Raw genomic sequence first — 277,895 nt, forward strand, 5'->3', positions numbered from 1 at the left:
AAATCAATAAATTTAAATCGTAATATAACATTAGCCAAGTATTTAAGGGGTTGTGTATAGGCAATTTGTATATTAATTTTTAACAACTTTGCATGTTAATACTGTTAATAGTAAATAATAAATTATCAATATTATGTATTTATATGAGTGAAAATCATGTCTGAAATTATTAATCCAAAATTTAAAATATGTATTTTTAATAGACAGTCTGTAAACAGACACAATACTATAACAGTCAACAGAGACATGATATTTGGTTAACAAAACAAGACCAATAAATTTATCAAGGAAAAAATATATAAGCACCTGCCAAAATTTATTATATTTTCAAACTTTAATTTGTAATACAATGGTCGAAAAATATTTTTATTTTTTTTTTTACTCTAATCTTGGTTATTATTAGTTTTTGAAAACGTTTAGGTTATATAACCTTTACAGGTTACTGCAATATTAAATAAAATCTTTTAATAGTTTTTCGAGCGAAACATTGACAGAGGGAAAGAAAAAGTTCACCGCTCAATCGATCAGCAAATTAAATTTTATCTGGACAATTTCAAACTGTTTTCGACGTCTAAACTTGAGTTAGGAAAGTAAATAAGTGAGTTTAGACTTTTAATAATATAGTATTATGATTTTAGGAGTGGAAAATCAGTTGGCAGTTGACTGGTCGTAATAGGGTCTTTAATTATTAAGATTCTATTTTCACGATATTATGTGTAAAATGTGTGATACGTACAAATGTACAACGAAATTTACAGTTCATTTTCATCGGTTTGTAACAGTAAGATGTTAAATTTATTAGGAAATTTAGATGAAAGATAACTATTTTAAATATTGTTAAACAACTACTGACATGATCTGGAGTTAAAAAAAAATTACCAATTAATCAAAAAAAAAAAAAAGAGAAATAAAAAACATTGAACAGACCGGAAAAAATAATTACGCATTACACATTACGTATTATGTAATTTTATCCAAAAAAATATTCATTGCTCTGTTGTGGAGAAATGAAATGTGTCAGTGTCCTCGGAAAATCACGTATTTATTTTTTTTCTATCTACGGCAGACTATTCAATTATTTTAATATTCAGGCTGTGATTTTACTAAACGCCCAAGCACTTGGACATTAATATAATATATGCAGCAGTTTACAATGGCTTGGGATTTTTAAAAAATCAGCTCGGCTTCTAGCTAATATACTTTAACTTCATAACATACATACCTACAACAATACCGGTATTTACTAAGAATAATTATTAATTATGCATATATTTTAGGTCAATAATAGTTGTTGTGTATATATGTTACAGGAAAAGATGATCATTCAGGAATTTTCGTGATTTCCTAGTCATTGTTGACAATGACTGGAAAGGATAGGAAATATTGGATATTTCGTAGCTTTATCAACATCTCCGTATTTTATTAGGCAATGTTATAAATCCGTATCAAAACAAATATCAACACCGCTTTATTGGTGATTGATTTGATTATGAAACATAGGTAAGCAGGTATCTAAAGTATACTAGTATATGGTAAACCCGGTTTTAAATTATCATAACCTATTGTTACTATTTTCAAAAGCATATCTGGATCGCAAGGATTTACAAGATACCATTGTAAAACACAGTGTAAAACCAATAAATCGTGCATCTACTAGATTAAGTATTTATAAGTGTCATAACAGTTTACCATATAATAATAAAAATGACAAAACATGAAATATTGACGTTACATAAACAAAAACAAAAAAAATCGATGTAATAAAGATAATGGTTAATCCTAAATTCTTAAATGTTTTAAAATTATGATTTATCCTAAATAGATACATAATAAGTATTATAACATATTATTCGATTTTTAATGTTATTATTAAGGTTAGGATGTTTATGACTTTAAAAAAACTAAAAAATATATGTAAATATGCCCAATAAATACTAAAATATACCCTTAAAAAAATTAAATATGTCATTTACGTTATATGGAGGTTTATATTATATTTAAGTTATTTTTAAATTTTCAACATGAAATTGAATGTAACATTCTATTTCAACAAATTTAATATTGAATCTGCAATATGTATGACTAAAAAAAATAAATAGGCAAAAATCATAAACATTCTAACCCTATAAGTTATCATCAATACCTTCTTTTATTAGAAATTATCATCAATGAATAGTTATTGACTTTAATTCCTTACTAAATAGTAAATCAGGCATTATCGTTATTGACTAGGCATTGTCAATATTGACTAAATGTCATATTTTCTGGTAACATATACATTGTGAATCAATATGCACAATCGTAGTTTGGATGCGCTCGTTTCCTGTTCAATGGATACCATTTTACATTGAATTTAATTTAATTTAGATAGTTTAGATAGTAGATATTAACCTATACGAATAATACTTGATCAGAATTCTCTATGTATGTAAAACGTATATATTATTTTACTTCCAATTTCTGTATTTGATCATTTAAATCCGGATGTTATATAGTGTCAGTGAAATATTCAAAGGAACTGATGTGAAGAGATTATAATTTAACAGATAATAGCATAATGAACTCAATAACTGTAACCATCTGACACCTGTATGGCTTTGTGTATAATATTATAATTCCATTATCAATCAAGTAAGATGAATTGGGAATTAGTAGTTCAACGCTTTACCGGGAATTTATTTATGTATTTGTATTAAATTAATTTTTTTGATTTAATTTTATATTTTTAATTAAAATAAAATTAAAATTTACCAAAATAATTAGCTACCTAACACAAAAGAATATTTATTTTTTTTTGCTATAACGTGGAACATATTAAAGTAATTTAAGAGAGTTATATTTCTAATAATTAAAATGTGAATATATTATTAATATAATTCGAAATTAAAATTTTCATTTATTATTATTTTCAATAGTGTATTAAATTATTAAGTAATATTATATAATTTACCATAGATTTGTTCGTTACAATAATGTTTTTTTTAAAGTTTAACGTTTTAAAACTCTGGTTAAACCCCGAATTATAGACAAGAGCTTGGTAAACGGATCTATCGCAATTTAAGCCTGGATAAGGATACTATATAATAGGTACTCAAAGAAATTAGATTTAAGAAGCCACTCAGAAAATGTCTTATACTACAAACCAAATAATATATTTAATGCATGCGTAGTAAATTATATCTTGCATAATTATGTTAGATCTGTTATGATCAATTCGTGTCAAAACAAATATTCAGTAAACTTCTTGTGGCCTAGTGAAATTAGTGTCAAATTATTGTATACAATAATTACATTTTAAAATATGCTGAGAGAATTTAAACGCATATTTTTTTAAACTTCTACAAAATATATCAATTTAATCTATTATTATTTTCACATTTTTCACATGTGTTAAAACAATTATTAAATTATATACCCTTTACACCTATACATAATACCCAACCTAATATTTTCTTTTCACCCTATACGATTGACAGGCTTTCAGTCTCCTAAAATATCAAACTTTGACATTTAATGCCTAAACAGTATATTAATAAGATAACCTTGATGACATCAGAATAAATTAAATTAAACACAACATTGAAAATTGGATCTTCTCCGTCTAAACACTCAGAAAATTTGAAATTACAATATAAAGATTCAAAATTGGCCACATAGAAATTACTCATAACTTTCTAATATCTAAGAAAAAAATACGTATCCCCAATTTGCATAGCAAACGATGTTCAAGATACCATTAAACATGTTCTCACTGAGTGCCGAATATAGTTATACCTCAACACTACAACACGCTTCAACATCTCCAATTCAATATCTGAAATACTTCACAATTATCCCCAGTCAATCACTAACATCATAAATTTTATCACCGCTACTAAACTTCAAAACAAAATTTAAAAACTTTAAAAAATACAATATATGTAATGTATAATAGATTTGCAAGCAAACAATTTAAATTTAAGTTAATATAAACTTTTAACTTTTTTTTTGTATTGCGTCTTACTTAGAAAATCTTTATCAGGCAGTTAAATTTTTGTTCCATATTTCTGAGGATTTTCAAGTATTATCAGGAGTTCCACAATGTTACCACTTAGGACCTTTGCTTTTTTACTTTTTATTAATGATTTGCCTCAGTTATTTAATATTTCTATAAAATTATACTTCTTTCAGTCTGCAAATGATGCTAAGTTATTCTGTAAAGTTAATTCATTTTCAGATTTCGAGTTAGGTATTACAAGATCATTTAAATACATTTTATGATAAAAGCTTAAATAATTGTTTTCCATTAAGCATTAATAAATATAATGTTATTTTATTCACTCCTTCAAAAAAATCCAATTTTAAATAACTATAAACTAAAAAATCTTAATTTAACAAGGGAATCGATAATTAAAAATGTGCGTATTTATTTCGAATTAGATTTTTCATTTAAGTATGATCATAAAATTAAATTAAATACATTTAATAAAATATTGGGTTTTATCAATAGAAATATATAAAGTTTTAAAAATACTGCAATTTTGAAAACGTTATTTTGTGTCCTATCTATAATTTTGTCGTAAAATGTATCCACTTATATAAATGAAATTGAATTAGTCCAATATAAGTTTTTAAAAGTAATTGCATATTCAATTAATTCATCTATATCTAAAGATTCATATATGAACACATGTAGATATTAGTTTTATTGGTCTAAATAAAATGAATCTAAAGAGACAAGTTTCTGATATTTTATTTATCTTTGATCTTTTTAATGGTCGCATTAATTATCCACACTTATATTATACTCAACAGGAATCAGGGTTCCATCATATTTGTCCAGATTTAATGGTTTACTAATTATTTGTTATTCCTTATTTTAGTAAGAGTTTTAGTGCTGATTCATTTTTTCCTCGAACATTGCTCTTAGCAAATAAATGTCCACATCTTAAGACTTTTTCGTTTGTAATCGTAATAAATTTAAATGTAATGTTTTATTGATATTAAAGAATAATAATATATAAATGTGTTTTTATTTATTTTTTTATATAGATATATTAATAATTTCATAATTTTTCAATTTATATAAACATTTTTAAAACTTCTGTACTTTGTAACTAATTAGTGATATTAATTATTATTGTTATTATTCATTTATATATTATCTATTATTTTATATTTTCTGTATTTGAAATTATTGTCAATGCATATAAATTATTTAAAATCAAAAGGAATAAACCCGTTAAAAAAATAAATAAATAAATATATTTAAATTACAAGGTATTGACAAACCATAATATAGTGTATATTGCATAATATTATTATACTATAATGATTAACGGGAAATTAAAAATTTAATTAAATTGCTTCTTGTTTTTTTTCTCATTATCCAGAATTGAACAATACAATATTAAAATACGTATACCTGGTATACGTCATAATATTATACCATATTTTAAGAATAAAAATTATTAATAAAATATTCTTATTAAAATAAACACTTTTAAGTAATGTACACAATTCTCAGAAGAATAAATAATAAAATATTTTTAATTTTTCTTTTTACTGACAAAAATAAATCATTGGTAAGTTATTGTTCTTTTTAATTATCTATAAGTTATTTCTATATTTATTGAAAAAAAAAAAAATTAAAAAAAATTTATAAGTTTATTATAACTCTTAACATATAGTTATAGTAAAATATATTGGAGTACGAGTGCTTTGTTTCTGACTGGATGTATGATGTACATAATAATTATATAATGTATTTACTATTTAATATAGTAATTATACTATACAAACATATGGTATAATACAATTAATTATGTTTTTGGTTTAATTTTATAATATTACAGTGTCCAAATAAAAATTCAATATCGAAGATATTTTTTTTCCATTATTGGTTAGTGCGTTTCATAATTTATACATGATTAACTATGGTAGACAGTAGTAAATAATACTCAATTTCTTTTAAACGAAAAATGCATTATTATTCTAAACACTAGCTGAATCATTATAGTGTCCTTCTAATACAGACGGATATTAATGATATTATTATATACATACAAATACAAATACCTATAGGTGTACCACACTGGCTGGCGCCATGACTATTTCATAGTTGAATCACGTAAAATGGTATTATATTTGTTGTTAAGACGTTTTATTAATAATAATTTTATGTACCCAATATAAATAATTGAATATATTAAAATATAATGATAAAATTGTAATCGGTTCTTTGATGATTTTAACAAAACTGACGAATGTACAATGAGTTGAATGTACAATTTATTTTTTTTTTTTTTAACGTAACTTTGCCCATTTATATAACAGAAATTTTCGTGTTTCTGTGAAACAACCTCAGTGTATGAAATATGCATATTGCATTTTTCATGTATAGTATGCAATGCGGTATTATATCAAAAATATAACGGACTTTTTTTTTTTTTTTATTGGGAATTGACGCAGTTTCATATTTTTTACCTCTCTATGTTTCAGTAATTGATTTAAACGGTTTTGGAACTTGCACCAAATCGTTTATATTTTTAAATTCATTAGACGTTATTAACCACTTATTTATTTTTCTATTTTTTGATATCACGTTATTTAATCACAACTTGATGTCATGAAATACTTTTAATCATTAAATATGTTGAATTCTACCTAGTTATACTGTCTTGAATTAGCTTACTTTTATTTTCCATATATTTTTCTTGTTTCTTATCAAGTACACATGTTGTGCTATCAAATTTCTAATGATATGCGCACCAATTTTATTACTTTCAACTCATACGTTAATGTTTACACTGAATCATTTTGAAGCTCGGCGTTCACAGATAATTGATTATAATATGCAGACGTGCATATAGTTTTGCATATTTCAGGTTTTTTTTCTCCACGTGCATATTGCAAATATTTATTCGTTTTCATTACATATTTTATATATTTATGAATTGTTTAATTTAATTTATAAGAAAAATGAAAAATATTAATTTAAAATTTTCATTTTTAACGTTTGTAAAAATGTTTTTTAGAAAACAAATATGTGTAGATTCAATATGCATTATTCATTTTAAATTAATTTTATCTAAACGATTTTATCTACAATAATACCGATAACTGATAAGGGAATAATCAATACCGTTTTCCGGGAATCCATTTTATTTTAAGACCTGAAGACAATATTATTTTTGTATATCTAATCATTACAGTATTATTTTGTTTTCCAGTACTGTCTACTGAGCGATCATTATCGGGTCAATGTGTTTATACATATTTTATCGTGCCTGAGTTCGTATTTATACTTGTGATCCGATCTATTAATGTGTTAGACCTCGTATTCTTGGTATAATTATCTTCAATTAATAAATATGCTAAAAGAAAAAAATTAAAAATTAATCAGTTGAGAAGCTTCATTTTGGAATTTGGGGATAATATTTTTTCCACAGATGGGAGAACTTTATTTTGCAAAGTATGTGAACTTAAAAGTTCATTTAAAAGTATGAATGGCGATCTAGTGTATCTAATACAACGTATAAAATAGTAAAACACGTAAAAGTAGTTAAATTTTCAAGACAAGGATCCAACAAATGATTACATAAACTAATACAACTAAAAAGTCTATTTTAAATATGGACTTCTGTAAATCATTGTTGCCAGCTAATATTCCATTAAATAAACTATTAAACCAAATATTTCGAATTTTTTTGGAATCTTACACAGGAAAAGAGATACCATACAAAGCAATTTAAAGAAAAGGCTATATTGATGATTACTTTATTGAAACTATGCAAAAATAAGAGAACATATTATTTATGAATTTATAATCATAAAATTTGGATATCTGTCGACGAAACAACCGATACCGAAGATTTATTACAAACGTTATTATTGGTACTTTGGTACTTTGGAAGTTGAACAACCTAAAAATATATCTTTTGAACATTGATGAACTAGAAAAAGCTAATCATTCTACAGTTTGTAAGCTATTTGCAAATTACTTTCTATATTATAGCCATATAGTATAAATTATAAAACATGATTATGATTTATTTTTTTTATTGGTCGCAACACTTTATGTCCTTATATGTTAAAATGTAGTCAAACATTAAATGGTTTATACTCCAAAATGATTCATGTTACTTAGACTGTTCACGAGTTACATAGGGTGACTGAAGAAGTATGAAGCCAATATGAATCTGTTGATCATCTTATATCAAATAAAAAATAAATATTTAGAAAGCTCTCCATCTCGTATCTTTCTTTTTAAAATTGAGGCACCGGACTTGCCTTTACCTCCAAAGCCAGTAATAATACCATAAAGAGAACCTACGAGTTAATGGTATTATAGTGTGTCATCTAATATCATATTAGATATCAATCTATTGATATATCATATCAATATCTAATATCGTACCTACAGTACGTGTCGTGACCATTTAACAGTCTTAAATTAAATTATTTAATCAATATATTTTATTTTATTAAAAAAAGTCTAAAATTTATCAAAAGCCAAAAAAGTAATAATTTACTAATATTTGAAGGATATTCATTCAGTGTACACAGAAAGAGTAAAAAAAAAAATAATTTGGCGATGTACTGAGTACAAAAGTGAAAATTGTTTGACAAAATTACAAAGTAGAGGTGTTTTTTAAGCTGTCTATTATAAAAAAAAAATGGATACCATTTTAAATCGTAAATATTATTATCATATGTTATGGTCAACAAATTTAAAAATAAACTGAGTTTTTAACGTTATCGTCTTGTTCATCGTACGCCAATACGCCATGACGCTTGCAGAAAAATTCACCTTTAGTACTTTAAAGTACAACTTTTTATCCAAAAAACAAATAATCAATACAATTTTAATATTGATACTCAATAGTAAAAAAAAGTAAAACTATGGGCTGGTTTTAATGATAAATTTGAAGAATGGGTCGAATTAATCTCTTCCTGGCCCTGAAACTAGAGGCTGCGCACGCCTATGGTCGTAATTATGGTGGAACGGCTCGTTCATATCGCAAGTGTGTCCGAGATCAATGGTAAATATCGAGAAACATAAAATATAAATCACAAAAGTCATATACAATATGGCCATAATACAAAAGGATGCAATATAAATAATAAAAACGAATATAATAACAATGGTATAATTCATGTTTCGAAAATGGTAACTTTTATTGGTCGAGGCGACAAAATAAATGACGATAACCCATTGTATCGCCACACTATTTATTGTTCTTTTACATTGATTAACTGTTAATATTTTAAATAATAAAATAGAAACTAAAATGAAGTTATATCAAATATCGTTATACTTTCGATAAATTGTTACATCGATATCAGTAAAATTGGTTCGATGTCAATATATCGATGATATCACATAGAAAATAATATAAGTTATTACCTTATACTATTTTCTCATTATAAAACAGAAAAATTAAAAATCACTACAATGTACTTGAAATATTAGTGATATTACCAAAATCAACAATAAATCATATATTATGATAATAATCGGTAACCTTGTAAAATACATTTTTTATATACAGTTAACAATTTTGTGGTACTAAACGGTATAAACGATTTCTAACATACATACCTACCTAAATCAAAATCTAATAAAATTTGAAAATTTTAAGCTATGAGTTTAACAAAACCAGACTAATATGGATTAAATTAAATATGAACTGTAAAAGTTATGAATTACAATTTCATCAATTTTTTTAAAATGACAAACATTTTAAGTCGTGTATTAACAGCTTAATTAGTTTATAATTATATTAATTAAAACTAAAAATAATTAAAAATTAAAAAAAGAATAATTAATAAAAAAATGTACATGTTTTATTATTATGTTTATGGTTTTCATAATTAAATGGTCGACACCTGATTTATTATTTTGCCAATTATTTATATAATAATATTATTTTTTTAAACTATCATAGGAAATGCTAATTTTAATAATTCCTAGTCTATTTTTAGGTACTTAAAAGTGAAAAATCATTTACAAAAATATAAATCTATGTATTATCTTATGATCCTGCCACATGCAATGTGAAAAAAAATGAATAATTATATAATCCATTATGCTATAATCTGAAAAAATATTTCGTCAAATTTAAACGTATTTTTAATTAATTAAGATATTAGGAGTGACCTGAAGAATGGCCTCGGGTAAAATTTGAAAGGTGTCGAAATCGATAGGTTATTTTATTAAAACTACCCGCACTGGCAGAATCGATGCCTCACCCCCTCATACCTTCACGATCGACAAAACATTGGTAGTACCATGACAAAGTGTATACTATTGTTGTACACCGATTTCATTAAAAATTACGATGGTACAATAGTAGATTATATTAAATTTTAAACTTTTTGGTTTATGCACATACATGCATTTGATTATCAATCGCAATAAAGTTAAAACCTCTGTGCAATATGTAGTAATAAATAAATATCACATTATTTCTACTAAAAACCAAAAAATATAAAAAGTAGGAACCAATTATTAACTGAGTGAGCGCGAATGATTAAACATTCAATAACATATCATTCAATACGAAATATGTATTATCCCGTAATATACCTTATCCCGCAATTTACCTTATCCCGTAATACACCTTATCCCGCAATATATCTTATTACGTTATATAGCTTATCCCGTAATATACCTTATTCCGTAATATACATTATCCCGTAAATTAGCTTATCCCGCAATATACCTTATCCCGTAATATACCTTATCCCGTAATATACCTTATTCCGTAATTTAGCTTATTCCGCCATATAGCTTATCCCGCAGTGTACCTTAACCCGTTATATAGCTTATCCCGTAATTTAGCTTATCCCATAAATTTGTTTGTTCCGCAATATACCTTATCCCGAAATATACTTTATCCCGCAATATACCATTTCCCGCTATACAACTTATCCCGCTATATAGCTTCTCCCGTAATATACCTTATCCCGCAATACACCTTTTCCCGTAAAATACCTTATCCCGCAATACACCTTATCCCGTAATAAAGCTTGTCCCGTATTATACCTTATTTCGTAATATACCTCATTCCGCAATATACATTATCCTGTAATATTCTGTACCCGAAATATGGACAAACTCAGAGTATAGACCAACCCAAAATATGTAGTACCCCCTAGTAACAACCATCCGGAAATAACTATTTCAAATATTATTCTATCGGTATAATTTTCATTTTATTGTGATAACTGTGATTTTGTGAGTCCGTTATACTTTAAGGTTAATTTAAATTAGCAATAGATGATTTTATTTAAATTTCCATCCCTTTTTACGGGATTATGTACTAAAAAAAAATTCATAATCGTACAATTGATATTATTATACATTTGATGAATAAAATGTAATATAATATTTATTGGTCATAACTGTATTATCAATAAAAATTCCATTTTAGCCAATCATTTTTTTTCGATAGATTGGATGTTTATTATATTTAAAAATAATGAATTTTATTAAAAATTATGATGGTACAATAGTAGATTATATTAAATTTTAAACTATTTGGTTCATGTACATAAATGCATTTTATTATCAATCTCAATAAAGTTAAAACCTCTGTGCATTATGCAGTAATAAATAAATATCACATTATTTTTACCAAAAAATATAAAAAGTAGGAACCAATTATTTACTGAGTGAGCGCGAATGACTAAATATTCAATAACATATCATTCACTCCGAAATATATATTATCCCGTAATATTCCTTATCCCGTAAAATACCTTATCCCATAATATTATATATATACCCCGAAATATACCTTATTCCGTAATATATCTTATTCCGTAATTTAGCTTATCCCGCAATATACCTTATCCCGTAATATAGCTTATCCCGTAATAAAGCTTATCCCGTAATATATATATATATCCCGTAATATACCATATCCCGTAATACTCCTTATCCCGTAAAATACCTTATCCCATAATATACATTATCCCGAAATATGGACCATCCCGAAGTATAGACCAACCCGAAATATATAGTTCTCCTAGTAACAACCATCCAAATATAGTTCGGGATGATCCATATTACGGGATATCCCGTAATATACATTATCCCGTAATTTACAGTATCCCGAAATATACAGTATCCCGTAACATACATTATCCCGTAATAAACAATATCCTGCAATATACATTATCCCGTAGTATACAGTATCCCGTAATATTCATTATCCGAATTTACATAATTAAATATAGGCTATTACTCCATTATTTAATTGATAGAGCTCTTAAAAATACGAGTAGAACACCTAACCATAGCCAGAGGGTTGTCACAGTATTAGACTAGCTATTTACTCTTTTTGCAAAATAATTATCCGTCGTTGATTTTGTCACAGCGACATCACCGCGAGTATACCTATAGTTATTCCTAGTTTTAAATTTTACATAGCAATTAGCTATTTTTATTTGATTTGTTTTTTAATTATTAATAAGTTATTGTAGCTTACTCATACTTTAAATTTTAAGTGTTTTGTTTACTAACTAAATTTTATCCTCTTACAACCACATCAAACTAACTAGGAACGTCCGACATCGTAAAATAATAAATGTGATAACATTTGCAGTGTCCTGCACAACGATCACTACATTACGTACATCTCGCATCACCCATTTAACAATTTTACATTTTTTTTTTCTTTTTGTAAAGCAATTAGAATATAATTAACATGAATTATTATGACTATTGACAAATTTATTGTATGTCAAGTTTTGCATCTTAAATGGAAAAACTTGTTGAATGGTGCTAGAGAAACGTCTCTTCGGCATCACCCTACCCAAAATAATTATTATATTAAAAAAATTGGCATGCCAAAATTTAACATGTGATAAGCAAAAATTAGCTATCTAAATTTTCAGGTGTCTTATTGAAGAGCAAAACTTGTTCAATGAATTCGATGGTCTCGCCAGCATTGCCCAAAAGAAAAATTTTGCAAAAATCTATGTTTATGCGTTATCCAAAATTTTACACACGAAAAAAATTTAAAAATGTTGCATTATTGCGACTGGAAATTATGTAGAAAAAATAAAATATTTACAGAAACATTGAAAGATTTAAAAAAAAATGAGAATGGTTCGATAAAATAATTACTAAGAAAAATATTTTTTATACTTGCCCGTGAATGTTATCAATTAATTGATATTGGCCAGTAAATGAAAATGTATACCGTGCCACAATGGTGGTGCTGCAGTGTGAGTACTGAACCTAACCGTCTCGAAGTATTTTATACTTTAATCATTTAGAAAAATTTAATAAAAGTTTTATTAAATTAATTTTTTGCTCACAGCTTGGCTGGGTTAAACAGGAAATCCGGACGATGGAGTATATATTTCTGATTCCATAATAACACGTATAGCCGGATAAGTCACGTTTTTGACGAAAAAAGTTAAACTGTACTGATAAAATTAATTGCTTAGACAAAAATCTAAAAAGCTCACTCCCAGGTCTTTTACCTGTACCTAAACTGAGCTCACTTAATAAACTCAAAAAATTCGTAACTTTGTAATTTTGAAGTTTATTTTTTTTTCTTTCAATGACCATAATATCATAATACTACCTACTACTGTAACTATATTATTTTATTAACTCGTTACTTTTTTAGTCACAAAGATTAGTTAAAGTGATTTTATTTTTAATAATATACATTCTCATAAATTTAAACGATATATACGCCATATAGTGAAACGCATGTGGCAATAGACATAACAGGAATTTCTTATGATTGTATTACATTTTTATTTAAAATGCTATTAAAATAATTATAATATCACATAGAGTTCGGTACGTGTGTGAGAATTACGCCTGTCTACTCGTACCTCATTCAATCTGCACAATTATGGTATTATGTGAGTAAAAATAAGAAGGTTTATAACGTATTTTCAGAAGATTGATATAAATTCAATTTTTTTTTTCGCTTAAAATAATGGGTAAATGATGTAAATGTTAGTTGTTTTACAAACATAACATATTATGATGATGAACTCACACCAAAAAATTTAAGTGTATTATAATTATGAAAAAAACTAAATATTTATATAGTATGTATCATTTCTATTATAGATTCCCATGGTTTCTCAAATACCCAATCGAATGTAAAAAACTTATAAGTTTTACAATTTAAATGTTGATAAAAATATTTTTGATCTCAAAAATATGCAGAACATTTATAAACTTAAATTTCTATGTCACTAATTTTATTGATCTGATAAAAAAAAATTACTCTTATAAAATATAATTATATACTATAATATACTATTATATACTATTATTATATTATATACTCTTATTAATTATATTCATGTGAATATGCAATGATTGCGATGTATACATTATCTGAAAACCATCTTAAATAGCAATAGTGTTATTAATGAATAATGTTTACCATAGTACCATATAAGAGTAAAATATTTCTTTTTAGTTTAATACTATCGGAATAATTTCAGAATACACGTAATATTATGCGTTACATTTACCTTTCGTATAATTTCTATAAGAAATTAAATATTGATAAATTATTTAATATTTTATAATATATTCTTTGTTCTTTGATGTCCAGAAATTTAAGTACTCAAGTCTAAAACGAACATTTTTTTTCATTTTAACTTCGTGAAATTAGGGATTTTAACTTCTAATAGACTTTACATTTTAAAAGAGTTGTACATTTATTTTTATAAAAATTTTAAGTTAAAATATCATACGTAATTTTCTTAATTCATAACTGTTTTATATTAATATATAAAACATTTTTGTCGTTTTTCATTTAATTAAATGTGTAATTTTGGGTTTAATACTCAGAATTTTATTATACAAAATTTATTTTACAATATTTCGTCTAATAATATATTTAACAAATGTTTTTACAAACGCTTAAAATGTAATACTTTGAATGTTTTAAATTATATAACAGTGTTATTTTTAAATTATTTTTAATAGAATTGTTCTTTTAAAATATTTTATAACAAAAAAGGGGTATTGCATTCTAATGTTTTAATGTAACAATATTAATTATTAGTTATCCCTGAATTCTATCAAAATTGATTCAATACCAATTGATATATATTTAGTTCGACTAATAAAATATATGCATAGAATTCAGCTATAATTAAATAATAATATCAAAAATATTTTACTTTTATTATTATTACACACAGTATCAGATGATTGGCTAATCTTTTGCAATTTACAGAGCCTAAAAAATCAATACAATAATCATATTTAAAATTATAACAATGGAAATAGTCAAATAGAATCACAGATAAAGTAAGTAGAAATAGTGGAAAGTTTTGTTTATAATTTATAATAAAGTTAATAAGTATAGGTAACATTAAAAATAATTCATTGCTATTTCGTTTATAATGGTCTAAATTCCTACTTTTAATATTATATTTCAATTAACTTGTAGTAATATCACTAATACCATTTTTTCATATTTACTTATCATTACAAGCCATTTAATATAAAAATAAATTTCAAAGAAAATTTATTACAAAATAACATAATAATTTAATTGAAAAATTAAAAAATCGATTTTATAATTTTTTGGTGGTTCTTATAATGAGAACTATTTTAATCAATTATCTTAGTACACTTTTAAATCTTCATTATTCATATAGTTTTTATAATTTTTACTGTATTTTATCTAAAATAAAATCTTAAAACAATTTAAAACAATCAAAATAAATAAAATTCTTTAACCTAAAAAAAGACGTTGGTATGTTTTTTATAAGTTTCTTGACAACAAAGGGCTGTTGTATTTCATTAAATTTATATTGTATTTATATTAACAGTTATTTTTTTAGCAGTTTATGCTTTTAACTTTAATTTTTAATGTATTGTTAAAAGTTGTCTTAAAAACACTTTAGTTTCTTTACAATATTTTACAATACTCAAGATTCATAAAAAAAAAAAATACTATAAAAACGATAAATTATCATTTTAAAAATAGATATTGAAATGCAAAAGGCTCACTAAATTTTGTTTATTTGCAAAAACAAATTTATCAGTGCTATTTAATATAATATGGACACCAATGGTCAATATTAATTATTTCATGTAATGAATTATGATTTCGCTTTATGATTTATGGACATATGCATAATAGACTTAAGAGGGTGCCAAAATCAACAAAATTTTAGTTTAAATAACATATTCATTTTCTTTAACAGTACGTTAGCTTCTATAATTATGATATATATAAATATAATATATATTTTACAAAAGTTATACTTTAATAGATTGATATAATACAATAGAAATCAGACATCAATTTATTTAGTACGAGTTTTCAAGATTTCTCCTGAGAAAATTATTGTCATTTTGCAACAAACAAAATGGTTAAAAAGGAAAAAAAAACAGAACCACTATTTAATATTTTTTTTGAACCGATTTATTCAATAATCATCATGAATTATTTTCAAATATTATTTTCAGTACCTATATATTGCGTCAAAATCGATTACATTGGTTACCTTAAAAGAAACATCACTGTAATAGGATTTTTTTTAAAACACAAATTATTATTATTTTTATTTGTATAAATAAGAACAATATTATTGTTATAATTATATTTGCATCTGTTTAAAATATTTAATGATTTTAATATAATTTATTGAAGAATAAAGTCCTATGTTTAATAATAATTTCATAAACATAATATTTTTATAGCGTTGTGATACCTTGCAAGTTATGATATGCAATAAACAATAAATTTGTTCCTTTGATAAAAATGCATCACAGCATGTTAGGGGTCAGAAAATAAAAAAATGAGACTTGAGACAAATTGAGGTCTAACTTTGTACAATAACTATGCCGGTAAAATGGAATGTTCGTTTTTAAAAAAAACTACGTAGTACACGAGTAGTGAATCGAATCGAATCTATCCAATAGTGTAGGTAATATATTATAGGTATTCATGTGAAAAAGATAAAAAAACATTTCGGAATAAAAACTATCATCACCAACTGAATCTTAATCGATTACATTTTATTTGTACGACTGTGCACAATTACACTTATTTCTTGGTTTTTTACATATTTTCTTTCTCTTCGACTTATAAGTAATCAGTAGAGTTATTCGTTAGAGATAAAACGTTTCGATTTCGTAAAACGAAATCATCTAACTTGAAAAAAAAAAACAACCAATTGATAAAGATTAATACGAACAACAACTGTTTGAATTTCCAGAATAAGTAACATAATACATTATACAGTAGGCAATCATAAAATACGTAGTTATATAAAAACAGGATTTGCAGGTTTCGTAGATCGCACCTATCATTCTTTTGACCGATTATAAGTAATGATCACTTGTCACGAAGGAGGAAAACCAGACTGATATTAAAATCAAACCGTAGATCCACCGTAATGGCCTTTTCCCGCGTCTTATAAAATTCTGCAGATAGGCCAATAACCATCGGTTAAAGTCCCACCGGGCGGTAAAGATAGATTTTATTATTAGTCATTAATTATGTATATTGTATGTCATTTTATTTTATTTTATTAATATCACAGCAATGTACTTACATTACGTTACTGTAAAATATATACATGTATTAGTTAATTTAACTATACACCTATATTCATACTTATCCGCCAATTCCACCCAAACGTTAGGTATAAGATGTAGTAATTTATAATTATTCACCTAAATGCAACATTTCGAGTCAATTTTCGCAAAAAAATTCTTAAATCTACTCTCCTAATTAAACGATATCCAGTAGAACATGAAACCCATAGAAGCAACAGGAAAATCCCCAATCCGTTACCCGGGAAAGTTTTCTAATCCGATTATTACTCGGGGGAACCAGATTGTTGTGGTGAGTTACCGAGTAAAACTCAGCAGGCCGTTCAGAATTTGGGCCAGTAACGAGTGTTTGGTTGTAATTTTTCATTTTATAATAAGATAAATTGGTACAAATGTTAGTACGAGTAGAAAATAAAACTGTAGAATCGAATTATTAAACTGTACGGTAGCTGTAATTGTAATCATACGTTAAAAATCCTAAAACTCGGTAGGCCGACACCTTGTCAATCCGTTACTGCAGGTAAGAACTACGATAGAATGGAGTAGGCTGTCAATATAAACAGGCACCACAGCTTTTATGTTCCAGTCGGACTTAGTGGTCAGATCAAGAGCAATGATTTCGAGAAGAAATCATTGAGAAGAAGGCATTCATTTAAATGTACGCAACACAAATATTTTTAAATATATTATTAAAAGCATTAAATTCATTACTTGAGCTTATTACTAAATTATCATTTAGAGATAATGTAATAATGTAAATACAACGGATGAATCAACGAATTTTAGTTATTTTGTATTTATATTCATACATTATTTATTAAAATAGACTAGGATTTAAATATAAAAAACATAAATATTATTATTTTTATTTTTTTTTTAATATATTTAATTTGCTACCTAATTAAATTAAAATATATTTCTTTGGAAAATATGTGATTGTGTATTATGACGTGAGTGGTGTAACCTCTAATGTGAGAACCTTGGATAAATTTTACATGATAATAGGTATCAAATAATGTATATATTTATAATAGTCAATAGAACATAGATAGTAAATGTAAACAATTTCATATTTCAAGTAAAATATTTTAGTAGGTATTTATATAGTACAGTCTCAACACGATATCTGCTAACGTTGATTACTGTTACAACTTACAATCGTCTAAATAAAAATAATTTTTAAAATTTAAATTCGATTTTTCTATATGATATTATTAAATTTGTATTACACGGCTATAAGGTTTGAAAACATTAATAATGTATACTATTACATAGGTTTACAATAATTTAATATACTGTACTGTCTTTATTTTACTTTGCATTAAATAACAGTGTACCTACGATAAAACGTTTCATTATAAATAAAGAGCGGATTTTTAGATTCTTAAAAGCTTAAAATATGATGCTAATATGTTCTAAAAAAATCCTAAAATTTTCTCTAAATATTCCTTAAACTTGTAAATATGCATATAATATGATTTGTTTTTTTTCCAAAATAATTCAATAAAAACAATAAATAACTTATGTACTATTCCTTTTTGGTAACATATAAAATATTTAATTATAAAAAATAAAAAACAGTTCATAGGTATATGAATATTTTAAGCTTTTGTTAATTTTCGGCATTTTAAAAAATAAAAATGAATATTACAAATTTAACTAAAGACGAAACATTAAAGTTAAAATAATAAACAATATAAAAGTAAAAATAAAATAGATTTATTATTAGAAATCATTCTTATCACGTTATTATAGGACCGTAAGTACAATCATGGATTAAGAGTAACAGAATGACCAATATTATCAATTTGATTACAAACAAGTAGATAATTGAATGATTTTTAATTTTATCATTCTTATATAAAATAATTTTTTTTCCTAGAAAAAATTGTTGCTAGAAAATATCACAAATTGATAAATTAATTTATGATTTTTTATGAACAATAATAGAATATATTCTAAAATATGAAAAATAGGCTAAATATTCTCTTAAGTCCATAATATGCTTTAATATGCTAAATAATTTTTTTCCTACGAACTCTGTGATGGATAAATCGTCCACATTTTTCACTCTCATAAAGCTGCATAAAACCAATAAAAATATGTAAAAACCTAAAAATCCGCTCTCTAATTATAAATAATGTACCTACAGCCTCGGACAACTAACAATAATAATAAATATATTGCCAATAAAAAGGACATTATTTCATACGTAGGTACTTTTTTATTAAAATATGATATGTTAAGACTTCTGAGAGCTTTTACTTAAGGAACAATATTATTAGTGAAGTCAAACAGTTATTATTATTATTATTATTATTATTATGGATAATCTGTGTTCACCAATAAGACTGCTATTCGAATGCTATAGAACAGCGGAAGTTACCACCGTCATCGTACTTGGACTGGATCGTATTGGAACGAACATTTCGACAGCTAGAAAGCAATAACCAGTTGATCGATGACGATGAGCAACCGCGGATGACGATTAACAGTTAGCCAGCTGAGAACGCTTGTCTAAAGGGAATAATCAAAGTGAATACTTAAGAGTGGCTGAAGCTGAAATCCTTCCAAAACTCTTAAATAGTAATATGGACAAATTTCGAATATCTATAGAAATATATAAAAATAACAAAAAAATTTTGAATATCACCAATGAAAATCTAACACTTAATAAAGCCAGTTACTAAATTAAAACAAAAACTTTTCTTTTTTTTTTAATAAATAAATAATGCTGCACAATAATAATTAAATTATGTTCTATAAAAATACATTTTTGGATAAGTATCTAATTAGTTTTTATTACCTTTTATAAGTATTTAAAGGTGAACGAAGTAGTGGACCAATATTTTGCGGAGTACCCCTGTATACCGTACTTTTTCGATCATTAAAAAATTTAATTTTTTTTTTCGAACTTAAAATATTTTTAAATTTTAACACTTCGGAATATGAATCTAAACATATATATGTTATTAAAGAAATAAATGTTAAAAAACGACGATAAAAATTGTAAACATAAATATTTTTTTTAAATAATATATTAAATATATTAAGAAATATTTTTTCGAAATAATGAATGTACTACAGTATATCGGTAATAAAAACCTAATCACAAAAGTCATTCGTTTGTTTAGGGTCCATAGGCGGCACTCAATATCTTATAGGATTTATTTTAAAATATATTTTATGAAAATAAAAATACTTAATATTTAGATACGACTATTTCTATCCACTCGTCCATTTGGGACACATGGTTTGTATACAATTTTTTCAACTTTTCCAATGCTAAGGTCCTATCACGTAAGGTCAACGTATCAGCCATCGAGTTGATATGTGTCCGTTCACAGTCAAAAAACTCCCGGACTCTTTTCAAATAGTTCTGAATAGAATCCGCGATTCGTCGCCACTTTTCGTCGGTCACCTGATTACTGTAGTTTAAAATCTGCATGCTCTCATCTTTTAACGCCGTAAAATCTTTTTGTAATTGTTTGTATTCCTTGCATATCTTTACTTCGTACTTTTTTTTGGTTTCGATCTCCTTCAAAAAACAAAACAAAAATCATAAAAATGTCATATGATGTGTAAGTTTTTTATTTCTTGTGAATTAGTTTTGAAATAGTTTTATAATAAGTTATAATATGGATAACTTTTTAAATTTTTAATTAAAATATAGTATTACAGGTCTGGGCAATTATATAAGGTTTGTGATTCCTAATTAATAACAATAACTCTAGAATCTAGAATGTATAATTATATCTTAAGGTATTAGTTAATGAGCTAAAATAAAATTATAAGAAATATCTTATTGGTTAGTTTATTTAAAAAATACAAAAATTGTCATTGCTGGTGAATTACTCAATACCCCATATTTTCCGAGTATTATTAATAATAATTCCAAAAAATAAGTATCATCTACTACCTATATCAAAAAAAATTTTAATTTTTACATTATAGATTAAATAATACGGTGCAAACGAATTGCGTCCCAAGATCCCTTTTTCATTTGAATTGCGCCCCAATAATAATTAACAACTATACTTATTTCGTCCGATGTAAATACATTATTTTCATTACTATTTAATACAGACTTAAGACTCAATGACAACATTAAATAAATATTATGAATATTATACTACTTAAGATAAGTTAAAAATATTGTTTTTTATCATTCCGTAATTATATACATCAAAAATATTGTTTTCGTCGTTAAATATAAAAGTAAAAGAATAAAAAAAAAATAGTAAAAATATAAGTTATAATGTGCACGTTATATATATACTCGTATGTTATTAAACAAATTATTTACGGCTCGGAAAAAATTTGAACAATACAGTTTTGACAAAATCAAAACGAAAAAAACGTGTAGTTATTTCGTTCAAGTCGTATATAATCATTTCTTTTCTTAATAATTATTGTTTTTAACATATTATTTCACGTCTTATTTACTTTATTAAACTACTATTGTAAATTTTTATACAAGTATATTGTTGTACATTTTTAAGTATATCAATACAATTGTTAAAATTTGAATGAGCAGAATAAAACATACCATTAAATTTTAATGGAAAGCTTCACAGCTATTAATTTTTGTCTGTGTAATTGAATCTAGTAGTTTTTAAATATTATTGGGACGAAATTAGTATAGGAATATAGAAAACCCGGGATGTAATTAGTAGGTCACAACTCACAAATCACAATTTTTTTTATCAGGGACACAATTATTCGTATGCAGCCAAATAATATTGTATTAGACCGAGTACCTAATGATAAAAAAAAAAGAATGCGGTCTAAGTGGGTTGGTAATTTTTCAACATGCATTTTTGACACAGTGAATGATGTATTTTAAAGCATCCTGCAGTCTAGCAATCTACATAATATTGTATATTTATAATTTTATTTTTTACATACTATAAAATCTTAAAACAATACCGCGAAAACATTAATAATCTATGAAAAACAAACATTTTAACAGTAGTCAGAGATAGAGTTACATATTGAATATGGTTTTTATGATTCTATTTTCATAAGCCAAAAAAATCCATTTTGGGCTAATAGCTATTTTTCATTATTGTGTTTTATGTTTGATTAGATATAACAGAATTTTGTATAGTAAAATGATAGTATCAATGTTTAATAATATAACTATCATAGCCTCCAGATAAACCTAAATTATTATTGAGAGATAAATTAAAAATTACAATGTTTGTTACAGTATAAATTCAGCTTTCAGTCCCTATATATATTTATTAAATCGTTAAAAATAATAATAATATAATTTCCTGTGTCCAGCAAGAATTTTTTTTAATGGAGAGTAGTTAATAATAATGTTAAAATTAACGACTTATTATAATTATATAGGAAGCCTTAATTGGGATTCTTTATAACTCATAAGTGTAGTAATATAAAATTAAAACTGTCCTGAAACCTTCGAATAAACTAAAACTTAAATATGTTCAAGGAATCGTTTTTTACATTTTTCTAAAATTTTGTGAAGATTTCAGCTTCAGCCACTCTTACGTACTCACTTTAATCGTTCGCTTCAGACAAGCGTTCTCAGTTGAATAACTGTTGATCATCATCCGCGGTTGCTCATCGCCATCGGTCAACTGGTTATTGTTTTCTAGCTGTTGGAATCTTCGTTCTAATACGGTTCGGTCCAAGTATGTAGGCGGTGGTAACTTTCGCTGTTCTGCAGCATTCGAAAAAAAATGTTTGTCTCTTGCACATTTAAATAGTGACCACGCCGATTGGTCGTCCGTCGAGTCTGTCTGCTTTAGAGAATGCATTTTGTAGTTTAGAACATTTATTATAAAATTTGTACGTGTAAAAACAAATTTAAATCTGAAAGATAATGTTGCATTAGAATCAAAATAGAGTTGATCACGTAGCAACCGTGAGATATTGTTATAGTAATCAAAACCTAAAATCACCGAAATTTGCAACTATAATATAGTTGTCTGCCACTTTTTCTTTAACAATCGTATTATTCTATTATTTATAGTTTATTCACTTAATGCGATTATATAAACATTTACAATACTTATTTATTATCTTAATTTTGATTTATATTGTATTCTATATTTAAATATATAAAATTAATTTTAACAATGTATACTCTATTACTATTATAAATTATTATTACTTGTTACAAATTTAAAGATTAATCCCACCGCAATATCATCATTAAAATTTTACAGACATACTAAATTAAATTAGAATGTAAAACACAATTTTTAAAATTTAATTGAAAAAATTATATATTCCTTGTATGAGATACAAAGTTTTTTTCATTTTTAGACACCTTGGATAAATTATTTAAGATCGTTTTGTTAAAAAGGCTTTCGATTATTTTGGAACTTTGAAAGTGTAATATTCGAATTAAAAAACTATAAATATTAGTTATCAATTTAAAAATAAAAATGTAGGAACACTTTCCGTTTTAAGAATTAGTTCATTCGTAAAATCACGTGACAGAAATTAGAGACGATGGAACTGTTTATACATATTTTATTAATTATTCAAAAAACTTGATAAAAATTTTAATTAAAACTACTTGAACTAAATAGCAAAATAAAATTATTTAAATAGAATTAAGTCATAACAAAACTGAAAACAGTATTAACTAAATATTTTAAAATATTTTTTTATTTAAAAAAAAAATATTATTTACACGTGGCTTTTTAAAAATGGTATACCTAGTATTCTAATAGATTTATTTCATCGGGTTTGACCTCCAAGTCGTTGATTTTAGCTGTTTAGCTGTTTTTAGAATAATTTTCCATCTTAAATAGTTAAATAACTATAGAACAATAAATAATAATTTTGTTTAAATTTTATAATAATGTATTTTCTTTTTTTTTAGTTAATAAATTCATGATAAGTTATCAATAAAATGCTACGAATTTAAAATTTAAAAATATTTATGAATAGCAAAGTAGATTTTGTTTGTATTTTAGAAAAATCGAAATTAAAAATTGTCAACATGATTTTTTTTATAATCAGAAAATGAATGAAGTATACGTTTGGTATAGCTTTTGTTGAAACATTAAATCATAACAAACATTTATATTCATTTCATAGTTCTATTGCAAAACAGTGAATAAGCTGACGTAATTATTATCCATGAATTTTTGTTGACAAATATTAATGTCAAATTTTCAATTTATAATAATAACTTCTATAAGTATCACATTGTGTATTGTCAGTAGAAAGATAAGTATAATTCATTAACATTATGGTTTATTATAAGGTGGGAGTCGTATGCTGATCTCTTCTACGAAGGTTGCGATCACCAGTGGTGGATCCAGCCCGTGATATCGGGGAGATGGGGCGAATATTAAAAATAACCTTTATACTACATAAATTATTTAAAATTTGTTATGATTTTTTTTTTTTTGCTAAATATTTTTTCTTAAATAAAACACAGTTTATGGGGGGGGGGGCACTCTGACCCCACTGCTTAATCCTCGCCTGACGATCGCAGAATAGGTTCCCAACTTAATTGAATACTTATCTATCTATACACACAATTAATATCGATATAATATGGTTTTACTAGGACTATTATTACATTCTTATATTTAGGGAAAAGTGGAGTTGAGTTTGGTGAATTTTCCTGCATGTTATATTAAGCTGGTGCAATGGAAAAGGATTACCTACGTGTTTTTCAAAACGTTTTTTAGTGCGCATATTGACTGTACATATTAATAACATACAATACAACACTCTCTATGTAATATATCACAATATGAAAATCTCGTGCAAATCATATAACTCATATAAGTCCATTATTGCTTCGGAACGAACGTTCATAATAAGTTATAACTTATAACAATAATATAATAATAAATACAATGGCAACGCTAATAGTGCGTGTCATCCCAAACCCGACGTGTCCGGACCGATCACAACACACATCGACGCAGACGAAAGATCTCATTGATAAGCAGTATTGCAACAGAAGAGGAAGAAGCGTAGTATAAAATATATATATATTATATATATATAATTATACAATAATAATTGCATTTTCTGAGATCGCCAGAAACGGTAGAAACAATAAACGCGGCCCGCACCGTTCGCGGACCAACAACCGACAGCAACCCCAAACTATGGCCAATTTCATTGTCGCATAGGTAAGAAACAATATAATAGGAAAAAAGAAAAGAAAAACGTAATCGAATTTCGAAGGACACGGTACATAATACATGTACACAGACCTCTTATATTTAGATGCACGCCGTACATCGTGTTTACGATATTTATTCCGTTGGTGCAATGCACATGTATATATAGGTACACAACACCAGAGTAAATTAAATTATTGTTTTTATTTTCGAGTCTCTGTATGCGCATAACACAATACGACAAGGATTTGTTATTTGTAGCGTGCGTCATGTGGAATATTGACTCGTCGTGAATTGCCTGAGGAGATTGTAATAGAGAGACATGAAATAATACTATATTTTGTATGTATAAAATATGAGGTGAGTATTGTACACCACAGCAAGTCGTACCCGTGCAATAATAATATTTTTTGATAATATCGCCAGTGTTGATGGACATTTGCGGTTTCCCGCGATCGCGATTGGACGTCACCCAACGACATTTTGAAATTGGAGAGGTTTTGCGCCGTTATGACATAGGTAACCTTATTATATTTCTATCCATTTTTTCATCCCATAACGAATACCTTTATATTGATATTTACATATCTCTGAAAGTCAGAACTACTGTTGAGCTAAAAAGGTTTCGTATTTGTTTTATTTGTCGTATACTCAGAAGATTGCCAAAAAGTAAATTTATGTTCGTCGTTATAATGTTTACCGTAGTTTCTTATGATTAAATCAATAATATTATATCATCGATGGTGAGTACACCTAAAATAAATAGGAAGTTGATAAGTTGGGTAGAATACATAAACTCATGAGTATAACATATTAATATGTTATTTGTGTCAAAAATCGCAGATAAAAATAAAAGGTATTTGAGATTAAAATAAGTGTTTGTCAATTGCGTCAAACTTTATTGAAAATATTAGTATGTCATTAAATTATTTAATTTTATTTAACCCAAATAATTAGTAATTATTTGTTATAAAATCAACAAATCGAAAAAATTCTTAACCTTTTATTTTTATTTAAAATAAAAATAATTGAGTAAAACTAACTTTTGCCATAAACATATTTTGTATAGAACAAATTTTAAATACACTTATAATATCATTAATATCCTATTATAAAATATGTAAATCAAGAATACATTCAATACTTATGCGTTTTCGTAATAATATTTTCGTGGCACAAATAATTGTTGTAAACCTATAATTTTTGATAAATTCACCGGTGTAAAATCAAGTACAGTTTATAATATTAACGGTGTTACCTTTTTTCATAATACGGGATTTTGTGCATCAATTTTTTTATTTTTCCAATGTTGCCAAATTCTATGAATTTCACAGTTGTTAAATAAATCTAGTAAAAACAATATTAAATGTAGAACAGTTTTTTCGTCATGTTCATCTTCTAACACATGTATAGTAGTAATGTTAACTCAAGGTTGATTGAGAATAAAAAAATATATATCTTCTATCTCAAGATATATTTTTCTACTGAAAAATAATTATTCAGTAAAATAAAATTCATCGGTTAAGTTTGAGGTGCAACTAAATTGCCTATCTACTACGCCGTTTTATGTTACTTGGGTGTATTTCGAAAATATTATTATTAATTGTCGCACTTATATGGAAATGTTATGCAAAATAAAATCTGTTCAACTATTGACATAAAAAAATATATATTTCATACATTGGTTAGTGCAAAATTAGTTATATAATATAACCTTTGATAAATAATACAAAAATATTTATATTATTTTTTTTAGTATTTCATTTAATACATTTTATAATTATATAATTTACTTTTCCACACTAAATTCACCAAACTACTACCCTGCAATAGTTTTGCTGCGCTGTTGATACGGACGAGTAAATAAAATACTATAATATAGTTAGTACACAAGCCGTATATTCATGTAAAATATATACGCGTATTTATAGTTACTCTGACTTGAGTTTCCCATTATCGACAATTTCCTCTAAACACAAGATGTTACAAATAATATTACTGTACACGTTTACAAAACGTGTAGATCATTGCTACAATAATATGACAATTATTTCGATTTACGATGAATATTAATTGATGTCGAGAACATGATGTATATTAGTCATGAACAAATCACCTTACTCAACAAAAAACGATCTAGATATGTTTAAAGACGATTTTTACCACGAAATTATACCACGGTTTATAACGACTGAGATGAAAACAAATAAATCGCTTCTGTAGACACGAAAACCTGTTAAATGAGGTTTTACGAGTAATATTGGTACATTTTATACAACTCTGCTAAATTTATGTGTGCTAATAGTACATGTCGTTGAACGTGAATTATCGTCGTGAAAGATGTTTTTATTGCGTAATAACTTTTATTCGGAAATTCTTCAATATACAAAATATTGCAGTATAATAGCGTAATGGTTAGTAAAACAATATGTTATAATAATTATACACCAATATTATTACAGTCAAAAACCTATTATCATGTACCGAAGTGAAGACAGTAAAGATTTTAATATAGAATAATATAATTTTTATTTTAAGAACGAAGCGCCACGCGGTGAAATGCGCATGCCATTTAATATAAGTTATCGCTACATTACGTCTCATCGACCGAGAACTTGTGGTTTGTTCAATTTTATTATAAACGTGATTTATGAGCGTGAACTGGCTAAATGTGTTAAATTAAAAAAAAAATAAGCAAATTGATTCTAACATCCGCTATGTAAACATATAAGAGATCGAATCAAGCTTATTACGAATCATCTCAGAAACAGTAAAAAACATTTTAATAATAACGAAATAAATGATTATTTTAATGATGACGCATAAACGCTTTAAATGTATTAGTGATGTAAATGAGTATAGTAGATGATGACTGGTGAGTAAATTCTCCCTTCTTAGATTTTAGCAATGATGTTTACTATGATTTTATAGATAATTAAATTTATTATCTAAGTGTTAAAACCGTATTGATAATAATTATATTTATATTGTAATCGATGTTTCCACTATTATAAGTATTGTAAATTGTTAGCTGTTTTGTTGAATTTATAACTTAATGGATAAGATTTAAGATCTAAGATGGATGAAAAGATATTCACAGGTTTGGCTTTTTTAAATATACATTGAGATATTGAAATGGAAATTCAAACAATCAAAAACTAATTCATAAATAAAAAATACCGTTCACGAGTAGCTGTTATGTAACAATAGAGAATTAAAGTTACTTTATTCTCAAATTTGGTGGTTCCTACTATTACGTTAAAAATTAATTAAATTTCATGATAAAGTGTTTAGTTAAAGATGATCTTTCAATTGAAAATTTATTATTTAATTTTTGTCTAGAACTAAATACAATTCTCATAATCTAGTCCTAATGAACTGTTTGTAAAAATCATAATGTAGCTTGACGATTTGTTTCAGTTTTAGTAATAATAAGTAACAATACTACTCTTGAGTACAACATATTTTTAAAACCACATTTTTTTTTTTTAAATTACTTAGTTTATTAAGATTCACTCTTGAAAACTCATTGGAATTTTATCATAGTTCAGTTTATATATTTAATAGCTCTCGTATTTAGTATGGATTCTCTATTTTCAATAAAAATATTCGTGAACACAATACATTAAATATGTATATATTTACTAGGAAAGTTAAATTTTGTATGTAACCATCACTCTCTAAATTTAATGATGTATAAGATGACTCGAAAATAGTGCTCGTCTATTTTACGGAAATTTTAAAATCGTTTCAGATACGATTTTGGAGCCAGCTAAAATAATTTCCAAACAGTAAAATCACTAATTTATCCATAAGTTTACGCATACTACATATTATCTGTTAATATTTTCAATTTTTGTAATGTAATTTAAAAGTATAGTATAATAATATATGTAGGTATATTATAAGTATTAGATAACCCATGTCGGCTTCTCACGAGACAGTTTTTATGTGACTGCTAATTCAATATAGACACATTTTAAATATTGTTTAAAATAATTCAGATAAAAATAAAACTCGTTAACCATTAAATTCCATTGATTAATATACAATATAAGCACCAATTAATATCTATGTTGTCGTGGATGGAGATAAATGTATAATATGATTCTATTATTTCTACTAACATTAATTATTTGTACATACAAAATATATATATATGTGTAAAGTACTTATATTAATATATTTTTTTTTTTGACGCAAACATTTCAATTTTCTATTTTTTACGAACATTTTCCAACATTAATTATTTTTAAATAAATCTCTTGAACCCCTATAAATTTAGAATATAATTATTTAGATTGGGTTCATGTAATGTTTTTTTTTTTTTTTTGAAATATCTATTAGTTTTATTTGTGTTTAGTTGTTAAATTGTGATTTCAATATAAAACGAAAAACAAATACGTAAAAATCTTTAGCGAGATTTTGCATTTTTCACATAACACTAACAATTACGTTTGATAATAAAATCTGTGTATAACGAATGCGATATTATATTGTAATAATTTCGTTGTTAGCTTTTTTATACGAAATTCCAATATACCCACTCAAAAAAAAAAAAACACACACATACAATGATATATAAAACATTTGTCAAAATAGCAGCTTATCTGGAATTTGATATTTTTATCCGCGATAAATTAATTATGCAAATCATGTAATTTTTTGCATATTATGAATTTCTGTCACTGTCTACTGTTGAAATGTTTATGTTTTTCATAGATAGTTAATATTTTCGCCGTGTTTTTGCTGACGTTTTATAGTATAAAATAATTTGTTAATGTATGTAGGTTGCTTGACTAAAACCCCTTGAATACAACATTCATTGAGTAATAATATACGTGGTAACACTGCAGTATGCACCATTTAAACTGAATTATTTTGTATAGTACATAAAATACTTAGCATTAATTGTATTATAATATATTGAACAAACTAATATTATTTTTATTAATATTGTTGGTAACGATGATCTTCCAGAATGAAAATTGTATATGATACTATATTACTATGGCATTCGATTTAGGGTGCTCAAACCGTAATTATTTGAATAATACGTGTAATCAGTAAATTCATTAAGAAATATATTTTTATATTTTTAAACAATTTAACCATTAGAATATTTACACAATATAACTTTAATTAATTTAATACTGCCAAGCAATATAATTTTAATTATGAAAATTATTATTACTTTTCACAAAATTAACATTTTGATATTATATAATATTGTTCAGATCTGGAACTGTCTGTTTTGATTAAAAAATAAAATGTTTTCTATGCCTAAAAACTATTAAAAAAATAATCACATAAACATATTAGAAATTCAATATTATAGAAAATTATGCTAATACATCACAAAACATTTTATGATTTTTTTAAATTTTTTTTTTTTTTTTATTTTTTTTTTTTTTTTTAAGGTGATTAAATCAATGTCATGCAGATGACTACTGTAGTATGAATTACGAAGTGCAGATCAGTACGTCAGTATAAACAGTTTGACACAGAGTATATCACGTCAAGGGACGAGAAGATGCGGATGTTGAACGATGATCGGCAGATCAACGATTTTTACAGTTAACTATAGCAAGTCGACTCAATAGCGCTCATATAGATTTTACGACTTGAAACATTTTACGTCTCCCGTTGAACGCATAGATAAAGTCGGTCATCGAAATTTAGGAACCAAATTAATGTTAGTATACGTACAGTAAATTTCAGGTAAATTTATCATGTTTTCGAGAGACATGTAAATACTGCATATATATATAAGTTTTAATGACTATTAGTTGCCTCCTAAAATATACGATTGCCTCCCATCCTTATCGTAAATAAAAAGGTTAATTTACACTAGTTGCCTCCCGAAGTCAAAAAGGTCAATAATTTTTATACGAATTGCCTCCCGACGTACCCTAAATTTTATCGTAATCGAAAAGGGTCTGTACTAGTTGCCTCCCAACAAACATCAAATTTAATAGCTATTGAGTCTACGAGAATTCAAACCACATTTCCTCCGATATCAGCTTGATAATCTCCATTCTCAGCAATTTAAATACTATTTGAAAAGTTTGCAATTCATCAAAACTAAAAACAAATAAATTCACAAAATATAATATTTTATTAAGTGCTTTAATTACGACCAAAGGTTAAATGTAATATTGAATAATTTCTTATTAGTCTGAAATTCAAATACACAGTCATACAGAGTGATTCACCAAATATGCTCACTCCCATTATCCAATAATTAATCTATTCAAATTCTTTTTTTTTTGAGTTTTAAATTTACTTTATTTTAATTATTTAAAATATATTAATTTACAATATGTACAAAATAAATACAATACATACAATGATTAAAAGTGAATTAGGAAAAAGTCAGAAGACTTAGGTGAGTAAATCATCCAGAGGTGATATCTCAATAAATATATTTAAAAACCATATTTTCAAATACTTTTTTCTAATTTTATTGTATATATTATTAATCAGTGCTCTGTAACAATATAATTTTTTTTTTCAAATGAGAACCAACATTTTTTTTTTCGATTACTATGAATCAATAAGCAGAAAATTTTGATATATGTAAATCGATATTCAAATATATAGTTCTAAATTATTAAAAACTATTTACTGAAAATAAAAAATCCTTTAAAGTGGATAAATTCATAATTAAAAAAAAAAAAAATAAAAAAAAAATAGGATAAACATGCTTGGCGAATCACTCTGTGTATTTTGTAATGTAATAATATTTAGATTTTGTTACCATTAGTAAAATTAATTTGGACATTATAGTATGTTTCTATATTATGCTTTTTGGCTAAATACTCGTAGTTGTTAGTACAAGAAACCTATAAACATCTAAATAAAAATAGTAATTATGATACACATAATATAATATAGACCAAAATATTTATTATTTATATCATATACAATTTAGATACTTACAGAAATGTTATAAATTATTTATATTTAAAGGTTATAAAAATTTTATTATAATTAAATTGCCCATTATTTATAAACAAGGCGATGAAGTGAAGAGTATTTGTTTTTATCGAGTTCATAAAATTACTTATGACGTGATAAACCATATTTAGTCACGTAATCATTAAAAGTAATCTTTAAAAAAAAAAAAAATAGCCAATTATGTGTAGATAAGTCAAACTTAGTCAAAGTGGTTTAGCGAAAGTATATTATGTGTAATCAACTTCTAAACGTTTTGTGTTTGTCTCTCACGAATTAGATTTTTATAATTGTTACTTGAATATTTTATCATAAAATACCTATAAGAGTTTAAATTAATAGCGCAACACATGCATATTAAAACATATTATTATACGACGCGTTGAAGTTTGATTTTGTCCTCGAGACTTAACAATAATATTGTACATAAATATTATTATAAGTGCTAGCTATTAGAAGGAAATATCCTTGATGCAAAGTCCTCGAATTATGACAGTCACGAAATGTAACATTATTTCTAATTTAAGTATTCAACCAAAATAATATCGTATTGTATAGTATTGTACCTAAGTTATGAAAATATAACAAGTAACAACTTACTGTAACAACCTATTCGTGTTCGTATTACGTTATCAGTTTTCAAAATCATGAATTTTATTTGCTCAGCATTTTAAGCATAAATACAGCCAAAATGATATCTAACTATAGGCGACCGACCAGACCGTATGTTCATATTATTATTATTCACAATTGGGTCGTTGAACTTCACAATAATATTACGCTTAAACACTAGCCACTGTACGGTTAATAATGATCATATTATATTAATAATGTGACAAAATATAAAAATGTTACAAATAAATGACGCTAAATACTAGTAATTTATAAAATGCTCATATGTATATTACACGCATAAAAATATAAAATACTATTATTGTAATAATAATTACGCATTAGTGCATTATTATCTATACTCGCGCGTTGTCGATTAAATATAATACGTGCACGAACGAAGTATCACTTTAATACCGCGTAAATATTACATTAATGCAATAGTCTATATAATTTTTTAATGAGTCAATAGGTATAAAACACACAATTAATTTCATATTCATGCGACACAGAATAATACACAAATGTTTACAAGATACGTGTGATCTCATAAATAAATTAAATTCCGTAGGTTTTATTGATTATGTCGATTTATTCTATTCGGCGGAAAAAAATCAACATTTTCGTGCATTATATTATTAAACAACCAAATAGTTTTCAATATTTTAAATTATGGTAATTTATACCATATAAAATAGCGTTTCGAGATATTGTTATAGAATAATTATTATTTAAATAGTATAATAAATTTAATTATTTTATTATGTTAAAGCACCCAACACAAGACGGGAAAAGGCGGTGGTTGATATTTTTTTCGTACACGGCTTGACATTTTGAAAGTACTGTAGATGGTAAGATGAAAAAAATTAATAAAATAAAGAACATATACGATTAAGTGGATAATACGTATCAGACTGCTTTGTTCGTAAAAATGTTTAAGGTGTTTAACGCAAAATGCTATATTGATACTCCGCGTATATTTTTTTAACCTTGTTTTACGTATATATACTGCCATACCTGGTGGTTTTTTTTTTGACGAAGAACACCAATTGTTTTAAAAGTTATAAATGTATTATTTTTTAAAAATTTCTTCTGCGTAATTTTAGTAAGCAAATAACATTTTTTAGGTGTGATTCTTATGCACGCGTGAGTGCGTGACATGTCTAAAGATGCGCGGCCGTTTTGAATTTTGGCCGCGCGGTCTGATATTGATTCCTATGTACGCGTCAGAAAATACGCGGCTAAAATAATTAGGCACGTACACGCAGTTGTATCAAGTTCTCTGTTTAGTTAAGTTGTACTTGTATATTCATAAGTGTATTTTTTTAAATATTATTATTATTATGTCCTTAACAAAAAAAAAAAAAATGTACTATTTTTTTATTTGTATCATTTTTAATTATTTTTTTTAGGTTTACCTTGTAATATGTTGGTACATTAAACTTTATAATATAACTCTATGTAATGCCATCTAACATTGGATTTTGAAATTTAAAATACTCCAAATAATATTTTGCTTCGGAATATAAAACTAAAAATGTATTTTATCATTCAAAAAAAATACGAAATTTCAAAAATGTTGATGATTGAAAATAACAATAACATTTAAAAATATCGTTTTTTAACAACCAAAAATTTGTAAAAATCTTTTCAAAAATATTCATGGGATTTGGAAAATTGAGTGTGTTCTTTGATAAAATAATCATCTTGTTTATTATATCATTTATATCATACACGATACACGATACGCAAACCGTTTTAAACGTTGTCTTTGATGATTCATTAATTCACAATCATTTTTATCTCCGGATATTACGTCATTGTCTTCAAAAGAATTATTGATGAGTTTTTCGATATTTTCTATCTCTTGTCTCAAACGGGTTTACTCTTCTACTTCTACCGTACTAATGGTATGGGCTATAAGTATACCTACCATTAAAATATTATTAGCCCTATTCTACTATATTAAATAAACGTGTTACAACAAAAGTATCGAAAAAAAACCACGAACCGAGTTGTCAGCAACCGCAATGTCAAAAAACCGGGCAAGACGTTCCGCTGTATCGTAATAATTTGATTTATGGTAGGTTTCAAGTGTTTCACAGTATCGAGTAGGTAGATTGTATTGTAGCCTAAAGGTCACTGTAATGAATATTGTACTTAATTTAAATTCTATATGATAAATCATCGATTCTGAACGGAGACGATGTTCATTTTATTTTTAAGAATATTTTATAGTTTACTTACATTATTATTCGCAGTTTATTTCCAATAATTAAGGCAGATAAACTTATTTTACCAAGAACATTGCATAATTTTATATAATTTGTAGTTATTATAATATTATATTATCATTTAATATGTATATATTTATTATTTATATATAATATATATATATACTGTTATTAAATTCTAAGAATTTATTATAAACTTTCATGTTAATTATAAATGAATGACCACCACTAAATCAGAACGGTATGAGTGCGTTATATAAATAGCTTACAATTAATCTGAATATATTGAATATATTTATTTTTTTTGTGTATTTATAATAAAATAATAATAAGTATACGTAGTAAATAAGTTTGAAGTCTACAATTAATATTATTTTTTAGTTAAATAAAAACTTCGTCGAAATTTGAACACCAAAAACAAAAGAAATTATGTCTTTGTTTTTTTTTTTTGATATTTTTAAATGCTAAACGATCAACATATAGGGACCTTGTAAAGTGTTTTAGATATTTTAAACCAAGAAATTTTAACATTTATAGTGAATTAAATTCAAAAAATATGAGTTTTAAATATCTATAAGTATCTTAAAATTAATTAAAATAGTAAACGGTAATATTTAAGTTACATTGTAGATTTATTATAAATATCAGTAAATAAGCAATATCCATTATCTGTTTTTGTGTTATGTAATATGTTTAGTTTATACTTTAAAACTGCCACTGAGAGAAAAGTCAAGGGTTAAATTATACTAATGTAGTTTTATTTTTTTAATTAGGTATCTAACTAATTCCTTTTATACTAGTGTTGTTACTATGAATTAATTATATACATTTTCCCTTTGAAAAATCAAAATTATACGAAGCAGCAAGAAATACATATCTCTAGGGTTATCCTAATAAAAATAAGCTTTTTCAAAAAAAAAAATTACGATTATAATGTACTCAAGTCCATGAGTATGCAAGCATAGTTTTGAAATTTGTAAGACAATCTTTCCTTCATAAAATTAAAAATACATGTAAATGTCTAGCAATAGGTTCTTTTAGACCTCTAATGAATTTTAAAATTAACTTATTTAAATTTTTTGTTTTGTGAATATAAAATTTATCATTTTCTTAAACATACATGCAAACCTAGTTTATAAATTATAAGCTAAATTATAACTTATAAGCCAAGTTATAAATTCAGCTAAAACTCATCCTCCCCCCAAAAATAAAAATAAAAATCACATAAAATACAAACAAATCATACCATTAGTACAGGACATAGAACATTGCGTCTATTTTGTAGAATGCTACTGTTTGACGCTACAGGGAAAACGAACCTTATTAACGTTTATATTTTACACAGCACGTTAGCATAAACTAATATATAAAATTTACACATCTACATCACGCAATATAGTTATAACTCATAAGCATAGAATATGATAATCTTATAATTTACATCTTAGTCCGTAGATCGTAGTTATAAACTATACTAATAATTTAATTCCTAAAGATTCGCTATTTATGTCTTTGGTTCTGTCCCAGAAATTCAGAGAAATGTATAATTATTTATAAGATAACATCCCCTCCCATTGAAAATTCCAAGGAATGTCACTGTAAAACTGATTAATAGGAATAATTAAATTCAAAAGTCAGTCATTTATCGTATATTATAATGTAACTATAAATTACGAGTATCTATATAAAAAGTATATTAAATTAAAAAAATAGTAGGTAAAGAAGTAGTTAATATAATCTAAAATTATTGACATTATTAAATAATAAGAAATATTATTTACACATAGTTTATTAAACGTGGTATTTGCACATGTGCTTTAATTTCAGGGGATTCCTACAATATTTTTGGAACCTTTTTGTAAAGAATCTATAATATCTATTAATAAGGAAATTATAATTTTTATTTATGATTTGTACTTTTGTATAACACATTAACACCTAGCTGTAAAAGCATAATAAGTTTTTCCACGTAAATTTAAAGTATTTTAGAAAAGAATAGTGCCCTTGCTCTGAAATTTCAATTGTAGGACCCAATTACAAAATATTAGGGTGGTCATCCACGCCCGGATTTCACTCCCTCTCCATCATGTGCACACCTATGACTGTTGTACTGTGTCTATTTTATGATATCAGAACCAAGTTAACGTGTGTAAAATTACGATTGTAGTTTTTTTTTGAAAAACAATTTGCTAGTTTTAATGAATGTAAAACAATACATTATTACATAATAAATTTGTTTAGATTTTTTTTTTTAACCTTTATTAAAATATTAAATTATACCTAGAACATATTATTGATTATATAGTTATAGTATTCTATGTAGGTACAACAACTTACACTATTATTAATTATACATTTTTACATATAGATATCAATATCATATTTTCGATTTTAGACTCTGAAAAATTAATCCTACGTATCACTTTGTGTGTTAACGGTTGTGGAATGAATAAAATTGAATAATTGTATAATTAAGGCGGAAATCAACCATCATATTGAGCTTATCTTTCCCGTCATTATAGAATAATTTCCTGAGTAAATTGAATATCTATCTACATACGCAGTTAATTTAGACATCATATGATTTTTCAAAGTAGTGAATAACAGGGAACGCGTGCAGGTTACCACCTAGGTATATTATATTATGTTAATCTTATAATCTGTACAAAAAAAAAATCATTGTAAAACAATAGGCGCTTTAAAATCTCATGAGAAAAAACAATGTACTATTATTTAAAAATATGACGTTTTTATTATTAGTATGATATAATACCTATAATTGCAATCTTATCAGTCATCGGTTCGTTTTTTAATAGCTTTTAATCGTTTATACATTTGTATTAATGTCGCAAGTACTATGATACAATATTTTTATCATAATATCTATACATATATATATATATATATATCTGTATAAAATACTATTGGATTTATGCTAAATACAATAATATGCTCAATTTCGCGTAGTGTGGTTTATTACATTTCTCAGTTTCTCACCAAACTTTAATGCAATGGGTTTTTAAAATATTCTTAAAATAATATATAATAATTTATAGCAAAAAACTTTCAAGTAGATTTTTTAATTTCAGACGTCGTTTATGCCTAACTTTTTATTCTTATTTACGATATTTAATGATATACAATTTAAACAAGGAATAATGTATATATAGACTGAACACTTTATTCAAAATTGTTTAAAGTTAGATCCCTCTATAGAAAAATTACAAGTTAAATCTAATTTAATTAATTATTATTTATTATTATCGCGTACAATTGATTAGAAATGTTAAAAAAAAATTATAATTTTCAGTTGCATCAAGAAATTTTCCATCAATAATTAACATATTATAATATGTAATGCTAACAAAATATCCTATGAAGTTTTTTTTAAACATATACCTACACATAAAGATGGGTTGCGTGCATTAAATTTATCTCAATAGGGTCTTGGATGAATAAAAAAAATAAAATATACATAAGAAATCTGTTTATAAATCGATGAAGCTTGAAGTACTATAAGAGTATACAAAATATTCTAAATTTATATTGCCCGTATTAACAGTGTATTTTTTATTTGTATACTTTAAACATTTGGTTGTACCTACTCACATAATATTAAATTTAATTTGCGTAAAATTAAAGTATTAATGGTATCTATTTAATCATGAATTATAAATAATTTATGATGATCAGCAGAGGTTTTACTTAGATTGGTTCTAAGAAATGATGTAAAATCTAAAAACAGATTTTCGCATTTAATGTATTTTTACAGTGATTACAGTTTACAATAGTCAATAACTGTTTTACAATGAAGTCGTGTAATAAATAATTCGTTTTCGAAAGTTAATCATAAATAATTATGATTTCAAACTCTTTTTTATTTAACATTTTATTGCATATGTAATTTTGAATTGTCAAATGATATATTCACCAAAATTATGTAGATATTTAATACCATTCTATGTTTAAACTAGAATTTAAACACAGTTTACGGGTCACTTCTATACGCTTATTGAATTATTGACGTGTTTTTTTTTTTATGTTTCCAAACCAATTTTCTTTTGTGAATTATTTTGAATACACTTAATTTGGTTTTTATATTTTGAGCATATACCGTTCATACACAGATTCCCAGCAGTTGGGTGTAACTGAAACATTGATGTCGATCGTTGATCGACTACTTGTTTATGAGTTTATGATCCGTATGTCCGCATTGTTAAACAATATTGATAAACAACCGTTTCATTATTAATATTATTATTGTCCAATAATTCCACTATAGCGCAATTCATTACATAACTTTCGTGATTTTTGTTTAATTTAACTAAATAAAGTAGCTTACATTTTGTTTTGTAGCTTCATGCTTTAAAAACAAATATTTACCAACTCATCACAAACTTCTCATAATAATGTTTTGAAATTTTTTTTGATAATAATCAAACAATGTTTCTATCTGTCTGTATTGTAGGTCTACAAATCGATATGTTAAAAGTTAAAACTGTTATTCCTTGAAACATCAGAATAATTAGAATTAGAATTTTTCTCAAATCGTTAAAAATTAATTGTGAATCCAATGGGCAATGAGTTTATAATTATTTACTTGTTAAGTTATATAATTATGTTAGTAAATTTACATATAATAAATAGAAAATATAATTGATTTTGTTGCGATTGACTAGTGTCATCGCGTGTTACTACAGCAGATACAGGTATGAATAATTGATTTTTGTTTTGCTTAAAATTTAAATTGATTTTCTGTAGGTTTTTAAATATAGATATAGTATTGATGGTGTAGTAAGATGATAAAATTTGTTGTCTATTTAGTTTAAAGAAGTGTAAACAGTCTGACGGTCTACAGCTAAAATAAAATAACATAAATATTATAGATTCATATATTAATGATGCAATCTTGGTAATTTGGGTTTACTAAAATAACATAACATAAAAATAAATAGTGATATTAATTTAATTTTAGTAATAAATTATAATATCCAATATTTTAACGAATAATATTATTTTTAACTTAATATATTATAAAATTGTAGTAATTAAGTAACATTCATACATATTATATAAATTATGTATGACTGTATAGCTGTAAATACCAAATTAAATTATTATTATTATTATTATTATTATTATAAAATATAAATAAATGAAATTGTGAGTACATTTTAACTTTGTACTACTAAGCTATATATTATTATCTATTATATAGACATATAGTAGATAGATGATTAATCCAAAGATGAAAATTGGACCGAAAATCCGAGTTATTAAAATTAACTTGCAGGTCGTCGGGTTGTTAATCACTGTTCCGAGGCTTTATTAAAATGTGGAAAAACGTTAGACCCGCAAACCAAGTTTTCGACATCTCACGATATCGTAAATGCAGCCTTCCTACCTATAACTTACAAGTACAATATACTGTCGAACTGTGTAGTGACTGCATGCCACACAGAGTTTTTGTAGGCTCTGGATAGTGTGTAATATTATGTGGATCGTGTTTCGCGTCTGGGTCGGGTGCAGGTGGGGAGTGGAGATTCGATCGTGTAATTTATTCGATTAGTGTCGGTATTATTATTATTATTATTATTATTATTGTTATAATATTTTCGGTAAGACTACCTGCCCATACCTGTCGTGACTCCTACCTGCCCGTACTTGTCGGCCGGGCGGACACGCCGTCGCTGCGTCGTCGTCGGCGAGGTTCGTGTCTCGCCGCCGGACGCCGAACCGAAATCATCTGCTTGCCCGGCCGGTACCGCCGCCGCCGCCGCAGCTGCACGCGCCACGCACCGCTAACGGCAGCAGTAGTGTAGACCGGTCGTTGTCGTTGTTGTCGTTGTTGCAGTATTAGTGTGGAACGTGCGGTCGTATCGAGTGCCGGTTTCTTGTCTGCGTGTCTGTCCGTTGCCAAATAACGAAAAACGAACCCTTAAAATATTGTTTGATTATTAACGTGATTTGCGGTAATTCTGGTCGTCTGTCGCGTGGAAACCGAGCCGGCCGGGCCTGGGTAGTATTCAATCGATAACGCCGTTTTTAATCCCACAACAGTGCGGCGTCGGCCATGTGTTTGACGCCGTTGCGCGATTCATAGTGTTGACGGAGGTCGTTCATCCCCTCGCACGATCTAAATAATAATTAATAATTAAATATTTAATTTAACCGTCTCGTAGTTACGCTGTAGTTTAATACCGTATTAACCGTTTTCGTTTTCCGCGGATCGCAGTAGCAACCGGACATCCGGAAGCTGAAATGGACCGCAGCCTTTGGTCGTTCGTAGTCGTCCTGTGCCTGGCGCAGGCGGCTATCGCCAGCACGCCTTCTTCGTGCTACCGGACTTCCAATTACTTCCGAACGCATTTCAACGACACCAGATATGTGTTAGAACAACCAGCTACATCAAGTAAGTGTTCAGGTTCTTCATACTGGATTTCGTATAGGAAATATTATGCACCCTACGATGTATACATCGGTTAAGTAGTCCGTGAGAGCCGAGTCCAATAATTAAGGGGTAGTTTGAGAATCTGATGAAGATTTCATCCAAGAAAAAAATTAGTACAGGGGCACCTGTGTCCCTCCCCTGATCGGTGATAATTTCCCATTCTACTGTATACTATTTACGTACACCATCCCAGGCACGTGTTTGTTAATATCGATTCGTCATCCGTCGCGGAATAAAATTAACTCTTTTGATGCTGCCAAATGTGCTGTCGAATAGGATAAGGGAGGTTATGTGTACGCTGGCAATATTTTTAAAGGGTGACAGTATATTGCGTATTTCCGGCCCCTCCATATATCCAGGCGAGCGAGCAACGAGCGTGCGTGCGTATGCTTGTTTTTCCTTTCTCTCCCTCTTTTTGCAGCGTTCTGTATTTTCGGACGTTTGCACCACCAACTTCTAAATCGATTCGATCGATAACTCAACCACTAGAACATTTTGGACGCGCGTTGATGTTCACTTTTTTCATATGTTTAATAAATAATAATAATGTACGATTCACATAACTATGTGAGTATAGATAACAATAATGTTATAATAACGCGTCCTTGCTATGAATGCTTGATATTACGCGTTGCTGTGATTCATATCAGTTTCGCAGACAATTTTCGAAAGGTCAACTCAATATCAAGTATTAATATCATGTTTTCGTAGGTGTAATAATATGACGTCGGATCACGTGTGTAAACTTGTTTTGATGCATTTATGTACAAAGCAATTTGCCGATTAAACTCTAATGGATTCACTGATAGTTTTGCTTAGAATTTATCATTCGCCAGTCAACCCTAGATTTGTTACCTACCTTTCGTAATTAGTTTTTAAAATATTCAATTTAATAAATAAATGAATTTCTAGTTGATGAATATCGTCTAAGGGAGGTCGATTTATAGATCGATAGAATTGAATTAGAAATTATCAAAATCTCACATGGTCATTTTTAAAAAATGAAGTTTTTGGCCTTTTAAAATTGTTACTTTATAAAAGTTTCAAAATACATAGAGAAGCGTTATACAATATTAAATCTTATTATGTATCTGAAAATAATTTACTAGTTTAATAATTATAAACATGATTATAATACGTATTCAATTTAATGGCAATTATTTATCCATTCATGAAGATATTGTCAAAAACAAATTATCTTAAAATTGTCGCTTTATTACATTTTTTACTTTAATTTTAAAATAACCATTGATAGTAATACATTTTATTATTTTCCAAATAAACCTTTAAGTATTTTATTTATAAAGTAAGGCCTTAAAATCTTTAACTTTACTAGATATTTGTAGGTTATTTTTCATAAATTTTGCACTGATTTAAATGCCTGTTTTTAAAATTTATGCTTAGGTATGTATTATTATATATTTTATAGAGTGTAGACAGTCTGCTTTATAATTTATTTAATGGCAAAATGTATAAATGACTAAATCAAGAAAATTTGACAAATTGTATTATTTTAAAATATTAATACAATATGGTTAATTTGCAGTTAACTTAAAAGGATATCAGATAATTAATCGTTTTCTTGCGTACCGCATACCAAATTTACGTTAGCAGAACAAACTTTGCATTGTTAGCTTTAATATTTGAGTTAATTGATATATTTTCAAACTTGAAGTTAAGAATATTAAATGTGATCGTACATTGGATATTCTATGATATACTTCAATTTTTAGTTTAGTATAAGAATTTCGTAACTATAATATTTTGTATTAGTACTCAAAATTCGCCTAAAAATTGAAATTTAGCAAAAAAGCCAACGTACAAACATAGGTAATGTTTTTAAATTTTAAATTTGATAATAAATTAATTTAAATATTTAAATTAACAGCATAAGGTTGGTTCTGCTGAACGCTAATTAAATGTGAATCAGAAAGAGAAAAAAATGCGTTGAAATTCTTTTAATACCTATTTTCCATTATAATTTATAAGGCAGATATATAATGGTTATTACTGTTATTAGTAAACATTTAAAATTTTTCAAAGCATACTGTATACGTCATTTAAATGTATTTGTAATTTACGCATAATACATATAGGTATAGGTAGGTATATTTTAAATAAAGTGTCAACCGACAACAGTTGCGATACTACATTTATGATGATAGTTCTTACAATAAAGCGACTACATATTGGAATTTAATAATTAATTATAGAGACGGAATCGATTTGTTATATACAAAACAATCCATGTTTAGGTATATGGAATCAACGTGAATAGATTCAGCTAGTATAATCCGCTTATAATTTTAAAAATATATAGTATCATTTATTAATAATATGCAAATGGATAATATGCCAATGCAGCTTACATCGTAACTATCAAGAATTTAGCATTGCTGAAAAAATTTAAGTTAAAAAAAAAAGAACTAAAATACGATGATAAAAAAACGACTTAGGTATTTATACGATGTATTTTTTTATTTCATTAACGATAATTTTTTTTACCGTTCTTATCTGCTATTGCTTCTTCCAACCACCGCCGGTTTTCCTGTGTAAACAATGCGTTCTCATTGAGATATGTCGGGAACGAAACAATTCGTTTGTGGAATGTTCTCGTCTCCCGAATAAATTGGCCGACAAACCGTTGTATCCGACGAACTAATGGAACAGAAAAGGGTTGTCTTCGGAATGGCAATATAACTATAACCAAAAACGGGAGATAACTAAATTATGAGGGTTATCTGACTATACATACGTACACAGAACACACTGTTTACTATAAATGTACTCTTATTTTTATTATTATGGTACCTAGTACTTACAAATGTTGTGTAGTATACATTTTTGTTTTCATAAAATAAATAAATAAAAGTATGTCCTGTAAAAGTATATAACGCGCGCAGGCGTTGTAAATCAACAATGACGAACGACTGAATACAATTTAATGGACAATAAATTACGAGAATAACATTGTTATTACTTATTAAAGTCATGATAATATACATTGCTATAATTTAATTTTTCATGAGATCCTTTTTATTATTTCAAAAAATAAAAGAAAAAAACCTTTTGATTAGATTGTAATAAAATACTAAACAATATTGATAACTTCATTTTTATGCGTATTAACCTTTTTAGAATAACTTTTAAGTAAAAATTATATTATTTATGTAAATCAAATATAGATATACCATTACGTTCAAATCTATCAAGATTAGCATTTATTATTTTATTGAAATAGTAGAATTTTTTTTTACTATATCTTAAAAAATAATATTGATAATTGTATGCATATAGGACTATGATAAATAATAGTACGATAATCACATTCAGAATAGTTTAATAGTTACTACTTCAGGATTAGTTTTATTATATTATGTAGATTTGGCTTAAAATATATATTTAAATTATTATGTTAGTATATTTTTCTACTATATATTACCAAACATTCTGAATATATATTTTTCAATTTTATATAATCGAGTATATTATAATTCAATAGCAACAGTGCCACAGTTATTAAATCGTTTAAATTTTAATTCAAGAAATTTAAAATGTTTAATAATCTTTTATTTTTCATTATCAGCTACTGTTCGAAGTACACCAATATTATACGAAAATCTTAAGTTGTCACGTTAGATATTATTAATATCTTAAATTAATAATTATTAATTTATCAAAGATAATCTTTTTCAAGCTATTTTAACATTATTTTTATCTTTATTTAGAATCATTCTTGCTATCATAATCATATTGCTTTTTGATTAAGTTTATGTACGATCAATCATAATTTCTGTTATACTTATGAATTTACTTATAAACTCAAATGAATGCTATTTAAAATCTAAATTATGTTCTTGGTAAAACACAAAGATAATACTTAAATTTATTCTTAATAATTACAATGTATAAATATGTAAACATATTTATTTAATTTAAGTATATAAACATTTTAAACTTCTATTCTTTTGGCCCCTTTAGGGTTATCTCAAGTATTTTTTTTTTTTAAGTTTGTGTGCAACAAGTGTCTGAATATAGAATAATAATAATACATTTGACTCTTCTACGAACACACAAATTAACGCTTCTGAATAAAAGCAATTCTTATCCACTTCATAAAAAATGACTAAATAAACAAAAGAAGCACTCTTTTGTCAGCCCTTTTTAACTTATAAGTAATTTGTATAGGTAGTTAATTTGTTTTGTATAAAAGCATTTATAAAGCACTGCTTTTATACAACTTTATATATGGATGACATGTACTTGAAAAACCATAGATTACCTCATTAAATTAAAAATTTCTGATGAATCAATTAAAGTATAAACGATTTATTAGTTATGTTTATACATATAACTGTATAAATTACAATAGTGTAAACACTATTGAAAATTATTTATTTATTTTTAATTTGATTGGCAAACGCAAAAATATACGTCTTAATATCTGTAGTACGTAAAATTAATTTAAACATTATGTTTAATTTTTATTAAATTAGAATATTCATATTCTTTATTAGACACTAAAATTAAGTAATAAAAATTTATTATAAAAATAAAATAAAATTTAATTTTTAAACATGGTTTTAAGTATATACTGACTGTACTCCTGAATAGCAATTGATTGTGTGTGAGACTATTTCATGTATCTAATATTTACCTATTAATTTTAAATACTGAATGAAAAATACGATTTCTTGGTATTTACCTACTTTAACTCTGAAGATACTAAAGTATAAAAACCGTGTCATTCATTCTAACGAACAAAAAAAAATAAATACCCATCATAGTCACATTTACATCTACAATATAATAAAAAGACGTAATATTGTAATAACTGTTGACGGTTTACTGGCTTAATGAAAAATTAATAATAATTTCTTACAAATTTAATGTTCTTTAAGTCCGTACCTAGTCTGTACCTATAGCTATATATACAATGAATGATGATTGAATGATGCCCGCGCTTTAACTTGTCGTCGTCGATAATCATAATATAATTATATACACCTTCAAATATAAACCTAATGCAATTACAAATATTAAATGAAGAGTATTATTTCTACCTCCTTCAACTGTTGGTATAATTAGTGCCAAGGATCGTAACACACACATATACATACAAATATATCATATGATGAGAACAATCGCTTTTATTTTGTTCTCTGCCGTTAGATCTAACTGGAAGTTTGAACACACTTTTTTATTATGATTATTTTATTCTCCGACTCACTTCGGGGCAAAGTGAAAATCGTTGCAATTACCACTAAAAGCCATGTACACGATTTTTTTTTAAATGTTTTTTTTTTTATTCCCATTTTAGTTGATTGGCCGTTTTGACACGTCATCGTGAAATTACACACGGATAAAGCGCGCAATAATAACCGTAATGACGGAATGTTTTCTCGTGTATACGTTATAATATTATATAGGTACGTTTATACGTTGAAGGGTCGCAGCAGCTAAGAGCTGTTTAATGGAACGGACGCTTGTGGCCGTCCAGTCACGTTCTCTCTATCTATGTATAATACATAATATATATAAACTTATACATAAAAAAAACATAATGTATGTGCGTGTATATTATAAATCTTTTTATTTCATGTATAAAACGTGTCTCTTACGCGCGAGCAGTGGTTTTCCGGTGTCAAAAAATAAATAAAATAATAAAATCGTCTTCGTCTATATGTCTAATATTATTTAACTAATATTTTATACACATTATACGTTTTTCGGGTTTCTTGTGCGTCCGAATAAAACTGCAGCCGGTCCATCATCAGTGTACACATCGTGTCGGCTGTTATCTCGCGTAGAGATCGTATAATACTGTTAAGATCGTACGTGTACGCGACAGTCATTTCGTACACGTCGGATATACTAACACGTTTAATATAAAATGTCGTGATGGTGCGTGTGCCGAATATAAGCTACAGACTCCGCTAAATCCATGACAGCTTCTAGGCCTCGCGTTGTTGAGATAATAAACAATAAATGTATAATATTATATCTACCCAGTAGCGTCACGTACTTACATATTTTAGGTGGTAGGGTAATTTTGTTAAGGTGTAAAAATATTTTTATATTTAATTATCTTTATTTAATAAGTTATATATTTATATGTTGATTTTAATTTAATGTGATAAATTAGTATGTATTTTACTGATTTACTCTATAGAAGTTAACACATAGTATATGCAGGTAACAAAATTCTGTTTCATCGTATATGTAACCGGGAAACTGCAGGGAAGATGGTGTTATATTAAAGTGCGTAGGATATATTTATCAATTTATTATTGGAAGTATAGGTTTAATTAATTTTGATTGTTATTGTTAAATTAATTCGATAATTTTTTTATAAAAAATTTATAATTTTGTATAAAAAAAAAAAGACAGGTTTTAATTGTATATGATATATATATATATTCCCTCACAAATAAAGTATTTTCGTGAAGCCATTGATTATTATATCTATTTATATTTTATTATTATCATACAATATGTGACCGAGTCGTCACACCACGTAACTGTCGGACGGTTTAAAAGAAGCAAAAACAGGAAATAATGATATGATACCATCACATGTTTATCTTTCTAGTCTATTTCTCACAAAACGTCTCTGCAGGACAACGTTTGTTCAATGTATGAATTGTTGTGTGCAAATCTTGTGATGTCGATTCGTGTGTGTATTAATAAATGGTTTGTTCCTATTCGTCCCTGTCATTATTCAAACTGGCGCAGAGTTTTATGTGTTCATCAGCAACCTTATAATATTTACAATAATAAATTGTTCACTGTTGCCAATATCCATCGGCTGTAGCCTGTAGGTATATTCAAGTATATTTATTATATTATATGCGTATAGCCGTTTAGGTCATATTACGATACGAACGATGTACGAGAAATCCGGTTATCTGCTAAAAAATTGTTTTGAATTGAAGTACTTTGTCTCCGAAATATTATTATTACTATTATTATTTATATGTGTCGTTTAGTGACAGTAAAAAATGAAATTGTGTTGCCACAAAAGATTTTTAGATATCATATTTGTAAACAGTGCGCATGGCGTTGAATAATAATGCTGGATTACTGAACAATTTATTATCTTCTGTACGTATTTACGTCCCTGTTACTATCACTTATCTACTACTATAGGTACGCAATACCTATTATTTATGTATATATTATGCATATAGCTGGATTAGAATTAGAGTACTTTCTTTTTAGAACCGTCAAATATTTTTGTTACGAGATAAGATGTGAGTTACCCATGTTTTTAGGTGTACAAATCATACTGGTCATCGTATCTATTGAGGTATCTATTTATATTGGGTTAAACAAATTTGATCGTATTTTTTTTTCATTGCTAATCGCTATCAAGTCGTGTATCTCTTACATCATGTTTTGCCTCTTTGTTTTTTGTTATCGTATGATCATCGAGTTCAACGAATCACTGATGTATTGAATCTCGAATCCGATATAATATTTTATGTACAAAAATGTGCTCTAGGGGTTTCAAGACCCCCCTAGAAAGAAAGGATTTACGTAAAAAAATATATTCACTACCGGAAACACATTCTTCCGGTTACACTCCCGCAGTTAGGTCTGTGGTCCAACGTTAATTCGTTCCCTGAATCCACAATAGGAATTTCGGCTCCACCCCATTCTCACTATTTTTGGGCGTGCCACAAAATACAATCAGCATATTAATAATAAATACCGCATTAATGGCCGAGGTTATTGAAGGTCCGGTAATATAATATACTCATCACGAGTGCAAGCTGAAAAGACGGACATAGTCGTAATGGATATACACGCGCGTATATATAATAAATACACGTTATTTTTCTTCTCTTCTTTCTCTTCCTTGTGTTTGAACACCGCACATACAGCCGCGCGGATACTGGACAGGTATATATATATATACGCAGACCATGAGAGTCCGTTCTGAATACCAAATCTCTTCCTTTCTCAGTTTATGTCTTCGTGTCTTCGTATTTCTCTCTTTCTTTCTTTATCACTATCTCTCTCTGCGTGGATACGCATTGACCGTAATGGTGAATTACGGACCGACATATTGAATGAGATTTTTCAGTGGTATTCATTAGTGGCCGTTATTATATCATATATATGTACACACTGCCGGAACGTATACATATAGAACGATCAAGTGTGACGAGAAGTGATCATCGCATCCGTTGGCCCGCGTCCACCTACATGGTTTTAATGCTATATATCAGGTTCACATTGAAAATGATTTTGAGTGCAGTTTTTTTTTATGCAGTATATTATATAAAACAAGTTCAATCACATCGTTGAAATAATTTTGAAAATTTTAACATGGTAATAGTGATGAATAAAAAATGATAATCAATCATGTGTTATATATTTACTTAATATCAGGTGTCTATATTAAATCTTCAATCGTTACACAATATTATATTGGTACACCTATTCATGCACGATTTAAAATTAGTGTAATATCTATTGCAATTATTTATCTATAAGTAGATGCTGTTTTATAATATTTGAGGATTATAAAGATATTTAAATATGAAGGACATTTTTTGCAGTTTATTATATTATGTTTATCGTAAATAGTTTTCAAGTACGTTGAAAATGAGCTACCTCATATACAGAGTTAGTTGTTTCTATAATCATACGTTCTATGTATACGTAAGACGTAAGAACTTTGTAAGTTCAGGACTCTGATGAAACCATAACGAACCGTTAGAATAGCTTAAATGACAAGGGAAAACTGTGAAGTGCTCTTTGAAAATTTTTCTAGATAGCAGTGTATAGTCTAATATATTTTTTCAAAAACATAGCACACACAAGCGCTCCCAGCTCGCATAGCGAAAGGAACAGCTCGTTGTGAATTGGTCTGCCTGCAATAAAAGGAATACATAATAATGTATATTTTTAAACACATCATTCTATATATACAATAAATAGCATGTTTTATACAACACGATTTATTTATATATATGTATATATAATGAAAATCATTGTGCGCGCAATATAGTATATTATATGATCTATTACGGCGTATACGTATACCCGATTTCTGTCTCGTGGGGTGGTCGGCGGTGGAGGTCGTATCAAGACCTTAAGATAAATTCTTCAGGACCATAAAAAAAAAAAATAATTAGCTCGTAAACCTCAATTACTGCGTGTTCATTGATCGCACTGCGTTCGTTCTGTATCTATATATATATATATAATACATTTATGTGTGATTTTTATCCTCCCGCGTGTCCGCGCCATGTCCCCTCTCCGGCTCCTCGCCTTCGGCATCTGCATCATTTACCGCACATATTGTCTAGTCATCCCGAGCTGGTTGTCTATACACTATATAGATTCAGGCATACACCTCGCGTACAAAAATAATCTTTTGTTCCCATAACTGCATTTAAACACAATGCTCGGCGGCTCGTCTTTCTCACTCTGCGTGCGTGGACGAACTGCAGCGCCGCCGCTTCGGTTCCCGTAGTACTAGTAGTAGGTATATTATATATATATAGTGCGTATATAATATAGACTGTAATGCATATATTTGATATATGTATAGTAGTAGAAGATGCTGTGTGTGTGTGTATTTGTGTATATATATGGATACCTACATCTTCCCCGGGCTCCAGAGATTAAATCATTACACCATCATTACATATTTGAAAACATTAACCGTAACAAATGACAATGGTGAAGGCATCCGACGGAATTTGACCGAGAAAACGGTGGGAAAGTCGTCGGAATAGTTTTTTTTTCCGTATTTATTTTAATTCGTTTATTGTTAGTTTGGTATACTCTTCATTATTTCGGTTTTTTCGTTTTTGTTCTCCTTTCAAACGACGTTTATAGGGTGGTCCCGACACGCGTCCCATTATACACATATACGTCTGTATATCTATATAGTGCGCTGTATAATTACACGTTTGGTGGTAAATGCACAAAATCATGAATTTTGTTTTAGTTGTATTACGTCGGTCCACCAGCCACCTGCGGTATTTCCAGACTTCCAGTCAATTTATATTTATTGCGCTATCCTGTTCCGAGCAGAATAATATTAAAATACCGCAAGTTCCATGTATAACGGGCATCGCAACAAGTCCCCTCCTCCCCTGATATATTGTGCAGGTGGTTATAAATCACTAGAACATTTCTATACACCCAATCCTTATACCCGCTGGTGATTTTCTTAAATTGTACTGATACACCGTGGCCACAATCGTCTTTTTTATTAACAGTGTTTCTGAGAAACGTATGAAGAACATTGCTCTATAAAATTTTAGCCATGAACAAACGGATTTAAACAGTTTTTTATGTCACAGCAATTTCGGTTAGTATATTGAACAACAATATTAAATTTTTATTTAATATAATATATCAATATATATGTTGATGAAAACATATTATTATTGCGTGTACGTATTTAATTCTGCTATCAATTATTATTATTTACTATTCAAATGTTTATAACACCATTTAAAGGAAAACAGCATATTTTCATAAAAACATGTACTCAAGTACCTATTATTATTGAATTTGTTTTTCTGTTACGTACAATATACATATTATAATATACGTAGGTATTCGTTTGTCAACTGTGTATATTATACAATGCATAATGCATGCGTTTTCCATTCAGGTGGACACTAGTCAAAATTGTCACGGTCCACATGATTTGAAAAGTACTTTTGCTCTATTCAATAGCCGCATCGAATCATAATCGCGGGGACACATTAGTGATACATGGCAGTTTTCTGTTAGGGAAAAGAATTCGAGAGAAAAATTTTAAACACCGGCGTTTAAAACATCCGCAATGGTTAAGATCCCGATGATGCAGTTCACTCCGGTAGAAAAACACCTTTATTATCCCGTATAATATAGCATTCCTTAGGGCCACCTGGACACGTCATTGGACCGAAAGATAGGGTGGTCCTAAGAATTTCCCCGTAATGTTCATCAGCTGCAGCCGAACCTAAGCCGATTGGTCACGTGCGTACTACCGCGATTCCGTGGCTAATTGCACCGGTCTCCTCCGGGGTGTGTGGCAGGATTGAAACATCACGCCGCTGTCGACGGAACACCATGCACACATATACACACACACGCGCGCACGTAGACACCCGGTATATAAAAATCGTCATGTGTGGTAAAAACCGGATTTGACTGATTCATGTATTTAGAACTTTGAAGAAGGAATAAAAAAGAAGAATATTTAAGGAGAAAAAGAAATAAACACGCGTTTAACACCACTCTAACAGTGTATGTTATATATATATATATAAATTTGTTATTCGCTGGATTGGTATTGATGATGGTCGTGTTAATGGACATATTATTTGTCGTCCTGTTTTTATCGGTCGCGACAAATTATTACTCCCTGCGGCCGTGGGGTTGCATGGGGCGTATATACTATATATATATTTATTTATTTATGTTTTAAAATTAATGAGAAACAAATCTGTCGAGGCACGTGATCCTACCGAAGAACAAGTCAGTCACCGCAGCAGCAGCTGCCGAGTACCTATATTTTATATATATTATTCATAATAGCCATTAGATACACTGAACACTTTTTCATCGTACACTGTAATATTATGTCATTGATATAATTCATTTATATGTAAATATTTTAAAATTTGAATCATTTTATTAATAAACTAAAATATAATTTTCGCATTTTAAGCAATCGTATATTTTGATAATACACGTTTTCAATATTCAAATTTTATAAATTATTACTGTATTTTAATAAACTTACTATAATTTATATTAGCGACAGTTTTGTTAAAAATTTGAATATTTATAACTTAGATTGTTTTTCATTTGTTGGGCATAAACAAAGGTACAAGTTAAATAGATTTAAAATGTTTTTAAACATAGCCTCTGTAGTAAGTAGGTACCTAATAGTTAAAAGCGTATCGGTTTTCTTCAAAACGAGTGAGCTAAAAAGTAATTCGCGAGTATTACAAACGCACCCTTTATCGTATATATAAAATATAAAAGCTCGTTAAACTTTGAAAAGCTTCAAATGCTTCAATAGGCCCCTTACTCCTTATATTTGTATATAATGTATAATATATATATATGTTACCGTAAATTCCCGATCACTAGGTAAACCTAGGTTTTACTAGTTAATGTTAGGTTTTACTGTTTGTACTCAGTAAATGCTGAAATTCTTAATTTTATTCAGGCTTTTACTAAACACCTTGTGTACATCCTAGGATATACAAATTGACTTAGTAAAAGCTGATCAATACACGACACATAACATTTAAGCTGTGTAAAAATTATAATTATATATTATTAAAACAAACTACTGACAGTTATTTAAATTCTTTATTCAAAATAAAAATTAATTTTAAGTTGTACATTTTTTCTGGCAATCACACCTCAAAAATTAGCCATATTTATGTAAAATTAACTATGAAAATAAATATAATTAAAAATTAATTGTAATTAAAAATTATTTTAATTAAACACAATTCAATTTAAACACTACGCACACAACACATCACACCATTACCGTTATATAAATGGATCTGTCTATCACGTAAAATTCAAACAGACTGAACATGTACCTAATAAAATAATATCTAAGCGATTACGTATCTGTTAATGCCATCAATCAATATATATCAGCTTTACTAAGTTATATCATAATATAATTTATATAATATTAATTTTAAGCCCGATAAAATGCAAGTCTTAATGTAAATTATTAATATCTAATATCTATACATATAATGTTGTAACTACACGTTGTAGTCGTAAATTTATCTTCGCAAAATAATTGCTATTAATCGTTGCGAGCAAAAATTTTTGAGGTATGATTGCCAGAAAAAATGTACAACTTAAAATTAATTTTTATTTTGAATAAAGAATTTAAATAACTGTCAGTAGTTTGTTTTAATAATATATAATTATAATTTTTACACAGCTTAAATGTTATGTGTCGTGTATTGATCAGCTTTTACTAAGTCAATTTGTATATCCTAGGATGTACACAAGGTGTTTAGTAAAAGCCTGAATAAAATTAAGAATTTCAGCATTTACTGAGTACAAACAGTAAAACCTAACATTAACTAGTAAAACCTAGGTTTACCTAGTGATCGGGTATTTACGGTAATATATATATATATATTATATTTGTTGATTATTGGCATAGTTTTAGGGGAATGTGTTGAAAACAAGTCAGTATTAAGTCTTTACATTGTGCGTTCACGTGAATCCATTATGCGTCTAAAGTACGATGAAATAATGTGCTGCGTGAACATGTTTGTGTATATTATATAGAAGGGTTCTGTGTAAATTTAACGCGTTCAAAACTTTCGTCAACAACTAATTTGCCATATTTACTGATGTGTATATTCGGTCTAATATCGTACGTGTACGATATCTTCGCCTGGCATTAACATTTGTAGTGCGTATCGTGTTTTCTGCCACTGCGTAAGATTTATTATTATGATTATACCTACGTTCATACAAAACCGCTGCGTATATCTATATATTTATTATTTATTCTTACAATATTATGTATTAATTAACAAAACCTGTTTTTAAAATTGAAATTATCAAAACGATTTTAAAATTCATCGTTGTACTAATAATAATAAATAAACGTATATGTATTAATTACAAAATGTTGTATTAGAATTTTTCACAATTTAATTATTGAGAGCAACACGCTTATTTTTTTTTCTTATTTTAAATTTATTCGTAATATACCTGTACTTAGTATAACCATAGTGGCTTCATTATAGATTTATACAATCATTATGCCATGTGTAAGTTTAATATGCAAATGACTTCACTTTTTAGAACCGAAAATTCGTATTCAACACCCGGTTTTTGATTGTGCTAAAATAAAACCAAAAATAATGATCAGCATAATATAATATACAATATAATGGCATATGAAATTATAATCCATTATTTCCATATTTTCCAACGCGTGAGTTTCCATTAGTTTCGTTATTCGGAGTGATTAATAAGACAATAAATCGGCTAATATATAACACCCGCAAAAACTGAATCGAAAAGTCAAATCTGAGTATAATATAATATTATGCGTATGACGTATATTACGTCATTCGTCATCGCCCTTGGTAGGTTCATCATTCTAGTTCAGAGCTGCAATGATATAATAATAAAACAGAGTTCGACTATAAAGTCGTTTTTTATTTCCTTGTTTTTCTTGTTTTTTACTTAATTTCTTTCACTTACTAATTGCTCACATCAAACAGTCTTCGTTGTATATATTATATTACTATACTTTATTGATTAGGCGCGTTCGCCTACGCTCCGAGTTAATAATATAGTACTATATATGAGTAGTATCATTTATTCGACTCTCTTACTCCCATACCACCGATACGATCTGTCGGCTACCATCGACGGAGACGTGGGCATCGGGATTCTTATTTTTTCTTCTTCTTTTCCCCCGTAACAAAGAATGCAGCGTAATGTACGATGAATCTTATATACAAATCATTTGGTTTTATAATTATTTTCACAAAGGCCATTGCTATTATTACACTAATTTATGATAATGTGATTTGTTTCTTTAATTTGATGTCATGTTTAAATGTATGTAATGCATTTCTAATACAATTAAAACAATTCGTATTTATTAATTAATTATGCTCCTCCTCATACACACAAGTCACACACACACACACACACACACACTAAACGATTACCAAACATGAAGAAACTAATAGTAAGTAATATTATAAGTGTATCTATTTGTGCCAGACTATACTTTTGTTGTTATGTACGTATAAAATATCAATAATAATAATGGAGTTGATACATTCAAACGTTGAGAAGTCGTATAATAATTCCGGTCTGTTTGAACAGTTGTTTTACATGATTATAATATACATTAAAAATTGTATTTTATCGTGTGATTCACAATTTTAATGTTTTCGACAAGAAACTTTGTACCATATTATCTGACAATAATGATTTATTAAATAATTGCTATATACTAAAATAATTGATATTTTATTGTATGCTGCTTATTGTCCGCCGTGGGTTTTGCTTATAATTTATACGTGTATGTATATTATTATTGTGTATTTTTTTCGCAATTATCCTTCACTGACGATTATTTAGTTTGTTTGGTGTTACGTGATGACGCAATGAAATATATGTAGTGTTAAGAAATATTCAAATATGTAGGTAGCGTGTTGTGTATACATTAACACTGACCGCAGAAAATAAATGTACCTAAACCTAAGTAAATATATTATAAGAAAAAAAAAAACGTAAATCTTGTACGAAAAAGTACAGCCCGCGCATTTAATCATTAGACATCTGTGTAGACATTCAATATGGCATAGTCGTGTTAATTGCTAAAAAAAACTAATTCATCCGTATACCTATAATCGGCTTATAAAAACGCAACATGTGTGTATAATATATTTTAATGTCCGTAGTATTCAAATAGCATACAAAAAAAATAATCGCATTAAAAATATTAATATAATTACATTTCAATACGTACCTACACGATGTATAAATAAATTTAAACATCTGATTATCCGAATCTCAAACTCGTCGATTATGCATATATTATATGAGTATTATAATATTTGCAACTGCCACATTCATTTATTTTTAATTTAAATTTTTAAAGTTTTCTTGACAACATCATCTAAACTTAAGCATATACAGTTATATTTTTGTACCTATATTTGCACGTTTAGTTTAATATATATATTTTTTTTTTAATAATGTCGCTGTATACTGTAAAAAATAATTAAAGGTTGTCAAAAGTAATAAAATTAAAAAGCACAGACGATGACGATAAGCGTGTTCGATTCAAACACAATAGGTATTTTATATGAAATAAAATAGTAAATGATAGTAATAATCCCTGTTGAAGCCTATCGTGTACATATACATTATGTTATAATAATAATATATATTAATATTATATAATATACGTACTCAGTGTTGTAGTATCTACGCGTGAGAACGATGTGATATAAAATGTACGCTGGAATAGCGCCAACCGCGCGTGTATTATTATGTAGTAAACGCGTGTTAATGATTGTCAAAAATACGTAGTTTTTTTTTTTTTATAAGTCTCGTAAAATGTTAACATTTTGAGCGTAAAATTATAAGATCGAAATAAACTGAACCTCGGTTTTTTGCGGCATAATTTATTAGTTACAACGCGCGTATATTTTATATTATTCAAACGATTAGTGGTGGGCTACGATGTATTACACAGTTGACGTCGTCGACAAAGACGCGTATACGTATTTTTATTAAGTGTATATTGCCGTGTTTGGCACCACTCACTGCTGCGGCCACACTATATAATATTATCATTTTATTATTTGTTATATACAAATTAATACATTATTACATTTTGAATATTATTTAAATTTACCATGCGTTAAAATGTGTTTGCCCCTTGAAGCTATATAGTTGTGGTGACCGGTGGTGTAAATGCGTTTTTATTATTATTGCTATAGCGATTTACATTTAAAATAATAATCTATATTATCTACCCATTTATACAAATTAAATTAATTTAAATTAAAGTTCACTTATTAACCAATTTACAATGGAAGTTTTTGTTTTAAAATTGTACTTATTATTTATATTATTGTGAGTATATTTTACAATGTAATTGAATTTAAATTAATCGTACTTAAATAATCCAAAAAGTTATTTTGAAATGTTTCTTTGTATTACTCGAATTTAATGCTCATAAGCCTTATTTTTACATTCATTAGCTTGCATTAAACTAATTTATACTAGATTTATTTGTTCATATGGTGAATTGCTAGTACAGAAATGTGACTGGTGAAACTATTTGTTTTTTATAATTTTAGAAATTGTAGATCCTTTTACATAATTGTTCCTTGAGACATATTTTTTTACTGTTTTTTTCATTGTTGTACTTTTAGTGAACTCAGTAATATATTGTCTGAACAACCTATTCCCATTATGTCATTAAATTACGTTGAAAAATCAATAATATTTTAATGTTTAGTGGCACGGCAATACAGCTGATCGGACAATGACACTATACATACTCGAGTGTGTGAGTATAAAGTACAAGATGTACAATACTCGATGAAAAAAAAAATTGTTATTCAATCTAGTCATGTTTCAATTGCATCTGTGTCGACGATTCGTTGCACGCCCGTTATGATGCGATGCTAACGTCTTTTCAATATTCGACTAAGTGTATGTGCTGCGAGTTCTAACCTAAAAGTTGCTGTTTTTGATAGGTTTTCGTCGCTATTCGAGCGTAACAAAACGACGATTTGCTTTCGGGTTTTCTATTGGAATGATTTTATACTAATCGGACGACCGTTTTAATTTTTTTTAACGTTATCTGTGCATGGTGATGAACGTAATATTTTATTATTATGATAGGATGATAGCGGCAAACGTCACGAATAAAGTATGTACTCATTGTATTTAGACGCAATAGTACAAGTATATAGATACTCGATATAATAATGCATATTTGTTTTTGGTGAAATGTGTGCGTTAGTTTTTTTTGTCGCCACAATACAAAGCACCGAGCGGCACTGTATTTGAAGTGTGTTTACTTCGAAAAACTCGAGAGTTGTGTCCTATCGCCGTAGCCATCAAGTACCTATATCCAAAAACATCAGTGCAAGGTTATCCTAAGTATAATATATAATATATTATATTTTATATTTTAACGTCGATGAGATGTATTCTTTTTCTCCTTACGAACGGTATAGTAATAATATATTATACCCCTTATGCATTATCTCAGTTGTCCTCGTGTCGTTTTTCTCTCGCGCTTTCCTTGTGTCGTTGTTTTCTATATATATTATATAGTAGGTATATTTATTGTATGTTTACAATACATAACGTCCCCCCCTCCGATTCTTCTCTCAACTGTCACCAATTATTGATCTTCTTCACGGATCCTGCGATGAAGCGTATTATTTAGGCTATATCTATATAAGGTACCTTAGGTTTATATTATTATGTTACAATAAATTGGTATATACACATCAAGTCATCTCCAATTCATTTACCTCCTTCTCATTCCTTGTACCCATTACGATATATTTGTAAAAAGTCCAAATCTTTGCTCACGTACTTACGTAGATATATAATATTACGTGTTATTTATCGTATATAAGCTCATTTAAATAAAATGAGTTATTTCAAAACTTAACTACGGATTTAATCCCCACGTAGCACTACAAAACCACAAGATGTTTACTGAAACCATTAGTTCCAGTATTTATAATTAAATACGCTGTAAGTTATTTTCAATCTCGCCGTATGTATATTATAAATCTCAGACATTTGAATAGGATTTTCGTTTCTGCCTACGTTCTTTCTTTAAAAATAAATTTGCGATCACACCAGCAAATCATAATTTTTTTCTCTTTTGTCGGTAACTTAATTCCTTAATAAGACGAATTTATTGCCGTGTACACACTTTTGAATAACGATGTGACTATAACTGTTATTATAAGTTTTTAAATAATATCATGGCAATGTGTTCTTAAATTCTATGATGGATATATTATTACGGTTATTGAGCTCTAGATTCAACGAAAATCTTATTCATGTCATACCATATTATTATAAAAATAAACTGACAAAAACAATACATCTTTACGATTTTGAGTGTTATAAGTGATTTAATCAACTGTACATTGAAATATTTTATCTGAAATGGAAAACGAAGATAAACGATTATAAAATATGTTTTACACCCGGTAACAGTTCAATAGTTTTATTTTGGTATCAAAAGGATGTTTTATGGATAATAGTTTTATACAAGTAATAACCCCTCTTTAAAATAATACATTGTTATTTTCGAACACAAATAAAAACATTGTGGTACAAGTGAACAAATTTAGGCATAGTGAAAAAAAATAATACTTCAGACTGATCCTATTGTTATAATCTGGTTTTGTATTATTCGACACAGGTATCCTGATCCCAGCATGGATGGGTTACCCTGTTATTATTCGTACAAAGACCCAAATTCCATAGTTTCTACTGAACATAATATACTATTGATTTCTACTCGAAGTGTTTTAACATGTCCACTCACTATTCGTCTGTATGTATCTTAAAAAATTACAATTATACAATAATATTATACTTAATATATTATTTTGTATTCAATTAATCTTGCTATTACTAACAGCTATTGTTCATTGGCTGTCGTTGATCATTCTTCTTCTCGGATCTTTTGTATTTTCATTAATTCCATTATAATATTTACAACATCTACATTGATTAGTATCGCCAAGACCGCGTACATTCGTACAAATAATATATAATAAATATTAATTATTGTCATACATAGATACCTTTATAATATAATATAATAACTAATAAGTAATAACTAATGTGTTCATTTTATAATTAATTTTTATTACGTATTGTATTTATCATCGCAAAGAATATCAGCTTGTGTACCAGCGTAAAAAGTATTTGACCACAAGCGACGATAACGCACTCCATTTATCAAGTTTTACATAAAAAAAAAAAAAATTGATATATTTGTGTATACAATATGATTGTTATATCAACGTGTAAGTACAACTAGTACAAGTATGCTCGTCGTTTACCATCTTACCATGATGATTGCGGATCGGTTATCTATGACATCTCGTGAGTTCCTGTCTGAAGAGTGTGTATACGACGACAGCTGCTGCATCTGTAAGTATATAGGACATAAGTACCTTTATACTTCCTCCATCATGATACGAAACAATTGCAGGGTTACCAGAGACATGTGATAGGGAACGGAGATTGCGAAACACGGGTTGGTGTAAGATTTCTGCGTTTTGGGCGTATGCATATCGTGTGACATATATGTATATATAGGTACACGCAATTGTAATGACACATTCTAAACGACGTCTGTCGGTGAGTGTACATAGCGTATAAGCGCGCCAGCACGTGCTCGAAATAAAAATCTCAAGACACTCCAACTGTGGCGGTATATCGATTATACTTATTTGTGGGCTGTTTTCGATTATCGCGGCGGAGGAAGTATGCTTTATAATATACGTATTATAAAACATAAAATAATAGTAATAATAATAATATATTTTAATATTATCCGATAAGATTTTATTCCGGAGCGTGTGAAAGAAGGTTTTCAGTCACTTTGTAGTCGGTGTTTATACATATATACATACCGACACCGGCGGCGTATCCGAGATGATATACGTGTTGAGAATGGCGAGAGAGAGAGAGAGAGGGGACTAGTGCGTGTGTACTTGTATGATGCGTGCAAGAGAGATAGAGTGAAAAAGAAAACCCATTATGATGTGTGTCCTATATACGTATTAGTGTGTTGTACGAGCCAACAACGGACGGCCGGTAGAGGCGGGTGGTGTGGAGTCTGTACCGGTGGTCCGGATGATAAGTCCTATTGTGTCAATTCTTCTCCCCTCCTTCCACCGATCGATGTCGTTCTTGGTCACGGGGCGTGGGGGTGAAGCATTGTTGCAGTCGTCATCGGTCTTGTCCGCGCGTATTATATATTATAGAGAGCAACGTACACTGAGGTTTGCCGACGACGACGACCGTTCGCCAGACATATTATTGTCCGTGAGGCGCGGGCACCTTTTAGCGGCGCGTTTAGGACTTAACAAAGCAATAGAAGGGATGGCATTCGTGGCAATATTAAAATATAAATATGAATAAATGATAGTTGAAGGGAAATGAATACCCTGTAAATGTATCCCCCTTCCTAATGGTTTAAATACACCACCGATGGTGTCTTTTTATAACATCTATAGTATATTATGATATATATATTACCAGCTATATCGGATATTGTATATAGGTTAGGCACCTAATACGATGTATAGAGAGGGATGGCGGACGGATGATATGTATATTTTCATCCGCTTCGGCCATTTGTCCCGGTCCACTGATTCGCCCGTTCAAATATCTATTGTGTATTCAAACATAACAATGTTTTGCGATAGCTATATTTTCGACCATTTACTGTATAGGTACGTACATAAATCGTTTTTACCGGCAATAAATGATCTTTGGAAAGGCTTGAAATCGTGGTTAATGAAAAAAAAATTAGTTCCCTACTCGTCTTCTCCTATCACGAATTCAATAACTTACAAGTTACGTCTATCGACACGCTCAATACTGGTGAATTTTCTACTCTAAATATATATGCATTCTGTACATCGCATATTATAATAATATATAAACATCTAAGTACAGATTTGTTGGGATGAGGGCTTAAACTCTCGTCAATTTTTATTTGTACGTTACATACAAAAGTATAGTTATACAATACATAATCCTCTTTGAAATGTTGTTTTGATTACGCACCCTGTACTTATAAGTTTTAACCCAAAACTTGGAATAGATATTGCAAGTTTAGTTATTGTACATGCGTCTTGTTTTTACGCTTTAGGCGATTTTTCTTTTTCCATTATAAATGGATATTGCAGAACACGATCAAAAATCATTCAGCATTTTAGTTGTGACATACCGTCCATCTTATCAGTATGTCCGTTATTACAATAAAATTATGTATTAGTGCGTTTGTAATATTATTACCGTTTATTGTATTAGTTTTAATATTAATTTTAAAATTTACAAATGCCTAGTGTACTAAAACCGAATAAAAAATATTTTAAAATATACAAAATAGTTTTGATAACATTTTGTGAAATTGTTATCTACCCGTATTGTCTAACTTATAAGTTGGGTAAACTAATTTTATTTTTCTCTCTTCTGTCGGAAAAAATTGTTTGGTTAGACATAATATATATGATATTTTATGAATATAATATATTGTGCGGTTTAACTCACATAATCTATTTACGTTATATCCTACGTTGGCGGTGGGTATAACAACAATAATAACGATATTCATTTGTCGGCGTCACGTCATCGGCGGATCAAAGGGTACACATCGGCTTGTACAGAGTGCGTGTGTTTTGACACGGGGTCGAATCTTCTTTTACTACGTTTTCATTCATATATTACATGCCCAAAGCCGCCGCAGCACGTATCACTCAACCGTGAATTAAACCATCGTAAAATCGTATATACAATAATAATAATACACCGCGACTGAACATGTCGAGTATATTATAATGTATAATATGTAATATACTGCAACGCTGCATCCATATCATATAATATATATATATATGTATATAATACACATGCATCGTGTGTATACCGTGGTAATGTGCACTGCAGTAATAACGTTACGATCGTAATAATAATAATAATACTCTCGTCACTTTTCACGTATATTATAGACAATGTCAATGTATATTATATATCAAAATAGTATACTGGACCGATAGACAGCCTGCAATATCATGTTTTATTTTATTCATGATATTAGATCGAAATCGAATATAAATAAATACTCTGCCAAACGCATGTGTTGCACCATGCGACGACAAAGGAGTAAAGACGACCACCATACTATACTATATTACCGTACAAAGTAGGTATATAATATAATGGATATAATGTATATTGGTATCATATTATATTATGTTATGTACTTGCAACTGCACCGGGCCCTTTCCCCACCACCCCGAACAATGTCTTTCGAGGATGTAACGCTGGAGCGTATCTCCGTGGTTTTTTTTAGGAAGCGCGGGGTGGCGAGAGAGCTAATTCAACCCCTAGGAAATCCGATCGCCCGGACAATAATAGGCTCTGCATCAGTGATGGAATTCCGCCGAATCCTCTTAACGCGTGCATATACACAAATACCCGCGTCACCTTACGTCCCACACACACACACACACACACACACACACACACACACATATACATACATACAAATTATGCGGTACGAGTGTCGGTGTTTTTTTGTAAATTGAAAATCTGATCATGTACATATGTATATATAATACCACACGCTGCGATCCGAACTCCACCTTCGCAAAAACACACAAATCGGTAACAGCAACAATATAAATATATAATAAAATACAATAACGATCTCGAAAACGGCCTGGTACCTCCTCTATATATCATACGTGTATGTGGCTACAGCCTTTTGAAGGGACCGCGGGCTTCAACGACTGCCGTCTTACCGCCGCCACCGCGCCGGTGCAGATGTGCGAAAACCGCTGACGCCAATATCACTCACACACTCGCGTGTTATATATGTTTCGGGATGTTTTCGTGTGTACACGAGTTAAGAGTCTGTGTCTATACCGGCGGTGTGTAGCGTGTCTTTTAGGCGCCGCCGCCGGCTAGAACCGCTGTATTGGCGCTGTTGTGTGTTTATAACACATTTAATGTTGTATAAAATTCGTATATACTGATAGATAACACTCGGAGATTGTATATATAATATAATAACGCTTCTTTAAAATACGTTTTACGGTTTTTTCGCCCACCTATAATTGAAGTATATACGTTAAAATAATGTATGTGTGGTGCACATACCGCTATATATGTATAATTATATATATATATATATAACTATATACATATTGCTACTGAAACTGACGTCTAAGTGTTTATTTCGCAAGTATATAGTATTGTTTCAACTTTTAATAATTATCTACTATATGCATATCCAAAACATCCGTGACGTAACTGCAATAACTGCATGAATAACTAAATATTTTGGAGGGGGAAATAATTTATTCACAAAAATCGAAACTATAACCTAATTGTTTGCTTTTACACACAAGTCTTAAAACTCATAATTTTATGGCTTGAAAACAAATAGTGGGTACCTATATCGTTAAATAATACTAAACACATAAGAGTTCATAAAAAAAAGGTGCTATAAATTGTTTGAAATAAAATATTATATGATGATAATCCTATGTAATGATAATTCATAAAATATTATTGTGTTATTTTTGTAACCCGAATAATGGTATAGCGTTGACAATACTTTAACATCATATTTTACAAAAGAAAAAAAGTGAAATAAATGTATTTAAAGTTAATAGATATACAATAATTTGAGAAAAAAATATTTCTATCTTATAAATGTGGTTAAATGCATTGCATTCTTTCTTTATTAAAAATTATACTTCAGAACACCCCTTCTTGGGTCAGGTTAGGTACAATTTAAAAGGTGCAAGTGCCACCTCCCCTTTATCACATCACAATTACGTCACTGTACATGCAAGATACATTAATTGACTACAACCTGTTAATACCGCGTGTCTTAAAATGTTTCATACATCATCATATAATATAGGTAAGTATAAGTACAATATTATAATATATTATATTTCAGTTCTCCACGCGCATTGATTGGCTTGGTGGCTGTTGCCTATTCGTAGTACTTATATTATAATATTAAATTTAATAATATAGCACGAAGTATTGGATTCATGAACATTTTTATTAAGTCAATAATCCTAGCTGTCTGCTGCTGCGGTAATCGATAATCGACGTTTAGTTTATGATATTATGCGGTTTTATATTACCATATTATCACGAAATGCATTAGAACGTGTAATGAATGTTACGATATTGTAATAAATGCCCAATAAAGATAAATGTTATTATAACACTATTACGTGCACGATACGTACGTCAAATTTAAGTATGTATAAATACACTATAGATATTACTTTAATTTTACCCTGAGGTGTGTGGTTTATATGGACCCGGCTGAGACAATAATGTTTATTTAGATCGTATAGAACGGATGAATCGTTAATAATCATTTTTTGTGGTTGCTTATTTATATTTTATTTATTAAACAGCTAAATTTACATGTTGCATGATGGAATTATGTATAGCTATATACTATATGCGAAAAACTATATATATACATATATATAATATATATAATGTATTACAACCATCATAGTAACAAATTAAAAACGCATACTTAATTAGTAAAATTTTACCTTAAAATTTGTTGATATTTTTTTTTTTTTTTTTAAAGGAAGAATGGGTATGTTTTTGATCAGTCTTATTCCTAGATCTTTTAAATTCTAACCCAATATGCTGTATATTTTATAAAATATGTGTCTTCATACTCATTTAAGAAGAAATACATAAAATTAAACATGCGATTTACTATCGTTTGGAATACCAGAAAATAGTTAAACGTTGATGATCATTGTGTGTATAATTGTGACTGTCCGTGGTAGTTTTCATTCATGTTTCACACATGTTCTCGGAACTCGCCGACAAGTAATATAATATATTATTCAACACGTGTGTACAATAACCTTATATACATATATTGTAACTTGTTTTGAGTACGCGCGCGCCAACAAAAGAATACAAGTTACGACAACAACGAAAAAAATAAACCATGTAAAATCTAAAAGATGTAATATAATAATTCCTATCGAACCTTTGATAATTATTTGTCAAATGTTAAATGTATAGAATTCAAATTATGTTTTCTTTCTTTCGACGGTAAAATATACTTGCATATAAAATATATTGAAATTAACATTTTCATAAGTAACGACGTCGGCTTTATGAATATTTCGCTTTGGTCGTAATTGTTTTACGTTCTGGTAACTGTTTTACGTCGATTTAATAATATTTTATTGTTTTATATTTGTTTGCAATCGCTCTCGTAACTCCTTGGACAATTATAATTAATAATTTTACTACACAGCAGAGCCGATGAACTGTAATACCAGGAGCCTGTTCTATGACATTTCTAGAGGATGACTATCCAATTTCAATGAAACAAATTGCTTAATTATATATTCATATAATTGTAAAATAGAATATATTTTGTAATTTTGAACAACAAAATAGAAAATACTATAAATTTGTAATTATGTTGATGAAATTTTGTGCTGGAGTCTGGCAGGCCACAAAACGACAGTTGTAGATCGTCTTTAAAAGCTTCGTTGTCCGTCGATGACCTCCCTAGAATACTGCTATAGGAATTGAATGACATAGGTCATCGTCTAAGCAACCCTTTAAATATTCGAAAATCGATCGTGAAGACAAGAACGAAAAACGCTGCAATATCGAATGTACGAGTATATAATATCCAGAGAAAAATAGACGCGTGTTGAAGGCATTCTATCGTTTATTTTCCCATATATACATCCTAACCTAACCTTTCAAAAATTTGCCATGTACAACCATGGTCGTCGTAAAAAAAATAAGTATGATATAGGTATTCAATATTTGTAGCACGTGATTTTAATCGCCGATATTTTTAACATGCTCAAAATGTAAAAGTATATGGTATAGTATTATATAATGTTTCAAATGATTTATACACACAAAGAGATACTCGTAATATTATATACGATTATAATAAATTATGTTGTATTATTTATTTTTCTATATATTTACAATAAACATAGTATTAATGAGTACATACAATGGATTGTATCGTCTTTTCCTGTACAAATCCGATATCCAAATTGCGGATAGTAGGTACAACGAAATACCAAAATTATTTAAAGGCTGTACAGATTACTTAAGTACATGTAACTTGATATCTTTATAGTTCCTATGTACTTTGGGTCGGTTATTATCATTAATATATTATGAAATAGCAGCCTAAAACGGCACTCGCGCTCGCTGTTGCAAATCGCGGTTTAACGATCGTCTCGTACGTTTCACACAATTTTTCAAAATGTAGTCCCATTATACATCGAGTCCTATAATAATAATTTATTATATTATTATGCTATGCGATTATTATTATTATTATTATGGCGTATACGCGTGTCGGATTGGCTGACAAATCAATCGACGTTGCATTGATTATTACGTTTAAGTCTCCCATGCCCGATTGGCGGTGGCGGCGCGACACCCGGTCAAAAGAGACGGGACATAAAATTACAAACGATTCGATAGGTATATACACAATAATAATAATAATAATAATATGCACAGTATATATTATAATTTGTTGTTTTACGTACGCCGATTGTGTTCGGGCCGCGTCGATCGTAAAAACGAGGAATAACACAAAAATTTATATTACTTTCGCAAACACCCGTCGTCGACGTCGATTATGTTTATTATGCGCAGACGTATGTTATATTATTGAAGGAAACAAAAAAGAGGAAACCGCCTACCGATATACTTAATACTAATTATAATAATAATAATAACAAAAAACGTTTTGGGGCGACACGTTCGTGTATAAAATGTGTTACATAATATAACAATAAAAAAAAATAAATAAATTAAAATAAATAATAATAATATATAATTATTATTAATATTATTATTATTAATTAATTATATAATTAATAAATTTAATATTATAACAATAATAATAATAACACGCAGTCTTCCCGAAACGTGTATTATTTTAGCGCGACCCGGACTTCGGAGGTGCCTCCACGCGGCGGCGCGTCGCGACGCGAAGGAAAAGGGGGCCAATTAAAGCGTATTATTATTTTATTATCGAGACTGCGATGGGAAGAAACGCCGCTCGTCCTAACCCCGCCACCAATCGTCGTCACCCCATCCCCCGTCGACCGTAATAACAATAATATAATACACCATACGGCGGGTGTACACACACACACAAGGCTCGCGCCGCGTATAATAGACGTTTTCCACCGGTGCGGTGCGTGTGTGCACTCCGTCTGAGCGTTGGAATGCGGCTCGGCGCAGCGGCTGACGGCCTTATATTAGCCGTACGGTGTATTACGTATTATATGTAGACCGTCGGCGGGCGGGTTGGCGGACGGATGGTGGCGGCGGCGGCGGTGGCCGTTTGTGTGCGAGCAGGCGCGCGCGCGCGCGCGAGCGGACAGGAAATTACCTGCTGCTCTCCGCCGCCGCAGAAATACCATCCGATTTCACAGCCAGCATGCGAGCGAGACGAAGCGAGTGAAAGAGAACGAGCGAGAGAGACGGACGGACGCCGGTAATGACGCGTTCTCAACAACGGCTGCGTTTGGTTTTCAAACCGACACGACGTACTGTGCAGCGGCGGCGCTATACCATAATAATAATACCACCGCACCGGTAAGACCCGACGCGGAGAGCACCACCACCGCCGCCGCCGGTGCAACAGCAGCGTTCACGTAAACGGCTTCATTATTATTATAATATGCGGCATCGACATCGCCGTCACTATGCGTCGCGCGGGTCATCGGGACGCCGCCGTCACTGGTGCGGTCGGTGGTTGCGGCGGCGCGTTCAATCCTTTTCGGAAACCCGACAGAATAAAACAAAAAAAAAAAAAAATAAATGAAAATAAAAACCGACGGCGTTTAATTACGCGTTACGTGCGCGTAGCGCCAGTCGTCTTTATTACTGTTATTACTATTATTATTATTTTTATTATTATTTTATACACCCAAAACATGAAAGGGCGACTGTTGTCCAGACGACGACGACCGCATGCGCGAAATTAAACGTAGGTATTTGAATAATAATACATAATATTTAGAAATCAGAATTGGATGTTGCTCACATGCGTAAGATATCCGTACAGGTGGAGTATATTATAATTATCTAGCATTGCTCTCCGACCACACTTGGCCGGATCTCCGCGCGATGAAAAACTATTCATTAAAAATAAAAATTAGTACAAACGTCTTGGACTGACAATCATTAATTATAGGTATTTTTTCATTTATTCTCTAGCGATAGATTCTTGTAAAACCAATTTTTTAGCTTATATTTAAAATAATTAATAACTGGTATAACTTAATATATCATTGGGTATCATAATTAGAGACTTTAAACCAACCCGTGTGTATAAATTTGAAGTTTTTTTTTATTATTAATGAATGGGATTTCGATGTATTTTTGTCTGATGTTGAAAGGTTGATTTTTAGTATTAATTGAATTTGTTTTAAATATGTATTAATTTGTTTTTATATAATTTGTCAATGTCAAGTATTCCTAGTAGTATCTTGTGCGACTGAAAAGTTAGATTTTAAGTTAGTATTACAACCAACTCACCATACTTGTTATTATTATTATAATTATTCGGCTCGATGGGGCCCCCGTGCGTGTGCCGTATGACAGCCGATAATTAAAATATTATGTACCTATGAATTTTGTGAAGTTTTACTTTCGCGTAGGTAACCATACACTGAAACGTATAATTATATTTATATAGAATACAAAATCTAGTTTTCATGAAAATTTTTTAAAAAAAAAACTATGCCGCGGCCGTCACGCGATTTTTTTCTTAACATTATAAAATATAATACATTTTTGTTGTAAATACACAGAGAAAATATAATAAGTAAAACACGATATAACACATATATAAATATATATATTGTATTATCTACGATATCTTTTGACACCTTTACCTTATATATTTTATTTATATATATGAAAGAAACTAATTTTCTGCGACCGACGTACGTGGACTGAACGATTTCTCCACATTCACCCTCGTAGCTGCTACCTCCAGATGCTTTAATTTTGCAAAACCATGTAAGTTCCAAACTGGTGATGTCATCCTATTTCCGACAAATTTAATCAAAAACGTTTATCATTAAAAAAAAAAAAAAAAAATTATGAAACTTTTTAATTTATATACGCACGGCAACGTACAAGTTATCGAGTGCAATAGTAATACTATATATAAACACTGCAATTAAAGAGTGCAACGAAAACGGAATCGGATAAGTTTAATGATATATGTTTAATGTATATATGCTATATAATATACAAAGTGACAGTAATCGACCGTGACATTAAATGCGATACGGTTGCCGTTGCAGGTCGGTGGACATACGATATCACTGACGCTCTTTAATTCTACACCGGTTCGAGAGTTTTCATTTTATATTATGTACACATACACACATACTTAATAATTGCTTCAACGTGTCTTTTATAATACTTTATTTTTCGGGATGTTTTTTTCCCCCGTACTAGCTTATATAATCTACAAATTATAAAAATATATTGTATTTATATTATATATACGATAAATATCGTTCGATAAATTAATTTTGATGCATGACTATACGGAGATTCACAAAACGAGTTTCGGCTAAATCAGTTGGGATACTTCGACTTAAAACCTCATCGCTGCACCTGAAGAATTTCGATCGAAAGTAACTTTATCACGACCAAGGTCGAAACGAATACGCATATTAATGATAATGAATAATTTTTATTTTATCTTAGTCGTCGTGGTTGACAATAAAAGCGGTAGGTAATAATATAATATCTAATATAATGTATTATAATATTATCTTAACGCCAAGAAAAAAATCGTCTCACCGCCACCCTAGTCTACATTTAATATCTGTGACCACTAATCAATGGTATTAATTGTTATTTATACGTATATATAATATATTTAATGTCATATAGAAGAACACATAAGTTAATAAAATACACACACACACACAAATGCGTGTAAAATCTAGATGAGTATAATATATATGTACATATACAACGCTGATGCAGTTGACTTTGTGGTAAGACGTCTCTAGCGAACCATGGTCAACGAAGAAGCGTCGAAGCGGATCGAGTACTTATATATTACTTTGTACTATACGAGTACACTATCCGGATGAATTAACTTTATAAAAAAATAACAATACCAATTCAATTTGGGCTGTAAAACCGTTTTCAAGTCTTTGTGCGTAACAAAAGTGAGTTTATAATATTACGAGATACGCTTTTACAAGTACATTGACTCGTTCGTGGCGAATTTTCCGATATAAACTTTAAAAAAAACGTATGCGTAAAAAATCATTTTGTATCGCACTATATCTTATAAAGTAAAAATGTATTATAATATATAAAAAATTGGACTAATTTGCTATAATAATATAGATCGCAGACAGCTGCAGCTGTATCGTAATATCTATGCAATGTAAATGTAATCTATTATATATGCTATATGCTATCTATTCGAGGTATAATCATAATTTTACAAATTACAATAGACAAGCAACAGGCATACAAAACATTAACGGTTTTTTCATAAAAAAAAAAAAAAATGTTAACCGTTCATACTAAAAGAGCCAGAAAACCAGCATAATATTATCCCTTCTCATTTACTCGTCTTCAAATAATCCTCGACTCGGACTCTACATTTGAATAAGATTACTGAAATTTATCAAAATAGCTAATATCTACCAAAAAATATAAAACAATAATATATTTACTATTTTAACAGAACACTTTTGTAGTTCTCTTTTATCTCCAATGGCTGTTGTTGCCGTAGTTGTATATTTTTTAATAATAAAAATATATACGAATATAATATCATTTTTACAAACGCACAAGATTTTTTAGTATTCTTTAATGGAGAGAATTGAACAATTATAAAACTTAAAGGTAAAATGATTATCTATGCTATCTTATTATAGAGGGAGGGTGAATTATGAATACTACTTTGATTTTTAATTTATGTAGTAATGTTATATTTATATTGTGCATCCATTAAATATTATGTTTGACACTCATTCCGAAAAGCGTTAAATGTTTTTTGGGAATCTTAATTTAATGGCTTTTATGATTATACTTTTACATGACAACATCTTCTGTACAATATTGTATTATAGTAAATTGTAAATTTTTTTATCAATCAAAACATTTATTAACTTTTTTTGTTCACCACGTGAAACCATAGAAACTTGTGCAAATTTTACAGCAGAATGAATTAACAGTGAACTGTTTCGTGGAATATTAATTTTCTTCGTAATTAAAATGCAGACTTGTTAATTGTATTTGTATTATTTAAAAAAAAGTTATTTATTACTTTACTCGATGCCACTATAAAAGCTACCATTATTAAACTTTAATTCAATTTGAGAAATTAAGACTTGATTTAAAAAAAACGGAAAAGGAAATTCAAAAATGGCATTTTTCTAGCTGAAATTCTCATCGGAAATACGATATCATAGTTCGAACGACAATCATAATAGCAATAAAATACGCGAATAATACTATTGGAAAGGAAAAACGTCTAGACAACAAGACAAGCGCTTTGACGAAATAATGATTCAAAAAAACCATACTTGTAAAAAAAAAAAAATACTAAAATCCAAACTCGTCTTATACTAACATATATATTATTATATATAATCTTTTATGCTGCATGTCGCCGGACTGCGTATAGCAGTGCGTCTCTTTAATACCACTTTAACGATTTTTTTGTATACCTATGATATATATGTATATATACAAAAATATACACACACAAACATACTCACACATGGATGTATATATACTAGGTATATGAATAAGAAAAGATCTCCTATATATATATGATACCTACCGCGCTGCGTTATTTTTATTATTATTATTCAATAAACCTATTATAATAACGCAATCGCGTAATAACAAACTCGTTACACATTAACGTCACCCATACTCTGCTCACAGTGTGTACACACACACGAATTACACGTGTACATAAAATGTATGTGTGTGTATTGTTCGGAATGCAATCGGCGGCTTCAGCTCAACGCTCACTCTCCGTCCGTGTCTCCTCTATCTTTCTCGCTTTCTCACTCCGTCTCTATCTCTCACCGTCTCGGCGACCGGTGCACCAGGTATATATAAACGTATATATATATATATGTATATTGTGTGCGCCGGACCCGAAATCCATTAACCCCGAAAAGAAAACAATGAGCACTCGGCAAAGGAATGTAGTTCGAAGGGGTCGTCGGTATTTTTTCCATTTTTTTTTTTTTTTGTTGCAGTCTTTTGGGAGATTATTTTTTTCCTCCTCTTGTCCGCGACATATGCTCATACGCACGCGCGTATGTGTTCCGCATGCACATTTATAATACTTACGCATACACACACACACACACATATATACATTTGGGTACGCATTTATATATATTATTTATGTGTATGTGTATAAATGTGAAACTGGTGGCGGGCATTATTCACGCACGCGAAACAAAAGGATCCCGAGCTATAAATCAACAAGTTTGCCATTTCGCGGCCGGCGGACAGCAGCAGTTCGGCGCGACGTCGGTATGTAGTTGTACATATATATATATATATATATATCAGTTGAGAGAAGCACGCCAAACGGGAGGGCGGAATTGGGCCGGAGGGGAGCTGGGCATATTATAATAAATATAATATATATAAATGAAAAAAGAAACAGTATATATAATAACAATATATATATGGTATAATAATAAAAAAATAAATACTCCGATGAATGAATAATGTATAATATATATTATATACGTCGATATGTGTATCTTTATAGTTAAGTTCACGTACACACACGCATACATATATATATATATTAATACGCTCACCTACCTACGCGCAAAATACGTATTATATATACACACACACACACACACACACACATATATATATATGAAATAACTTGTGTTACGATTTATTATTGTCGTCGTCGTCACGAAATAAAAAAAATAAATAAATAAATATGTGGGAGAGAGAGAGAGAGAGAATAATCGCGATTTGCATCTAAGCAGGAGATTCCGATGTCGCAAATAATTACGCGTTTTGCAAAACGGGATCGGGAACGGCGTAGAGCGTACGGGGAAGATAAAAATACGTCTTACACGAGAACGTGTTAGAGCGCTGTGACATTTTTTTACCCATTTATTTTTACGGATTTTCATTTCCCACCACATGGTATAAGTAGGCATAGGTGAGTACTTACACACAAGCTGCACTGGTCCGTGAGCACTAGAATAATATTAATAATTATGGGTCTACGAGCGTAATCATCATTTGGAGAAGGAAAACAAATTTGAATATCGATTCCGACGCGATGTAGTAGACGTTTAACCAGCCGCTGATCGCTTTAAAATATACCTCTCATCCATATATAGCAACACATTATAATATCCGCTACCATACAATATAATATATATATTATTACAATACGCGTTTTGCTGCTGCTCCGGGTGCGCGTCCATATAGATGGATACCTACGTACATAATATATAATATATTATATTATTGTGCTCATTTGTTTGACGTATTATACATGATATGTACGTACACATATTGCTATTATAATGGCTGGTACGCTAGTCGGTAATTAACTCGAACAATAACGCTGTAATTTCGTTTGTTTTCCACTGATTAATAATTATGAATAATGATCGATCCTGGATGAGAGGTGCTTTGAAGACGTACCTTCATACGCATTTAACGCACGTATAACTTTTCTTGTATGCATAACAATAATAAAATAATGTTTGTGTACGCACCGTGTATATACGTTTATACGGTATTCTTACAAAATATTGCAATACTTAAGTCTTTATTTATTATTGATTTTGCGTGCAGACAAAACGATAATGTATGATAACTTTTTTTTATTTGTTTTTTGTTTTGAGATTTCGGTTTGTATTTTTATAGTTTATACTGAAAAAAAATATTAATAATAATAATAATAATTAAATATATATCAAAGATAGTCAATATCGTAATAATATTATTAATATTATACTTTTTATACGATCAATGAATTTATGAATGATTCAGCGGAAGGAATAATACCTACGTGTGCATGTATGAAAAAAAATTTTTTAATAGTGAATTGCTGTTAACAATACTCGCGCTCATAACAGTCTAGACACCTATGTTGAATTTTATGAAAACTCCATTGTTTTTTAGTATACATTGAAAAAATTCTCTCCTCTGTGGCGGCACTAGAGTTTTGCTGGAGTTGTTAACTGTTACAGCATGATAAAATATATTATGAATTTTTAAAAGTACTATTTGAGCCATTGTTTGACTAATTTCAAGTACATAAATTTTTTTCTTATATAATTATGCATAAACCCTTTTTAAATGATATTAGAATAATTATGTGTAATTTTTATTATATTATGATTAATTAAAATAAAATTCCATTTATGACATTCGATCATGTACGGTGTATTAAAAGGGGTAGGTACGGCTGCTATGTATCAAAAATTCCAAACAATATAATAATAATTATTTCGAATTAATTTACATTGGTAAGAACACAGCGAAACGTTTATAGATTTATTTATAAGTTTCATAGATTGACCGGTTATTAAAATGTTAAGTGTATACATTTTAAATTTAATTAACGGGGTCATAAATAATTTCGTGATTTATATCTGTGATTTTTTATCTTACTTATAAGTTATAACGTTACGTATTCTAATGATATACATCGTATAGTGTTTTATAATTTGACATTCAAATAACATTCAAGTGTCGTGTACTAAAAACAACCATTAGGTTCAACTTATATTGTATATACTCGTCTATATCATTAATATGTATCATGCATGCAATCAATTCGCACGGAAAATCTAAATAATCTAATCCGCCGATAACCCGTTGTTAGCATTGTATTCGTTCATATGGTGATTGTGTCATTACGATTTACGACGTAGGTATACTATAGTTTATTATCACATCGAATCTTATTTTATCTAAGTTTCCGCATAGTTTTAGAAAACCGCAGAAACGCCGATTCGACACTATCTATAATAATGAAGTCTACATGATAAATATAACATTATACAACATCATTTTTATTACCACAAAACACTTAACAGTCAATATTAAGTTAACTCATAGAATACCTAATAGATAGTTAAGTTATAATTTTGTAGTAACGGTGTTGTAAGCGATCTGAACCTGTAGTTTACTATCTATTCACTGGTGTCGTAAACAATCTGCCTATTTTACAGACACATTTTTAGGATTGCAAAACAAAGAAAAATATACTTATAAGTTATTTATAAAAATGTATTAATCATACATCCATTAATTTTAATTTATCAAAAAATATTCTAATGGTTACAGTAGCACACTAGCAGTAGATCACCAAAAATAATTTGTAGATCACTTTAGATACTGGTATAGACAGCTATATAGTGCAGACAGTACAGTATATGTGTTCTAAAAAGTTGAAAATAAAATTCTAAGTTTACCCATTCCACGTGATGGAAAAAATAATGACATTCGAATGAACATAATATGATATAATATATACTGCAGCAGTGTAATACTATGTAAGTATAATATTATGTATATTATGTGAACTAAAAAATAATTATTTATTTATTTAGGATTTTTTTTCATGTTAAATTCATATGTCTCAGTTTATAAACAATAAACATATTATTATTATAATATTATATTTTTTCGTCCTCATACATATAATAAAATATTCTATCGAAACGCTTACGTGGCTCATGTTACACGCGATAGTGGGAAAAACATAATATTGTGTTCGGGCGACTATTATAATAAAACGTTGTCGGGTCGATAAGCAGCAATTCGAAATCATCGAGACTAGCGGATGACGAAGATTCGTGTATTTATAAAAAAAAAAAAAATACTATCTGTACGCATTCTATACATAATATTATATCCTTGCCACTTCATTCACAACACGACGGGTTTAATTTTTTTTTTCTTTATTCAACTCTTTACTATCGCAAGTTTAGTATTATTTAATTATATAGGTATATAAGGTATATCGTACTAAATTTAATACAATGTACCTATACTGTATAGGTTCATGCATGATTTATTCATGAAACGTTTTCAAACACATTTCGTACTTCGCGAGATCGCACTTCATCGCTGTGGTCCAAATGCACTGTATATATGACATATACGCAAAGGCATCTATAAAATTACCAGTGCATATTTTATATATATATATATCATAATGGAATAAATATAATGAATCGGAATCGTTTTATAGAGCCGCGGCGATGGCTGGCTGGGCGCGCGTACGGACTACGGACGGACTAGTTCAAGTTCAGTACCCCTCGTTTTCCGTTATTATGTTTATATATTATTATTCATTGTTGGAACTCGGAATATGCTATCAAAGGGAAATTAAAAAAAAAAAAAAAAAATCGCTATAAAACAAAATACTTCGAATGGCAGCGGCGGCGGTCGGCGGTCGTGTGCTGCGCGACGAGTGCGCCCGACCAACACAATCGTATATTATATATTGTGATATTGTGTAAAAGTCTCGATACCTATCTCATGGCGTTCACATATACCTACATATACACATATACACGACACACGTACACGCAAAATATAGACCTACATCGAGAACGGTGAACGGTGAACCAAGTGCAGCAGTGCCGGGATTGCATTCGAGATTTTTCGTCCCCGACTCCGCAGGAATTATTCACCGGTGCAGTGTGTACAATAAATCCGTGTGTGCGTGCGTGTCCATTCGGTACGGAATTCCAGTGCACTCCGGATAATAATAATTTACATATGTGTACAGCGCCGCCTTGGTCTGGACCATGTGAACAAAATGGTATGCGCCGACCACCACCACCACCACCAACACCACCGCCAACAGTTACTCACCGAACATAATATAACCGATCGAAAAATCTGTTTCGTTCCATATTTTAATACAATATATATATATATATAATATAATATATACTATATACATAATAATATTCATAAATTATGATGTACACAGAGTATACACACACACAGTTTTTATAACACAATATTATAAATATAATTTATATCGTATACGTATAACTTATAATATTAATTATTATGGCTTTAAATAGTATAATATATTATGGCTGGCAGCAGTTTGTACATTTTTTTTCTCACCACACACAACACTAATCATTTCATTAACGATTTAATTATTAACGATAATATTACAATTAGCAAGACAGCCGCGCAACACGCGTTAACGGTTTACGATTTAATAGATTTATTAGATATTAGACTTAATAACGAATAAATCTACAATTATAATTAAAGTTATGTCAATAAAAATTAAAGATAAGTTTAAAGAAATAATAATATTATATACTAAAATATGATTAATAAATATATCGTATATCTGTTGTACACCGTCTAATTTGATTTTTCGCATACATTTTTTTTTTATCGATGATCGTACTGTTACATATTAAATACTCGCGTTTCTTTTTAGTTCTCGTATTTCCTGCAGAATTTCGTCAAATTAACATTTTATTTATAATTCCCACGCGGACGTTAGGAATTAAATTGTTTTCAAGTTCAACATGTTACGAGTAGATTCTAATATTAAAATAATTTGAAATAGAAAATTGTTCATTGAATTAAAAACGAGTGTTACAAACATAATATGCATGTAATAAGATATAATAATACATGTATAAAAATTAAATCCTGTATTGTTCCAAAAAAAATATACATGAATTGCACTTAATTTTGTAGGTATAAATATAAATAAATGTCTGTGGTAAATTTAATAAAGCGTTGGAAATTTTTAGCATTTTTCTGTAAAACACCTTAAAAATTCTGAAAATTACTACTAGAATATTTATCGGCATATTTAGTTAATAATCTGTTCGCAACGGAACCGAGAATCAATAACAGAACTGTCAACTGTAGTATATAGCTCAATGATATTATATGATATTAAATAAATAACTGATCATTGTAAAATGCATATTATATTGTATTATAACGGAAGTAATGTTTGGATTACCGTAGGAGAATTTAAAAAATAGCCACACATAGGATCTATTTTTATTGAATAAGAAATGTGAGTCACTAGTAAATGTTTCGGATTCTAAACTTTAAACTGTAAAATATTAAATTAATACTTCCACATATCATTTAATCTATTTTAAATGGTCTTATATCATGACAATAATATTGTGCTAAATCTAATTGAGTTAACCACGAATAGAGCTTATCAATATTCAACATGGTCACAAAACTATACAGAGAAGACATTAATATATTATTATTATTATTATTATTATTATTATATTAGTATAAAACATTATCCTTAATATAATGTGAATATAATATTTACATAGTTGAATTTTGTAAATTATTTACAAATACGTCTTATAGTTTTTGATTAAATTAAACTGCATTGTTTAATTTTGTTTCTTTTAGGAAGTTAATCTTGTTTGTATTTGATTGTAGATCCGGCCCCAGCATGATATATTATTATTATTGTTGATGATTCACGCATATTCTGCATATTCTGCATATTTATACTCGAATAAAGAATATTAATTAATAAAAAATTCTTCATCACTTGCATTTTTAGATCAATATATTAGACTATTTCTGTATGTTGAAATATGAGTGATACACAACAAATGGACTAAAAGAAACTCTTAAAAGAAAGAAGCCCTATCTTTATCCGACAAAATCATAATGAATATAATATATATCTATTATAAATATTAATTTTCTAGGTTTTTTAGCTAACGTTTTTTTAAACTGCATTTATTATAAGTTAGATATATTTTTACATGGGCATTTTTAAAATCAATCGATTTGTTGGAATATTAATTCCACATGTTAAAAAATAAAACTGAGCGGGGGGTTTATATTGAGCCTGTCATCAAGATAACCGATACTATACTCTAATTTTGCCACTTTGAATTGAATAATATTATTGTGTTTTTAGGAGTTTGCGGATCATTATTATAACTAAAAAAAAATATTTAAATATTATTTATTGTTTTTAAATCAAATTCCGTCTGGAATTTTTAATATTGTTATTAAGATAAAATAAAAAGAAAGATTATCTTTAAACTCTGATCGTAATAAATTTATTACCGCATTATTTCACATCTAAAATTAACATAATAATATTTTTTTCGTGACATTAAACCTACAATGATGAATTAATCATCAAAAAAATAAATTAGCGTTTTTTATTTATTATTTTTATAATAAAATTTGTATAAGCGACAGCGTACCACGTGTTCTTATACTTAATATGATATATTATAAACAATGATTCATTGACATCTATAATTTCGTTACAACTAATAATTGTCGTGATAAATTGATTCGATATTATCAGTGAAGATTGTATATTGTAGCGAATCTGCAGCTTTATCGTTGTTAAATTCAATTATTCAATTCGTTTAATTTTAATCTTGAAATATGTAATATTATTTCAGTTCGTGTTATTATTATTATATGTTAATAAAAAGTATATATTCAATAATATGGTTATAGTATTTTTTACTTTATTTTTACTTTACAAATATCCAATTCGTATTCAATGTTCCTTTATTTTAAAAATGATGCAATTATACATTGATTGTTCAATACAGATCCGTTAAAATTTTTACAATAATTAACAAGCATAAAACACAGAAACATAATAATTGTTTTTTTTATTTTGTATAAAATAAATAATAATTCTATACGTAGTGGTGTACCGTATGTCCGTTTACAACAACATTCGATACAATCATATTTTTACGAATTTACATCACTAGATATATAATGAAATATAGATATAACTATTTACAGAATTCGAGTTAATTAAATTCGAGTTGTTTAAAAAACTACAATATACAATGGCCCTTTCGCGGATCCATTCTTAATTTATTTTTTTGATCATAGCGCTGTAATAATATATAAGATAAATATAAATACACTCCAAACAAAATATTTAACTCGTACTTGACATAATAACGATTATTATTTATGGACGATTGGCGGTGTCTATTATGTAGTATGTACCTATACAATATACATACATACTATAGTATTATATATTTTGCGTTTATACTTAATTAGATATCTATTATATATACACGAAAATAATCATGAATTGTGCTTTGATGCAGTTGTAGCAGTATATACTATCATATTCATGTACATTACTAGTACTTAACTACATACGAATTTCCCCTACGCAGCTTTTTCGATTTTACTTGCATCGGACACCAGATTTTGTACACGAAGTGTATATTATGTACATGTACATATACGATTAGTATAATAAACATTATCTGTACCTATATATATATATATATATATATATCGAATGCTGATTACCATATATTTAAAAAAAATAATAATTTATCCATTTTAATCCTGTTACCGATTAGGAGACTGGTAATTTTTATTTTTTTATTTTTTTTTTTTGAAATATTAAATCTATAGCCACGTATAGAGGATATTATATAAAATGTTTAAGCCTTTAATTTTAGTTTTAGTTTTATGATTATTTTTTTTATTCTGAGTGATAACTGCATCATTATAAGTATATGCATTATTAAAGATTATAATATTTTATGAATACTTATTATATTGTACTAATATTAGGAATTTTTAAACTCAAAGCGTAAAAAATGTGATTAGATAACATAGATTAAGTCTTTGTGAGTTTGAAAATAATTCCTGTTAAAAATAATATTGATATTGTAAAATAAAAAATTATCCAAACGTACATTCAAATTTACTACGTTACGCGTATAGTATATTTATACATTAAAACGGTGACCGCAGACACGCGGTTATACCTACTTATATATTAAATAAATACATATTATCGCGTCCTCAGATCCTCTATTATCAGTTACTTATTTTACAATATTAAGTCGGCGAGACGTCGAAACGTCGAGACTGACTGAATACAATTAAATGTATTAATAAGTAATTCGATCGCCGAAACGGCATAATCATTCGAATGGAACGCATGCAGCGATCGCCTACCTATCGAATTTCAACGACGTTTCTCTGGATGTACGCGCTTAATTCTATTTATGTATATAGGAGAGCGAGCAGGTCCGGTGATTAAGTCCGTTTAAATAGTTTCGGTCGTTTTAAATGTTTTAATAGTCGCGTTGCTACGCTGTGATTAATCGACTGTACAGCAATTCCAAACAACACAGAAGTACAATAATATTACATTGTGGTTAAATGGCTCATGTGTTTACTAATAGGTATTAATTATTTATTATTGCATTAGATACACGCGCCTTTAATATATTATTAATTAGGTTATAAGCACAGTGCATTATATAATACTATGATTTATAATACCGCGATAGGTACTAATAAATTGTTGGTCTCAATCAAATCACTAATAAATTTTAAATCGCACGATTTAATCTTAAATAGATGCGTGAAATAGATCAGGATTACTTCTAATACCTATACTTCACCATGAGGATTACTACTTGAATTGCGTACAAATGGTATTTTGACAATTTTCGTTTTTTTTTTTTTCGTGTTTAGATAAACCAAAAATTAGTCAAAACTATAATATATTGACTAATGATACATTTTTTTCAATAAAACAATACATTTAAAAAAAATATCAATTTAAATTGTCAGAAAAGAAATATGCTCAGCCGACAAAATATAAAGACACACCCGTGGCTAAGCATTATTATTATTACTTTATTTTTTTAACGCATTTCCCAAAACGGGTGCACGTTCTGTTTGAATGACGATTGCGTCGGGACTAAATAATCGATAGAGCACTGCGTATACGTATATCTACATCTATGTATTCTTTAGTGGTAAACACACTGCTATTTGTTTGTTAGTCAGCATAAATAATTACGTTATCACTCGAGAAGACTGTTTCAGACATATCGTACGTTTATGTATGGTAAACTAACAACAAAAAGGAAGAACACTGTTTGTGGATTTTCCGCTGAGCCGTCCGAGCGTTTTGTTTACTCGTTATATAATTTATTATTAGCATGTGTGTAAAGGGTTAAGGGTTAATACTTGCAAGTTGCAGTTGTGTATACAGGATATTATTTTATACGAACTGCGGCGACGATAATTATTGTAACATTTTTTTAAAGTTAATTTTCATTTAACACATAAATTTACTTTATGAAAAATGAAAATGTATTTTATAACCAAGAGAAAAAATTTCGTGGCAGTATTAGTGATTGTGGGACAAAAATATCAAAGGGAAACGAAACTGTGTATAAAACATGTATAAACAGTAATTCACTGTAAGCATGTTAGTCTCCATTTTTTTTTTTTTAAATAACAAATGTATTCAAATTTTAATTGTTGAAACTTTTAAACATACTCAAATGCCACATTTTAAAATGTTTAGAAATATTTTTAAGTATTTTGCAGTGATAAATTCCACTATTCTAATGAGTATCACTTTTTTTTTTTGTAAACTGTTAATCTGATGACTTTTGAAAATGTTTATGTATCTCAATCGTAATACGAACTATAAGAAGTTTTTGATTTTCACTGGGTGTGTACAGAAATAGGAGCTTTAATGTTTTGAAAATTGTAATAATTAAAATTTCTGAAAATCATGAAATATAATTATTAATATTAAATTAAATATTATTTTTATTTTATATTTATTTAAAACCATTTTTAAAGACTATTATTCTTAGTAGATACGTAGTAATATCTCACAAATAATTCGTCCAAATTTTTATTTTATTTGTTTAAAAACTTTTTAAAGGATCATCAAACAATTAACAGTTAACAAGGTTAGTTATAATTTAAAAATATGTTTAAAAACTTGTTTATATCATTACAAGACACTTTTTAATTGGAATAAAAACCTAAATAATTGAAAAAAAGTACCAAGTTAAATGAACATTTTTTAATTAATTCAAGACAAAGATATTGTGCATACTTGGTGAATTACTTTGTATATGTATATTTATGCTTACTTTTCTTTCTTTTCTATGACCCTGCGAATAAATATATATTTATAAAATATAATGTCTAAAGTGACTACTGGAAAGAAGTCCGTATTTTATAATGAGATTTGCGTTAGCAGGATACTACAGCGTTAAAGCACGTTTTCGGATGAACTAAATCTCGGGCATGGATACTCGTATTCTACATCGAGTCCTCTTTCGCTGTAAAATAAAAACAGCTACGTCGAGGGTAAACGTATTAACGATCTTACAGTGCGCCCCAGGGAAATATACATGTACATATAAAAACGTGTCCTGCGGGTAAGAGTAGGAGGATTGGGAAATGATAATTTATACCATGACTCACCTCATAGTGTGTCAGTATCATTCCGTAGTATAGATTATATTTATATATATATATATATATATTAAATGTATAGTAAGGCGGTGAATTTTTTTTTTCTTTAGTATTCTCGATACCGTTGTTCGGTCTGGCGTTATTAGCCAAAACGACGGTGAACATTGTGTGTAGGGGGAATGGGAGAACATTAAAATAATAAAGGTGGCAATCACGCGCGCTCAGAGAATACTTTTTTATTTTATTTTTTTTCTTTATTCGGCCCACCCACGGCTGACACACCATTCGCGATAATGTCGGTCGTTCGTCGTCGTCGTCGTTTACGAACGCGATACACGACTTACCATTACCGCTCCGTACCTCGCATATTATTATATAATATACATTTTACATTGAGACAAGAGATATCCACCTAGTACCTCCGTGTATCTGTATAGCCTACAATGCGCGTAATTATTATTTCATTATCTACATAGGTAGGTAGTACCTAACCGAAAATAATGCCCTTGTGTTTATTATAATGCAGCTAATAACGCGTTGTATACACACACACACACATATTTATTTTCACCGTTTCCACGTTATTATATAATAATAATAATAATAATAATATAATATACACATTTATATAGTCTGCACTCCGCAGCAGTCATATACCTATAATATTATACACTTCGCTCCTTCCGATATCTCCCGCCACTGCCTGCCACAACCAAGCAGTCGATCGACTTGTGTGGTCGAAAGACATTGTCACGAATCAACGGTACCTTTATATTATATATTATACTTATTATTTATTATTAGTTATTAGGTATATTATACGATTTTTCATCGGCGAGTGGGTCATTAGCGTATGTTGCGCATATTATTATACATAAAACATAATATCATATATCTATAGTATGGTGTACCCCGCTGATGTTGTGGGTACAGTACGCGATTATTATCGAGAAAAAGAGTTGGACGCGAAGAGTGAAAATAGATCGACGGACGGACACGACGATAGTCGGTGTGTGTGTCTCGTGTTCGGGAGAGATAAAAGTGGATCACCGACTCAATGATCACGGAGTACGGATCCAAATATACCCAATAAAGAATAATATTATGTGTATATAATAATAAAACGCGTGTAATGTATTATATGATGAATTCAAAAACCAAAAACGCTCTCGTCGTGTGTGCTATACATGTCTCTATGGTATAAACAAATTGACCGGCTTCCTGTTTCCGTGGTTCGACGGAGATTGGTGTTGATGTGTTTTTATCGAATCATATTATATACTGTTATTATGTGCGCGCGGGTCTGTGTGTGTGTGTGTGTGTGCAATTGAAACCCATTAGCTCCTCGGTTCTCATATTATTATTATTATTATTAAACATGCGGCCGTAACTCGTAAACACAGCGTGATGTGCGGGGGCCCATGCAGTAGATGATAATATATTAAAACTTCTTATTTATTTTCTCTCGGGTCGCACACACGTATATTTCGTCGAGCAGCTATATTATAATGCACCGTTGTCGTGTTTTACGTGTGTACGATATACAGGGTGATTCATTGAGCATACTTATCTCTTTTTTCTTTAATAATGCAGTTATTCAAAGTTTGATTTTTGGAATTTTTAAACATACCTAAATTCTATATTTTCAAATTTTTATATTATTTGAGGATTCTTCTATGGAGAGACAAACTCCTGTTTTTTAAATGAAAATCACTCTTTTCTACTGCAAATTATTGAGCGGATAACGTTTTTGAAAATTCGGATGTATCAAAATTCAAATTTGAATTAATAGTTTTAAATTATTTAACTTAATGGACTAAGGATAATAGGCTTACGTTAATGAGTTTGAAAGATATAGAGCTACAGTAATTTGAAATTCATATTAATCTTTCAACATTTATTTTTTATTTTTGTAGAATTATTTTTAAGATATATTAACTTGAGTATAAATATTTCCAATAAGTTATTAGTAATAATTAAGAAACTACTAATTAGTTTTAAAGTAAGTGCATCAACATTTTCAATAAAATTATTCACCTAATAAATTACAATAAAAAGAAGGGTTCTCGTTTAAAAAATAGAAGTTTATATCATCACAAGACACACTTTAAGTTTAGTAAAAAAATTCTCAATAATTTAAAAGTATGGTATTCATGTACAAATTTTAAAAATCAGAATTTTAATAAATTATTTATTAAAAGAAAAAATCATCGGTAAGCATGCTTTGTGAGTCATCCTGTATAATAATATTAACATTAATATTATCGTTGTACATGCAGTGTCTCGTCGCGACTGGATCGGGTGAGAACGACGACAACATGAATGTCTTCTTGGTCTAGTATCAATTATTATACATTACACGTATATTAAATTTATACGTAATAATAAATGATATAATAGTATAATATTTCATTATACGGCTATGGCCTTCCGTCGGTTGTCGTCGTCGTCGTGAACAGTCCCCAAAATTCAGTATATCTAACACACTTGGCTCGCGTCTATATACTCGTATATTATTAGTGTTTATTACCTATTTGACTACTTATAGGCCTATTATACGCTATATTTATATTTTACTAATACTAAAATGCATATAATATAATTCGTGTATAGGTAGGTACAATATATTCTTGTGGGGCCACCCCACGCGTTTTTTATCCGGCTTAGATACCTCGAAATCTGGAAGTTGATTCACTCTACAGTAAGAAAAATTAAATTACTATTATGGCCTACAATACCGTATTTGTCCACTATTCATTTTTTTCCAGAAACACAAATACATGCTATTTTTCTGTATAATAAACAAAGGGAATTGTCACCCACTTATTCATTTGAAAAGATACCTAACATTGAACTATATTAAAATTAAAAAACGTTGAAATAAAATATAGTTATATTATAATTTTTTTATATTGCTAGGTAATCAAATAATTTTATGTATGTAATATTTCTCCATAAAATGCGATCAAATCTCTGTCGGAGTAAATCTAGTTACTCATTTTTGTAAAAATTGTTACTGATTAATGTACATATGTATATCTAAAATATATAGGTATGTGATCAAATAAGTTATCGTTTTTTTTTTAAATAAATACAAATTATATACAATTGGGAGCACTCGTTGTGTATAAATTATATTATATCTAATGTGAATTAATAGTATATATTCAATTTATTTTTCTAAACGATTTTTAAATGAGAAAAATAAACTTATTAATAGTACTAACCTCGTGATTTCAAATGTAACATGAAGCTATACAAATTGTTGTATTGCTAAACATTTTAGGCATTGAAAATATACGACGAGTATAACTATTATATTATACAATATATTCGTTTTATAAAGGCTTTTTTTTATCATAACATTTTTGTAAGAATAAAAAAAACCGAGTGGGTTGAACCTTAGATAAATAGAATTCGTTATGTACTTTGTTGAACGGTTACCGAAAATGGCCAATTGTTAATGCCTTAGTAAAAAAAAAAAAAAAAAAAAAATAGAATAGAATAGTCGTTATTGCATAATAATATACGGTATAAAGTTTCACTATACATAAGGCTTTCTTTTTTGTAAGCGGGCTTCTCAACTGTTGAAAGCCTCTATACAATTTTTTTTTAGACAAATTTCTTTTAACTAAATATTTTTATTTTGCAATAATTCCGCATCACTTATAATATCAAATTATAAACAATGAATATAGGCCGAAACTCGTTCATCAACCTATTTGTAATACTATCACTACGTTATCATTCCGCTTAGTTTACTTCATTTTCATATTTAATTTAAAGTTTATTTACATTGTCAGAAGACTTGTAATGGTCTTTCTTGGTCTGTAAGCGTATTATGTATTACGGAATCGTCAAAATCGTTCATAAATAGCTAGCATTAAATAAAAATTTAAAAAACGTATTTTTATTGTTCTGTAAAGAGCTGGAAACATTCAAAAAACGATTACGATCTATATATAAAAGAACGTTTTTCCCCTTCAGATCAAGACATTCTGCGCGTTATTACATATAAGGTACCTTAGCTATTCCTACATAAAAATATATTGTTGACGAATTCGTTTTTAAAAATTGACCGTGACAAAAGAGAATCTTGAATACGTCTGACTAATTCCCAACACACCCTTAATTGACTTGTTTTTTTTATTCCAAAACGATTTGCCGCATAGAAATGTAATGTACACATTTGAATTAATACCCACAATTTAATATACTACGATTAAACTCAAATGTGTAAAAGAGAATTCACATAATAGTATAATTCTCACTTTATTTATAATTTTAGTGTACTAAATTATTATATTTAAGCCCATAGAGTATTACATTTATAATTCAGTGCAGGGGATTCGACATTAATGAACAAGATATTTCGCTATATTTGTGCTTATAATATTTTACTACGACTAAATATTGTTATAAAAATCTGGTCAGACTACCGGCGTTGTGGCTGTATTAGTCGATAGTCGCAGATACATATTATGTAATTTAATATTGTCTGAATTTATTGATAACAACAAAATGTGTGAGTGGATGTAATAAACGTGGCGTTAATATATTACAGTGAAACCTCTAAATACCAAATACTCTTGGTCATTGAAATTTTATTTGTTATTCTATAGGGATTCTATTAGGGTATATAGAAAGGTTCCATGTTCGTTGTGTTATTATTATTATGTGTGACACGTGCATCAATATCGTGATCCGAAAACTCTCTAGACTATTCTTAACATGACATTCAAACGAAAAATGTGTATTATAATAGTTGTCCGATGTATTCAATAACGTACATATAATGTAATAATAATGATTATAATACGAAATATCATTAATGACGATTTTTTTTTTACAGACGCTTTCTTGCAAGTGTGCGGGAAATCACAAGAGACGTGTTGTCACGAAAACTCTGAACCGCAACTGGTGACCGTTGGTAGAAATATGTACGACGATAAACTACAGACTTCATTAAAAACCCTAAGCGGAATGTACAAAGAGAAAGCTGCGAAATTCGATGGTTAGTATAACTAATATAAACTAAATATTTTTCAAAAATATCCTAGTTGAATTACTTAGGAATATGATATTATAAAAATCGTGATTTTAATGTCTGATCGGCCGATCGTTTTTATTATTTTTTTCATCGTTTCTTGTTTATATTTAGAATACTTTAGAGATATGCTGAACAAGGCCAGAATGGGTTTTCACGACATGTTCAAAAAGACGTATGGAATGATGTACGAACAGAACTCGTACCTGTTCCAGGATCTGTTCCGGGACCTGGAAAAGTATTACGACGCGGGCAACACGAACATCGTTGAGGTGTTGGAAAACTTCTTCTCCGTACTATGTCAGAAAATGTTCACAGTCATGAACAGCCAATTTGCGTTCGACGCTAAGTGAGTGATTTTATACGTTTTATCATTTCAACACTCATTTTTTAGCATTATACATATACAATTTAGCTTTTCCCCTTTGTGTCTCATAACGTACCTATATATAGTGAATACTATATATGCTTGTAACAATATCTCTCGAAAAACTTTTTGTTTCTGCTTGAATAAACAAACTGCTCTTGCGATCGACTTAGCACGAACGACAAACGATTTCATAGAATTTCTATTACGTTTTCAAAAGTTCAAGCTATATTGCAGAATTTTGTTCGCACAGTTTTACAATATATATCATTAGTTTATATCGTATTCACGACAGGTGCGGTCACTCAATCATTATCTTTTTACATACTTAAATTATACATTTATACAATGTATTTATCACTTAATTTTAGGATTTATAATTGATATTTTACATAAAGGTTGATTAGTTACGTTTTCATGACGCTAATCAATTATATTGTCCACAGGTATTTGGTGTGCGTTAGTGAGAGTATGTCAGAGGTAGCGCCCTTTGGCGACGTGCCCGACAAACTTTCGGCACCGCTGAAAAGATCATTTGTCGCTTCCAGAACGTACGTACAGGCCCTGAAAATAGCCAGTGATATTTTGGCCAACATCAACAAGGTTCGTTTTACACTGTGAAGTATTATATTTTAAGACATATTTAATTGAATAGTATATTCATTAATCGCGAACATCATCAACAGAATAATATCAATTATAATTATGTTTATATGCAGTCATATGCGGGGGACTTGTGATGATTTTGATGTAAAGATAAAAATTGATATAATAATATAATAAATTGATTTATCTTTTATTAATTAAAAATGCACTATTAGAATCGAGGATTTAGTTACGACATAAATAAATATCGTAGTTTGTCTTCGATATATATAATTTATTATTTACCAGCCACTTTACCTGCTTTACCGGTATAATTGTACCTTTATGGTTTTGTATCATTGATATTTATATTATATTAATAAAATCCTATAACTGTACGCTATATATATATATATATGCATATAATTTGTTAATTAATTGGAATTTGCAATTAAAAACACTGAATTTTTATGTCAGAGTAGTGATTTTTGCATTAGATGGGAGGTGGAAGCTATGTTATAAAACTAACAACTTTATTTACGTAATTTCTGTATACTAAAATATAATTAATTTTTAATTTTACAGATGGCGCCCACCCAAGAATGTTTAGTTGGCTTCACCAGAATGACCCAATGTCCAGCTTGTAGAGGATTGCAAGACAGCAAAGCATGTAACGGATATTGTCTGAACGTTATGAAGGGATGTCTGGCGTACCACTCGCAGCTTGATCAAGATTGGAACGCGTTTTTAGGTAAGCTATTGAATAATATTTTTGATTTGATTTTTATACACATGTAAATATACAATATAACGGTTTCCTATTTACAGATATCATGGAGAAGGTGAAAAAACGTCTGTTAGGGCCGTTCAACATCGAACTGGTTGTTATACCGATCAATGTAAAGATATCTGAAGGCATAATGAACTTTCAAGAAAACTCTCAAAAAGTTTCTCAAAAGGTATAATATAATATATGCGTCTATAGCAACATATTGTATACAAAATAAAATGAACCATTCACATTGTATCGATTTAGTCCCAAAGTTAAATCAAATATGTTTAATGCTAACTAAGTAAAATTACAATTTGTGTGATATCGCTAATCTGATTCATCATTTGTAATTATCTATCTGTACACGAAAAAAACAACCATTCCTATAAAGGTTAAAAAAGACTAAATAGTAACCAAATCATGATTCATGATAATATTTATAGTTATCCGTAGCCTATACATAAATAGTAGACAATAGTAAATAAAAGTTTTCAGATCTATATTCCATTATTATTGTTGTTGCTCGTGGAATCGAACTGTGATACTAACCACCTACGCTTATTTCGAGAAAATTAAACCCATTATAACTATTAACTATGTATTATCTTGAGACTGATGAGTTAATAGTTTCGTCGTGTTCGTGTTCAACAGGTATTCGCCAACTGCGGTAAACCTACGTTGGGGCCATCGCGTCGGCGCCGTCGCCGCGATGTATACAACATCGACGACTACTATGACTACCAACAAGGACGTGTGATGAATGACGGCAAAAACAAAGACGCCGGTAAAGCCAACGAGGACGGCGAGGACGATGTGGAAGACGACGACGATGAGGATGATGAAGACGACGAATATGATGACGTGAAACCGGCAGTGCCACCTCAAGTCAGAAATGAAAAAAAAGAAAACGTTCCGGAAGAGAGTGGCGAACGAAAGAAACAGCAGCAACAGCAAAGGAAGAACAAAAACAACAATGGCCCGAAAAACGGTGCCAGCGGTGGAGGAAATAAGAACAGAAAAAAAAATAACAAGAACAACGGTCTCGAAGACGAGGAAGAAGACCAAGGAGGTCCTGCGTTTGCGTTCCACAGACTGCTCAAAGACATTGGCACCCACGTGTCGTCTACAAAAAACTTCTGGAAGAGATTGCCGTACGAGGTTTGCAACAATGAGGTAGCTGTGATCGAGACTGTTCAGAACACCAGTTGCTGGAATGGATCTGCGTTGGCCAGGTAATTATAAATTATATTTAAGGATAGTATTAGTTATGAAGTCAAGTAAAAAAAATATATTACTCGACTTGAAACGCCATTTTACAAATAATAAGATGAATTAAAAATCGTGATAATATGTCGGTTTGATCTGTTTGTTAATAATAAAAAAAAAAAATTAGTGTAACAAAAAAATGTATTAGATTTTTTTGTTAAACCATATTAACTAAAAAAATGGCAAAGATACTCGTGTCTATAATACACATCCAATTCGAAAAACTCAAGATATGCGATTAACTCGGAAGCGCTTTGTGATTTATTTTATACGTAATTGAAACATTTAGTTTGGAGTAAAAATATGTGCTACGTAGTAAAAATCACATTTTTATAAAAATATATTGTTAAAAAAACTGACAATACTACATATTAATAGTAAATACTTATAAGTAAGCAGTTAGCTCCGATGGAAATTTAAGTATTCAAAGGACAAAGTTGAACATTTAAAAACTATGCATAATATAACTTTTTTCTTTCACAACTATTACTACGTTTATCGGTATACCGCGAAATGTATATAACTAGCCCAAAGTTGAAATCTAATTTTGTTTTCTATCCGAATACATTGTAAACTATTTATTTAAATTGCTACTTGTCAAGTTATATGACTGATAAAAATGTAGATTACTGAATCGAAATATCGCAAAACTTGGATTTAGTTACGCAAATATATGCGCTCAAAAGTTTTGGAGTTTTATCCACGTCTTGGGGCGTATTTTATGTTTACTTATAGCCACATACTATCACGACTAGACCAACCGAAAAAACAATGAAAAATTCATACAAACCCGATACTTTAATACTTACCAACGTTTTATGATTATTATGTTTTATCAAACTTCATGTGATTTTATATTTCATATTCAGTATTGTAAACAAAACGTTAAAGCTGTAGCATATTTATATTGTTGTCATACCCATGAGTTATAAATTCTTCTATATATTTTCATAATTAATTCTTAGATTGGCTTATAGTAATCCTTCGCTCTTTATTTACCTTCCTCTTAATTTTATTTCTTCGTATTAATTACTCCACCACAGATTCATCGCTATATTGGTCGTCTTATTTCTATACCTACGTTTATTCCAATCACTATTTGATTCTATTCTTTGTAATCGCCACACACGTCTAATTTATCTTCAGCAAATGTTTGTGTTTTATCACCATAAAATAACATTATACACTTCAAACGTATGTGTGATGTGCTCAGATTTTTCCGTTATGAAGGTTAAAGTTTTTATTGAAGTAAAAAGTAGAAATTTTTGATTAAACGTTATTTTAGCTTTAAGCAATCGCTTTATCATACCGCTTCGTCGTCGGCGACGAAACGCGCGTACCCACATGGATTTTTCGTTAGTCTAGCATGTTCACGCCCTAATCCGAGTTTAAATTACTGTATAATTCGTTGAGTTTAAAATGTTGGTGATTTTTTTTTTCAGTTACGCCAAGGAGGTAATGAAAGACGGCATAAAAAACCAGAAGAGGAATCCCGAGGTGCCGGTGGACGTGACGCGTCCGAGTAGCCTGCTCAACGAACAGGTGTTTGCGCTCAAAGCCCTGACCAACCTGCTGAAAAACGCGTACCAGGGACTGGACGTGGAGTGGGACATGGAGGAAGTGTTCCACGGCGGCGAGTCGAGCGGCGCCGGCCCGATAGCGTCGTCGGGCGACGGTTCCGGGGACGAGGACGAGGACTCCGTCAGCGTTCACGCGTCCTCATCGTCTCCGCCGCCGCCGCAGCCGCCAGCGGGCGGAAGCGGTCCGGCCACGACGGCCGTCAACGCGGCCGGTACGACGACGCCCTCGCCGACGCGAACGGCGACGGATCCGTCGGACGGCGGCACGGGGTCCGGATCGAGCGCGGGCCACAAGGCCAAACCGACGCTCCAAAAGGCGCTGGCCACGTACCTGTTGCCGGTGGTAGCCGTCTGGTTCGGCGGTTCGTTCCTCGAGTGGATTCTGTGAACGGGCTAAAGGAAAATGTTGTCCGTCGCGGTTTTCCACATTTTATTATTATTATTATTTTTTTTTTTTTTAACTCTTGTCGTTTTCGAACGGTGCCATAAAAGAACAAAAAAAAAAAAAAAATCTACAAAAAACGTTCAACGCGTGTGTTTGACTGTGATAATTTTTTTTTTTTCGTGTACAAAAAAAATTTCTATTTGTTAAGCGGCGTAGTCGTGTGTATTTATCGGCCCCAGCGCGACTACTTCATCCTCTTCGGGCGGTACACGGCCGGCCCCAGATTTCTCTCTATAGTAACCTGTAACCAGCGAGTCTTTATCGGAAGTCTATGATATATATATATAAATAATACAAAATTAATAATGACGTTACTTTTTATGTTGTACGACCACACTGACCTAACATCGTTATATAGGACACTAACATAATATTATTATTGTAATATGTATTCGTTTTAGTTTTAATTAATATTTTAAGTATATTATATTATATTCAAATATCTCATCATGCAATCTGTAATTGGTTGTTAATGTTGTAATGGTTAAGGATTTATAAACGTTTACGTACCGTCCCAATAGACAGTTCGTTATGCACTGGATACACCGCACATTACAACATATATTTTATTATTTTTATATATTTATTACCATCAAACTCTGAATTAACATATTTTCAAGTTAAAAGTTTGCTCGAGACTCAAAACTCTTTCGGTCAAATAAATCCATTTGTACCTCTTAAAAACATCCCAGCAAGGAGCAACAACTTCTGTTCGTGTATTTTGTTTATGATCATTTTTTATTTGTTTTAATTTTTAAGTGAATTAGTCTAGTCAACATTCTCATAAATTGTAAAAATGAAGCAAACAAAAAAAAATGTACAATTTTGATTTTGATTTATACAATTTTATCTCTTTAATATATACATTTTTTTTTTTATTGGGTAAATTTATTTTTGTAATACATTATTGTTTTATAGATAAACATATGTGATTTAAAAATAATCTTATGTGCATAATATCATAAATATTTGTACAAACATATTATTGTCTGTCTTTCTACAAAAGAAGGGTACATGTTTCGTTGTTAAGGCCTTATTTAATACTAAACTATAAGTAAATAATATTAAAATAAAAACTTTTTGGTCATAAGTTTTCTTGTAATGTAATTATGTACTTATATCATGTATATAAATAATTTATAATTAAATAAAAAAATACTTTACATTGCATTTGTTGTAAAAAATTTATAACATTTTCAAACGTGGGAAACTAGAAAATAGTATTTTAGAAATATGAACACACGAAACAGTTCCTCTAGGTCAATAGGATAATGCATTTCAGAGAGCAGATACACATATAAGACTTGAGTATTCTCAGCATCATATACAGTAAACAGAATATCCAGCTATAGAAGGCCAACCATTTAAGTGGTTTGCCATAAAGCGTTTTGTTAGAATGGGCAATTTTGAGTTTTAGCTACATTCATCTGCTTGGCTTCCACTAATTTAAGTTCGAGAACCTATAAAAATAATTATATTAAACACAAGTAATATAAATTTTAATGAACGTAACTTACATTTACTTTTCTCATCAGATCTCCAACAATATCACCAACTCTAGCTAACTTGGTAGGTGGTGAATGAAATACACCAGTTCCACTTAAACCTAAACAAATTGAATAGTGACACAGTTCAATATAATTTCATCAAAAATATTTTTGATTAATTTACTTTTTGTATGACTTTTTGGCGTGTTATCTGCTGAAGATGATAGTCTATTGTCTACTGCTGCTCTAAAACTGCTACATCGTCTGACAGCAGCAGCAGCTTGAGATTCATTCATTTCAGGATTTAATTTACGCTCTTTACTTTGAATTTCTTGTTTAAGTTCTAGAAATGTATGTAATACAGTTATAACAAAATATATATTATAATATTTTATGAACTGTTTAAAATTCCATAACATAAAATATTTCACTTCTTTGGCAAAAATCAAAATGTCATTAGTGATACTATACAGAAATAATTTTCAATTTAGTCCAGTTTTGGTAATATAATAACCCAATCAATATTATTTGGTTAACAAATACACTACCAAAGACTAATTAAATATTAGCATCTAACACATTTAACATCTTTAATTATTAATTTTTATTTATGATAAATATCTTCCAATAAGAAATAAAAACAACTCAAATATAAACTGAAATAAATTATACATAAATTGATGACAACATAATTATTATTTATAATGATAAAAAATGCCTGAAGCTTGACAATTTAAGATTTTTTAGGTTAAATATATGTAAACTGATAAAAATAAAATGCAAAAATATTTTTAAAAAACTAAATATTATAAATTAAAAAATAATCAATTAGTAAATTATGTATGATCGAAAAACTAAATAGTATATTTTAATAATATGAAATATAAATTATAAATTTGTATTTAAAGATGTTTTATAATTTATCACTTTAATTATTTGTATTACATTATCAGTTATTGATTTCTATAGAAAGTACTATAGAATATTCAGCCTTTGTATTACAGAACCCTCTTAATCAATACCTAATAACCAAGAGGTCTTAAAATTTAATTTTTTTAAATTTTTGTTTAGTTGTACAGATTTATAAGAGTAACAGATATGCATTTCATAATGCATAAAAAAAAGTAATTATTTCTTTGAATTTATCAAAAAAGGGGCCTTCTACAATCAGGGGCGTACACAGGATTTTTCAATGAAGAGGCTAGGAAATTAATTACAATTTTATTTTTATTTTGCAATCAAATAATTTCAGATGCATTTAGGTGAGGTATTTAAAAATGTTTTGTACAAGATACAACTTCAACTACTCAAATTTCTGGAAAAAAAAAAAAAATGCTTGAAGTAAATTGGATCTAGTTAGTACTTTTAGGAGATCAAAATTGAAAATTTTCAGTACTTTTTAAAATAATCGGATAATCCGAAACACATAAATAAATAATTATTAAAATTGTTTATAACATAGGTTAAATTGTATCATCGCTTAGATTGTATTGTATTAGTTTTAATTTTTACTTTCTAAAAATGTCAATAAAAAAAATAATTGATTAAAAAACTCAAAAATGTAATAAAAGATTCCTCGTAGGTTTTATTATAGCTATTAAAATATTAACAATATACAGATGCAATTATTTTTAAATTTAAAGCATTTTAAGTACACATTTTGACAAAACCTCAATTAATTTGTAGTTCAAAATTTATAAATAATAAATTTGTATGGCTAAGACTTGGCAACTTAATATAAGGTAAAATACAAGTAGTTCATACTTTTACCAAATAATTAGTGATTATTTTGGGAAAATTGGTTTGTAAATACAATGTTTTTGCAAAAATGAATTTGAACTTACGTCTTTCTTACTAGTTGAAACTCAATAACTATAACATACTATAACAGTTAAGGGAGGGAGCTTTCAGCCCCCCTATATACGCTACTGTCTACAATTTTAAAACAAAGGGCTTTTACTAGTTAAGTCCGCCAATAGATAACGGACATATATAAGTATATGTACATATTACTGTTCAACTTACCACTAATTTCATCTTTTAACCTTTGGACCATAGCTTGTAAACTTTCTTTTTCATCAAGTTCTACTTCAAGGAGTGCATTTCGTTCAATTGCATCATTCATTTTAGTTTCAAAGTCTCCTAAAGATGCACAAGTTTCTCTGAAAATACAAATCAATGAATCATTTATTCATCTAGATGGCACAGTAAATAATATACATAAAAGTCATTAAGTTTAATAACTTTTAACAATATATAAATAATAATTCTTATTTATTTTAACAAATAATTTAATTATTACTAAGAGATCAGTGCACCATTTTTTCTCTCTATTAATATCAACATACAGCAAACAATTTAAAAAAAATTTTTAGAGTAAAACAGAGTAATTACAAAATTGATAGAGAATAAAATAATCGTTTATAACTTTTGTAATAGGTGAATTTATCAAAAAAATAATCATACTTTTTTAAATATTTTATATCAATTAGTTATAAATTAAATTTGAAGTGCTTATTAAAATTACAAGAATATATTTTAACATAATATTGTTCTAACATTAGTTGGCAAAGGTGTATTACTGTTTAATTGTAATGAGTTATAAATAATTAAATACAGTAGAGTATTAATAGAGGTGGGCAATTAATCAATTTTATTATAAATAATAATCATTATAGTCAAGATAATGGAAAAGTACTAAAGCCTATACTCAAATAATGATACAACACAATTACTTTGATCTAATAATATCAAAATATTTAACCATACTGAAATTCAAATAAAAATATATGCATAAATCATAGTTACACAATAAGGATTATTGATTAAAAACCAACAAACCTTTGTGACTTTTCTAAGTCTTCAGTTTTTTGTTCCAACTCCCTGATGTATTTTACATAGTTTGTTTCTCTTTCATGAAAATGGATAGCCTCCTCTTGTAAACTATGTATTTGGTTCATTAGATTTTGCTGTTCATCACGATTTTTAGCCTATAAAATCATAAATTATAGCCACAACTTATATGTCATAGAACTTTTTTATATCGGATGAACTGTGGTTTTTTCTTAGGACTTAAAATAATCAACAAAGAAAAATACAAAAACTCCACAGCCCACATTGTATATTACATATTAAATTATTTTAGAATATGAGTAAAGTGTTTATTTTATGAACGATTAAATCTAATCTAACCGTGTACATAGTACATACCCTTAATGTATCAAGATCAAACTGTAATTGATTGTTTTTTGATTTTAGCTCTTTGTTGTTTTTCTCCAGAACTTCAAGATCCATTTCCAATTCACGTTCCAATGATTGAGACTGTTCTCGAAAATCATCATATTCTTTTTCCAATGCTTTGTATTTTTCTTTCCAATCTTCATTGTCAATTTCACTTTGATTAGTCATTATTTCTTAGTTATAACAACTGAGCTATGAGTCAACTATACTGAGACCTGTCGACCTAGCTTATATCAGATTTTGAATGTAAATACCGAACGGCCGTTGCCAAAACACACATACCTTGTTTATAAAACGACAAAAACGACCAACAATACTATTACTGGCAGTAAAATGGTTTGCTTATTCTTCTGTTGTCTGAAAGTAGCTGATGTGATGCTTGTCCCCGAAGCCTCGTACAGTCTCCGATATCCTTCTACGAATCACTGTCACGTTCAGTAGTTGCCTTCCGGTGAAGATTGTGTGATAGATTTCGAAGAACAGATTAAATCAGAGACTGCAGAGCTCTCACTTTTCATCACCGATTGTAATCAATTTCAGAACGAAATTGGTGGACTATCACAATAACACCGTCGATCTGAATAATAGAAAGTGCTGTGTGTACTGTGTAACGTTATCAGTTTGCAGCTGTGGAATGTGTTTTTTAGTTTCACAACACAAACACGAAATATTCGAAATGACGAAACGGTTGATAATAGAGCGCACGATATTTTAGGAATTATGCAACTAATAACTACTAATGATTGGTGGTGACTCGCGGGTCGTGCGAAACGTTTCGTTCCGCCGTTCTGGTCGAGAGATCATCACAGTGGTGGGAGGCACTGGTACCAAAATAATCGTGCACAGTGTGACCACGATTGAAATTACCGTATTCGCGATGGCATGATGATGTTGGGTAAATGGTTAGTCATTCAGCATTGCATTTTATACCTAATTAAAATTTACGTAATGGCTTACAAATTACAAACGATAACAGCAAAAATGTATTACGTTTCTCCATTCACTAGTTTTTCCCCTCAATGATATCCCTTATATGGCGAAGGACCGTTTACATAATATTTACCCCGAACATTCACTTGTCAATGACATCAGTTGTATCCGAGTCGTAGTCAATGGCATGTGCAGGGAGGAATTATAATTTATTTTTTTCTTCTTCAAACATGATTTTAGACTTTGAGTTCATCAACATAATATCCAGTTTTTACACGCCTGTTGGAAATAATATTTCTCATTGGAAATACATAATGTGGCACCTAGTAAGAAGTAACAAAAGTAAGAAATATAGAAATAAATTATATTTTTCTTATTCCGATACATAACATTACTCAGTATATGTATGTGCAAAGTAATAATTAAGAAGTTATGTTTTTATTATGGATAGTGGATGGGTAGAAGAAATGACTGTAACGAATAATAATAATTATTATTATTAACTAGTAATTTACTTCGATAAGTAGTTCAAAAATATGGAAGTATGTTTATCCCTTTATTCTGTTTTAATAGGGTGAGGTTTGATGGAACATTAGACCATAGCTAATGAAAAATTTCAAGTTCATCATATCACCCCCTTTCATCACCGTGTTAAATTCTTGTTTACATCACTAGTTGTAGTTGCCGCTGTTTATTTAAATTTCTCGCATTGATGGGTACTTACTTGAGTTGCCAAAATATATTCGAAATATTAAATGTCAATAGATGTGCTAAGCTCTACTAATAAATATTTTATGTAACTATATATATATATATATTTAATTAAAACGATGTGTGCGTATTATTTTTAAATACAATGTAATTCTATCAATTATGAAATACCATTTTATTTTATAAAAAAACTTAACCTAAAATCTATTGCCCAATAACTGTTTTATTTTGTTTTGTAAAAATGGAATTTTTTTTTAATAGATATACAATTTAGTCATATTAAAAAAATTAACCAACTTATCTTAAGTTTTAATATTAAATATCAAGTATTAAAATACCTGACTTAGATTTTGTTAATTTTAATTATATTTTATACGTCATTATAAATATTAAATTTTTAAATGACTAATTTTCCCTAAAAATGAAATAGCAAATTAATAATATATGTACAATGTACATACTAAATACTAATTCTTCCTACCTATAGTAGTTAAACTTATTTACTTGTTAATTGTTTAGTACCATGATATTATTTTGATAAAATTCATAATTTATTTTGTAATTAAATAAATTAGGTAAAATGCACACATGACAGCAATGCCACTAAAAAGCCTATACATTACGCCGCGTGATAATTATGACATTTAAGTTTAATTTTTAGTATCTATAAATCTATATCAAGCAAAAAAAAATTCACAGTTGGATGAAATTATCTAGAAAAATGTATGTAGATAATATATATTTATCTTTCGTCTTATTCAGATAAATATTTTTTTAGTTATTTAATGTTTACTTTAAGCCGTATTCACTCGATGACAGTATTATAACGAAATAACTGTTTGGCAGTAAACTTTAATCGTATGAACGATTGTTTACATTTTTGTCATACTCTTATGTAATTTTTGTAACAAAACATTCATGACAATTAATATTCCGGTCTAAACATGTCTGATATAAGCATTAATAGTGGGATGAATCGACTGTTACCTTTTTTGATGAATCAAAACAATTGATAGTCACATTGCATTGTATATTACAATTAGTGAATATAGTCAAGGATTAAAGAGAGGGGACTCAGTGCTCCTTCTTCTGATGGTGGTTAAAAGACGTTCCTTTGAATAAATTATTCGTATGGTATGCCGGAACATTCCAATTTATAACCAAACATTATAGTTAATATAATTCAGAATTCCGTTAAGATTAAATCATGGTTTTTATTTTATTTTTTATCAATAGTTACTTTATTTTTATTAAATGTAGACAAATTATGGACTATCAAATAAATGTGTAAAAATAATTGATTTTATTATAGCTATTGTAAATGAATAAAATATGATTAATAGGTATTCGATTAGCTGATTACATAATGATATTATGTAAATTTGAACTTTATAAATTCATATAGGTAAAGTGTAAATGTATAATTTTATAAGCCCACTCCACCATGCATAGAATTTTATTTTTTTCTTGTAAAATGTATAGCACTTAAAACAATGTATATTTTTGATACAAACATTTTTTGTCTGGCTTATTTCTTTAGTTTCCTTAAAAGATAACCACTACTTACAAGTTATAACTATATATTAACAGAAAAAATATGTTTTTTTTTAAATATTAAAGTTATTCTTAAAAAAATATTATTTGAGATTTAAATTTTTCATGAAATAAAGTACAAATTTTAACATTATTCAGGGTTATAAATGTGTCCTCGATACAATCTAATATTTAGGACAAAACAATAAACAAACAAAATTATATTTTTAAAAGGTACCTTTTTATCAGTACAGGGCGCTATTTACTAAGTAATATGATATACATTATTTATTATCAAAAAAGGCTATAGTTTTGGGTAAAAATTAGATTAAATCTAATATGTAATTTGAAAAGATTAAGATTTTAATTCCCAGTTTTTTTTATAATAAATATTTTTATAAAAATATTTGTTGATAAAAAATTATCCACCGAGTCAAAATTCTTGAAAAATTAATTTAAGATTTTCGTATGATATTTGTAAAAGAAAAAGTAACAATGCATAGCACGTTTTATTTTGTAGCCATCTGAAGTTAAAATTATTACGAAATCCTTAAAATTTTAAATGTAGAAAATTTAATACAATATTCCTCATGAGTATTTTAAACTTAAACCATAAAATACAATGAAAATATAAAAACGATTATTTAAAAAAAACTCAAAGTTAAAATTTAAAAAAATAATTTTTTATGCGATAAATAACAAATTTAATTATTTTGTTACAATCAATGTTATAATCATTATTTTGTCCACTTTTCAATAAAAAAAAGTTATCAACATTTATTTATTTCACGTGACTCAAGTTATAATTTTTCTGTTTTTTTTTACTACGAGGAAAGTTTAGGTAGGTACTAAAATTGCATTGACTCCGACACCAATAAAATCTATATTATAGTCAAACAGTTATAAATAAATACATTAATATATAATTGGACATTTTAATGAATTATTTATATGATAAAAGAAAAAAACAATAAAAGAGAAGCAGATATATAAAATAGATTTCTTTTTAACAAATTAAGAATTGATAATTATAAATTTATTCACATTAAAAAAATTTTAATTTATTCTATATCTGAAACCATTAATATATTAATTATACATAAATATGTTAAGTAAAATTATTTACAGTTGTTATCGAAAACAACTAAAATAATTATTTATTTCCCTACATCAAACGTCATTTTATGTTAATTATGTGTTATTTTTAGAATTTCAGTTTTAGTGATTACTCAAAACAATACGTAAACGCGTATGTAAGTCATAGAAATTTGATAATACTCCAGTACCTATATGATTAAGTTGTTTTAAGAACAAGAATAGTTACCGCCTTTATACGATAGTTCACACCTAGTAAAGATAAGAGACGACAATTCCATAGAATGGGAGTTGCATATGTGATATTGATGTTAGCTTTATTATTTTCTAGGCATTTAATTCCATTGAATAAATTAGATAAAGTGTGTCAGTTATTAGCATAACATTAGTTTGCTCATTTATAATATAAATATTCCTTACAACTATATAATTACATTTATAACTGTAACAGAAAATTAAGGCAAAGTGCCCAAGTTAAATATACGTTTGTACACAGTTATATTGACTTGAGTACAATTGTTCGAGATATATTATGTTAATTTCAATGAGATTTCTACGTCCTACTGATAAAAAATAAAATAAAATAATGTCTTATAATAATAATAATAATAGAAATCCAACAACTATTATTGGTATTATGGGTATAATCAGCATAAAAAGGGATCCTAAAAAAAAAATACAATTTGGCTATATGCCCATATAGACTCAATGTAAAAAAACTGTCCAGTAACAAAATTTAAGAAAAACAATTTCATAATGTTATTAAGTGTTAATACATTGTTAAAATAAGTAAATTTTATTTTACGTATGAATTTCGTGTTATATAACTTATTCCATTTGATAATTTAATTTTTAAAGAACATTAATTTCAAATCAAAAAAAATACTTATAAATAAATATAGTATAATTTATTTGACAAACACTATTATTATAATCAATTAAAAAGTTTGTTAATTTACGTGCTTTTCAATCAACTTCTTTATTTGAAAATAAAAAAGATATTTTGTTAGACATATAATGCTTTAAATATTATTATTGTTATTATTTTATTTTTTATCACTTTTATCATCTTTTTAAAATTTTAATCAATGCTATACATTGTTTAAACATAATAAATAAATAATTTTTTTTTTTGTAAGAGTAATAAATTATAATAAATTGTGATAACGAATGTTATTAATTTTTAGGTACCTTTATGTAATAATTCTAATTTCTAGTAAATAATTGCAACAATGCAGGTGTAATTTAAAATTATAAAACTGGTGAAGTCTGTATAATATACTATATAGTAAATTTTAAGTGTACTTAAATTTAAAAAAAAGTATTAAGGTTTTTATATTAGTGTATGATTGTCATGCCCGTTTTCATTTTAATTTGAACAAAAATCTTAATGCATTAACACAGCTGTGAGCATTCAAATAATATGCATTAAACTGTTAGTCTTACTTTAAGTGCAAATTGGTTAATGGTTATAGATTATCCGTACTACGAATATATTTTCTTTTAAAAAATAGAGGTATCTTTCATTAAAATGTACTTTAATGTAGGTACTATGTATTAATGTATTATTATAATTATTATATCAATAACTATTAAGTACTCGTTTAATATTTCAAAGTACATACTCCCAAAAACAAAAACCATACCTATACATTTATTCTTTATCAAACATTTATATTTTGATAAAAATACTTAAAATAATACATCGACAAGCTTATTTTATCATTTAATATTTTTTACAGTATTAAATAGTTATATTGTTATGCAGGTGGCCGACTACTAAGTAATGCATTTATGAAAGATCTTCTAATGTGTATAAGTGTTTCGTATATTTTCAAGAATATAGTTTTAATAAATCTAAATTAAAATATCAATTGATAGGTATTTAAATTATTCATAGCTTTAAAGAAAATTTATCATAATTGATAATTATTTATTTATTAATTTATTATGGAATGGGTTTATATTATAAAAATATATTATTTGAAATTGTTGGGATTCTACTATAATTATATAATTATCATAAGAGTAAAATAATAATACAGGCACACAGTTTAAAAATGAATGTCACTGATAAATATTAAAGTATTTTTCAAAAAACATCAATTTCTTTTATAAATTTAAGGAAACACAAGATAATACAAATATTTTTAATAAAATTAATTTAAATTTACATTGAATGTGTATAGGATTTTTACTCTTATATTAGGAATAAATTAAAATCAACTTATCAAAATAATGTATTTTTTATTTTATTGTCATATATTTGAAATATAAATCCAGTTATAAGGTATATACATAAAGAAATAAATTGATAAAATTATATTACTTGATATGTTATAAAGACCATACAAGATGATATTAGATGAAACACGTATGTCATAATTTATAATCATTACACTTTAATAAATATAGGTTTAAGGGTTCTCAAAAAATATCTATACAGTGTTTTTTTTAAAGGAAATTGGAGTATTCAATTTATGTAATTTGAATATTAAATATTTAAAGAACACAACAGTCAAATAAAAAAAAAAACCTGCTAACTAGTGAATCAATGTAACAGGTGTGTTGTATGTTTAGAAATAAAAACTAGAGAAGTTATTACATGGTAGGTTTTAAATATACTTCGAAGCATAGAGCCTTGCGATCTTTTATTAAGTGTTAAATTGTGGGAAATGAATAAACCTGATAAATTAACACTCATAAAGAAGAAACTAGTAAAAATTAGGTAAAAAAAAAACAATAGTAATCAATTTATAAAAACTAAAAAATACCTACTTTTTTTCAATACGTATGTAAATATTGTAAATATATAATTACTTTAATTATTAATTTGATAAGTAATAACTTGTAGTCGTAATAAAGTAATTGGCCATTGCAAGAAGATTATTGTTAAAAAATAAACATGAAATTAATAACAAAGAAATTCGTAATCGTAATAAGGACTACCAGGGGGGCGTTCAAATTAAATGTGATTATAATATTACCATTTGCTATAGGTATGCCTATACGTGCTACCTAATTTTCTAAAATATATTTTTTAAATATTAAACTTGTCGGCTATTGATCATCGAAAATTTATGCTATTTGGTTTCGCTGTAGGTACAGAATAAAAAATATAAATAATATAATAGTAATAATATCCATGTATATTCTTATGCACCTATAACTACCATAAAACTTTGATCATAAAAATGTACTTTGCATTCCACATTTAACGTATAATAACTAATAATACATACTTAGTAAATACTAAATAGATATAACAATATTGTTATAACGTTGTTGCCATGTGAGCAATTTTCAAAAGCAACTTTTGTTGAATAACGAGGATAACGACACCTCCATAAAATTTATTGATGTTATGCCGATACGTTAGGTATAACCCTCATAATATGCTATTTAATATACTGTGTAGATGATATACTCGTAGTATCGCATCGATGCATTATTTTAATATGTTGTGAATAAAAATACTTATAAGCCCGCGTCGTATAATGTACATGGTGTTACATGGAATAACGCTACAATCGATTATGAATGTTATGATGTGACCACAATACAATTATTAAATTCATACATTTAACACTAATACATCAATAATACCTATATCGGTTTATCCGGAAAACATTCTAGACGCCGTGTGTTTGATAATTTAATTGCTTATTACATTATATAATTTTGATAAGTGCTTCAACGAAACAGTATATAATAATATATTATTAAACCGGAAACATATCTCAACAAACGGAAATCTTCAATGATACCGCAAAAATTATCACTAATAACGGTCCGAAGCAGTTCATACTACGAAGAACGACTATCACTGTGAGTTAAAAACACTTGAGAACTTACATATATCTATATGAAATATTCGTGTCTGACTGTTATCTCAAATCTTTACATAAAAAACATATATTATTACAAACATCGTTATTATAGATACCACTTAACGTTAAAATCAGTATTTAATAACAATATACTTAATATTATATAGGTCAGTGGTGGATTTTTAGAGTGGAGGAGCAAAGACACAATTATTGCTTTATACTCGTTCACAATCGCCAAACACCCAAACATCATTGCCCTTCACTAAATCATCTTTTATAATATTGATTTAGTAGTTAGTAAGTTAACTTTTGTATTCTACTGACACTAGCTTATTTATAATAAAATATTAAACGTTAATTAAAGAATTATAAGAATAATAGAAGAATAAATGCCTTTACAATTTATTTTTAAGCAATTTAAGCAATAAAACGTAGAAACACTTGTAATATTTCTTTTTTTACAATTAAATAAATATTTAAGTGTTTGATATATTATATATAGATATGTTTATATTTTCATGAATACTCTAATAAAATCTTAGAACAATTTATAGATATTTGACATTTTTTAAATAGTCATAATATTTTTTTATAAGTGTTTAAAATTTTGTTTTAATTCAAAATGAATAAGTTTTTTAATATTCATAAATAGGTACTTAAGATTCAAAAATTTGAATTTTAATTAGTTAAAAATAAGTTTGAAAGAGCCTAATCACACAAATATTTTTTATGCGTATCTGAAGTATAAAACTGAATGTAATTAAATATTTACATGTAAAACAATGATTTCTTATCATCGGACGATTTTCTTATAATTTGAAAAAGAATTACTATAGGTTTTTTAAATTTTTACCAAATATTATTAGCATTTTCTTTACATGTTGTAACATTAATATACGATTTTTAAAGTTTTTCCTATAAATAGATAAATATTGATATAAAATGTTTACTTAGTTAAAAAGCTTAAAAATATTTAGTATAGAAATTTCCTTATAAGTAGTTCATACTATAACCAAAAAACCTAAACATAATATTAACATATTTAAAAAAAAAATTTAAGTTACATTTGAATAAAAATTTATATTTAAACGAAAAACAACGATTTTAGTTATTACTTATTTGTTGAAATTTAAAAATATTCGTTGATACTTGAGAATTTTTATGTATATTATTATGTTTTATAAATACTCATAAAAATATTTTAGGCAATAATTATTAATTTAACCAACCGTATAACGAATTTATTAAAATAAACTCAATACCAATGAGTCTAGAGTAATGTGAACAAGATCCATGGTACCTATACAAATACCTTATGTCAATTTTTATGTAATGCAAATTGAATTGTTTTGTACGAAAACTCACGAAAAACTTTGTATATAATTTCCACTTCTTACCGTTAAAATAAAAATTTTATACATTTTTAACTATGAAAAATAGTTTTCAAATATTCGTGATTTTGACGAAAATAAATAAAAAAAACACTCAAAAACACTTAAACACTTTTTTTTATTTTGATCCCAAAATTTTAGTATTTTTTAATCGTTAAAAATACAATATAACCTAGTATAAAATTTTAAAATTTTTTATCAAAATATATGTTTTTTAAATTATGAGTGGAAGGAAAAATGTATTCATTTTATTTTACAATTTTTCATTTTTCGTGTTTCAAGAAATTTTTTTACATAGAACATTTTTTTGAGATTGTGTCATTGAGTCATTGCATGCTAATTATACCTAGCTTTATGCTTTATTAAATATTTGTGCAGGTGTTTGATCTTCTCCAACCTTTCCATATTAAAAATTGAGCACTAAGCCCGCTACTGAAATAATCAATAACTAAAACATATTATATATTTCTTGCAATATATTCATTACTAAAGTAGAAGTAAATAAATTAAAAATAATTAATATTTATTTAGATGAACGGTATTTTTTGTATTTTAAAAATATCTACCCAATAAATATATATTGTTTGAATACAAGTGCCGACCTTTCCCAGTTCACGCGAATACTAAATAAATCATTAAATTGTATATATTCTAATGATAAACCGTAATTTTTTTTAACGATCATGTATACCATTATAGTTTACAACACTTGTTTTGTATTGCATCCTAACTCTTTAATACGATGTATGGTTATATAAAACACAGATATATAAAATATATATCTATGATATAAAATTATTAAATATATACAATAAAATACTATATGACAAATTATATTACTACATTAATAATTAATATACAACAAATAACAAAATACATTAAATTAAAATAATTAATCAATTAATACACAGATAATATACATAAATAATAATTTATAACCATAGATAGTAAATGAAATGTAGGTAATATTAAAATAATAATCAATCCATATGTATAAAATTTTTTATTTAAATAACCTCTATTTAAAATTTCTGCACATAGATTCTAAAATACCACACGTTATTATACATACCATGTACAAGTTTTTAGAAAAATAAAATCTTAAAAATATCTATCGATGATTTACGAAAATGCCTATTAAAAAGTTAGAATTTTTAATTGAAAAATGTATAACAAGTTTTATTAAACCTTGTAAATATCAATAATTCAAAGAAATAGTATATTGTGTGACAAGGGCGGAAAGTGAGTTTTTTTTTATACTACTCTATTTCATTATTTTTCGTGTGTCCAGTTGGCTCCTAATCCATAAAAGTATCACTCTAAATTAATTATAAGTTTATTTCTGAAATGTGTAAATTGACCGTTTAGAAGTTAGGCACTGAAAGAACTAAGTTTTAGGCGGTAGCCTTTCTCTACTTTTCCAAATCAATCCAAACTAATTGTTAATTATTTACAGAATTTGTAAGTTTATTGTATCTCTTTACGGATCTGTTAAATTTTGAATGGCAATCCCTGCTTTAAATAAATAATTTATAATTATAAATTGAATTCCGACGTTAGTTGCAATTTCGAATACGCTATTATTTTTAGTTTTATATAGTAACACTTACCTTTAAACCTAATATAATAATATTTAACGATAATTTAGCAATTATAATTAATTAACTAGTATATAAAAATAACTGTGCGTTTATTAGTATCAAGTAATTTCGGAAACTATTGAACCAATAGGTATTACATTTTGCAAATATATTTTTTGAGAGTCAGGAAATGTTTATAGCTTCGTTTTTTAAACCATTTAGGTTATATTAAGGGGATATTTATAGAATTTGATTATGGTATATAATAATTAAAAACAATTTGGTTTATTTATGTATTGGACATTGTTTACTGAAACAATATACATTTTTATTTAATCCGTATCTGTTACATACATGAATGTATGCTTGTATAGTTATTACTTATTATACTCAAAAAAATAACAACACATTTTGACGAAAATTTCAAATTGTTTTTAGAGATATCAGAAAAGTTTAGAAAGAAGTTTTAACTATGCTCGTAAATATACCAAGTGCTTTGTATTACTTATCTTAATTAGATTAGATATCTATATGGCTATATATAATATAAATATTAAATGTTGTAAATATATTTATTTTAATTTAATAATTATTCAGCCGTAAAGAAAAATAATAAAAAAATATAGTAATAACAATATGGAATATTAATGATTCTAAAAAAATATTTGAAATTAATTTTTTTTCTTGGAAGTTGAAACATATAGCTTTCAGTGAAAATCCCCAATTTAAACATTGGTGGCCTTAAATAATCTTTTGACCACCATGTTAAGAATCGCTGTAAAAGCTAGTATAATCTTATACATTATACATTGATTTAAATTCGTCTGAGTTGTAGAAGTGTAAAACTAAGCATTGCCCTTTCTTTATTTACAAATTATATCTGTACTAATTTACATACGCTATTGAAATAAAATAAATTATTTTAGTACACTATTTAAATGTGTAAGACAGCAAATAAGAATTAAAAATAACTTTATATTATAAAACATTTGATATTATTATATTTTTAATGTACCATATATATGACTTGTAAAAGTTGACAACAAAAAATAAGTACAGAGTAATATTTGGCAGAAATTTAATTATTCAAAAATTAATAATTATTGCTAAAATTTAAGTAAAAAAATACATTTTAAGTATTCAAATAAGTATAACAAATAAATAAACTACACCCATTATAATTATTTATAATAAATCATCTGTATAAGTTTTTTAATTTAATATCTCTAAAAATATGTATTAGACTTTTTTTATTTTGTAAATTAACAGAGTGTAAGTGATCTGCGTCCTTCATTTAGAATATATAATATTTAAAGGCGTATACTTGTAAAAGTGTTTTATAATTTAATAATTACATTTAGTGGTATGGGTGTAAATCGTTAATATACATAAATCATAGAAAATTAGACCTAAATCTTAAACATAGTTTAAAAATTAAGTCTTAAAGCTTATACACTTGCATTTATTAGTATATACATCACGTATATATGTATACGCACGACAAATTAATATTGTGAAGGTGAATGTCAGGATATACCTCTATACCATTCTAATCCACTAGTTAAGTTAAGCTATTTTAAATTAATTTAAGAGGACGGCATATACTCGTATTGTCTCCGCTTTGCAAACAAATAAGAAGCATAACAGATCTTGAGTTTAGAATACCTAATCAACTTAACTTGGTTATTTTTATTGTAAAAGTGAGTTGATTTATTGTAAAATTCAAATGTGATATTATAACTGTATATATACTCCACACCAACGTAGGCTTTTGAGTATTTTCATTTTGAAGGAAGTTATGATAATTTTAAATTTAAATATTAGTAAATATACACCAAATTTACAATTTGAATTATTATGAACATCCATCTAAATCAAAATATCAATAAAATCCTTCGTGGTGCCCTAGATATATAGGTAACTAGTTTATCTTTAAGTTTGATAATAGATTCACTTTAATAATAAAAATTACAAAATTAAACGGATTATTCTGAACTTAAAATGTACCTACGTTTATAAATCTGAAACAACACTTATGGAAATTACGTCTTCTTAAGTATGTTTGTTTAACTAATAATCATATAGGATTTTAAACAAATCTTAAAAATAATATTACTTTAATTTACCTTTATAATAATATAGCAAATACAGTAAATGTAACTGTTAATTATATTTATGATGTACGAATTTATTAAACAGTATGTCTCAATGATAATAAAACATGTAAATAGTTTGACGGACAACGTAATTTGAATTTCTAAACATCACTAAACGTCTACGTAATTGAACTTCCTCCTTTCATATTGTATAGTGAATATTTCACTTAGGTAACGTTAAACTTAAAAATTAAATATAATACTACGTTAAGCTAATCTGTTTAATACGCATAAATTAGACATAAATCTTGAAAATCTGGCAGTGATATAGATTGTTTGCGAATTTTCGATTGTCCTTGTTATACTATCGTTTTGATGTTTGCAAATAAAAATACACTTAACTAGCAGTATGCAAATATATTAGTGCCAATTTAGATAACCTATATAGACTTATTAACCTTAGATTAATTGAAGCATGAATTCTTTTGTTTAATTGTTTTCCGGCGATTCTTTTTTTAAGAATATTAAACATTTTTCATAAGAAATCATTCAAATCGTACGTTGTTATAGATAGGCATGCGTCGTATAAACGAATTAAAAATATTAATGTGCGTAAATAGTTATGTAGTAAGTATATGAACGTGTGTTACTGTCATGATAAGTAGGTATAGAAATAGTGTAAATGTATAATACTACCTATTAATATTATTATTATATGACAGTATTAACATATTAAAGTACTAAATTAGCTTATACTTTACATTTTTTAAACATAGATTGAATCAGTAGGTTTACTTTTATTTAATTTAATAAGAATCATAACTTATATTATTACACAGTTAAACTGAAGATAACTATTTAAAGTCCATAAATTCTTCCCGATTATTAATTTAATAGTTATACTTATGTAATGAATAATGATGTTTAAATAAAACTAACTATACACGTAATTAAATAAACAGAAACCTCACGAATATATTTAAACAAATTATGTGTGTTACATTTTTGCCAAAATATCACATAACTTATTTTTATAGAATAATATACATCTCGTTTTCTTTTAATTCCGTGTTTTGAAGCACAGTGGATAATAAACAGTGTTTGAAAATTAGTTCAGTTGAAAACTAAATAAGTTCACGTCCCATTCAATGCGTAAAAATTAAATCTTTCAGGTTTTGTAAGGTCTCGTTATTTTTTAATAACATGAACTTGTACACGATATTTTATGCAAAAAAAAAAAAAAAATGACAAACGCGAACAAATTAACTAACTATTCAGTAATTAAATTGATTTTGAGCTTAGCAAAAACTTTCCACTACCCAGTACACTTCAGAGTAAATTGAAGTTTAAATGAAATGAGATACACATTATATTATTATATGAATGTGTAATCTAATAGCTTAATAAATTTTTAAAAAAAATATTACACATTAATTACATAATTATATTAACCCTTTAATAGAACGTTGATAAGATATAATTTTTTTTTAAATTTTTTTTCAATACATGTAATAATTAAGTAACATGTATTAAAATTACTAAATACTTTTACCTAAATGCATATAATCATTAGGGTATTGAATTTCTTAAAATCAGAGCCAAATATTATGTAAAATATAAAATAAGTAGGTAGTAATCTAATTGTTATTTATTTATACCTATTTAAGAAACTGGCTCACACTCAATATTCAATGGTTTTAGATTTAAAAAAATATATTGTATTTATTTATATTCAATAATAAATTATTTTAGATAAAAAAAATAATAAAGAAAAGGTAAGTAAATACAGTGTAAAATACTGGTTAAATCAGTGGTGCCGATATTTAAAATTAAATGTATGGCCAATAACTACCCACCTCACCACCACTCCCTACCACTACACCCACTAATTAAATTTAAACCTGTTAAAAAATAATTATTAGTTGACTTATTATACCGAAGACACAAACGCGCAGTTCGTTTTCAACGGTAGGTAGTGTTGTATTATAGCTTACAAGAATCCATAGCCATTTATGGAATTTATGTTGCATTAACCATAATATATGGGCGGTAATAATGTAATATACCTATGGCAATGGCAGTAGAGTGGGTGATTGCCAGTTGGTGGATCGTGAATGTCTATATTGGTTGATGGTTTTTATTTTTCCAAAATATTGGTTTCTGTATTTTTATATACACAAAATATACATATTTATTTACTTAAATGTATAATTAAAAATCAATAAGGCAGTATTAACACACATATTACAGATAATATAATATTTTACTTATTAATTATAAATATACTTAAAATTAGAGTAAGAGTGATAACTAAAAATAAAATGTATTAATAAACTATTCAATAAACAGAAATACTCGTAATACATGGGCATGAGACAAGTAGACAACAAACTCAACAAAAATAACAATACATCACTCAGACTTGAATACCTTCCTAATGGCTTACTGCTGAAAAACTAACATACAAATTTCTGCACTGTTAGTTGTTATTGTTATTATTGATGACTGTTTTTGTAATATTATGAACTATTTTGTGTTCAACATTGATATTTAATACCAAAAACTCAAAGAGCAATACAGTTTCATAATTGTTATTCCTATTTCTATTCATTTTCATGATTATTCTCTTATGGACTCACTCCCCAGCAAAATTTTTATGTACATGGCAGTTTTCGCACATAGACATGGACTTCAGCACCACTGGATTAAATTAAAAATAAATAGAATAATAGTTTGTAATACAAATAGACATAATGCGATACAAGAGTTATAGCTGCTTAGGGTAAGAACCTAATGTAAAATCAGTTACCCTCATATTTAGTTACCTTCTACAGATGAAAAAAGTTTATGATTAAAAATTTAAATTGTAAAGTCGAATTTATCCTATTCATTTAGATATAAATCCATAAGAATATTATGAATTACCTAAAAATGTGTAATAAATTCTACAATTCTTGACATGCAAAATAAATATAGTTATAAATTATAATTGTATACAATGTACATACTACATATAGTTAAGTAAATTCAAGTAAGTAGTTAGGTACTTATTAGAAAATTAAAAATAAATATTGATAAATTTATCATTTTTTATTGATTTTAAACAGAACAAGTATTGTTCCTAGTAATAATAACATAATAGTTAACTCACATTGAATTTTTTGTACAATGTATTTTTAAATGTTATTATTTTTTTTTTTTTTTTTGTATAATAAAATGAATTTTAATTTTTCGATATCATACCGTGTAGATAAAATATGAAGATAAATATTAAATTCAAATATCAAAATCAAATAATAAATTTAAAAAAAGAATTTTGTTTAAACGACCTAAAAATATTCAAGTTCTTTAAGATCATAAAATATATTACTTACATTTTGTTTGTAATAAGTGAGTGACGTACACGTGTCATTCGCAAGATATAAACGTGAAAGCAATGAATGCGCAATCACAATAGCATGTTTTTTTTCAATATTGATAAATGATGGTAGATATACTGGAAAATACATTCTTAGGGATAAAATTGGCTGTAACCACAACTTAATGATACCAAGTTACCAAACAAATTATAAGGTTTAACATTAACTATTCCAAGATATATTATACAGTATATTTTACCATACTTAACCGAATTTTGTACCCATTAATGACTATTATTGTTTGATAGGTAGTAATATTTTTTTAAATTTGATATTGTGTGAACAGAGTCACATCTGTTGTATTTAAGTTTTGATTTGTGTCACATTGAGACTGTAAGTGATTATTATAATATACTAGGAAAAATAATGTAAAACATAGTGTAAATAGTAAATTTATTTACGTAGAAGAATTACTTTTAAAGTTTTAAACCAGCTTATAAACGAAATACTTTTGAGTTCTGACTCAATATTATCTTCATTTTTTGTCCAAAATATTATATTTATAGAAAATAAATTAGAAATTTTTTGCACTACTTTCAATTTTTTGATAAAAATTTAGATGTTTGATTTAACATGTATTAAAATACTTTATTAACATGGTATATTATATTTTATATTTAATCTAAATAAATAGCTTAATCATAGTATCTGTATAAAATAATAATTCAGCATAATATTTTTTTTCAGATTTTTATTTTATTTAATTAATAAATTTAATTTTGAAGATCTGAAAATGTAATACAAATTTAATATTGTAGATACTACTAAAAATTAATTATTTATAAATCGTTATTAATAAACATTTTATTGAACACTATAGTCTAAAGATTTTTAAAAGATGTACAAATCCTACTAAATTAAATTAAGTTAAATTCAAAATTGCTTTTCGATTATAAAAATACGTCATTACTTTTAAAATTCAAGTATCTGATATTAATTATATTAATTTGTTATCTATACATACAGATATTATTATGTATTCATATTGTTTAATTGACGATTGAAGTAAATGAAGTGTTGCTTTCATTCTGCAGTACTCAATAAAAAATGTAGTTATACCTAGTATAAAATAAGTAGCTAGGTACTTAATAATTTAATACGTACCTTACGTAAATATGTAAGACATGCTTTATTATTTCATTTAACAAATATAAATTCAATGTTAAGTACTGATATGATGATCTTTTTAATATACTCTAGTCACATGGTTAATTTTTATCTTAAATAAATATTCAAAATGAAATTTATTGCACACATACATGTAATTTTTTTAGTAATAATTAATAATTATAATATTATACATTTTGAAACAGAACATTTTATTTTTTCGTACAGAATAAGCCCAAAAGTATTTTTACTAGTTATAAGTTACGAGGGGTTCTATATTGTCCATGAAATTAAATCAAGAAATGTTGTTAAAAACTATTTCCACTTATATTCTATAAATATTAATATGCATAAAATTTAATGATTGTAGAAAGATGTAATAAATACGCAATTATTATTTACTAGTGATAAAATATAATTTATTTCGTCTGGTACGTATTAATACAATTTAAAAATGAATATTTTGTACAATTATTAAATAGAAATTCTATTATTTGTTGAATCCATACGTAATGGTTTAGCACGTTACGAATAATACGATAAAAAAACAAAAACAATACAAATAAATTGTTAGTGCCATAAATTTCGTTCTGTCAATTTTTTGTGTAAAATAAATCGTTTGATTTGTCATTATACAAATATTAATCGATATAGATTCATACGAAGTGGATAAATATTGGTATCATTTTTTACTCACAAAAGTACTAGTTTACATCTACAACTGTTTATACAATGGCAATAACCACATTTTAAAACTTAGTGAAAAAAAAAGTCAGTTATAATATGTAATGTCTAAGTAGGATTTGTCAGTTAAACCATAAATTCATTTGAACACAATAATAGAACGGTTGGACATGGCCATGAAAATTGGGCAAGGATATGCGAAAAAACATCTACTTGAATAGAGCTAATTTGTCTACATATTGCTGTGTATACCTACCTACTTCATTTTAAGTAATATGTTTATTGTAAGACTAGTAAAAGGATAAAGGGGGAAAATAGATTACAATACGAAGACGTGTCAACAATTTCTTTTTACAATTTGTGCGTATACCGCGTGTATATTATCTGTTCGTATTTGCACAAATTATCACACATGAGGGGTTACCGTACATTATCTGTCTAATGAATTATTAGGTAACATTAGCATTGGGTCTTGTGTTCCGATAAAGGCACAATGTACACTGGTCATTAGTGCAGTCGATTCGTGCAAGGCCTGTAGGAAACCTGTGAAGGAGGCTCTAGGTCCAACTCAAAAATTTCATTTTTTTTTTTTTGTTTCTTTTTTAATAATACAATTTTTAGTTGAAAAAAAAATTAATATTTTACTTTAACACAAAATATTATAACAAAAATATTATGCTAGTTTATTGGAATAAATAGAGTAAAAATATTTTTTTTCTTTTCGTGTACACATTCGCGTTATTGTCATTCGTATAATATTTTCGAAAGTATGCGATTCCACTTACTAGTCGTATGTCTGGTACATTTTTTGTATTATACATATGCAAATAATCAAGACTTCACTCATTTGACAAGAGAATTTTATCATGAATCCAATGAACTAAAGTCATCATGTTTAAGGTATTGTTGAATTTAATTTAGTAAATTAAAATATTGGATTTGTTAAAAAAAAATGTACAAATATGAACAATAATGTTATGTATGGATAAATAACTTAAAAACTAAGTGTAATGTAATATGTCTATTAATTGAAAGTTTAAATAAATTAAATAGAGTCATAGAGAGATCATCGGAAAATGTTCATAATTTTGTTAATTTTTAATGATTATAAAATGTGTAAAACTAGTTAACTATTTTATCAAAACTTAATGTTACAAAATTCATACTTAAATTATTGTTCCAAAATACAAACAACAAAAAACGTTTTGAAATTGTGAATTAAAATATTATATTTGTTATTATAATGTTGAGAGTAAACAATATGAATTAATAAAATATTCTACATCAAAATCATCATAATTACAAAATTTCCAAGTATAATAATAGGTATAAATTATATATTGAGACTTTAAGAAATACATTATTACTTTTTAAGTTTTTTACTTACCTATACTAAAATAATGAGAATATTCTAGTTATAATTACTTGTTTAAAACATTTGTAAATACCATATTCAATACGTGATTAATACGATAAAAAAAATTATAAATCTCCATAATATGTTATGGTATTATATATTAACTATAACAATTTAAAATTAATAACGTAAAAATATAATTAATTATTTTGCCGAAACTTAACATAATATTGAAAATGTTTTATCTTTAAAATAATTACCAAGTATTGTCTTACAGTTTTAGTAGAAACAAATAACAGCTGTTAACGAGATAACAAATAAACGTACAACAACATTAAAAACATATTTTGAACATAAATAAATGAAGAAACATGCTATTGTTATTCACACAAATACATTTTCTAAAAAACTATTCTTTGTAAATTTTCATTTCAAATTTAAAACATGGTAAGACTTTTTATTAAGTACGAGTAATTATATAATTTATAGATTTCTCTCTTTTTAAACGATTTTTTCGAAAACTACTGAAAAATAAAAAACATTTTTTTTTCGTGCATAATAATTTAATTTATTAATATTATTATTTTACCTTTAAAAAATATGGTAAAAATATCTAAGAAACTAAAACAATTAATATTTATTTCTAACGTTAATAAATAAATAATATATAATAATAGTTTATATAAAAATATGTTATACAAATGAATGTAAAAATATAAAATATTGATTAAAAACTTAATACTAATCTATGACTGAGTATAAGACACGAGTTCAGTTTTTATTATATTACATTACTGCATGCTTATTTCATAATACTGACGAATACCTACCTACCTGTATCTTTTTAAATGTTTATGACTTAAATTAATTTATAGCTTGCTCAAAATAATAACGAATAATAATAAGTTTATGACATTGAAAACTAGCTATAAGTTAATAAACTTAAAAGTAGTTTTCTTCATATTTAAAGATAAAAAAGATAAATAATTATCGATTAATTATGTATTTATTAGGATAAAAACAATAAATTCATGAGAAATTACATAGATACTCCGATTATACTAAAACTTGAAACTGATTATTTTAAAGTAGGTTCTTCTATTTGGCTACATGTGTATTAACTTATTTATATATTTATTATTATAACTTTTAAATGTTTCATATTAAGTTTTAAATTCCATTTGTATAGTAGGTATGGTATTAGACAGGTATATTATAATATTATATGCAATATGCAATATACATTGTTCTATGGAATGTAAATGTTATAAAATTGTTGATAGGGTGTACTATTCCTATCTAGATAACGATTTTATTTTTTAAGTGCCTAGTGCCTACACATAATAATAATTGAAATTAATAAATAATATATTTAACACTTCATATGTGATACGTCATAATGAAAATATAATATTTATTTCTAAATATGTATTTAAAAATATTTGTTAAAATGTTTAGTTATATAATTAATAACTAATATTGAATGAAGTAATTGAGTTGGTTTATCTTTAGGATTAAAGTCCATGTGACTGATATCAGCAGAATTAAAATTTTTAATTATATGAGAATATTGATGATTTAAGATTTTATATAATATGTGCTCAATCATGCATCAATAAATGTAAATAACATATATAATATCATCTCATATTGGCATTTGAAGTGTACCTATATTAAATTTAAATATCATAAATATAGTAATAGCATGAAATGTGGACGAAGTTAATTAAATGTATAAAAATACAAAAACAAATCCAATAATAAGATTATAATATTATAATAAAATAAGCTATTTAGAAAAGGCTTATTATTATAGCGTGTATTTAAACAATTGAATCACCATGAAATTAATAACCATTGATCTCCAGTCAAAACATTATGATACAAATTTATAATAATAATATTTAAAATTAAATATACTTATTTTCACATAGTATTAAAAGTTAAATTAATAATAACTTAATCGACAATAATGTTATTTTTAGCAAAATTTACTGCGAAAGTGAACTTTTACATGACGTACAACTATCTAAAATTTATCCAGATTCGAAAACTTTTGTGGATAAGCAGCTAAAATCCACAGAGTCTGATATTTTAGATAAGTATAGAAAATTGAAACTCTCTAACAATAATCAAGTGCCTTCTAATACCGAATTAACGAAATTCATTGACGAGTATTTAAAGGATGGTAATGAATTAGAGGAATGGACCCCTCCTGACTTTACTGATAATCCATCGATTGCTAACCGAATTAGAGACAAAAATTATAAACAATGGTCACTGGGATTAAATCAAGTATGGAAAACCTTAGCAAGGAAAATTAAACACGAAGTAAGAGACCATCCTAGTAATTACTCACTGATATGGGTTCCAAATGGATTTGCTATACCTGGAGGCAGATTTAGAGAACTTTACTATTGGGACACGTACTGGATTGTTAACGGAATGTTATTATGTGATATGACGTCAACAGCTAAAGGTGTCATTGACAATATTTTATACCTCATATCTCTGTTTAATTTCATGCCAAACGGTGCACGAGTATACTACCTAAATAGATCACAGCCACCAATGGTGACGTTGATGGTGGCAAATTACTATAAAGCGACTAACGACTTTGATTATGTACGAACAGTCATACCTGTAAGTGCAATCATAAATTATTATAAAAAAAAAAAATAATTACAAAATCACAGAACAATAAATTACTTTTTTAGACTTTAGACAAAGAATTTAAGTTTTGGATGGAAAACCGAATGGTCACTTTCCAGAAAAATGGAAAATCGTATACAATGGCAAGATTCTATGCACCGTCGAGAGGTCCAAGACCAGAGTCATATAGGTTTGTATAATTTGGTAGACTTACGAATGCAATTAGTATAATTTTCTGTTCATACAGAGAGGACTATGAAACAGCGGAATATTTTAAAACTGAAAAGGAAAAAACCAATTTCTACATAAATATTAAATCTGGAGCTGAGACTGGATGGGATTTTTCAAGTAGATGGTTTATAAATAAAATAAATTACTCGAATAAGGGTATGATTTTTTTTATTATTATTTCGATTAGAATCATAATACAATAATATGATGTATTAACGTTTATAAAATACAGGTAACTTAACAGACATACAAACGCCATCAATAATACCAGTCGAATTGAATTCTTTATTACACGTTAATGCATTGACTTTGAGTGAATGGTATGCCAAGATGGGAAATATAAGCAAAGCCGAAGAATATAGTGCGATAGCCGCGACCTTTCTTAACAATATACAAGAAGTAAAATTATTATATTAATATTATTAATAAGATATTATAATAGTATTCCGTTATCCATGTATTGATCATAGAAAATAAACATTTCATAATATATTGATTATAGGTTATGTGGAGACCAGACCTGGGAGCGTGGTTCGACTGGGATATAATGAATAATAAAAGTCGAGAATATTTTTATGTTTCTAATATTGTACCTCTGTGGACGGGAAGTTACAACATGCCGAAAAAAGCTGTAGCCAGTTCAGTGTTGGGATATCTAAGAGACCAACATATTATCGAACCCGATTATAGTGTGAATTTCAACGGTACGATTAAATAAAATCATTTATAAATCAACTTTTACAAGAATTTATAAGGTTTTTTTATTTGATTTTTTTAATGTGATTACTTGTTAGTATGAAATTTATATAATATTATTCACGGAGCACTGGAATTATAAATAATTACACTATGAAAAACATTGCTATAATTATTTTTATCTAGGAACACCTACATCTCTGTATGAATCATCACAACAATGGGACTTTCCAAATGCATGGCCTCCTCTACAAGCTTTCATCATTCAAGGTCTAGATAGGACACAACAAAAACTTGCACAACAGGTGGCACTGAAATTAGCCGACGTTTGGTTACGTTCAAATTATAAAGGATTCGCAGAGAAATCAATGATGTTCGAAAAAGTATGGACACAACATTATACACGTATTAAGACATTTAAGACATAGGTATTTAAATTTTTGATTTGAAAATTGTTTCGTAGTATGACGTTCTAGCTTCAGGAGAAACTGGTGGCGGTGGTGAATATATTCCACAGACAGGTTTTGGTTGGACAAATGGTGTCGTGTTTGAGTTTTTAAATCGATGGGGTGATACAGTTTCTAATGGGACAAACGGTAAGATAACATTTTGAAATTATTAAACATTTTAAATGAAAATTTAACTCCTTAGATAAAAATTGAAAAAAAAATATCTTAAAATCATGTTTAAGTCGTGTATATAAGTCAAATTATTCAAAATTATGTAAGTACCAAAAACTTACAAAGTTGCAGGTTAAAAATTAAAATGACTTAAATCATTAACAATTCTCTAGTTTTTTGTGCTTAAAAAGACCCGAAGCGGAAACTACTACTTATTATTAATTAGTGATTATTATTTATTTGTGTCAGTCTTTCTCCAAGCATTGCAGACTTATTTAGTGTTCAAACTTAAAATTGTCTTTGATGTTTACAAAGCTTAGTATATTTAATTATTATGTTCGAAAATAAATAACATACTTAAAGATTTTATAAATAATTATCCCTCAAGGTAGAGATCTCTCACCTATCTTATAAAATATATTCACATCCGAAATACCTACGTCGATCAACACCCTACTGGTTAACTTTGCAGATAACACTGCAATTCTAGCGTTTGAAAAATATCCTATCTCTGCTGCCAATACCCTTCAGCCACACCTAAATAAAATAAATTGATAGGCTAAAAAATGGGAAATAAAAATCAATGAAGATAAACCAGTTCAAGTAAATTTCTCTTTTAGTCCTAAAGAATGCACTTAACTTCAAATAAACAACAAACCAATCCCATTTCAACAAAATACAAAATACTTAGGAATCATACTTGACAAGCGTCTTATGTGAACCCAACATACAAAATCCAAACGTTAACAGGCAAATACACAACTTCACTTACTCAGACACTTTTAAAATCCAAAATCTAGTTCAAATTTAAAACCCTTATATATAAAGCCATAATTAGACCAATTGGGTCATATAGCATACAGATTTGGGGTCCTGCAAAGCTATCTAATATACGTTCTAAAAAAAAAATTCTGAGGTATTGTTAATGAACAACTTCCTCCACAAATTATTCATGTGCTTATAATGATAAAATTTTTTGAAAACTATTACTTATTATTTTAAATAACAGATTGAAATATATTTTAATAAAAAAAAAAAAAAATAATAATAATAATAAAAATAATTACAGAAGAAAATTGTTTATTTTATTGTTTTTTGGTAGTGGAAAAAATGTATTAATGTATGATTTAATTAAAGACAATATATTTTTACCATTCACTTATACCGAATATGCCCGAAGTGTCCAATAATTCGATGGAATAAACATAAATTAGGTTTTGAAAAATTATGTTTTTATATTTTTAGGATGTAATAGCAGCTATAAATATTTGTGCGATTTCAATAGGATCAGACAACAGTTAATGTTTTGGGTAAATAAAAAATTATATGGAAAAAAAATGAGAATATTTTTATCCATTATAATTCACCAATATATGGCACCTATTAAATGTATTTATTTACATTTTATAAACTGCAAATTCTATTTCAGTGTCACAGTATTTTAGCACTATAGCACACAATAATAATATCCCTCACTTACGTTTTTTTTAGTCGACAGTAACATCAATTATTATATTAAAATATAATGTTCAATTTAAAAAATCAATATAAAACAGTCGAAAACATTGACGTAATGATATAAACTATTAACGGTGTATAATTTGTTTTGATTTTCAGAAATGAGGAATCGGGGATAATTTAATTATATGCCAGTGCACCGGAAACTTAGGTACCTTCTTGTAATTAAATGTACCATACTTCAAACAGCTGAATAACGCTGATAAATTCAAAGAAAAAACTCAGTATTCATTTATTACAACATAATAAATTTATAATCTAGAAAATATAATTTTTAAATGATTTTCAAAAAACAATGCGTACCTAAAATTATTAATTTTTTCATACACACAAAAACAATGCAATGCAAAATAATGTATGTTTATTGATATAAAATACGTATTATTTCATTTATACATTATATAAAATAATTTTACACCTATTTTAATTATTGTAAGGAATTGTTGTTATGTTGATATTATTTTTTTTAAAAAAGCAACAACTTTTAATTGTTAAAATACTTGTAATTTATCATTATACACCTTTTTGCATGTACAACAGGTATGTGGTATACCTCATAGTAATTTATTGGAAATAAAAAAAAAAAAATTGAAAAACAAGAAAGTGCATTTTTTAATACGAGTTATTCAATATTCTTAAGTTTAGAAAATTATTTTGCGTTAAGTCATTTGAATTGAATTTGACCATATCATATATGTTCATGACTTATATAGGTGGTATACTTATACCTACTTTCAATAAAGTATATTTATCTTTGTGACATTTTGAATAAAAAACTTAATTCAACATGCTAATAAAGCATATAAGATTACCTTAATACAATAAGAAGTGTGCAAACTAACATTTCAATCTCAACTTATTATATAATATATACATTTGATCAAAAAATTGAGAATACCCGTCTTTAACAAAGCATATTATTATTATTATTATTTATTTCAGTTATTTAATTGTAATTAAAATAATAGGGGTGATCCACTTTTCTATCGAAATCAACCTTTCCGTTTACTGTAAGTACAATGATACATATTTCATTTTTTTTTTCATTTTGTATACCTTACAGACATTATTTTGATTTGATTTTTGTAATAGCACATTATACAATATTCTATATAATATGTATAGGTGCATTAAAAGAGTATTTACTGAAGTTTTTTTCTTTTAAATACGCTTAATTAATAATCTATTATCTAATTAATTTTTTATTTTAAAAATCATTGTCAATCATTATCAATTATTTTACACGATTTCATAAGGAGTTTCCAAAATATAAAAATTGAAATTTGTGAATCAAAAATGGAAGTAGGTATATATGGATTATTATACTAGTGTTAAACGAAAAGGTCGATTTTTGCAAAAAACAGTGACGTCCAAAATAATAAAATTCCTGTGTATCTACTCGACACTTGTTATTGCTATCATAGAACTTTTTAACCAAGCCTTAATCATTCATAATATAATGTTACATTAATAAGCCATAATATAATTATCTGACTTAAATTAAAATACCTACATTAAAAACTAATAATTAAAATGTGTTTTCTAAAATTATATTTGCTATGAATTTTGGTAAAATGATATCCAGTACGGTTCAATATAGTCTCAGTTAATTATTTATAAAGTATAAAACCGCAGTTCTTTAAGAAAATCGTGAAAATTATTTACTGTATAGTTAATAATATAATGGTTTAGATATTATACGTGAGAGGTGTTTAGATAAAAGTATGTAAATGATGATATAATAATAGAACAACGATAAGTGAAGAAAATATACATTCGTCTAAGCGAACACATTAATTGCTGACCTCCCATTTTCTATATTATACCAACGCAATCATTTACCTTGAATTAAAAAATATTTAAAGCTGGTCATTATTGTACCTTAGCAGTACTATAGGGACCAGACTACCTTTTGAGCAAAACACGTGCGCGTATTTAGCCGGCTCGAGGCTTGATACAATTTTAGACACCCAAACAGAGACGGCCATCTGTTAACAAATAAACCGTACGCATGAAAAGGAATCGCGCCGCGGTAAACATTGCGTTGCCCCGACAATTTTCTTGCGGAAATCGGCAGTTAAAACGTCGCGTTCAAATCTCGTACCATGGGACCCGGAGACAGCCCCCTCGGGCTCACTTGCTAATAGCGTCCCAGCGCTCCAGGGAGGGGGGGAGGAGGACGATAGCCAAATGAAGCGCAACCATGGATGTTCACAGAGGACCTACGCTCGTCCGTGATACAGTCACCGCACTTGAGGAAGGTCTCGTTGTGGTTTCGGGAGTAAGGCCTTAGATTCGAGCAGGAAACCGCCGTGCCCTGGTCGCAGTAGTGGCTCATTAAGACACCTCAGCGGAACTGGCGTCCCAGGCGGGATGTTCAAGGTGTCTGGCTTCTAGGAGCTCCCCTTGGCCTTTCGCTTAGAGGAGGTAACACCACGATTACACATAGGGGTAGAGTGTCGCTGAGTTAAAAGACAGATGGACTCGTCAAACCCCGCTACACACAGAAAGATGTACCTTAGTAGTGTCTAACTAATCAAAAAATCAATTTAAAATTTCATATTATTTTTTTATATACGACTAGAAACATACATGCATAAAAATATTTATCTATACATTACATTGTTTGGATAGATAATTACTATTTTTGATTAAACATATTAATAAATGTGTGAAAACTAACCTATATACGCACACAATTACGAGTAATAATTAAATTTATAAATCGCTTATTAAACCCATGTACTCCTATGGAGCTGAACCCCCCAAATTTCAAATCTTAATAAAATCCTTTGCCGTATCGTTAACGCTCCTCCATACATCTCTAATGAAACTATACATAAAAAATTAAACATACACACAGTTAACAGCTACCATATAATATTGTTATAAAAATTTCCATAATCATCCAAACACAACAATATTAAGGAAATATTTTCCGCCCACGCTCCCCGGAAATCCTTTTCACTGGCTAAAAATGCAGAATTCTCCTCAAGTGGATTTTTTCCTGTCAATTAAATACTTTAATCTTGTTGAAAAATTTGTATCGTAAATATTTACAAATTTTGTTTTTTCCCAAAACAAAATATGAATAATTGTTGACACTATTATCACGATTTATTGAAGACGAATAGGTATGCAGTAAAGGCGTGCGCAAACTTTAATCGCAGATTCAACATACAAAATAAAGCAGCACATTTTTTTACAATCGATGAAATACATTTTTTAACCCAATTTCATCTAACCCGTGCGCGTGACTATATATAGTATACAGGCTAAACATTCTATATTGTCATTTTATGTACATATAAAATCAACAAAACAATAATATTGCGTATAATTTATATTACGTAACCATGGGTAGTTACTTCCACTGAAAATGTTGATTTATATTCTATAAATACGGAACCTAACCTACAGAGACGAACATATGAATACTGGTGTTAACGGTAACTATTCTTATAATATTATTATTGGCATATTTTTATTAAGTCTTATTATACAGATAGGTACAGTTAAGAGATAGTCAGACTGTCGAACGTGGATAGATGAATTCAATTAAAGGTCGTAAACACGATCACTTAATACTTTAAGTTTTCCGTTTTAAAGAAACTAAAATATACGGTATAGGTATATAGGTTGTACGATACCGTTATTCTCTTCCATTGCAAAGAGATTTTTGTCTTGTAAGAAAGATTTTACTATATAATATAGGTAGGTAAAATACTTATCTACACTTACTGCACAATTATTTAAGTACCAAGTTCTAGTACAAACACCTAATAACATGTATGGTTATATTTATAATAAATTTATCAATTATAACTTACTGATTATTTCACTTATTTATTCTAAATAAGTAGAGATTTATTGTATATTTACTAAGACTGAAGCTCCTGGGGACTCTTAAATATATTATTTCAAAATTCTTTCTCGTTTGTTTGTATTAAACTCTAGTTTATGTGTAATAGTTATTATATAATTATGTTTTAATATTTAAAGTTTATTATTTTACAAATCTATGAGTATCATGTTTAATTTAATAGCAATTTATATTTTATGAGAAGTTAAATAACCTTTTAAATCAATATTGATCGATACTATAAAATAGTTTTATTTTATCGTAAAAAAAAAATGTATATGGGCAAATTATGATTTTATAAATAGGTGAGTGGGTAGTGAGTACCGAATAGCTTCAATATTATTTTATCTTTGTTTTTTAGTGGTTATTATTATTAGTATTAGTATATTTTGTTTACGTCGTTGGGGTGCGTCGACCGATAATTCGAACAAACCACGATGACAACGGAGTTCGTTATTATTATTTTTGTATTATTAGGAAACTGTCTGTCTCGTCCGCCTAGTTTTAGCGTGTACGATTGATTAAAATAAAGTATTTTTTTGTTTTTATTTCCTTCTTTTGCTGAATTTAACCACTCTTCTATCAATGTATTATGATAAAATTATTATTTTTTAAGCCACGATAGAAATATAATATATTCAATGCAATCAATATTTTAAGTATTATTTAGCTGTAAAATAATTTAATTTATTTTTTTCGATTTTAACAAATTTACAGTCGACTAACAAAATTATGTGGAATCAACACACACCTTGCCAAGACTGGAAGAGCGGAACTGTTTATGCATCTGACACATTACAACCAACATGACTAAGGTACCTATAGAATACTTATATGTAAATTATATTTATATTGAATTTAATATTCAAATGGTTTACTCATAATTTATTCTAATATGTTTTAAATTAAACAGGTAGGTACTTATTTGAAATTACCATATATTCATGGATATTTAGAATAATACTTATGAATTTGCTATTAAATTTTAATATTCATTTACAAAAGTTATATCTAAAATACGTATATATTTCAATATCTATGATAAATACAAATTACGTCTTATTCTGCAAATCCCCATTGATAAGAAAAAAAACAATCCATTATATAAATTGTAAGTACCTACCTACTTAATAGTTAATATCAAAATAATTATATTAATATTGTAAAAGTCGACTTATCTATAAGCAGTATTTATTATTTACTTTATATATCAATTAATCGTAGAATTCAAACATAATGATGTAGATAAATAAATTACTTATTAATTCAATTAAATGTTTGCTAACCTTACATTGTTACTATAATTATTTAGTATAGGTAGGTACATACTGTTATATTTTAAAAGTGCGAACTTTAAGTTTAATTAAATAATTATTTTGCTATAATTAATAGGTTAATCAGTGATGAAATTATTTAGTATTAGTTTTTACTTATAAAATTTATTATTTTATTACTCCGTGATAGGTGGTATATAATAATAATAAGAATAAACTTTTTTTGAATATTTATTCTGTATGTAATTTTAAATTTACACAATTTATACAATTATTACAATACACACATATTTAGTTTAAATATGTAATAATAAATAATGGTGGGATATTTAATTAAATCTTACAGAACTTAATTTGTTTTTTTATTTATTTTTAATCAATAAACAAGTTAGAATATCCAAACTTATGAATTTTAAAAATAAACTTTACAATTATTATTTTAACAGCATTATTTAAATTTTATTCTTTTACAAAAATACAATTAAATATTTTTATTTGATCAGAAATATTTAAATAAAATTGAATTTTAACAACGTGACCTTTTAAAAATAAAATAATTTAAGAAGACATCGTACCTACATGTGTTATCAGTTATCGCTGTCTAATAACACGTTTTTAGCATAACAAATCTATATATCAACCAGATTGTTTTTACAGTTTATTTACAGTTTATGGGTAATATCGGAGCTAATTTACTAATTATCAAATTTGTAGAAGATAATATAAACAGTGTTAGAAAGATTTTTTCGTAGTTTTATTTTAAAATGAGTTTTATAAATTTGAAGATATTAATAGGCATTTATTAGTAGATAGTAGGTACCTCATTATAACTCATTTATCAATGTATATAAAAATTAATTTTTCTTTCTTTGTATTCTATAGATTCGACTAGTACTGTACCGTATTCAATAAAAGTTAATTAATATAACCATATATAGATTCCTTAAAACACAAGTAGGATTTTTATAAATCGTCGTTTTCAACCCGTATAAGAAGTAACAACATAAACCTAAATTTGGTATTATAAATAATTTAATAGGTAATCACTACATTTTAAGTTAAAAATGTTATCAAATTATTTTTTTTTTTAATTTTATTATTTAGGCTAACAAATATATTTTATACAAAATATGTAAAATTGAGTAACACCTTTAATAAATCTATAAGAGGCAAAGTGTATAGTTAAGGTTTATGTACTAAGAATAACTTCAACCAGTCTTCACAAAAAAAAAAAAAAAAAAACAATTAAGAATATTTCAAACCCACTGTAAATAATGTTAAAATCAAACCACGTGTTCGTTAATTTCAGCTTGTAATTTGTTAAACGTACAGAAAAGTTTTTTATTACTCTTCACTGCAGATGAATTGCCATCTCGGTTTTATTTATCCCCAGGGGCCAACGCCGATTAATACGAGTACAACTGGTTTCAAAATAAAATGTTTTTCACCCGAGTACACAAGTACAGTAATATATTCCTTAACAATAAATTAATATTTTCTAATTAATTCAAATATAAATAAATCGTAGTCTGTAGTATGTATCTAGTACGTGGGCTATATGTTAAGCATAATATGTAAGATAAAAGCTACACATATGGGTGGATACGATTACTCTTAATAGAACGTATATCATAATTCATAAGTATAGCCTTATAGGATAGTTAAGAAAAATATTGTATTAACTAGATTTAATATTTTTTGTTATTATTTTACAAGGCGATTCCTTTATTGAACATACATTATTTCGAATAGTTTATAAGTTATAATTTATAACTTACAAGTATTTAGAGTTTAGGAAAGCAGAATTGTAGACAAACATTTTAGGACATCTCTGTAATTCGTCACTTTGCTCACCAAAACTTTAAATACTTATGAACTCATAACTCATAAACTATACTTGTACGAATTTCAATTTTTATACATTGAAATAATCCAAAAATTATTTTGTTTCAGAATATGAAATTAAAAATGTAGTTATCATTTAAAAAAGTAAAAAAAATAAAAGAAATTATAACGATAAAAAATATTGGAAAACATAAAATTTAAAAAAAGTGTTATTTTATTTCCATTAGAAATGATGTAATTTTTTTTTATAAAAAGCGTTTATAGATTTTAAAATAATAAGTGTTGTTTGATAAAAAAAAAAACCATTCAGTATACTATAATATTCATTACTAGGTACATTAAAAACATTTACATTTGTTGATGAAAAATTAAAAACTATCGTATTTAAGAATTATAATTGAAATTTTTTTTATGATATTTATTATTATTTAACCACTTAGGTATTAGATTTTTTTTCAACAGTGTGTACTTCAATTTTTTATAATTTAATCAATGAAATAACTCAATCATTTTTTTGAAGACAATATTTTTTTTAAATTCATTTATACATAATAGGTATAATCTCTAGATTTTATTACATCTAATATAAAAATTAAGTAAAATAATATTTGTCAAGTGGGCACCTCAAATGGATTAAGTTATATAACGATAGGTAATGGTAAGTACTACTGTACTAGGTATAATAATAGGCTGGATCACCAAGATTAATCTCATGCTGCACACCCCTATATATATTATATAATACTAATATACATGCATAAATGGAATGATAAATAATCAATACAATGTTAACTATTATTTACAAGTTGTATATTATGTATTATAATAAAATTATAATTATAAATCAGATACGGTTTAATTGTAAACATAATATGTATATTGCACTTATATAACGTATAATATAATATATATCTTTGTCTGCGATTCTTTAAAATAAAGCAAGCTCTACTGCGAGAGTGAATTCATGCATGATATACAATTAGCACGAATTTATCCGGATTCAAAAACTTTTGTGGATAAAAAATTTATATACACTGAATCTGAGATTTTAACCAATTATAAGACATTAAAAGACTCTTACAATGGTAACGTGCCACCATTGACAGAATTGATTAAGTTCATTGACGAACATTTAGAAGACGGCGATGAGTTGGAGGTATGGATCCCTCCCGACTTTACTGAAAATCCATCAATCGCCAACCGAATCATGGACCAGAACTACAAGCAGTGGGCATTGGAATTGAACCAATTATGGAAAACCCTAGCAAGAAAAATTAAAGACGACGTGAAAATAAATCCTGATAAGTACTCGTTGTTATGGGTTCCTAACGGTTTTATCATACCCGGAGGCAGATTTAGAGAGATATATTATTGGGACACGTACTGGATTGTTAACGGACTTATACTATGCGACATGAAGGATACAGCTCGTGGTGTCATCGACAATGTCATATCTTTGGTGAATCAATATGGTTTCATGCCGAATGGTGGACGAGCATACTATTTAAATAGATCACAGCCACCAATGCTCATATTGATGGCACAAAGTTACTATAAATCAACCAATGATTTTGAGTATATTAAAAAAATCATTCCAGTAAGTTCAAAAATTAATAAACGATTAATAAAATGTAATAATTATACATGTATACATACACACGTCGACCAATCATTGTCTTAGGATTTAGAGAGCGAATTTCATTTCTGGACGGAAAATTGGATGGTGACTTTCGAAAAAGACGGTAAATCGTATAGAATGGCAAGATACTATGCGCCGTCAAAGGGACCAAGACCAGAGTCATATAGGTTTGTATAAGCTTGCAAAAAAGTACAAATGTACAATTAATATATACTTATTAAATATCAATAGAGAGGACTACGAAGTAGCTGAAAAATTTGACACTGAAGATGAGAAAGACGATATGTATTCTAGGCTGAAGTCTGGCGCTGAATCTGGATGGGACTATTCGAGTAGATGGTTCATTAAAACTGACCAAGACTCCGAACTCGGTTAGCAGCTCTAGTATCTTATAAATAAATGTCAAATATTTATAATAATTAAAATATGTAATATAATTTAAAAAATATAAATCATAGATCAGCTATCAGATGTGCATACGCCAAGTGTTATACCAGTTGAATTAAACAGCATACTAAACCAAAATGCACGCATATTGAGTTCATGGTTTGGTCAGATAGGAAACAAATACAAAGCCACTAAATATTGTATCATCGCACAAGAATTTCTTAAAGGTATACAAGAAGTTAGTAAATATTTTAACGATAATATTTTTCATTATTATAATTCAATAATAAAATTATAGTATTATTTTTACTAAAAACAAAACATCTACTGCAGGTCATGTGGAGATCCGACAAAGGTGCATGGTTTGACTGGGATTTAATAAACCATAAAAATCAAGATTGTTTTTTTGTATCCAATATTGTACCTTTGTGGACAGGAAGTTATAACATGTCAAAAGAAGCGGTGGCCAATGATGTTTTAAGATATTTAAGGGATGAAGGGATTGTCGAACCGGATTTCAGCATAAGTTTTCATGGTATAAAATTGTAACACAATTAAATATGTCTAGACGATTCATAACATACCTACATATATGCCATTGGGTTTGGTTGTATTTGTAGATTGTAAATCTACAGTATAAGCACTATAGATAAATGTACTATATAGGTACCTACTTAAGTATATATGTACTTAAAAAGAAGCAAAAAAAACATAATTTATTCAACTTTATTAAAAATTAAGTACTCTGTACTGGCATGTAGGTATATATTAATATTAAATTGTAACCATTAAAATTACCTATAACATTATATTAGGTATCTACTTAAATAGTTAAATGATTGTTTAGTTTTTAAAATTAAAATGTAATATAATAGTTATTTTATACAAACTCCAGATTACATCACATATAGCAGGTCCTTATAGGCACTAGGTGGTATTCATTTCATAATTTCTTCCTATAGGTACACCTACGTCTTTGTACATATCGTCACAACAGTGGGATTATCCAAATGCTTGGCCTCCTCTACAAGCTTATATTATTCAAGGTCTGGACAGGACAGAACAAGAATTCGCACAACAAGTGGCGGCAAATATGGTCGAGGTCTGGTTGAGCACAAACTATAAAGGATTTGCAGAAAGATCGATAATGTTTGAAAAAGTAAGAACTAGGAATTATTAGGTACCTTCAAAGTGTGGTTTTAATGAAAAAAAAAACCATACTGTGACGTCGAAATTATTGTTATAGTACCATGTTGAAACTCCGGGAGAAACTGGCGGTGGTGGTGAATATGTTCCACAGACTGGTTTCGGTTGGACAAATGGCGTTGTGTTGGAGTTCTTAAACCAATGGTGTACCGTCAATACTTATACTAATGGTAAAATTGATTATTTAAAACTAGGGGACTATAGCACATGATAGCTTCGCTCGCCAACCTCCTTTAATCTTTTTTCTGCAAGTTGCGACTGGAGAGAACTATAACTCTAATAATATATATATAAATATATCCAGATGCAAAATAATACATTATAAACTAGAAACTAGGTATTAGTATTCCAAATAAAATTTAATATATACGTTATTATCTAGTTAATTACAATATTTTCTTCAATGAATTTAACTTCAAATGTATATTCAATCCCAATTCTCTCGCGACTTTTACTTTATGAAATAAAACGTTTAATTGACAAAGTCTCAGTGGGAATTGTAATTTTTTCATGGCAAAAAACGAAAGTCTGAACGTTCATTTATATTAAATAATATTATGCGCATAGCAGATATAAATAATATCACCTTCCTTGTTTCCTGTACTAATTTCGTATTGTAATGGGTAGTATTACAAATCATTTATTATACAATACTGACATTTTTTTGGTTTTGTATTTTAATTCTAAATGATCAAAATTCATTAAAATAAAAAATTGATATTTTTATAGTATATTTTAAATCATTTTGGCACATAATTCTGTACATTTCTAATAGCTAAAAAAATGTATACAAACAAATGGAATAATTATTGTAGTCTTTTTTTTTTTTATTCTTGTAGACCTTCCGAATAATAATCCAAGAAACAATTCATCAAATGGATCCGATTTATTGAAGAGCAGTTTTAAACGTTTTTGCTAATTTTTGAAAAATAACGATTGATAATACTAAATAATAATAAATAAAAAAAATTACCTAATTGAGATCTGCATTTGTAAACGTAACACAGAAAAATGCTCGACCTTATTATTTTTCATATATTACGTGTTATTTTATTTCAAAATTATTATAAAAAAATATTGACATAGGTGTTTATAAGAAAATTGCAAGCTGCTTGTCATTTCAACCAAAATATACCAACCACTATTTTGTGAATTATACCGATAATTGATAAACATAGTAATGTGATTACACTTTTGAAAACTCATACGAATTTATACTTTATCTACTCGAGAATGATCAGGGCGCTCTTAAAATTTCGTTTCCCAACTCCAATGAATATTAATACAATTTTTAGTTTAGATTATTCGAAATTGAAATTAAAAATCTTCAATGTAGTCTAATCAACCTAATGTAGACAACAGACATATTCATTAATTTAAATCAGTTTTTAAAAGTCTCATTGTACCTATTATTTGGTTTTAGATCCATTGGTAGGATCGACAATAAGTACATGTATTCTTTATCATTCAATACAAGAGACGAAACAGCGGTGAATGGTGACCTGTTGACACGCTGGAACACTCCACTATTTCTTTTAAACAATATTCATAAAAGCTGAATGCATACACTAGGAAAAATTATAAAAAAATATATTATAAAATTATTTTATAAAAAAATATTGCATTATTTTCAAATAATGTTTAACTATAATCCTGTAGTCCGTAGGATATAAAGACAAAAATATCATCTTACTTTATTCAATTTTTTTTTTTAACATTTGTAGATCATCAGTGTATTAAATTACTATATATATATTTAATTTGTAGTAATAAAATGAGAAAGTAAAAATAACAGTAATATTCACATTTCCTATTCAGTATCACCTTAATATCTAATATAATACTAAGCTTTAGTTTTACAAGGCATTAGGTCTTACAACAATATACACATAGCATGATAAACAAAAAACACCAAATATTGGTTTGAAGTTATTTCTTTTAAAAACTATATAAAAAAAAAAAAAAAAACAAACAAAACAAATCTTTATTTTCTAAAATATTTTATTATCAACATTTTTTGAGGGACATATTGTTGAGCATATATTGAAACATTTTCAATATCATATTCATATTTAAAATTTTCAATCTCTTCAGAATAAAGTATAAAAATCAGAAAACTATAGTAAGTACAAATTTTGTTTTCCCATATTAATGTATGGAAGCTGTATAAATGAATAAGGAATGTTCCTTCTTATGAGCAAGTTAATTACCTTTTGCCAAAATGTTATTGTAATCATTTATGTATACCTAACTTAAATATTATAACAACAATTAATAATTCTTTAATGGTAAGCAATTTGAAATTCTTCAAAATAACAACCTTAAAACAATGATAATATCACTAAAAATTTTAAATACACGACTCTTTAGCATTATGTAAAAGTTTCTTAAAATTTTTTTCAGTATCATCGAGACAAGTATCAGATGGCCTTATCCCATTTACCATAGGTGAATTCTAAATGAAAAAATCAATAAGTTATTTTTGATAACTAAAAACTTAAAATTTAAAAACCATTTAAATAATTACCGATCTCGAAAAAACCATATTATTTTCAACTGTTGATGACCTGGAAATGGTATGACTGGATGGTGAATCACTTAACTCTGCGATATCATCATTATTGTGCTCTTAAAAAAAATAAAATATAAAAATATAATATACAATAGTCGCAATTAAAATAGTTTTTGCTTAATAAACTAATTTTGAGACCAGAACAATTGAGTTTAATAGCAGAAAGAGTCAATAAAGTAAAAAGTCCAAAAATAAAATATGCATGTAATAAATGTAAATTTTAAAGAAATTAGGCCATATATTAATAATTAATTAATTATTATTTATTTAGATTTTATTTATTAAGTATTTGTCATTATATCCACTAAATATTATAGGTACATATGTTTTAATAAGTCTTAAAAAATTTACCTAACTTTTAGTTACATATCCAATCAAGTAATTTAATTAACCCAATTAATCAGTGTAGTGATTAGTGAGTCCAATAGACAAATATTTATTCTTATGCATCAGTAATTACAACTAATTTGTTTGAATCCAATAGACCAATGTGAATCAGTTAACCATAAGTCTTATAAACGACAATTACTGTCTATATTATCAGAAATTTATTAGAGGTTTATTTTAAATATAATAATTTTGGAAGATTTTTAAATTTTTTAAATATATACTTTTTATTACTCATGTTTTGTTTTTATTATAAATTGTAAAATTGAATGTGCCATTAAATTTTTCATTTTAAGTTATATACATATCAAAGCAAAATTAAGTTGTACACAGAATGATGCATCAAGCAATAAGCACGTTCAACTCTTCTAATCTTTTAATAATGCATTTATTAAAATTTTTAATATTTAAAATAAAGTAAAACCTTTTTTCAAAAACCATAGAGGTTTTACTATATAATAAAAAGCACTATTTTAAATATATGTTTGATGTAATTTAAGGAGTGTCGTATAGTGATGCAAATGTGTTATGTTTAAATATGGACCACTATTTTTACATTTAATTGTTTAACAAATACTTTTTTTTTAAAGGTTAATAAACTGTATTTACTAATAGTTCTGCATAATGAATTTATATAAAATAAAAAAATAGATAAATATTTAGTTTTATTTTCATTTTAGTCATCTAATTACATATAAAAAGTTAAGTAATAAATTTGCATAAGTTACAATGATTTTTATATTTACATACCTTCTGTATTGTCTAACCTGACCTATTATCCTTAGTGCATTAAGTTTAATGAATTAAAAACTATGGACCTTTTCCGTTAATTCACTACCACTATTTTTTTTTTTTCCGTTTTTTTTTTAGATTATTATATATTATTATTATTTTGATTCTGGGGGCATGAAGTGTGCAATATGTTGTAGCATCGTTTCAAATAAATTATTAGGACCGTAACGCTTACGCCACATGTACTCGACCAAGTAGCTATTCAGCATTGGTCGGTAGGTACCCTAATGTTTTTTATTTCGAGATTTTATTTTGCCCCAAGAACTCTCAATAGTATTAGTGTAAGTCAAAGTATTAGGATTTACAAAATTAATAGAATGATTCAGTCATGTGTTGAAAAGTTTGATCTAGCCTTTGATAGGAGCGCCATTTATCAGTAATTATTGTCGTGCCTGCAGCAACATGTTCAATAATAATTGGCAACAATGTTCGTGCTGATCTGTCGGGAACAGGAACTAGAAAAGTTTCTTTAGTTTCCCTACAAATACCACCTAAAACCCATTGATTTGGTAAAAATCTGCCTCTGTTATATTTATGTTTACTGAAACAGCTTTCATTGATCTCAACAGTTGTATTAACACCACCTATTTTAGCACTATTGTTTATTAAAGTGTATTCACAGACTTCACGCATGTACATGTTCCAGTCCACTGTTGTGTTGTGGTTCATGTTAAATTCTTCCTCACAAAACTTTATGGAAGTATATTCCTTACTTCAACTAAAAATAAACATCACTATTGTTTTGTAGTCGAGACGTGAACCAGCCAGAAAATTATCTGCACGTAATGGCGCGTATTGTCGACACTCACATTTTGAACAATACCAACGATCTTGTTTGTCAGTGAGTTGCAAAACCATTTCATGTTTATTTTTACATAATCTCGGATTATGTAAAATGCCATGAGTTTGTAAAAAACTCACTACATTATTCTTTGTATCTCATTCACTAGCTAGAGTAAGGAAATTCATGGTTACCTACTTAAATCCAACCATCGACTGACCACCGAATTCGCTGACTCTATGTGCATTCTTTCATAGCAATAAGATAAGTCAATAACATAAGATACAGGAAAAACCAAAATAATAATAATATATAATAATCTAAAAAAAACCAAAAAAATAGTGGTAGTGAATTAACGGAAAAGGTCCAAAACTATTTGATAACATTTAATTAAAGCTACATCAACATTTTCAAAAAAAGTAATTTGCTATAAAAATCATATAGAAAAAAGGAAGATTTCATTTGAAAAAAAAAGTTTATATCATCTGCAAACTTAATAATTCTTAAGTAGTATAAGAAATTTTAATTTTGAAATATGATTTACAGGCATATTATTTAAAAATTTCCAAAAACCAAAATCAGAATAAATACAAGAATAAAGAAACAATAAGAGCACAATATAATAAATTTAATTTAAACATTAATTAAAATTGTATTTTAATCAACTTATAAGTTACCTATATTATCAACTATTTGTCCAACTGAATGGCTATTTGATATGTGTGCATGTAACCTTGTGGCCCAATGGTCAGAACTATTGAGAATCATATCTCGTCGTTGGTAAAACAACATGTATGCTGATGTTGTGACCAAAGAAGTATCAGGTATTGGTGTAACTTTAGTATCATCAAAGCTGTACCATTGTTTATCATATGGATTTTTGCAAAATGCTAAAAATAAAAAATTGTTGTTTAATATTTAATATTATAATTTAATTATAATCAATGTATATTTACCAGTATAATGTCCACTATGAGGATCTGATCCATGATGATTGCATACAGCGTAAAGATCATATAAATTACGATCCTGTATAGAAGATAATCGACGAGAAGCTAAAGGCTTCAATGGTACCCTAACATCCCGACCTATAGCTAAATGTGGGGTCATATCAAAACTAAATAAAGGAAAATCTACAAGTACTGAAAGTTTTGTTGGTTGTCTGAAAATAAAAATAATTATTCTAAGTAATATATATTTACAAATAATGAAATACAATAATTTATTAATATTTTATATTTATCATTAAGTACCTGTTATTGTGTTGACGCGAAGACGGTAGTGAAAGAGACTGTCTAAACCGTTTTAAATGAACCACTAAAATATCAGGTAAAGTCCACAATCCAAGTTTTTTCACAACTTCTTGTTTAAGATTGCATTGTGGACAGTGCCAAGCATTTTCTGGACCTAATATTTCTTCTTTTGTATACAGCTAAATATAGAATAAAAATATTATAATGTTACCAACAACTCTAAATCATAAATAATATAAGGCTTAAATATAATTTTCAATTTTTTTTCAATAAACCTATATTTTATTTTTATATAAATATTGTTTGATCTAAATTAAATCATAATAATTTATTACCTTAACTATTTAAGTAAAAAAATGACAAACTTACATCAAAACATTGTTCAAGCGTGATAGATGTTCCCTTTTCAGAATTTAATTTTAGTTGTTTTACACTAGCATGTTCTTCAACTTGATCACAATGGTCTGCAATTGTTCTAAAAATATTATAATAATGATTATTAATAATATCTCTTTCTCTAAATAATTATATTTCTTAAAACTTACGTTTCCTTAGCATGAAGATTCCACTCAAGAATTAATTTTACATGAGGTTGATCCCCAGACATAGCTAATGCTTGATCAACTGGATCAGTAAAAAGTGGTAATTCAACTGTTGGATCTAAATATTGAGGCAAATCACTTGCATCTGCCAATCGTATACCAAATAATGGTATTTCTTGTTCAGTTGTTAATATATCATCATGTAACATCACTGCCATTTCCTTAAGTAAAAGTTTTTGAAGGTCCTTATAGGATGTTTCACGACATATTTGCATGGTATATGCACTTCCAAATCTGATAAACAGGAACAAAAATACATGAATAATAAATACACATAATAATAACTAAGATAAACAACCTCGAACATTGATCTTCAACAACAAGAATATTAACCCAACATAGTAGTAAGTAAGGTCCACTCTCATTACTGCAATCGTTCAATTTTGGAAGTTCTAAACAGTACAAAGGATCTGATTCTTTTATCATAGACGCTGGCATAGAATCTGAAAATATATATTTTAAAAATGTATGCACATACAAAAATGTAAATATAGAAAAAATAAATAAAGAATAATTACCACAAAATGTTCGATTAAAACCAATATCAGTTATTTCAGTAATTAACATATGCTCTTGGTATATACCAGTATAAGACCATAATAACTCTCGAAATTCAGCTATACTACTATCAACTGGAAGAGACAATCCAAGTTTAACCTGTAAAACAAATTTTAATATAACATTTTGTTAATACAAAATATATGGTATTATTTATAACTTATTAGTTTATAATATTTATATTATATAAACAATGTGATTAAGAAAATATTATTCATTTTATACCTAAGAATATTTATTAACATTATAATTTTCTCAGTCTCTCTTTTTTTTTTAAAAAAAAGCTACTTATCTAATACTTATAGCGTACAAACAATTTGTTTAATATTAAGTATTTTTATAAGTAAACTAAAAGTACAAAAAATTATTCAAATTATATTTTAAATATGAATAATATGGTCAATATTATTATTCAAAAGTTTTTAGGTTATCAGAATTGAAGTCAATGTTTATAAAAAAAAAGATAATATAATGTTAAATAGCTCTTGTTAGATTTTAAAATAAAAGTTATAAAATGAATAAACATTTAGAAATAATAAAAAACTATTACTAAATAAGTACATTTAAACTTACATCTCTTGGTTGCTGGGAAGTATAAATAACAGTAATAAAAACGGGCATTGAATAACATTGTGGTACTGGTATTGATATACATAAAAATGGATCAAATGTATTAGATTGGCGCATACAGCGTGGACATGTAAGTGAAGATTTAAATTGTGCTTGAAATACATCATGTATAAAGGACTCATTGCAACGTATATGATTAGCAAGTGTCTCAGCTGCTACTTGTTCATCAGGCCTTCCAAATGTGTTCTGAGAAAAATAATGATAAGTAAAATAATAGATAAAATAATTATTAATTAAGCATCTTACTCTAATTGTTTTATATTTTTTTTTTGTAGCTATGTTTAAATCTTCATGAACCTTATCCAAAAGCCATAGTAAGAATTCTTGTGCGTCATGCTGATTATTTCCTCTATATTGAGTACCATATTTGTCTACAATTGTTTTAAATTGATTTGACATGTCTGGGTCATATTTGCATAGCCATATAGATTTCAATAATAGTGCCAGCTGTTCAGTCATCTCACCACGTGTACCATATTTCTTAGAGTTCAACTTATTTCTTCGAGTAAGGTCCATTTTATATTGATCCATGACAAAATATCTACAGTAAAATTAAAATCCCAGTATTAAGATATATTTTATTTCTTTGGTTATTCAAAGATAAATTTAATCAAACTAAAATAATTTCATTAAGTACCTAATAATATAAAAATAAATTGTATTATTAAATGTTTAAATGTTCAAAGATACGATAAGATGTCCATCTAAATTATAATTATTTAAAAACTTAATTACCTATGTATTTTAAGAAAAACAAAGCGCGACAAACTAAATTTCTGGTTATTTCTTTAATAAGTAACAAATAATTATAAGAATGGTTTTATATTAATGTTAAATGATTATAAGTCCGTCAATTATCTATTCTTCTACGTTCAGTGGTGACCCCAGACATTTTTCCAAGAAAAATCTAATTTTTAGCAGGGCTAAATATAAATTTAATATCTTAACTGTGAGGAGTTTAAAACAGCATTGTAAGATATGAAATATAAACAAGTGTAAACAAGCAGGTAAAGTAGTAGACTAAACAATTACAAAACAAACAAGCTACCATAACTTAAAAAAAATACAGTAAGTTTATCTGGTTACATAATAAATAATTTTCAAAGATCAGAATAGTTATTGTTAGGATTAATAAACAGTAAAATATTGTGAATTATATGTAAATATAGGTAATCATAAAAAACAAATCATTACCTAATAAGAAGTATTTAAGTACTCATATCAAACTATCCCACTTTAAAAGTGTAAATAAACCCAATAAAATCACGAATTTATAAAAATGTATCAAGTAACAAAGTATAAATTGTATAAGATAATTAGTTTTACAACAAATAAACATGAACAGAGTAGTTTATTTTTATATTTCAGCATTTTTTGTTAAGAGCATTTATATGTTTATGATAATTATTATTATTTATCATATAAAAAATTAGGTAATAACTAGAATTGTCTACAGTTATGTTCTAGTATAATATAAAAAGTACTTATAAGTACTTTTAGGTTTTTTATAAAATTAAGTAAATACAAAATGGTATTTTAGAAATATTTCTAAACATTGATACTAATTAATGATTTTTAACTAAAATTTTGTCAATAAAATAATATTAAAAATTTCTATTAATGTTAAATGGTTTATTGAAACAGGCAAACTATTACACTGGATCAACTATTGTTTTATTTAATTTTAAAATGAGGCATAAAAAAATTGTGCACACATGTGTGTAATAAGGTATTTACACATTCTTCATAACATATTGACTATATGATAAAGGGGGTGGGGAGGGAAAGTCTGGTTAGAAGAACATCAATCTAATTAAACTTTGAGATGAGGCTAATTATTAAATTTAAAGAAATAGTCGAGATTCCAATAAAATACCAATACATTAAGAATATAAAATTATAACAATATAATATATGATATATAATTTATATTATAAATTTCTGTAAAAATAAATAAAATATTAAAATTTATACTGTATGATATTTTAAGGTAGGAATAAAAACTATTAAATACTGGTTAAATGCTATATGTGTATATACCTACTTTTTATTATTTTTATTTTTATTTCGAAGTATATATTAGACTTAGATATTTAAAAATTGGTAAAATAATAAATGCCTTGTAATAAATATGTATAAAATTACTAATTAATGAAAAAATTCCTTATCAAACATGAATAAATAACACATTAAGGTTAGGAATTATTTTTTGAAATCAATACAATTATTAAATAGATTAACTTCATGTTACCTAATTCAAATGTATTGAAAATGTTTTATTTATAAGGTACTTAAAGTAATAAACATAAATAATAAATAGGATTTTAATTTTAAAACCATTTATATATTTTATATCTACAAGACTTTCATCTATATTCAAATTTTACAAAATTACTTAGAACTTAGATACCATCTAGGAATCTAGATTTAAAAAACCTTGTTAAAACTTAAATTTAGATAATAAATGCATTTCAAAAGTAAATTACCTCGCTAAAACATCTGTATGACTTAAGCACTGTAATACAGCGTTTATAAAACATGTATTTCCTTGATTACGCAGACCAACCACACCCGGAACTTTGTCACCACTTAAAATTTTTGGAGTTTGATAGGTGTTGTCATTGTAGATATCTGTCGACGAGCGTGAAACATAAGCATCATACTTGGAACACAGATTACTTTTGTCTTGTTGTAAGCCGAGGTATGACATTTTCTGCAACATTTTTCCAAGCACCTTGTTCCATGATGACGGTTTTCTCAACATCGACAACTTTAATTTAGCATCATCTACATCGCCAGGCTTCACATGTTTGTTGCGTATCAGGTCACGCTTAAGCGAGAAAGATCGTTTTAGCTTGGATGTCGGTGGATTGGGGTCTTCATTACGAGTCATGTTGTGCAGCGCTTCGGCCGAAGTACGTTTCTTCAGCAACGATATTTCGTCCATTTCGAAACGTCACCGATAGATTTTGGTAACATTAGAACAGTATGTATAACTGTATAAGTGATTAATATAAAAAAAATAAAAACAATTAAACAAAACAAAAGGGAAGAGTAGTAGAAAACACAAAATAAGAATTTTGCAAGTAATTATATTATGTACACGATTTGGCAAGTTACGTAGCTGTAAGCAATATTAAAACGTCTTATGGACGGCGACACATCCGAACCGAACAAACGGCGCGTCGATTAATCAAAAATTCACAATACTTCAAACACTATTAAGTCTATAATATTAAAATACAAAATAATAATAATATTATGTAGGTGCCTAGAAACTATATTATTATAATATTATTATTGTATATCGTTTCACGGGAAAAATTTATCAACTTGTTATCGAAAACCTTCGGACATTACAGTGCTACCACTTAACCGACGGAGAATGATGATTATATAAAAAAAATTAAATGTATATACTATACATATAAACCAAAATACATTTTATATTATACAAAAAATTGTATATAACCAACTGTATGATATTGGAAAAATATATTATGAAACAAATTTTTATTAGAACACATATTTTTCCAACAAAGGTAAATTAATTTAAAAATTTATATCACTGGAATAAATTGACATAGAAATAGCTATTTATTGTGGATCAAGAGGTAATGATTTGTTTTACCCTAAATAACAGGCTAACTAACCCAATAATATAATCCTATACAATGACAATTTTTGTTTTCTATTCACACATCGATCACTATAACTTACAACCCCGATTTAAATATTTAAAGCGTGACTATTGTCTACTGACTAGGTATATTATAGATATTATTATGTTTTATGGGTGTCGGAATCAACGGGTTTTTAGTATAAAAACTTGCCTCATAGAAAACATTCTATATTATAATTTATAACGTCTAGTGATAATGTTAAATTTTGATTATTTTAATTTTATTTTACAGATGAAGACCTCATGCAGATCGTATTGAACTCTGATTAAAAATTCTAATTTTAGAAATTTTAGGCATCATTTATTATGTGCCACACATATCATTTTATCTAAAAAAAATTATCACGCAAGTAATTTGAAAACTTTAAATGCCTGTACGAGTAAATACCTTAAAATTAAACTAAATATTTTGAAAATTTTTTTAAGTATATTATTAATGAAAATTTATGTAACAATTAAATATTTTAAGTTTCTACAATTGATCCATTTGATATTAAATTAAAAAAATAAAAACTAATAACTTGCGATGAAAAATCATGATTTTATACGTCAATATATCTAAATTCGTCAAAATGTGAACTTAAGACATTCATAAAAAAATATTTGTGAAATAACGTTTAACTTTTTTGTTTAACTAATGTGTCTACTGATTACTACGTATATAAAAAATGTCATTAGATATTAAAAAAAAATAAAATGTTTAATAATTAAGCACATTATTATAAAATCAATATATTTATGGATCTGATCAAAATCTAGAAAAGAATGAATTTAATTAAAATTTAAAACCAATATTGGTGTTAAGAATGTATAAATGAAATAATTAACTATGAAAAAGTATATAATATATAGGCAACATGGTTGTCCCCAGGGATAAGACGAGACACTTGCCCCCTAAAAATTTAAATATGTTATCTAATTATAATAATTTAATGTAATAATGACGAAAAATAATAATGTTCGATAAATAAAATGTATAGTAACAATATACTTAAATGTAATAATAATGTACTATAAATAAAATGTAAAAAAAAATCTTCATTTATTTTTTTAATTAATTCCCCTCCCTAGAAAAATGTCTGGGGATGCCTATGGTAGACAGTAGAAAATCCGTTGAGAAATTAATTGTAGAAGAATAGTAAACATTTTTAAACTAAAGTGTGCTTAATTAAAGATAATCTATCATAAATTAAGACTTGAATTAATCAAAGATAATAGTTTTGTATCTACCTAGTAATTATTATTCTCAACAAATTATAAGCTGAAATTTTCTAAAGGTGTTTTTTGATCTGAATGTATTGGCAATATCTGTAATTGAGCAATTTTTACTTCTTAAATACGTTTGTAACTAAAACAGTTATTGTAATTTAGAAAAAGTAGGTATCTACACGAGAAAATTTATAACACGATTTGAAATATGTACATGTAGATACGTCATAAAACATTTATGATGAGAGAATACATATCTGTAAGTAATACTTTTACAATAAAAGTACCTCTAACTGTGTAAAAGAGAGGTTTATATATGTGTACATTTTATATAAGAAGTATTTTTCATTATTTTTGTTAATTGGCAAGGTCTCAATATCATCTGCGTTTAAGTCTCTTAGCTGGGTTTTTTGCTTTAATCCGGTTCTGCCTCTAATTACGCCTTAACAATATAATTTAAATGTCAAATTACAAGGTAATATTTATTTTTATATTGTTATCAACAAAATTACGCTATTTAAATTTATGTTTCACTTCATCCGAGTTATCGCTTATTGTATGTCTCATTATGTAACTAAAATTTGTCTGAATTGTTTCATCTTAGTAAATAAATAGCCGATAGAAATAATGCATTTTTGATTTTACTATGAAAAACATTTTTATATTGTCTATAGTTGAATTTTATCTTCCCTTCCCCCTGTTCAAAACATAGGGACTGGTGGGAACTGTTTGTTATAATATTACTATCTAACCCTATATCATTTATTCACTAATTATAACAGTTAATAGATAAATAAATACATTAGGGGTCTCTAACCACCTTGTAAAACCCATTAAGTTACTTAGATATATTTTATAGCAGTTCTCTCCCCTAGCCCATCACCATCTTCATTGAGCTTGCTTCTTCCGATCTACAGCCTTTTTCTTTCCAAGTATTGACACCACCATCATGCCAAACATCTACCTCCAATTCTCAATCACTGCCTCGATCCATCGCCTCATCGGTATATCTTTTGGGAGAAGCTCCTGCTGTAGTTCCAGCATTATGTAAAGCACATCCTTAATTGAATTTACCTATCTATATTATTTAATATTTTATCATTAAATTGAAAGTATTTTGTTAGTTTGTTACCCTTTCAATAAATAATAATTTAACGATTTGTAGTTTATCTGATTTTTAATTAATATTTTATGATAGAAAATAACAATAATTTATTTTTATCATTTTTTTTTTTTTTTACTTTTTTTGGATGTAATAATTAATAAGATATTAATATTTTTGATTCGCATTATCATTTTTATGTATTTTTAAATTAAATTTGGTATCTTGAAAAATTATTTAAACTTGATTAATTTAGTTTGTTGTGTCCTTGAATACAAATAAATTTCAAAGTATCTTCTTTTCAAAAAAGCACAATTATTTTATTTTCTATTTTATTCAAATTCTGAACCTTAGAATATTTATATATATATATAAATATAGTACCTATATTGTACTTAAAGACCATATTTTTAACTTTTTAATATGACTTATCATTTCATCTATTAATTTTCTTTTAATGTAAGAGTGAAATTATATCCTTTTGGCATAGTGTGTACATTTATAAATGTTTTTAATTTTAAAAGAAAATCAAGAGATTCGATCAAATAACTAGTAAAAAAATATAATTGATTAGAAATTTGTCAGTTAATTTGGAGACGATTCCAATATATAAGATCGAAAACTACTTAAAATCAAGAGGTTTTAAAAAAAATAATCACTGTTAGCAATGCAAGTATGCTTGCATTATATATTATTCTGATATTATTACTGAAAATTAAATGCAGTAAATGATGCATCTATTCGCAACAAGTTAAATATTTTGACTACAACAATCAGATTATGCGTTACACTTTTTGTTAGAGTTAATTTACGGGTTTTTGGTTATTAGAAGAACTTAGCCTTTTTAAAAAGACTAATGGATAATATTTCATCTTAAAAAAAACCCTTAAATTCAATAGCAATTTATTTTTGTTTAGAATTTACTTGACATATATTATTCTATGAATATTAATATTCACCAAGAGTATCTAGGCACATTAACAGTAACATTAGTTGTTACTATAAAATGGGGTATCATTGATAAAATGTTAATTTAATTTTTAGTTTTGGGTTTACCAATCATTGAAAAATGAAGCTTTTAAAAAAGTGCTAACAATTATTGTTTTTCATAAGTATTCAAATAGAAATGAGTTTGCAAAACATTATTATTTTTTATTTATTTTTTATTTTTTTAATTCCAGGTATTGAAGATATATTGTATAAGAAGTTCTTACTATTTAAAAGCTCAAGATACACATTTCATATTTGTATAGATGTTTTACAGTCAAATTTGCTTATAACGATGTCGGATACAACGATTTTTTCGGTATAACAATATCTTGATAAATTATTATTACATATTCATGTTTAAATAGATATTTCTTGAATCGTGGTGAATACCCAATTTTCTTATAGAGTTTGTAGAATGTTGGATCTTGTACGATATGAAAATTTGTAATCTAATGATTGCTGTAACTTGTATGTTGAAATTAATTACGTCAAATGCCAATATATATTGAAAAGGTAATATTTAATATAATATTATTGAGGCCTTTCTTTAACTGCATCAATATATATTCTACACATATCTACAATTTTTATTTTTTACAACTTGGATCCTATCCTAAAGTTTGAATTTAAAGTGATTTAAATTTCTAGGCTCCTCAAATATCATTATAAGCAAATCTAACTGTATATTTACACTGTGAATAATTGAGTTATATATTTACATGTTAATATAATTTTCTTATTATTAAGCATATCGGAATGAAGTGTTTTTACTTTCTTATTTAAATTTTTACCATTTCAAATTTTGTTTTATAATTTATAAATGGATAATCTGCACTCGAAACGTTTTATATCTGGAACAATCATTTTTTTAATACAGATAAATTGTTACCATAATTTCAAAACCACAGCATATAAAGTGATTTATTTAAGTGTTAACACTATTTTTTTTTTTTTGAAAAGTCCCTTACTTGTTAGAAAATATTTTGTTTTACAGACAAATATATTAAAAAAATTATATTTTTCTTATTTTTATCATTATCATTTTTAAAATTCAAAATAATTCTAAAGTTATAAATAATTACCAATAGTTGAAATAGTAGTAGATATATGATCAAGGTGTTTGGAGTTCGGATTTTTCCATTTCAAATAAATACATATTTTGTATACATTAAGATTACAAGATATAAATGTATAACCCTGTATTCATGAATGTTAGATCGATTTTTTAAATGCACACTTTCACTGATGGAAGGTAGCACTTTTGGCCTATAGGTAAATGACTATTCGAATAATTAAAAATACATGACAGACAGCGCTACTACATATACATATTAGCAAATATATTATTATAATAAAATATTGCATATTATTTAATAGATTAAAGTTTATATTACAATATGGCTGAATTGTCTGGCTTAACGCGTGTAAAATTTTACAAGAAATTATACTGCTTAATAATTATTTAATTAAAATAATTAAATTATATATTAAATAATTATTTACAATATTTTTAAACTATCCTTTGTACGCATTGAGTTATTTGTTGTAATTTGCATTATTTTATACGTTACCTATCAGCTAATTCAGCTACTATATACAGCATTTTATAAGAACTGTAAAAATAAACTACAGAGACTTAAAGATTTCATCAATATAACTTTTATTGAAAATAGTCTAGGAACCTCTGAACAAGCAGAGGTCAAAAAACATATACAGAGTGAATAGTGATTCTTTTATCATTGAACACTCATTATTTTAAAATGTGTTGACTTTTTTCAAAATGTTTAGTTTTATACTTTTCTAGAACTATATAACATTTTTATTTTTTCCACGTTTATATATAATAGTGAAACCACTATCATTGATTTTTGATTTTCAAATGGTAACCTATATTTTAAATGTCATAATAATAGGACTATTTTTTTTATGAATTTTAACGTTATAATTATTAGTTTCCATTTAACCATTAACGAGTTAACATTTACAAAATATTTTGTAATTCAAAAATAGTTATAGAGACTTGGAATTTTCACAAAATATTCATAGTAACCTTTACTTGATTTAATGTAATTTTCAAAACATTTTGGCATTTTTAATGCTATTTATAGACATTTGAAATTTTGAAAAAATTTTCAAATAAAAACTAAAATTTGAATATTTTTACATGAGAATTCTCATAAGGTTGTTACTTGTTTTAGTGGATTTTAAAAATATCTTTATTCCTACATGGCTACATATTCTTTTTAAAATCTGAAATTCTAAAAATATTGCGATATTACATACAATACGTTTAAATATTATTAGATTAATCCGTTTTGAAATCTGAGCAATATAATAGCCATTAATTTTGTCATATTGTATTTGTTTTTTTTTTTTTGGATAAATATCTACACTTTAAGTTATCGATAAAATTCCTCAATAATTTTCATAAAACGAGGGTGGTTTTGAACATTATTTTGGATTTAGTCTGTACTTTTATGAGGTCTAACTTAAAAATTCCTAGAACTAATTTTTATAATTGGGAAAACAAATAAAAAATTAGGAAAAATAGCAATCTTCAAGTAAATCAAATTTTTAACATATTCGTTTAATTAATAACGAGAAAAATAGGAAAAAAAAATGAAATAAAACAAAGATAAATGTAAGTAAAAATGTAACTAAGGCGATATACTACTACATTTATAAGTTCTGGAAAATATAATCACTCATCAGTTACCTCGTCAGATACTAATATTAAATTCAAGTCATTTTCTTCCTCCTGATCTTCGAAGGGTTCTCGAAAATATGATCAAGTACAGCTTTATGCAAATTTATTATATAATCTATAACAATAATATAGGTATAGCATAATATAATCATGCAGCATTTATGCATCTTCCCAGATTGGCCAAATTTGCAGCAACGATTATGTGATACTTGTTAGGTAATACAAAATGAAAAGACAACTTCCTGAACACTTGAGTCCAATTAAAAATATCACTGGTTAAACTTATTAAAAAGAAAAGGTCCAGTTATCGCTCGCAGAATTTTGTGTTCACAGCTATTGCTCAGGAGGTGGATGCGCATGCAGTGGCGAAAAAGATGACGATATAGTCAATTCAGCCAGAGGCTAGGGGCTTCATCAAAGGTCTCTGCGTTCTCATGGAATTAGCCTTATTCTGTAGTTTCTATAATTTTATGTGATACTATTGATACTAACTTATTAACTATTGATATTTTTCTTATATTTTATTAATTGTAAAAAAAAATTACATTTTAATTAAACTTTAAAATTAAATTAACCTATTACTCATAGGGTTTTTTTATAACATTATTATTTTTTTTCTTTGAACTTATGTTTGAACATTTGATATTTAACCTATATTAACTTAAATTAGGTAAGTTATATATTTTTTACATTATTTTATTTTTTTATATAAATTATCTTATTACGAATTTTGTATAACAAATCAATAATTTTCAATCAATATAAATTTAAACAAAATTTGTATAGAACTGACAAAACTGAAATTAAAATGTTTCAAATAATATATTATTTATTAGAATTTTTATAGCTGAATCACTCTGTATATATACATAGAAAGAGAAAGATTATTTTACCTAGGGAATATTAATATTATATATAATTGTATGTAGGTATAAAAATAATAACAAAAATGTATTGTCGTATGAAGATATAGTCAAGTTCATCGTTGAGAATTTTGAAGAAACTTGTGAGTTAGATAAATGGACACTTATGGACTTCTTTAAAAAAACCATTGACTTTTAAGACATAAACGATTAAACTTACAAATATTGGGCCTGAGCGTTGAATAGGTAATGTTTGATGATTGATGACCCTTGGCAATGATGATAAAGAATGATTTAAAAATACATCCAGATTTATCATTATGGATACCAAATGAATTTTAAATTTTAATTGGCAGAAAAATATTAAAGAAAATAAAATAAAAACGAATTATACAATATACATATACACAAAGTCTACTGCAGACTCTAATTGGGATTTTTTGAGTAAATGGTACATAATAGATAATATAACAGCCAATGGCACTAATAGCAGTAAACATCCATATAAATTCATACAATTAAATATACGTATCGATCTTTGAAATGTATGTCATTATAATTTGTAAATTGTTTTACAGTATGACGCTTTAACTTTAGGAATAAGTTTTGATGGTATTGAATATGCACTTCAATTATATACTTATATAGGTACTTTGGTTGGACAAAATATAGTTTTGTGTTAGAATTTTTAAACTAATGGGGCATTATAATAATGTTATCATGATATAGATGTATATATTCCTAAGTACCTATAAAGTTTTACTAAAAATCAGCTGTTTATTGTTTTATAAAATATGCTCAAAACTTAAAATAAGCTAAACAATTTTTTTATACCTGGTAAAAACGAGTAGTTATGTTAAATAATATGTATGTAATGTTATATCATAATGTAAAATAATAACAAACTATATAAAATACTCATAAAACCTAAAATTTTTGGGAGGCCTTATAACTCTTAGTTTGAAGTAGGCTAAGTTCTCATTAGTCATCCAATATTCTCATACCTACGTATGCCAAGATAAGGAGAATACTTACAAAATAATTTGTTAATAAAAATTAGAAATAGTAATAACATAATTGGTAGAATTTTTATTCTTTATTTAATAATATTTATTTATTTTTTATTAACTTTTAAAAGTTTAATAATTAATATTACACTGGCTTGAGGATTCACTTTCACATCTCCAAATGTATGAACCTTCAGTAAGCAGTGTAGCCGTTTATTGAACAAAAAATGTAATTTGCATGTCTTAACAGAACGTTTTAGCTTTAGATTTTTTCTAATATTTAATTATACAGTTTTGACTATAAACAGAAAACCATTTAATTATTGTTTGTCAGCAAACAGATTTTCGGTAAATCTCTTTTGTTGTTATTGTAACAATCGATAAGGTGATAATGTTATACATACTTTACCAATATTATCATACCAAATATATTACACTACAAAAACATCCGTCTGGGCGGTGACAAGTGACAACTGGCTCACTGTTCATGATAACGAATTGATAATTGACAAGGTTCAGCGAATTAAAAAACGATTCCTGATTTCGCTGTTGTCATTTCGTGATTTCGTCATAGATTTATTGTCTTTTTAATCTCTTTAATCTTTTCTATGTTTATTGTTATTCTGTTTTATATAACTACAAATTTTTATTACCTAGTTTAATTAACACTTTATAGTTTATGTAGAAAAAATAAATATATTTATAACATCTCAGTTCATCATACGGATATCGTACGCCATCAACAATCCCATAGTCTATAACTTCTATTTTTTTTTTGTTTAGTACATACTGAAAATCACGGTTAACAAAATGTTTAAATCCAATTTTGAAAAACTACTCGGTAAGTTGTAATGTCATGATCGCAATACTATTATATTGTATACAATACAGTTTTTATGTTTCTATGTTTGATCTAAATTTACAGATAAAGTGACCAGCAATTTGTTGTTGGAAGCAGATTGGCCTACAACATTAGAAATATGTGACACAATACGGCAAAAAGATGTTCAGTAAGTAAAATTATATTTAATGTTTGTTTTAATATATTAAATAATATCAAAATTACAAACAATAGAAATATTGTACAAACGGATAACAACTAAATTTTTAAAAATATTTTATAAATTTGATAAGTAATTTCCAAAATACATAATATTTTAATCCTTTCTCTGTATCATATATTAAAAAATAATAGTTTTTTTAGTTTCATGTTTACATTTACTTAGTATATGATATAAACCTTTGAACAAAAAACATTTAAGCAGGTACCTATTTAATGTAATAACACAATTTTGAATTATATATTGTTATGAAATATATACCAGCATGAAGTTATACAAAAATGATTTAAAATTTAAAATTTAAAACTTTTATCTCATACTTATTATATTCTTCTACAACAAAACATTTCTGACAATGTTATATTCTTACATGATTTATAAAGCATATATTTTCAACTGATAGTTCATCACTATTTTCATCCCATTCTATAATTTCCTTTTTATTTTACGAATTAAAAGTATCTGTGATTTAATGAAAAATTTAAGCTGGTTTCACAGCTATACAATGTCTAAAATATTTAGTAGATTATAATAAGTAAATGATACCATAATATTACAACGGCTAATTAGAATACAATTAAAGAAATATTACATTATAGATGACATAGTTATGAGTCCTGTCTTAGTCCTTTAAACAATAGATAATTATTGTATTAGAAAAAAACAAAATGACTGAACTATATTAACATTTTTAATAGCGCTACAACTTATATGTATTTATATAAAGTTATGAAATTATAATATAATTTCCTTGAAATATGCATAATTAAGCAAGTATATATTTTAATATTAGAACCTATAAGATATGAAATGTATAGGTTTTTAATCAGAATTGTTCGGAGTCAACAAATGTATAGAAAGATGAATTTTAATTTGGATTTGTATACATACTCTTTTTAATGAGTATAAATATTAAATAAAATACATTAATGGCTTAGTATTAAATAAGTCTATGAAATAAATAGCAATAGTTTGTGGCGTGGTGAACTAAAAAATTTTAGTATATACTACAGTAAACAGTTCTTAAGTATCCATCTTAGTTTTGTATCAGTTATTGTAAAAGAATGATGTAAACATATTTGATAATAATTTATAAAAGCTATATTAAAATTGTTAACAATTAAATTCTGTAACATAGAAAATACATATAATAGTTAATATATATTTGAAAATTACATTAGAAATAGATTAAAAGTTCAAATAATTTATCTATAAAAATATTTAGGGATCTTAAATACTTATTATTTTTATCACATACTTAATCAAAATGCATTAAATATGTAAACATTAAAAATCTATTAAACATAGTAATAATATCTTTCAGACCAAAATTTGCACTCAATGCTATCAAGAAAAAATTGATTAGTCCAAATCCTCATACCGCCATGTATAGCTTACTGGTAAGTATTTTATAAATTAAATTATTATATTTCTTAAAAGTAATAAAATATTATTTTTAGGTCTTGGAATGTTGTGTTAAAAATTGTGGTCAATTAGTACATGATGAAGTTGGAACTAAACCTTTTATGGAACAAATAAGAGAAATTATAAAAACTACTCCACATGAAAATGTTAAAAACAAATTACTTGAACTATTACAGACTTGGGCTTTTGCTTTCCGAGCTATTCCCAAATATTGTGCTGTTCAGGTATATATTCTTGACAATATGTATTTTTATTTAAATTTAATAATTCATAGTTCATTCTATTTTATTTTATAATATTATTTACCTATGTATTTTATCAAAAAAGAAATACTATTATATTGAACATGATGTTTTATATTTAATTTTGTTTGTTTTTATAATTTTTTTTTCTCTAATAGGATACAGTCAACATAATGAAAGCTGAAGGTTATACATTTCCTGCACTTAAAGAAAGTGATGCTATGTTCAGTTCAGATGTAGCTCCTGGTTGGGAAGATTCTGATTGCTGTCATAGATGTCGCGTTAAATTTGGAATGGTGCAACGCAAAGTAAGTTGTTTTATTTAATATTAAAATGAGTTAATATTGCTTTGGATATATATTTTTGTTTTTTTTAGCATCATTGTCGTGCTTGTGGCCAAGTTTTCTGTGCACAATGTTCATCACGCTCTTGTACATTACCAAAATTTGGTATTGAGAAACCTGTTCGTGTTTGTGAAGCTTGCTTTGAAAAATCACAAAAGTACAAAATTCAATTTAAGTTATAATGTATATTTTTTAGAGATATTCTAAGGTGTCTTTCAATAACTTGATTGATAAATACCAGATATGAATTTTTACCTATCTAAAACCTATTAGTATTAATTAATATTTATGTTTTAAAAATATTATACTTCAGCGAATATTCAGCAATTGGTTTTTTATTGACTTTATTATTCAGCTAATATTTTGTATCTTTTCAAATATGCTAGTCAGCTAACACTCAATTTTATTGTAGAGATTATTCAGCTAATACTATATAGTATATACTAGTTTATAATAAATTATCAATCTGAAAAATCTCTTAATTATTTTGTGTATAACAAATTAAGAATACTAAATTGGTATTTTAATTATTTTATATTTTTATTTGTTAATTATATTATTTAAAACTAATTAGTATTTATAATTTTTAATTTAGACCGCAAATGAACAAAGGATCAGAAGATTTACCTATAGAATATCTTACTAGTTCTTTGGCTCAACAAAATCAAGTAAGGTTTATTTATTATTTGAGAGTTGTTCACCTTGGAAGTAGCAAGCATAAAAATATAGATAATGTTTTATCTGAAAAGTGATAGCATTTTAGTGTGTATTAAGGAAGCATTGTTTTATTCGTACACTGTCAATATCCCATAATCACTCATCTATATCCAATCTTGAATTGTAGTCTATACAATTTTAAATATATCACTACTTCACAATTTAGTTTCATTAAATCTATGAGTTTAACAATTTTTTTTCAAGTAGATAAAATTTTATAAAAGATATTTTTAATAGGCTTAAAGGTTATAAAATTCAAATTTTTTTATTATTTTATATTCTAAACTAAATTTAAGACTACAATTTAAGTAATCTGTAAATGTTAACTTCTACAGTTAAATGAAAAATAAAAAGTCAGAAACATTTAGTTGATTTTGAGTTATCTTTATTTCTATATCTTAAGTGATGAATAATTTACTATTTGTCAAATTAAAAACAATAACTAAATTTTGTATAGAATCACAAAAAATTGATTATATGATGGAAGAAATTTATGAGTGACCTACTAACTTAATCATAAGTTATCATTAATTAATAAATATCTAATACATTTAGAGTACAATTTAAGAAACTTTATTTAATTTCGAATATACATTTGAGACCTAATTATAAATATACTCTAATTAATTAATTAAACTGTTGTAAGAATTTATTTCTCAATCATAACTAAGAGTTTTATATTAAATATATCCTCAAACTTTTTAATGTTTCACATAAAATATTTTGAATAAAGTAAATTAATTTGTTAGATACCGGCAGCCAATAGAAAAACAGAAGAAGAACTAAGAGAAGATGAAGAATTACAATTGGCTTTAGCCTTATCCCAATCTGAAGCAGAACAACAAAAAGTAATATAACTTAAAAATAATTCATTCTTAATTATTTATATATTAATAAAAAATAATAAATTATAATTATAAAATTTTGTATTATATAATATAATAATTTATACTTTCCAATAGGCAATACCTTTTATGAATTCTACTTCAACACCAGCTACAAGATTATATTCTTCACCACCAGTAGTATGATAATAATTTTTAAATTTAATAATTTGTACCCTTTTGCAAATATTTATTATCTTACTTTTTTTTTTTTTTTCATAGATTGAAAAAAAAGTTGAGGTTGAGGCTGAAGATGATCCAGAATTGGCACATTATTTAAATCGTTCATACTGGGAAAGTCTAAAAATTGGAAATATAGCCAAGGCAATGCAAACAAAAGTGACTCCAACAAATGTATATTTTTCATAATGTTTTATAATTGTTATAAATCTTGGATGATATTAATCTTAGGTTATTTATTAAATAATTTAGGTGAACACCACTGAGTCACCAAATAACCAAATTAGTCCAGCTATGAATAATGAACAAACTGATGACTCAGAGGAAATGGAAATGTTTATAACTTCTGTTAAATCACAGTTGGAAATTTTTGTTAATCGTATCAAATCAAATTTAAGCAGAGGTAGAACTGTTATTAATGGTGGTTCGTTGGAGACATTTTACTCTAAGATTACTCCAATGCATCAAAAGTTATTGCAATATATTCAACAACAAGATGAAAAAAGATGTAAGCATAGACTTTTGTTGCTTATATTGAAATTTCAAAAAGTATTATTGATTAACGCTGAAATTGTAATGAATTCTTAACTCTAACTATATTGTGTTTAACTGTATTAGTGACCATTAAATTAATGAACGTATTCATTAATTTAAGTAGATGAGGTATTGAATTAAGTATAAACTTGGAAGTGTAGAAACAAAAATACAAAATACATTTAAAAAAAAGTTATAATAAATATCTCTTTTCAGTATATTTTGAAAGGTTACAAGACAAATTAGTTCAAGTTAAAGATACACGGGCTGCATTAGATGCTATGAGAGATGATCATAAAGCTGCAATTCAACAAGAAGCTGCTTTTGCTGAACAACAGAGGCAGATTCAGTTAGCTATGAAATTGGATGTATTGAGACAGAGAAAACAACAGTACCAACATGTAATTTCCTTTAACCTTTTATTAATATCGAATTCAAACGTTTTCTTATTAAACTGCTTTCTTGTAGTATCAACATCAAATGACTCTTCAACAAGTCCAACAACAAGAACAAGAAATGGCTATGCGAATGGAACATCAGAGACAAAACTATCTTAATAGTAATATGTATGGCCCGAATTCTTTGCCAAGTATGCCTACTGCACCTAATCCTTACATGTCATCTGGTCCTAGTAAGTAACTGAAAGAATTTTTATTTTTACTTTTTAAAGACCATTTAGATCCATGGCTGTTTCCACTATGTGTTGCTACACACGTATATTCAATGCTACCTTCTCCTCATCCTTGATTCCTAGGAGCTTCAGGTTCTGACTTGGTTGCTCCACTGCTACCTTGCCATCATCTTAGTTTTGGTTGATCTGATTTTCACTTCATGACCTTATTTACTATTTTATCCACTTTCTTCACATGGCCTGCTCTAGGTTTATCATAATAATTTTAAATATAAACATTTAACAAAATTATTGAAAAATTTAGTAATTTTCAATGAAAAATTGAATTGACTTATTTAAGTTATTTATAAATAATCTTCATTTTATATTTTTAATTTATCGGTTATAAATTATAATAAACTATTTATTTTAAGTATTTGATGTATTATAATTAATATTCATACTTAAGTTCACCAAGTATATTTTCTAAAAATAGAGTATATTATTTATTAAATGTTGAAACAAATATTAATAGTTTGTTATCTTTATTATCTCATAGATTCATTAATGTCATCTCAAATACAAGATAATGGTATAAGGTATCCACAGTCGACAGAACCGGCTCACTTTCAGCATATTCCTCAACCTCAAGGTATTAAGTATTAGATAAAGTAGATTATAATAATAAAAATAAAAATGTTTATGAATTTGCAGGTTTTGTTGCTGCAAGACACATGATACCTCAAAATCCAGGTTCAATCCTAAACAACCAACCAGTGAATTTACCTTCTAATGAGTCCAGTAACATGTCACAAGTTAACTCAAATATTCCTCAGCCTATTTATCAACCACGAATGGCACCTATGACAAGCACAATCAATTCAACAGTTTCTGTTAGTCCATCAATTAGTTCCATGCACCAACAGCCACTTCCTGGTGTTAGTTCTCACACACAGTCCATGATGCCTGGTCATCAACAACCCCAAATGCCAAATATGGGTCCACCACAACACCCGCTTCCCGTCGGACAACCAATGATACCCAATCAACATCAACAGCCAATGTTGGGTCAGATGTCTACTATGCCTTATGGTGGACCAGTTCACATGGGACAGTATGGTGCACACCAAATACCTAGTCAGCAAGTAAATCCACAGCCGTCCGCTCCAAATCAAGTAGAACAGCCCAAAATTGAGCAACCTCAGGTTGCAGAGTTAATAAGTTTTGATTAATTAATTTAATGTTTTGCATTCCAAATATACACATTTTTAACATTTATTTAAAATTAACATTATATTATTTTAACTTTGTGGGTATTTTATTAAATTGTTTATTATATACATATTATAAATTAAAAAAAATACATACATACATATATATATATATAATGCATTAAAAATTAACATGGAAAACAACCTTGTTAAACTAATGGATAATATAACTTGGATACACTCGTACAATGTTATTATATACAATGTTGAGGGTTAATTATTTCATCATGTCTAGAAAAATCTTATTGGCAATAACATTGCATACTTATCGTACAAACATTTATTATTATGAAAAAAATTTTAGCTTTATGTTTCAACCATAGTAAGGTGTTCTGGTATATGGAGTCCGGTTATCTTCTTCTTTGATTTTTTGATAATAACTGTAAGTCACCCACCACATGTACACGTAAACACCTGTTAAAAATGATCATGAGTTTTGGTTCGAGTATGTATATTATTTTTAAGTATTTTATGGATAATTTATGCAATACTTACACACACACAGTAAGCCGATCACTAGAACCCCAATGCTAGTGATATAGAATTTATGAATCAAAAAGTCAATGCTAGTGTATATCACTGATATGACTAGTCCAATGCATAACATGATTGTTAGTACTATCCAAGGAAGCATCAATATCTTCTTTCGCTAAAATAAAATCATCATCATGAAAATACATTTTGTAGATTCTTTGTTTTCCGCACCATTTGTTGCTTACCATAAAAATCCCGGCCAAAAGTAGAGATGAAATCAATATTGTCATAAGCAGGTTGATAGCGACAATGATTTGTACTGGAAATAACACAAATTCAATAGTTATGATAATTTTTAATTTTTAATAAAAATAATTTGGTCTTAGAAAAACCTAGTAAAAAGCGTTTTTATTTTGAAACGAGTAAACAAATTGAATCATTACCTACACTTGTTACTTGCACTAGAGAGAGAAATATTTTTTTTTATGATTTAACAGTGTATTTATTAGTAAATTATTTTATAATATAGACTTACCGATAGATTTGGGCAAAAAGTCTATGACGATGGTCTGTATTTTAATGTCACTCGTCAGAATCACAATTAAAGTGATTATGGCAATCACCTGAAAAAAGAAAAGTATTAGAAAAACCGTTAGCCGTCCACCGATATGGTTAATATTGTACAATTTATTAATATCATGTTAACCAATGTCTGTAAACATGACGGTTATGAGATACAGTTCAAACTTTTATAGTTTTTTATTTTCCTATTTAGATTTTCAAAATTGAGTTTTTATAAGGGACGATACACGTTTGGTATTTAAGGGGTTTAATATAGGCAATTTTAATGAAATACTGAGAAGAATTAAAATGTTCAATCTTGAATGTATACAATATTACCAATAATTAATAATAGTATTAAATACTCATTCGAAACATTTAAAAAGTGGCCCCATGTCAGTCTTAACAATAAGTGTTGCGTAATAATGATTTTAAATGAAAAAACGATGTGGCGCGTCGCGCGTGACAGACTTAAAGTACAATTTACAGTAAACTTACCAATATTTCACACTATCAATATACACAAAAGAGAATTTCTCCCGTGTTGAAATGTTCTTATTTTATTTATACCAATAGGCATTCAATAATTTTTAATAGACAAATGAAAAAATAATATTAATAATAATAATAATCTAAACGAAATACGAATCAATGATTTAGATTGTCTTTGAGTTATCAACAAAATAAAAAGTTATTTCGAAAGTTTATTTCGTGCAAAACCATATTCATGGATAAATCATAGATGTTGTGTTTTTCTCTTGAAGTTACAGGATAAATGGTTCTGGTGATTATATCGGTATTAAAGGTACAGACAATTGGTGTTTAAAAAAGTGAACAGAATAAGCAAATAAGTGATAAAAAGCAATAGGTGTATGACATACACGCAGTTATAGAAATAAATATAATTTATAGCAACATTTTGTTAATACGAAATATAAATAATATTTATTTACACATTGTTTTAGATAACACCGATTTCAAACGATGTACCGGTATAACATAAATACCTATTTGCAATAGCACCACATTTAAACTCGGAGACCTGTAGGTACTAGGATTCAAGGACAGAAATCTTTATGATTTTTAAAATTATTTAAATTTTTTAACCACGAAATTATAGCAAATTTTTTAGTTTTTACGAATTTCATCAAAAATAAAATTCAAGCATTAACAAAAATTGTGACTATAAATAGTTATATTGGTCAACTTAGTGAACAACTTATAAAGGATCCTGCATTACGTTTTTAAGCTTTTAGTCAATAGAAACAAACATGTTATTAACATAAATCGAAAAATAGCAAACATCTATGCAAAACATGTGAATTCTTGTGGGATGAGGGCGCGCCCATCATCCGGATGTCCACTGCGTCTCTAGTATGTAATACATTAACAGAAAAATGAAAATATTTTTAAATATTATAAAAATGTCAGGTGTCGGCACTGATAAATAATTACTGTTTTTTTAAAATTTTTTTATTCTAATCAGCAGAAAGAGAGTAAATATAAAATATTCAGAATTGTATCTTTAATAGGTAACTACTTTATGTAGTAAGTACTTATCTATATAATTTTGTGACTACCTAGCGGTAAACTTTGAATGAATGAACTTCTGCTCTTTCTACAATTTTCTTTAACTAAATTACAAAAATGATTTAATATCCCACTAATTCTGTTGTCGATATTTTAACACTTTAATTGTTTAAAGACATGAAAAATAATAATTTATAATGCAGTGTATTTCATTTTATTTATTATTTCACACTGCTGTTTGGATTTTTCGAATCGGGTAACAAACTTAATGAAAATCATCATGAATTATTATTTGATTTATATTACACATTATTGCTTATTGAAACACTTATAATTATACCATGCAAGATGAAACTTATTACTGTTTAGAATATATTTACGATCAGTCTGAAAATAACGAATTAAAAAAATTCAAGGAATTAATCGACTACGTAACAACATTCATTAATCGTGAATCGTGGCCAAGGTTTTTTTCGGGTGTTGAACACGAATTGATCGTTTGAACGGAAAACATACACATTTTTGCGCGTCATCGTGTTATATTTATATTACACTAACGTTTTATAAACGTTTCAAGTAAGTTGAAATTTAATATAATTGTAAATTAATTACCTATAAAAAATGAGTTAGTTAATTTTAAAATATTTAAAAATGTTTACGTAAGACTCATGCTTTCACTGACTCTGTTTGAGGTATTATCTGTTTATTTTATTTAGATAACCAGGCATCATTTTGTTCTATAGTGAAATCATTAATATTGTAAAAAACGGAAAACCGTCAAAAATAATATTAATATAATTTAATTTTTATCTGGTGACTTTTACGATAAATTCAATCATTTGCATTTTTCTTTAACATGTATATTAGTTATCCCGTTTTCTTTGTAGAATATTAAAATCTTCAGGAATAATACATATCTATCATATGATTTATAATTCGCCAGCACTTAAAATTTAAAATTGTCCTACTTTAATATAATATCTTCTAATCATATAAGCTGTTTATGAGTTACTTTTAAAACTATTTCCTTCTAATAATTTCTTGTTAGTATAATAACCGTATAACATTAGCTGCATATCGCTTATAAACAGAAATAGGCCAGATTCTATAAATGTCATCATAATACTCTTTCTAGTTGGATAACATATTGAATTGAGTCCCGAAAATACTTTTGGATTATCGGAGTAGAGTCTGATTAATATTGTTAGATTATTCGTCATTCGAGTTGAGTCCCTTCCTTTAGTTTTAATAATAAGTATGAAGAGTCAATTAATTAAATATATTTTTTTAAAAATAAAAAATAAAGGTACTTTTTACCTAGAGAATAATTTTTTATTGACAGTTATAAAAAAATTATAAAATAAATTAAAAATTTGTTATACTTATAAATGTCTCGAAAAGAGTTAAAATTTTATCATAGTATAGGTATTGAAAATAATAATTTAGAAGTTTCAAGTACATACTTATCTTATTAATTTGGGAAATATAACAAAATAATAAATAATTATTTTGCGGGTAATTATCTAAACATACACTCAATTTTTCACTCGTAATAATTTAATAATTAAGTAAGTATTAACCGAGGTATTAACTAATTGTGTATCACCGGTTATATAGATAGTTATGTCATTTTATCTTTATGGACTCAATTCAAAGATATTAAGATAATAAGCTAAACTCAATTCAATATCACCGTTCTAGTCTTACTGCATTGACCATATTTTGAGAAAAACTCACAAAATATTTCATATCATTACTACCTTTATAATAATAATGATAATCATTATATTAAGGTGTATTATTCCGTTGAATTTAAATACCATTTAGTTAATATTCAAATATGAATCGATATGTCGATTTAAATGTAAATAAAATGTTCAGGCATTTGTTTATTAAAAAGGCTGTTTTTTTGCCTACCGATGAAAATGTTGTATAGGAAGTGCATAATTAATTGGGTATTTGATTTAAAATTTGAATACGCTGAGAATGGGCGTATGAAATATGATAGAAATAAATGCAATGATAACACGTAAATGTTTTTGAATGTCAAACTTGTTTTGTTTTGTTTTTTTTTTTTTTTTAATGGCGTGAGTATAGTAAATTTTACTATTCAAAGATGTAATAAAACATCTTTAACGATCCACAAAAACACTATAGCGCCTATCACACTAACTTACACGTAAAAAGACATTTAGCGTCTACCGCATAAAACACGCTAATATAAGACTATAAAAATTAAAAACAAATATATGTAGCAACGGCAACGAATGATGATTAATTATAATTATAAAATAGTTGACATTATAAACTCATTTAAATATTTTTATAACGGTTTTTATAGAATATTATTGTATAGAAGTTTATGGGTGAATAAATGTATAATATTGATTCCGCTGACTACTGTTCACAATAATATTGTTCACCAATCGACAACGCCAACGATTGATTCCGCCTTAATTTTATATTAAAATGTATAAATAAATTTATAACATTTAAAATTATAAACTTTAATAGTGTTGATAGTACCTATGTATATCGTATACCAATACCAATATATATATATATATATATATATATTATATCAAGTATTACCTATTTTGAATTATATATAAATTTAAATAATTTGCCTATTTACCCACTTGTTTTTTTCTAAATGATGATAATGAATTTAAAATAAATTTAAAAATAGGCATATTTAAATTTTATAAATACATAATATCTTACATTAATAAATTAAGCATTAAGACTTGTATAATAAATTAATTAACAAAAAAAAAATAAGTAAAACGTTTATAAAATCAATATAAAAGGTACAATAAATGACTAGGTATATAATTTTTTTCAAATCAGGATATTTCAATGGAATCTATAAATCTCTACATAATATCGTAAAGTTACATTTTTTTTTTTTTTTGTAATGTAATAGTTTTAGTTTAATTTTTATACAAAAATCATAAATATTTACAAATTATTGTTCATTGATTGATGTTTTGTGTAGTATTCGAATTGTAGTTGGCAATCACAAGTCTTCCTCGAGTATTTTTAGTATACTAAAAATGTTAAATTTGTTAGTTCATTAAAATGCAATTCTAGACTTCATTCCTTAAAATTTGATCCAATCACCACCTATGTCAACGATTATATTTTTAATGTCATTACTAATTAATAATTCGTTTCTAAATATAATTATGATAATCGATAAAATAAATTTTATTAAATTGTGGATTGTCTATTTTAGCTATGCCTATAATATTTTGATGTTTACTAGTAATATTTTATTTTTGGAAAAATTTACGTGTACTTATACATTATTATTTATTATGCTCTGTCAAACCGTTTGGTTGTATAGTTAAAAAAGACGTTTCCGACGTCCTAAATATTGTAACATTTTAGTGAATATATGCCAAGGAAAATAATTATTAATACATCTGGTGGTTGACCTCTATTATTTATATTATAATTTATAATATTTGATTCCAGACGTCAGTTTCCCTCATAAAAATTCGTTTAAAAAATTACTATTTATGGGTTGGCGTAAGAGCGCGTATGCCTATGTATAAGTGTTTGATCGAGTGTTCTGTCTTGTACAAAGGCATACGGCTGTATATATGAGAAACCATCATCTGCTAATCACTATTGGTTTCATCGTTAGTATAAAAGTACCTAAATGATAAATAAATAAACATAGTATATAATATATATACACTATATACATGAATATTGAACAAACAATTTTTCGTTTGTATACGCTCATACAATCAACTATCGACGTGCTTAATATGCTAAATATAATACTTATTATCGCCTCGCAGAGCAACTGGCACAATATCGAAATGCGCAATAATAGTAAAGTATGTGGATATGAAAAACGTGCTGTACTTCTGTAATACGTCATAATACACAATTTACTATACACATTACACACACATAACTAACATACCTAAAATCTAAATCTTATATATTTTTGTTATTTATCCAGTCTCGAATAAACATTTTTTGATGCGCATGTATCAAAACAATATACTGAGAACAATTTTTTTCGGTGTGAAATAAGACGTATTTGAAGGTTCGCACGTAATCTATGTGACTAAATACTGTTATATTGTAATTTATTACTAAGTTACGTAGGCAGTAGGCTCTATTAATGAGAAGTACGCTTTAGTCACGCAGTATGTACAATCTATGTACGTTTTTAAGGATCTATCAATTTTGGAAATTGTATCAATTTTTCACTGTGTCCAATACTATTAACTACTTACTTTATATTTAATTTAATTTATGTTTCAAAATTTATAATTGCTAATATCAATAACAGATTTTAATTTATATACATCACAATTTTCAAAAAAATCAATTATTTAACATAATTTACAAGAAAAAAGAAAGTGATTTTAAAATTAAAAAAGTTAGTATTATCATATAATATTCTTTATTTGTTATTAAGTAACTTTACAAAAATTCGAAAATCAAAAATTAAATAAATTTTTTATTTAAGGAAAACATTAAGGTGAGTATTGAGCATTTTTGGTGAATTTTAACCATCACCCTGTAATAGTTTGCTTTACAAATAATCTCAAATTGCTTAATATATAATATTATAAATAGTGTCTATATAATAATAATAATTGATTGAATTAAAGATTTGTACTATTTGATTGGGAAATTAATATTTTCCACGTAGTATTTTCCTGGTTTGACTTATTTAGAAATTTGCGAATCGATAGATTGTTTTGAAACTATATGCATTGGCAGAATCGATGTTCATTTTGTGTTAATAGAAAGAAGGTTTATTGGAATCGATGAATTCGCATATTTTTGTATTGATACAAGCGAATATATGGGTTTATTTCTATAAGTTCTATACATTATGTTGAAATTTATCAACGAGTTCTTTTTACCTATTAATCTTAAAATTAATATTTTAGTATATAAATAACAAAATATATCATGATTATTTATTTTTCCAAGCAGGTAGGTAAGTAGGTAGGTACATTAAAAATCAATTGACATCTACATTACCAAATAACAAGGCAAATCGATTACTATAAGACAGAAAATGTGAGGACTTTACTTAATGTTCAATGTTCATTTACATGTCTTAAGTATAACGGGTGAAACCGGTTTATATGGATCGAGAATCAGATAGTTTGAGACACTGAATTTTCAGATGATAAAATTAAATACAATAATACAATATTACGGTAGGTCTATATTGGATAAAAAAAAAAATAAAAAAATTAAAACCAATTTATAAAATGTAGAGTGCTAAATATTGAATTTAATGAGTATTTTTTAATAAATACTTTATAGTAATAATTAATTTTAAATATTTTGATTAAAATATTCAGTATAAACTATAGAACTTAAACAATTGATGTAAGTTTTTTTTTTTGTAAAAGTTTGAAAGTTTTTATTATTGGTATACCTACTTAACAATATTGAGATCAATGTTATTTTTCTATAGTAATATTATTTTTTTTAGATACATTTTTGAATATTTTTATTAATAGAGTAACGTGTATACTCTTTTAGTTTTTATTTATGTCTGTAAAGTGGATTATTAAATTAATTAAAGTATGTGTACTTTTCTATATGGTAGTAAATCAAATTGTATGTATACAGAACTTTTTTTACATGAGTTATAATTTTTTAAAGGGTTCATTTTAATTTTCAAGCAGAAAGCTAAAAGCTATTTCAAAATAACAGCAATAATATTTATAATTGTATAAGTTATAATATGACTTATAAGTGGTAACCATTAACAACTTTAAGCTTTTAATAAAATTCGTTAGCGCGTTTCGAAATAATTACAGGTTTTATACACGATATTTTAAATGTCGGAGACGTCATATCCTTAATGAACGTTAAAACCATATCACGTATATATAAGATGGGTATAAGAAAGAGCTTAAACATTAAAAGTTTAAAATTACGAAAAGTTTCTTCGGCATAATTACTTAATCATTACGTTTAAAAGAACATTTTTAATGACGTTATACCTACGTCTACTTGTATACACGTCTGCCTAGTGCATAATTATCATTGCGTATAAAATAATTAATCTGCAAAATCACAATACATAATATGAAATATCTATGAAAAAAAAATACATGACTATATTTTGAATAAAATAGCAATCTGTCTTCGTCTTTCTCATTATTATTTCTGTTTGTTAGTAAAGTACTTGATTTATATTGTTCAAAACATAATATATAATAATATATTGTGTTTTATGCTTATAATTTTTATCAAATATTATTTCTGTTACTATATATTCACATAATTTAGATAATCTGATTATGTATAAGTAATGCATTATTCCTGTTATATTGGTTTAAATAAAACATTAATAAAAATAGTTATCAGCATGAATTAAAATAAAATCTGTTTAAAAGCGTACAAAAGTGCAAATGTGTTTGATATAGTAGGTATATACCGATGTATTATTATAATATTATGATTAGTTATTAATGGATATAGATTATTGTGTTTCATGTAATTTTAATATTCTTATGCATTATCAAAGCTTTATTTTTATTAGAACAACCTGTAGGCGTAATATTTTCCTTCAAGTTTTCTGTTCTATAATTTTATCGTTTATAGTGCTACAGTTTATACTTATTTAATATACATAATAATATATTATCAATAACATTCATCCATAAGACAGAATTAGTGAGATTTAACTATTGTAGTAGCTTAGTTCATTAATAATAATTATTTATAGATTTAGCTAATACAAATATAACCTATGATTGGATATGTATTGAATAACTACGTGGAATTTCGAAAATAAAACAAAGTACCTAGGTTATACATTAATTTGGCATCGATATGTTTTACTGTGATTTAATAATCGAATAAACAAAGAAATATTAGCGTAGTCATTAAATGAATTAATTTTCTATGGTTATTATTTCATTTAACCGTCCCTATATTATTATTTAAGTATTATACAACTACTTATTATGGTTCTCGGTCGGGTTAAACATTATGTAATAAGACTACTTATTTAGTATTTACTGAAGAGTTTGAAATATTGTCGTAGTTTGGTGTTAGTTTCACATTTATTTTCCCGCATTAATTACATTAACAAAAGTTAAAACTGTAAGTAAGTAGATAGACCGTAAATATGATAAACGCAAGTTGATAAATAACATAAAATGTCATAACTCATATGCAATATAATTCAATTATTATGTATTAAATTGAGTTTCATTGTTAAATAGATTTTACGTATATACTTTAAATATGTTAAGAGACAAATAGCTTAATAAATGAGTTTTATAAACAATTAAAATTGAAGTAAGACAATAACCAAATCATAAAATGTTTTAGATAAAGCTAATTCAGTGAACGTTTTGTATAATTAAAAATATAATGTTACCCTAAATACCAGTAGGTACTACCCCTGTTATGAGTAAATTTATATTATATTTTATAAATATGATATTTAATTTTTAATCATAAAATAGTAAATTATTGATTGTGTAATGTGTATAGTGTTTTAAATACATATACAAATTATAACTATTCGAATATGGACTTTAAGCTAATGAGAAAATTATTAATACGTCAATACTAATTAATAATACTTATAGTATAGGTATTATATAGTACCTATAGGCTATAATTGAGAATAAACTGTTTTGCTTAGACTAGTTAAGTTAATTTTAATGATACCAAACTATTACATATGAATGTGGTGTAGGTATGTGAAATATTTTTGAATATTTTTAATAAACAAATGCATAATTATTATTCGGCAGCTATTAAAAAAAATAATAATAACTTTAAACCGAGCTGTATCGATGTGTCAAAACATAGTGATTCGTATTTTCTATACATACTCTAATGACCAATTTCACAAAGGCATATTTGGTTGACAATTAATCAAGTAGGTACCTGAGTAAATTTGCATTTGACTATTGCTTCGTTTAATGTATTTTTTACTAATTAAATAAAAATCCTTTTGTAATTATGTAATTAATCATCAATGGTCACTGTTTTTATAAAGTAATATCAATAATATTAAATTAGGTACGTATGTATACATATATACATGCATCATATCATGTATACATTTATAATACATTAAATAATATGTTAAGATATTATATCAACTTGTACTCATATTAATAAAAAGATCAAACCATAATATGGATATTGGATACATATTATGTATGCAAGAATCATTCACTAATTCAGTAACAATAGATGTGTTAATTAGTGTACGAATTAAAAGGGTTTGCACATCATCATAAACAGAAAATGAGTAAAATTGGCTTATTAAAAATAGCGTTCACAATAAATTGAATATATTTATTTTTTATTTTATTATCTAGGTCATAAACACTATTTTTCTATTTTTCTGTTAAACTGGAACGAGCTCAAACCACGGTCACACTTTTCAGACGCTGCTGTCACTGGCTGTAGTGCCCTTTAATAGTGGCTGATATATATCACTAGTGTCGCCCTTGAACTTTAGGCGTAACCTAAACGGTATTAACGACTTTTGGTGTTGTGACAAGTTTAATAATACGACGATGATTAATAATGTACACATTGTACACACTGCCGGAAAGCGGTGTATAAGTGTGACGTATCTACGACAGGTATTAAACTTAATAGCTAGGTAGGTAGTTTTTTAATGTATTTTAGGAAAATTACAATTTATTTTAATATGTGCCTAATTACTTATGTCTTATATGAATAACATTATAATGTTATAAAACGTATAAATGAAGGAAAATATAGTGATTATTATTATTATTGTAGTGGTTGTTATTTACTATTCCATAGACGCCGCTGATGATGGCTCCGGTTTTGAGCGGGCAACCCAGACAGGACGTGAGCAACGGGAACTTTCGACCCATCTCGGAGATTTCAAAAAAACGTAGGTAACTGCAGTATACGACGGCACTTTGCACGTCTGTTGGAAGTTTTTTTTAATCGACTTGCGCACGAACGCGGAGTTAAAAATGTATTCGGTTATTAGATGTCGATGTTATTTTTCTGAAAACGCAGTGTGTTTATGCCTTTATTATACTATTGTTTTAATTAATTATTGTTTGCCACGACATGTGAACACCGTGTGCACACGCGACAAGCTCGCCGGCCGCTCGAAACGCAACTGCACACTATATCGTACAGCTATACAAGTGAGTAGGTATACAACACCACACCGCCACCACCACCACCACCACGCGCGGCTGGTTATGCTGCCACGGACCTTGTAGCGAGTGGCCCATAAATAGACTTGATCGTTGGCGAAAAAATAAAAATTGCGTTCGCCGCCCGGACCTACCTCTCCGGACAACTCGCATAAAATAATAATATAATGATAGTAAAATCATTACTACGAGGCGATGATAACGCTTATAGTGTCGCAAGCGATACGTTTTTATTTTTTAATAATGAAAACATTTTTACAATAACGCCAAAATATAGACTTTGGGTTGCATGCTCAATCAAAATTATGATCCAGGATGCTTCAATAACTACCCCGCTCTCCACAGTAAAAAAATTCCTGACGGCAGTAACTAAACTTATGGTGAAATAGTTAGACATTGTGACATAGTACTCGAGTACCCAACAAGCCTATCAACTCGCGCTTCAGTGATGCATGAAAGTGAATTCGTTTCGATATTATGTCAATCGATTTTGATAGGAACATGTCAATATTATTTTGCTTGAAATTTAATTTATACATTTTACCTATATGCACAATGCACATTAGTTAATTATGAACCCACTAAGGACTGACTTCCAGAAACGGATTTTTTTTTTATACCGACCGGGATTTTTAAAATAGGTATACCGGGGTCGTGTTCATAAAACCGGTAGTATCTCGGCAAAATCGGGACGAATGGAAGTATTATGAGCGTGCGAAATTGTTCGTTTTGATGCAGCATATTTTGTAAGAGAATTATCCGATTGCGCTGAAAATGACCTTTTCACATATCAATTATTTACGCTCAAAACGTTTCACAAGTCAATCGACTTGGTCAGTTGATCCGTTGTGCTTGGTCATTCTCAGGGTTGATAGACCAATTGTGCTAAACTATAACAGATGATCCTTTAAATTTAACATTAATAATAATAATATTTATCGATTTATTATAACACTCAGTAAAATCAGAGTCCTTCAACGGCTCAACACAATAGGTGCGAATAGTTTCCAAGATAGTATAGTAACAAATACGGACATTAGATATGAGCGCTAGCTATTCAGTTCACAAATTCAAAATACTATTTATCCACGATAAATTATAGTAGGCGAAATGATTTTACTAATAAATAAAAAATAATATAATATGACATGAAATAACGAAATAATTAAAGTATAAAATATGGTTCGCAGAACCAGTTGGTGTCTGTGGTACGTTGCGGTACTAGATTTTCAGTCGAATTAGTCGGGTTAGTTTTAAATTTTATATTATTTTAACATTTATGTTAATGTTTATGCGAAACGTATAATAATTCAATTTATCAGATCGGACAGAGAAATATTTTTCATATCAGAATAATATTAAATATTTTAGAAAGCGCAATCGGTATGGGTAGGTACCGAGCAGCGCAACGATTATTGGTACGCTGGTCCTAAAATACAAATTTTATTTCTGGAGCTACTGGTCCGTGCCCTTATGTACATAATGTACGTATAGATGTGAGGCATGCGGTATGTTAGGTGCTACATATTATTACAGGCATAATATGCCATCACACTGTTATACGCCGACGTATGGTCATTGTACCTAACGATACCCATACGTGGGCCGTGAAAAACCTTGAGAGAAAAATATCCACACACACATACCACAACGGTATACTCTTCTCCGCCGATGTCGCCGCCACACCCACCCCCGCTATCAAAGCAGTCTTCATAAACATCACGCGCGTACCTATATTATATGTAATACGTGTCTAATATCGTATTATTATTATTATTATTTCTTCTCAGACGTTTTCCGCGACCATAGTAAAAAAAAACTCGTTCTCCGGCGGATATTTATTTTTTTTTTCCTCGCTGTATACGACGCATATATTACAATGTACACAGTATATCGTCATGGTATCGTATAGCCTCCACGGCGATCCAGCTTGCAGCCCCGCCACTCCTCCGACGACCGAAATCGTCCCCGCGGGCTTTTGATCGGCCGATGGCGGTACGCGAGATCAATGTCAAACGGCGCCGCCGCCGGCGGTATTAATGTTTTGTCACACTGTATACGCAAGAGCACAGTTGCTGTTTATCAACTACAATAATGTTATTGTATTCGTATTGCGGGTGCTGACTCGTGCATTTTTTTCCCTCCGATTCCGTTATCGACTCGTACTGGGATTAAATATATATATATATATAAATCGTATTATGATCCCAAAATTAGACAAGCCATAGTTATTTTTCGATTTTTCGGACTTACGTAGAAGTTCAATGTCAATAAGTATTGAGTTTACCGATTGTTTAAATTCGTTATGTTAGGCGTTAGCGTTGATGTTTTGAAATATATTATTTTTGATTAATAAATTGTAAAATAGTTTCTGAATAATATAATAATTACTAGGTAGGCACAGTTGTCAGTTAATATTATTTATGACACTTGTAAATTACTTTATTTTGTGATTGTATAAATTAGTTGAAATCTTTAGTAAGCCCTAGTCCCTAGAACACACGAGTACAGTTGTTTTTTAAGCATACAGCAAATCGAAGTTTGTTTAAGGACGGTTATGTTTCAACAACTTATCTATTATAAATATTTAATTATATATTAAAGTTTATAAATAACTTAAAATTAATTAGTTTTTAAACTAAAAACAAGAAAAATAGTTCTGAATTAATAATAATAATATATATTGGAACCTATATTGTCTGTTTGTTATTGTTTATTGTTGTTATTTAATAATCAATTACAGTAGTATTTACATAATTATAATATTATGTATTCGCAATACAGACGAAAATATATTAAAAATTAAATACTTAATGTATATAAACAATAAAGAAATAGATACTAAACTTCTCATATAGTGTAAAGATTTTTTAAAGAAGCATGAGATGATAATTAATTGGTTGGATGGGTATTTGTTGGCCGTCAACAATTTTAGCACTCCTCGAAAGCCAGAAATTTGGGTGTAGTTGTGCCTATGTGAGCAGCACTAATACATTGCTGTACATAACACATCATTCGTGGTATCATATTATTATTATAGAATATTTAAACTGCGGTAATGTCGATTGTATCAGGCGGTACAGTTACGTTGCGATTTTAGAATAGAATAACATAATATATTTTTGTCGCGTGCAGTATTATTTTCGTCATATCGCGTGCTCATCACTGCGGAAAACGATACGCCTCAGAAAGGGCGTTGGAAAGAGCTGTGGTAGTTATAGGTATTATTGCACGAATGTTGTGGTTACTTTTTAGAGACGTTTCGAACGAATTCGATATCTGTGAGAATAATGGGATGTACGAATATAATATATTAATACGGCACAACTGTGGAATACGAGGTTTACTGCATTAACTAAAGTTGATTCGCAATGACTTGAAGTTAAAGGGGGATAAAAAATTGTTTTAAGATATTACCTACATGCATTATTAGAGTTAACGAACTTGAATATTTATCAAAATTAAGTTGAAATTTCGAGCAGTATTATGAAATACAATTTACAAGTTTTAAATGTTAAAAGATACAATAGTATTATACAATATTTTAGTAGGTTATTTTACGTTTAAGTTGTTTACTCAATAAATTATCTAATTTTCTTACAGTTCCGATTATAAAAATATTCATACTTATATTTTAATATAATAATATATAATATGCTACTTTCGCATGGTTATTTGAAGTTTTATCGAACATGTTTAGTTTAACAAAATAACTTTGTATTTAATAAAAACAGAATAAAATATAAAATTAAAACAATGTACATAGTTTTTTTTTTTTTATCATTAGATCACTTTTAATTTTGACAATGTCAATAATATCTTAAAAATAAATATTATTCAGTATACTTTTACAGATAAAAACAGAAATTCCTTTAATTATTATTTGAATGAATAGCCCTCTGCCTACTGCCAGCCATGACCCAACGAAATATCATTGCTGCATAGTCTGCCACTTCTGTTTAACATTTAACAGTATTCGTTCCATAATCAATACAATGACACAACTCAAAAAATAATACTTTTTTTAAATATTTTAATATTTTTGTAGTATTAAAGTTGGAATACTTTACATTTTTTTCCTTTCTACTTGAAATAGATAAATTGTTTTAATACCTTTTAATTATAATTTATAAGGAATTGTGACACTTACGAGATGTGACTAACTAGCTGGAGTAATGTTGGAATATTAACCATACTATTGTGAATAGCAAAAATAAATAAGATTTTAAACTATTTATAATATTATGACATCAATGTATACGTATTTAATAATGATTTTGTAAACATTGTAAAATTATTTGTTTTTCAGCATTATCGATTTTAGAGTTGTACGTGCGTCCACTACCCTTTCAGAGTTAGAACAATTTTTTTTGTACAATGAATGTTGTAAAGTTTCATGTTATATCGTAATAAACGTTGTCAAAATAAGTAAATATTATTATTATTATTGTTATTATTACAAAACCATCAACGCTGTAGTTAAACATTGCATTTTTCCACGTCGTCGTGCAGAAACTGAATGTGCTCGTTCCAGTAACAAGACGCGACGGTGGGATTCGCGTATAATATTTAACGTACAGGAAAGATGGCTGAAACGATAACGCTGAGCATTATAATATGCGATCCGGTTAGTATATATCCGTATTTGACTCTACCGTTCGGTCAACAGACTTCAGTGACGTGCATATGTGTAACGCTAACAGACATTCATCCGAGCCGAACCATTATTTCTGAGAGCTATACTCATAAAAATAAAAATAAAAAATAATTCCGTTAATGCACTGTTATATGTTACATACGGTTATTACAAATCAGACTTGATAGAACCAATATAGCTATCCCATCTTAGTCTTCTGCAAAAATAAACTTAACCACAACACCAGATACACTTAACGATAAATATTAAAAGCAAAAACAATGGAAGCACGCTAGACCAATTATTAGAATAGTATACTTCTCTAGAAAAAATTCAGCAACGTAAGACTCAACAGAAATGGATTTCCATCTTACTGACATAAAAATAAAAGAAGAAGCAATTACCACTCAAGTAAGAATGGGACGCATTTGTTTGACTCATTCTTAACTCTGTGTCGATAAAGAACTGGCACTAATTTGTGACGCATGCAAAGAAAACATTCCAAGCAAACACTGAAAAACATAATGATTTCCGTAATACACTAAAATGCGTAAACCTTAAACACACCATCTTTACTAGATCATTGTGATACAAGCGCTGAACAAATAATACTTAAGAAATCTATACATTTTCTTACAAAATTAATTTAATCCAAAGTTGTAAAAATTGTCACAAGATATAAAATATTATAATTTGTGTTTATCTAAGGGAAAAGTAGGTTAATAATGCTATTCATATATTATGCTATAAAAATATACGTATAATAAATAATAAATTAATGTCCGAGCATAATGAACATATGACAAGTACAACAATAATGACGTGTTGTTGCGTTATGGGTTAGTATAAATACTTACTTTTAAAGTACATGAGCGTGGTGGTAAACTTATTAGTTTATGAAATAATATTTTAATTTGATTTTACTAGTTAGTATTTTAGTAATCATTAATTTCAAATTTGTAATCGATTGCACGAGATTGTATATTGCTTCTTTAGACATGTCATACTTTATTTTACAGTAGTACTTAATCATTTAATTAAATTATAGCATCATATTAAAATTCTATGAAATGAGAAGACATTTGATATTAAATTCAAGGAATTTAAAAATTATGAACTCATTAAAATGTATAAATTCATGTAATTTAAGCAAGTTTATTTCCAGACATATCATATTGAAAATCCATGAATTTTTGATGAATAGGTATTATAATGAACAATTTTTGCTTTCAATAATTATTTTTTGTAGTGTTTACATTACGTTATTTTTAAAGAGGTGTTAAATTCAGATAAAATTAAACAAAAAAAAAATTTTTTTTTTTTTTTTAAAGATCATCATATTTTGCATATAAGAATTACAATTAGATTTATTTAAATTATCATTTAATACCTGAATTGAGGATTTATATATTCTAACAAACATTTCTTGGTGGTCACTAACATAAAATCTTAAACTAAATGCTGATTTTAAATATTTAAAAATATTATAAATATCTATTAGGCGGGAATAGAGGTTCGAGATGGTTGTGCATTTTTTTATGAATACGATGTTCTTTAAGCGTGTAATTTAGAATTTGAAAAACTAATATGTTACGCTATAGTTGATTTCAAATTACTTTATGTATGTATATCGATAAAAACTATATATGTATATACTATATATACATATATATGAAACAACTGTAGCCTATAGGTACGCGTAAATAAAGTTTTCTGTTAATAACGTTATAGGACCGTTTACCGTAAAAATTGAAAGCCAATTTTGACCTTGATAAATTCAATTCATGAAACGTAATTCTGTGGAAGTTATATGGCAGCACCTACGCTTCAGTGGTTTGTTCTACAACTTAGGTGCGTCCAATGTCGTTGTGTTCAGAAGGTTGCTGTGTTAGTAGTATTATGAATTAGTCATGATAACATTAAGCACAGAAATTGATCAAAAACAACTGGTTGATTATTAACATGTGTTTTATTTTAAATAATTATAAATTTAATTTTTTTTTTATTAAGTTCATTAATCAGTTAGAAGAAATAAGAACATTTGACAAAAATAATTTTTGATATTAGTATAATATTACTATTGAAATTTTTGAATAAAGTTATAATTAATTATTTGCACATTCGTATCGTTCTAAAATATATATTTTATTTTATCTAGTCATATCACATTAGGTCTATCCCTATTTATTAGTGTTCTATAAATATTTTACAATAACACTTATGACTTTGTTTTTAAATATAATTTTAACTATCGTATTTACTATCTCTAGTTAGTACGATTATTTTTCACGTAAATGATTACAAACGTATTCAAAAATGTCACAATGTTAATTGGAAATTAATTTTCCTGAATTTATCGTAATCCAAGATTGATCCTCAGGAAGTTTAGAACTCAGTTCTTTAGACTACTTACTATAAAATATTTAAAAAAAAAGGCTTTCTATAAACCCCGTCGAAATATTGAATTACTAAAAGCTGATAATATGATAAAATCAGCCGCCTCAATGCCGTTAAAATAATGACGCGTGCAGTGGTATACAAGTTGTTAAATCGTTTGAAGAAGTGTATACCTAAATGTAAATGGTTTACATTTTGAATAGTAATTATTTTTTTTTTCAATTACAATTAAAAAAGAACAAATAACATCAGATTTTTATATTTTACTTTGTTTTATTTAAAGACTAAGTATATATTTTTTTCTATTTTTTTGGAAAGTGTTTAAGTATTATAAGCATTTTTGAACATAATAATTTAAAAATGCAGATAGGTACTAAATATAACTAAGATAACTGAATTTTAATGTAGTATAGTTATTACTTTATATCTTTATTGGATAGGTCTTATGTGTACTATAGATAAAAACATTAAATTTAATACCTAGATCGATTGCTAGAATTTTAGGGATGAACATAAAATAAGAGTTTGAAACAGTTGATTTGTATACTATATTTTTAATAAGTATCAAAGACAACCAAGTTCATGATATCACATATTTTTTGAGATCAAACGAGCACAAATACAGTAGCTAAAGAAACTAATTTGCAGGAGTTCCTTTAACATGTGGATTATTTTTTCATGAGTTTTATTAAATTTACACAAATAAAATATATCTTATACTAAAAAAAATATAAGTAATTAATAGTGATGGAAGAGAAGGTGAGCGGAAAATTGCTCATTTTATATTTGAAAAATCTTAGCCCCTTAAGCTACCCTTCTCCTCCACAGATTCACCAATGCAAACAAGTATAGAATACACTGAAATAATAAGAATAATGTATTCACCTTGGTTTTTTTTATTTACTCATACATATACGATAAATTATTATTAAGTTTTTAAAACTAAATGAGATTTGATTAATTCATGGGTTTATTGTTATTTATTTATTTAGTAATGGTATGTTGTACATATACATTGAGTCTTAGATCATAAACAAAATAATATCAATAATATACAATATAAATTATAATAGATTACAGGTAGATATATTATGATTTATTTTCTGAATATTATTTTCTCGAATCATTTGCTTATACCAACATTTTAATTTAAAATACAGATAACAGAATTATTATTTAACTTGTATTAATAACCCAATGTATTTTTTAAACTACAATAATTAAAAATTATAAATGAAAACATTATTTTTCAATTTACTTAGTAATAAATAAATAAAAACCATGGAATTTTACTATTGATTACTTTACATAATATTATATAAGTGTTCGAACTAAAGTCGAGTTCACAATTACATCGTCAATCGTATTATTTGTATCGTATTCTGATTGATTGTTATAATAATAGTAGAGGCTACCAACTTCATGTTCAGACAGAAAACATTAACATTTCAGGGAGGAGGCTAACATTTTTTACATCAATATGAGTCTATAAATAAGCTTTTAGTATAACATTTTATTTTAAACAAATTTAGTGTAGGAAGGCTTAGAACCATCTAGCCCCTCTATTTTCACCTACCTTTGGTAAATATCATTCACCAATCATATTCTACCGTGAGTTGAATCGAGTTCAATTTTTTTGGCATGAAGTAATAGACGGCATACAATTCAGCTTTAGAAGTCATGATGATGGTTCATATCAAGCCAATCTGTACATTAATTCAAATTTTAACCATTAAATGCAATGATTGTAAGTTTAGTAGACCTATAATTTTATAATAAATTAACAAAAGTAGTTAAATGCAATCTATGTTGGTCATTACTCATAACAGTCATAACAAATATTTTAGTTATAGGTGTGTGTGCTAGTTTCCGCTTAAAAACTCATCACAGTTTTTGTCATTTGTAAATAGCAAACAAATAATTATCGAATATTTTACTAATCCTACACATCTATTTAAAATCGAATGAATAATTATTTCTCGTTAGGAACACGTTAAATTCTAAAATAACCACGTATATATGACAGGTAAAATTATTTTTATTTCAAAGATATTTGTTAAAAATTTTACGCGATAACTTTAATATTAAATAATACTGTCACTGGTATTATAAAAATATACCAAATAATGCAGATTAAACAGCAGAAATCTATTTTGAAGCGAGTTTTATATGTATTGTTGTAATGAGTTAGCTAAATAACCATAATGTTTACATAATAATTAATAACGTTTAAAAATATAAAACCATACTATTTCTTATTTGATCTTAAATTAATTTTATAGATATTTAACTATTGGAGAAAGTTATTATAATTCTTTAGTTAAGACTACAGGTATTATTAGAAAAATATTCAGATTTCTTTAGGTGTGTAGTATAGTAAGATACCTAACTAGAATAATTAAAATAGAACAATTTTAAGAATAAAACACTTTTTTTTTTTTTTTTGGTTGAATAATTTAACAATACGAATTTAAGTTAAATATTTTATGTTATGTGTGAAAAAAACTACTTTATATTTTAAATTTTTATAGTAAAAGCTGAGTGACATAATAGATGTATTGTTAGTTGGGTTCACTAAGATTTATGAACTAATCATTGACATCTTAATCACGATCAAGAGATCATTAGTTCACGGTTGATTCATTAAATGTTTAGTATGCAGCCCAATATTAATATATAAAAATTAAACATAGTTAATTACATAGGAGGGTATAATGCGTTATAATTTTATTTTTATTAATATTATATGAAATATATGTCAGTTACAGTTTTTAAAATTTTATACACATAGACAGCCATAATTTTGCATTATTAATGGTTCGTATAATTTTAAAATTCACGCCTTTGCAAATATTGAGTAGATAAAACTTATTTTTATAACGGTTGTTATATGCTCTATACTTGCTATCCATAGGCGTCAGATTTTTAGTCAGTTTTTATTCTAGTCGTAAACATTATACATTGTAAGTAGTAGTTTGTGTATTATTGGTTCATTGTTAATATAATAATTTATATAAATTATTGTGATAATGTACATTTTAGTGTTGCCTAATAATAGTGAACTAAGTTTATAATATTTATATATATTGAAATAATAATTCTTTTTAAAAACTTATTTTAAGGTGTCGACTGTCGATTATCAATAAAATATAACATTGTTTAATATCAAGATTTTATAATAGTGTGTATTAACAATACGAATATTCTATTTTTAATATCACCGTAATGAAAATCTGATTTTAAGTTTTGAACAAAATAGTGTCTTTTTGAATTTTTCAGAACTAATAAATAAAGTTAGCTATGAGGTTTTTTTTCAAACAAGAGATGGTATTTTAGATTTTATTACATAATGACCTTGGTTGATTATAGTATGCAATTATTGCTTTAACAAGCAGACTGTGTGTTTGTTAGCTATTCTGAACGTAACTGTATAGATTATTATTACTTGGAACTAATGACTCTTAATTATCTTGATAATCTAAGATAAACAATTTAAATTTATCTAATAAAATATAAAATTATACCTATGTATATAGTTTAATACTGTTATATAATGGCGTGTTAAATTTAAATCATAACACGATTTTTGATTTAAACAACAAAGTAGAATTTTTTTTTTTTTTTTTTTTTATTGAATATCAAATCAACAAACGATTAATTATGAGTTTTTAAAATGATAAGGATCTTAGCAGTGCAATAATAATCTGAAAGGTGTATAATTATTTTCTTGTTACTCACTTATAGTTTACTTGTTAATACAAGGTTAAAAAATAAACCAAGCTAACTCAAAAAATATTCATATATGAATACCAAAACATAACAATGTTTTAAAAGATAATTTTATTGACCCCATATTATTTTATATTGTTTTTAATGAATAAAATTATTCTATTTTGTTTATTATTTTTAAAACAATCGTTTGACAAATAGGATTATTTATTGTGACATTCAAGATATTTATATCAATAGGATAATTGAAATAGTTATAGTATATTTAACTTGAAAATAAAGGATGTACCAGTTGCCTTTATAATTATTGTTTTTATACTAATTCTTCCTAAAATATTTAGAGTAAAATGTACCAGATGCCTTTAATCATAATTTACATGGTTACAGCACCAAACATGATGTGTACTAGGGGAGATAAATATGTGAATAAATGAAAATTTAAAAAAATGTATTAACAATGCAATATGCAATATTTATAAAATAAAGTAACTAAAAAATAATGTAACTTGTAAAAAGAAAGGACAATTTTTAATTTATAAATTATTTTTGTTGTAAAAATATTCAATTATTTTTTGATAAATTACGATTATGTCACTGTAATTATTATAAATAATGTATAATCGATATTTTAATCGTGTATATATTATCTTGAGGCTTGAGGGCAATTGATACATTCAGTTGAGGGCAACTGGTATGTTTGGTTAATGACAATTTTTTACTTAAATCTTTTTAAATTCCGAAAATAATATTAAATTCATAAAAAAAAAAAACTATTATTTTATTAACAATGCAGTTATTTGAACATCATATTCTTATTTTTGATACTTCATAAAAAGGAAAAAATAATAATAATTATTATTTATATTTTTAATTAAATTTTAATCAAAAATATTCATGGCTAACTTACATTAAGTTAAACATAAAAACTAAATATTTTTAACGATTTGAATAGTGTTTTTGGTGCTGTTCAACATACATATCGTACATATTTTAAAATTTATTTATTTTTTCCTTGATGTTTATTATCTATTTAATAGCTTTAAGTTTTCTTTGTAATAATTTATTACATATACATGTTAATCTTATTTTTTTGCCATAACTTCACCTATCACCATCACTGTTGTATTACAATATTATTATACAATATTGTTTTTAAATTGAATTTTGTTCGTAAATAATAATATTAAATCCATTTAATATTGCTTAGCTAGTAATTTGAATAAATATATAAATATATATATTATATATTACATTAATAATAATGATAATATAAATGACACTTACTCGTCATATCGATTAAAATGTGATTTGATGGTAAACATAGTAAACTCCTGGTTTATAGGCAACTTAATTTACTCATATATAATTTTTTTTAATGTTTTAATGATTTTGTTAGCGCCTATTATTATAGACATAATAAACATATTGCTTTATAGTTAAGCAAATTATATTTCAGAAGGGGCCGTCTTATTAAAAAACAAATAAATATTTGATTTAAAATAATTTGGTTTTAAAAAAAAGTAGTGTAATATGGTTATGTATCAGTTGACAAAATATTAAATGAGTATTTAAATTAAGATATTTGTATTCATATTCAGTACTCGGTTCGTATGAATAATAATAATTACTGAGTATAGTTTTATTATTAAAAAGAAAATATGTTTCTTCATAAACGTCATTATTTTTGTCAGTTGTTTTCTCAAAAACAAAATTGAGATGGAAGTGATTCTTAAGCGATAAATTATATTATACTAGTGTATAGTGTAATCCAAATATATCTTATAAATTATTGTATTTAAAAATACGTTTAATAAAATTAATTTAAATACAGAACAAGAATAATATGAAACAATTTGTATTTTTTAATTATAATACAATAATATGTATTTAATGATGGTTGAGTATTGTTTATTTGAAAAAAAAACATAACATTTTATACTACCTTAAATTGTTATTAATATTAATTATTTCTTTCATAATTATAATACATGAACCTATGTATAAATGTACAATTGTTGAATACATACTATATTTTAGTACATGATGTATTATATTATACTTCTCACGGCGTGTTCTCGTCATTATGAAAGTTTTGAGAATAATATTAGGCCATAATTCTTTTAAATCTTATAATTATATTATTTAGAAGTATTTAAATACAATAAATATTTTTTTTCCATTAAACGTGTATCATTATAAGTTATCAAACGTGGAATCACCATTTAATTTTTAAAAGTTAAAGCTATAATATGAACAAAATAATGAAGTATATTTAAAAAAAAAATTATTTACAAATTTTTAGTTATTTTAATTAATTTGTTTACTATTATAAGTTTATTTTAATGGTTAAAGAATTAAAGAATTAAAATCTTATTACATTAATTTTTTTATACTTTATTCGAGGACATGTATGCGGCTGCGGGATATATACTATATATAATGTTATGTTCATAGTACATGTATTTACAATAATTTAAAAAGTAACTAGGTATTATATTACAAAATTTAATTTAAAATTCCATGTCTAAATATTTTGAAAACATTTTTAATTTTTATTTATTAATATTTATATATTATACGTAAAATACATAAACACATTTTTTCAGAAAAAAAACATATCATAATGCATTAATACATATAACTTTTAATTATTATAATAATTGCTTTAACAAAACAAAGTATATAGTTACTTCCAATAACAAATCCAAGGGGGCCAACGAGTCTGCCCCCTCTGCCTTCTTGGCAGTTATATTATATTTCTAAAATCTAACGGCCCTAAAATCAAATCCTAAATTATGTTTACAAAACTAGAATGAACAATTTTGGGGCTCACCCAAATAAAAATCCTAGATCCACCACTGATTACTTTGGTAAAATAGGTTGAGTTTTTTTTAAGTGTAATTTCTTACATAGTTTTTAATAAAAACCTATATTTTAGAATTGTGTCAAAATAGTTATTATAAATGTTCACTTTTTCACGTTTTCATTAAAATACAAGTTTAATACAAAAATAATAAATGGTTTTATAACTTAATTATTTTAATCAGTATTTAATCATTTTTGTTCATTGATGAAATTTTATGTGTGGGATTTACATTATATGCGTCTGGTAATAGAAGTAATTTATTAATGAAGATTAGGTTACATATTATTATTATTATTATGTATTATAATAATGATATTATGTTTTATATATTATTTGTATTAATGGTTTTAGTTAACATCTTATTGTTTTAGATTTTATTATAGGCATATTCAGCATAATTCACATTATGAACACATTTAAATTTAAATATTTTAATATAAATTGGATGTATTAATAGTTCTGTGGTTACTGGATTGGATCATTATGGATTTATTTTATTTGCCATACATATTATATGAAAATTTGCACAATAATAATAATACTTTTTAATTGTAAAACGTTTACCGTATAGATTAAAATAAAAAAATAAATAAGAAAAGCAAAGCATAGAATTATTCATCTTTTTTCGGGGACTAAAAATATTATTTTGTTTAAGCATTGTAATCGATCTAATGAAATATGATTAATTTTATGTAACTAAAAAATATCAATACATTTTATATAAATTCTGTAGTTTAATTATGTTTTTTCTAAAAAAATTTAATTAAAACTATACTTATTAATATATTATGAAGTAAATATAATTTGATATTAAATTTACTTAATTATCAATAAAATATCTATTTCACGTTTAGAAAAGTTGATTTTTTTCGATTTAGTCATAACTTATTATATAAATTTTGTTATACCTATGACAAACGACTTAATGTACCACCAATACTTTACACTAAAAATATGATAACTCATTTTTTTATGTTAATTAAATAAGAAATTATGTTTAACATTGTACTTATACCCAATTATCCAACAGTAAATATTTAAAAGAAAATAGTTATGGGCAAAATTCGTTATCGATGCTTTCATCTTTCACAGAGTAATACTTAGAATATACACGTCATCTATTATTGTTTACAACGAGAGCGGTAGCCAACTATATAGCATTTTTTTTATTCAAAATTTTGATCACTCGATTAAGTGTAATTATCTTGTGTATTCTTTTCTACCGAAACGAGACCACCCAGAAAAACATAAATACATTACCGCCTCTTTGTTCGATACAATATAATAATATGAAGTATGGACTCGTGTTATTCAAATGTCTGCGAGAGAAGGGGAGTACAAATGCACGATAGACATTAGATTCACATCGCGTGGGTATGTATTACATAATAATATAGTATACAATAATGTCATTAAAGTTAAAAGTTATAACCGAGTAATAATATTTATATCGCATATTCGTATATCTAAAACCTAAGTCTACCAAGCCTGAGTAAAAAATATTTTTCTTCTATATTGTCCGTTGTTTGTATTATTATTGTTGTTGTTGTTGTTGCTGCTGCGTCGGACGCGTTTATCCCCCTGTTGGAACGCCAATGGTGCAGCTGCAGGTGTATAAACTGACAAAACCTGCTGCACGACCGTCTGCGAGAAACCGGAGAGAGTCTGGGAGAGACTGAGAGTCAGAAAGAGATAGAACGAGGGGCAGACAGAGAGAGAGGTAGTGACACAGAGAGAGAAAGAGTAATAGAAACTGATGGCGAGAGGGTAAGAGAGACGTTTTGGGTGGGGAGGACCATCGAGCAATTGTACACGTTAAGACTGAGTCTCCACTATTGTACGAGACAGCCGGTTTGTCTGTCGTGTATGTGTGCGGTGTATATTCCTGTAACAAGCGAGCGAGTGTTTTTTTTTTGTGTGATCTACGAGGTGTGCGTATGATATTTGTATGTGCGTGCGCGTGTTCGAACTCCAAATTTAAATAAATATCACCATCGCCCACCGCGGACGGGCTTGTTCAATTGTTTTGTTTTTTTTTCTGTTTTTGAAAATGTGGTAAAATCTCGACGGTCGATAAAATTCGAAACAGGAATCGTCACCTATCTCATATCTTCGTCGTCGAAACACAATAATTATTGTCGTCGCATTGTCTAGCGGACACATACAAACGCCTACTAAATACAACTAAGCAAACATGCCTTGTTCCGCAGTCACTCTTTCACTAGCCACCATCACGGCCATTGTAGCCACGGCTTTGCTGGCCATCGCTTTTTCTACCGACAATTGGGTATACTACGAAGTCAGAAGGAATCAAATACAAGTGAGTACAACCTCCGTGACACCATAGTCTATTCAAAATGTATAATAATATACGTTTTCGGGTTCGTGTAACTATTTTCTTTGGTAATAACTATCGGACGCCTAAATAATAATATAGCATTAAAGGAATAAATGACCAAACATGGTCGGTACTACATGGTTTTTGATCTTAATGGGGTTTATTTTTCTAAGTACTTAGATACTTACATTTAAATATTGTTTATATTATAATATTTATATTTGACGTTGTGTTATACCTACTATTTGTCCGTGTCATACAGGCAGTATGGTGGTCAGTGTGTTCGGAGACATTTCATTTTATGTATGGTTCTTAATACCTGTAGAATCCGAACAATAGGCAATGAAAAATTAATCTATTCGGTACTCCATTGTTGAAAGAGAAATATTATTTAAAGATTTTTATTATTCAGCGATCGATGAATACATCTAGATGAACACAAGCTGCGTGTCGTTGACTAAATCACCAGAGGTTAAGTTCCCACGAGAGTATATTATTGGAAAAGTCAATTTTTGTTTATACGATGGTTTTGACTGGAGATTAATAATCATTAAACACACACACACACACACACACACACATATATATATATATTAATTAAAAATAAATCGGTTACGGGAATGTGTTTTTTTGATATCACAATCGGGCAATGCCCTTTGTAAACAACCGCAAACATTAAAAATTTACATTACATAATATAACACATTATTGCTTAGGTGTTAATGTATATTCAATGTATTTCCTATATTTATAAATTAATTATACATTTAATATTAAATGTTTAAAATTAATAATTTTGAATTATTAACATCATAAAATAAATTGTTCCAATCACTTAAATGGAAGAGTACTTACTTGGAATATTTATAACTTTTTTGTAATAAAAGACATTTATAGGTAATATTATAGTAGTATATATATTGTGTAAAGATAATGGTTTAAAATTAAAAACAGAAATGTTAAAAAATTACTGGCACTTTTTATTGGTTATCATTAAATTGTGTAAAATAAAAGAACGTTAACTTTATTATGGGTAATTATAATGATAGGAGGGAAAAAAATCATTCTTTAAGGTCTCTTTTTTAAAATTATAATTCAAATAACTTTGGTATTTCTATCCACGTAAAGTTTGTTTTAGTTAGGTACTTTTACAGTTAGTTTATTTGACCGCATCTTGTTTAGTACATAATATTGTATAATATTATATATAATATATACTTTTAAAATTATAGGCAAATGAGTTGTTTTTCGTTTTAAAACAAGTCATAAAACCAGTTTATATATTTTGCGTAGAATAATTTGATAATTTAGAAATTTAATAGTTAATAGAAAATTTACGAATTTTGGTATAGAATATCACAAAATAAATTAATACAGTTTTGAAAAAACGTTTAAAGAAGTCGTATTATAACGATTTGTAAGAAAAAATCAACTATTCTTTTATCAATATCCAAAAAAGTCAAAGCTTATGGGATATAAAAAATATTGAGTTATAAAATATGATAATTCTAAGGCTTTAGTTCAATTTAAAATTTTAATAACATTAGTATGTTATCTATTGGATTTTAATGTTCAAAATTATATAAAGTAATCGCTAAATGTTTAAAATTAATTATTAAAGATCGGTTAGGTATCCATCGCTTTTATAAATAGATGATAAAACTTTTACATTATTTCTAATTTACGTAAAGGTGGATTAATCATCAGTAATACTTAATTATGATAGAACCAATAATAGGTAACTGATGTTATAAAATAACGAATTTACAATATTCGTATAAATTACAGTTTGATAACAACTTACACGAATCTATTTTAATTATTTGTAGTATTTAATATATAATGTTTATTATTTTTCGAAATAATATCGATATTTTCAATTATAAAAATACGATAATCATCAAAATAATTTAGGTATTATGAATTTTCACAGACCGTCAGCATGACTATTCACTGCACTAATAATTACCGAGGAAAACTAATTAATTTAAATGATGGCATATTTTTTTGATCTTAGTAACCCTAACAAACCTAATTATACGTCATAATGTTCATAGCTTGTACCAAAAAACAGATAATATAATTATTATCATTATAATATCCCATTATCCGAGATTAGTTATTATTTTGTAACACTAATAGCAAAATTTAATAGCTTTCTATGGATGTTTAAATTCGTAATTAATATATTCAAATGTCGTTGTATGTCTATATAAAATCACTAATAATTTTTAAGTAATAATTAAAATAATTGACTTAGTATTATGTTTAGTTAAAAAAAAAAGTTGAAGGCTTCGTTCCAAGTGGACTATATAACATATTTAACTTACATAATTCATAATATCTTATTAATGTATTGGTATGGTTTATTACTTTTTTATATTATAATACAATATAGGAAATCAAATTAAACTTGAAGGTTACTTATAACGACTTCAATTTGTGTTAAACATTAATAAATGAACCTAAAACTTAACACAAAAATATATAATGTATTTATTTAGGTTACTACCATCTAAAACATATGATTTTAGTTCTTTAATTGGTTTCACGCTAGACGCATATCTTACTATATCGTTTCGTGTTATTCGCAATAACCGTGTTTTGAGTTACAAATAGTCGAATAAAAAAAAAAAAATCATCAAATATAATATAAAATGACCATAAATTGGAACAAGAAATCAACCATTTAGAATATTGCCTATTTATTCAAATATCATAGGTAATACGACTGACTAGTAATAGTGGTAATCTGAATCAATAAAAGGTAATCGTAGGAATACTTTTTTTAACATAACTGCAGCAATTCAATTTTCAATTCCTATTTAATTTCATCAAAATATTTTCAAAAACCGTTCCAAATAGTTGAATTTTGTATTAATTTCTTACTAGAAAAAAAATATAGCACGTCGTGAGAAAAATAATAATTGTTTAATAAATATTTCATATTTAAAAAAAGAACAATTAATATTTGGTACATTTACAATTTTTTTTTTTCATTTAGTATGGAAATAAATATAAAACAATTAATTTTTAATGAATTTACAGTCATTTACAAAATTATAGTAATATATTATCTAACTTGCCTTTATTGTTGATAATTAGTTATTGAATTTATTATTCTCTGTATACATAAATACCTGACAAAATAATAAATTTATTTGAAACTAATTATGTATGTTTATTACTCGTATAATACTATAATATGTAATAAAAAAAATTATTTTGATATTTTATTATTTATTATTTGTATTTGAAGTAAATAGTAATCGACTGCTGATTTTCCTTTATAAAATAGTAATTTTTTCATTCTACTTTCATTTTCACTAAACACTGATAGTACAAACGGGTTAACAAGTCTAAAAATTCCAACTACTTGAAATGAAAGTTTTCCAATTACCAATGGCGTTTTCAAACCGAGGTCAATAACCTGACTGATTGGCACATTAAGTGCTGACCAGTTCGAAGAGAGTCGGGACTTTTTTACATAGAAAATAGTCAACATCGTGTATTCTAGTCAATTTCTATCACGAATCTGGTAAAACTTATCTACTGATCGATTATCGTTTTCGACATGGATATTATAAATGCAGAAAAAAACATAGGTAATGAAAATTATGAGACAAGCCCTTTTATACATACATATATATATATATATATATATAATACTTGTATTACTATGAGCTGTAATGATCTGTTAAATGATTTCACTGGACAGCCGAATAATAATAATATCGTGAATTAATTATATAGTAGGCAAGCAATTATTGTGATAGTTTTATTTTATATTTAGACACACTTCAATGAATGCTGCTTAACGTAATGAGAAATATATTTAATAGGTACAAAATCTTTCTAATATTATATTAGATGTACCCTAATCTTTGTTTGCTCTATTAGATCCATATTAAATTTATGAGAAAAACTCTCAATAATACAACTTAAAAGGTATAATACTGTTGAACCTTGACAATAGAAATAGCATTCTTTAATTACTAAGAATATTAAATATGGTAATATTTTTATAAGAACAAAATTATAAAAGTGAAAAACTGTTGTAATTATTGTATTATATTATATTATAGGTATTATATATAAAAAAGAAAAGAAAAAAAAACAGTTTTCAATATTAAAGTATGAACTGTTTCTGTAAGGTTTTAACTTTAAATTTTAATATTCATAAAAATAATATTATTATACTCAATAGATACCGTGGTCATTTTATCTCTTCAGAAATATTAGTGTAGCGTGTATGTATACGTTCATAATTAATTGATATGATAGAACTGCGGTGGATCACTGATTATGCGTTCTCATATTATATAAACATTATAAACGCATATAGTCGTTGCCTTAAAAATACTCTTCGTACTTATTTTTCGGTTTTAAATTTCATCACACATTAATAATACCATTTCTATAACCATGTCTGAGATATAGATAAATATAATGTTAGCTTTTACTTTGTATATTTGTACATGAAATACTATGCTTATAAAAATAAATATGAATGAATTAAATAATGTTCAACTATTATAGATACATGTTGCTTAACACATTATTAAAATGTAATACATTTTTATACACCTGTTAAATCTAAAAAAAATATAATTTAGAAGAAAAGAAAAGAAATCAAAATATTTCATATTTTAAATAAGTTAGTTGTTAGTAAGAATACAAAAAGTATCTATAATTATATATCTAATGGTGAATATATTTACATTTTACAAAAGCATAATATACGTAATGTTACTCTAAAACTAGAAGCTTCATGAGAATTATATTAGAGTTCTTGCTTTCGCGTTGTTTGTTTTCTATTTTTTAAAAGGCATTAAACGATTATATTCTTAGTTTTTTCACCAGCAAGTGAAACTGTTTTTAAATTGCTATTGGTAATGTAAAACTACACATTATAATAACTACAAGTTATATTGTACGGACGAGAATGTGGCTTAACAGTTAGCACAAAAGGAAAACGAGTAGGGGAGAATGCAATTGGAGCTTATAGTTACATGAACGTTAAAAATGGGCACAAGAGCAAAAAAAACTTACAGGTAGAAGTGCATACTATTTATTATTTGCAATAAAGGAATCAGGATCAAACTTTGAACACTAAATTATTACAATACTGATTCAATTGTATGAACTATATTTCATATGAAAACGGCACAGTTTTGCGGTGAATAAAATGTATTATTATTTTTTTTATTCATTGAGTTTTAACAAAACATATTCGTCCTGTTCTGGTTTTTATTATTTAATTCGTTGAATACGATTTAAATTTAATTATTTAATTTATTCATATAGGTAACTACTAGTCTCACTTCCGTTGATATTAGGATTTTCAATGAACTGTTTTTACCGTTTTAATCGGCCTTCGCTTAAATACTTAGAGTTAATGTAACGATGTTACACTTTTAACGAATATAAAATGGATGCTGAGTAGAGTTATCATTTTGTGTTTACCGATAAACTTTGAATGATTACAGGTGTAAATACAGTGTATTGTTATGTCAATATTTGAACTATTATTTGATATTTATTGCCCATTAATTTCTATTTATTTTATGTTCATATAACTTTGTGAACACTGTGTATGAATTTAATTTTAGTTACAGCAAATTAATATTGTGTTAAAAAGTTTTCATTGTGTAAATATTTTAGTAAATAACTGATTTTGCAATATTGAATGGTACCTATAATATATCACAATATTATTAACATGCATAGGCGTAACATTTTTCACAGTGTGTGTAGGTGATACATATTTACATCCACCTTTAATAAAAACGTAATTACAATTTTCCTCGATTACGAAATTATACGCAAATACATTTGAATGAAAATAACAATATAATTTTTTTCTAATAAAAACTATGTATACTTTAAATAGATTTTTTATTACGAAATAAAAACCAATAATTTTAAAAGTTGCAATAAAAATAAAATCACTTCATTTTTAATATTTTGAATAATATAACTTATACCTACATGTGTACAGAACAATAAGTATTGCAAGTGTAACAATGAATTCAGAATTATGTACACGTAATTTAATATTATACCTCTTTCTCGTACTATTTATTAACAACAATTAAAAAAAAAAAAAAATAAAATTTTGGAGAGTTTTATTTTTTTAAATGTTGGTTATACTATCGTTTTTAATTGTGTTAGCTTCGCAGGGTGTACAACTGCATCACACCTGTTGCAGTAGTACGCTCTAAATAGTAAACACCCCTTGATCGTTGCAGCTGCACCAGTACGCATGTATATATAATATATTATGCAAAACTACATGAATAGTATTCAGTTGTTGTATGCTGATAAACTATCTTAAACCATCGAGTAGATTATATATATTTTATTTTCAACAAGACAAAACAAAAGAAAATTGCGTAAGGCGGTAGTCGTGCGGTGTATTGTTATTTTAAGTTAGCGTAATATAACATAATTTATATTATATATACCTCCTGGCACATAAAGGTTTACGTGATGTGTCCACACGGTGATGACCGTATAATTATCGCTGAACTCCCAGACACATTATCTATTCACGTCTAATACGATATCGAACCGACCGAATTCCTCGTCGTTGTGATGTGTGTACACTGTACATGCGAACCGTGTAATATGTATGCGGCAGAGGCGTCTCAAAATAACGGGTCCGGCGCGTATAGGTATACAATACGTAAATAGATACCTGTTTATATTGGTACATTATTATATTTTGCGTCATTTTCGTATATTATACTGCATTGGTGTGTCGTGTCGTATCGGGCCTCATTTTCATTACTTAAACGTACGTGGCGATAGTATATATATATTATTATATACTCATAAAAGTTTATAATAATATAATACAAAAGGTCAACAATACATTGAATTAATAATCGTATTGTAGATATACGTACTGTAGTGTACCTTCTATAAATAGGTAGAGAGAGAGGTATTTCACTAAATCCACCTACCCATAATATTGTTCAGAGTTTAAAAAAAAAAAATTATCTTAAGAAAAAAAAACTAACGACGACGTGCCTCTGATACGAGTTATTGATGCGGAATTCCACGTACCTATATATACAATTTATATTTATTGTTCTTCAGTGGTTCGATCTATGCTGAAGACATGCCGAAACTATAATACTGTAGTGAAGACCGGACGGTCAGCAGTGTTTATCCGTCGACATATTTTTTAGGCGGAATGACGTGGGAACATTACACATAATATAATAACATACACAATTTTATGGTTGAATAATTTCCATCAGACAGTGTGTATAGTGTATACTGTATACATTACGACGATAACGTATAATGATTATAGTAATAAAAAATTAAATAGAGTACCACTAGTTAAAGATTTGTGTATACATTTTGAATCAGATGATTTGTCACTTGAATTCCATCATAAAACAATTTTGAATAAATTTTACGAAACGCTACGTTTTATTTATAGAAATACTCAACATTTTGAAAAAACCTCAAACCTGAAAACATTTCATTGTTCTCTTATACGATTCCTGGAGTTTGAACCCACAATTTGGTCTTGATACTTATCTTCGTATTATTGATATAAACGATCACAAGTTAACCCAACATACATTTTTGAAAATAATGTTACATATACATTTATATCTAGAAACCCTTACAAAAAAATTCACTTTTATTTAATTTGAACTCGCTAAACTTAAGAACTAAGAAATCAACTTTCTGATATTGTATTAATATTTTATGATATTTTAAATGGTTACATTGATTATCCACGTTTTCAGACTTAAATAGGAATCAGAGTCTCTTTGTATTTTTCCAGAACTAATAATCTCTTTGGTTATTCTCCACTAAGAGTCTTAAGGAAAATTCTAAATCTTAGCTATTAAAATAACTGACAAAGTGAACTTTTTCAATTCTAAATGTAAAAAATTGAAATTTAATGGAAAATTTTTGTTATGAATTAATAATGTGTGAAAATTTTTTTCTAATTATTTGTATTTTTCAAATATTCTAAGTTTAAATATAAACTTATATTGATATAAGTTTTTTCGTCATTATAATTATTTTGATCATGTTCAAATCATTTATTTAAAGAGCTTAGGCTCGTAAAGTCACTACCTTTTTTATAACATCATATCATACATCATGTATGCATTGGTGAATAATTAATAAATATGAGATGCATAAAAGGATCTATTACCTATTATATGATGATAATAATAATTATAATATTATATACGTATATTATGTATAGAAACATAGTTTTCAATTTTGACATATAAAGTTTGAATATTATAGTGCACTATAATGATAATGAAATGCAAATTATAAACAAGAATTAAATACGAATTCCGTCGAAATTCACGGCGGATGATTGACAGACTATAACGCGAACTACGGTCTAATCGATATTGCTCTTACGGTGAATAATATTTTAGGTAGGTATAAAAAATGAGCCTAAGCCATGAACTCGCGTATGCAATGCTGCGGAAATATTGGGATATTAGTCGATTCTGGCGAAAATGCATGTAGGCGCTTACACGGTTGATCGAGTGCAGCTGGATGTATTCATATCCGTGGAGAGGTTTATTATTGTTATCGCTACATTCTATTATAATAATAAATTAATAATAACGAAACAATTATTAACCCGTGAACAATATTATAATATAAAGAGTTTTACGTTAGGACTAAAGTTGAGTTGATAATAATTAAGGCATCTACCTATTATTAGATATTGATACGTTAAATTATTGTCCCAGGCGACGGGGATTTGAGGTTGAGTGATCCGGCGATGTTTAACAATATTGTGATTTTGATTGTCATCCTTGAACTTGGTTTACCCGTGGGGGACATGTGATGAACCGGTATGTTGGTAAGAAAACATATTGCCACTACCCGATAGGTATCTTATTACAATGCTATCAAACACAATATAATCTACGGTGTCGGTGTGTGTTACCAAACATGTCGAGTACTAACTACTACCTATAATAGCTACCGCCAGATGACATATTTTGATAAACAAATAATTCGTCGAACTTACTGTAATGTATGAAACACACCGGATGATATGACCTACGGACTTGAGCTGGTAAGGAGTGACAGGAGTGGAAATTTGCATAATAATCATTGGCCTAAAACGGTGTAATTTCATCAACAGCATTAAAAAGGAAATTTCTGTTACGTTTTACATAAGTTTTCAAATATATTATAATTATTCTAATATTAGTATACCTATACTTATTACTTCATTATATTAATATCTATGATTATTATGTATAGATAAATGTTCTAAATCTGTGTTGAAAATAAATTGAAAATTATTTATTACTATCATATATCTACCTAAATATTATAATGTTATTATTTAAATATATGTCGTTTTTAATTGAAATATCAGATTAGCAAACTATCTTAAATATCTTTGACTAGATTTGTTACCATTTGAAAATTATTTCGTTTATTCTTATCGCTGAGTGCATAAAAAAAATCACAATTTAATTTTGAATTAAAATTCAATCTTAATAACATATTAATATTCAACAACTAATACATAATTCGGCCAATGAAAATCGAGCGTCGTCTTTATTTTTATATTTTTATAAATCGATCGTTTAAAAAATTTGTAATTCAGATTAAAATTCGCGTAGGTGCTTTTGATATTTTATTATTATGTAGGTTTGTAATATATTAATATTTTATTGTTTATACATTTTAGCGAATTGTCTTTGAGGAAATTAATAATTTTAGGACAAACATTAGGTATTCAAGAGAAGATTTAACTCATCTAACTGAGACTAGTAAATTAATATTTTTCAAAACAATTTTAAAACAAATGAATAGTGAACCGGAAATGAATTGTTAAAATGATCAGAGCTTTATTTTTAATGCAAATAATATAGATCTCTATAAAGGTATCATGACGAATAGATAACTTTATCGTACGAATCATTGGTATGATATTATATAGATGATGATGCATCAAACATGTACATCTTCATATTCTCCTTTATTAATGAATTTATAGAATTTCTGATTCGAGGAATTTTTAAATATATATTTTAAAGACCATATTTGAAATAGTTGAGGTTTTTTGTACTACTTAAAGAACATCGCAACACTAAAAACAAGTTTGCTTAGCTTTTAAGTATGTAATTATCTATTCTAAAAAAATATGATGTGGGTCTCACACTTTAACACTAAATATTCAATGAGATATAAGCGTTTAAAAATATGTGTGTGACGTCATACAGCCGGAGTCTGGACGGCGACGTATGTTTTACGTGTTAAAATGTCTAGATTAATATAACGATTTCAATCGTTAAAGAAAATATTTTTTAATTTTGTTTTTATATAATCTAAAGTGTTTTTTGTGTTAATGGCACTGATGTGATTATAATTTTGATATGCTTTCTAGTTATTTCATAGTAAATAAAACTATTTTAGTATATTCCATAAATGTATTGTAAATATTAAATATACATTCGCGGCAATATAATACGACTATACAAGTCACGAATTCAATAATTTACAATATTAAAGTATGTATATAATAACAAGATATATTAAATTTTAAATCACACCATCGTCTTAAACTTATAAATATACTTAGGATTACGAAAAAGAAAATCTGAAGTAGTATCGTAAATTATTAAAATCATTGTGTGAATCAAATTACTTTTAAACGTAAAACACGGGCGGTTACTTACTTGTCAGCTCTATGACATCACGTGACTATTCATTATCTCGTCAAATAATCATTTTTTTAATTTCAGACTTTTTACCAAAACGTTTTTCATTATTTAAACAACATTAATACACCAATAAAAATAAAATTGAAAAAAAGTATGAATGTTGTGATGTTCTTTAAGGAGTATCCTGTGATGATATAAACTTCTGGTTTTCAAATGAAAATACCGCCGTTTTACTTTAAATTAATTAGTGGATATATTTTTTTTAATTTCCTAAAATTTAGTGAAGGAAGACCTTCCAGTCCCTTCTGATTACGTCACTGGTTTGTTGACTACTTCTATTATAAAATCAATTTGTTAAAAATTATTATTTTTTATCATAGTATTATATTATATCAAGTGGATAAAAATAAATGAGGGTTATAATCGTTGTTAAATTTATAATTTTATGTGGTTAAAACACTTAACATATTAAATAGGAGCGTAAACGAAATAAAATATTCTAGTGAGAGCGATTGGGTCTTTACCATTGCCATTCATCAGTAGATACCTACTTTATTTCTATCGAATGTCGTATTCAATAGCGCAGATATTCTTTAATAGTTTATTCCAGGTGTATAAACAAAAATGTACCGTTGCGGACCACATTTGAAATGTATTTATACTGCAGTCTGTTTATACTTTACAGGTTTTTTTTTTATTATTCTGATGAATACTATAAATTTAATATAATATTATCTTTCTTCACTTATTGAATTTATGGCATTTATTTGAGTTTGTTCTTTGAATTATTAAATTGTTATGTGGGATTTAAAGTATTAGATGTTTCTAACGCAAGTTAACAGTTTGATTTAATTACTAAAAACTGCAGATTCACATTTTTACAAATTTCATATTAATTTATTTTTATTAAATATTTTAAACTCTAAAATTTATACTTATTATATTTAAATTAAAATCTATTGTAATACGTAAAAATTTATTAAAATAATATATATTTATTTTACTTATATTTTTAATACAAATTTCTAATTTTATGATATTTTCACAGGCCGGATTCATCCCGGTTGGTACGCCAAGTTAATATAATATATTGTGGGTTTCTATGTTATTGGTGTTGTGACGAATACGTAGCTGCAATATAATGTCCGATTGGCCACCTAGTGGAAATCACAAATCCGAAATTATTCCTGAACTAGCAGTTATTATACATACACACACGACACTTATACATTATACATGTATTTTGTAAACTGTTATCCTTGTGTATATTACCGTTATCAGCCTGAAATTGAGTAAGGTGAAACACAAATAAAAATTTAAAAATGTAATAAAAAGTGTACACTTCCAATAAATAATAGTTAATAACAATAATAAAAAGACTACGTGAAAAATAATATCAAAAATATGACGCTCCATTGGACATTATAATATACAATGTTTGTCTGTCTTTATAATAACAATGTACAGGGTGATTTTTTTAAACATGCTTTACTGTTTTATTCAATAAAATTATATCTATTTGTTTTTCATAGTGTTTTTAAATAAAAATGATACTATTCATAAACGAATAAAGTTTATTCATAAATTAAAAACTATAGACATTCGGTATTGACGATTATTGGACGTAAGTATATGTTATGTTTCGATTATTTTCAAAAGTATTTTATTTTAGTGTACGGAATTGTAATAAATTAACTGTTAGGTTAATACAACTTTTGACGTTAGGAAAAAATATATAAAAATTCAGACTTTTTTTTTACCAAATCCTAACTCAAAAACCGGTAGAGGAAATTCATGCAGCGTGTCTTACAGACGCCAATGATCACCCTGTGAATTTTATCTACTACCTGTGTACAAGAATATTATTATAATTTATATTATATTGTCATTTACAATAGCGCGTAGACGTGCATTCTTTATAGCGCATAACGTATTCTGTCGGCACTTCTAGAACTACTCGCGTCGGGCTGCTCAGAATTCTATTAGAGGTCGTTGAGCCATCGACGACTGCTATTGCAATGACGACGGCGACGGTAGCGGTGGAGCTCTCGAGTGCATAGATAGGTGGTATAGACTATAAACTATAGACAGGTATCTATACTATGGTCACAGTTGGACATTATATTGTGTATTAATAATATTTAAGCGCGTCTTGCAGCGGTGTACAATTACTGCACCGTACAGACAAACCTATCGTACCGGAAACACGACGATACCGGAAACACTGCGAACAGTGCAGTTAGAATATCGTCATGTTTATTGTTATAATGTTATAATATTAGAAGTATAGGTATACCTTTATACATGTTAGGTGTATAAATTGTTCTAGAATTGCTTCTCGTTTGACGGTCCTCGTTTCCGTATTGTCATCGTACGACTGAATAATATAATATGTAGGTGTATAATATGGCCAATATGGGTGATGATTACTGCAATCGATTAAATCTGTTTTTTATTTTTCCTGTCCTACACATTTTTTGTACGTCTACAGGCCTTTTTTACATCTTTTTTGCGTATTACTTATTATTCTGCAATCCATCCACTATTGTACGGTGTATTTAGGATATTACTGTCCTGGGTACAATTTTCTTCTCGCCACTGTTATAACAAGTATTAATATTGAATATTTAAGTACACTTTATTTTATCAAATAGTACCTATATAAATAAATACTAAAGTTAAATAAGACATTTTCAATGAGTTTATGTTCTAGAAAAATATTCAATATTATTTTATCATAACTTATAAATCATAATACTGTTGTCAAGTATGTTTTAATGTTTAGTAGAGTCAAATAATTTAAATGACCGTCATTCATGGTTGATCTAAGATATAATTTAACTCTTTTGAAAATATTCTAAGAGTTTTCTACTGAAGTATTTATTGTAAGTCAACCATAGGTATGTGCAAACTTAAATTTATGGTCAAGCCTGAAAAAAATTGTGAATTAATACTTAGAGAGTACTTATATATATTTTTTTAGTACTTTTTCTTATTGTAAATTAAAAACTTTGAATATTTATAGGTCATAGTACATAAAATCAAGCTTAATGTACATACGACATTAATGTGTTGAGTCTGTATGTGTCATCATGTTTTTGAATTTAAAAATAAAATTTTTAATTCTATAAAACCATATGAAATAAATATAAATTCAGTCATGTATAAAAACAAGAAAACATTACATACAAATTTAAAAAAAAACTTGGTTTAAAATTTAAAAATTAAATGTACATACTGTATAATACACAATATGTTTGCATATAATTATTGTTGTCTTATAATATAATAATTATATTATAAGACAGATTTCGAAAATACTCGTTTGCAGGTAAAACTTGCAATTGATATTACACTAAATAATTTTAATACGGTAAAAGATTTACGTTTATTAAATCTATAATATGGTTATTGGATATAAAGTATTTGTTATTTGAGTTGGTATAGGGATGCTTACTACTCGTAATATTTTTAATTTTATCATGCTATCACAGCAAATATAATTTTCATGATCTCCACGAACATATTATACACTATGAATAATAATTTATAACAAAATGTTCACGTAAGTTATACAATGCTCCTAAAAAATGTTAGCTAGACTGGTTGGTCCCGGAAGTTAGTACAAAACCATAAGTTATATGCATTATGAATAAATGGATAAATGTCAGACAAATTCCCTACTATTTCTCATGATCTTACATAAATCTGATATTGATTATATGTCTATATATTTTCTGGTAAACCTTTTAAATAAATTCGGAAATTAATATATTCATTCATGAAATATACATCCAGATCCTCAGAATTTGTTTTCGTGTTACGGGTCAGCTATAGAAACATTAAACCGGTTCACCGTTATTTATTCTACATACATTATAATCTTATAATTGATAATTTCATAAAATATGTAATATTGTAACAATTTTTGTTAACATGTCGTCTCCCAAAATTTGCCAACTCCCAAAAAATGCTGATCAATTTTTCCGCATTATCTTTTACTCACCGCATATAATAGTAGGTATTGTATTCTCAATCGTGAACTCAACTGTTAATACAATTAAGCACAACTATTCAAGATAATGACGTATTTATAACGGATAAAGGCGAATATTATCGCAAATAAAAAAATAGTATTATCGGCAGATTATAAAAACCATTAAAACGCTATACACACGCAATATTTTTGTATTACACACGTAGGTACCCAGTATCCACTTATTAAATAGATCCGACAGCACACAGGGCCTAGATTTTCAAACTACGTGGCACGGATTGCATCATGTTTATAATACGTATATTTACGTATATACACTCGGAACCATGTGGTATCGATCGATATTTCCTTTGTATCCGTTTAAATAGAGAATATTCGTCATTTGGTTATCGAATCGAAATAATATTTTATAGAATTACATTTCGGTGTTTACATTTATAGCTGTTTTATAGGAGTCTCATGAGCTCCTTCGTTTCGAATTGCCAATGTATCAAGTCATTAGTTGCAGTCCAGATTATGTATTATAGACTTGTATAGAACAACCGAAGCTTCGACGCCGCGAATTGCTTGTAAACCACTATGAGTTCTCTGCGAATTCAATATTGTTGAGAGCGTGATGAAAAATATCGATATTTCATGTGACAAGATAACGTTTATTATTTCGTTACGTCGAATAAACGGCCTTGGGTTTTAACAGCAGACCATAATTTTAATGTTAAATAATCATGAATCACCGGGTCACAACGGTTTCTTTAAATAATTTAAAAAGTGAACTATTATTATATGTGTAATAAAACGTATTGGTATTGGAATTCGGAGTAAGTAAAGTATGCAGTTTGCGTTTTTAATTTTTTTTTTTCATAAAAAAAAATCAAAGTTCGTAGAAACTAACTATTTAATGATAAATTGATTCTATAATAGTGGCCGTATTGCTTTAAATACACCATAATATACTAGAAAACAATAAACAATTATTATAGTTCAAAATAATAATATAATTTTCGTTGAAATTTATTACGTAAGCAGTAGTATGACTTAACGTTTCGTTTTAATACAGACTTCGACTGTTTTTTTGTTAGTAATGATGTCAAATCACTTTTATAATAATTTGCACATCACTATCAATACTTATTATTATAAATGAGTAATATATATTCAAAATACTATTAAATTAATGAATATGATTAAAAAAATTGAAATAATTTTACGATTGAAATCAAATTTATACCCACACTGGCCACACTAGATCATTTTAGAAAATTAGGAGGACGTGTATCAACTGCAGGTTATTTAAGACAAGCATACGTAGGTATACACGTCATATTTTATGGCTGTACGTGTTAAATTAAAGTCTATCAAGATCAGGGAACGGTTTAGGAGAGGGAGGGGTTATTATTATTTTCTGTAAATCAGATTTTGAAAATGATAACTATTTCTTTTCAGTAAACATAATAACAATAATACATATACTACGTTTCATCAAAAAATTAATAATGCAATTATTAAATATTTTTCTTATAATATATAGGTGAATGGGTACAATAAAAAAACCACAAAATCACTTCTATTCTGATAACCTAGAAGTTATAATACATTTATAGAACTTCAAGAAAAAAAGCGATCGAAAATTTCGGAGGGCATTTGTATAACCAAAACACCTTTTGCGTACGTGCCCAATCCCTATATAGTTAAATCCATATAACTCTATAAATTTATTTATATTACTAAGTTGTATTGTTATTTAGACGCGCGCAAACGTGAATGTCACTTGCAGGTTGTTTCTTGATTGGTCTCAACGGGTAGTGCGATTTGAAGCGCTACTGGAAAAAAAAAAATAGTAAATATTCGGCGCAGTTTCGAATGTATTATGTTATATACGTATATGCGAGTCGAGGTCGCTGTACCATACAATTGTAGTCCCCTCTATATAATATACAAAATATACAAGTTATTTTAAAATCCAAAGAAACCTGTGATATGGTCAAAAGAATAATAAAGACGCTAGGTTATTTTGACAGCGACACAAAGCCGAATGACAATAAATGTAAAAATGAAGGAAAAAAAATATACGATAAAGTGGGTCGATTTCATCGAATAATAAATTAATTACGTATGATAACCATTTCTAGAAAATGAGAAATCAGTAAAATAATGTGCAAATAATCAAATGTAAGTGCATCGCCTTACGACTATATTATTATATTATAGAGTTAATTGATAGGTAAGTACCCTCATTCTGCTGTATTCCGCTTGGGCACTATACCTACTAATTTCGCTCTTAAAAATAATAACATAATATCCTTTTAAGCGTCTTTGAATGATTACTTTCTACGTAATATTTTTAGAATATTTAGAACGTACGTAATTCTGACCATTAAAGCTGTATTGTAAATCAGTTTGTTTATAACATACGAAGGTCGTCAGGAACGCGTATAAAAATACAGTTATTTTATTGTATTTTTAAAACTTAATGCGATTATAAAATAGGTGTAATGAATATACGCGAACATTTCATCTCGCTGTAAAATACTTTACTGGGCCGTATATTTAATTTATACTCAGTCGATACTATAATAGGTATATATTATTAATTCCAGTGTATATAACAAACGCGATGTGCGCACAATAATTGAACCGTGTTGTTTTGAAATTTATGGCTTGAAGAGCAGCAGTAATAATGCAAAGTATAAACTATAATTTCCAATTAAGAAAAGCTGAATTTTACAACGTGCATTGTGATTTTTTAAAATGTTAATTTTAAGATGATGATGTTACAACTAAATAGAACATGTATAATTTTTAAATGTATAACCTTAACACAGTGTTTTAATTTGTATCTATTATATTTTTTTTTTTCAGAATGCCGTTAATCAGCGTAGTCAAACTTCAGTACTCGAACAAATGAACAAATATTTCTATTTTACAAGGACGAAGGGTCTCTTTAGAATATGCTATCCCAAGGACAGGCCTCCAGCGGGTAAATATTGTTTCCGATATAATAATATTTTATTATGAAAAGTATTAAACCAGACGTTTCCGAAGTAGATATGTATACAGGTATAAACATAGGTAGTATAATAAAATGTCATATATATAAGGGTATTTTGAAAATTCGATGCAGTCAAATCGGTTTATCGGGTTACTAGTCACGTTTATTTTTTTGTTATAAACACAGGTTACAGAAAAATCGAATATTGGTAAAAAAATAACCATTCACACGAATTCTTATAAAATATGAAAAAAAATAATAATACAAATAATTTGTGAAATACAGTCTCGTTTAAATGGTTGTGTATTGTATTTGCATTGGAATTGGGTTGAATAGTATGAGGCTAAAGTAAAATAGAATGCTACTGTGTTATTTAGTTATATTGTTTTGTTACCTACCCGCTTTTCATATCACTATTATAAACAGTAACGTGAAATAGTATAAATATTGATATTATATTTTATTATTTGCATATTAAGTATATGTATAGGTACACTATATTTTAATTACACAAATGTTTATACCATATTTAGAAATTGGTATGTATAATATGTATAAATATTAATGCAAAAACTCAAGTATAAATGTGTAATAAGGAATGTCAAATGAAGATTTAACAGATTTAACAATGTAATATTGTCAAGACATTATTATCATCTCAATTAAATAACTGTAAGAAATAAGAATACAGTGCACCTTAAATTTTACTAGCATTTAAACTGTGAATTTTGTCATTATTTTAAATGTAAGTATATTATTTATCAGTATTCAAATAGAGTATATATAATCAGAAAACTGTTGTATTTGCTAACTATTATAATAGAATGTATAATATTCTTTAATCATCTTAAATTTGCATTAAACAAAGAGCACTCCTTATGAATTAGATAATAATCTATTTTTGTACTTGAAAATATTGTCCTTGAAATATGATATTTAAAAATTCCTAAAATCAGAATTTGAATAAACTCATTGTTAAATAAAAAAAATAGTAGTGAGCATATTTAGAGTGAATTACTATACATTTATTGTATATTTTTATCAAAATTCGGTTTTTACACCCAAGGAGCTGACGTCATTACAGACGGTTTCATCGATCATCTAAGACGGATATAAATTGTTCGTCGCGGGTTCAATCACATCTAAATAACAGCTATTTACAACAATATCATACTTTACCGTTAAACGCGTGTTATAGCATTACGATTAATAATAACAATATAGGTGCGAGTCATAAACCATTATGCAAAAGTTTTGTGCTATTCGTAAACTCGTCAAGACGAACGTCGAATTTTCAATGTCTCGCGGCAAACAAACAAAAACAAAATCACACATATATAAACGATCCATTGTAGTAGTATCTCAATCCGCAAACAAGCGAGGTTAATGAATATTTTAATTATATATATATATAATATAGTATAATAATATACGATCGCAGTAGCGTGAGAAATTGGGATGTAGGTATCATACAGTAATACACTATAATATAATAAATATGATTATAATGATTATACACATGTTTATCTTTTGTGATGATGATACAACATTATTAATTAGATTTTTTTCAATGTCCCGATTTTTGACCGGTTGTGAAATTTTCGCGATTACTGATAAAGTCGTTGCGAAATATTCTGATATATTTACATTTTACACTATGTATTTTTATACGTGCTTTGCTGTGGTTCTCAAACGATTTTGTTTAAAAAGTTCTAAAAACCAGAAATTTAAATAAAAAGATAAATCATGATATGGTGTCATTACAATTTAAATTATAATATTGGATTTGGATATGCTCGAAGAGTCCCTAGATCACTCTCGTTGAACCTTAGGTTAGCTTATACTATATACAGAATGACGTAAAAATACAAGTTATAACAATAATATAGGTACAAGGGTGACCGTAAGGGGGTTCAGAAGTAGCTATGCCCCTGCCCCTCTCCATCCTCCAATTTTTTGTACTGTTGTTTGAAGAGGGTATATTTTTTATAAATACATGCTTTTATAGAAGCCATTTTTTTCAGAGAAAATATTATTGTTTACTAAGTAATAATTTAATGTTAAAAAATATAAACTCAAAAACAAATTTTTTGTGCTGGTGTGGTATTTTATGCGATGAAAATGATTTTTTTCCGAGCTCATTGCAATTAATTATGCTCATAATACGGAAACGTAAAATAGTATTTATATTATAACATGTTTGGTTTGGCTCCCTCTCTGGTTAAAATTTATGTGGATGTCATTGGTTAGGTATCTATAGCAGCGCAATCAAGACTGGGAGAGGGAGGCTAAAATGTATATTTTTATTTATTACTTCCTTTGTAATATATTATTATATCACGATAATTATTTAGACCGATACCGAATAAAATGTATCATTTGACGAGAATACTCTCAAATATAACTTAATGACAAAGAAGAAAAGATGGAGATCGGTAAAACACCTTCCCAGTGATTACGCCACCGACACCATTGTACTATTCCTGATAAATTAATGCGAGTACATATGCGCGCACGACGTTTATTATAATCATTATTAGGTACCTACCTTAAATGCATTATAATAACTTCTCGGTCGTCCATGCTCTATTTACGTTGTCACATATTCACTTTGCATGACCGTCTAGTTAGTCTGTATGGCACACAAGAATTTTTCGTTTATTAATACGAATGTAAGTCTTTTTTTTTTAATTTCGATTTCACTCCTCACAGTGCGTTATAACAGAACACGAGGCGGCGGCGACTTGTGCCCATAATATATTATTATTATTTGCTGTACTACATAATATATATAATATTATATATACACGAGTGTCTTTAATAATAAAATAATACATTCGTGAGCCGTGTTTCCTTCTCCGTTCGAAAAACTATGTACATTACTATTATTATTATTATCACTAGAAACCCGACCATTGTCGCAATCGTATTCGCGCTGTCATTACGTCACTGGCAGTCCACGAATTAATAACAAATGCATTGCCATTACACTATACAGGTACATATTATATACCTACCATTATGATATAGTTGTATTATAGTTTACGGTTTGGCTATAAGTCGCTCTCCCATAAAACTGAAACGGACTAACGACGCGACAATAGAACACACTGAGAATTTTCTACATACGCGTGTGTGTTGTTGATCAAGGATCTAATATTATTATTACTGTTTAATACATATTGTATTATGTACAGTATACCTTAGATATGTATAACATAATATATATTAAAATTATAATGTCACGCGTAAGAGAAAAAAATCTTCATCTCGTGAATGAACCGATTCATCCGTTCTCGTACGGTCCTACGTGATGCGCGCGCACACATAACATACACATTACACATATTATAATATTATATTATGATTACTATGGCTGGATACTATTATAAAACACTGAGTAGAAATCGAGAGACTTTGCCTTCCGTGTAGAGTGACTAAATCGGCAATCCTTACGCCAGTCATAAGCTAACTCACTCGATATGTGAAAGCAATAAATCAAATATGCGTTGACAAAAGAATAAAGCAGTTGTAATCACTGATTACGATATTATATTTTTGGTTAATCCGATAACTATATTGGTATACCTTATGTGGCTATATAATAAATTAAATTAAAACATTCAAATAATATTCTTATATTATTTGTGATGTAATTGTTTCGAAAGTGTGGTCGGATTTGACGGTAAGCCACTTATTATCTATATAATATATTAAGGGATCTTATTTTTTTTTTGAATTTTTATATTACTATAAGAAATTAATTGGTAACATTTTAATTTTTAGAACGATAATTCGCCGCTTTCACGTGCCACAAAAGGATAACATTAGACTTTAATAAAAAAAGAATAATATAATAGTATTTTACTATAGTTAGTTGTGTAACTAAATAAATGTTGATTACATTTTATCGTATATTAAACCAATTATTGTGAAAATGTCAAATATATTTGAATAATCATAAAAGATCAATCTTCTTAAATAAATAAATAATTGAGTATTTTAATAATTATTCTTGAAAATTATAGATTACCCAGCAATTATTTTAAAACGTTTTTATATTTAATATTAAGATCTAAAATAAAAGAACATAATGAAATGTACATGTATACATTTTTATTGAATTAAACCTACCAAAAAAGTTAGTTTTTTGACAATTATTCGACTTTTTATTAGTGGCACATGATGAAAGTGAGCTATGTTTACCAAATTTGACCAAAACTAAATTATTACATTAATGAATAAAATTCTGAGAGAGGGTTTTATAAAAATTGTTTACCTTTATTTTCTACACCAATAAATAAGGACTACTTAGCTTGTATACTTATAAGAATGTTTTGTTTATTCATCTTTTGAAATCGGTTCTTATAATGTTGTGTTTTTTTTTTGCAATCATTTGAAGACTTTGAATATAAAATTCGCTTTAGTCAAAATCAAAAATTTCTTAAATTATTTAAAGTATGTTGACGAAAACTATTAATTTGCTTTCTCGTATTTTGTTTCCTATACGATTTTTATTACTCGTACATTGTAATTGTACAGTATTCACTTTATACTAACTAATCACAGTTTATAACGGAAGAAAACTATGAATAAAATAATAACACTGTGGTGATGTATAACCTCATTCGACCGGTTTTGCTTGAATCTTCGATTAGTCGAGGTACCATTTAGTTTTGGTCTTGATGTTTGCGGTTTTTGAAACAAGTAGAAATTGCTGTCGGCGAGAGTGTTGATAATATAGTATCCTGATTTTCTGGCTTAAAAAATATGATAAATAAATAATAGTTTTATTTTTATTTTGATGAAATAAATTTTGTTCTCAATCTATTGCATTGTATATTTGTATGTAAAAATGAATGCAACTTATTTAAACTAAGACTAAACAGCATTGCTTTAGCGAGGAAAAAAATAGCAAATATTTAAACATATTATTCAGCTTCTGTGCTGTATGAAGTGTGTATTATATAATTTATAATATAGATAATTAAAACATTTATGAATTCAAAAACAGTTTTTGATAAGTCGTCGATTTATTGTACAATATACAAAATTACAAAGAATACAATTTATTTTATTTAATACCTAATTATAACGGATTATTAAAGTAAAATTATAGATATTGTATAAAATTATTTTGAAATTACTAAACATATTTTGTGTGTTGCTTACTTAAAAAACTGTTATGTATTAAATAATAAATGATTCTATCGTGATGAGTTTAAATTTTACCGTTGGAACAGGTTAGAAGTTTATGAATTTTTATAAATATTTCTACATATTATTATATACTTGTTTTTTAATGCCACTTACATCTTTGGATTTGAATTTCTTCCTGTTTAACATGAATATATAATATTAATAAACTAACTTAAGATAAAACCGTATAATTTGTGAATTAGAATTTATATTTAAGGATTTTGTTGTGTCCGATAAACTTTTAGTTTAACCTATGTTCTACTAAAAAATGTTTTTTTTTTATCGATTTGTTTAATGACTTTAAACTTATCATTACATTGTAGGTAACTAAAGCGTTATAGTGGATAAAACATTGAACACATAGAACATTTTTGGTAGTTCACAGTTGTAAATTATAAAATTGTAGTAAAGTACTTTAAAGTACCTAATAGTTAATTATAATACTTGACTGTATCAACTAAATTATTAACTATGCCATTAATTTCTGTTAAACTGTTTAGTAGTAAATTTACATTGAAAAATCGTTATACTCAATATTAACTATGTTCTTACCTATTAAACTAACCACACGATTATAAAATATCCAAATTTATTTACGTATATATGATTAGAATTACAAAAAAAAAAAAAAATAATAATTTTGTAAAACAATGTAAGCATAAATAATTTGGTATTACATGTATTTTTTTTTAAACTCCGTTTGGATATATACTTATAATATTATATTTACATATTATATTTACATATTCTACATTCATATCTACGTTCTAAAAACGTTATTTTTATTTACCAGCTAAATAGCATTGATTATAGAATAGTCTATTTTATAATCAATGATAGTGGTAATATCAGAAGCTTTCAAACATAATTAAATTTATTGTTAAGTTATTTTATCGAACGGAAGTGTTCAGATAATAATTATTACATTTACATATCATATTATGTTTTCTATTGTACATTTTTGTATTATTCTAATGAAAATTGTATCATACATATTACTAAGATAATAATCTTGTTGTATACGATTTTTTGATACAACGAATAATGATTTATAATTATTATCTTAATGTCAATAGGTATGTATTTTATATTATAAAATAAAATAATAATATTTTTTACATATATTACGTGTCTTTGATTAGATATAATACACAACACCTTTTATATCATTCAAAATCTTTGAATTCAATTAGTTAACAAACTAATAAAATTAACCGCTAAATTTCAGAAAAATTAAAAATTTTTGTTTTTATACACACGTTTTTACCAGCTAAAATTTATTAAATATATGACAATAATAACAACAACAATAATAACACTAGAGTTACAATAATACATGTTGATGTTTGAATATCGCTGGTTTGAAGAGTAAATTTTCTGGGTAGAATTCACAGAAAAGGATAGTTTAATTAGTTGATATTATATTGACATGAACACCTAATGGCCATCACGATCATTTTAGCAAGGAGTCCGCCGACATCCTGGGGCTCGTATATGGTGTATATATATTCTTAGGAGTGTCCGCATTCAGCATCAGCTGCCTGTACCGGTTCTCAGAGACTTGCCCACATTCCATACGCGTGCGTATAGAGCTCACCGGTAACCGGTTTCATCTGTGCCCCATAATTGCTTCTGTAGGACGTCAACCAAGGTCACGTTTAGTAGCACATCGTGTGCGCGTATAAAGGTATATCTCAGGAGAAAAGGACGAAAGAAAAAGCCATAAGAGAATTATTATTACCGCGGAGGTATATTTTTTTCTTCAATCGTCTATGAATGCAATATTTCTCTTTTTGTTTTAGCGGCCGATAGAAAGTGATCGTGCATAGTGCTGCAGTGTGAGATTCCATGATTTCACACTATTTGTCAGGATAAATTTGCACTAATAACGGTTTTGTTTTTTCTCAAAGTGCCTGGGAAAACGTTAATAATGATAATAATATAACTATAACTATAACAAATAACGATAATTATAGTAAAAAAACAACATATTAATAGATTTTACTTTATGTCAGAAACGAAAAAAAAAAATAAGAAAAAAAACAATGAAAGTGTTATTATAAACATAATATTTAGTGTTGCTTCGGCTGTCCAAATAATTTAAAAATAAATTAACAAGTTTGTCAATCATGTTTTACTTAATTTTTTTCTTATTTAAACGTGTAATCTACGCATTTAATGAAAACCAACAATGAACAATGAATTGTTTAAATAATAATCACACACAAGTGATAATGTATTAGGTATATTATTATTGATCCCTACATTAGTTGTATATATTACGTGTGTAATATATTATTTACATGTATAATATTACCTATATAATTTTAAGTTTATATCTTAAAAATATATTTTAATTATAATTTAAAATTGTGGTAGGTCAAGGTTTTTGTCGGAAAAACTAATTTTTTTCATCAAATCTTATTCGATTTGGCCAGAACAAGGTTATATTGATATTCAATTTTTATGCATAAACTAGTTTAGAGAAAAACTTATCAAAAAAATATAATATATTTTTTATTTACCGAGAAATACGAAAAACGACCAATTACATTATTATTATATGCTATCCGAAATAGACCTAATGATATCTATGTAATATTAATATAAACTGTGCAATTCGATGTTTTAAAATTATTGCAATTGTGCGCGGGTTGATCAAAAAATATAAACACAACTACTACGAAGTCACGCGTATAAGATCGATTGCGTATAATCAAACCTCTCTAGAAGTGGCAACGTGTAATATTCAATACGAATAAAAACTAAACTAAAAGAAGGTACCTAATATTATACTCGTTGAAACTGGTCCAATATTCGATGCGCTTCGGACTGCACGGTAAAACAGCGTGAACACATGGCACATTTGCGAAACGGACTATACAATGCCGCAGTGATAATGGCGAGAATAATACATAGTAATTAATAAGTATGTCAAAGGAATACTCGGTATTGTAAGTCCTCCGAGAGAGAAAATTGCATAAAATTATCGTCCTACACGTGTAATATTATGTAATAATATGTTAAGTATATACCATAATGTTCGCAGTGTAAACAACGAATCAACTAGTTCGAAATCTCCGTTTTCTACCTATGTCCTATATGCAACGAGTGTATATGATCATTATTGCGGTGTTCACTGAATCGTGGCTTAACGATGATAATATTATTATCCAATCGTCAGAGTTGGGCTTTCGAATGATTATTGCATATTATAATAATATTGCTCAGATGCGTGATGGAAATCATCAAACCAGTTAGGTTGTTTCTTGTCTAAAGTTGACCGCGAGTTTTAACGTTGTTTCGCAGTTTTTATTCTCTCGTGCGGACCAAAAATAATCTAAAAAAATAGTAATTTTGTTAATTCTACCTATTGGCTATTGCCTATTTGTATGAAAATCGAATCACGCAAACGTTACATTATTTTAGTTAACTTGGTACTTATTTCCAATACCAAACGATCTGATGAAATCACACGACACAACGATTGCGGTAAATTCGTTTTCATATTCTAATTACCTAGACGTGACGTTTATAATGGGTATAGCTAGGATAGATGACGATATTTACCATCTATGAAGTTTTCTACTGCTACCGCCGCTTATTTTTTTGTTTTAAACATAGATATATACCGACTAGAATTTCTCTCAATTTAATGAAAAATAAAAATATTACGTGATTCTGGACTTCACTTTATTTCTAACTCTTATTTTATCACTGTTGATAAAAAATATCTATTTCTATTGTTCTCCATTAGATTCATTACGTCTATTTTTTAATGTCACGCGTCATTCTTATGTATAATAAATATGGAAACGAAAACGTATCATTGAATTAATTCAATATTATTCTCAATTAGAATGCTGGAAATTAAAAATACCTATTGTAACATATTAACTATCTATTATTAGATTGATTAAATATTTACGAAATGGCTTAGTCATTTTCATAAATTTGATGGGTATTTCATTTTAACGCTTTATATTATATTGATTATGTCAAAATAAATTTCTTTTAAATTTAAATAATTTCCTATAAGTATTATCTACCTAAAAGCTTAATTCTCATTTTGATGGACTCATCATTGAAATTATATGTAAAAAGATATATATTTACTAATATATTATAAATTATTATGTTATTTAAATTCTTATATTGTGTTAGTGACCTTGCTCAGTACATGTAAATATTAAAAATAATATATTTCAATATTTATATACTAGACAAGAATAATTTATATTTTGCACTGTTTTAATATCACAGAAAAATTGACTCTTAAATTATTACTTTTTTCAATGTCATATCTACTGTAAGGAAGTGGTAAATTATAAATGCTATTATTAATTTCATTTCATTTTTTAAGTGGTAGATTATTAAATATTAATGATTATTATAGTTTTTAAGATTCTATTAGGTATCTTTAAAATTATAGTTACAGACGCAACCACATTATAGTTTAATACTTACTTTAATATTAATTTAACAATCATTCATCCAGTTTCATTTATTTATTTTTTTTTTTTGAAAATGTTACTGTATACAAGTGCAAATATTTTATTTAATAATTCAGTATGTGCTGATATTAAGTTTTTTTTTCCAGTAAGTGAATAAATCTTTTAATTTGTTCCTGTTTATAAAAATAATGAATTAGGTATACGATTTAAATATTGGAAGATATTAAGATAATATGCATAATTTATAAATATGAATTACTAATTATTGTTTAGTATAATAGGAAAACATTAATTGAATTATTAGGTAAGTAAAATGAATAGGAATAAAAAAAATTAAAAATTTACAGTACGTTTTTACTCCTAAAATAGTTACTATAAATTTATTGTTCATAACATATTCCTATGATTTTAATATCTATCAAAAACAATGAAAAATAAGTATTCATTTTAATGAATATTGTTAAAATATAATAATTAACTTACTTTCGATTTTAACCCATATTGGAAAAAAATATTAGATTCTAAATATAAAAATTATATTAAAACTAAAGAAAGAAAAATAACGTTATTTTATGTACGGATGATATGGATAATAAATGGAATGAGAAACTACTTTATCAATCAATTAATTATTTTGTCGAATAAACAAATGCATTGAAAATTAAAAAATAGTAGAAGAAGAATGTTAATTTAGTATGAAAATGAAATTATTATCGTTTGTAGATGAAATAATAATCTTTTTATAATAATAATATATTTATGGTTTACATAATTGATTAATTAATATGTTTTCAGTTGAAACCTATTTGAGTCCAGTTGAAACACATTGTATGAATGTCGATTATTTCTTCTTGGATCCAGACAATCAGACACATGAGTTTTCTGAAGACGCTATGACCAGATTGCGTATGATTGCATAAATTATTGTAATTTCTTAAAGTCTTAAAATTAATCTACTTATTTCCATTTAGATATGGGAAGATCAACAATTGCGTTGTTCATAGTAAGCTTTTTTGTAATGTTCATCGCTTTTTGGACCGGAGTTGCGGGTTGCTGGAGAAGATCACCCGGAAATATCACGGCCACTGCAATTTTAGTACTATTAGCATGTGAGTTATTTTGAAAATAAAATAATTAATATTTTTTAAATTGTTGTGAAAATGACTTGTGATTTCATTTTCAGGTTTACTTAGTGCTGGCGCTATGGGATTTTGGCACGGAGTGGAATACTACGAAAAGGAACGTGTAGTAGGAGAAGAGTTTTACCAGCAGTGGAATAGTGTAAGTAAACTAAATAACTATATGGCATATTTAAATTTTAATTATTGGAACTTTTAAATGATAAAAAAAATTTTGGGTTGAGAATGCTTAGTACGTAAATTGTCTTGTATTTTGTATAATTATGTGTTTCTACAACAATTATTTATGTTATTGAATTTGTTATAGGTATATTAGTATGAGTGAGCAATTTAATTTTTCACTTAAATATTGATAACATATTGTCATTGCCATTATACTTTATTGATTGTTGTCATCGTGTTTGTGCAGATACTTAAGGATAACACTCGTATATCTTATGATTGGTCGTTTTTCATGGCGTGGACTGGCGTTGCATTTTCTTTGGTATCTGCTATATTATTTTCCGGCGCTGCGATCTGTCTACGAGGCGAACGTGAAAGAGAAGAGGCTCTCAACATGCAATACTTAATGCCTGGTTAGTATAATATGTATATATATATATATATATATATTTAACAAGTGCCAGCGACGGAGCTAATTTATTGCTGTTGGGCATTTATTCTCCGAAGAGCATTAAATCATAAAATGTTTTTTGTTAACGTAGATGTAGACAGTATACTATATAGTAATATGAGGGCTTTATGAAGTTATATTGCACTGACATTAAAATAATTTTATATGGCAATGTGATTTTCCATGTTTTATTGCTGTATATATTTTTATGTGATCACGTATTAACATCCTATAAAATTAAATAACTAATTATATACACTATAGGGGTGCCAACTATCTTAATCATATAATACATATTATTATGTTATCAAATATTGTATTAATCGAATGATCAGTATTGAATTAAGTAGATATCTCGTATATTCTACTATAGAATAAATGTTCAGTAATACATATTTACGTATTTGAAAGAAGTATACTAGTGCATACAATTATTTTTTTAAATATCAAGGGCGCTGTTAAACTAATTGAAAACTTATAGGACTTAATTCAAAGTAGGTATTTAATAAGAAAATAGTGTAGCATGAATATAATAATGAAATTAGATGAATCGTGTACACATCAACCTTGGGCCAAAAATTAAGCCGAACTTTTTCAAACATGTTACGTCACAAAACTTGACCAACCTCTTTAGTATTTTTAGTTAATATAACATTCGTGAACATTGAATTATTAATTTATTTTTTTTTTATGACACAACTATTGATAATCATATTGCACCGTGTTGTACCAAATGCCAATGGATGATAATTATTTTTCATTTACAGTTTATCCACAAAAACAACAATATGCTTACGCTGGATACCCGACACCAAATACGTATCCATCGGGACCTTACTACCATGGACAACAACAACAACAGCCACAATACGCCGGCCACTACAATTACTAGGCAAATTATTGTAAGCTGGTTCAGCCAGTTTAAAATGTTTATTTTTTTTGTCCAGCCAATAAATTATATATATTCACTAAAAAACTGAAGACGTATATAGTTACTTACTATATAGAATGCTTCCTGTGTAAAATTGGCTGGACATTATACATACTATTGTTTTAAGATCGTACATTTAAATAGGATTTTTTATAAATACTCAAAATTTGTGTGATCCTAAAACAATAACTTATAACTAATTTATAAATACGTTTCTATAAGCTCATATATTATTATACTTGACAGAATATTCCACCTAAGTTGCTCAAAAAAAAAAAAAAATAAATAAATAAATAAATAATAATAATAATAAAAATAAATAAAAATTATAATAATAATGCATATATTTTAACTAATATTACGTTATATCTGTTTGAACTTAGTGCTAAGGACTTTTTTTTATTTTACAATTATTACTTTATTTTGTACAATTATTATTTATGCATCATCGTTGTATATTTATTGAAGTTTATGTAACTATGCATTTTTAGGTCTATTAAAATAATTTTAAATGTTAAGCTTGTAATACTAATAATTTGAATGGTATTAAAATACAATATTTAGATCAATTTTAGAAAATTGACATGAACATAAACGGGTTGATTCATCCAAGTTAGAACAATTTTAAGGATCTCCAGTCTGTTTATTATTAATATTTAAAAAAAAATGTTTATTTGTGTTTTTAAACATGTTAGTTTGCCATACACAGATATACCTATTATGTTAAATTTGTCGGAATCTGGCAATTTATTCACATGTAATTAATAATAATATCCAGTAATTATAATTGTATACAACATTTTTTCCATGTCATGAGTATTATAATTTGATATTTATTCTAATATTTTAAGAAATATTGGTGAGTTGTATATTTTCATTTATTTTAAATAAATCATTCTTCATATCACCATAAATACATTTGGCTATGAATTATTATACTTATTATGAAAGTTTGAGTGTAAATAAAAAGGGATAATTATTGTAAAATTTATTTTGAAATTCAAAATAGTTCATATACAAAAAATTTGATATATGAAGACGTATTAAACATTGTCATAAATGACTCCAAAATAGAAAATAGCTATCAATTTTATCAAAAAAAAAAAATTGATAGGTTTAATTTTAATAATTATTATTAATTGATCGATTATGATATTGTGTCAGCAATTAATGATAATTGATTATTTTAAAGTTGTATAAAAGAAATAGTTAATAATGTTTAATGCCGAAACTTGATCAGATCAAGATCTAAAAATGGTATATAAAATGACAAATAACTATGACTTGCTTATCTACTTAGATATGATTAAAATAATAATATGATTGTATTATAAAATAGAAAAATAATAACATATTTTAAATTGTTATATACAAATTTAGTTTTTGGTTAGAACGGTATAGCACTTAAAGAAATTAAAAAATGCGAAATTCATCAAAATTCTAGCTTTACTCTATAATTATTTTTTTGTTTAATTATTATTAAATTTAAAGGTTGTTTTTTTGGTAACAAAAATGAGAAATTTTTATGTGAATTTAATTGATATTGTTTTTGAGGTACTATTTTAGAGGTTAGAGATATTGACTACAAAGACACTCTTTCCATTATCAGTTACAAGTTACAATACTGTACAAAGTTAAAAATTTTAAGTAGTAAGAATAATTTAAGTGTATATGGTAGGTACGTTAAAAATAGTATAATATGTTATCATAAGGACTCTTTGCCATTTTGAGCTTTTTTAAATTTTGCAGATATATTCATGTATATTGTTATCAAGTTTTCAATGGCTTTAAATAGTTTAAGTTTAAAATGTTATTATTACTATAAATTAACACAATATAATATTTAATATACAAATATTATTATGTAGGTGATCATTTTTAAGAACTGAAATGGTTTTTTTGAAGTAAGTGTTTGGCTAAATAATTAAAACACGATTCTCGCTATAAAGATATGTTGCATAAAAGTCATGATTTATAAATTATAAGAATTGTATTATTGTATGTACAATAATATATATATAAAAAAAACTCGTGCAAATTGTGTTGTTTAAATTTAACTAACAAAGTAAGATTTTATAACCATAAAAATAAACAATAATTGGAATTCAAAAAAATGTGTATTTTTGGGTTTTATTAATACACAATAAATTATGTAATTTTCGGTTCGTTGATCATTAAGTATGTTTCAAGATCTTTGGCACTACACAGTGGTGTATCAACATTGCACACATCGTGGAACTGCGAGTAGTCTACTTCATACATCAATTTCGTCTTGCAATATTTGACCAACGGTCGAAACCTGTGTCCCCATAGAACTTCTGATGATAAATACGATGTCCGTGCTTGCGTAGTCTGCCCCGTCGACTCAGTGGTGCCTTCCAGGATTACGATCACTTCAAATTTTTCATTTAATAGATCCGCCGCGCTCATTCCGTACAGCGGACTGTCCTGATCGATCACATGTACGGCTATGGTTGGCCACATTAGAAATACACGTTCGTCATCGTCGTCTATACTTATCTGAAAACAAAATATTTTGTTAATGATAAATGTTTTAATGATATCAAAATATTTTTCAATAATTCAGAATTCTAATTTTTTTTATTTATACAAGATATTTGTGTCTCGTCTGTATTGTATTATTGATAACATTGTAGTTACTAGTTAGCCACACTATAATGTTATAAACTGTGGTATAGAAGTTACTTGTAACCAATTCTTAATATATTATTGTATAGACGTATAATCAATAATACTTTTGTTTCAACAATTCGCATATAATTAATATTGAAATAAATATCGTAACTGCTGATAAATCTAATATTTTTGATATTGTCGATATTGAAAGTGGACCAAAACGTCAGTAAAATATAACTATTATTTCGTAAAATATGAATTTTAATGTATACTATTTACAAAAATTTTTTAGTAATTATAAGGTATATTCTAGAATGTTATTTTTTTTTTAAAAAAATTAAGGAATTTTATAGTAAAGTTGTTATAGATACACATACCTATTATATCTAAAATATAGAATATAATTGAGAAATATATGAAAAATTAAAAGAACGACAAGTATAGTTAAATGTAGTTTGGTATAATAATTATTTACATTTATTTTTGCTATTTTATAAGTAAAAATTTGATATTTAATAAAATATTACATGTTATAAAATTAGTGAATTATTAAATTCATTGTTTTTTTTCTTTTTTTTTTTTATAAATTTTTTGTAATTATTTGTTTAATAGTGTTAAAAAAATGATAAAAAGCAATAACTTGCCATTTAAATATTAGAAAAAAAGGAAATCTATGTATTGCATTCCTAGTTGTTAATATTTTAAATTCTATATCTCCTATTTTATACATACTAATGTAACATAAAAATTAGCCCGCAATCATTATTAATATAAATAATTGTAAAACTTAAAAGAAGTACCTTTACAACAGACATAATACGGTGAATATTTAACTAGAAAAGTCTACTGAAACAAATGCCATAAAATACACTTAACATTTATCAGCTACTTAGCAACGTATAAAATTACATTTTTTAGTAATTTTAAACGAGATTTTAGTGTTATACTAAAAACGAAGTAAATTTGTGCTGCTATGCATGTTCAAATTAAAACAGTTTTATATATAAGATTATTTTTATAAAAGTTTACTTGTAAAAGGTTTATTTTTATTTGCTCACTTTTAAACACGTCACATGCGGCGATAATGTTTCTCCTTCTGGTGTCACTCGAGATCGTATGAGTCTAGTCTGGATTGTGGTCCCAATTAGATGTGACTTTTCCCTCATGTCACCAACACGGAACATGAAACACAATTGCCCGTCCCTTCGGCATATTACCGCGTTCTTGCTGAACATGATCGTTTGGCTGCGTTGTTTTGGTCGTGACATCTTCGAGAATACGATACCCACCATAAACGCCTAAAAATATACCATTAAAATACCGATATGTTTTTTTGTCAGCAGAACTGTATAAAATGATCAATGATAAAGACGTAAAACATTTTATGGTTATACTTAAAAGTTGATACAAAACACCATCTTCTCATAATTTCACCATCTAATTACATAAATTAATATAATTATATTATAAGGCCGACCGTCTTAGATGTAAATTGAAAACTTATTTAAATTTTTAAATGTGGTATATTTTTGTATCATAGCATAATAAATGACAGTCATTGATTAGTTAAAAGTTAATTTTATTTAAACTTTATAATTTAACTAAATTGTCTTATGAACTTAATACATTAACTATAGTTTAATGATCTATTGTAATGCTCTAGATCAGCGGTTCTCAAACTGTGGTACGCGTACCACTAGTGGTACGCGAAAGACTACATGATGGTACGCGGAATTGCGGAAGGCCGCATGGTGGTAGGATTTTTAATCTTCAGTGGTACGCGACTGATTGATAATATACTTAAGTGGTACGCGAAATAAAAAGTTTGAGAACCGCTGCTCTAGATGTTTTCAGCTTATTTTAAAAATAGCATACTAAGTTAAAATAATATTAAACCTTATAACCATACGATGTTAAAATTAAATATGCATTTGATATTTTTTTGTTCAAAGGTGTTATAAAACTTAGTTTACATTTACCTTATTATTTTAAATTTAAAAAAAAAATAATAGATATTTCTTCATTTAATAACTCAGTAGATGATTACATATGTTGTAACTAAGTTGAACGATCAACAAACAAAATGTTGTTTAAAAACGATTTATAAGATACACAAACACTGTATGAGTGACCTAGGCAGTAATTAAAAAAAATGAAATAATTATTTGAGATTGTTCTATATTATCTTTAAATATTTAGAGTCAATCAATACAACTTACAAATATATTATTCAGTAATGATCCAAATAGAACCTTTTGGTTCTTAATTATATTATTAAAGCCATTAAGTTATATCTTCGTACTAAAATAAGTATAATTAGTGATAATAAAAAGTGTTCGTATTATTAATTTTGTCAATCATACAATAATAATACGGTAGTACAATGATATTATTTATTGTAAATTTATTTAAGAAATAAAAATGATGTATATAATAATACCACCTTCATATTATTATTATTTTAATTATAATATCATTTAACACATTCTTTTATTTTTACCGCATTTTGTTTCTTGAGAAATATGCATTTAATCCGGAACAAAATAGAACTAAATAAGAGAGAGAAAAATACATTTATAACAAAAAGATTTATTCTTAACCGAAATTGTTTTCATTATTGCTTTGTTTAGAACAAATCTAAATTTAAAAATCTAAGCATTTTTTTAAATTTTTACGTTTGAAAATCATTGAAATTCATTTCGTAAGAAGTATAACAGTTTTAAGTTTAAGATTTTTCTCTTGAAAAAATGATTTTTGAAATAGCATTGAGCCTACGGATTTAGGCCATTACAAAGTTTGGTTGATTTAATCTAAATACAATTGATATTTCGGGCCGAATATTAAGTTTACCCAAATTTAAATCTTTTTATGTTAACCACTTTACATAAATAACAACAATATCATATAACTAAATAGCTTTGTAAAAAAATCAAAACAGTATATGATAATTTAGTACACTGAACGAATTGTTTATTGAACATACTTGGATCATTAAACCGGCGATACTTTGGAAGCAGAAAAACACAATAGCTTCGTGGCATTCTTCTGTGACCATTCGGTAACCATACCCCGTGGTGTGCTGCGTCTCCACGCTGAACAAGAAGCTGGCCATGAACGTTTTCATGTTGATCACGCATGGCGACCATACCGGGTTGTCGATGTTTTCGGGCGACAGATCACCATGAGTGAAGGCGATCAAGTACCAAATTATTCCGAAAGCGAGCCAACTAAGTAGAAAACTCATGACAAACACGCACAGAGTCCATCGCCATCGCGCGTCCACCAGTGTGGTGAACAGGTCCTGCAAGTAGCGCCGCCGAAGTTTCGATACGTTTTCCAGGACGATATTACATTCGCCATTTTTGAACAGCGCTCTTCGTTTGGCCTTCCGGTAGATCGATGGTGACGTCAAATGCGACTTTCTCGTACTAAAACAATGTCAGGATTTCAGACGGTTTTAAATAATTGTAATTTAATTGGCAGGTAAAAATGTTATTATAATAATTATTAATATTAAATTTAATAATATTGTAATCGTATCTTCATTTAACGTTTACGATCTTAGGTATGTATAATAGAGAGATAAACGATAGTTTTTAATCACACAGAAACTTCTGAACCATAAAAAATTGATATTAACACAAAAATGAAAGAAAGTGCAATAATTTTGCTTAATAACGTATCAGTTGTGTTGCCTTAAATATTTTTATAAAAAGCCGCATCTATAAACTTAATATCATTGCTTATGATTCAGTGAAACTTCCATTTAATGAAATTTTCTGTAAAACAAAACAATTTAAAAACAAATTAATTTAATTATATTTAACGAATTTCTTCATGGTAAATATTTTTTTTTTATCCATGTAGTTTTGTCAAAGTGGAAGTTTCACTGTATCTACATTTTGGAATATCGATCATACTCGTTATGATTATCACAGTTGTTTGTCTCTAAAATAATATCGCACATAACTTGCTTGCGTTACTTATTTCGTCAAGAGTATTGTAAATACAACAAACTATTCATCATAGGTGTCTAGTGCAAACTAACAATGTTCTTAATATAGTAGGACAGACTAATGTCTGTGGTCGTAACAAAATAATAAGAGATATATTACTATGATCTCATTGGTTAATAAATTAATAATTAATAGCATAGATAGCTTAAATTAAAATATCATACATATTAATATTTTTAAATATCACTGTTTAATTATTGTTTAATATTTATATTAAACTAAATAAAACTTATAAAATGTTGGTTTTAAATATAGTAAGATTAATTTTAAGGGCTAAAAAAACCGATATAATTATATTTAAATAACTCTTCGAAAAGTTAACATTTTTGATATATAACTATTAGGTATGATTTAATAAAAACACAAATTATAACGTCTATTAATTATATATTTGTTGGAAGAAAAATAAGTAAAAAAAAAATAATATTTTTATAGACAATATTTTCATCACAACAACCTACGTCCGGCTAGTATAGTATAAAAACATATATAGGCGTACAGTTTAAACTTTAAGTTAAATATAAGATATTGATGTAATATTTGATTCTATATCATGATTTTTATTTTAAAAACTTTAACGATTGTTTATTGTATACAATGTTCTTAATTATAGTTTAACTATATTTATCAGTTTCGTAATAAGTGCTCCTAAGTATACAATTTTTGAGAAAAAAATCCTATCAATTTTATGTTTTGTTCGTGCTGAATTAAAGACTATATTATACACTTTACATGGACTTAAAATAGATACAAAATATTACAAAATTGAAGGATTAATATCTATCTATCTATCTATCTATAGTAGATCATGAAATTAGGTCTAATTATTTACACTTATAAAATAGTAATATAGTATTAGCTATGCAGATAAAATATTAAGGTACCGTTAGAATCAATCTGGTTTGTTTAACCGGTTAAAAATTATTAGCAACTGAACGGTGTAATAGTGATTTATTTTTTCATAATCTGTGTTTATACTTCTTTTATATATTTTTTTAAATTTTTGCTAATTTAATTTACGCATGTAATAATACTTTACTAAGCCGATTGCCACATTTTAGTTATTATTTTAATTATGTGAATTAAAGTTATTAGATTTAATAATAACGTTTGAACTGTGTTTAAGGATGATTATTGTATTATTTTTCTTTTATGATTTTTGTGTTGACGAACACTGTACCAGATAATATGAATTATATTATTATAATCATGCCAATTCTGTACCTATAATGATAGTCAGTAATTATTAGATTTACAATAAATTTAAACACTGATAAGAATAAAAACTGTATTGATATGTTTTAGAAAAAAACATATTAAAAAAAATCAATTAGGTATGACAAAAAGTTTAATTTTAGGTATACGAAAACAAGTTAAAAAGTTAGTAAAGAATTTTAATATAGTATTAGTTTTTATAATCATTACAGTTACAACTTTTTGTTTTACAAGATACGATTTTTAAAATAAATTTGTTTGATACTATTATAGTACATGTTTCGTAAAATGAAAAATTCTCTTCATAGAGGAAATTTAATAAAAATAATGAAATTGTTGTTATATAACTGTTGTATTTTTGTTTTAACTTAATATACTAATTCTAATAATATACTAATACGTAATTAATACTAAATATACTAATTCATTATATTCGAAATGTCAAGAAATTGTAATTTGATTTAAACATTTCATAATGTATATTATTTCATACTCAAAAGTTGAATATTAGATATAAGATACTCATGAGTTGAATAATTTTTGTCTAAGAGTAATAGGTTCCTATTAAAAAAAAAAAAAAAAAAATTATTTCTTTTTGTAGCTATTTTAATTATTTTGAAAATTATTTTTGATGCATCTTCAATTAAAACTACTTATTTCGTCATTATTAAACATTTAAATGTTTATCATAATTATGTGTTAGTGATGTTTGTAATTTGTATATAATTTGTAATTGAAACGGTTATACTCTAAAAACATTTTTTATAGATTTATCATAGCTATTAATTTCACAATCTACATATTTACTAGAGATATCTTTACGACTAATTAATAATTATATCATTATTAGCGCCATAGAATAGTAATAAATAAATAAACGAAATAATAATAATAATTGATGTATAATAGGTACAAGACCCATAAGTGCCTACAAAGCCACATCTGGTTTTATCGCATTTAAAATAATTGTAGCACTTCAAGATTTTAATTCGCCATGTTTGGCAATTGAAGATGATCGAGATAATTTTAAACTGAAATTCTCATGATAATTATTGACCCAAAACATCGTTGAAGTTGGAGACTGGTTATTTATTAGTTAATACTCGTACAATTATAAGGAAATAAAAACTTATTGTTAACATTTTAATTTGTTTAATTACTCCTATTATATATTTATAATTGACATTTATTATTTTGATTGGAAGACAATAATATTAATTTTGATGCGAAGTTGGGTTTAAGTTAGTTTGTTGGTTATAGTTCATTTACACTCTGAATATATGTATTTTAATGATACGTTTCGTATGTGTGATGCGGTTATGCTGCTTTAAATACTAGACTAGTAGCTATTAAAAATAAAAACGAAAACGTTATCTGTGCTCTTAATGGAGTCCACCGCAACGTGTGGTATTTTTTTCGTAGCGTTCCTGTAATAATATTATATTATTGTAATCAAAATTGTGCACATTGCGATGTGTTAAATTAGCGATAGAATTCGGAGTTAAAAAACAAAACAAAAAAATTAATTAATCGGGTTATGGACTAAGTGTATATAACAATAACAATAATTATAACCTCGTACTTGTGTTTAGTTACCGGAATTACGACCGGCTGACCGTTGGCCTGTACAGGGTATTCGACATTGATGGCAACTCCGTCGGAGTCGGTAGACAGGAGCGCCTCATCGCACAACGGAGACAGCAACAGTGCGGCGTCCCTTTGGTCGACTCTGTGATCGTCGCTACCTTTGTATCCGGTATTCGACGTTTGCAACGCGTTCGGCCGTTTGGCCCTGTTGGTGACTTGCACCGATGAACTTGTAGCGGGAGACGGAAGTTTCGACGGCGGCGGAGACGTGCGGTCCGAGTTCATGTTTCGTTCGGGCATAGGTCGACGATGTGTCGGTGTTGTACTAAGGCTGTTTAAGTTTAAAAAAACCGCGCGAGATGGGCTGACAAGAAAGCGTTGTAGTGGATAGTTATTTAACGTTTAATAATATACGAGATGGCTCACCACGGCGGCAGTGTTACAGCGTTCGTTGTGGATTCCGTCTAAGAAACGAAAAACGTCCGTGGTTAAAGGGGGTCGAAAAAATATATTTTATTGGATTTCGCGTAAAATGCAAACCGTTCAAAATTATTTGACAAAAAAAAAAAAAAAAATGCATTATACGGCCATATATAATTATTTAAATAATTAAACCCGCGTAATCGAGCAATAGACGATAAGCATATTATTACGTATTTGACCGGTGAGATGTGCGCTGTTAACTTTCTCTATCCAAACCCTGCAGTGTTGGGCCCATAAACTATATGCTTAACCAGCGGTTAACGTTTATTGAGATGATATCTGTTATTTATAACCAATATATTTTAATACGTGTGTGAATATTAATTTTACAATAATTGTTCAAAGATTAATATGGAATAATATTATTGTTGTTAAAACAATAAATTTGACTGTAAAAAAAAGCTATAATAATTAGTGAAATAAATTGTGAAAATATAATAATTTAGTCATTCACGATTTAATTGATTTAGCTTCATTTTTTATTAACTATTCTGAAATATATTTTAACTATTTTTATATTCAATTAACTCTTATAATTATTATAGATATTAATTATTAAGCAATTCAATACACACATGTCATATTTACTGAATTAAATTGTAGATAGAGTTAAGGTAGTTTGCGTAACACTGATGAAAATGCATGAAATTTCTACTCAGATGGCTGTAGATTATCTTGCGTACTGTTCCGAATTGTATCGATCATAGTTATAAATTTCTATTCGTATTTACTTATATTATGTTAACGGTTTATCGTCTAACACCATTCGTATCCGACTTGATAAAAGACGATTATTCGACGTTTACTCGTTTCAACAAGTATCAACCTCGTACAAATTATTATACCCACGCTGGTTTGCTATAGATTTATTATTAATTTATTTTTGCAGAATCATTATTCAAAGATGTATAGGATTCGTACAAATCGTATGAATCAATTACACCGTTATATATTTGTATGAGTAGTTATTGAAATCTAAAATTTTCGATATGTTTTATTATAGTATCAATTTATAAATGTGTTCTCTATTATAACACCTTGTTCACTAGCAATTCGTTAAATATTTTTGTGTTTAATAAAATAATCGTTTGACATCCAATCACGTTTGAAATAAAACTTTTGAAATCTAAGAACATGCGTGTTTTCAAACTTATTATCGCCGTAAAAAATAATGATATCAAAAATAACTAAATTAAATTACCAATTTAAAGAATAAAGCACAGTGCATAGAATTGCATTATGCAGTAATTATTAAACTATGTAGGTTTACGTTTGCTAATAACATAAATACAAAATAATTCTTTGGTACGTGCCACCTAAATGGCCTCGATCGTTGGGACCGACAATTAATCGCTGAATACCGGTTGTAATTATAATTACGGTTTCCTGTACTAGTAAAAACGGTACATTGCCTCTGGATGTTTCATGTCATTGTATTATTGCTACATAGGTATTTAGATATTTATTATTATTAATTTAATTTTTTAACTTTCCAAAGTTAACTGTTCATATAAACTTTAGTTTAGGCTTAATTTACATTTAAAATGTTAAAATATACATTTTTTCCCAAACATATTTTGAATTCAATATTCCATTAAAAAGTTAAAGTGCTGAAATGATACAATTATATAATATGTATAATAACTGTCTCATTTAACTGTATAAATTTGAATGCAAAGTAAATATTTGTAAAAATTTAAAGTGTCTGGTCAAAAATAATGTATCTTGTATATTTGATGTAAGTATAAAATTTTAAATTTTAACTATTTGAAAATGCAACTGTAATCAATATAAAAATTCAAATAAGTGATTTATTTTTGTTGTATAGGAACTTAAACTGTAGACTATTTTTTCGTGAAGAAATTTACATAGATTATTTAATCATTTAACTACTGTATTAAGTAGAACTTACCAAACCTTAACAAGTATGTGAAAAAAAATGTATTATTTGTTTATTGATTTTTTGACGTCGTATAGTATTTAATGAAATATAAAATTTAGAACAAATAGTAGTATTTACCTGTTAGTGTGATAGTGTGTTTAAGTGATTTTAAAGAAATATATAAAATTAAAGGTAGGTATGCAATCGCAAAATTATTAAAAATAAATCAATAAAGTTGCTGAAAAACTAAAATAAATGATTTATCCTATTTATGTACTTTATGCTAATAAAAAGAGAATTAAAGTAAGTTATTAAGCAGACGGTTTTTGATAAAATTCAAATGAAACTAACCTGTATAAACAAAGTTGATTTATATCTTAAGCATAGATATATTTGTTATTGAATTATAATAATAACTATTGTTTCTGAGCATTAAAAAACACTGTAGTAGAAACATTTAGGTTTTGTTATAGAAGCGATGAAGGTAATGCAAATTTTGCGATAATTTTAAATTAAATTAAAAAATTCTTATTTTTTGGAAATTTTTATTTAGTGTTCAGCAGTTGATACATAAAACTAATATTTATCTTACATCACAATATAGAAGATATTACAGCATAAACAGACGCTATTACTTTGTGTGTAATCCATTTTGTTTGTATACCACTTTTATTATACCTAGCAAAATACAGGAGACACCTACGCATACTTAATGAATAATAAATTATCTAAAAGATAACGTTCTTGAAATAACTTACCGATGAAATAAAAAAAATATTATATAGCATATTAATGATTTATATAATAAACATAATAAACAAGTACAAAGATTTTAAATTATTGTTGACATACATATATTTATTTTTCATTATGTAAATTTAAAATTATCTGTGTAAAAAATATTATTTATAATATAATATAGATATATACCAGATAAAATTAAAAATAATTACAGGCTATAGTTTTTATTATTATTTTCAAATTCCACAATAATTGACTAAAGTCGATCTGTATTACCATTAGATCCCATTAGTATCCATAATCCAAAAGATCAAATGACATCTAAGAAATGTGTGGGTGCCGCTTTTTAGTATACAGTCAAACAATAACTTCATTTATAACGAATAGTAAATAGAAATTATGGACGTGACATTAGTGAGACCCGTAAATTTGTATAATACACTTTGAGATGCGTCGACATTTGTTTTACATGGATTGTCTTTATTTTTATTCAAAATTTCAATCATAATTTTAGAGGACGAATATCGAAAGTAGTGACATTCAAACGGTATACATACAAGCAGAATTATATGAATAAAAAACGTACCTACTAATAATTAATGCGGATTCTAAGTTCAGTATACTATTTAACTACATAATATAATTTTAAATATGATTATTTGTTCTAAAAATTAATTACATATACGCGACGTTATGATTTCTTACGAAATTTGTAACTGTAGATTTAGGCATATTATTAAAAAGAATAAATTCCATACATTTGAATATTTAATTGCAGTATACTTACATGTTTAGTTTTAACATAATGTATGAGTTTATATAGTCGATATAATATCTTATGTCTATGATCTTAAATAAATCTAGCTGTAAAATACTATTTTTACTAAAAGATGCTTTTAAATTGCTCAGAATATGTTATATTAAATTCAAAATTATTTGTATTTGTTTATGCGAAAAAAATATCCATAATAGTAGGCAGGTACTTACGTTTCAATTAACGTGATTGGTTTTACACGGAATGATGTTTACAACTTAAAACACAAGTTCTTTTATACATTTACCTAGACTATTTTTTATTATTACTATTATCATTTGAACACGGGCAATACTTTTATTCTATGAATTTAATACTATTTTTTATTCACCTACAAATTACAATACAAGTAACAGTTAGTCGACCGATAGGTACGCACCGTGTTCGTAGTCGACGCGCGTGCCGACGGTGAATGAATCTGTATGACTGAAACTAGTTAGGCTTATTGCACATTGGGACCTTGTATTAGTATATTTGAATAATCACGCTGTCATGATATCATAACGACGTTGACGCGTAATGGTAATCATATGTTATCACGACTTAAGATTGAATTTATTATACATAGACGTTTAAATATAACGTGTACCGATAATTTTATTTGTCCGTTAACCGATTATTTTCATTGGTAGTGATTTGTTCGTGTATAGAACAATTATTAATAATTTTTTATCGAATACATAATTCTTAGAATTAAATATTGTTATGTTATATGGAACTGATATAAAATTGGAACACTGTCAAACAAATTAACCTGAAAATGTATAAATATACATAAGGAAAAACATTTAAAATGAATTAAAATAATTACAAAAAAAAAAAATGTGTTTATTACTTTTAATATTACAAAATGGGTCACATTTTGTTCAAACGAATAAGTGAAGAGTTGTCTAAGAAACATAGTAAATATTTATAATATTTTATCTTAAGTGTGTTTGTGTTTAGTTATTTAATAATTCTATGACTTTTGTAAGAAAATTAGTGTTTAAAATCGTGTTATTATACTAAATTATACTGATCTGTATTCTGCTGTTATTTTTTTCCTCTGCAATAACGAGACAATTCTGAAATATTAAAATGATCGATTATGGTAATTTATTATAAATAATATGACCGTAGAAAATCTTTTGATAGTAAATAATATTTAAATTAAGTATCTATACTTGGGTACCAAATATATTAATTTTAGTATACTATTTTTTGATTAATTGTTTTATATTAAATATAAAAACAAAATGTAATTACATTCAAGTAAAAACAAATTTGAGCAACCTATATTATTGAAATTAATTTTAGAACAATAGTAAAATTAACTAATTTTTCTATTATGAGAACAAAGTATATTTTGAAAAATATTTATTGCAATTTTTTAAATGGATCAAAATAGTTTTATTTAATGCATCTGATATGTTTTTAACATGATTTCAACTTTTTTTTTTTAATTATATCTAATAAATAAAATATTATGTCTTGCAAAAAAAAAAAAAAAACCTTAATAAACATTATACATTGTTTTTATCATTTTTACATTTTTATTCACCAAAGCAACTACAACAAAATATATATATAATAATTATAAAATTTATGAATACCTATTATAATAATATTTTTATTTTTTTTTTATTTTTACAAGATATTTACAATCTATTCAAAGAACAATAAGTAAATTTGATAAGAGTAATAAAACATAAAAAGTATGACGGAAGAAGCAAATATTGATGACACTATATATATATTAATATATACATATATAACCTATACTATTAATATAAATTAAATTTTGTTTCAAAAACGTCAATTTACACAAAAGTAAATTAGATAATACGTATGTAATAATAAAATATTAATATAATATGCATGACGTATGTATATACATAGTAAAAGTAAAATATTATTTATTTTTTAATGCAGTGCAGTAATTTATATTGTTAATAACTATCACATAGGTATTTTAAAATAAAAAACGAATTACAATAATCAAAACAATCATTATATATACATAAACATTTATTAAAAACTATGCTTTTACTTCAATTATTAGTTTAATGCATATGTTACAATTTAGAAATTTTTAAAATGTATCATATGTATTAAAACTATAAGTTCTAAGCATGAATAACAATTTATTAATATTATCTTATATTTGAAACTTACTCAATATTTGAATTAATTTTATAATATGACCTTAGATGCAAGAGGTTACTTTATTAAGAGATCAAATTAATTCTTTGATTAAAATATCTAAGACAACTAATTTTCTTTTTTCAATATGAATCATTATAACGTATAATTAAATAAATTGTGTTTAATCCATACAATTATTTAAATTAAGTTTTGTAGTAATATTTTCGAAATATAACTGGAGTGATAATTTATCGAGCGGTTAGATTAGAGGATTTGTCACTCAAAAAACCATTGCTATTATTTTTTTTTCATTATTATATTATTTGAATTTCTTTATTAATATTAATACAATTATCATGTTCATCGTAGTTTTACATTATTTATTATCTGAGCGTTAAATTTTAAAACCAATTAAAACTATGTTAGGCTTATCTAAAATTAAACCAAAGAAATAAAATTCGTGTTTTTAAACATTTATATATTTAAAATATTAACGCTTTAATATAGATTTTCATAAATATATACAATAACTAATTTAACATAAGTTTTGTCATAGCTGAGCGAAAAAAAAATATTAAAAAATAAGAATTTAATTAAATGGATCCGAATAAATTAAAGTGTAAAACATAGCTTTTAATCAAAACATAAATAACATAATTATTTTTCTTTGAACATTAAATTATTGTATCTTCAATATACCATTTTTTTACATTAATGCAAATAAAACTTCAAAATCGATAACTTTACTCAGGGATCTGTTTAAGGGCAAAAGGGACGATGTCATTTACATTATTTATAACGGCTTCATATAATTGAATTTTTTTTAAGTCACGAGAAAATAAGACATTGATTTTATGATAATGTCTTTTATCCATTTATTCTTCAAAAACTTTTTTAAGTTTGAGGAATTCTGTATAGGTACTATGTTCAATGTACATAATATATAACAATTCTATCAATAGATAAGGGATGTAGACACAAATGTTGGAACATCAAAAAGATATAGTTTTTTAAATTTATATTAGTTTTCAAGTGGATTGCGTTAATCTTATAAAAAATGTAAAAAAATAAAAACAGTAAAATTTAATTTATTGTTTATTCATTTGGAACACCATGCATTTTTAAATTTATTTGAATTTTGTGAATTTATTTAATTGGTGAATAAGAATCATAGATTTTTCAAAACTTCAACCTAATATTTTTATTGTTAATTTTTAACATTAATTGTACGTTTATTGTGATAAAATACTTTATTAAGGATATTGTCTATTGGTTAAATGGCTTAAATAGTTCAATATAAAAATGTAATAATATCGTTTAAATGTTTGATATATTTTGTGAAAAAATTAGCATCACTAACCCAAAAATCCGATACTATGAGTAGGTTCACAGTCCATAAGAATTGACATAACTGTAATTAATATAATAATGCTCATTTATTATTACAAGTATTATCGGATCATATTGAAACAAATTAAGTATACTCGTCGCTTCGTTTCAATATGAAATTTATGTATCTTAAATTTATAGTTATTTTTGTATCATACAAATTTAATAAATTATATAATGTCGGCTCGTGGACCATTTGCAAAAATATTTTGAAGCTCTATTATAAACTAATGTTTAGTGTACGGATGTAAAATATAGCAATCACAAAACTAAAATCAAAGAGTATGTGTAGTACCTACTCTTAAAAATAATATTCTATAGAAAATACTTTTGATTTTCATAGATACGATAATTCGATGATGTGCTATCGCTAATATTTTATTTTAATTAATTAGACTGGTAGTGTACCAATGTCTAGGAAGTTTTTCTATATGCACCGAAAATTTTATTCATGTAATGTGGTGATTTGTGATGCATTTTATTATACTACTATGTTTATTTTTTTATATTTTATTTTATTTCAGTTTATTAAATACATTCATATTATTTATTGTTTCGGTCATTAAGTGTTTTACCGACATCGCTTGATACATTTACACACACCTGGTTGGTTCTACCAGAGTTTTTCATATGTCTTAATAAACTTTATGGTAATTAATGATAAAAAATAAATTTACTGAAAGTTACAATGCGTTGTCAAGAAATTTCAATAATTTTAGAAATTTTTATTTAAAAAAAGATATTTATGTATAGGTAATATTGTTACATGCAATATGCTTTACAATATAATACTTACATTCTGATATTTCTATTATATTATGATATTATTATATTTTTACGAAATATAGTTGAACTTATAAAGATAAAAAAAAATAGTGTTAATTAATATTTTATTTTAAAAACTTTTTTTTTGATAATTATTTATAGTAGGTACCTATACATCCTTCAATTCTCATCTAGTTTGTATAAACTACATTAGATATGTTTTAATGTTTGGAGGTATTTGTAATGGTTAAGATATAGTCATAAAGATGATGTAAATAAATAATAAAAATATAATTAATGATCTGCCAATTTTCGTAAATATTATGATATTATGTGTTCTGGTCAACGCACACTTCTTAAAAATCGTTAAATTATCAAAAAGTTTTGAGTGATAAAGTTACCAGAAATTAACAAAAATAATGAAAAAAATGTTTAATCTGATAGCAAGCTTCGGTTTTTAAACACCACAAAATTGTAGGTTGCGAATTTTTTCAATTACTGAAGGCCGTCGATTGAATTTTAACGGGTTTTTATATGAGATAGATAAATTATTTATTAGATAGATACTAGCATTGATTATAGAGTAATTATATAATTCTATAATCAATGGTACTAGGTAGGTACCTAACTGAAATTAACTGATATAACTGAGTATATGTTATTCATTTTATTCAACTTAAATTTTCATTGAGTCAAAGAACATTAATTAAAATTTAATATACAAATATTTACTTATACTGCATTATTATTACTAAATAGATGCTTAAAATAGTAAGCTTGACAAACATATTTTGAACTCTAGTGGATTTATCATTTAACAATAGAGCTATGTCGATATACCACTAGATGTCGTACAACATTCAAATCAGATCTGAGTGAAATTAATAGTAAATAAACTATAAATTATATTATATATAATTTGTGAATACTGGTTATCTACGGATATCTAAATATGAATTCGAGTATTAGTCGTTACTTGTTAAGATGTTTTGAAAGTATGTGAGTTATTATTTGTATTAAAATCGTCTTATTATTATTGCTGTGATTTAAAATATACATTTTTAATTTTTTGTGCCTCGCACAACCAATAAAATAAATGTTGTATCAATTACCAAGTAGTCAAATATTAATAAGTAAATATGACTATCTTGAATATTTCAAAGTGTCAAAGTAATATAATTATTAAATACTATTAAAAATATTACCATATTATTTATGGTTGTACCAAAAAAATAACTAATATCTATTACAATTTTTAAAATTGTTTTTGTCTAATGACTTTATAAAATATCTTATGTACAAAATGTTCTTAGGTCATGAAAAACAGTTAAATTCATATTTTTTGACTATGGCTTTTTCAATAAACTGGTTTTTGACGATATTTTGATTTTAATTTTATTGAGTGTTAGGGGATATATTTTTTAATATTCTAGGTACTTTAATATAGGTCAAAAGCTCCAATCGCTCCAATCTATAATTTGATATTACCATTCAGAAACTATTAATATATTATTTTAATTTAATGATTTAGCGATGGGTAAGATTTTATTTTTATTTTTTTTTCGTGTATATGAAAATTGTATTTTATTTATTAATTGTGTTGTAAAAATATTATGTTTTTGAGTAATTGCAATAATTTATATTCTGTGAATGATGTTCTATTACTTTCAAGCTATTATATTTTAATGCTTAGTGTTTCAGAATAGACTTTTTTTTTTTAAAGTTAAAACGTGCAATGTATTGATGTTAAAAATTAATTTTAAAAGGCCCATATTATGAAGTGAAGTGTTTACAAACATTTGTCAATGATATTCCTTTGATCTTTGGACTATTTATTATTAACACAAACGCCAACATATTTATTAACAACTTCATGGAAACTCGGTGTAATAAGGAATTCATGTAATTTACATAAAGTATGCATATAAATCAAAATTAATAGCTATTTGATCAAAATATGTATTTATTAAGTTGAGGCTGTTATTTATTTATCTAAAATTATCCTTTTTATATCGAGTGTAAGTTAAATACAAATTTTTTGTTCATATTTTGAAACTTCTTAATATTTTTAGATTCTGAGTGGAGCGATGAGTGATGTGCATGTTACTTTTGTGTTTGTCTTCACCTTTTGGGGCAATACAAATGCTCTAATTTTAGACTATAGGTGTAGTTTCTGATAGAAATTTTTGATTTCTTTTTAGTACTATTTTTATTAATATCAATGAAAACATTATTCACTTAGTAAAAATCTTTGAAAAATATAAAAAAGATCCCCACATGTGTTGTTTTTATATCGATATTAGAATACTAAAAATACAAAGGTCAATTTTTTTATATACATTATAAATTTAAATTTGATTGTAACTATATAAATAAACGAAGAACAATAATGTCCATAGTGTTTTTATAATTTAAAAACATGACTCAAATATAATTAACATTTATAAAATATAGTATAAATTCATATATTATTATAATAATACTTATAATACGTAAATGTTTTTGGCAAAAATTATACTAACCTACTATAATACCAATAGCAAAATAAATTACTTGAATAGTTATACCAATAAAATATCTTGAAATGTAATTAGTGATAATATAATATATATGTGATGTAGTCTTTGGTCAGAATTATTTTTCGTATACAATGATGATATATCATTGTTAATTTAATTCAAGTTTAACACATCCAATATAGTGATTCAATGGACATCTAATAGCCATGTATCCACCTAACCTACTTTTTTAAATTATTGTGAAAAACATGTGAAGCGTTGTGTATCACTATAACTTTTAGTAAAATATATTTAAAACTTATTATGTGTCATAAGATAGATTTAGTTTTAGTTATTTATACAAATATATATATATATATATGAGCAATTAAAATGATTCAAAGGAACTTTACCTTTAAACCTTATAAATATTCATTATCTATGACCTTATACCAGCTCATATTTTAATGAATTACTCTGAACTTACCATGTATAAACTATTAAAATATAGTTTATATAATATTCCTGTACTTTGTTATATTTTAGAATCTTAGAAAGTTAATAATTGGAAATGGTTACATAATGTGTATAGCTCATCATAATTGTTTTGATCTGTAAGCTTGTCTGATAAATGTAGAATACTTATATAATATATTTTTATATATAGATAATCAATAATAATTTACATATTAGATTATTATTGTATTAACTGTTGAGACACTTGAAACAATTGTAATTCGAGGTTTTACGATTTAAACATGACAGATCATTGATTATTACTCAACTTTCGTATATTATTTGTATCCGATTTTTATTTCTGTACGCTCAACTCATTATTTTTATAGTCCTCCAGTTGTATATCATTTTCTGTTACTGCTAACATTTTTATTTATTGTGATACAAACTGCCTTAAACTTACTAGAAATCTTGTAAAAAAGAGCAATAAACATTATATTATGTAATGTTGCACGAAGAGTTTTAAAATGTTTCTTTGAAAAAAATATTTTTAGAATTTTAAAAGTTTATTAAATTTGAAAAGTTTTATGTCAACTTTGATTTTGGAATAGTTATATATTTAAATACTTTAAAAGACATTAAAAAAAATAAATCCTGTATAAACTATTATTTAAAATAATAATATATCTATTTTATTTTTAGTATTCAAACATTTAAATACAGTATATTATATGTTTATTTGACTGAGAATCAAGTTTAATTTTGAAGTTTAACATACAGGATACGTTGAAAATTTTTATAACTTCAGAATTTACTAACATATATTGTCTTAATTTTAAGTATTTTGTTTTTTTTTTCGTTCCAAAAGATAAATTTTAAAATTAATATATAATTTAATGTATTAAACAAGTTAAACTAATAATATGCCTTATTAGTCTTCAACTGTGTATTATACAAATGCAAAATGTTTATGTATAAATATACTTATTTTTTTTTATTTGTCATCCAAAACATCACTTTGTATCAAACTAAGTTTTGACAGACAGAAATATGGCCTCATAAATCCTCGTGTCAATTTATCAAATTTAGTGTTAACGATAATCATTGAATATATTCTCGTATTATTAAATACATTTTCTAACATACGCATACGCAACTTGCATGTTAATAATTATAATTCAATATGATTCAATAGAAATCCATATTATTAATATAATATATATCTGAAACAAACTAATTGTATCAATCTGCTTAAAAATTTCATAAAATATTAAAACCAAATGTATAGACATATAGCTATAGTTTAATGAATATTAATTATTAAGAATATCTTGTGTTATTTTAAAGTATTATTTGTGTTTATTTAAATTTATGCACAAAATACATAAATACATTTTTTTACCTATTTTATCAAGGTTAGATTAATAATTTGTATATCAGACATGTAGTAAACATAATATTATTTAGAATGTGAGTATAAAATAATTTTTAAAACTTAGGATTTTGTAGATGATTTAGGTAGCTAATATTATAATGCAATATGACTATTAATTGTTGTATGACGATGATTAGAAAAACACAAAAATCACAATATTTATTTTGTGCGTTAATCAATGCCTAATCTAAAAAAAAAATGATCAAAGCATTTACTATTTTGTAATAAACTTGTATTTAACGGATTTACATGAATTTTAAACTCTTTTGTTGACACAAATATAATATATTTTTAATTTTTTGATTTTAATCATTTTTAAATTGTATTTTTTAATTTTACATAAGTACCTAGTATATATTTGTTTTAGTGATCAATAAGTTACTTTTATCAAAAATATCAAAACTTGCTATGTACGAATTTTAAGGGAATCAATTTGTCTTTCAGACAAAAATATTATTTATTATGTACATAAAAGTTTGATTATACAACTGCTTAGAAATTAATACATTATGCTCTGTATTCATATTTGCTGGTTAGGATATTCAAAATACACAGTTTGATACATTTCTATTGACTATAATATAATATCATATTACTTTTAAATATGAAATGTTTTAAAAGTTGTGTTTTAATATATAATTTGTAAAATTATATTAGAAAGTGTATAAAAAAATTATTTTTCTTGGACTATGTACATTGTACACAGTAAATTATGATTTTTTTCTCTGAATGTTGGCGAATAAACGCTATGTAATTAGACAAAGGATTTATACTTCATAGTTACAATTGAAGATACATTGTAACCTAAAAAGGAAAAATTATACTGACATTTTAATAATGTTCTATAATTTTTTTTATCTGTTTTACTATTAGTTGATGAATACACATTATTGATTTTTTTTTTTTATATATATGTATCTCGTAAGAGAATATCGTAGCTCTTAGTAAATTTATTATTTGTTTAATTTTTATTGTTTTTTTTTTTTTTTTTTTATCATATAACAAGTATTTTATTTTAGTAGCTTATATTTTACTTATTTTTTAGTCTTTGAATTTATAATTCATAATATTTATAAATCGATGATAATTTGTGCATATTTTTCATTTAGTTTTAACGTATTATTGTATTATACATTAATTACGAATAACTAATACAAACGATTATGTAATAAACTAATAAGTAACCAAATTTAATTTTAAGTATTAACCAATAAATATTATAAGCCAAAAACAAATATGTATATAAACTTAGGAAAATAGGTTAAGCTATGATAATAGATGCATAAGCAATAAGAGAAAATCAAAAAGGGCAGTTTATAGTGATGACTGTTCTATGTGGACATAGAACACCACAATTTAAATTGTGCGTGTTTCATTTTTATAAGTGTGCAATGTGCATTGATGTAATTTACGACCGTCGTACGTACCTACTCGTATACGATAGTAAGTACTTATATCATTATAAATATTATTCCACTCTACAAATATATTAAATTAATTTATCGATATATAAATAATCAGTTTATAGCATACAGTTTTAATTGTTTAATAATAATTATAAACAACTAATTATAATGTATCAAAGTAAATAAGGGTAGTGGAAATAACCAATTAATATGAATTATAATCATTTTTAATCTACAAAAGTTTCCATTCTACACAACAAAATATAACTTTTTAATACATAAAAAATAAAAGTCTTAAATCTCTTGTGTTGTATTTATAGCTAAATATATTACATATAGGTTAAAATACCTATTATTTTAATTTAGTTCCAATTACATTTTTTTAACCAGCTATTTTCTTTCGTACAATGAGGTAAATAATAGTAAAAAAAAAAAAAGAAAAAATAATTTTGTCAATGGATAGTTTTCAATTTAATTTTCACGGGATCATGTTGGTTTTGGATTAGTGGATTATATCGTGGTATTAAGGTCTTGCACAGGTTAGTCTTGCTGAAATTCCGATAACAGTTCCAAAGTTGGTTTAGCGAAAACCCGTAGAAGTTTGTTTTCAGATACCTACCTTGAAAAACCCCTCACCAACTTAAAATGGTAGTTCGCATGTCAAAACAAATTAAACATTTCACCACCTTAAAATGCATTAAGTCAGATGTCCAATTATTAATATCTGTTTCAAATATACTTAGCGTGGGCCAATGGAATATCATTAATGATATAATGTTTCGATTTAAATCGCAAGAAAAAACTTTTATACAGTTTGCAGTATTACCAATTATGATACTATATAATATTTTTAATGTCATTGTATCTGTACAATGTATAGGTAATATAAATATTCTTTTATGCGAGCAGCATTTACATGCCATGTGCACAAATATATTGGCATTCCATAGGATATATTTATACTCTTTAGGCTTCAATAATAAACCCATACTGTTTATTTTGTATAGACTAATATTTTGTGCCTATGTACAAGGTAATATATTTACCGTGAGATACTTATTTATTTTAAAAAATGTTTTGATTTTTGTTCTTGGAAATATTGAAATTTAATAAAATTTACAAATACTAAATATTCATAACATTTTAATACATTTTTTCTGTGATAAACTTTGGAAACATTAATGTGTAATAAAATCAAATTATAAAACTTTTTTTTTCATAGCTTTTGTGTTTATATTTTTGATTTCCACTCAATATTTTTTATGATAAAACCAAGTCAAAACACGTTTATAGGAGAAACTTTTTGTTTGCGACTGACTAAAATATATTTTAATATTTTGTTTTAAATGATAAAGTGATAAGTGATAAACTTCATATACATTTTTAAAACTATTGGTTGTTATATTTTTAAATGCTCATAACTCATAAGTTGCTAAAAAATTCAAACATCGAAAAAATCTTCATTTTAAGTATATATATAAGTACATACCGTTTCTGCTGAGAAAGTATATATACTCATATATATATTTTTAATTATAAATACTTCAATCTAAACTATTTCCAAAAAAGAAAGAACAAATGTGAGTATTGTAATGCTGCACCGGAAATTCATGATTGGTTTCTGTTATACAGAAAAGATTATCAGCACTTCAATAATGGTGATTATTATGATTCATCTGTGAATTGTAATAGCATTTTACTTAATCCGTTCACAAAGTCTTTAACAAGAATTGGGATAATTTTCTGTAATAAACATATATTTAATCAATGACCTTAGTAAGTATAGTTAAATAGGACACATAAATATAATCTATCAGAATGAATGAATTTAACTATATCATTGTTTATCGGACTGATCACTGCTTATTGTTATAACTTATAAGTGATTGGTCGTTGGTAGATGAATTGTCAACGAATATGATAGAGGTGTATCTATTAGTATAATTATTACAATAAATATGTTTTATAGAAACTAATCTGATACTAGGTATACTACTATGGTTATATTTTAACTGAAAATAATGTACAGAGTAACTCCTGGTATTTACAAACGAAAAACGGTTTAGTACCTCCAAAAAATATTTAACTTTGAGAAACTATAATATTTCGTCAACAAATTATTCATAAATAAAAATTTTACTATGAAAATTCATAAAAAAAAAAAAAATAGTTCTATATATTTTTGAAAATAGTAAACATAGGTTGCTATTTAAAAATCTAAAGTTAATTGTGATTTTATCGGAAAAATAAAAGTTTATAAGTGGTAAATAAAATGTTGTACAATTTTGATATTCCAAAAAATAAAAAAAAATAAAAATTGAAAAATGTTAATACTTTTTGAGACAATGAGTGTCTTATATTAAGCAGATCAGTTTGTTTATAAAATATAATCATGTTAATATATATTATATATTATATATACTCATGTTTTGCATAAAACGTTTATTAGTTTTCTGTGAGCTGTGAAATTTGTTGGTACCTGCTGTAAATATGGCGTTGAGCTATAAAAAAAAAAAAAAGTTCGAAGTTAAAACTGCAAACATTATTTTCGTCATTTCTTTTGTTGTTCAACGTTTGTGATTTTTTTTTCCAATCAAACTTTTGGATAAAATGTCACTTGCATTTGTGTCGTATTATATTGGAGTTTAAAAATAAGAAATTTGCTTATAAAAATTCGAATGTAGGTACCACACGCAGTTAATAAATCTTCCAATATTATAACGTCATCGGCTATTTTATTATAGGTTGCATGCCTGTATATAATACTTTATAATTACGAGCTGATCGTTGAACAACGACAAAATCGATGAATACAGTAATAGTATTTTAACTGTACTATAAGAATTACCTATCACAATGGGTGCGAGAAACGCATGCCATTATAATTTATGATAATATTATATACGGCGGTATTGCCACTAGGTGGATGATCATCACTTGTCATGATTCCATCGATTTCCATCGAAAACACTAACAGTGACTACGGCGCAAGTGAAGTTATGTAATGATGTACTCAGTATTAAAGTCTACATATTATTATATATTGACGTGTTACCATAATATAATATTGGTTGACTATTAATATTTATTGAACGAACTTAAGTCGATATCACTATCAGATTAGTTCAGTCGATGAATTACATTTTTTTACAGATGAGTTTAAATGCTATTAATATTTATTTTTAAATAAAATTACTAACGAATTTCGTATTTTAATGATAATTATATACGATCATGTTTTATTTTAAACTGTTATGTTATTAAGTAGTAATATTTTTCGTTGTTTTTCAAAATTAAATTTAAGTAGGTATGTATAAATAAAATAAAATGCAATATTTTTGTAATAAATTTATCTTGATACAATTTTATTATTATAAGTCTGCAAGTAATTTGTAATATGACAAAGTATCATTTACTAGTATAAATTCTATTCTATTTGGTTTTTTCTTAAGCGATATTAAAACATATACTTTTATATATAAGTATAAACGACCATATAGGTAATTAAAAATAAATTTGTATACAATATACTAGGTAGCATTTTAAAATTAGAAGTAAATTTGCTGTTTTATTTATTTTTTTTTTAATTTGAGAATAGAGTACATCCTCATATATCAATTATTTATACTTTATATACCTATAGAAGTTAAAAATTATATTAGCTATAACAATTCTAAGTACAAAATGATTTTCAAAAAAAAAAAAAAAAAATGGGATAGTTAGTAGGTAGTCGCTTTGTTTTTTCTAATACTGTACAGTGTACACTATACAGCATATTATCTCGAATGTGCCGTGTCACTGAGTAAGTCACTGTAATGTATGTGTTTAATTTGAATTCAATTATAAATCATTCTGCGTGAAAACTGCATATTAGTCTAATAGTATATTATTAATTACCTACATGCTACATGATATGTTTTTGATATTGCTTTCAAAGTAACTTATTTTAATATTAGAATTACGGTAAGTCGATTTAAATTTTATTAAAAAATATTATTCATTATTTATATAACATTTAATTATTGTAATAGTGTATATTTATATAATTTATTATTGTTGTTAACTTTTATGTCAATACCGACTTACCGAAAAACGGTGTGAAATGTAAATAAGTTTGTAATATAAATAGACAAAAGCTTAATCTAAATGTTTTGAAAATGTAATTTTGCACATAAAATATAATATTATACGTAAATCTTTCAAATTTCCGTGAAAATTATTTTTGAATCACAATAAATTAAGTAAAATTGTTATTCTTTGTTTAAACATTTAATTTTATCAAAATGTTAACTTCAAATATATATTATAATAAAGAATTGTGCTTAAACATTTTTAAAGTTTTTAAATTTTGAAGTGTTCTATAGAACAAAATATTGTTTATTTATAGAAAAAATAAATTAAACATAAATATTTCAAAAAAGTCAAAATATTTTAAAAATAAATAATAATATAAAATTTGACATAATATTTTAAGTATTTTTGGTAATTTATTTTTGAATTACTGTAAAATAAATAATCAGTTTCGTCAAAAACTATAATTTTGCGTAAAAATTCTGTGTTTTAAATTTTTTTTTTCTACTTATCTTTATAAAAGATCAAGGAAAGTGGATATTTTTATTTTTAATCTTCTAAAAGTATCAATTGTGAATTCATTTATTTTTTTAGAAAAGATATCCAAGTCAAAAATTAAAGTAGTTTTTTTTCGATAAACACAATAATATATTTGTAAACATATTGCATAATGCATACAATAAAACTCACATCACTGTAAAATCAATACATTTATTGGTCAGCTCAAAATCGGGTGATAAGAACGAAAACAATTTCGGTTCACATTAAAATTGAATATTGTTCCATCCTTTCAATATACATAATATATATATACTTATTACTTATATATACTAATACTTAATACTATATAAACCACAATACATAAACTTATCATAAATATAAATTTTTTTAAATAATGTCTCTGAAAAAGTAAAAAAACCTTATGAAAAAAATGATAACATATTATATTATGTTCTTTTGAACTCATCTTTCTGATTACGAATATAATTTCTGTTGTACTTAGTAATCCTGCAATATCACGACATTCGAAAATGTAATTTTAGTTTTATTTATGTGTAAGTAATAGGTATATATTTTTATGTATAGGCACCTAGTGTTCTTTTTTTGTCACGTAGTTGTATTTTAAAGACTTGTTATTTTCAGAAAGAAAAATCATTATTTTAGTGAAAACATTTTTTTTTTTTTTTATATTCTTTTTGTTTTTGTATGTTTGTTGTTTTTTTCAATGCGCACTAAACAATGCCTGTTATAGTGCACGCCGTACACATCAACGTCAAATAATGCAGGTTGGCTTAACGGTTGTGATGTTTACACAGTAAATAACAACATACGATGAACAGTGTGAATAATAATATAATGATAATAATAATATGATACCCCCATACTACATAATATAATGTATAGTGACGTATTATATACACGCACATACACACGCGCTTTTACATCGCATATCTGCAAAATGATATATTATATTAAAATATTATCATATACCACCTACCTATAAGTATATAACATAATTACCATACAATATATACATTATATACACATTATGCGTGTTTAAAAAGTGTTAAGTTAGGTGTGACGTAGACACATAACAATAATAATATTATAATATTACATAATGAGTCCAACCGGCAGCGGCATGGATCACAATAATAAACGATCTGGGGTATGTATAATAAAGACGCGGGTCGACATGTAACGATGAGTAATGAGAAATTCGCCGATTTCCTAACTGTTTTCCCAACCGATCTTCCCTCATAAAACCGCGCTTCTGTCGTCGACGGCATTGTGTGCGCTCTAGACGTACTATTATTAACATGCAGAAACATATTATAATTATCATTATTATTATACAATTATTAAGAGGGCGCTAAACCAGAATGGCAGCATGTCTCGTCCCCGTTACGCCCCACGTTTTTAAAATCGATATTATGAGAGACTTACTTCACCAAAAAAATAAAAAAAATATATAAAAATGCTTTTTAAAAATTGTTTAAAGTGATTTTACTGCAGTCTATTTAAATTTAATATTAAAGAAAATGCACGTATTATCGAATTCTTACTGGAGAATATAATACCTTTGGTTGAGCATAGAGCTTTTTAATTTAAAAACAAGTTAATTATATGAATTTGAAAAAATAATTTTTTTAACTTATTTTAAAAGTAAAAATGAAAAAAAAAAACTCTTTGCTCAGAACCAGTTTGATTCATTTTCTAAAAGTTATAGATGAAGTAAAGATGATTTACTAAAATATTAACTATAAATTAGTTGTAGTAAGAATTTATTACTTACGTAGATTTACTTAGTTACGCGTGTCACGTGTGTAAGACACAATCAATACAAGTGTGTTTAGCGTCATCCTAAGATCGTTTATATTCCGTTTATATTGAACATATTACATAATATATTATAATATTATTAGATAGTTTATCTCAGTGGACGTGTGCAGTGTAAGTGTTTAATAAGCAAGGATCGTAAGTTCGTGAACTAAAAAACGCTTAAATATGATGTACGTAACTATATAATTCTAAAATCGTTTAATCAAACAAAAAAACTGGCTCTAAGCCAACATCACATTTGGGAGTACTTAAAAGTTATCTTTATTTATTGTAATTAATGTTTTTATTGTTTTGATATCATTTGATTCTTATCTGAATTTAATAAGTAATAAGTTGAATTAATTCAATGAATGATGTTTTTATTCTTAATAAGTGTTGGGTAGACTTAACTATGTTTAATTTTTAACCAATAGTATTTCACCACTAAGTTAATAGTAACTTGGAAATCTACACTCAAATACGTTTAATATCAACATGCTTTATCGTAAATACAAAATCAGATTTCTATATGCGGTATTTAATAAAAACTCATAAATATGAATAAAAACAATTGAATTTATAAACTATTATAAATTAAATATAATCCAAATATTTTTGATTTTTTACTTCCATGGATTATATTAACATTTTTTTTTTTTTTTCATAAAATTTTGTTTTTATAATTGACTTAATTTGACTATCCAGATTACTATTACTCTAAAATTTAAATTTATCATCTATCTATACGTATTGATTGTATTTTTAAATAATTTAGATAGTATTTTTAAAGTTATAAAAAAAAAAATTGTTTAATATCTGTTTAAAACATAAATACCCTATTATGTATATCAAAATTATTAACAATTTGTTGACAATAATTTCGATTTTTTTTATTTGAAACTTAAATTACTCTTTACATGAAACAAATGCATTGTGCCAAATATTATGTTAAACACATCAAACTATGTAATTATAATAATATGGAAAATACTATTTTTTAAATTAAATCATGTATGACACAATTACTTTAACAATATTCTATGTAATTTATCATTTAATATAACTAGACAAGATTAATATGCAATTGCACGGGCTTACGAAATAAGCTCACGTGAGGGTAGTTTATAGCCAATATCATTCTCTTACTAACAATCGAATGCACTACTGTAATCTACGCACAACACTTATCTGCTGTGGATGTGTTCAACACACGTTTCGCAAAATCGTTGTTCGATATTTTTTTACTGACCGGTAAATGTCAAACGACGGACCAACGTTAATCTCAACGAGTTTATAGTCGGTAACACGGAAAACCGCGATTTGTAAAACCATAACAACATAATATCTACCTGATAATGATATTTTTAAATGATAATCTATGTTAGTGATATCATTCTTCCGGTTTGCGTTCAACAACAACGACGAGAATTACTCAAAATCGTCATTTTATCATAATATAGTTTTGGGAGTACGTGAATTAAAATTATGGTATTCTTTATTTCTTAATTCATCTCACAGGATGATATTTATTACAAATATCTGTATAATATATTATAGAATAATATTCCGTCTGGATAGTACACAGAATGCGCAAGACAATCGGACAACTTTTGTTTAGTCTCGATGATATTTTTGTTATGATAGTTGAATATAATATTATACAAATAGTTTTCATTTAAATAAATGTACGCTTACCAGTACCGTGTGGTTTGTGTTTATATTTTTTTAGCTTAAAATATATATTTTCAAGAAAAAAAATATTATTATTATTATTCAACTTTCCATTTCATTCTTTCGCCACGACCCATTATTGTGTTTTCGAGTGAAATTTCCTCCTTTTTTTTTACATAGAGCGTTTGATATGACTGACGTGATGAAGTTTTAAGTTATATATATTATACACTTCCCCAAAAATGCTATGTACTATGAAAAGTGTTTCCATTTTTATTTTCTTCGTCCGAAATTAAAACACATTTAATATGTATACATTGTTTTAGAATAAAATATAAAATTGATCATGATTCATATAGAATAAATTCTATAATATACACGACAATAACACTTATTATCAAATTTCATATTTTTTAGCAGTGTAAATTAGTTGATGCTTTTCGTTGCAAATTGTATTTACATTTGAAAAATAAATTATTATTATATTATGAACATTTTTGATAAAAACAAAAAAATTGTCAACAAAATGTTAGTTACGCTCGAAAAAGGTAATAAATACAAAGTAGTCTTATAATGTCGATACATGTATTTTATAGTAATTTAAAATATTCATGAGTTCGTGTACTTAATGTGTTATTCCAAGTTAATGTGAAATATAACCTAGGTACAAATCATACATAATGATACTAAGTAAGTAGTTATAATTAGTATTCGTTACAATATATTTTACATTTAAATTTAAATTGTTATGAATATAATTATTAATTAATGTAATATTAAATAAAGATTATTTTTAGAATTCAAAGGCCAATATATTTTTGTTAATTTGAAGTATGAGTATTATAATAATTTTTAATAATTAACTATATCCATTGTTCTCGGGCTTGCTTAGTTTATATTTTTTAAGTTTTCATTAGTGAACTTGGAACATTCTAAAATGATACCTATTGCTTATTGGATAAATTAACTGAGTGTTGTGTTTGATAATACTTCATTGACTTAATTTATGAAATAATATGTGTTAAGAAAATTAATTTCTATCATTTAGTTTTCTAATTAATATCGTGTTCATATAATATATAACAGTGTAAGCATTTTTTAAATTTAGAGATGTTTTACTTTTAATAACTATTTCTTGGTTTGAATTGTTTTCCAAATTATTTTGTATTTGGTATTTTGATTTATGTAATTCCCATTTCTTATTGATGATATTATTATTAATACAGTACTTGGAATAAAAGTGTTTCTCTAATAAACTTTAAAAGTAAAATGCATGAATAATAAACTCAGAATTTGAAAACAAAAAATAAATATCCTAAGATTATATGTATTTTAATTAAAAAACAACTTATTTTAAAATATCATACCAGAATAAACAATTAAATGATGTATTTTATACAACTGATTCTGTACAATTTCTAGAGAACACGAGAACAGTAGCAAGTTGATACATTCCAAGAAATTAAACTATAGCCGCCTATTTTATATTTAACGAAACTTAAATTTTACTAACTTTTACTTTTTATCACTGTTAGTAGTAGATGAAAAATATACCATTTAAAAATAATGTTCATACAAAACAAGTCTATATTTTTAATGGCAAATTGTTTTCAGTTTTTTTTTTTGTTTTTATAATTATCAAAATAATTCTTATTTAAAAGTATAATAAAACGGCTCATTAAAAATATACTGAGTTTAAGTTTTAAAATAATACTATAAATTCAATAAATTAACACAGAAAACAGTTCTTTTATTTTTATAACTATTTTCCTCAAAAATCAAATTATGAATTCAGTTTGAAGGTTAACAAGACTTATATTATATTTTACACGCATGTATACATTCTACACGTGTAAAAAATTACATAATTTATCAGTGATGTTTCACTTTTTGTCCATCATACAGTTCAAATGATAATGTGTAACACGTATTTATGTTTGTATATTATACGTGTTGTATTAAAGTATTAAAGAAACAACTTTGTTTCAAATTTAATTTTTAGAAATCTTGTTTTTTAGTTATAATACTTAAGTTATATATGTATAAGTATTTACATTTTCTTATATATAACATACAAGCTTTTAGTTTTAGTTTTTGTATAGTTATTTACACTATTCGCAGCATAAAATATGTATGTCTAAGTAGCATTTAACCAAAAACCTACTAATACTATCACTGACGTCGAGAAAAATATAGAAATCTACGTTCAAACTAAATTTAAGATCATTTTCAAAAAAGAAAAAGTACAGCTGTTTCTTTAAAAAATGTAATAGTCATTATAACTTAAGCGATTTAAAGATTTAAAACCATATAATTATTAGATCACAAAGTTAAAGTTATTTTGTTTTTAATTATTATATTTTATTATACGAGTTTGAAATTATATTTTAATTAAAGATAAAAGAGTATGTCCTTTGTACAATTTTTAACGTAATATTTATTACAATATAAATAAATATTTATTTATACAAATTTGGAGTTTTTTAGAATTGTTAAAAATAGTTTATTTATTTTATGTGTAAGTATACAGATTCTTCGAATAATATGCAATAATATTCATAATATGTATAAATTAATTTTCTAGTTAAACAATAAATAAAGAACGTTGAATCATAATGAATATTACGTAGAAATAATAAAAGTTCGTAATTATAATTTTTTTTTTTATTTTGTAAACTTCTTTATTAAAACGAACCAATTGGTTTTAATTGAAATAGTTTATATTGCATGCATTAAAAAACAAGGGAACTATGAAGTGTTAATATAGTAATGCAATACAATATACAGCAGTACACATTTTCAATAATTAGTGTATTTAAGTTTTTGGCACTCTAAAAATTGCTACAATTAAATATTTAAATTTACTCAAAACTAATTTTTTGATTGTTTTTATAAAGTGATGAAATTAATTTTATAGGAAAATTTACGAAATAATTATCTCGATCTATGTTGAATATCTTAAGTTCAAATTGGTTCGATCAAGTTACGTAAATGACACGTTTGTTTAGAGATAGTTCGTTTGATAAGTCAATTGAGTTTGTACATTTTATCTTTTTTTATTAATTGAATATAAAAGCTCAAAGCTACAATGGAAAATGTATATATTCTAAAATTTTTTAATTAATGTATAAGATTATGTTTTGTATAGTTTTTTTCAAAAATAATTTAAACAAAAAAATATTAATTATTATATAATTTTTGATATAACAATTAACATATTATTATAATAGTTCAAGAGATCTCATTTCATAACTATTACATATTTTTTTTTTCCCAACTCAGGTTCAGACATTCTAGTTTACCAGCTTGTGAATATCATTTAAAACTAAACCATTCCAAATTCTGCTAATATCATATTATAAAATTAATATTGTTGTTATTAAAAAGCATAATATTTTTCTCGTAGATTATCCTTCACGTTGCTAGTTTTATAAATGTTTACGTATTATGTTAATTTGATATCACACCTATCGATTAACCTAATATCCCCGCCGAGTAAGGTTCAATAATCCTTTATAAAAACTATTAATTACATTGGTATCTCAAATCAGAACGTCTATTTATTTTTAACACACATTATAGTAAATGCAATTTATTTTATTATAATTTGTTATGTATTGTCGTTATAGAAATGTAGAACCATTGGGAATTAAAATATATAAAGCTACATTTTATTAATAATAAATAATATCAATGAAGACTAGCAACACTTCCTTACTAAATAATGGATTGTCGAACAGATATAATAAATAGTTACATGTATTTTATGAATGGAATGAAAATGATCTGGGTAACTTAATTTAAACAATCGAATCGATCGCTAATAGGCTGATAAAAATATTAAATCCATCCAGTACGCAGGTAAAATCGGCTAGATGGCATTTCTATTGATAAGTAAACATACATATTCCATAGGCGCATTCGTATAAATATATATATATGACATTTAATTATAATAATCCCCAACACAGTAATAAATAGTAAACTCTATGATACCTATTTTGGTATATGCGTTTTTATTTTAGTGACGGATTTTCACGATCGGACAGGACAGTGCTGTATTTTGCACGGATATTAGTGCGCGGTATGCAATCGAAACTATGACAGTATTATTTTGATCATAATTCATGATATAATTCACGTCGGTCACCTTAGTACCTACTCATATAATGTTTGAACATGCCACATAATATGGTGGGCGAAGGTTGACCGTTCATAGAAATTATTGCGATCTGAGAACGAAATGACACGCAAACTAAAACCACTCGGACATATGTCGAGACAAACGTAGAAAATGATATTAAAATATACATTTAACAATAATAGTGTGTACGTAAATGGTACATAATATATAATATATACTTAAACACGTATATATTATAAATAAATTGTATATTCGTTTGCTGTCGTTGATAAAAGAGGAGGGGGTATGTCGTCGTATAACATACTGCTGTGGATGAGAGGGCGTACGTACCGCCTGAAGGTTTTTCTTCGTCTCTTCTCTTACTCACTCACTCTCTCTCTCTCTATCATTCCTCCTCCTTCCCTGATCACGTTCGGTGTTTTAGAAGAGATGAAAACTACACCCTATGCCCACCCTTGTGTAGTATTCGTGGGCACACACACACACATACACAGTTGAATATACATAAAGCACGGCGGCATCAGCCAACGCATAGCTATATAATGTATATATATATATATATATATATATATATAATGTGTAACCACTAACCGTTCTGAGGACGAACTGGCGCCTCTGCGTTTGTATCTGTGCCAAACGTCCGACGAAAGCCCATTGCAGCGACCCTCTCCGCAACCGCCTCCGCAGACGATAGAGCACACCACTGCTCTTCCTATACACCGACACCGGCCGACGACGCGTCTGACCGGGCCCGCGCGCAAACCGCAACATCGTCCCCCTCGCAAGAGACGATTTCTTTCGCAGCTCGCCTTTTTATGTGCTGCGTCGCGCGAGCGGTGGTGATGAGTATTATATTCTTTTAGGACTCACGTCTTACTTCCGTCTTCCGGTACGCCATTTTCGTCGTACACGAGACTACTGCTATGCAATACAAAATATATAGCATATATACAACTATCACGTGTACACTACAACTATGATACGGTGTCCCGATAAAACCCCGAACAGGGTTAACATCATCCGACAGCTACACGTCAGCGTCTCCGGTGACTTGATCCGTCTGTTCACGGGGAAGAGGATGGGTGGGCGATGCGATCCACGTGGTTAATACTGTAATAATAATAATAATAATAATAATAATAATAATAATAATAATAATAATACACTATCGGAAGTTAACTGTGGTTTTACGATTTTTACGATTATTTCTCGCGAAAAACGATTCAGTGTTTTACAGCGCAGGTCCGCTTCCAAAACATTTCTAATCTTCGACAAAGATAAACCGAATTTAGAGGAAGAGGCAATATTGGGAAAGAATGATTTATTATTCGAAACAACTGAAATATTATGGTTATATCTTTTATTTTCATTTTTTGTTTTTACATTTTATCAAATACTATTTTCTTTCGTTTTCGTTTACGACTAAACTGCAATAATATAAATTGAACAAATAGCTGTATATTCGTTGAATTTGAAAATCTACAAAGTGGAATCGGTTTTATCTGGTGGTGGGATAATATTCACCGTGTTCATGTTTACACATCTGTATATAGCTCGAAATTAAAATCATTTCGAAGTGGAACTTTAAGTATGTTGGTTAAACCATATTACATTTCGACGCGTCACATCGCGTTTGTTTATTGTCAACGGCTAACATAGTCTAGGTGTTTAATATATTATAGTAATAAGAATTTTAACTGTACCTATCTGTAGTATATATACCAACTTTAAAGGATATTTATATTTTTTTTTTTACAAAATCAATAAATGTTTTGTAGGTATATAAAGCGAGTTTATAATAAAAAAAATAATCTAACCTAAACGCACGATCTTAAAGAAATTATAAAAATACTAACTAGCTTTAAAAAGTTTATTTGTATCATTCGTATATAAAATAAATACATAATATTATCAATTGAAAATTTTAAACGAAATTATTAATTGTAGGCACGTATGCGGCAAACTACTATTATATTTTTGTATTACTTTAATAATGATATAATTATTTAATACTCAAATACTAAGGCCAACATGTTTGTTTTTTATTTTTTTACAATTGGTACTTAAACATAATACTAAAATTATCAATAATTTATTTTTTAATAATAATTTTAATATTAAATCGTAGGTAACTGTACCTTATATAATTATTTTATGCTCAATATACTCGTAATGTATGTCATGCTTGTAAATTTTGTTCTATGGTATATTAAAGCATAATAAAACTGAAATATTAAAATGTTTAGAATAAAAGATAAAATATTATTTTTGATTTATGTTTTTAAAACAACTCTATGATACTCAATGGATATTATACAATGCAGAATATTATGTTCACTTTATTAAACCATAAAATAGTCTACAGCATTTACAAATTTATTTATGACTGTTGTAGTTATTTTGTTTTAATTATTAAACGGATATATCTTGTAGTTTAAAATAAATAAAAAAACTATTTGTAAGCATAGATGTATAAATATACATTCATAAAGAAGGATTTCAACAAAGATAGATAATTATTAAAAGTTGAGATTAATCTAGCTTAATCAGAGGCGTGCTCAGGAATTTTTAATGGGGGGGGGGGAGTTCACTTTTTTAATACAATATTATTATCAATTATATAATCAGCTATGATATGTTATTACTTATTATGTGATAAATTGATAACTTGAAAGTTAGATTTTGTGATATTTGATTGTAGGTACATACTAGTTAGTAGGTAGTTTGTGTCCTTAGTTAAAACTATTTCATATTCATATGAAAATTAATCATTTTTCCTTAAACTTAAGATTTTGTGGAATTAGAACCAAAAATGTATACTTAAAATTGTTATATCTTTTTTTTTTAATGAATGATGTCAAATTTAAAACAGTACTTGTGCACTAATAAATTCTAGTAAGTAGGGTTTTTTGATTATTCTAAGAAAGAATTCCAGTTAAAAACCAATAACTCTAGATCATTTGATCTATTCAGTCACTTTTAGGTTTTTAATATATATTTTTCACTTGGAATATTTTTATTCTGAATTAAATTTACGTTTTTTATAGAACGAAATTCGATTATATAAAAGATGATGTGGCATGGTGTTAAAATAAAGTTTATAGAAAATTATAGAAAATGTATAACTAAACAACTAAACCATAAATATATATATGTGTGTGTGTGTATATTTATATTATAAATTTAAAAACATTTGACTCTGAACCCTCGATTTCATAAAACATTTTTACTTTATTTTTATCAATATTTGCATGACATTTTATTTTTTAATAATAATTTTAGTAATAACATTTTTGCAATTTTTTCCCATCACTTATACATATACAATTTAAAATGTTTTTTTTTTTGTGTTCATACGTATACCACGTACATTATCGTATAAACAAAGCATTTGAAAAGTAATATAATGTGACACCGCTTTATTTTTTATCAAATTGAAGTGATTAGTAAAAATATTTTCCTGGGGGAACTGTCAATTTTCTGTTTTATAAAATATGCATTACTCGACTTTTGAATGGATTCACAATATTAAAATGATATATATAATATATATCGTTATTCTTTGTATATAATTAAAAAAATATATTTGTATACAAAATACATCTGCTTTATGAAAATCGGAAGCAATACTTTACCTTGTCATTAGAAATGTTGACAGAAATGTTAACGACTGAATAAAGAAGCAGATGGTGTTAGATAAATTTCATTAAAACAATAATACTTTAATAATAGATTAATAAATAAAACATTATCTATTTTCCAGTTATTTTTTAACGTGTTATACATTTTATTTTTAATAATATAAACTAAATAGAAGGTGCTTTTTTGATAGGTAGTAATAGTATAAAAGCAATGTATAAATTATTTTTTTATATACTTGTAATTTTATTATTTTAAAAAACATGAATACATTTTAAAGATTAAGTTTACTAAAACATTCCTCAGTATTTTCATAGCCGATAAACTGACCACTTAAGATTTACGTTATAATTAATATAAGTAAATTCCAATTTACTTCTTATCAGAATTAAATATATTAAATGTTGTATACAATTCAAAATAGTGTCTATATAATAGTTGAGTTACATAGAATTATGTTTCTTAATTATTCATACAGATTTGTTACAATAGTTGTAATTATAATTGTTATTGAGTTAGGTACTTATAAAAAAACCAACCATCATTTTGAATAATAATTAATTAATAAAATAATTTTAACATTTCATGAAAAATTCACCTACGTGTGTCAATATTGCTTCACTGGTCGCCGTATCATCAGAATTCGTTAAGATCTAATCATTTCTTTCTGATACATTTAGTTTTAATAAATAAATAACATTTTTTTATTTTTTATTAAAATAATAAGTATACTATGCATTCAAAAATGTACCTTAATTCTAATTTGTGTTTTAATTTACAACAGTTATTATTAAAATAAAGTAAAATCGTTTAAAATATATTGTTTCGTTTAATAATTTATAATAACCATCTATTTAGTCCCATATTAAAAAAAAAAAAAAAAAAAAATTATGATTTCAAAAGTATTAATTAATTTATTATATCATAATTTAATTTGCACGATTGTCGCGTGAAAAATAGCTTCACTCAAAACTGATTTTATGATAAAATAAAGTATTTACATCTAATTTTTACAACACACCACATTCGTTCACATGGTGTAAGGTCTATTTATAATATATCTATATTCAATTAATTATTTTATCGTTTTATCGGTTTAATATTTGAAAATAATGACTATTTTATACATAGCCTTTTAATAATGTGTTACAGAACACGTAGTAACTTTTCAAACAGGTTGTTTATTCATTACAGTATTATACAATCATGGAAGCTAATTTATCTCATTTATAAATGAAAAATCATTATTACAACTCAAGACGTGTTTATAGCATAATGATTTTATACGTTTGTTTACAAAACCGAGTAAAATAAAATAGCAATGTTCTCAGAGAAATAATATACGGACAACAGCGTATATATATAATATAATAATAGTAATAGTAAGAGTAGAAATAATAAAAATAGCAGTAATAATAATAATAATAATAATAATAATAATAATAATATAGACAATAAGACGTGTGTAAATAATAATATAATAGTTACAATAGAAAAACCTGACTCCAGCGCTTCAGCCCCTCACCGCCTGCACTGGTTATTTGGACACGACACGGAGGGTTGTAATTGTGGTCGGTGCCTTCTTGTCGCAGTTCTATGCCGTCGAGATCGATTCCTGTGTAATCTGTACCGTCGCCCTGCGTGCTCCTCATCGCAGCCGCCGCTGGCGAACTGTTTCGCTGCGGCAGTGGCGGCGGGACGGCGGCACATATAAACATAGAATCCGCCACATAATTAAACCTCCCGAGACGACAGCGAAAAAAATATTATTACAATGGCCACCAGCTCGTAAACAATTTATTAAGGGTGTTCGACGGTGTTGGGGGCTCGTGCTAGTAGCGAACGTAGCGAACGAGCGAGCAGGGAGTAGGAGTGATAAGCGCAGCACTGCTTACAATAGGAGTTATTTATTTATTGTTTTATTTTCCTCAGACACTTCTAAAACACTTAACGGTTTTAATTTTTATGAAAAGGCGAAATCGAACGGGTTTTTAGAAAACATAGTTTATGACATCGGAGAAATTGCATAATATCACGGGACGTGAAAATGTTTTAACCAATCGGAAAATGCATTTAGGTACGTTTATTGTATTTCATAAATTATGTAAAAATTGTAGTATAATACAATATTTTGTTTTCAAACTATTGTTATTTATACCTATAAGTTTTCAGTGTACTAGTTCCAAATTTTACTCGATTATACATAAGTTCCTAAGAATTATGTATGCTATTTCTATTATTACGTTTGTTAAAACAGCCATATAATAATTTAAATTTGAACGACAATTGCATGACAAATTGATTAATCTAATGGCTCAATGATTCACCTTCAATCAAATTTAATGAACTAGTAGTCATGGGTCACTAAATAATGTTTAAGGAATTAATAGTTCACTATTGATTCATTAATTATTTAGTGATTATTCATGAAATCCGGCATAAGTATTATAATATTTAAAATTTAACGTAGAAATCGAAATGTTATAAATGAATAACGAATTTAAATACATCCATTATATACATTATTCACGATCATCGATTAAAGCCAGAGCTGCTTTAACTAACATTAAAATTTTATATTTTCCTATAGATAGTATAGATAGCTTATTATGCTTTAAGTGTGTTAAGAAATATATTATAAAATGTATATTATCAATATATTATTATACTAATATATAATAATATGATCATTCTCTAAGAATTTTTCTCCATTTGTTTTTTTATTTACCTATTACCATTTTTCATAACTATAAAATTACTCGTTCGAATATCTATTTAAAATTTAAATATATTGACATTTTCAAAGTCATCTGTTTAACATTTTACAAAAAAATAAATAGATTCTTGGTTAAAAAAATTACCATCACCACTGAACATTCCTTAAATATTATAAAAAAAAAAAAAAAAAACTATTTAACATTTTAATAATATTATGGTCCTTGAGTATAATTTAAAGTTCTGAAAATCATAATTTAAATAAATAAATTGTCAAATGATTAAAATTTGGACGATAATGACTAAAAAAATATTCTGTAATTTATGTAACAATAAAAACTTTATATATTATAAAATGTATTCATATTAATGTAATTAGATATAGTATCCACTTATCGTTTGTACTAACTGGAAATGTATTTAATTTTAAAGTAATGTTTAATTAAATAGGCATATTATATTTCCTTAGAACAAATTTTAATGGTGATAAAGTTAGAGTAATGCAAACATACTCTTACAACCATAAGGCAATCATTAAGTATTTAAATGGTAAATTTATAAAATAACATACATTCTGATGAGTAACGCATAGAATTATTTTTATAAAGTTATTTAATTATACGTTCTTTTATTTGTATGATAAGTTTAATAAAAAAGACATACTGATTTAATCAAGAGTATTTTGAGTGGCTTAAAATATATATATTTATATTCCTATAAAACAACTCTTTAAATAAAATATGTTTTTACTTATGACGCTAATATACTACTAAATTAAAAAGTTGTTTGGTATTTCTTTTTTTAATTAGACATTAATACATTTTTTTCTTAAAAATTGTTTTTGTTTTGTTGGCTTTTTTTGTTTAATGTTAATGCATAACAACATATTGCACAATAGAATATTTTAAGCTAACTGTCGTCATTAAAAAGATGCTATAGAAATAGATAATTTTTAAATAACATGTAAAACATGTCTATAGAAAAAAAAAATTTATCTCAGTATCTTTTTCTATTGCTTTTATTGGAATAAAAATAAAAGTACAAAAATATGTATATATATCGTGATATGTTTTAGAAAATTTCTTATAATCTAAATTTAAAATCGATATATATATATATATCGATTTTAAATTTAATTTTTTTTTATATATATATAAAATAATTGATTAAAATCAATTAAATTAGTTTTACAATAAAAGGTTTAAGTATTTTGTTTTTTAAACACCTAAATAAAATATAATTAATAGATAAGACCTTTTAATTTTAGATTCTTATCAAACCGATTAAAATTTTAATTTTTTTACTCTAACATTTGAAATGTTTGAAAAACATTTTTGGGTTAATAATTAGTTATTTAAAACAATTTCGATATTGTCATAATCTCAGTTTTATATTCATTTTAATATGGGTTGAAAATTTAACATAGAGTTTAGATATTTAAAAAACTTTAATTTTTCAAAACACACCTATTTTTAATATTTATCGTATACACACGTACAATATAACATTATATACTTAATTATTCACTTTAACATGCTTAATATTAAACAAAATAAAACTATAATTATGTTAAATTAATGTTCATATAATAGAGATTAAAAATTATGAAAAAAGTTTAAAACAAATTAGATTAGTTGTATTATTAATTTTCATAAATCTCAATGTTATTAATAGCCTTCATTTTGTCAGTTTATTTGTATTGATATAGAATATTTAAACATAAATAATAAATAAAATATGTTTTATTTTATGTATAAAATTAAATAGTTACATAGTTTAAATATGTTGTAGCAGGGTGTTAATGCCAAAATCGACCTTTACGTTAACCTCCAGTATAATAATATATAATCCCATTTTCCACTCCAATACATTTCAGTTATTAGATTTTAGTGACCTCTTATTATAAAACATAAAAATGCATTAATTAATTAATTTTAAAATATTTTATTGGGGATGTAAAAATGGATTGGTCAAAAATGTATAAGAAAATTAAATAAAAATGTTATTAAAAATCTTATCAATTATTTGTCTATACTTAATTCTTTAATACTGAATTACAGTGAACATTTTTGGGTTAAAAAAATTAAAATAAATATTAATTATGATTATTGTTACATATTTACTAACGAAAAATATTTTTTTAAGAGATAACATAATTATTAATGATATAAATATATGGTATTATAACAATATAATGAATTAAATATTTTTTCATTTTTTAACAAGATACATAAAAGTCACGTTACTATATTAACTAGGTAGGTAATTTATTACTAGAAAAATAAATCATTTATAGTACTATAAATATTTTTTTCATAAAACACTTATATTATCAAATAGTCTCCGCTCAGAATCGTTTTTTGTATGCAACAATTGATCTTTGAATTTAAATTTAATCCATTTATTATTCCTAATAAACAACGAGAGTACTCGAATGTAGTTTCTATGTATGTTGAAAACATTTTTGATAGTCACAAAAAAAAAAAAAAACGAAAATATATAGTTAAAATTTTTACTAACCATAAATTTATTTCATCCTAGCTATTTAGATTTTATTGATAACTTATCGTATAAAATCAATTAAATGACTAATAAAAAAATATATTTGCGATTGTCAACATAATTTTTATTTTATTTAGATATTATGTAATATTTATAAAATGTATATTATAATAATATAATACTTATAATACTATACTATACATTGTTTTAAACAATAATTGTAAATTGTTACTAACATTTTATATTTTGCAAATTGCGGTCGTAGATTGTATGCGTAGTAAACTTACACTTTGAGTACACAATAGAAAACATTTGGACTATATGCAACAAAACATCCGTCTGAAAAATGTCTATGTCCGGATCTGTAATAATCGTTGTTTACAATTACTCGTAATTGACATAAGTAATTGCTTTAAGTCATTAAGTTATAAAATTCGGCTTCAAAGGTTAATCTATCATCAGTGGACTACCATATATGATATAGCTTCCGTGGTGATCAGATCATATGACACCGTTTAAACACCGTTTAAGATAACACTGTCTTGACCTTGATTCTACACGTTATCACTGTATTATTAGGAAATGTCGCCGGAGATATCTATATCACATATCACTATGTGTTTGATTAGGAAATTTGGTTTAATAAAAATTTGCCATGTTACCATGCCCTTAATTTCGTCTCCAGACGTCTTCTCCACGATGCTTTGAATCGAAGTTTCATGTTTTCCTGGCGAGTTAACTAAATCATTTTAGTTGCTGCATTGAGTTCAGCTAGTTGTTTTGACATGGTGAGATCAATTTAAGAGTACAGCTTTTTGATATCGGATTCAAACATCATATCTACTATATTCAGCATCGACCATTATGTTTTTTCAGTGAGCTAAAAATATCATTAGTTAATATATTGATGTTAAATGAGCTCTAAGCTCGATTTAAACCATCCTGGCTACGACATCTTGATCTCGGTCTAAAACGTTTTAGCTCTACCATTTTGACGCCAACTAACCATATGGAATTGATATAAAAATTGCACTTAAAAAATTATTACAAGATATAGTCAAAATATAGATATAAATTTATAGTAAAAATTAAATAGTTATTAAAATAAATAGTTAATTAAGAAAATTATGGAGAATTGTCTTCATTTTCATACTTGTTTTGTATTTAACTGTGTACAGACTTAATAAACATTTCACTAACGCGTGCTAGTAAACTATATTAGGCAATAATGACGCCGAACTATCAGGTGAACAACAAATTTTACTTTTATTGTTATATTATTTTTGTCATGGAGATACGAGTATAGATAACGCGCGACCTTTATTTTCTATCGACGTTTGAGATTCTATACAATATATGATCTGAAGGTTTTGCGTATAAATCAATAATGACACCGATATATCGGGTGAACAGCACGATTTGCTTTTATCGTTATACTTTATTACAATTACGACTTACGATAGATAAGGTGCGATCTTAGTTGTCGTTTGACATGTTTTTGTCTTAGATTATATGCCAATCATTTATATTAATAAATTATTTAAATATATAGAAATTCATGTTTTGCTAGATGCTAGAATAACTATTTTTAATGTATTAACTATTTAATTTTTTACTACATGATTTTATTTTTATTTTTATTATATTTTGTAATAATTTTTTAAGTACATTTTTATAACTAATTATTTACTATATTTTCATTTTAATTTCAAATTAGTTGTAATATTTAACAAAATTGTAACTTTAAATATATAGAAATATTAGTTGGTGCCAAAACAGTAGCGTCCAAACGGCGGCGCCAAAACTTCCGTGTCCGCCTTGATCACGGTTCCAAACGTCATTGCAATATCAGACACCTAGCACCTAGGTGAATATTCGAGCGAACCAACATATGATTTATTAAATTGACTGATTTATAATATATTTATGTATATATTGTGGGCATATTAAAGCTCTTAGACTACATACAATTTAGTTATGATAAAAATACTAAAATCATTTTAAGTAGAGATGAATAATTTTAAACTGAAAAAAAAATTTTCAAGGAATAAAAAACCAGGTAGATTGTATAACGTAAATATATCACATAAAAAACAAATAGATTAATTTGTTTTAGATCATAATTATTGTTATACAATTTAATACTTTTACCTACTTATATTTAATGGATATCTATAATAATGAAATGTGTGGAAAAAAATTTAAAAGGAAAAAAGAAGGTAACCACTCTATTGCACAAGTGAGGAATGTACCTCGTTATTGAGAAAATAATTATTGTTATGTTTATATTAAATTATTTAAATTTGAATTTTATTAATAAATTATTGCATATAAAATAATGATTATTTTCAACGATAGTTTGTCATTTCATATTACTAAATAGTAAGTATATATTTCATGATATATTTATATTACTATTAATAATACAATGAGTTGAATTAATTTTTGTCAAACACATTGCATTTTAAAATGTCATTGTGTGTATAAAATAATAAAATTAATATACGCTAAAAATTTTGAATACCAAAGAATGATATTTTTCATAAAAGCTTTGCATTTTGGACTTTTTAATTAGGTAATATATTATTGTATTGTTCGTCGTTGATTATTATAGTTTTCGGTTTAATCAATATCCTTGTAATAAACTATTCAAATTTTATTTAATAGCATTTATGTGTGAAAATAATTAAATATCGAATTTCCTTTTCTGATAAAATAAACGCATATAAAATTATTTTAATGTAATTTATCGTATCACTTGAGATTAACCCTAGTTTTTAAATGTTCAGATCATTTTTAATTTAACCAAAAAGAAAAATTTGATCAAAGTTTGACCAAGCTGGAGGGTAGTACTTCTAATTGCAAAAATCCTTGAAAGTGGTGAGTCAACCGTTTTATATAAAATTAAAAGTTTTGGAATTAATTATAATTTTTACGTTTGTATGTACAAAACGTGTCATTCTTTATAATTTTCCGAAAAAAAAGTTTTAGTTGCTAACATGTCAATATCATTATACTTAGATAACCTAAAATTTTTAATATGATGATAATTAAACTTGGAATATTAACAAGTGTAGTCACTTAAATGTTTGTATAAAAATATAATATAAATAATAATTCAATAATTTTAATATTAATATAATTACTATGTAATTTTAAAAAGAGTAAAATATATAAAATTTAGTGAATAAATATATAATGGTAATGTTGTAAAGTAATATTATAGTATTAGATGTGCTTATTTTTCTGACCTTAATCTAACAATCTTATTGGATTATGATAATATAACATGTGTAAACAGAAAAAATATTGTTTAAGGTCAAAAATTGAAAACAGTACTAGAATTGGGGAAATAGCCCTGGGATGCCTAAATTAAATTTCAAATACATGTCTCTGGGGTATTCTCAAGATCAGCTATCGGTGAAAACTATAGAATAATATTATTTGTACGTAATGATTATTGTGTATTATATATATTTTAAAGGCATAAACATTTTTATTTTATTTTTTACTAGGAAAGCAAATACTTTCAATTTGTATACAAATAATACAATAATTACAGTGTTATTACTTAAAATAATGCATACCTAAAATGATATAAACAATAAATCTTGATCAGCTAAAGTGAAAGAGTAGTGTCCATTAATTTCTCTTGGTACTTTTTTAAATAAAATAATTAATATTATACTTGAATTATAAATTAATAATTTAGTAATTTAATATAACATCTATCAAATTCATCTAGAAATTTAAATTAAATTTTTTACAAAAACTCTATCAACATCTTGATGGTTACAGCAGGGATTTAAATAATATGGATTTTGCCAGGTACATTTTCGATTTACCAGATTATTATGTTAGATTATTTTTTTAAATTTTATTAACGTTCAGATTTAACCCAAAATTATCGTAAATAATATGCGTTTGGAATTATTATCTAATATAATATTTTAATCGAGAAAAAACGATATTATGCCGTGGGAGGTTAATTATTAGTTATTACGTTGCACAGGAACTTTAGAGACACTTATCACCGTCAATATAACTTAAATTATTATCAAAAACTTGCGTAGGATGTTTGCAGGTACTCGACCATTTAGACTAATAGTAACCTATTTATTATGTATAATTACTCGGTGTTAATATAATATAACATAAATGTATTTATTTATAAATATTTTACGATTATAATATAATAGTATAATATACGATACGCGTGCTCGTCTTAATATTCATAAAACGATAATATATTATTATAGTTGCGGCATAAAAGTGATCCGTCGTGGTGGCTGCCACCCTTGTCCATTTTCAGGGAAGACCGGTGACAGGGTGATTTCGGACGGATAGGGGTGCGTAGAGGTTTGATTGTCTCCGTTCCGGGAAAACCGCACTCGGACGAATCGGTGGTGGGGTTGGGGCGGGTGCGGATCGTCAGGGAGGGCACATTTTTCAAACTCTCCGCGGACGACTGAGAGACGTCGTCGACGTGTGGTGTACGACATCCACCGCGCCGCACAGCAGTCGTCGCGACCGACCGTCGATCGTGGACGAGGGTGTGCAATCCCGTCGGCTCCGAGCGCGTGCGAGTTTCCACTTCGCGCGGGCGCGCGTGCACCTCCACCGCCGCATCGTCGGTTAAACTACCACGACACACTGCGCCCCCCGCGACCGTGAGCGGACACGACCGACTGGCCGGCCGGCAGAGCGACACACATATCCGACACCGGCGCCACCGACGACGCACACCGCACGCAGTACCGCGCGTTTTCCCGACGAACACGTACGGCGATAACGATAATATTATAATAATTTATATTTATAATAATACGATAATAATATTACGGTACACGACGATAAAATACTGCTCGCGACACTGTTTCTTCATTTTTACGTTTTTTTCATAATTTTATTCGGGTATCCATACCTCCTACGGCCGGCCACCGCCGGGACGAGTAACGCGCCCACCACGTGGACGCCACGACGCGCCCGCTAAATCATAGCCAGCCCTCTGCCAAGTGATCACCACATCTAAGTTTGTTTTTTGACATGTAAGTAGTATGAATTCTATCATCATAATATAAGTAGGTACATATTATGTATTATATATTCATAATTATACATAATAATTCCATTCAAATAGGTACATCATTGTACATTTTTGATATTAAGTAAGACAAACATATTATTGTAAGAAGCTTCTTATAGAGTCGAACGTCAAAGAAAAAAATCGTCTTTTAAAGTAATGATAATATACAAAGAAAATTATTATTTATAATATTCGTTATTTACATTTATGTTTAAGAAGTTTTAAAATATTATTGTTTTTTTAGTAACTTTTTATTACCAAAAAGCGTAACGTATGAAAATCGTATGTAACAAAATTTTAAAAATAAAATAATATTACGCAATTACATGATCGCGGTTAAAAAGTTTAAAGGTTAAGCGTGATTTTTTACAAATATGTCTAGTAAATATATCATATCTACGATGTATTGTCGTAACGATTGTTTACGGACCTGATTTACGACTTTCAACTCCTTTATATGGGGCTGCTCGTGCATACAAAATGTATCGTAGTTATATTAACATCTACAAAATACATACTTTTTGGTCTGTTTTTGGTTTCCGTGCAGATAGCCTATTATTGAGAAACATTGCCATCCCGGTCGTTCCAACCGTATTACCTATAATCAAAAGTTACCTACGCGACCGCGATTATTTGTTGACTTTTTCCGGACTACGACGTAACGGAGTCCTATGTGTATACGTTTTGTACACACAAACATAAACAAAACCGATAAATATCGAATTCATTCAAATTGTATTTGTTGTTTTAGACGATTCAAGTTAGCCCATAAACTTTTTTACTGTTTCAATTGATAGTTTTTCTATTCTAAAATACAAATATATTTCTTTTATCTGAAAAACTTTTTTTCTTTTTTGACGCGAAAAATCTTTTTTAGTTTGTCTATAATACCTAAAAAATACTTGCATTGTGCACCTACTGTACAATTATTATTATACTACACCTGAGATCAAATCGTTGGAAAAAATAAACCCACGAGTTTTAATATATAATTATAATTATTACTACACTAGTAAAATACGAGTAGCATATTTCAATTCTAAATCACTATAATGATTTTAAATTACAGTGAAATAAACAATTAGATATTAATTTGTTTAAATATTTACAGTGTATAAATATTTAACTTTATAAAAATTAATATACAAACATTTTGACTTTTTTAACTAGGCTTTAAACAAAAAAAAAAAAATGGGATTTTTAGACATAGTTTATTTTTAATTAATGAATACCAAAAATCTGTTTAACAATAAACCAAAGATAAGTAGTTATTTTTATTTTGTAAATTAAAAATTTATATTACATAATCAAAAATAATGTTTCATAATTTTTTTTTTATAATTTATATTTATTATTAACATAATTATATCATTATTTTATTTGGAGTACCTTTTTTTTTTTTTTTAGACTGTAACGTGAAGTTAACATTTTTACAAACATTATAATAACGAAAATTTGTGTTTTTTAAGTTTTAGTATTTATTTGAAAGTTCTTAATATCTACAATAATAAAGTGAATTATTTTAAGTAGTACTTGAGTTTTTCCACATTGATACATTCAAATAACTATAGACCTTATGAAAGATGATAAAGTCACGTCCTTAAGTAACATATAATTTTTTAAACCTACTCATTTATTGTATTACTATATTTTTGTGCTTTCATTCAATATAACAATAGTATATTACTATAAAAATGTATGAATAAAATAAAGTAGTTATCAAATAGCATTGTCATATTTATTTTTATTTATTCGTAATATATTACTATTATATACCCTGTAAAGTTAAATGTTTACGATGATATAAAGAAAATACGATAATCACTAATAATTACTATATTTTTCTAATTTATTAACATGATTACAATCAAAGTGGGAACCCACGTGAATTCAGTACAAATGGTAAACACATAATTTTATGTAGTTGAAAATATTTTTCATTTTATTTCCAATTTATTCGTGGCTATGGTAAATGGTAATATAAAGGTAATTAAATAAATTGTTATTAACTATACTACTTCAGTTATACAGACTGTGGAACATTTTAATATAGTTAATGTCATCATTAAAAAGTATTTTTTGTCACAATTTTTTTTTCTTTATGTACTTTTTTTTTATTCCAACCACACAAGCTTTATGAATATTTATTCTTATTATAGCTTAAATGTTTTAATGTACAATTCAACATCGTTGTATAGAGATTTATGAAAACTTTAAATACTCGTGGCTTCTTTTTTAATTTTAATGATTCTACCAAGAGGGTTGGATCTTATTAATTAAATTAGGGCATTAATATAGGTTTTTTTTAGAAATAACTTTTTATGATTATATTTTAAACTATATAATAATTTAAAAACGTTTTTTTTAATTTATGTACTTAAATATTTTTAATATTTTAAAACGAATGTAAGTTATTTCGAATACGCGAAAATTGTCTATACTTTGTGAACAAAACACATCGAAAGTATGATTTGAGCCTTTAAAAACTGTTTACTGCGTGTTTTTAAAAAAAGTACGGTATTGCGAGTATAAAAATATACTCGAAAGTATCCATTTGTATTTATTAAGTAATAAATAGGCGGAATACGGTTTCATCGCGATTGTAACGAATATCCCCAGCGCATTCATTTTCTGGGAAACTTCCTCATAATCATTTCGTTTGTTGGCCGATGTCTATGGAATATGTTGGGATTATTATAATTTGCTAGTAGGACAACTGTATAGAATACAAATTATTACGCCTGCAATGAAAACATTCGCCACTAGTCTGTAGCAGAAAACATAGCTGCAGAGTGTTTCTACGTCTTATTAAAAAAGTAACAGAGGATGGACGATTCGAAACCATCAACTGATGATTTGCAACACAACAATAATGTAAATGAAAAAAGGCTGCAACATACTAATTTTCGAAAAAATAACCTGCACTGGATGTTGAAAGAAGTTAAGGTGGATTCATTTCTGATTGAACTAGCGAATTTCAATTATTTTTCATCTATGATTAAAGACGATTACCTACACAGTCATTGTCTTCTAGCTGTGGCCTGAGTGTAGTTTATAGTTATATAACTGCGAATGATTCAAAAAAAAAAGTAATGATAATTTAGGTAATGTCGAATCAATGGGGAACAGGGGACATGGATTCGAGACCAAATTCGAACTGCATATTTTTTTAAAAAATTAAAATTTTGATAAAAAATTTTCATAAAATTACAAAACATGATAAATTCACAGTAAATTTATTTTTAATAACAATTTTATACTGTTTGTAAATTACTGAAAATGGTAGTTGTGAAGGATTTAGTTCAAAGTAGTTCATGAAACCACCATGTAATTATCAAAATAAATATTAAATGTTTCGGTGTTAAATATATGTTTAATATCGGCTTGGAGTTAGAAAACTGTTGTGCAATAAGATACTGAAATCTGAATTTAACCTAGATATTAAATTTTTGTCTTTTTTTTCTCTTGTCAGCATTAAAAACGTGGTTTTTAACATGTAGCATACTGATAGTGGACAGTAATAAAAATATTTTAAAAGCAGCAGTTTATATAATATGATATCAATATGAAAACAAATAAACACTTTACACTTATTTACTTTAATACATGAAGAAGTTATTGCTTAGTATACATATCTATTAGTCAATATATTTTTGCTTTGAATAAAGTTAAAATGTATGGAATGCATAAATTTAATTTATTTGTTGATGATAAAAATCTAATACAGTTTTTTATTCATGAAAATGGTTATGAAATCATGATTTAAATTTTTACTTTAACATATAGTATATAAAGTAATAACTAATAAATGGTATATTAGACAAACCATTTATCACGTAAAAGTTTTGCCAGTTAGAAAATGATTTATGAACTAAGCTATTGGTTTATATTTCCGACCGGAAATAAACAATGACCAAGAGTGTTATTGCGGATGTATAAATCTTTATTGGCTAGTTTTTGCATTATATAATAATGTTTGACATCATTAAACCATTATTGATAATTTTTTTTGTGAAAGTGATGTTTTATGTTTTATTTTTTTTTATATATATATACTGTGTGAATTGTTATAAAATATTATAGAATACACATAAAATCTATATAAGAGTATTATGTCAACATATAAATTCTTAATTAAAAAAGTGCAAATATGTATCACTCTGCTTTATAGTAGAGGTAACTGTAATAGACGTGTACAATTTGAATTTGAATTCAACAATTTATCAACACGATACTCAAAAAAACGATTCTAAGCAGATAGAGTCTAACAGCCTACATCACTAAAGACATTTCGTGATAATATTTTTACAATTATTATTAGATACTAAAGATTAATTTAATTTTTTTTCGAAAATATTACATTTATTTTGTTATTAATATATAATACCTAATAATAATAATAATAATAATAATAAATATAATTTATACCAAATTATATTATTTTTATTAACTTTTAAATCAATTCCACCTGACTATAAACCGAGTGAATAGATTTAGGTCTTTACGAATAATGATTATAAATTATAAAAAATAATAGATATTGTTAATTATATTTTTTCTTAATTTTTATTTTTTTAATAATAGAAAATGAATTGAACCTTTAGTAATTTTAATATCATCTTATATACTGTTACTACAATTTTATATGACAAAAAAAAAAAGAATCGTAATTTAAATACTTACTTATATGGACATTTAAAAATACAATTCTATTAATAGTATATTAATTTTACAAGTCATAATAAAACATAATAATAAATATTAAATTATTTTAAATAGTTACCTATTTATATTAATTTTAATAAGAAATCTAATAATGCATTTAATAGTTTAACATTTAAATACAAAGTTAGTCAAGCCTTATTCAAATTTTCATAACTCACTTGTATAAGAAATACAATAAATATTTTATGAATAATGTTTTTGAACACTTAAATGTTAAGGAAACTTCACTCAAAATAGTCTGCATAGTTTATGATACATTTGCTACAAACTTTAAAATATATAATATTAATACATACTTACTTCTGTTGAGGTTTTCAAAGTGATTATAAAATCAATAGAATTTCACTTTATTCGTATGTGTACGTATGTACTTTTTAACACATTATTAATTTATCAATATGTCGATAAATTATATTAATCATATATTTTATTTGGTGTATAATAATATTATGAATACTAATTAAGAATTTTTAGTGTTCTGTTCAAAAAAATGATCTTTAACTATAAATATCAAAACAAACATATTATATTTTTAATATTTCAAAACTTTGTCCAATTATTAGAAAATTGTTATAAAAAATAAACCGTCAATAAAGAAGTAACTGCTCTGCTGTACCTACGGTACCTAAGTGTTAAATGTATCTTGTCTTAAATTGTCACTGTAATGGATGTGTTAAATTTTAATTTAATGATAAATCATTGTATATTATGAAAAATGTTATGAATAAAAACAGGCTAACTTTTTAGTAACCAAGATTAATAAAAAAAATATTTTATGAGAATATGAATATTTTAACAAATATTCATATTTATTTTTAAATATTTAAGTAGTATTGAAGAATATTTATTTCTAGTCTACCTTAGTATAAGCTAAATTTAATTTGCTATCTGAAATCTACCTCAAAATTGATGATCTGAACATTTTTACTATTAGAAAAGTGTCTATGTACATAAAATCAATACACATCAACATAAATTAAGTATATTTACCGCTCTGTTCAGAATATAAAATAAATAAATTATTAAATTAAAAATACCACAAAAGTCTAAATTAAACAATGAAAATTAACTTTTCTGAAAAAAATATTATAATAACTTGGTGCTAAATAAACTATATTTTCCATATACGTCCTCATTAATATAATCTGTAACTTTTTTTAAAATGTGTTAATATTATATTTATTAAATAATATTAATTTATTATGTTATTGTGATTTAGTAATTAAACAGTACAAGATATCAGTTTGATATTATGTTAGATAAATTATAACAGTATGTTTTTAAATATTATTATTATATACAGTAGAAGCCGCTTATTAGAAACACGGATAATTGATACAATCGTGTTATTGAAACAAAATGTCTCGGGACGGATCGGCCGTATATTAGAACATTGAAAATAAATCGGATTATTGAAACATCACATCGGTTATTTGAAACAATTGGGAGAAGGTCAGTTGACATATACACCGATTATCTAGCGATAACCAATGTACTTCAATTTTATCTTTGTTGTCGTTACGTTTATTTTTACTGTAATTTATCGCGAGAATGCTCTTTCTGTACGTACTGGTCGTACCGTTTGTAGTTTAGCTTCAGCGTGCGTATGTAAAGATTATTAGTGTTTCCTTTTTCTAAAAATCTAAAAATGTCTAAACGCTAAGATTTTAGCCAATTTTCATGCGACCATTCGTGGTTTGAAACTCATTTGACCGATTTGCTAGCCCAATACACACGCTCTGATATTTTCAATGCGGACGAGACTGGGCTTTATTTTGGAGCTCTACCTGAACACACATACGCACTCAAAATAAGTGACAAAGCTAAAGGGGCAATATTACTCGTATGAAAATATGGTCATGGAGTTACTCGACGTAAAAAAACAAATTACGAATGATAAATATTTTACATAATATCGTAAAATATACACAATTGTGCATACTTTTTTAAATTATACAATATAGGTACATACATACATACATATTTTTTTCGCGTACCTATTATTCATTTTTTTTTTCAATCGCTTATTAGAAACAATCGGTTAATTGACACAATTCACCTTGGTCCCAAAGTGTTTCTAATAAGCGGCTTTTACTGTATATATATAAAAATTTAAAAGTAAAATCATTTTGAACTAAAAGTAAACATTATTTTAAATTTTTTTTAAATTAGTTATTTAGAGAGAGTTATTAAAACAAATATAATGTACTTCTTTAACAGTTACTAAGGTGACATTTAAAGACGTATATCTTATATTTTTAAAATGCATTTATAGAGATTTTATTACTATTTTTCATTATATAAATGAATTATATTATTTAAAATTACATATTTATTCTGCTTATACAATTCGAATACTATGCCAAAAACTGCTAGATAGTTTATATTTTCGCTTCCACACAAGCTACTCCACTACTATAGACAGGAAATATGAATCGTTCATTATGTGTATTTTGCATTATTATATAAGAGAAAAAGTTTGAATAAGACATTTTTATTGTATTGTTTATCGCCATTAAACCGTCTAGATGTTTAAAAGCGCAAAGTATTTATAAATCAACTAGCCTGCAGAACTAATAACAATGACACATTTAACAATGATATTTAAAACAGTTAAGGATGTATAATATTTTATAAACTATATTCACCAGTAAATTATAATATAGGTTTAGATACAAATGAAAAAAAATCTACTTAAAACAGAATGTTAATGATAATATGAAACACATTAATGATAGTCATTAAATGTGATTTCAACTATACATAGCTAATAATAATATTTTATAAGACTATAGTACTGAGTAGCATTCTAGAATATTTTATGAAAAATTCGTTTTATATTATAAGATATTGTGCATTGACTTTATTATATATATTGCATTTGAAGTTTCACAGCGATAAAAAAAGGGCATAAATTCGTGACATAAAACATTTTCAGACGGATTATTTGGTAATTTTGTGGTCGTTGACGGTGAAGTTGTGTATACTTTAGATCTTGAAGATGTGCTTGGTTCTTTCGTAGTTACCGATGACGAAGATGGACCTTGAACAGTGCTTAAAGATGTGTTTGGTTTTTCCGTAGTTAACGATGACAAAGATGAACCTTGGACAGTGCTTGAAGATGTGTTTGGTTCTTCCGTAGTTAACGACGACGAAGATGGATCTTTAACAGTGGTTAAAGATGTGCTTGCTTCTTCCGTAGATACCGATGATGAAAATGGACCTTGGACAGTGCTTGAAGATGTGTTTGGTTCTTCCGTAGTTAACGATGACGAAGATGGACCTTGGACAGTGCTTGAAGATGTGCTTAATTCTTCCGTAGATACCGATGACGAAGATAGATCTTGAACAGTGCTTGAAGATGTGCTTAGTTCTTCCGTAGATATCGATGACGAAGATGGATCTTGAACAGAGCTTAAAGATGTGCTTGGTTC

At 26.7% G+C, this 277,895-nt stretch overlaps 12 protein-coding genes across 24 annotated transcripts in view; 6 read left to right on the plus strand and 6 right to left on the minus strand.

Moving 5' to 3' along the window:
* Positions 1-20,593: 20,593 nt before the first annotated feature.
* Positions 20,594-36,857, minus strand: LOC112599099. 3 transcript variants are annotated; one of them, XM_025345839.1, is made up of 3 exons: positions 36,724-36,857; positions 23,074-23,316; positions 20,594-21,086 (listed from the first exon to the last, which is right to left on the minus strand). In XM_025345839.1, exons 1-3 carry the CDS (start codon positions 36,724-36,726, stop codon positions 20,751-20,753), a joined length of 582 nt encoding a protein of 193 aa, XP_025201624.1. In that variant the 5' UTR covers positions 36,727-36,857; the 3' UTR covers positions 20,594-20,750. The 3 variants fall into 3 exon arrangements, with proteins under 3 accessions (XP_025201624.1, XP_025201623.1, XP_025201622.1); XM_025345838.1 differs by having other exon boundaries at positions 23,074-23,319; XM_025345837.1 differs by lacking the exon at positions 36,724-36,857 and having other exon boundaries at positions 23,074-23,357.
* A 4,881-nt stretch (positions 36,858-41,738) lies between these two features.
* LOC112598684 (glypican-6-like) lies at positions 41,739-95,764 on the plus strand. The gene is made up of 8 exons (XM_025345219.1): positions 41,739-41,889; positions 90,422-90,583; positions 90,731-90,965; positions 91,430-91,586; positions 92,154-92,319; positions 92,397-92,527; positions 92,992-93,572; positions 95,049-95,764. The coding sequence occupies exons 1-8, from the start codon at positions 41,739-41,741 to the stop codon at positions 95,572-95,574; spliced, it is 2,109 nt and encodes a 702-aa protein (XP_025201004.1). The 3' UTR covers positions 95,575-95,764.
* A 785-nt stretch (positions 95,765-96,549) lies between these two features.
* On the minus strand, positions 96,550-101,101 carry LOC112598685 (nuclear distribution protein nudE homolog 1). Of its 4 annotated transcripts, none has more exons than XM_025345224.1 (7): positions 100,641-101,101; positions 100,329-100,561; positions 99,960-100,108; positions 99,144-99,280; positions 97,303-97,461; positions 97,149-97,237; positions 96,550-97,091 (listed from the first exon to the last, which is right to left on the minus strand). In XM_025345224.1, the coding sequence occupies exons 2-7, from the start codon at positions 100,524-100,526 to the stop codon at positions 97,023-97,025; spliced, it is 801 nt and encodes a 266-aa protein (XP_025201009.1). In that variant the 5' UTR covers positions 100,527-100,561; positions 100,641-101,101; the 3' UTR covers positions 96,550-97,022. The 4 variants fall into 4 exon arrangements, with proteins under 4 accessions (XP_025201009.1, XP_025201006.1, XP_025201007.1 ...); XM_025345221.1 differs by having other exon boundaries at positions 100,329-100,581; positions 100,641-101,100; XM_025345222.1 differs by having other exon boundaries at positions 100,329-100,585; positions 100,641-101,100.
* An 18,280-nt stretch (positions 101,102-119,381) lies between these two features.
* LOC112598966 (trehalase-like) lies at positions 119,382-126,089 on the plus strand. Of its 2 annotated transcripts, XM_025345646.1 has the most exons (10): positions 119,382-119,634; positions 122,077-122,734; positions 122,809-122,933; positions 122,991-123,130; positions 123,207-123,373; positions 123,477-123,678; positions 123,857-124,053; positions 124,134-124,266; positions 125,536-125,600; positions 125,908-126,089. In XM_025345646.1, the coding sequence occupies exons 1-10, from the start codon at positions 119,504-119,506 to the stop codon at positions 125,911-125,913; spliced, it is 1,824 nt and encodes a 607-aa protein (XP_025201431.1). In that variant the 5' UTR covers positions 119,382-119,503; the 3' UTR covers positions 125,914-126,089. The 2 variants fall into 2 exon arrangements, with proteins under 2 accessions (XP_025201431.1, XP_025201432.1); XM_025345647.1 differs by lacking the exon at positions 125,536-125,600 and having other exon boundaries at positions 119,504-119,634.
* Positions 126,090-130,118: 4,029 nt separating this feature from the next.
* Positions 130,119-136,948, plus strand: LOC112598756 (trehalase-like). 2 transcript variants are annotated; one of them, XM_025345350.1, is made up of 10 exons: positions 130,119-130,181; positions 130,388-130,485; positions 133,729-134,386; positions 134,471-134,595; positions 134,660-134,799; positions 134,887-135,053; positions 135,149-135,350; positions 135,778-135,974; positions 136,062-136,191; positions 136,861-136,948. In XM_025345350.1, the coding sequence occupies exons 3-10, from the start codon at positions 133,754-133,756 to the stop codon at positions 136,938-136,940; spliced, it is 1,674 nt and encodes a 557-aa protein (XP_025201135.1). In that variant the 5' UTR covers positions 130,119-130,181; positions 130,388-130,485; positions 133,729-133,753; the 3' UTR covers positions 136,941-136,948. The 2 variants fall into 2 exon arrangements, with proteins under 2 accessions (XP_025201135.1, XP_025201136.1); XM_025345351.1 differs by lacking the exons at positions 130,119-130,181; positions 130,388-130,485 and adding an exon at positions 130,717-130,781 and having other exon boundaries at positions 133,896-134,386.
* A 1,071-nt stretch (positions 136,949-138,019) lies between these two features.
* LOC112598755 (ubiquitin carboxyl-terminal hydrolase 43) lies at positions 138,020-146,887 on the minus strand. The gene is made up of 12 exons (XM_025345349.1): positions 146,083-146,887; positions 143,843-144,137; positions 143,540-143,782; positions 142,927-143,065; positions 142,707-142,851; positions 142,352-142,642; positions 142,176-142,281; positions 141,807-141,985; positions 141,510-141,715; positions 141,231-141,443; positions 138,549-138,649; positions 138,020-138,476 (listed from the first exon to the last, which is right to left on the minus strand). Exons 1-12 carry the CDS (start codon positions 146,541-146,543, stop codon positions 138,372-138,374), a joined length of 2,484 nt encoding a protein of 827 aa, XP_025201134.1. The 5' UTR covers positions 146,544-146,887; the 3' UTR covers positions 138,020-138,371.
* A 9,079-nt stretch (positions 146,888-155,966) lies between these two features.
* Positions 155,967-162,450, plus strand: LOC112598923 (hepatocyte growth factor-regulated tyrosine kinase substrate). The gene is made up of 15 exons (XM_025345591.1): positions 155,967-155,997; positions 156,082-156,166; positions 157,542-157,617; positions 157,678-157,866; positions 158,043-158,192; positions 158,261-158,385; positions 158,824-158,896; positions 159,695-159,793; positions 159,908-159,970; positions 160,052-160,183; positions 160,262-160,517; positions 160,760-160,944; positions 161,012-161,174; positions 161,713-161,805; positions 161,868-162,450. The coding sequence occupies exons 1-15, from the start codon at positions 155,967-155,969 to the stop codon at positions 162,383-162,385; spliced, it is 2,238 nt and encodes a 745-aa protein (XP_025201376.1). The 3' UTR covers positions 162,386-162,450.
* An 84-nt stretch (positions 162,451-162,534) lies between these two features.
* Positions 162,535-174,123, minus strand: LOC112598925. Its single transcript, XM_025345592.1, has 5 exons — positions 173,782-174,123; positions 163,434-163,521; positions 163,144-163,217; positions 162,920-163,073; positions 162,535-162,838 (listed from the first exon to the last, which is right to left on the minus strand). Exons 1-5 carry the CDS (start codon positions 173,863-173,865, stop codon positions 162,738-162,740), a joined length of 501 nt encoding a protein of 166 aa, XP_025201377.1. The 5' UTR covers positions 173,866-174,123; the 3' UTR covers positions 162,535-162,737.
* Positions 174,124-189,614: 15,491 nt separating this feature from the next.
* On the plus strand, positions 189,615-220,414 carry LOC112599120. Its single transcript, XM_025345876.1, has 7 exons — positions 189,615-190,110; positions 207,673-207,790; positions 218,251-218,361; positions 218,427-218,564; positions 218,639-218,736; positions 219,004-219,169; positions 219,975-220,414. The coding sequence occupies exons 1-7, from the start codon at positions 189,985-189,987 to the stop codon at positions 220,097-220,099; spliced, it is 882 nt and encodes a 293-aa protein (XP_025201661.1). The 5' UTR covers positions 189,615-189,984; the 3' UTR covers positions 220,100-220,414.
* Positions 220,415-222,236: 1,822 nt separating this feature from the next.
* On the minus strand, positions 222,237-233,945 carry LOC112598824 (G protein-activated inward rectifier potassium channel 4-like). Of its 2 annotated transcripts, XM_025345454.1 has the most exons (5): positions 233,687-233,945; positions 229,589-230,057; positions 225,759-226,203; positions 223,834-224,073; positions 222,237-222,658 (listed from the first exon to the last, which is right to left on the minus strand). In XM_025345454.1, exons 2-5 carry the CDS (start codon positions 229,891-229,893, stop codon positions 222,287-222,289), a joined length of 1,362 nt encoding a protein of 453 aa, XP_025201239.1. In that variant the 5' UTR covers positions 229,894-230,057; positions 233,687-233,945; the 3' UTR covers positions 222,237-222,286. The 2 variants fall into 2 exon arrangements, with proteins under 2 accessions (XP_025201239.1, XP_025201240.1); XM_025345455.1 differs by lacking the exons at positions 229,589-230,057; positions 233,687-233,945 and adding an exon at positions 226,696-226,867.
* A 35,403-nt stretch (positions 233,946-269,348) lies between these two features.
* The window catches only part of LOC112598707 (ADAMTS-like protein 1), a 171,162-nt gene continuing 162,615 nt past the window's right edge, over positions 269,349-277,895 (plus strand). For all 4 annotated transcript variants that reach the window (XM_025345267.1, XM_025345262.1, XM_025345265.1 and 1 more), the window contains exon 1: positions 269,349-269,698. The gene's annotated coding sequence lies outside the window, so the exon portion shown is untranslated. The remainder of the gene's footprint in view (positions 269,699-277,895) is intronic.
* The window catches only part of LOC112598708 (putative protein TPRXL), a 4,486-nt gene continuing 3,380 nt past the window's right edge, over positions 276,790-277,895 (minus strand). The window contains exon 3 of one of the 2 annotated variants that reach the window (XM_025345269.1): positions 276,790-277,884. In XM_025345269.1, coding sequence (XP_025201054.1) covers positions 277,302-277,884 — 583 coding nt within the window. In that variant the 3' untranslated portion in view covers positions 276,790-277,301. The remainder of the gene's footprint in view (positions 277,885-277,895) is intronic. The other variant, XM_025345268.1, reaches the window with a different exon arrangement.

Source organism: Melanaphis sacchari, unplaced genomic scaffold (assembly GCF_002803265.2).
Source record: "Melanaphis sacchari strain LSU unplaced genomic scaffold, SCAv2.0 Contig4_pilon_pilon, whole genome shotgun sequence".
In the NCBI taxonomy this organism is placed as follows: domain Eukaryota; kingdom Metazoa; phylum Arthropoda; class Insecta; order Hemiptera; family Aphididae; genus Melanaphis; species Melanaphis sacchari.

Excerpts from the sequence above, each read along its gene's own strand:
- LOC112599099 (XM_025345837.1), bottom strand. The coding sequence starts at position 23,334 with ATGCATTCTCTAAAGCAGACAGACTCGACGGACGACCAATCGGCGTGG. Across the intron at positions 21,087-23,073 it reads GTCTGAAGCGAACGATTAAA|GAGATCGAAACCAAAAAAAA; the intron begins GTGAGTACGTAA and ends TGTTTTTTGAAG.
- LOC112598684 (XM_025345219.1), top strand. The coding sequence starts at position 41,739 with ATGGACCGCAGCCTTTGGTCGTTCGTAGTCGTCCTGTGCCTGGCGCAG. Across the intron at positions 41,890-90,421 it reads AGAACAACCAGCTACATCAA|ACGCTTTCTTGCAAGTGTGC; the intron begins GTAAGTGTTCAG and ends TTTTTTTTACAG. Across the intron at positions 92,528-92,991 it reads CTCAAAAAGTTTCTCAAAAG|GTATTCGCCAACTGCGGTAA; the intron begins GTATAATATAAT and ends CGTGTTCAACAG.
- LOC112598685 (XM_025345224.1), bottom strand. The coding sequence starts at position 100,526 with ATGACTAATCAAAGTGAAATTGACAATGAAGATTGGAAAGAAAAATAC. Across the intron at positions 100,109-100,328 it reads TTGATCTTGATACATTAAGG|GCTAAAAATCGTGATGAACA; the intron begins GTATGTACTATG and ends ATGATTTTATAG. Across the intron at positions 99,281-99,959 it reads GACTTAGAAAAGTCACAAAG|AGAAACTTGTGCATCTTTAG; the intron begins GTTTGTTGGTTT and ends TTGTATTTTCAG.
- LOC112598966 (XM_025345646.1), top strand. The coding sequence starts at position 119,504 with ATGCGATTCCACTTACTAGTCGTATGTCTGGTACATTTTTTGTATTAT. Across the intron at positions 123,374-123,476 it reads TTCTTAACAATATACAAGAA|GTTATGTGGAGACCAGACCT; the intron begins GTAAAATTATTA and ends TATTGATTATAG. Across the intron at positions 124,054-124,133 it reads AATCAATGATGTTCGAAAAA|TATGACGTTCTAGCTTCAGG; the intron begins GTATGGACACAA and ends ATTGTTTCGTAG.
- LOC112598756 (XM_025345350.1), top strand. The coding sequence starts at position 133,754 with ATGCATGATATACAATTAGCACGAATTTATCCGGATTCAAAAACTTTT. Across the intron at positions 134,800-134,886 it reads TGACCAAGACTCCGAACTCG|ATCAGCTATCAGATGTGCAT; the intron begins GTTAGCAGCTCT and ends TATAAATCATAG. Across the intron at positions 135,975-136,061 it reads GATCGATAATGTTTGAAAAA|TACCATGTTGAAACTCCGGG; the intron begins GTAAGAACTAGG and ends TTATTGTTATAG.
- LOC112598755 (XM_025345349.1), bottom strand. The coding sequence starts at position 146,543 with ATGGACGAAATATCGTTGCTGAAGAAACGTACTTCGGCCGAAGCGCTG. Across the intron at positions 143,783-143,842 it reads AAAAATATAAAACAATTAGA|AACACATTTGGAAGGCCTGA; the intron begins GTAAGATGCTTA and ends TATTTTTCTCAG. Across the intron at positions 141,444-141,509 it reads TCATAGTGGACATTATACTG|CATTTTGCAAAAATCCATAT; the intron begins GTAAATATACAT and ends TTTTATTTTTAG.
- LOC112598923 (XM_025345591.1), top strand. The coding sequence starts at position 155,967 with ATGTTTAAATCCAATTTTGAAAAACTACTCG. Across the intron at positions 159,971-160,051 it reads TATATTCTTCACCACCAGTA|ATTGAAAAAAAAGTTGAGGT; the intron begins GTATGATAATAA and ends TTTTTTTCATAG. Across the intron at positions 160,945-161,011 it reads GAAAACAACAGTACCAACAT|TATCAACATCAAATGACTCT; the intron begins GTAATTTCCTTT and ends GCTTTCTTGTAG.
- LOC112598925 (XM_025345592.1), bottom strand. The coding sequence starts at position 173,865 with ATGGGTCGAAAGTTCCCGTTGCTCACGTCCTGTCTGGGTTGCCCGCTC. Across the intron at positions 163,522-173,781 it reads TCAGCGGCGTCTATGGAATA|GTGATTGCCATAATCACTTT; the intron begins GTAAATAACAAC and ends TTCTTTTTTCAG. Across the intron at positions 163,218-163,433 it reads CTTTTTGCCCAAATCTATCG|TACAAATCATTGTCGCTATC; the intron begins GTAAGTCTATAT and ends TGTTATTTCCAG.
- LOC112599120 (XM_025345876.1), top strand. The coding sequence starts at position 189,985 with ATGCCTTGTTCCGCAGTCACTCTTTCACTAGCCACCATCACGGCCATT. Across the intron at positions 218,565-218,638 it reads AATTTTAGTACTATTAGCAT|GTTTACTTAGTGCTGGCGCT; the intron begins GTGAGTTATTTT and ends TTTCATTTTCAG. Across the intron at positions 219,170-219,974 it reads CATGCAATACTTAATGCCTG|TTTATCCACAAAAACAACAA; the intron begins GTTAGTATAATA and ends TTTCATTTACAG.
- LOC112598824 (XM_025345454.1), bottom strand. The coding sequence starts at position 229,893 with ATGCCCGAACGAAACATGAACTCGGACCGCACGTCTCCGCCGCCGTCG. Across the intron at positions 226,204-229,588 it reads ATTCCGGTAACTAAACACAA|TACGAGAAAGTCGCATTTGA; the intron begins GTACGAGGTTAT and ends ACATTGTTTTAG. Across the intron at positions 222,659-223,833 it reads CGCATGTGACGTGTTTAAAA|ATAAGTATAGACGACGATGA; the intron begins GTGAGCAAATAA and ends TTTTGTTTTCAG.